We start from the raw sequence: 288,358 nt of genomic DNA, 5'->3' as shown, positions 1-288,358 counted from the left end.
TCCATGGGATCGTAGAGTCGGACATGACTATCCGACTGTTTTTTCATAACTGAATCACTTTGCTGCATACCTGAAACAAACACAACATTGTAAATCAATTATACCTCAGTAAGAAAGTAAAAGAAAATAAATTCACACCTGAACACTCTCGCCCAGTAATACTAACTCTCTTGTAAACATATTTGCTGTGTCACCTGTACAAACTTTCCTCATCAACACTACCCTTTGTCTGTTCCACAATGTAAAATGCAACAACTGTATAAAAGGAAGGGCCACCCAGAAACATGGAGCAATTGCCTCAGGGATTTGCCATGTCGTCTTCTTTTCTCTTCTTCTTTTCCCAGATTGTCTCCTCATTTCTGTTTCTGGAGGTTTCCTTTTTTAAAAAATTACCAAGGTTTTCACAATGAGGTACCATTTCACGCCAGTCAGAATGGCTGCGATCCAAAAGTCTACAAGCAATAAATGCTGGAGAGGGTGTGGAGAAAAGGGAACCCTCTTACACTGTTGGTGGGAATGCAAACTAGTACAGCCACTATGGAGAACAGTGTGGAGATTCCTTAAAAAACTGGAAATAGAACTGCCATACAACCCAGCAATCCCACTGCTGGGCATACACACCGAGAAAACCAGAATCGAAAGAGACACGTTTACCCCAGTGTTCATCGCAGCACTGTTTATAATAGCCAGGACATGGAAGTAAGCTAGATGTCCATCAGCAGATGAATGGATAAGAAAGCTGTGGTACATATACACAATGGAGTATTACTCAGCCATTAAAAAGAATACATTTGAATCAGTTCTAATGAGGTGGATGAAACTGGAGCCTATTATACATAGTGAAGTAAGCCAGAAAGAAAAACACCAATACAGTACAATAACGCATATATATGGAATTTAGAAATGTGGTAACGATAACCCTATATGCAAGACAGCAAAAGAGACACAGATGTATAGAACAGTCTTTTGGACTCTGTGGGAGAGGGCAAGGGCAGGATGATATGGGAGAACGGCATTGAAACATGTAAAATATCATATGTGAAACAAATCGCCAGTCCAGGTTCGATGCATGATACAGGGTGCTCGGGGCTGGTGCACTGGGAGGACCCAGAGGGATGGGATGGGGAGGGAGGTGGGAAGGCGGTTCAGGATGAGGAACACATGTACACTCATGGTGGATTCATGTCAATGTATGGCAAAACCAGTACAATATTGTAAAGTAAAATAAATAAATTAATTAATTTAAAAAATAATAAAGTACCAGAAAAAAAATTACCAAGGTTTTAACGAACCCATTCATTTTCTTTTTTAAAAACATTATTTATTTACTTATTGGCTGCACTGGGCCTTCATGGGCTGCGGGCTTTCTCTAGCTGCGGTGAGCAGGGGCTACTCTTTGTTTCCAAGCCTGGGCTTCTCACGGTGGTGGCTTCTCTTGTTGTGGAGCACGGACTGTAGAGCACGCAGTCTTCAGTAGTTGTGGCATGTGGGCTTAGTTCCCTGAGGCTTGTGGGATATTCCTGGGCCAGGGGTGGAACCCGTGGCCCCTGCATTGGCAGTGGATTCTTAACCACTGGACCACCAGAGAAGTCCTCCCTTTCACTGTCATTCCCTCCCTCTTAACAGGTTCACCATCCTGGTCTCCTCTCTTTGGTCCCTGGATAAGCCCACAAGACACTCACAGATTGGAAAGCATAGCCCCTTCCCTTAGACCACTGTCCAGTTTATAGCATCCTCAAATTTTGCTCAATTGAAGAGGGGTGTGTTTATACCCTTCCTGTTCTGTTCCCTGCAGTGATCTTCCATCCAGAACGTAAATTTATCATTTTCTTTTAAAAATTTTTTCTCAAAGGGATGCCAAGGGATACAAAAAAAAAAAAAGTCATTTTAATTACTCAAACAAATTAGAAGACAGTTTAAGAGGGGGGACTTGCCAGGTGATCCAGTGGTTGGGAGTCCACCTTGCAGTGCTGGGGACTCAGGTTCGGTCCCTGGTTGGGGACTAAGATCCCACATGGCTCGGGGCAACTAAGCCTGCGAACCATAACCGAAGAGCCTGCATGTGGCAACTATTGAGCCCACACGTGGTAGGCTCCTAAATGCCACAACTAAGACCCAGTGCAGCCAAATAAATAATTTTTTTTAAGAGCTAAAAGGGTATAAGTCCTTGTCATAGTTTCTTGCTTTCTATACACAGGCCACCACTCTCACCAGTTGGTTTGCTAATTCAAACAATAAAGATCTGTGTATATAGTTTACTGTTCCCTGTGTCTTCAAGTTACTTCAAAGATAATTCACCCATTCAGTTCAGCCAGCTTGAATCACTAATCCACCTTTGCTGCTAAGTCGCTTCAGTCGTGTCCGACTCTGTGCGACCCCATAGACGGCAGCCCACTAGGCTCCTCTGTCCCTGGGATTCTCCAGGCAAGAATACTGGAGTGGGTTGCCATTTCCTTCTCCAATCCAGTATTGACTTAAATGACACCTCTTCCTGGAAGCCTTTCCTGTCCCTCCCAAGCCTGCAACACTAGGCGTTTGCCCCACTGTCCATCATGCTTACCAAGAAGGATGGATGTGGTCTGTTTCTTATTTGGGGGCAGGGTCAGCACCAGGCACATAGAATGCATTCAGGAAATATTTGCTGAATTAATACAAATATTATCTGGAGATCAACATATACTCCAAACTATGCATGACGTTTGTGGAATACAAGGGCAAATGGACCAAGGTATCTACTCTAACCTTCCTGGAATCTTCATATAATAAAAAGCAAGAGAAAGATCCACTTTCATTCATTCTACTTTTAGTCTAGGTTCATTAAGTAGCAATATTTCTCATTTGCAGGATCTGTTCTTTCACTTACTGTTGCTAAGTGTTCTACAGTCTCCCTTTATTATCAAAACGTGTCCTAGGAATCCCATGGGTTTGCGTTGCCCCAAGGCATGAAAGACTGAAGATTTCATCTTGCCTTCTTTGCCATTTTATTTTCTTCAAAGTGGCAACTTAATGACCCCCTCAAACACCAACTATTGAGAACACTGGCAAGGAATCAGCTGGGGAGAGAGCACCACCTATTTTATGACTTCATTTGAAAAGTTACATTGTTGTTGTTCAGTTGCTCAGTCCTGTCTGATTCTTTGTGACCCCATGGACAGGAGCATGCCAAGCTTTCTTGTCTTCACCATCTCCTGGAGCTTGCTCAAACTCATGTCCATCAAGTCAATGATGTCATCCAGCCATCTCATACTCTGTCATCCCCTTCAATCTCTTCCTGCCTTCAATCTTTCCCAGCAACAGGGTCTTTTCCAGTGAGTTGGCTCTTCACATCAGGTGGCCAAAGTATTGCAGTTTCAGCTTCAACATCAGTCCTTAGATGAATATTCAAGATTGATCTTCTTTAGGATTGACTGATTTGATCTCCTTGCAGTCCAAGGGACTCTCTAGAGTCTTCTCCAACACCACAGTTCAAAATCTTCATTGCTCAGCCTTCTTCAGGGTCCAACTCTCACATCCATATGTGACTACTGGAAAAACCATAGCTTCGACTAGACAGATCTTTGTCAACAAAGTAATGTCTCTGCTTTTTAATATGCTGCCTAGGTTGGTCATAGCTTTTCTTCCAAGGAGAAAGTGTCTTTTAGTTTCAAGGCTGCAGTCACCATCTGCAGTGATTTTGGAGCCCAAGAAAAGAAAGTCTGTCACTGTTTTCATTGTTTTCCCAGCTATTTGCCATGAAGTGATGGGACCGGATGCCATGATCTTCGTTTTTTGAATGTTAAGCCAGCTTTTTCACTCTCCTCTTTCACCTTCATCAAGAAGCTCTTTAGTACCTCTTCCCTTTCTGCCATAATGGTGGTGTCATCTGCATATCTGAGGTTATTGATATTTCTCCTGGCAATCGTGATTCCAGCTTGTGCTTCATCCAGCCGGCATTTCGCATGATGTACTCCGTACATAAACTAAATAAGCAGGGCAACAATATATGGCCTTGATGTACTCCTTTCCCAATTTGGAACCAGTCTGTTGTTCCATGTCCAGTTCTAACTGTTGCTTCTTGACCTGCATACAGTCATCCCCTGGTATCAGTGAGAGATTGCTTCCAGGATCCCCACGGATACCCAAATCCGAGGATGCCCAAGTCCCTCATATAAAATAGCACACTATTCAGACTTACCTGTGGTCCAGTGGCTAAGAATCCGAGCTCCCAATGCAGGGGACCCAGGTTCGATCCTTGGTCAGGGAACTAAAGATCCTGTGTGCCACAACTAAGACCTGGAGCAGCCAAATAAATAAAAATAAATATTTTTTTAAATAAATAAAATAGCACACTATTTGCATATAAACTACCACATAATCCTTTGTACACTTTAAATAATCCCTAGATTACTTATACTACTTAAGTGTATGTATGCTAAGTCGCTTCAGTCGTGTCTGACTCTCTGTGACCCCATGGGCTGTAGCCTTCCAGGCTCCTCTGTCCATGGGATTTCCCAGGCAAGAATACTGGAGTGGGTAGCCATTTCCTCCTTGAGGGGATCTTCCTGACCCAGGGATCGAACCCCTTGTCTCTTATGTCTCCTGCATTGGCAGGCGGGTTCTTTACCACTAGCACCATTTGGGACACCCCTTATACTACTTCAGATCAGATCAGATTAGTCGCTCAGTCGTGTCCGACTCTTTGTGACCCCATGAATCGCAGCACACTAGGCCTCCCTGTCCATCATCAACTCCCGGACTTCACTCAGACTCACGTCCATCGAGTCAGTGATGCCACCCAGCCATCTCATCCTCTGTTGTCCCCTTCTCCTCCTACCCCCAATCCCTCCCAGCATCAGAGTCTTTTCCAATGAGTCAACTCTTCGTATACTACTTAATACAATGTAAACTCTACATTAAGAGTTGTAAGGGCATAGCAAATTCAAGTTTTGCTTTTCAAAACTTTCTCTTTTTTTCTGAGTATTTTCATGCATCAAGGGTGCAGAACCCGTGAGTACAGAGGGACAAGTGCAGTCTTGAAATATACTCGGAGGCAGTGTGTGTTGATGCCCTGGGGTGTCAGAGCAGGAAAGTGGTATAAGAGCTCAATGGGGCCCATCTGGGTATCCTGCCAGCTTCCAGACACAGCACAGTCTGGCAACAGCTCTGAGCTTCTGCTGTGTGACAGGAGAGGGTCTCTGAGTCATCACTGTGGGGGTTTGTGATATGTTAACTGAGTTTACAGGGCTTCCCTGGTGGCTCAGGCTGTAAAGAATCCACCTGCAACGTGGGAGACCTGGGTTTGATCACTGCATTGGGAAGATCCCCTGGAGAAGGGAATGGCTACCCACTCCAGTATTCTGGCCTGGAGAATTCCATGGACAGAGACGCCTCATGGGCTACAGTCCATAGGGTGGCAAAGAGTTGGACATGACTGATCAACTTTCACTTTTCAACTAAGCTAATGAATGCAAATGCCCATGACAACAGTTGACTGGTCTTGAGGTCTCAGTATAGCTAAGGGAGGAGTGGTAATTCCTGCACGATGATGACAACTTTGATACTTATCATTTTAAAATTATTTAAAAATGCAAAGCCATCTTACTATGAAATTCTACTTAAGTGAAATGGAGTAAATGTTCTGTGCATCAGCCTTAGGCAAATCACCTTGTCTCAACAGTATTTTTCTCATGTCAGAAGTGATGTGTGCGTGCATGCATGCTCAGTCCTGTCCAACTCTTTTGTGACCCCATGGACTATAGCCCACCAGGTTCATATGTCCATGAGATTTCTAAGGCAAGAATACTGGAGTGGGTTGCCATTTCCTTCTCCAGTTTCTGCCATTGCTGATATTTAAATATGACTGCCCACCTATTAGATATTATGGAATTATTATTTGTGTTCTTAAGTGTGATAGTGGTTTTGTGAGCAGGTAGGAGTATGTTCTAATAGGAAATGCATACTGAAGTATCATGATGTCTGCAAATGTTTAGGAAAAAGAATGTTCAAGTTTGTGTATGCATGTGTATGCAGGAAGAGATTGAAAGGAAGAAACAGAGAAAATATACCATTTTTACAAAATGATCTTTGAATTCCTTATTTGCAGTCATTTCAAATTTTCAAGAGTGCATCAGAACCCTATGACCAAATATAACAAACACCATTTTTTAAACCAACTGTAAGTCTATCTAAAGGAGAAACAGATTCTTTATGCTCTAATTCTCTAATTCTGGCCTTTAAAAATCTAAATATTCTATCTTAACAAAGTTTCAAAACTTCTGAGTACACTAGAAATTATAACTTTCCAAGGGGGCTCTCCTACACTGCTGGTGGGAATGTAAATTGGTGCAGCCACTATGGAGAACAGTATAGAGGTTCCTCAAGAAACTAAAAATAGAGCTACCATATGATCAGCAATCCACTCCTGGGCATACATCCGAAAAAAATCACAATCTGAAAAGATAATACACTCTAATGTTCATAGCAGCACTATTCACAAAAGCGGAGACATGAAAACAACCTAAACATCATTGTCAGATGAATGGATAAAGATGTACATATATATCAGTGGAGTACTATTCTGCCATAAAAAAGAATGAAATAATACCATCTGCAGCACATTGATGGACCTAGAGACTATCATCCTAAGTGAAGTAAATCAGAAACAGAAGGACTAACACCATATGATATCCACTTATACATGGAATCAAAATATGACACAAATGAATTTATCTACAGAATAGACTCACAGACACAGAGGACACACTTGTGGTTGCCAAGTGGGAGAGGCGTAAGGTAGGGATGGATTGGGAGTTTGAGATTAGTAGATGCAAACTAGCATATACAGGATGGATAACAAGATCCTACTGTATAGCCCAGGGCACTATACTTAATATTCTATGATAAACCATAATGGAAAAGAATATGAAAAAGAATATATATATGCATAACTGAATCACTTTGCTGTAGAGAAGAAATTAACATAACATTGTAAATCATCCACACTTCAATATAAGTGTTTAAAAATTATAACTTTTAAAAATTCTGCTCATTGGTTTTATTTATCCTAAGTTTAACCAACATTTTGATTCCTTTCTTTCTACGATCCTTCATGCTTTAGGCATTCATCAGAACATGTCTCGCTTTTCCCCTCTGGATTTTATTAACATACGTCTTCATTTGTTCTTTCATCCCCATTATTTACAGAGATTTCTCTCTTCCTTCCTTGCTGTCAATGTTTTCCTAGATTTGTCTCCTGTTTGGGGCAGTAATTTATTTCTCTAATTTGCCCTGCCTTCACTGTACTTCTGATTTCCTTTACATCTTTTTCATTATTTTCTGTCACCCTCTATTTCATGGAAAGGGGGGCTCCAGGGCATCCCAGCTGATATCTCCCATCCCTCTGTCTTCCTTTGTTACATGTAACCCTCTGAATGCTTTCTCAAATCTGCTGTGGCTTTATTTAAAATAGAAAATATATATACATGTGTGTGTGTATATATGTACATATACATACATATTCATATATAACACAACACTTAAACTTTTTTTTTTTTTTAATTGAAACGCCAAGGCAGAAAGGTTTTCTCCCCAAGACTATAAAAATGGAGCCTGCTCAGAACCAGTCCTCCACTGTCTGGTCTTTTGTGAGGAGCTTATTTGGTTGATTAGGTGCTCCGGGAGGAGAACGCCGGCGCACCTCAGTCTGTTTACTTAGCCGGCTTCCCATCCTCACCAGGCGGAGTTCAACCTAGTGACCGCCCCCTCCCCTCCCCCACCCGGGCCCCCCGCCCCCGCCCTCGCCCTCCCCCTCTCCCTCCCCCGCCCTCTCCCGCCCCCGCCGCTCTCAGAGCTTCCTGTCATTTCACCTTTTCTCTGGTCCACAGAACCCTTGAATGATAATCCTCTTTTATTTTCCTGAACTTCTGAACTCTTCTTGCGTCTCTTACCTCCGGTCTTTGGCAGTCAGCCTCGGATTCCTTTATCTGCCCGCGGCCCGGCGGGAACTTTCTGCCCACAAAGAAGGAAGACCGGTTTCCAGCGAGCCTCCGTCCTTTTCTCGCCTTTGACCATAAGGCCGGGCCACGCTGCATTTTTCTTTCCCCCTGTTCTGTCTTCCCTGTTGGCTGACCTAACTTTTCCTTCCGTGTCCGGACTCAGCATTCGGTGGTCTTTGCTTCCTTTTTCTCTGCTATCTGGTCTCCATGGTAGGAGCTCCCCCCTCCCACCTTTTTGACTCTGAATCTCGGCAAACCAGTCGTCCTTCCATCCCACAGGTACCACCTCGTGGAAGGTGGTTCCCCTCTTCCCTCAGCCGTCTGCACACCCCAGCCGGTCAACTTCCGGAATCGGTTGATTTCAGGAGCCCAGCTCCTTCAATCCGCCTTTGCAGGTTAAGTGCCCCGGTTCTTCATAATCATATACCCCTACTCTGTTCTCAAAGGTGGAAGGACCATTCTGCCATCTCTCTGCCATGTGCAACACTCCTCTGTCCTCTCCCCAGTCTGGCCCAGTATTTCACTTGGTATTTCATTGTCATATATTTCATTTCATTGCCCTGGCTTATCTCATGGGTCCTGGCTTATTAGCCATACCAAACTATCATCTTTCATAACCACATTATTTCTCATCTTAGACATTTCTCGTCCTGCTTGGTGTAATGCCACTGGAAAATTAAGTCACAGGCACCCATTTCAATCCCCAAATATTTTTTCAGATGTGTCATGTATTGTCTTCCTTTGAAGGCTCAATACCACTTATTCTAGGGAAACTAAATTTCACCAATGTGTCTTCTGGGATTATAGTGGAAGACTTTGTACTCTAAATTCTCTAAACAAAATTCCTGCCTTGGAATGTTTTTCAGATGACAAAATGCCCTTTTTGAATGGCTGGGTGATCAGTTCGTCTCAAATCAGTCAACAACTTCCACTAAGTCCTCTCTCCTTATGGAAAACAAGAAACGCAGTATCACTTTTTTCCTCTCTATGACTTTTATTAAGCACAATTTTTCATCTTATCCCAAGTCCCACCTTAACATCTGACTGCTTCCATCCATTTTCTGTTCTAGGTCTGTAGCTAAAACTCTTCAGGAGAAAGCTATTCTCTGTGAATTGCTGTTCGTGTGCCATCAGCCGTTCGGTCACCAGGTATTTACCAAGCTACTCTCGTGGACAGTCATCGCAAAAATTGCCTTGGCAAAACCCCACAATGCCAAGGCACTGAATCAAGTTGGGAGGAGTCTCCCTCACTTGTAATCACAAAATGCCCAGCACCCTTCTGGATCCACCCCATCCACACATCATGTAGGATGCATGGTGTTAGGGAGGAAAAACCTTTCCTCTGTCTTCTTAAAGTTTGTCCACATGGGCCTATAAATTAAACTAACAAAAGACAAAATAACAGGAGAAAAGACATACAATTTTTACTAACATTTCACATGCATAGGAATTTATAGAAAAGAATAAAACTTAAAAGAGGTTATCAGATTCGAGGGCTTATATATCACTTTAAGAAGGGAAGGGGGTTTTGGGCTTCAAGGCACAATAAATTGTGGGAAGTGGCTGGGATATGGGGCTTCCCTGGTGGCTCAGACAGTACAGAATCTACCTGCAAAGCAGGAGACCCAGGTTCAATTCCTAGGTTGGGAAGATCTCCTGGAGAAGGGAATGGCTACCCACTCCAGTGTTCTTGGCTGGAGAATCCCATGGACAGAAGAGCTAATGGAAAATAAGGGTTATTTCAGTAAAGTCTGTTTATGCAGACTCTTCTCGGTGCCAATTCTCTGTCTCTGATGATATGAGTCATTCTCCTCCTCTTGGTACAGGAGAAAGGGACTTTGGTCACCAAGGGAAATTTATGTTCGGCTCTTAGGTGGATAAGGGGAGGCCAGAGAATTCTTAGGGCTTCCCTGGAAGTGCAGATGGTAAAGAATCTGCCTGCAATGCAGGAGACCGGGGTTTGATCCCTGGCTTGGGAAGATCCCCTGGAGAAGGGAATGGCAACCCACTCCAGTATACTTGCCTGGAGAATTCCATGGACAGAGAAGCCTGGTGGGCTACAGTCCATGGGGTAGCTAAGAGTCGGCTGGAATGACTTAGCGAGCAAGAAAACTCTTCCTGTACCTGTTGATTCTCAGTTGCCTTCAGCTTAAAATAATCTTTATGCTAAAGTAGCATATTGGGCAAGGAGCACCTCCTGATCCCCTTCAGTGGTTCCACCAGTAAGGGCATGGTGCCAACATTTTCTACTGGTGCCTTACAGAGAACACTACTTTCTGATCAGCAGGCCCATTTTTCTGTCAAGTGTGGGTTTGAGAGGTAATCCTCTTCCTTGTCTAATCTGATCTCCAAATGATTCCATTCAGAACTTGTCAGTTCTATAATCTCACTCTTCTCCCCTTGCCATATTATTCATGTAGCCACCACTGAAATTATTTTAAAAGATCTATTCTACTCCTTAACCTTCATAGGGGGGACCCCTTGGCTTCTTCTCTGATTTCTCCTCATCTCCCTGAGCAGAAGAATGAAAGACACTGAAACAAGGAGAGATCCAAAGGAAGCTCAACTCTTGCAGGCATAATTAGAACCTACAACCTATGCTCCTGATCTCTGTACCCCATGGTTCATCCATAAGCTTGCGCTTGTGACCATCTTCTGCTTTAGTCTCCAGGGTTCCACAGAATCCAAAACCTGTCCTCATTGTCTCCAGGGGAGTGATCCTGAGCTGATGGTCCAGCTGAGTCTCCCCACTTCTAATTCCAAAACATTTCCATCACTCCTCAAAGAAACCCCACTCCCAGTCACTTTCCATTCCCTCCTCTCCCAGCCCCTGGCAACCACCCATGTGTGGGCTCTTTCTGTGAATTCCCCAATTCTGGATATTTCCTATAAATAGAATCATGTCATCAGTGGCCTTTTGTATCTTAATTGATTCTCTCTAAACATATGGATGTGAGAGTTGGACTGTGAAGAAGGCTGAGCGCCGAAGAATTGATGCCTTTGAACTGTGGTGTTGGAGAAGACTCTTGAGAGTCCCTTGGACTGCAAAGAGATCCAACCAGTCCATTCTAAAGGAGATCAGCCCTGGGATTTCTTTGGAAGGAATGATGCTGAAGCTGAAACTTCAGTACTTTGGCCACCTCATGTGAAGAGTTGACTCATTGGAAAAGACTCTGATGCTGGGAGGGATTGGGGGCAGGAGGAGAAGGGGACGACAGAGGATGAGATGGCTGGATGGCATCACTGACTCGATGGACGTGAGTCTGAGTGAACTCCGGGAGTTGGTGATGGATAGGGAGGCCTGACGTGCTGCGATTCATGGGGTCGCAAAGAGTCAGACACGACTGAGCGACTGAACTGAACTGAACTGAGACATTCCAATATCAAGATATGTGAGCCTTTGGGGGTAGAAACAAACTAAGGACCTACAGAATCACAGTTTTTTAGAGTTGGAATAGCCTTGGGCAGGAGTATTTTCCCCACTGAAAGAGCGTGCAGGCTGGGTGAGTTTTACTGATGATGGGGACAGGCTGGTAGACCATGGGGGCAGGACATGCCTCCAACAAGAATCAAATCTGTTCAGAAGCTTTATTCATATTTATTTTCTTCTGCCACTAATCCTTCCTAGTGCCCAAATTTCATGATATTATTTGAGTGGAATTGAATCGGAATAGCTTACATTATCTGATTAATTAGACTCAGCGTCTGAAGAGGTCCAATCCTGTTAGTGTAACATTCTGCCTGTCAGGTTGTGGTTACATAACACTATGGGGGCCTGGGAGAGACAGTTGGGCTATTTGTTTATGGATATAGGTAATTAACTTGAACTTTATTTTTAAAAATTAGGGCAAAGCAATGGAATATTATTCAGCTATGAAAAGGAATAAAGTACTAAGGCATCCTGCAACGTAAATGAACTTCAAAATGGTAAGTTATTAATAAATGATACAACCCAGATACAAAAGGCCACTGATGACATGATTCTATTTATAGGAAATATCCAGAATTGGGGAATTCACAGAAAGAGCCCACACATGGGTGGTTGCCAGGGGCTGGGAGAGGAGGGAATGGAAAGTGACTGGGAGTGGGGTTTCTTTGAGGAGTGATGGAAATGTTTTGGAATTAGAAGTGGTATTCGCACAACATTGATAATATATTAAATGACAGAATTGTTCATTTTAAAGTGGTTAACTTTACATTATATGAATTTTACTTCAATTAAAATATGTATATATAGAGAAAGACAGAGGGAGTAAGAGCTCACCTGATATTGATCTTCAATTTTTGTATTAATTCTTTAATGGACCCAAGTAATATATGATCTGAAATTCTTGCCATACACCTTTAAAAGCGTTTGTGTGTGTGCTTCTAAAATAACTAGAAGAGGGAATTCCCTGGCAGTCCAGTGGTTAGGACTCTGCACTTCTACTGCAGGGGCATGGGTTTAATCCCTGGTTGGGGAACTAAGATTCTGCATGCTATGGCACAGCCAAAAAATAACTAGACGGCTATAAAGATGAAAGTCATAACTGACAAAAGTGTACGTTAGATAAAGTGGCTCTGAGAACTGGTCAGCAGATGTTCAGGTCAAGGCCACAAGTGTTAACTGAGAACCCAGTGTTCAAGACCCAATCCCCAGCACAATGGGGAGGCAAAGAACACTCCAGCCTCCCCTCCTCCAACTTGAGATTCTCAAGGAGAGTGTGCGCACAGGACTGTACAAAACAGAGTATGATAAGTGAGCAAATAAAAAGTGTAAACATAGTCTGACCAAGGGTCTAGGCTTCAGTGCCCCTCTGCTTTTGAGAGGGGTCAAGCAGGATGAAGGTGGTAATGTGAGTATTAGAGGCAGAAGGACAACATGATAAATGTGGAGGCCCTGTTTAGAGGGGTCATCTGTTTAGAGAAGTCATCTCCACCTTGGACTGGGAAGAATCAGCAGTGGGGTAAACCACACACGTGTGAGAGGTGGTGTTCTCACCCTCAGTTTCAACCCTAGTCTGTGAGTCGACTCTCTTTAATCCTATGTCGTATCTATCAGGCCCTCAAGCAATGCCAGTTTGTATGCGCAGACACACACACACACACACATGCACACTAAGATACCTGTCTCAGTATTAAGCTGTGACCAAGTGCTTTCTAACATGCAGGTAATCTGAGTGATCTCCTGGCCCCTCAGAATCCTTGCCTACTTGAGTCTTGGGCTTCTGTTATTTTAACCAAAGGCAGAGAATGACAGTCTATAACTAAAGCTAAAATTTTAAACATAAGTACATTCAAAGAGGTGACATAGCCAAAAAAATATCCTATACAGAGGCACCAGATTTTAAAAAATAGATACATCAGGCTTCATCCAAATTAAAATTTTTTTGCCTCAAAGAAAGCTATCCAGAAAGTGAAAAAGTGATCTGCAAAATGGGAAAAAAAATTGCAAATATTATATCAGTTAAGGGTCTAATATCCAAAATACATAAAAAACTCTTAGGGTCTTTCCTGGTGGTCCAGTGGTTAAGACTTTGCCTTCCAGTCCCTTCCAGGGATTGAACCTCCTGGTTGGGGAGCTAAGATCCCTCATGCCTCTCGACCAAAAAACCAAAACATAAAACAGAAGCAGTGTTGTAACAAATTCAATGAAGACTTCAAAAATCATCTAAATCAAAAAAGAAAATCTAAAAAAAAACCCCAAAACTCTTAGAGCTCAACAATGAAAAGACAAATAACCCAACTGATTGGAAAATGAGCCAAGGATTTGAAAAGACATTTCTCAGAAAATGTACACAAGGTCAATAAACACCTGAGAAGCTGTTCAAAATTGTTAATTATTAGGGAAATGCAAATGAAAACCACAATAAACTAGGACTTCACATCCACACAGATAGCCATGACCAAAAAGGCAGTAGATAACCAGGATGTGGATGTGGAGAGACGGCATCCTCAGGTGGTGTTGGTGGGAATGTGAAATGGTGCAGCCACTTTGCAGAACAGTTTGGCAGTTTCTCAGAAAGTTAAACATAGAGTTCCCATGTGATCCAGAAATTCCACTGCAAACTATATAACCAGGAGAAATGAAAACATTTATATCATGAAAACCTGTACAGGAATGTTCATCACAGTATTATTAATATTAGCCAAAAGGTGAAACAACATTAATGTACATCGACTGATGAATGGATGAACCAAGTGAGGAGCACGGAATGCTCTTCAGACATAAGAAGGAATGAAGTACTGATTCATGTTACACACACGGATGAACCTTGAAAACATTCTTCTAAGTCAGGGGTCCCCAACTCCTGGGCCACAGACTAGTACCGATCCATGACCTCTTAGGAACTGGAAGGAGGTGAGCAGAGGGCAAGCGAGTAAAACTTCATCTGTATTTACAGCCGCTCCCCGTCACTCACATTACCACTTGAGCTCTGCCTCCTGTCCGATCAGCAGAGGTATTAAATTCTCAAAGGAGTGTGAACCCTACTGTGAATTGAGCATGTTAAGGATCTAACTTGCAAGATCCTTATGAGAATCTAATGCCTGATGATCTGATTCTGCACTGTGATGAGCTGCATGGTTATTTCATTATGTATCACAATGTAGTAACAATAAAGTGTACAATAAATGTTATGTGCTTCAACCATCCAGAAATCATCCCCCCACCCCCACCCCATCTGTGGAAAAATTGTCTTCCATGAAACCAGTCCCTGGTGTCAAGAAGGTTGGGGACCACTGTTTTATGTGAAAAAAGTCAGACACAAAACTCACAGACTGTAGGATTCCTTTTATAGGAAATGTCCAGAAGAGGCATATCTCTAGAGACAGAATGTAGATTAGTGATGGGGGTGAAGGGAATGATGGCTAAAGGACATCAAGTTTCTTTTACGGGGTGATGAAAACATTCTGGAATTAGTGGTAATGGTTGCACAAATTTGGAATGGAGTAACTACTTAAAATGCATGAGTTTCATGATATAGGGTATAAATCACCTTTATCAGCTTTTGAGCACACACCTTAGCTGGGGGGTAAGGGTGAAGCAGCAGGAAGTGGCAGGCAGCCCAGGCTGGTGGAGTAGATAGACCCAGACAGGAAAATGGGCACTTCGCCCTAAATTTCTTTCCATCTTGGTCATTTTAAGTCGTCTTTCCTGCGCATCTTTCCTCTCCAACTTCAGAAGGGACGTAACCTCCACTGAGAGATGGAAAGTAACCAAAACTGACATTCTTAGCCTTGAAAGTCAGGCAGCAAAAAACAGACCAGTGACTTTCAAAAAAGTGGAACCAATAAAACATGTATCTATTCTCTCACCGCTAAGAAAGAGAAAAGATGATGACAAATCCTGGCTTGGGGAAATGCTCACTTGCCAAAAGATTATCAAAAGCATGTGGTCCCAAGGCGATTGCCTGCCTCCACACACACATCTCCGAATGATGGAGTGAGCTGGGCTTGTTTATATAAAACACGGTCCTGGGATCCTGGCAGATGTCTGCTGCCTTCCAGGAGGGGCAATCGGATGCCCAGTGTGGTTACGTGGCACTGTCCACTTGAGAAGGTAATTCTGGAGCTTCGTGTGGAAGGAGCATCCTTGGGGGATCTACCAGCTGGGATCAGGTGTCTGATCCCACACAACAAAAGGAGATACCCATTCCGTAACCCGAGACAGGAGTTTGACCTTCAAATTGTTAACAGACCTTGGATCAAGCGAAATGCTTGGGAGGGAAAAGCAAATGGCCTTTGGATGAGTCCTGAGGTAGGTTGGATGCTCTCCTGAAAGACTCCTAGTCTGATTAAACGTCTCCCGTCTTCCCTCCTACAAAACTGTCCAGAACAATCACTGAAAGTTTAGAGAAGGTCTTTTGACTTATGGCTTCGGTTCATGGCACAATTATGCGACGCTGGTAAAGAACCACATTGATTAATATGCGGGATCATAAAACGTTTTTAACAGAGGTATGTGAGAGGAAGTATTTCACAGCAGGTCAGGAGGGGACCAAATATTTCAAGTTTGTGGCTTCTTCCATCTGGAGGAAGAGAGCTGGCTGGAAGATGAGACGAAGGTGGGGGAGTCAGGCTGGAGAGTGAAGAGAAGGCCAGCGCACAGACACAGTGAAAAGGTTGGGACCAGAACAGTGGGATGAGACACAGAGCAAAAGTTGTCTCTTGCCAAAGAGTTTGAGAAGTGGTTGCTGCTAACGTACATGATTTGCAGATTTTAAAAAAAATTGCCCAATACCACACAGCCTCAACCTCTAGACACCCAGGAGCAGAAAAATGCAAGATTAAATAAGAATTCAAACAGTCAATAAACACAAGACCATATCATCTCCTGGACTGGACTACAGGTGCCTCTGCCTATCTCTGCCACAGCTGTCTCTGTTAGTCTCTGCCAGGGGTTTTAGGGGAAATGCTGATATTGGTCATTAATGTACGATGAGAAATTTTAAACCCTAACTTATGTCATTTAGGCCTTTTCAGGGCAGACTCTCTTCCAAGATCTTAGCTTTTCAGTTCAGTTCAGTCGCTCAGTCATGTCCGACTCTTTGCGACCCCATGAATCGCAGCACGCCAGGCCTCCCTATCCATCACCAACTCCCGGAGTTCACCCAAACTCATGTCCATCGAGTCAGTGATGCCATCCAGCCATCTCATCCTCTGTCGTCCCCTTCTCCTCCTGCCCCCAATCCCTCCCAGCATCAGAGTCTTTTCCAATGAGTCAACTCTTCGCATGAGGTGGCCAAAGTATTGGAGCTTCAGCTTTAGCATCAGTCCTTCCAATGAACATCCAGGACTGATCTCCTTTAGAATGGACTGGTTGGATCTCCTTGCAGTCTAAGGGACTCTCAAGAGTCTTCTCCAACACCACAATTCAAAAGCATCAATTCTTCGGCGCTTAGCTTTCTTCACAGTCCAACTCTCACATCCATACATGACCACTGGGAAAACCATAGCCTTGACTAGACGGACAGCTTTAGGTTAACCTAAATGCACCTTCTATTCTTTTCCGTTATTTCCCCTGTCACTCCATGGGGCCTTTTCAGCTTATATTGGGATTCCCTCCAAGCATGGATTCTTGGAGCCTGAGCCATCCCATAACGTAGCTGCTGGCTTCATGAGGCCCAGAGCACTTGAGACATGACTAACCCAAACTGAGAAGTGCACTAGCTGTAAAATACATGCCAACTATCAAAGATTTAGGGAGATAACTTAAAAATATTGGGTATATTTTGGGTAAATTGGGTTCAATAAAATATATCATTAAAATCTGTTTCAGGGACTTCCCTGGCAGTCCAGCAGTGAGGACTTGGTGCTTCCAAGGTCAGGGGCCTGGGTTCAATCCCTGGTTGGGGAACTAAGATCTGGCAAGCCACTGGGTGCGGCTGAAAAGGAAAAAGAAAAGGGTAAATAAGGCCAATTTCGTCTGTTTCTTTTTCACTTTTTTAACATAGCTGCTAGAAAATTTTAAACTGCACCTGTGACAAAAAGAATACATTTGAATCAGTTCTAATGAGTGGATGAAACTGGAGCCGATTATACAGAGTGAAGTAAGCCAGAAAGAAAAACACCAATACAGAATACTAACGCATATATATGGAATTTAGAAAGATGGTAACAATAACCCTGTGTACGAGACAGCAAAAGAGACACTGATGTATAGAACAGTCTTTTGGACTCTGTGGGAGAGGGAGAGGGTGGGATGATTTCGGAGAATGGCATTGAAACATGTATAATATCATATATGAAACGAGTCACCAGTCCAGGTTCAATGCACGATACTGGATGCTTGGGGCTGGTGCACTGGGACGACCCAGAGGGATGGTATGGGGAGGGAGGAGGGAGGAGGGTTCAGGATGGGGAACACATATATACCTGTGGCAGATTCATTTTGATATATGGCAAAACCAATACAATATAAATAAATAAATAAATAAATTGCACCTGTGGCTTGCATTCCATTTCTGTTGGATAGAGTTTCCACACTACAGTGGGGAAATCTCTAGGAGGCGGCTGTGGTAAGCAGGGTTTCCAAGCACATATAACCATATAGCCATTTTTCACATGGCATCTTGCTCTAGTTCCATGTTGATTCTCCTTCATGGGTCCCCCCCCAAACATGATCATGTCCATTAATACCCTCAAGATACTTCGAGTCATGCTCAGTGAACGGCAGTAGCTGCAGTGTTCAGCTCAGAGGCCTGAGCCAAAAAACTAACATAGGGGGGCGGCGGGGGAAAGCAGCTGGGGCATTCTGAGAATGTAGCTCGTGTTCCTGACAACCTTAACACGGTCAAGATGAGCAGAGTAACTTTCCTGTTCGTGTTCAACATGAGGGTGGTTTTAGCAAAACTGAAACAAAAGCCCATTTTATCATTTCACCATATCCCATGGAATCATAGAACTTGACACTGGAAGGTGTCTAACCCAGTGCCCCACATCATAATCTAGCTTAGGGACCAAACATCCAGGTACTAATAACATGTTGAATATTTTACTGAGTGTCCACTATGTTCCAGGCTCTTACTTCATGCTCTTATTTCAACATGCTTAGCCGGTTGGACTATCATGACAGTCCAGTTACCTAGGTGCTGGGAAGAGCAGAGGTTGGACCAACTCTCTGAGGTCACACAGCTGGAGGGAAAGGCTGGTATGCATTTCCACTATACTTTGCTGCCTCTGGGAAGTGGAAAGACTTGCAAATACATCAGACCTAATATTCCAGGTCTTGCAGGTAGTAATATACAGTGCTTGCAACAGACAGATGACTGCTTTAATATACTCAAAAGTAATATAATCATTTTAAACAATTTTAGAGCATATGGCCAGAAAACCCTTGCTTTTCCTTTTTTTCATACCTACAGGTAGAAGTTGGCTGTAATGCTTATTTTAGTTTAGTTATAGCTACATACTGGGCATCCATGTCTTTTGTGAATTTACATAGTAGAGTTTCCATTTGCAGAAATAGGAACAAGACTCCCTTGTAAAAAGCTTTGAGCTTCTCAGATTTCAGGGCCACGTTGGCAAGACTGGTGTTTTATTCAGCCTTGATTCCTGCAACGATGACCAGCTCGCCCACATCATTTAACATTTTGAAGATACTTGGCTGTTAATGAATTATTATTAATTCCTACCTTTCTCAGGATGCAGAGAAGGAAATGAAAGTACAGAACCATCCACAAGCCTCCTCCCCTGGGCCAGAGCCCACTGGAGCAACGATCCTGACTCAGAGCATTAGGTTATGCTGCCTCCTACTGGCCAGAGGGAGACTCTGCATGAAACACAGCAGGAGGAAATGGTCGTTCAACACTTCTCAATTTAATTACTATAGACTCTTTCTAAAGGCCTGGAAAATCCCATGGACCGAGGCGCCTAATCGGCTACAGTCCATGGGGTTGCTAAGAGCTGGACACGACTGAACGACTTTACTTTCACTTTTCACTTTCATGCATTGGAGAAGGAAATGGCAACCCAGTCCAGTGTTCTTGCCTGGAGAATCCCAGGGGTGGGAGAGCCTGGTGGGCTGCCGTCTATGGGGTTGCACAGAGTCGGACATGACTGAAGCGACTTAGCAGCAGTAGCAGCAAAGGGGGGAAAATCTTTTAAATATATCTAGTGTGTTAAAAAACTAGATGTCAGAAAACTAAGATCTAGTTTTTCTAGTGTCAGAAAACTAAGATCATGGTATCTAGTCCCATCATTTCATGGCAAATAGATGGGGAAACAATGAAAACAGTGACAGACTTCATTTTGGGGGCTCCAAAATCACTGCAGATGGTGACTATAGCCATGAAATTAAAAGACGCTTGCTTCTTGGAAGAAAAGCTATGGCCAACCTAAATAGCATATTAAAAAGCAGAGACATTACTTTGCTGATAAAGATCCATTTAGTCAAAGCTATGGTGTTTCCAGTAGTCATGTGGATGCGAGAGTTGGACTATAAAGAAAGCTGAGTGCTGAAGCATTGATGCTTTTGAACTGTGGTGTTGAAGACTCTTGAGAGTCCCTTGGACTGCAAGATCAAACCAGTCAATCTTAAAGGAAATCAACCCTGAATATTCATTGGAAGGAACGAGGCTGACACTGAAACTGCAATACTTTGGCCACCTGATGCAAAGAGCCAAGTCATTGGAAAAGGCCTTGATACTGGGAAAGATTGAAGGCAGGAGGAGAAGGGGATGACAGGATGAGATGGCTGGATGGCATCACTGACTCAGTGGACATGAGTTTGAGCAAACTCGGGAGATAGTGAAGGAGAGAGTAGCCTCGTGTGCTATAGTCCATGGGATTGCAAAGAGTCGGACATGACTGAGTGACTGAACAACAACACAGTCCCTGGACTGAAAAACACCACCCTAAATCATGCAAGTGAGGAAGTTCAAATAGTAACCAAGCCTGAAACTCAAAGAAGTGCCTTCAGTTTCCATGAGAGCTCCTGCGTGGTAGTTTGTTCTCTGAATTATGTACCTCTTGCGGTTCCGGAATAAAGCTGGCAGTAACGATGACCTTACATCAAAGGCATCTCTGTACTTCACTTCTGGTGCTGATTCTAACTCTATTCCCACAGAACAAACTCTTACCTTGGCTTCTGTGAAGCTGTACTTACTTTTCTTTACCGTCTATACCTTTTTGTCTTTTTTTCCCCAGAAAACAGGAGAGAGTGTCTTTGCCCCATCTCAGTCTCTCATCCTCTTACACTTTCTTTTTAAAAAAAACTTCTTAAATTTATTTTTATTTATTTCTTGGTTGCACCACTTGGCATGCAGGATCTTGGTTTCCCAACCAGGAATCAAACCCATGCCTCGACTGGAAGTAGTCTTAACCACTGGACTACCAGAGAGTCCTTTTTTTAAATATATTTTTAAAAATATTTATTTACTTGTTTGACTGCACAGGAGTCTTAGTCATGGCATGAAGGATCTTCAGTTGCGTGCAGCATGTGGGATCTAGTTCCCTGACCAGGGATTGGCCCAGGCCCCCTGCATGTGGAGCACAGACCTTAGCCACTGGACCACCAGGGAAGCCTCTCTTATACTTTCTTGTACTGAGAACTCCTCCCTCCAACAGCTTCCAGTACTGCCTTCTCCGTAAACCCTTCCCACCTCCAAGGCCTTTGCAAGCAGAATTAGCCTTTCTCTCCTCCAGGCAAACACATCACCCTGTCTGAGCTCAGTCGCCTTGTATAAACAAAATATCCGTCTTCCCCTCTAGACTTACAGTAATTTGAGGACAGAAGACCATGTCTCAGACACTTTGGAACAACACCTTTACTGATATCACTTGAGCTTGGAAGTATGCTCAGCATTATTAAGGAATTATCTTGACTAAGATGTCTAAGAGATTCATGACTTAATAAGACATACACACACAACATTGGAATACAGGATGAAATGGGAGAGATACATGACAGGTTATGGAAGCCAATAAAGCCTTGGACAAGGCAAACACAAAGAAAGAAGCAACTGCCTCCAGCTAGAGAGGGAGGAAATGACATTTGAGATTGATCTGAACTGATAAGCATGGATGGGGCTGAGGTGGGAACAGTGGAGTTGTCATATACAGAAACTACTTTAGACAGAAGAAATATAAATAAAATACAAGCCTCTGAGACAGAAAGTGTGACTATCTTCTATGAGCAAGGACAAGTGCTTTTTTTCCACAGTCATCTTTCACTGAGGGTCTTAAGTGCCAAATTAAGGAGGATATCTTGACCAGGTGGAAGCTGGGGTAGAGTGTCAGGAGGCTGGTGGACCACAGCGCCTCCTGTACCCAGGTATACAACTGCACCCCACTTTCCCGTGGGAGTTGTAGTACTTCTGGGAAAATGACTTGAACTCAGTCTGCCCCAGGAGCTTGGACATACACAGACATAGGACCTGGTGCGAGCAGCTTGCGGGGAGGCTCCACGGAGGACGAGTCTGACTTGGAAAGAGTCTGATTTGACGAACCTGGCACAGTCCCGAGGCCAAGCCTGAGGGAGGGGTGGGGAAGGGGTTCCCGGTGCCCCAGAGCAGTGGGCGCCAGAAGAACTGGGGTGGCGTATGCACGCGCGAGGAAAGGGCTGCATGCGGGAGTTGACAGTGTTCTCTTCATCTCTGGAACACTTTGGGACACAGGCAACTTTTGGAGGGACACCCCTCCCCCCTCCCAAATTGGGTATAAAAAGGAGAGAGCATTCTCTTTTTCATACAAGAGCAGCGGGTCCCAAATTTGAGGGTGCACCAGAATCACCAGGAGGGCTTGTGAAAGTGCCCCCTACGGGGCCCCAATCCCATAGCATCCTGAGTTTACAGGTCTGGGTAGGGACCCCAAATCTGCATTTCTAGTACGTTCTGAGGTGAGGCTGATGCTGCTGGCCCAGTGAAAACCGTCATGCAAGAGCATCCCTGGGAGGAAAATGCTATCTGAGAGTGGGAGCCACATCTGTCCTGTTCATCACGGAGTTCCTATCACCTAGGAACATGCCTGAGACATAAGAGGACCTCCTGAAATACATGGTGAGACCTGGCCCTAAACAAACGCAAGGCCAGAGAGCACATGACCCATATACCCCAATCACAGAAAGAGACTGCCTTGGTCTTCAGATGGAAGAATTTTTAAAATTTATTTATTTTTTGATTGAAGGATAATTGCTTTACAGAATTTTGCTGTTTTCTGCCAAATATCAGCATAATCAGCCAGAGGTACACATATGTCCCCTCCCTCTTGAACCTCCCTCCCACCTCCCTTCCCGTCCCACCCCTCTAGGTTGTCACAGAGCTCCTGTTTGAGTTCCCCGAGACATACAGCAAATTCCCATTGGCTCTCTATTTTACATAGGGCAATGTAAGCTTCCATGCTACTTTCTCCATCCATCTCACCCTCTCCTTCCTCCCCTAACCAGATGGAAGACTATTGAGATGAGTGTAACATCTGTTTTAACATTTATTGAGCTTTCTTAGTTTTTTTTTTTTCTTTTAATTTGGCTGCACCATGTGACTTGCAGGATCTTAGTTCCTCCATCGGGCATTGAACTCTCCACACAGCAGTGAAAACTGGCAATTCTAACCACTGGACCGCCAGGGAATCCCCTAGATCTTTCTTCAAATAAAATACCACAGGTAGAATTCTACTGTAGCCACCTCCTCAGACTTTCCTCCTCTCCCTTCCACAGGTCAGCGTATCTTGGATTTGGCGTGACTCCTTCCATCCTTGTCTTTATGCATTTATCATATATACCTAGTGTCGAGGGGGGAAAGAATCCGCCTGACAATGCAGACCCAGCAGAGGAAATAATCACCATCAACAACAAATCGTCAGGGGTGCTGACAATTCATTCACCTTAAAGGAATCACTGAACCTCCAGGCGGAAAAAGATCTTAAGGTTCATCCAGTCCAACCCCCTACGTGTTGCTTGGACTGCCTGCTAAGCCTGGAAAAGGAAACATGCTGCTCACTCTCCTTGAAAGAAACGGTACCACCGCAGCCAGAGAACTGGCTCTGCTCAGAGCAGGTCAAGCCAAGGAGAGCCAAACCTGAACTTCATCCCAAGTCGGACACGGCCCCTGCATTCCAGTGAGGTACCCCGAGAGACTTAAACTAAAACCGATTTTTGTCTCTGGCATTATTTATTTATTATTCCTCCCTTGTATCCTGTCTGTCTAGTTTTGCGTCTAGAGGTCCTGAGTCCAGGGCCACTCCTGAGCCTGGGCCTGGGCTGCAGCACACAGCAAGTGCTGGACAAGGACAGGAACCCTCAGGTAGGAAGAACTCAATCAGTAATACTTTTCCCAAGTGGCCTCTGACCAGAGGAGATAATTAAGGAAGATGGTGTATTCGGGGGCGAAGGGCAAAGCTGGCCATGAATTAAATGTGGAGAACAGAGAATGTGAATAAATAGCTGCTCCTTTGCTGGTGGAACAATGAACTTCAGTTCACAGAGGGCTTGGTTCTGGAGCCAATTTTTTTTTATTTGGCCACACGGGTCTTAGTTGTGGTATGCAAACTCTTAATTGCGTCATGTGGGACCTAGTTTCCTGACCAGGGATTGAACCCAAGCCCCCTGCATTGAGAGCACGGAGTCTTAGCCACTGGACCACCATGGAGCCAATTTTTATTTAAACAGTTCTGACTGGACCACCATGGAGCCAATTTTTATTTAAACAGTTCTGACAGCAAGAAATAGACAGTAAGCCTGAAACTTGTGTTCTCACAGACACATCCTCTCTACCTGTCTTCTCTGCTTCTTCCCCTCCTCACCTCTCCGTTTCCTCCTCCCCCACCAAATACTAGGGGGGATCAGACATCTAACACTAATTGTTCATTACAATATGATCCCTCAAAGACGGTCTTAGCTGAGGGGGCGGGGCGGAGAACCAATTATATATAATTCAGAAAAAATGGGAAGAAATTCACCTTTTGTTTATTATGTTGCAGAATCAACCCCTGAAGGACAGGAAGCTAGAAATGGCTGGGTTAGGATCTCTGGCTAAAAGGCAAGAGCAGTTTTCTTCAATAGAAGTGGGAATGGAAGGGTCGAGGGAGGAGCTGCACAATGAATCTGGAGGGGCTGGCTCTCTGGGTCTCAGGATTTGAGGGAGGTGGGGAGTAGTCTATGCATTTTTGGAAATTGTGTGCAAAACCTCACTCATTTTAATGAGTGAAGGCAGGAAGACAGAGATGTGAAAACGTAACTGAAGAAAATAAACTGGCTTTCTCCCCCGTCACCCCTAGTTATCGCCCCTGTATCAAGAGACAAAGGGAAAACCTAATTAACTTTGTAACTTTTGCTACTCTCTGGGTGCAAACGATAAAATCTTCATTTTATATAGCACCAGATTAATCACTTTTGTGCTGAGGAAAAGGGGGATTCGCCAGGGATAACTCCACAGCACAGTGGGATTTGGGGGAATGTGGGTACATTTGGGGAAGCGCAAAGCCAGAATTTCAGAAAGCAAGATGGTGTTAGTTGTAGTTCAGTGGAGGGTACCCTGCTGGACCCACCACTCAGAGCCATGCACGGGGATACTGCAGAAAGCAGGTCTCGGGGGGAGCCCCAGGCTTGATTAGGGGAGGGGAGACCCTCCATTGAGCTTTCAGGGGACTTGCTAACTATGGCCCACTCCAAGGAGCTCCTTTCCTTTAGAAATAACCAATTCAGTGACCTAAGTGGGAAGTAAATCAAAAAAGGGCAGGTCTATATAAACACACCATTGATTCACTTTGCTGTACAGCAGACACTAACACAACATTGTAAAGCAACTGTACTCCAATAAAAGTTAAAAAAAAAGTCACTCCTTCTGAAGTCAAACACCATGACTCAAATGTCGTGTGATTTTTTTTCTTACCCAAAAAACTACCATAAAATCTTTTACTGAAGATTGTAAAAGACCCCTGAAGAAAACAATTGATGATTATTTGTAAGGACAGTAGCATTAATAAATTAATGGACTAATAATGCACTCCCTATAGTTCCACTTTTTCCTTCAAATTCTGTTCTCCCACAGCACTTGTCACCATATTACCCAGTTTGGGAATATGATAAAAGCTATTATCCTAGCTGGGAAGCTGACAGAAGCTAGGAACTCTCTTTCCAGAAATGCACAAGTAGATAGAATTTTCCACATCATTTCAGAAGGTTCACAGATCCTTGCTCCTCAAAAAAAAAATCCCTGAGACCTTGACTTCACACTTGGCATTACAGCATTTCTCTGTCACTGATTGGGATCTTGACCTGTTCACAGTGTTCTACTGAGCACAGGGCCACAAAGCAGCAGCTGCTCGAAAGTAAGGCTTATTGTTGACCTGACTTTTTAGGCAAGAATGGTGAAATGAGAGAAATGATATTTAAAAATAAGAAGAAAGCATGTTTATGTCATGCAAGAAAAAAAAGATTGGCCTTTAAGCTGTTTCCCTGTTTTGAGGGGATTTGGATCACTGGAAACGTTCACAGTATAAAAAAAGAGCCAGTTTCTCTTACACAGACAGGAATCTGGGGCCTTGCTGTGTAGTCTCAAGTTGTTGTTCAGTTGCTACTTTGGAGAAGGAAATGGCAACCCACTCCAGTGTTCTTGCCTGGAGAATCCCAGGGACGGGGGAGCCTGGTGGGCTGCTGTCTATGGGGTCGCACAGAGTCGGACACGACTGAAGCCACTGAGCAGCAGCAGCAGCAGCAACAGTTCAGTTGCTAAGTCGTGCCCAACACTTTTCTACTATGTGGACTGTAGCATGCCAGGCTTCCCTGTCCTTCACTATCTCCTGGAGCTTGTTCAAATTCATGTCCATTGAGTCAGTGATGCAATCTAACCATCTTATCCTCTCTGCCCCCTTCTCCTGCACTCAATCTTTCCCAGCATCAGAGTCTTTTCTGATGAGTTTGTTCTTCACATCAGGTGGCCGAAGTATTGGAACTTCAGCTTTAGCATCATTCCTTCCAATAAATAGTCAGGATTGCTTTCCTTTAGGATTGACTAGTGTGATCTCCTTGCTGTCCAAGGGACTCTCAAGAGTCTTCTCAGCATCACAATTCGAAAGCATCAATTCTTTAGCACTCAGGCTTCTATATGGTCCAGCTCTCATATCTGTACAGGACGACAGGAGTAAGCTTAGAGAGGGGCCTAAGGGGAGCAGAGTTGTTGTTGTTTAGTCGCTAAGTTGTGTCTGACTCTTTGTAACCCTGTAGACTCTAGCCCACCAGGCTCCTTCTGTCTATGGAATTTCCCAGGCAAGAATACTGGAATGGGTTGGCCTTTCCTTCTCCAGTGTATCTTCACAATCCAGGGACTGAACCCGAGTCTCCTGCATTGACAGGTGGATTCCTTACCACTGAGCCACCAGGGAAGCCCCAGGGGAAGTAGGGAGGGGCCCCAAAATATCAGGATGCAGCCTAAAATCTGCCTTAGGAATCATGCTCCTTTTTAGAATCCACCCCCCTAGGATGCTGGGTGTAGAGGGGCCAACAATGAGTGGTTCCAGGCACAGACTCCTAAATTGCTTTCCCACTTGGGCTGCCAAGACTCTATCTATCCTTTCTAGGCTCTGAACCTATTACCTCTGGTACTCTTGCCTCTGGATTTGAATTTCTGCCCTCCTCAACCCCCCATAGCAGCCTGCCTTCAGTAGGACTGTCATACTTGCCCTCGGGCCCTAAGCCCTGCTCGCAGAGAAGTCTAGGGCTGCAAAGACAGGTCTGCAGGCAGTGAAGGGCCTGGAAAGAAATCTCCTGTCATCTGCTGGGGAAGCAAATGACAGTTGAGTGCAGCAGTCCCCAACATTTTTGGCACCAAGGAATGGTTTTGTTAATGACAGTTTTTCCACGGATTGTGGGTGGGTGAAGGGGGATGGTTTCAGGATGACCCAAATGCATTACATTTATTGTAGACTCTATTTCTATTATTATTACATCAACTGCACCTCAGATCATCAGGCATTAGATCCCGGAGGTTGGGGACCCCTGGGAATCTTAAGTCCTGACCTGGATTGAGAGGGAAGAAGAGGGGAGAATGAGGAGTCCTTCCTAAAAAACCTGAGTGTACATAGCTCCTGTCAAGAGTGGAGGATAAGGGATAATATGTCAGGCCCCTCTGTGGCCTCAACCATGGTCTGGCCAACTGCCAGCCTTTCAGTCAGGCCTCTTTGTGTGTGCGGATAACTCAGATGTATAATGCCCAACTTGGGGGAGGGGCAGCTGCAGGAGAGTAAACCCATCCTGCTATTTCAGGAGGAGCATAGAAGTGGGCTCTGTTTCTCAGCCACTCACTCAGTGAATGCCTGCCTCTTTGAGTGTGGACTTGGGAGACAGACCCCCAGGTTCTAATCCAAGTCCTCTACTTTTCGCCATTGTAACTTTGGACAAGTTGCTTACCTTCTCTGTGTCTCAATTTCCTCAAGTATAACATAGGGATGATAACAGTACTGAGAAATGGAACGTGTCCTTTCACATCAATAAACAAAGGATGTCTCAGTCATCGGCAGCTGCAGCCCTCCGGTGTAAGCTGGCGAGCCCTGAAGAAACTCTGGAAAGAAAGAACACCTGCTGTCTAGTTTAGCCATGAGTCTGCAGCCACTCGCTACGGTGAGCCCTGAGGAAACTCAGGATGCGAAAAAACAGGATACTGGCCCCAGACAGCTGAGGTGCATGCAGAAGGAATGATTAAGTCCACACTCTTGTATCTTCCCATACATAGAAAAGCACTAAACTCCTTAACATGGGATGTCTGGTTTTCCTTTAATTAACAATAATCTTTTGACATTCAGAGTACTTGCCCTTTGTTGCAAAGCTTCTATATAACCTGGCTGTCCCCCACCCCCTCACCTCTTGGAGCAGTTATCTCAGGGTTATTTGAGTTGCTGCCTCCAGGGCTTGAAGTCCTAAATATTCCTACCCAAGAAAACATAACTCCCAACTTTTAGGTTGTGAATATTTTTTAAGTTGACAGGATCCTGGTGTTACATTGGTCCATCCAAATAATCCAGGAAAATCTCACCACCACCACCCCCCAAAAATCTTTAATTTAATCACCTCTGCAAAATCCCTTTTGCCAACCAAGATACGCTGCCTACCATAGGTAGGGTTCCCCCATGCATTGCCAGAGAACTCTTCAGAGAGAGAAGACTCTCAGAGAAGTCTTACAGGTTTAGTTCTTATTTGCCAGAAGAGGGGGATGTGGTGGTACAACAAAGAACTAGCACCTGATGAGATGCTATGTGGAGAAAGAAAAACTGAGCCTGGAGCCCTGCAAGTACGTGGCACGGTTGTATGGCTGAAGAATAAAAAGGGGATACCTTCTGGACATTATATTAGAGAGGACATTAGAAGCTGGGTTGTGAAGATTTTTTTTTTTTAAACCATATTGAGTCTGAAATTTATCGGGAATGCATTTACTTGACCGATCCCATTACTTTAGACTGTGCTATAGTGTCTTTAAAACTTTAGGGACTTCCCTGGTTGCCCAATGGTTAGGAATCCACCTGCCAGTTCAGGGGACACAGGTTAGATCCCTGGCCTGGGAAGATTCCACATGCTGCAAGGCAACTAAGGCCGGGCGCCACAACTACTGAGCCCAGGTTCTAGCATCCACAGGCTGCAACCGCTGGAGCCCACTCACCTTAGAGCCCATGCTCCGCAACAAGAGAAGCCACCCCAATGAGAAGCCGGTACCACAACTAGAGAGGAGCCCCCGCTCGCCACAACTAAATTCCATGTGCAGCAATGAAGACCCAGCGCAGCCAAAAATAAACAAATCAGAAAAACTGTCTCTGACACACTTTTTATCCTAAAGAATAATCCTTATAAATCACAGGTTTTATCTGTTGTAACTTTCCAGTGTATGTCAAGATGTGTATATAAGATGTTCCTCCCCGTATCCTTAAAATCATCCACACACACCCATGAAAGAATGCCATACTCTGAGAAATGGAGCCAGAGGCACGGAAACCACCTAAAGGTTGGGAGCAGGGAAAGAACACGATCAGGTTTGCCTTGGATCAATACCATTCCCACGGCATTAATCGCTTTGAACTGAATGGAAATCAGTGAAAATGCCATACGTGAGACCTCTACAACAGTTGAGGGGAGAGACGAGAAATGAACAGAGAGACAGGGACTGTGGGAGGGGAGTGGAGGGTTTGGATATGAACAATATGAAGGTGGTAGAGCTGATGGATAACAGCACATGCAGAATGCCAGGGTTCTGGCCCGTGCAGTTCAGCAGATAATCATCTGTCCGCCAAGATGGCAAATAGAGGGGGAGTTGGTGGGGCGGGGAGGAGTGGGCAGGGTTGGAAGAGAAATAATTGCTTTGGTCTGGAACATGGTCAAAGTGTTTGTGGAACACTCGTGTAAGTACGGAAATGCCTGTGTCTGGGGCTCTGGACTGGGGCATTATCCAGAGCTGAGCAGTCCAGGAGAAACAGGCTGTGAGCCATCTGTGTCACTTTAAATGGTCAGATGACCACATTAAAAAAAAAAGAGGAAATGAATAATATATTTTATATAACCAAACATATCCATATCCCTAATATCCTATTTCACGGACTTCCCTGGTGGTCCAGTAGTTGAAAGTGCGCCTTCCAAAGGAGGGGACTTGGGTTCGAGCCCTGGTCAGGGAACTGGGATGCCACATTGCAGCAGATGGGGCAACTAAGCCTGAGCATCACAACCAGATAGTGCCTCAACTAAGATCCGACACAGTCAAAATAAATCAATTGAAAGAAAAATCAGTTGTCCATTTATGTGTGGGTTTATTTCTGGACTCCATTTGGCTTCAAAAGAATATTCTATTTCAAGATGAATCAGTATAAAAATCATTGAGCTATTTTACATTTTTTGTTTGTTTTAAGTCTTCAAAATCCAGTGCATTTTCCACAGAGAGCACATTACATGTGGGACATTCCAAGCTCTCAAAAGGGACTATGAAGAGTAGTTATAGTATTTATTGGACAGCACGGCTCTAGAAGCACTTGCTGAAGGCAGGCCAGGGTGATCAAGCGCCTGGGTGATGGTGGAGGACAAGGACCCTGTTCAGACATTGAGGGTGATCAGATTTGCTGCTGCTGCTGCTAAGTCGCTTCAGTCGTTGTCCGACTCTGTGCGACCCCATAGACGGCAGCCCAACAGGCTCCCCCGTCCCTGGGATTCTCCAGGCAAGAATACTGGAGTGGGTTGCCATTTCCCTCTCCAATGCATGAAAGTGAAAAGTGAAAGTGAAGTCGCTCAGTCGTGTCCAACTCTTAGCGACCCCGTGGACTGCAGCCTACCAGGCTCTTCCATCCATGGGATTCTCCAGGCAAGAGTACTGGAGTGGGGTGCCATTGCCTTCTCCGTCAGATTTGCTAGGACTGGATTTTACAAGGAAGTGCATGGATGGGTCTAGGAGGAGGTTCAGGAGACCCACTACAGGTTCGGCCAAGCAAAGAATCTTTGTCACAATTCCACCCATTACACCTGATAGATATCATCTTTGGGGTGGGGCTGGTAAATTCGTAGTTGTAACAAGCCTCCAGCAGGTAACATGACCCAGGAGAACCATCTGTTCAGTAGGAGCTGGTAGGACCTGAGACCACAGGGGGATGGTTCTCAACAGGATGTGACTCTGATGAACCCCCTGGGGAAGACTCATAGAAAGCTGATGGGGGGGAAGCACAGAGAGAGGCTTGTGTTTAGGGCAAAGAAGGGAGGGATGAGAGATCTGGTGGATTACCTGACCCCGAGACATCAAGGCATCGTGGCTTAAATAAGAGTCCACAAACTCTGCTTGGCAGAATTTGACTCAAGGTGTGCTGGAGCTGCCGAAGGGCTCCAACCCCAGGGGCTGGGGAGGAAGGAGCGGTTTCTGAGAACGCTTGCCTCCCACACAAAGCAGGGATCAGCCTCAGCCTCGCCCAGCCATTCAGGTCTGAAGCTCTGCCAGGCTCTGTCCAAGGTCTCTTTCATTTTTATTCCCCCTCTCCTCTCATTCCTGGTTAATCTCAACCCTTTCCGGGGCTTCAAACCCCATTTACATGCTGATGGTTCCCACATTTGCATCTCAAACTCAGAGTCCACCCCCACCCCAAGCGGCAGACCTCATTTTACCAATTGCCTTCTGCCTAGAATATCAGTTGAGCACCTATAATTTAACATTTCCAAACCTGAACTCACCTCAAACTTGTTTGCATGCTAATAGTTTCGTTTCAACTAGTAGCCTCACTATTTACTCTGTTCCCCTCAAACCAGAAATCTGGGGGTCATCTTACACTTCTTCTGATAACACACTAAATCATCTGAAATTCTTTCCCAGGTCCGAATTCCTGCAGCTTTGGGTCAGGTGCCCTCGACTCTACGACTGACTTGCATAATTCCCTCTTCACCGTAGATGTGGCCCTGTCTTCCCTTCTGGCAGAGAGAGGATGTCCTCCCAAATGTGGTACAGCCTTCTTCTACAAGCTAAGCTTGTAAAAACCAAATCTGCCAAACTCTGCTGACTACGGCAGAAACACCAAACTCAGCATGAGACATGAATCTTCAGAGAGGGTCCTACTCACCTCTCTTGAGTAAGCCACCTTACCCTTAATCTCCCAAGATCTTTTTTTTTCAGTTGTGACTTTTTTTTTTTTGCTAAAAAGTAAACACACAATACCAAAAGGCCTCGGACAACTCACAAAATCGATTTTAAAAGGGCGGAGATAAGAGGAATTAAGCGACATTCATCCCCCTTTCCAGATTCTGGACATCTGGAGTGCTGCCTGGGGAGTGCCTGCACGTGGGTTACCCCAGGCGATTCAGAGGCAAATCTAGGTTTGTCAACCAGTAGGTTATGTCACTCTGACAAAACTCCAACACATCACATTAAAGAATCTAGGCTACTGTGTTCTTTCCTAACTTCCCGAAACGCTACGGAGAAAAGACCGCGAGGAGCCTGCAACAGCCCAGTCTCCTAGACTGCACCCAGATCAAAACCCTGGGGAACTGCCAAGCAGAAATTTTAAGAATGAAATAGGCATCTGCGTAGCCTACAAACCTGACAACAGAACCTACAGCAGTTAAAAAAACTGGTTAAAAAAACAAAAAACACTCCTGCTCCGAAATATATTTGGAAAATGCTGAACCACTCTAGAAAAGATTGGTCAGTTTCCAACTTCTCGGTTTCAAGGGAAGCACGAAAAGGCGTCGTAGGAAAGCATTTTACTTTATTGGCTTCAGCAACGTATTAGAAAGTTGAAAATCTGAAAAAAGTAATCTCAGAAGGTGAATCTCTCCCTTGGGTGTTCATTCAAACACATGCGGTACTAGGCTGCCATGTTGACTTGGACCTGTGGAGAGCAAACAATGTAACTGAGGAACCTTAATCTCTGACTTCCTACCAAACGCATGAAACGTTCAAGAAACTTCGCAGGACGTGTGCGTGTTCACCAAGGCTCGTGTGATCTCCCGAGCCAGGCTGAACAATAGAAGGGAGAGTCGTTATTAATCAAACGCGCCGTCTGTGTTTCTAAGTCTTTCGTCGCGGCAGAGGGGGCATTCCCTCTGCTCTCACCCGACTTTCAAATTGTCTCCGTGCTCATTGTCTGCCGGTAGGAACGACGGCAGCGCTCGGGGAGCAGGTACAGCGTCCCGCAGAACGCAGCACGGTTGAACCCCGCCAGGTTTTGGGAAACATTCCCGGCCCTTCCAGCGGGTCAAGGAAAAGGAGGTGGCCCGGGCGCCAAAGGCTGCTGCCAATGCAACTCGCAACTTTTGAAATCAATCCTTTTTGCATCGTGCAACGGATGCCACCGCTCCTCGGGCTTGCAACCCCCCACCCCTCCCCCGAGACCAATCATTGCCGCGCTCGGGCCTGCACATCGCCCCCGCCCCCTTTCCCGGGCCGCACGCAGCCACCGAGCCGCTCCGGCCGCGGCCCGCCGCCTCTTAAAGGGAGGGAGCCGGCCCTTAAAGGCCCCTCGCGCGCGGCGCACGGCGGAGCGCGGCGGCCCTGGTTCCCGGCAGGGGCCCGCCGAGGCAGGCCGAGCCCCCGCGGCGCCCAGGCGCGGGCCGGGGCCCTCCCGCCCTCCGCGCCGCCGCCGGGAGAGGCCTTTTTATTCAGGCGACGCTTAAGGGAGCCCGGCCGCGCCCGGTGCATTGTGGGAGCGGCGGAGTCCCGTTCGCGGGAGGAGGCGGAGGGCGCAAAGCGAACCGGTAAGCGCCTGGCTCGGGGAGGGGGGGCGAGACACCAGGCTTAAAGGGGAATATTCGTCCGCAGGCCCAGGGCGGCCGTGCGGATCCCCCCGCGGGCCGCCCGGGCGCGCCGGGAGCCGTGCACGACCGGCGCTCTGCAGCGCTGCCTGGAGAGGGGCCGAGCCAGGGCTTGGTGGGGCCGCTTTAAAAAAGAAGCACCGCCCGCGCCGCCGCCGCCGCCGCCGCCGCGGCCGCCGCGCGGGGCCGGGGAAGGAGGGAGGGAGGAGAGGGCGGGGGAGGAGTGGAGGGGGAGGGCGGCGGCGGCGACGCAGGGGTTAATTTTTTCGCCCGCCGACATTTTTTGTGCGGCGGCGGCCCGCGCGCGCGGCGAGAGAGCCCAGCCCGGTCCCCGGGGCGCGGCGCCTTCAGGCCCTCCCCGCCTCCCCCCCGCCCGCGCGCGCCCTCTCTTCGGCCCCGCGGGCGCCTCCTGACGCCTGGCGCCCCGGCCTGGCCGGCCCGCGAACCCGAAGACCCATCGCGGCTAGTGGGGCCGTGCGGGCCTCGCGCCCTCCCCGCGGCCTGGGCCGCGCGGTTCCCGCTGCCGCCGGGACAGAGAGCGGGCGGGCGGGCATGGCCCCGTCGGCTGCCCCGCTCCGCCTCCTCCTGGCCGCGCCGCACAAAGAATCCGGGCCCGGGTGGCCTTTAAAGGCGGCAGCCAGGGATTTAAGGTGTCCCCGAGCGCTGCCCTCCGCCGCCCCGACGTGTGCTTCCCGCTGGGCACGCGCCCCTTGCGCCCAAGTCGCCGCGTCCTCCCCGTTGTTTGTTTCCTGGGCTTGGGAACCTTGGGGGAGGTAGGTACCGGGCCGGGGCTGCCCTCTTAACTGCCCCCACTCACCGCGCTCCCCCGGCTCTGCGGCCAGCTTGGCGCCCTCGTTTGAAAAAATTAAAACGTGGCTGGGAAAAAAAGGGTTAACCGTTGCTTTAAATATTCATGTCATTGTTTTAAAGGTGTAAACAGGCGGCTTTGGGGTTCTAGTGGACTGCATATTATGCAACCCACCCCCCGCCCCGCCATTAATTTCACCTTTCTTCAGGGCCCCCCCCCCATCTCCAAAAAAAGCAAGATTTTTTTTTTTTTGGATTGAGATTTGTGTGATCTACGTCCCTCATTCTATTTGGAAATTTGAAACTCCTGAGTGCCTTCTGGGCTTAAGGTGTTTTAAACTTTTTGCCGTTAAAAATCTTGGAAGATTTAAAAGGAAGCTAGTCTCCTGAGTTCCAGATTCCCCTCCCCGCCTTTATTTTTGGATAGGGATTGGAGGTAGGAAAATAACTGGATGCCTCGTGAGTTGGATTTTTTTCTGACCCTGGTAGGAGTGAGGCGGTGTTAAGTGTGAGGCATTTGGTGAGGAAAGGACTGTTGTTTTTGTTGCAAACCCTTCCAAGTCAAAGTGCTGTTGGACTTTCCCAGCTGTAAAATGGCTTCAGAATTCCCATGTCTGTAACTTGATTAGCCTCGCGCCCTCCTTTTGCACAGGTGTTTTCTTGGACTGTCGGAAGGTTCACTGCTTTACAGTTGTAGGTTTCAAACCAAAATCATTGCTCACCCCAAACATGGTTTTGTAAAGACAGTTTGGATGACTGCCTGAACTCAGGCTTTGTGAGATTTATTTTAAATGAGTGATGTGCTTCCCAAGGGATCGAAAACTCTATAAATGGGAATTATGTTCTTAAACATGAATTTTATAGGGGAAACTGACCTTAAAACTTGGGGTGTCTGTTATTCTGTGCCCAATAAAGCATCAGTCTGGAAGTTTATAAACCCCGGGAGCGCAGGAAAGGTTTTCATTTAGCCCCAAGGCTTCAAACTTAGAAAGATTTGTTCCAGAAACTTCCAGTGGTAACCCAAACTATAAATGCTAGTGATTTAGTACAGTTTATCACTATAGATCTGCAATGAAACAGTAAGGAGTAGTAGTATACTTTGTCAATGATGTGTGTTTACTAGTTAGTTGGGCAGCATTTGCTTTCTAGGAAATAGCACTGAATTAAAACATCAGAGAACTAACTTTCCACTGCTCTGTTGTAGAAAATGAACCTTGCTGTGTTAAAACAGCCATTCCAGGTTTCAAATTGTGTTCTTTAGACAGGCTTCCTATAGTTTTGGATCATTTTGTGTACTTCTGACTTGGAATCAAAATCTATTTTTCTAAAATCGAATTTAGCATCATAAAGAATTTCATCAAATCCATATCCATCAACTTCCATTTCACCAAAAATGCCTGTTAGGTATTTTATTTTTCTTTTAGATAGCAAAAGGTCTTCCTGAAAAGTCACGTTAGCCAGGGCATCTCATTTCTAAACCATAGTACTTCCTGGTTGATAGGTGAAGTGACTCGTTTTCCTGTAATGCCATCAGCTAGAAGAACGTTTGGGACTTTTTGCTCAAGATGGCACTGTGTCCTGTAAGCCAGCTGGCCCATAGTTCTGTCTTCTTGGTGCCCCTCGCAGCCACAATTATAACAACACAGATGCAGAACATGTCTCTAATGGTACAGTCACTTTTTAAGACTTACCTGGCTTGTACATCACTGTGTCAAACCATTCTGGTCCCAGATGGCTGTTTTCCTATCGTCTTGGTGATTTCAGCCCATTCCATGTTTACTTTTCACTGTCATATATTCACTTGATTCTTGCCAAGTACTGGTGAGAACTCAATGGTGTCTTTGTGTTTTGGTGCTACCCAGGTGGATCTATAAAGAAACCAGCTGCGTAGGAGAAGGAGGGGAGGAGCCCGGCCGTGAGGTGTGTGGGCCCAAGAACCATGTCTGCACGGGAGTCCTTTAACCCGGAAAGTTATGAATTGGACAAGAGTTTCCGGTTAACCAGATTCACTGAACTGAAGGGCACTGGCTGCAAAGTGCCCCAAGATGTCCTGCAGAAATTGCTGGAGTCCTTACAGGAGAACCACTTCCAAGAAGATGAGCAGTTTCTTGGAGCAGTTATGCCAAGACTTGGTATGTGAACCACTGTTTTCTTTCATATTTCCCGAGTAGAGCATCTTGGATGCATTATTAGTGAGTCAAAAACCGGAGTTCTCTTTTCCCATGTTGCCTTTAAAAAAAAAAAAAAATTCTGCAAGAAGGATTCAGAGCAAAGCAGTGGTAACTTACCTTATAACTTATTTGGAGGAACTACGTGAAAAGCATCAAGAAATGTGCTCTAACCATTTTTAAACTTTAAAGTATATGAGACAACTGTTAACAGTAAAGGTATTTTTTATTCAATCAGATTAGAAAAGATAGTGGTTCTGCATCCTTGTACAGGACTGGGAGAACAGTGACTGGGTTGGGAGGAACTCAGGGCTCCTCTGCAATAGGCATCACTAGAAAAGTTCCCATGGGAGGAAGGAGAAGAAAAGTGCTCCAGACATAGAAGGCGGGAGCACTGAACTGGGTCTGTACTTGACCCCAGCTTGACATCTGGACTTGAGAGCTGTGTTTCCTTGATCCAGTTCCGGATGTACTTAGTGATTTACCCTTCCCCAAACATTGAGCTCAGAAAGAAAGTCTCAGCTGCAGGGATGTCTGTTAGCTTCTGTGTGTGCTTTGTTCAGTATGTGATGCAAGACTTGTGATCACTTTGCCTTTTGAGTGTTAGTTGTATATTTTAGGAGCTTGTGGATGTTTTGTAATTACAGTGTGTGACTTGGTTAGATTTCCTGCATAAGGTTTTAATTGCCTTTCTTTTTGCCTATATATGATCACACTCGATCTCATAACATTGGTTTTGAACCCAGGGTACTCCTTTCTTTCCTGATTGTATAAAGCAGAATTGCTTTGGGTGGGAGAGAGGAAAACTCACTTCCTGCACTCTCAGGGCCTGTAAGGGCTCCTAGGAGCTCAATTAGAAAACTTCTCTTGGGAATTCCCTGGGGATCCTTGGCTAAGACTTTGAGCTTCCAATGCAAGGAGTCCGTGTTCAGTCCCTGGTCAGGGAACTAGATCCCATATGCCACAACTAAGACCCGGTGTAGCCAAATAAATTATAGAAAAAGAAAACCGTCTTCATCTATCTAAAGTCTCAGTGTGGAAAAATAACATGTGAATGAGGTGGAGTGGATGTCAGCTTACTTGTCAAGGAATGAGAATATACTGAGAAAATCGTTAGATAACTTTGGGCACCAACAAATGCAGTAAAAACCTCATGGATGGGACTTCTCTGATGGTCCAGTGGTTAAGAATCCCCCTTGCAATGCAGGAGACAAAGGTTCGGTCCCTGGTGGGTGAACTAAGATTCCACATGCCTCGGATCAGCTAAGCCTGCAGCCTACAGTTACTGAGCTGGTGCACTCTCGAGCCCGTGTGCCACAGGTACTGAAGCCCATGAGCTCTGGAGTCCATGCACCGCAGCTAGAGAGTCTGTGCACTGCAGCAAAAGATCCTGCGTGATGCAGTGAAGATTCTGAGTGCCGCAGTTAAGACCCAACACAACCAAGTAAATAATTAAATTAAAAACAACAGCAGCAACTTTATGGATAAAGCAGTAATTCCCTTCTGTAACTGCCCTCGTTGACTTATTGAGCGCTCAGGCAGTTGGTCCTTCCAGCAGCCCTGTGGTGCTCAGGAAAGCTGGGTAGCCTGTTTCCTGTCATTTGGTGGGGGTCAGAACTTGAAATCCACATTTTTCCATTCCTCTGCTCACCATACTGCTTGTCATCTGATTTTTCAGTCCAGACATGTTTGTGGGGAAAGAAGCTGCATCAGCTGTAACTCAGCAATGACAGCAAGGGAACAGGCCAGGAGAAAGAGATAATAAGTGTTACTCTGTACACTCTTGTTAACCCTCCTGAGCCTCAGTTTCCCCATCTGTAATATGGGCTAATAATACCTGTAGTTTGCAACTGAGTACCAGAAATTATCTGTGTATGTATGTGTACCATATCTGCACCCACATACATAATACATACATGTTTTTATGTATAAGGTATGTATGTATACACATAAGTCTGTTGATGTGTTTTTAAATTTTTTCTAAAAGTGTCGTATTTTCGGCATTCTAAGGATAAGCCATAACAGTTGTTAAAGATACATGTTTATTGTATCTGACGAACTGTTATGATAAGTATGTCTTGGAAGTTGGTACATGTGGCACTTCCATGGTGGTCCAATGGCTAAGACTCTGCCCAGGTTTGATCCCTGCTCCGGGAGAAGGCAATGGCACCCCACTCCAGTACTCTTGCCTGGAAAATCCCATGGACAGAGGAGCCTGGCAGGCTGCAGTCCATGGGGTCGCTAAGAGTCGGACACGACTGAGCGACTTCACTTTCACTTTTCACTTTCATGCATTGGAGAAGGAAATGGCAACCCACTCCAGGGTTCTTGCCTGGAGAATCTCAGGGATGGGGGAACCTGGTGGGCTGCCGTCTATGGGGTCGCACAGAGTCGGACACGACTGAAGTGACTTAGCAGCAGCATCAGGGAACTAGATCCCATGTATGGCAACTAAGACCCAGCTCAGCCAAATAAATAATTTTTTCAAAATTCTTAAAAAAAAAAAACCACTTGGTACATCTGTTGCTGATGCATAAGCTTTGTCACATGTTGACAGCTGCTGGCTAAGGAGGGAGTTTGATGATTTAGGTTTTTTTTTTAATTTATTTTTAATTTTTTGCTGGATGGCTTCAGTCTTGCTGAAACCTTCTAGAATTCCCCTTCAGCCACTGATTAAGCACACCCTACTCTGTATTTGAGGCTTCCTCCACTCTGGCATCTTCCTTTATTTCCACCTACGCTGTGCCTCTGTCCTCTCTCATACTTGATACACTCGTTTTCAAATCCCATGGCCTAACCTGGGCTCACCCTCTCTGTCTTCTATTCTTGAAATTTGATAGGGGATTTGTAAACCACTCACTACAGACTAGTGCTGTCCCAAAGAAAAATGAGATGAGCCCGCTGTGTCATTTAGATTTTTCTACTACAGGTAGTTCCATTAAAAAAACAAAAAAAGAATCAGGGACTTCCCTGGTGGTCCAGTAGCTAAAACTTCTTGATCCTAATGCAGGTGGCCTGGGTTTGATCCCTGATTGAGGAATTAGATCCCACATGCCACAACTAAGCATTCACATTCTGCAACAGAAGATCCTGATGCTAAAGTTAAGACCACCCAGCACAGTCATATAAGTAAATAAATAGTTTTAAAAAATAGTTCAGTTCAGTCGCTCAGGCATGTCCGATTCTTTGCGACCCCATGAATCACAGCACTCCAGGCCTCCCTGTCCATCACCAACTCCCGGAGTTCACTCAAGCTCATGTCCATCGAGTTGGTGATGCCATTCAGCCATCTCATCCTCTGTCGTCCCCTTCTCCTCCTACCCCCAATCCCTCCCAGCATCAGAGTCTTTTCCATTGAGTCAGCTCTTTGAATCAGGTGGCCAAAGTATTGGAGTTTCAGCTTCAGCATCAGTCCCTCCAATGAATACCTAGGACTGATCTCCTTCAGGATGGACTGGTTGGATCTCCTTGCAGTCCAAGGGACTTTCAAGAGTCTTCTCCAACACCACAGTTCAAAAGCATCAGTTCTTCGACGCTCAGCTTTCTTCATAGTCCAACTCTCACATCCATACATGACCACTGGAAAAACTATAGCCTTGACTAGATGGACCTTTGTTGGTAAAGTAATATCTCTGCTTTTCAATATACTATCTAGGTTGGTCATAACTCCTTCCGAGCAGTAAGCGTCTTTTAATTTCATGGCTGCAGTCACCATCTGCAGTGATTTTGGAACCCCCCAAAATAAAGTCTGACACTATTTCCACTGTTTCCCCATCTATTTCCCATGAAGTGATGGAACCAGATGCTGTGATCTCAGTTTTCTGAATGTTGAGCTTTAAGCCAACTTTTTCACTCTCCACTTTCGCTTTCATCAAGAGGCTTTTGAGTTCCTCTTCACTTTCTGCCATAAGGGTGGTGTCATCTGCATATCTGAGGTTATTGATATTTCTCCTGGCAATCTTGATTCCAGCTTGTGCTTCTTCCAGCCCAGTGTTTCTCATGAGCTACTCTGCACATAAGTTAAATAAGAAGGGTGACAATGTACAGCCTTGACGAACTCCTTTTCCTATTTGGAACCAGTCTGTTGTTCCATGTCCAGTTCAGGTGAATTTAATTCTACTATGTTTTAACTTTATATGTAAAAATGTCATTTGGATGCATAATTAATGTAAAACACTGCTAACGAGATGCTAGCTGAGATTTTTCTCAGGTCCAAGTGTTTAAAACTGAGTGTGTGTTTTACACTTGGCAGCGCGTGTCACTCTGAAATTGCCATATCTTACCATGTGTGGTTGGCAGTTCCCATGTGGACAGCACTAGACCCTCCTAAGCATGCAGTGGTGTCCTCGTGGAGAGAGGATGTGTGGGTGATGGGAGCTTCTTGTCAGCCCCAGGAGTGTGCTCAGGAGTCACGGTCACACTCTCTGATGCTGGATAGAGAGAGAGAGAAATTAACTGCTCTACAAATCAAGATTGAATTCAAGTTGAAGATTCCCATGTTGGGAAATACTTAAAGCTAACTTTCGGCAACTCTTTTTTAGTGTCTCTTTCTATAGACCTGTAGTTTATATGGAAACCTAAAAGGGAACCTTCCCTCTTTTCCAAAGTGAATAGTAATGTATTTGGAATACCCAGTTGTTGGAATGATCAGTTTCAGGAGAATCATGTGAGTTTAATTGTGGTTCTTGCCTTGTTTCCACTTGAGTGCTGCAGAGTATCATTAGTGGGCATTTTTGTGCACATGCATCGAATGAGATGAACTGTTGCACACTTCCTGATCGCTGGTAATGAGTGTTCCATGGTCACAAATTTGTGAGGCTTGCCATTCTGAAAGAAAACCTTCTATTCCCTAACTGGATCTTCCACCAAGAGTTTCTGCTTTGCCATCTAGGGTGGTAATAAAAAAATCAGCCTGCCATCACAGAGTGATGTTTTACTAAACTTGATTTTATTTCTGTATTAGTAATAATGGGTCAGACCTTGACAGACTGCCCCTGGGACTCAGCCTGTCTGCGGGGGCAATTGTGAAAGCTCACAGGTAGTCCTCTCTGTGGGATTTGGGTGTGATTTATTCTTGTTTCATTTGGGATTCTGGGTGAATCTACCTGCCTCCTTTTGTACTTCCTCCTGATTTGTCCTTTGCCCATTGTGTTGCAAAGTCGAAATGCTTCCTAAGGGCTGGGGGGTGTCCCCTTGAGAGATGTGTTGGGAAAGCACGTAGTGTTTGCATTACAAGTGTTGTTTTTTTTTTTTTTTTTAAAGAAATATGACCTACAGTAACTAGTCTTGACTGTTTCTAAACCAATTTCAGGAAAGGGAATAATCTCTAAATAGCCCATCAAGTGTAAGACCCCGTGGGCACCACAGTGCTTATGCGCGTGCTTGATTAATCGATGAATACTTGTTCTAGCTTTGTCCTTTTTGGGTCATTTTTTACTAAAATGTGGAATAGCATTTTACACATTTATATGTGTAAAATATTTTACAGATTTTCTGTTGGAAAAACAGAATGATACCCAAAGATGTACTCTTGGCTAACTATGGAGAAGACAACCCAAGTTCCTTCTGTGCTGTTCTCATCTTTACGTAAATTCTCTGTGGTGCCAATCACATGATAACAGTAAAAGAAAGGAAAATTTCTCTTCAAGGCATCATTAGAGTCTCAAAATTGTACCGTGTTGAAGTTGAGTCTTCACAGCTAACAAATTGTCTTCTCGTTTGCTATCTTAAGCTGGTTTTGTTTTGCATTTATTTCGGTTATACTTCTTGATAGGAAGCACATTGCTTTGTTGGCAGTGAGCAGTGTTCCATAAGAGTCCTGTGCAAAACCCCTCCTGTTAGACACTGAAGGTACAAAATGACCCCACTCTCCTGTTGACTTCTGGATGATGGTGACTCCCGTCTTTGCAGGCATCGGGATGGACACCTGTGTCATTCCTCTGAGGCACGGCGGCCTTTCCTTGGTTCAAACCACAGATTACATTTATCCCATCGTCGATGACCCTTACATGATGGTGAGTTTGACCCTACGTACTTTTACGTCTGGAATTGCTTACTCACTGGGTTTGGAGTGGTAGCTGGGTTTTGTGTGTGTGTGTGTTTTTGTTTTTGTTCTGTGCAGACTGTTGTTACTCCTCCCACCATGACTCTGCCATTGAGGGTCTGACTTGATTGCTCCCTTGCTCACACTTGGTACCGTGCGTGAGGCAGGCAGAGCGGATGTGGGGTGTCCCCTGCTGCTCTCGTACCTATGCACGTCTTTCTGCCAAAGCACCTGTTCAGTGTGTCTATGGAATGATGTGTTTCTAGTTTTCTCCTTTTGTTTCCTTGTCCATGTTTTTCTTTGACATTTGTAAACTCCACTTTCCTGTGTTTCACTATCCTCTGTAATAGGACAGATCCTGCATGTCTGTCCAGATCCTGCATGTCTCTGTCCAGAAATAGAGAGCTTAGCATCTCACCACAATGAACTTAACCATTGATCCTGATTCTGGTCACGCCTCTCGCCATGTCTGTATTCCATAGGGTAACCCGTGGGTCTCCCTGCTGATCACGCTCCACTCAGATACCCCCACCTGCTCATTGTGGGGTTGCTGCCAGCAGCCCCTCCATCTACACAGCTGGACCCTTCCTTGCACCCTGGCAGCTGGGAGGAGCCAATGAAGAGATTGGGAACATCTTATCCATAGAAAGTGCCAAAGGCCCCTCCTGGTGCCAAGGGAAACGAGGCGAGGAGGGAGTGTTCACCACTCAGGTCCCAAGACAAGCACATGGGCTCCCAGAAACCTGTCTCCTGCCCACACAGCCAGCTGTCTCTCCTCTAAAGCAGTGCTCCCATGCATGCCATACCTCTGGTGTCCTATCTGGGGGCCCAGGTGGCTGGAACCAGAATGCATCCTCTCCCAGCATCTCGCGGAAGGACCTGAGAGCCTAGCACAGAGGGAGCAGCACACCTCTGCAGCCTGGCCTGTGGTTGGCACCTCCCAGCATGCCAACCACACTGCCCCTGTTGCCTTGTGAGTGAGTCACAGGAGGTGATCCAGCTCCCTGCCAACCTGCCCAGAAGTTGTAAGACAACATAACGATAAACCAGCAATGAAATGGCCACTGGAAGTGATATAGTAACTTGCAGTTTGATTACTCTTATGTCAAAAGAAAAGTTTGTCATTTTCTCCTTTGCTGTTTAGAGAAAGGCAACTTTAAACATTTTTTTCAATCTCCGTCGGCAGTAGAAAATCTTTTATTTTTTATAAATAATTATTAATATTAATAATTATTAAAATAACTAGAAATTATTTTCTATTTTATTTTCCACCTTTCTATTGAGTACTGTTCAAAGTTCCTCAATAAAACTATATAGTTTACTAGGAATTGCCTCCCTTTTTCTTAGAAAACAATCTGGTTTCAGGGCTAGGTGTTATTCATTTCTTCTATTTTTTTTTTAAACCAAGATGATTTTCCTGTTTCTCTCATACAACTTTGGAAAGGAGTCCAAAAATTTCTCCGAGTACATAAAATCCATCTTCTCTGTAACCAATAAAAGTTGGCCCTTTTTAAGAATCTGTTCAGGATAAGTGACTGTTTCCACATTTTCTTTAAGATGTTTGTTCCCCAGCATTTCCACTCTGGCTCCTCTGCAACCATCTGCACCATGCCCACTTCTCTCCACCATCTCCCTGCTCTGGGTTCTGCACCTAAATAAATGGCAGCTTTCTCCTGATGTTTTAGAATGGTGAAGAACATGGAAATGCTGCGTGCTGCATGGAGGAGAGGTGGTGGCAGGAACGTCTGAGCTTGGTTCTGTGATGGAGGAAAGGCAGCGAGTGTGAAGCACAGCTGCTGAGGCCCACATCCTGGAAAGTCCCCTCCCTGGTGCCTCTGGGCAGCTGAGCTCTCTGTGCCTGCCCTGGAAAGTCCCCTGGGGTCCCCGCTCACGTCTCCCTTCTCTTCCAGGGCAGGATAGCCTGTGCCAACGTCCTCAGTGACCTCTATGCCATGGGGGTCACGGAGTGCGACAACATGCTGATGCTCCTTGGAGTCAGTAATAAAATGACGGACAGGGTGAGTAGGAGCCTTCCAGCCCAGGCTGTGGCACCGAGGCCGTCACCCTTCCCTTTGGTCACTGGCTGGTGACATAGACAGTGGTGGGGTCGGGGTGTCCCACTGCTCACCTGGAGCATCTGTGGCCTCCCTGCCTGACCTGTTCTTTGACTCAGAGGTGAATTCCTGTTTAGATTATTTTTGACAGGTAATTGGTTTCATCCCCACGCCCTGCCATAGTTCGCCCTGCGCATAAGAATTGAGCGTTCAGTGGGCTCTTGTCTGCCCCCACAAGGTGCTCTTGGGCCTCTGCTTGGACACAGCCATCTGGGGCAGACGTGGGGGTGCACGTGAGCTGGTCTTGGGTGGTTGAGGACCGTGTAGAGAGCCCATTCAGATGCAGGCAGCCCTGCACACCCAGCCCATTTCCAGAGTTCACTTCTGTTGTCCAAGCTCCATTCACATTGTAACCTGCAGCCTCTTCAAACTTGTGATAAAAGGGCTACAGAGTGAGCTGTTACTCACTCTGTAACAAAAGTGAGCTCTTTCTGTTACTCCCTTCCCCTTCTGGAAACTCTGGTTTTATGATCTTTTCTGGTTTATGATCTTTTCATAGCTGTAAGTGTATAGACTCTCTTTTCCAGGTCTTCAGCTGAATGATGTGACTTTTAATTTTCCTTTTAAACCCTAGGAAAGGGATAAAGTGATGCCCCTAATTATACAGGGTTTTAAAGATGCAGCAGAGGAGGCAGGAACGTCTGTAACGGGCGGCCAAACAGTGCTAAACCCCTGGATTGTTTTAGGAGGTGTGGCTACGACTGTCTGCCAGCCCAACGAGTTTATCATGTAAGTCGTTTTTTTGTTTCATGTCACCTGGCCTGGTTCGCTCCCCACAATTTCACATAACATAAAATTCAGTTTTTTAAAGTATACAGTGTATTGGTTTTTAGTATTCATAGACTTATATAACCATCACCACTGTCCAATTCCAGAACATTTTCATCTCCTCAAAAAGAAACCTCGTATTCATAGCAGCTACTACTAACTCCCTCCTCCCCCATTCCCTAAAATCCACAAATCTACTTCTGGTCTCATGGATTTGCGTGTTTTGGGCATTTCATATAGATGGAACTGTGCAACAAGTGATGTTTTGTGTCCGGCTTCTTTCACCTAGCATGTTTGCAGGGCTCATCGTGTTGCACGTGTGTTGGTGCTTCATTCCTGTTTATGGCTGAATAACAAACACTCCGTGCTATGGGCAGACCGCAGTGTGTCCACCCATTCATAGGCCACAGGCCTCTGGGCTATTTCCCCCTGTTGCGAGTGATGCTGCTGTGAACGTTCGTGTGCAAGTTTCCTGTGTGGACATAGGTATCAAAAAGACAGTGAACAAGTCTTGGTGAGGATGTGGCGACACCGCAGACCGTGTCCATGGCTGTGGGGAATGTAAAATGGTGCGGCTGGTTTTGTTCCTCGGGTTCAGTAGTCACCACATGACCCAGTAATTCTTAGATATCTGCGCCTGGGAACTGGAATGTATGTCCACACAGAAAGCTTGCACATGAATGTTTATAGCAGCATCACCCGCTTCTTTACTGTTGTTTTTGATAATAGCTGTCTTAGTGGGTGTGAGATGATACCTCAGTGGGTTTTGATTTGCATCTCCCTGATGGCTAATGCTAAGAACATCTTTTCATGTGCCTTCAGGCCATTGCCACGTCTTTGGAGAAGTTTCTCTCTTAACACAAGTTGTCACTTTTCATGTTTGAGAAAACCTTATTAAGAAAAATTAAGAAAATTATTAAAATCTTATTAAGAAAACCACCTTGCCCTGTTCTCTGAAGGAATCAGAAGCTCCATTTGTGGAGTGGGTTTTGTGAGCGGGTGCCGGGTCCACGTGTTTCACAATTCCAGAAGCGTGAAAGGGTGTGCCTGCGGGTTTTTAACCCACCTGGATGATTGTTGTCCACTGTCGGGGGACCAGACGACTGTGTGGACAGTTCCTTGAACCAGGACAAGAAAGACATGAGTGCTAGTCATGAGGGTACTTAGTGAGACAGGAGTTTTGTTCGGGGGCGCAGTCTTTGTGTTTTTAGGGGTGCCTTTTTTTTTTGGTATTTGCCTTCTGTCTTTAAGACAGGGCCCAACCAGGGATCCTGGGTACCAAGGAAACTTACTGGTTATAACTGAATTTGACACACTGATGGTAAAATTACCAAAACAGACCCATAATGGAACAGCCTGAGAAAGCCCACCTGCATCTCTGTTATATAAGTGATTGTAAAAAAGAAAGAACAGTGTTTGTTTCAGAAGTCTTGTTGCCTCAGAACCTTGGTGGGTCTGTGTTGAAAAGTACAGAGCGTGACTGAATCAGGGCCTGATGATGTCTTTGAAGTCTAAGCAGTTTGCCTTTTTGGGAAACTAGTAAGTCATCGTCCTGAGTGTTGAAGTTGTGGCCTCTCCACTTTTCATTTAATGCTTCGTTTTGTTCATCCGTCGCCCCAGCAGTAAGTGGTAAAGCTCTGCTGCCAGTACATGGCAGTAGTTGGCTTAAATATGAGTAAGTGACCGCAAACACACGTGGTTTTACTAGCCTTTGCTTTCTTTTGTTTAACCGATGGTGAGCTTATCTCCTTGGTTAATTTGATGAGAAACTGCCAGTGTTCTCTTCTTCAGGCCAGATAATGCAGTGCCGGGTGACGTGCTTGTCCTGACAAAACCTTTGGGGACGCAAGTGGCCGTGGCTGTGCACCAGTGGCTGGATATTGTAAGTGACCTTCACCTTCTGGTGTCAGCAGTGTGTCTTCTCAAATGAGCTCTTGAGGACTCCCCTGGTGGTCCCGTTGCTAAGACTCCATGCTCCCAGTGTAGGGGGCCCTGGGTTCGATCCCTGGTCAGGGAACCTGATCCCACGTGCCCCAACTAGAGGTGCTGCATGCTGCAACTAAAGATCTCATGTACTGCAACTAAGACCTGGCCAGGCAAGTAAATACATATATATTAAAAAAAAAATTTTTTTTTTTTGATGCACTCTTCTAGTTGAGTACCAGAGAGTATAGTGTCAATCTAGACCTTACAGAAATCCTGGGAGTTGTCCCTGTTCTTTTATTAAATCCAAGTTTCATGAGTGCTTAAAGTTCAGAAGTACTCCATAAAGAGAATTTGGGAAACAGTTGAGTTTATCTGTTCATTAGTTAATGAGCTGGCTATATCTTATCATTGAAAATTAATACATAAGAGAATGTGTGCAAAGTTTGATATTTGAGGTATAAATAAGGCCAGGCTTATTGACAATTTCGTCATGAGTGTTTTGGTCATTTCTGGTTGCTTGTTTTATCTTTTTAAGCTAATTAGTGAATCAGAACATTTTGATAAATAATCATCTTATGGAGAAAGCATCTAGAATATAAAGATACTTATCCTGAGTCACTTTCTACTGCAGTATGATCAATCATTCTTCCTTTAAGACTTTCTTCATTGCTGTAGCAACTCAAAAATGAATGACTGTGGTATATTCTCACATATCTCACTGCTTTCAATTTCTGCAATTGACATCTGAAACCACTAGTCCTGAGAAACAATTGGAAAAGAGTAATTTTATGTTACTCATCAATCAGATAGATCTTAATTTGACACACAGCAGAGAGAATCTCTAAGGAGGCCGTATTCTTTAGATATTTTTCCCTTCTTATTCAGCAATGATGGGGACATTTCCCATCTAGTATGATTACTTGTCAATCAGACCACAGGACTTTGCTTTTTACCAATTTCTTAAAGGTGCTCAGAACTGGAAAAAAGCAAGTTTCAAAGACTTAAGTAACAGAGTGATACCCTTTCATAAAGGTCAGAAGCAATCAAAGAGTATTGTTTGGGCGTCTGTATGTATGAGGATACTGCTTTTCAAAAGGCGGGAAAATGACAAGTATAAAATTCAAAATCGTTGTTACCTCTTGGGGAGAGCTGAGGGGCAGGGAATAAGGGAGGTACACAGATAGATTTCCATTGGGCGGTAGATTATTGAGTGTTGCTAAAAATGAGTGAATTCATGAATGCTGGCCATTAATGTACCATGACTGTATGTCGTGAACCCAGCATCGTGACGCTAGGCTCTTTGACTATCAGACTGGGGAAGAAGAGGGAAGACAGTGGCGTTTCAGAGGATGTGCTGTGTGGTCACTCTCAACGTCATTGGAGCCAATGCTAAGTTGAAGTTCTTTCCCATTCATTTGTCCCTCAAGAGGACTTGCTCTCAGAATTCAGGGAGAGTCAGTAAGAATATTAACACAGTTAACACGAAAACATGAAAATTGTGAGCCATCAGTTTACGAGGGGAGATGAAGAGGAGAACCTAAGGACATTCACAACTATCCTGCTGGTTTCACGTTTCCACTAAACTGCAGTGTTGGAATACAGAGGTGCAGCTGAGAGCAGAGAAGATGCCATGATAGTAACGTCTAGCGGACACCTAAAATAATAATCACGGGGGTTGGGGGAGTGGGGAGTTAGAAAACTTAATTTTGTGTGCAGAATTAGATAAGTAAAACTCCTCAAGATGACTAAGGAAAAAATAGGCTGTTTCAGTGGTTAGAAACAAAGATTGATCACATTTTTTCTCTTTGCTCCCTCATCTGTGTTCCTGTCATCAGCCTGAGAAGTGGAATAAAATCAAGCTAGTGGTCACCCAGGAGGATGTGGAGCTGGCATACCAGGAGGCGATGATGAACATGGCTAGGCTCAACAGGACAGGTACGGCTGGGCCGGGTCAGCAAGCTTTCTGAGACGCAGGAAGGGAGCTCTTTCAGGCTTTGTGGGCCACGGTCTCAGTTGCACTGATTTTTTTTCTCCTCATGACTCTTTTAACATTGTTTTTTTTAAAAAAAATCTTAGCTGGAGGAACTGGCCACCAGCCAGGTTTGGCCAGTGACTGCACAACCCCTTCTGTTAGTGCCTAGAGCCCTAACCCACCTGGATTCCTGGTGGGAATCCAGACACCTTGCGTGTTCTTGACATAAGCATGGGGTAAATGTGATTTGCTTTAGAGGAGAAAAAATCATATGCTTATTATAGGAAAGTTTTTAGAAAATATAAAAAGTAAAGGAAAAACATTGTTCATAGTCCCACCACCCCAAAATAACTTCTGTTAATACTTTTATGTATTTTTTTTAATACTTTTATGTATTTTTCTAAGATTTTTATCCATGTTTGGTTGGTTGGTAGTTTACTTTTATCTTATTGTTGATGTTGTAAACTAATGGTTAGCATACATTTTACTTGTATTTGGAATTTGGCGGGGGCAGGTCATGGAGCCATGGAGCGGCATGCCAGATCTTAGTTCCCCACCCAGGGAGGGATCAAACCCATGCCCCCTGTAGTGGAATTGCATAGTCTTACCCGCTGGACCACCAGGAAAGTCCCTGGAATTTGCTTTTATTCTTAATATTACTAAATTCTTTTTTCCATATTATATAATTCTAATACACATGATTTTTAATGGCTAGATGTTCTATCAGAACAATATGCTGTAACTAATTTGCCTTTTGCCTACTTTTGAACAATTTATTTTGAGATAAAATTTTTCTGTAATTTTTTTTCCCTGCATTCCAAGAGTATGTCTTTGGCTTTATTCCAAATTAAGTTGAATTGTAATTATTTAATTCTTTGTTCTCTGATACTCTCATCACTTACAACAAAGGTTTTTCATTCCTACTTCTTTTACTGTGCCATGTTTAAGAAGTTTTTTTTTTTTTGTCCTTCAAATTAAGTAGTTTAACAGTTAGAAAGTGATTTGTAATGGATTTAGTTTTACTCATATAGATTTTTAGTTTACTTATATTTGTGCAGTTAAGAGTCCTCTATCCTTAAGTTTTAGACATTCTTGATAGGGATATGGCAGAACACTTTGGTCGTATGCAGCAAAATTAAGTGTACATTTATTTTGACCCAGAATTCCCACTTCCGTGAGTCTATCCCAAAGCTACAGTGGCCAGAATATGAAATAACGTGTGTACAACACTATTCGTTGAAGCACTATTTATAATTGCAAAAGAAGGATGCAATCTGAAGGTCCATCACTGGGTGACTGACTGGGATTGTCTAGTCTCCATGCACAGTGGAATACTATTCCCTAGAAAAAGGAATGAGAGAGCTTTATTACCAGGAAGCTATCTGTAGGATATGGCCATTGAAAAAAGCGAAGGACAGAGCATGTATGTAGTATGCTACGTTTTGTGTGTTCATAAATAAATAGGAAGTAATAATGTGTATTTTATACTTTCAAAAAGAAACAGTGGAAAAATAAGTCATTAACAAAAATTATTACATATACAAGAGAACAGGGAGGAAGCAGACCCTCTGAACATGCTTTGTTTCATAAGTTCAACTTGGAAACAAATGTTTTATGTAGTTTTCTATACTTAAATGAAAAGAGCATATTTTATGAATCCAAACCAGATTTTTTAAGGTTGTCCAACGTACGTCTAAGCTAGTGGCAAAATGACATGAAGAAGAATTATTTCAAATCTCTTTGAGCCTGGTATTTTCTGTGTACATCCTTAAGACAAAAATCCACAAAAATATTTCATTGTTGTCAGTGGGTTTGTGTTTGTGAGAATGTTGTATACTGAGATAAATAAGTGAATGTAATTAGGAACAAAGACTTTAGAGAGAAGTAAGACGATCTAAGTAAGAGAAGTAAGACAGTTTTAAATTAATTAAAAACTATCATCTTTAATTTTGAATTATCAGTGTGAACTCAGGATTATTTTTTTTCTCTGAAAATGTTTATTTCTGAACCTGTTGAAAAGACCTAGAAGCAGTGAAGGGTGGAGTCTTATTGCCCCTGGTCGGAAAGTTACTGTTTTCCACTAAAAAGTACCAGGACTCCCTGGGGAAATGGCAGGTTCCAGCTCTGGGGCAGGAAGTACAGAAGATAAGCTTGATTTCCTGTGCCTGGAAGTGGTGGTGGTGTCACATCCCCACAACTTCAGGGGGCTCCCACTTCATGGGGGTGGAGGGTACAGTTTGACTATCAAAGACCAGAGTGACCATATCAAGTATCTAAACAAATGATAATTAAAACTTCTTGGTCACCTGGGTCACCAACTTGTTCTAAAATAAAAGTGGTCATCCTTTTACTTTACCTGTCTTGTATAGAGTGAATTTCAGGGAAACCGAATTTTCTCAAAAATTCTTTATCGAAATCATATAAATACAGGAAGAATGGTTGAATTACAGAGTTGCCATTTTTGCTGTCCCATGATTAAATGAACCTCAAGACAAAAAAAACATCAGTGGCTGCTAGAAGCTTTTAGTGAAAGGTTCATGTTGATGATGTTACCCCCCATTCCCCATGAAGGATTCTTGCCAGAAAAAAAGAACCTGAGTCTCTTCGAGCCTTGGTCCTAAACACCAGTACAGGAAATAGAGAAGATGGTAGAACATGCTTGCATCGGAGAAGATCCCCAAATCCAGAACGGAGGAGATGCTGTAGGAAAAAGTGGCTCAGTCTCCACAAATAAATGACACTGAGAGGAAACTGTTGTGATGTTTCAGAGAAAGCAGTCAAATGTAGTGTTCATTTTGTTGGTATGATAATGATATTGTGGCTGTTACAATTTTTTTATCTTTTAGAGGCACACATAGAAATACTGATAGCTAAGGGACATGACTGGGGTTGGCTTTAAAGTTTCCATATCACCTCTCACATCCCCCAGCAAGCAGGCAGGAAAAGATGAGACCCCAGCAGATTGGTGGTAACACTTGAGGCTGGGTATTGTTAGGTATGTGGGAATTCATGGTGGTGTGCTCCTCTCTCTGCTTTTGTGTTTCATTGAAATTTTTATAATAAAAATTAGCAACAGTCATTCCGTATATAAGAGAAGTGGTGACCAATACCTTAAAAGTAGAATCCCTTTTCCCTAGTGGCTCAAGCGGTAAAGAATCTGCCTGCAATGCAAGAGACCTGGGTTCGATCCCTGGGTCAGGAGGGAGAAGGGAATGGCTACCCACTCTAGCATTCTTGCTGGAGAATTCCGTGGATATAGAGGAGCCTGGCAGGCTACAGTCCACAGGGTCACAGAGTTGGACACGACTGAGCGCCTGACACACACTTACTGACTGTAGGATTCATTGTGTCCTCTTGTCCACTCTGGTACTCAGAGCTTGTCTAGGACGGCGTCAGGAAGAGCTGAAGTGGAGGTTATGGCTTTGCTAAATGTCCTTGACTGACCCACTGTGCCAGGTGTAGGTATGTGAATAGGATGGCCTGTTCTCAGTGTTGCTTAGCTAGCACTATGAACCAGAATGGGGTCAATTCTCCTCTCAGCGTGTGTTGTTGATGATATACCTAAGTAAAAGATTCTGGTCTAAGGAAAGATAAATGAGAGATTTGATGAACTTGTGCTTAGTCACTAAGTTATGTCCAACTCTTTGGGACCCCGTGGACTGCCTCCTGCCACACTCCTGTCTGTGGGATTTCCCAGCCAAGATACTGGAGTGGGTAGCCATTCCCTTCTCCAGGGGATCTTCCTGACCCAGGGATCGAACCCAGGTCTCTTGCATTGTAGGTGGATTCTTTACTTTCTGAGCTACCAGAGAAGCCCAAAGAGAGAAAATGTATATCAAAAAGCAGGTCTTTGCTAGTGGTATAGTGGATAAGAATTTGCCTGCCAATGCAGGGGACACAGGTTCAGTCCCCAGTCCTGGAAGATTCTTCATGCCATGGAGCAAGTAGGCCTGCATGCCACAAATACTGAAGCCCACACGCCCTAGAGTCTGTGCTCTGCAACGAGAAGCCACTGCAGTGAGAAGCCCGAGCGCAGCAACGAAGACCTAGTATAGCCAAAAAAAAGAGAAAGCATTTACCCCAGAGCACTTCTGTAAACATATGGCATATTTCATTTCATGAGAAAGACACTTAGTTTTTAAAAATTAGCAATTCAGTTACTCTCCCCATCCCCAAAGTGAAATACATAGGTGCGACTCTAAAAACATGTCCAAGTTCTGTATGAGGAAAACTATAAAACTGATGAAACAAATTAAAGATGTAAATAAATGGAGGTATTCCGTGCACATGGATAGAACTCAGTATTGTCAAGATGTTAGTTCTTCCCAACTATAGGTATAATGCAATCCCAACTGCAGTTCTAGCAAGTTATTTTGTGAGTATCAGCAAACTGATTCTGAAGTTTACATGGAAAAGCAGTGGACCCAGAACAGCCAACACGGTGTTGAGGTTGGAGGACTGACACCTCCCGACTTCAAGACTTCATATAAAACTGCAGACATTAAGATAGTATGTTGTTGGTTAAAAAAGAGAGGTCAGTGGAATAGAATAGAAAGCTGAGACATGGGCCTGCATAAGTATAGTTAAACTGATTTTTGACAAAGGAGCAAAGGATAAATCTTTTAAAGAAATGGTTCTTAAAAAATTAGACATCCATAGGTAAAAAAATGAATCTGGACACAGGTCTTAAACCCATCATAAAAATAAACTCAAAATGGATTGTAGACCTAAATGCAAACATGCTAAACTCCTAGAAGATGACATAGGAGAAAACTTGGGTGATCTTGGGTTTGATAATAGCTACTGGGATAACACCAGAAGCACAAATCCATTAAAAAAAAGACAAGTTGGACTTAATTAATATAAAAAACTTCTCTATAGAAGAGACTGAGGATGAAAAGACAAGCCACAGACTGGAAGAAAATCTTTACAAAACACATGTGACAGAGGACTGGTATCCAGAATTGGCAAAGAACTCTTGAGACCCAACAATAAGAAAATCCAATTAAAAAACGGTGGGGGGAGGGGGGGGTGGAGAGAGCTGAACAGACACCTCACCAAAGAAGATACACTGATGGCAAATAATTATATGAAAAGATGCTCCACATCGTATGTCATTAGGGAATTGCACATCCACTAGAATAGCTAAAGTCAATACCAAATGCTGGTGAGGGTGTGGACAGCCCATTGCTGATGGGAATGCAGAATGGTATAGCTGCTTTGGAAGATAGTTTGGCAGTTTCATGCAAAACTAAATCTGCTAATGTGATCTAGCAGTTGTGTGCCTTGGTATTTGCTCAAATGAATTGAAAGCTTCTATCCACCCAAAAGCCTGCACATGGATGTTTGTCGTAGGTTTATTCAAAATTGCCAAAACTTGGAAGTAGTTGGTAAATATATAAATTTATATTTATATAAATTAGTATAAATATTAAAGTCCTTCAGTAGTTGGTAAATATATAAATAAACTGTGGTCCATCTAAACAGTGGAATATTGCTCAGTGCTGAAGAGAATTATCACGACATGGAGGAGCCTTAAGAACACATTACTGAGTGAAAGATATCAATCCAAAAAGATCAAATTCTGTATAATTCCAACTCTGACCTTGTGGAAAAGGCAAAATGATGGAGAAAGTTGAAAGATCAAGGGTTGGAGGAGTGGGTGAAAAGTTGGAACTTGGGATTTCCAGGGAAGTGAAAATACTCTATGATACTCTAATGACTGGATACACGAGCTCATACTTCTGCTGCACGCATAGACATCAAGAGTGAACCCCAGTGTAAACTGTGAACTGGAGTTAACAGTAACATATGAGTCCTGACCTGTCAAGGCAGCACACTGATGCTGGCTATTACTGTAGGAGAGATGGCTGGGGGGTAGGGACAGTATGGCAACTTTCTGCTAAATTTTCTGTAAACCTAAGACTATTCTAGAAAATGTACTAATTTTTTTTAATTAAAAAATAAAAGATTAACCTTTCAGATACCAGGAATGTACCTTGAATTTAGATCAGACAGTCTTAAAAGGTCTTGTTCTTTGATTTTAGGAGAGTATGACAGATTTATCTTTCATTGAGGTAGCATTTCCTCTCTACAGATATTTTGGTTTACTAGGGCTTTACTGTTGGTTGAAGCTGCTGTTCCGAGTGATTCAAAATGAACTACAAAACCAACTTTCAGAATTTTACTCCAGGTTTTACTAATCTTTAAAATCCAGCTTTCATCATTCCTGTATGCCGTCTTCCTGACGAAATAGCAGTTTTGAGACCAAAGCATCTGTAAGATTTTGAGTTGAGGAGGGGTGTTTTCTAGGAGTCTCTGTTCATGACACCAGATGACAAAGGCTTCTCTGTCCTCCGGCAGCGGCAGGACTCATGCACACATTCAACGCCCATGCGGCTACTGACATCACGGGCTTCGGGATTCTGGGCCACGCACAGAACCTGGCCAAACAGCAGAGGAACGAGGTATCCTTTGTGATTCACAACCTTCCCGTCCTGGCCAAGATGGCAGCCGTGAGCAAGGCCTGCGGAAACATGTTTGGGCTCATGCATGGGACCTGCCCAGAGACATCAGGTACCGGGGCCCTGGCCCGGGTCAGGGGTTAATGCTGGTGAGGCCAGTGGGACCTCCCTGAGGAGGAGCAAGCCAGGTCCAGCAGCAGGGCCCCAAGGTGTGAGGTCTTGGCTGGGAGCATCTTCCACCTGCTGCCGTCTGCCACTGTGTCTTCATGCCATCCTTCCTGTGATGAGCAGCGTTGTTTTCAGTCCAGTGTTTGGTGATGGGATGGGAAGAAGGGAGGATATGGGGAAAATAGGTCATCACCTAGTTTCCATTGGAAACTCAAGAAATAGCTAATGTATCCATAGGTTACATTGACGAGGCTGTATTTTTTCCTTGCAAAAGTCTAAAATTAGTGTTTTAAGAATGAAATAGTATATGATATCTCCAAATTACCATTTTTATTTTTGTCCCCCCCCCCCCCTTTTTTTTTCTTTATCTGGACTCTGTCTCATCCTTTCAGTTCTATCCCCTACCCGCCCCACCTTCCTCCCCCTAGTCTCTCTTACTTCTGTTATACTTCCTCTATAACTCAGGAACTGTTTCCCTGTCCTGGTAAAAGAGTTGAAATATCTGGGAATGAAGTAAAGTACCCATGCCTAGACTGAACCCCTAGGTAGTCAATCTGAGGTTGGCCTGGTCATAAGAAATTCTGACCCCTAGAAGCTAAGACCACGAAGCCCCACCCATGCACCAGCCCTGGGGGTGGGGATGGTGGGGGTCGTCTCAGGTGGGCCTCTCAGCCATAGAGAGGACCCTGCCACTTCCTGACCTCAAAATCACAAAATCCACTTCCTCGAAGTGTGCTACAAGAGGGTAGCTGAACTGTTGGTAGAACAGCACCTGCTGCCTGGCAGGTGTAGAATCAGTGTGAATGAACTAATGAATATTACCAACTAATATAGTTTGTCTCTATTAAAAAATGAAAAGTGTCTCATTTTTTTGTAAAAGGTCATACATATTTTTTTCCCATTGTGTTTCTTCTACTTAAAAATACATTAAATTATTCTGGCCTAGCTACTCGGGTACCAATGAAGATTTATTTTCACATATTTTGTATTTTTCTATTTTGAAGTTAATGACAGAGCCAGTGACAGAACCTAGATACTTTGAGGCACACACACTTTTATGGCCTTCAGTTCAGTTCAGTCGCTCAGTCGTGTCCGACTCTTTGCGACCCCATGTATCGCAGCACGCCAGGCCTTCCTGTCCATCACCAACTCCTGGAGTTCACTGAGACTCAAGTCCATCGAGTCAGTGCTGCCATCCAGCCATCTCATTCTCTGTCATCCCCTTCTCCTCCTGCCCCCAATCCCTCCCAGCATCAGAGTCTTTTCCAGTGAGTCAACTCTTTGCATGAGGTGGCCAAAGTACTGGAGTTTCAGCTTTAGCATCAGTCCTTCCAAAGAAATCCCAGGGCTGATCCCCTTCAGAATGGACTGGTTGGATCTCCTTGCAGTCCAAGGGACTCTCAAGAGTCTTCTCCAACACCACAGTTCAAAAGCATCAATTCTTCTACACTCAGCCTTCTTCACAGTCCAATTCTCACATCCATACATGACCACAGGAAAAACCATAGCCTTGACTAGATGGACCTTAGTTGGCAAAGTAATGTCTCTGCTTTTGAATATGCTATCTAGGTTGGTCATAACTTTCCTTCCAAGGAGTAAACAACGTCTTTTAATTTCATGGCTGCAGTCACCATCTGCAGTGATTTTGGAGCCCAAAAAAATAAAGTCTGACACTGTTTCCACTGTTTCCCCATCTATTTCCATGAAGTGATGGGACCAGATGCCACACGATCTTAGTTTTCCGAATGTTGAGCTTTAAGCCAACTTTTTCACTCTCCACTTACACTTTCATCAAGAGGCTTTTTGGTTCCTCTTCACTTTGTGCCATAAGGGTGGTGTCATCTGCATATCTGAGGTTATTGATATTTCTCCGAGCAATCTTGATTCCAGCTTGTGGTTCTTCCAGCCCAGCGTTTCTCATGATGTACTCTGTATATAAGTTAAATAAGCAGGGTGACAGTATACAGCCTTGACGTACTCCTTTTCCTATTTGGCCTTAGTTTTTAAATAAAAAAAAAAAATGAAAAGCGTTTTTTGGTAAACTGACTCCATGTAGAGAATCAGATTGAAAATGTAAGGTTCTCTTTTGTTAATCCTTTCAAGCGTTGCCTGGGAAAGATTGGCACCACGTATGTTGCTGTGTCTCAGACACTTCACTCCTACACAGCATCAGATGATTCACAAGGAACGTGTTTTCATGACTTAAAAGTTTGTTGTGTGTGTTTTGAAATATAGTAGAAGTTGAGCAAGGAATCAGTTAGCGACTCCACAGCGCGGTCTGTGGAATAGACGCAGGCAGTGTAGACCTCTTCTGGGGAGACAACAGCATCACCGCTAATGGTGCTCCTTTTTTCTCCCTTTCCCTTTTGCCAGGCGGCCTCCTGATCTGTCTACCGCGTGAGCAAGCAGCTCGATTCTGTGCAGAGATCAAGTCCCCCAAGTATGGTGAAGGCCACCAAGCATGGATTATTGGGATCGTGGAGAAGGGTAACCGCACAGCCAGGATCATAGACAAGCCCCGGATCATTGAGGTCGCACCGCAGGTGGCCACCCAGAATGTGAACCCCACGCCCGGTGCCACCTCGTAATCTAGGCTAAGGCAGCTGTGTGGTTTTGTTTTTAAATAGCTCTATTTCCTTTATCATCATTTCAATTAAAGACTATAAACAACAACGAAAAATCTCATTGTGTCTACACATCTGGTGACCTTAGGTCGATTTGTGAGTGGATGCAATTAATCAAATAAAATCCATTGCCTTTTTTTCCCGTTACATTAACTGAAGATGCACCTAATCTTGAGGCAGCTTCTGAGTTGAGAATTATATTGTTATCCAATACTGTTGATTCATTTTGAATCTTTAGACACTTATCTCTTGCCGAGTAGGCTCTTTTTAAAGGTGCTTTCACGTAGCACAGACATTACCTGTCGTAGTGTATAGCAGTTTGTGTCTTTTCATTTTATGTATATTTATCATTATCCGCCCGATCCTTTTTGAAGTGTCTGGAATGGTATTCTGGAAAGACAGGATTGGTGAGGGAGTGACACAATGGTGTCCCAGTAGCAAGAGGGTTGCATGAATCCTTCTAGTCTTCTAATTCAAGAGCATCTCTTTGACCCAAGGGTGCATTCAGCTAAACCAGGCAAGTGCTTAACTGCATGGAAAGCACTTTGAAGACAAAAAAGAAATGTTCTTTCTTTCTTTTTTTTGTAGCCTTCCTAATACTTGCAGTAGTATCATTAACTGTTTTCTTTATTGATAGCAAAAAAGGACACTTTTTGCAATGTAATTAGATGTTCAATAGCACAGCAAGGATTTGCCTCTGAAAGGGGGTTCATGTATAATACTCATTTACAAGTCAGCATATAATTAACTACACAAATAATTTTTAAATATAATCAATAATAATAAAGACTGTTCTGTGGATAGTTGTGTTTAATACATTTTATATTTTGTATAGTGATTTCAGACCTTTTGTTTCCTTAAAAGCCAGCTGTTTAGCCTGAGTCTTAGCATTATTTTGTCCCTTGCGCCAGTACTTTTCCATGCACGCTTCCTGTGATCTGTGTGGAAACCTGCATTGGCCAACCATGCAGCTCGAACTTCAACTTGTTATTCAAATAAATATTTAATTTTTTTTATTGCTCTTGTATAATCAGATGCCCCGTTTAGTATTATTTTAGAAGCATCAAGAGGGTTTTGGCTAAAATACAATTTATTGGGGGAAAACTAGATTTTAGTTTTATAAAACTTTCAAGTCTTTCACGGGACCTATATTTTCTTGAATTAAATTTTGTAGTTCTAGAACAAATAGGTGATCTAAAAAGGTGTTTATCCGTGTTCCTTAAAAACAGAGGCTTCCTTTTATTTTCACCTACTGACCCAGTAGGAGAGGCTCCTCTCCTCACGTGTCACACTGTCCCCGCATGTCCCACCGCCCGCTTCTGAGCGCTTCCTGCCTACAGGCACCAAAGTCGAGAATGGCTCAACTTCTTGCCAAAGGAAACCACCACGCGGGAGCAAAGCCCTGGAAGAGGCTCTACCTTGGACTCGTCCTCCTTCAGGAGCCAAAGCGCAGCCTCTTTGCACACGTTACTGGAACTCAAGCCATTAACTTCAGTGTGTAGGACCAAGGGGCTGCAGCGAACTGAAGTTAACTGGACACTGGGTAGGGACTGATGACCGTGTTGGTCCTTAGAAGCTGCAAATTGGTGGTCAGCAAAATAAAATGTGTTGGAAACCTCTGAGTGAGATGAACATACTGTTGAGCTTTTTTTTTTTTTTTTCCCTTTAAGGTTTGGTGTGATGGCTAAATCTGAACTACTTTCAGAGTTGATCATGTCTTGAATGCTGATGGTTTCCTTGGTGGCAGGTCTGTTGAGAAAGTGAGCTAATCGAATGATGCTCTGAGGAAATGATTGTGAATATTCATGTTTTATAAAGAGGAAATGCTGGGTGTTTAGAGGTCCATGTAAATGAGGAGGAATAACTAGGCTTTACAGGAGTGTTTCTTAGTGGGTCCAGGTCACACCTGCATTAGAATCACCTGGCGATGCTTGTCAGAGTCAAATTATTGGCCTCCAACCCAGGCTGACAACAGAATTTTGGGGGAGGGGGACTAAGGGAATCCTTAAATGAGCACCCTGTATGGCCGGGCCACACATGGCAGGGTCCACCAGTAAAACCCACAGAGCCCTGGTCTTAAAGGTGGAACATGGGAATACCATTTTTCCCCTGGTTAAGTCTGTGTGGAAAGAATGGGAGTGGGTGGATTTGCAGGCCTTCAGTGAAATAATTGGTAAGATGGGGAATTCACAGGTTTCCAGACACATTTCAAGAATTGACTGAATCATATTCTGCCGCCTTCTGTGGGTTAGCAAACACTGGGTGAGTCGAGTTCCTGTGTTTCGTGGCCCTTAAATATTTGATGTCCAATTCTGAATATGCAGTTGATGTTTTCAGTGGGTTCTGATGGTCTTTCTAGTCCTGTTGCCTTTAGAGGGAGTCTGTGCTTAAAACTAAGAGAAATACCAAACGGGTAATGGAGCTTTTTAAAATTTGACATAGATATATTGTGCAACTTGTTTCTTCTCACTTTATATACCCTGGACCTAATTTCCTGTCATATTTAATAATAGAAATATCGCCATTCACGTTAACCCTGATGTTGTATCCCATTGTATGGCTGCAGGATACTCGGACTTTGAAATAGAAATATTGAAGTTATTTGTAATTGTCCAGTTCACTCACTTCAGTTCTGTGGAACACTAATCCTTAAAATGTTGAAAACCCTTTGTTCTTCCATGCCCAAGCTAATCAGATTGGGGGATTTTTCTCAAGTATTGTAGCTGGGTGTCCATCAGCAGATGAATGGATAAGAAAGCTGTGGTACATATACACAATGGAGTATTACTCAGCCATTAAAAAGAATATATTTGACCCACCAGCTTCTCTCCCCACCCCCCGTTCCCTCTGCCTGCATGTCCTTCTCAAGGAGAAACGCCTCATGCAGATCCTTGAGCCCATGACAGGTACTCACTATCTTTCTCTTTAACTAGATGTTGAACCCTTTGCTAATATGAATGGTTGCCTGCATCCCTCTCTATTTTTCCCTGTAGATGGAGATAGTCCTGGGCAAATTCAGTACCCAAGAAGTGTGTGAAGTTGTGTTGGTTGATTTATCTTCATTTCGTGACTGATAATTTACTCTAGTCCTCTTGACATTTTTCAATCCAAACAATTCCGTAAGTAATAATTGTATCCATTCGTCTCCTGCTGAGTTTGTATATACATACATATAATATCTTTTCGTTTCTAGTTCCCACTAAAAGATTAAAAAACTCGACACCACACATTGTCTCAGTTCTTCAACTTGTTTTAATTATGGCTGACTTCCGAAATGGGCTTCCAGAAAATAAAGCCCAAATCTCTTTGTCTGGAATGGATTTATAGGAAGTTTGTCTTCTAATGACAACGCACAACTTAATTACACTTGTGCCCTTTCAGTTTCAGTCAGTTGCTCAGTCGTGTCAGACTCTGACCCCATGAACTGCAGCACGCCAGGCCTCCCTGTCCATCACCAATTCCTGGAGCCTACCCGAATTCATGTCCATTGAGTCGGTGATGCCATCCAACCATCTCATCCTCTGTCGTCCCCTTTTCCTCCTGCCCTCAATCTTTCCCAGCATCAGGGTCTTACTCCAATGAGTCAGCTCTTCATATCAGGTGGCCAAAGTATTGGAGTTTCAGCTTCAACATCAGTCCTTCCAATGAATACCCAGGACTGATCTTTAGGATGGACTGGTTGGATCTTGTAGTCCAAGGGACTCTCAAGAGTCTTCTCCAACACCACAGTTGAAAAGCATCAATCCTTTGGCGCTCAGCTTTTATAGTCCAACTCTCACATCCATTCATGACTACTGGAAAAAACCATAGCTTTGACTAGACGGACCTTTGTTGGCAAAATAATGTCTTTGCTTTTTAATATGCTGTCTACATTGGTCATAACTTTCCTTCCGAGGAGTAAGCGTCTTTTAATTTCATGGATGCAATCACATCTGCAGTGATTTTGGAGCCCCCAAAAATAAAGTCAGCCACTGTTTCCACTGTTTCCCCATCTATTTGCCAGGAAGTGATGGGACTGGATGCTATGATCTTAGTTTTCTGAATGTTGAACTTTAAGCCAACTTTTTCACTCTCCTCTTTCACTTTGATCAAGAGGCTCTTTAGTTATTCACTTTCTGCCATAATGGTGGTGTCATCTGCTTATCTGAGGTTACTGGTATTTCTCCCAGCAATCTTGATTCCAGCTTGTGCTTCATCCAGCCCAGCGTTTCTCATGATATACTCTGCATGTAAGTTAAATAAGCACGGTGATTACTGGTATTTCTCCCAGCAATCTTGATTCCAGCTTGTGCTTCATCCAGCCCAGCGTTTCTCATGATATACTCTGCATGTAAGTTAAATAAGCAGGGTGACAATATACAGCCTTGACGTATACTCCTTTTCCTATTTGGAACCAGTCTGTTGTTCCATGTCCAGTTCTAACTGTTGCTTCCTAACCTGCATACAGGTTTCTCAAGAGGCAGGTCAGGTGGTCTGGTATTCCCATCTCTTTCAGAATTTTCCACAGTTTAGTGTGATCCACACAATCAAAGGCTTTGGCATAGTCAATAAAGCAGAAATAGATGTTTTTCTGGAACTCTCTTGCTTTTTCAATGATCCAGCAAATGTTGGCAATTTGACTTCTGTTTCCTCTGCCTTTTCTAAAACCAGCTTGAGCACTTGGAAGTTCACGGTTTGTGTATTGCTGAAGCCTGGCTTGGAGAATTTTGAGCATTACTTTACTAGCATGTGAGATGAGTGCAATTGTGCGGTAGTTTGAGCATTCTTTGGCATTGCCTTTCTTTGGGATTGGAATGAAAATTGAACTTTTCCAGTCCTGTGGCCACTGCTGAGTTTTCCAAATTTGCTGACATATTGAGTGCAGCACTTTCACAGCATCATCTTTCAGGATTTGGAATAGCTCAACTGGGATTCCATCACCTTCACTAGCTTTATTCCTAGTGATGCTTCCTAAGACCCACTTGACTTCACATTCCAGGATGTCTGGCTCTAGGTCAGTGATCACGCCATTGTGATTATCTGGGTCATGAAGATCTTTTTTGTACAGTTCTGTATATTCTTGCCACCTCTTAATATCTTCTGCTTCTGTTAGGTCCATACCATTTCTGTCCTTTATCGAGCCCATCTTTGCATGAAATGTTCCCTTGGTATCTCTAATTTTCTTGAAGAGATCTCTAGTCTTTCCCATTCTATTGTTTCTCTCTATTTCTTTGAGTTGATCGCTGAGGAAGGCTTTCTTTTCTCTCCTTGCTATTCTTTGGAACTCTGCATTCAAATGGGTATATCTTTCCTTTTCTCCTTTGCTTTTCGCTTCTCTTTTCACAGCTATTTGTAAGGCCTCCCCAGACAGCCATTTTGCTTTTTTGCATTTCTTTTTCTTGGCGATGGTCTTGATCCCTGTCTCCTATACAATGTCACGAACCTCTGTCCATAGTTCGTCAGGCTTTCTGTCTATCAGATCTAGTCCCTTAAATCTATTTCTCACTTCCACTGTATAATCATAAGGGATTTGATTTAGGTCATACCTGAATGGTCTAGTGGTTTTCTCCACTTTCTTCAATTTAAGTCTGAATTTGGCAATAAGGTATTCATGATCTGAGCCACAGTTCACTCCTGGTCTTGTTTTTGCTGACTGTATAGAGCTTCTCCATCTTTGGCTGCAAAGAATATAATCAACCTGATTTCAGTGTTGGCCATCTGGTGATGTCCACGTGTAGAGTCTTCTCTTGTGTTGTGGGAAGAGGGTGTTTGCTATGACCAGTGCATTCTCTTGGCAAAATTCTATTAGCCTTTGCCCTGCTTCATTCTGTACTCCAAGGCCAAATTTGCCTGTTACTCCAGGTATTTCTTGACTTCCTACTTTTGCATTCCAGTCTCCTATAATGAAAAGGACATCTTTTTTGGATGTTAATTCTAGAAGGTCTTGTAGGTCTTTATAGAACAGTTCAGCTTCTTCAGCATTACTAGTCGGGGCATAGACTTGGATTATCACGATATTGAATGGTTTGCCTTGGAAACAAACAGAGACAATTCCGTCGTTTTTGAGATTGCATCCAAGTACTGTATTTCAGACTCTTGTAGACTATGATGGCTACTCCATTTCTTCTAATGGATTCTTGCCCACAGTGGTAGATATAATGGTCATCTGAGTTAAATTCACCCGTTCCAGTCCATTTTAGTTCGTTGATTCCTAGAATATCGACGTTCACTCTTGCCATCTCCTGTTTGACCACTTCTAGTTTGCCTTGATTCATGGACCTAACATTCCAGGTTCCTGTGCTCTTTACGGCGTCGGACCTTGCTTCTATCACCAGTCACATCCACAACTGGGTGTTGTTTTTGCTTTGGCTCCATCCCTTCATTCTTTCTCAAGTTATTTCTCCACTGATCTCTGGTAGCATATTGGGCACCTACCAACCCGGGGAGTTCATCTTTCAGGGTCCTATCTTTTTGCCTTTTCATACTGTTCATGAATACTATTAGACTAAGCTCAGACGGTAAAGCGTCTGCCTACAATGCAGGAGACCCAGGTTCAATCCCTGGGTCGGGAAGGTCCTCTGGAGAAGGAAATGGCAATCCACTCCAGTACTCTTGCCTGGAAAATCCCATGGATGGAGGAGCGTGGTAGGCTACAGTCCATGGAGTCGCAAAGAGTCGGACACGACTGAGTGACTTCATTTCACTTCACTTCACTGTTCATGAAGGGCATAGTTGTGTCCTTAGAAATATCTTTATCCTGTTTTCCTTAAATTATTTCCATAAGAGAAGACCATGCTCTTCATGGGATAGAGGCAGAAAATGTAATCCAGAGCTAAAGGAATGTGAATAAGTAGTGTGTGATTATTTTTTTCTTGTTTCCTTCCTCCCTACCCTACTACCTTCACCACAAAATGCCAAAGATCAGTGGTTCTCATCAGGCTGAGAGTGGGGGTGATGATATGTCAAAGTTACCTGGAGAGGGTTTTCCTTGGGTTTATGGCTCATCCAGGATGAGCTCATCTCTAGGTCCTTAACATGATCACATCTGTGTGGACAAAGAATGTCACCTGCCATAGCAGTAACCAAAGGGTGTTGTGGCCACCTAGCCAGTAGCCGCCCCTGACCGTGCAGGCTGAAGGGATTCAGGGTTTAGGAGAAAACAGGATGCTGGCCCTAGATAGTTAAGGTGCATATCAAGGGAGTGATTTCAATGGGCCCAGACTCTTGCGTCTTCCTAAACAAAAGGGCTAAATTCAGTAACTAGAGATGTCTCATTTTTCCTTAATAAATGGTAATCTTTTTGATATGCCACTACCTGGGGGTTTTGTTTTGTCTGTTGTCCCCAAAACTATATATCCCAGCTTCTCCTCTACCGCTTCAGAACAGTTTCTCAGAGCTATCTTAGAGCTGCCTTCCCAGGCTCAAGTCCTCAACAACTTCGCCGAATAAAACTGAATTCTCCACTTTAAGGTTGTGCATTTTTTTTTTTCAATCGACAACTGCAAAGGCCCTTCTTCCAAATGAGGTCACATTTATCCTTTCAGGTGTTAGGACATGGACATATCTTTTGGAGGGGCGGCTTTTGTGAGGGAAGATCAGAAATTCTGTCCTGAGGCGTCTGTTAGAAATCCTAGCAATGATGTGAAGTAGGATACATAGGGTCTGGAATTTATTGGAGAGCCTAGGCCAGAGATGGACGTGTGGGGATCACCAGTTTACAGAGGGAACTTAATGTCATGATGCTCGAGGAGATTACTGGGGGAACTAGAGTTTAAATGATTCTAAGAAATGTCTAAGCCACAGTGTAGGTATAATTTTAAATTTGCTGAAGAACTAGATTCTTTTTTTTCAATTCAGTGAGTTTGGGAAAGAACATAGGTGATGGTGTTGACCCTTTAAATTCTACATACGAGTAGTATCAAGTAGCATATATCCTTCTGTGACTAGCTTATTTCACTTAGCATAATACTATCCAAATTTATTCCATGTTGTCCCCTATGGCTGGGTTTTCTTCTTTATTAAGCCTGAATAACTTTCCATTGTATATACATACTCCATCTTCTCTACCCATTCATCCATTGGTAGACACTACACTTGATATGTACAGAAAAGGGAATCTGCATCTCTCTGAAACGTTCTGAGAAAAAGCCCTGCCAGAATGTCTGTGTGTGCTTAGTCGCTCAGTCGTGTCTGACTCTTTGCGACTCAATGGACTGTAGCCCACCATGCTCCTCTGTTCATGGGGATAAGCTTATATATATTCAAGGGACTGCTACTTAGCCACAAGAAAGAAGGAAATATTTCCATTTGCAGCAACATGGATGGTTCTAGAGAAATCCACTTGGTTTTCACAAGTCAAAGACAAATGTATGATATCACTTACATATGGAATCTAAAAGATGATACAAGTGAACTTCAAAACAGAAGGACTTGATGATACAGAAAACAAACTTATGGTTACTAAAGGGGGAAGGAGGATAAATCAGGAGTATGGGATTAACAGATACACACTGTATATAAAATAGGCAGAAACAAGTATTGTATAGCACAGAGAATTATTGAAATACTCAGTATCTTGTAATTACCTATAAGGAAAAGAATCTTAAAAAGACTATATACACATAAGTGTTCATGTATAATTGATTCACTTTGCTGTACACCTGAAACTAACACAATACAACTATACTTCAATAAAAAACCAAAAAATGAAAAATGTTGAGTAGATACAAACAGAATTGACCTATTTATTTCTCCCTCCTGCCCGCAGTCCCCACATTTCACCAGGCGAGGGAAGTATGAGACACCCATTTGACCATTCCCATTGCCTCAGGGAAGAGCCCCTGGAGGCGGGCATAGCAACCCACTCCAGCATTCCTGCCTGGAGAATGTCCCCATGGACAGAGGAACCTGACGGGCTACAGTCCATGGGGTCTCAAAGAGTCGGACGCAACTGAGCAACTGACCACCCACGCACAATCCAGCAGAGCTTTTTCTCAGAAAGTGTCAGAGATGCAGATTCTCTTCGGTACCTATCAAAAGCCAGACACTTCATTTCAAACTATGATAAACGTAAGTGCACCTCTTGAAAACACTTGATGATCCAGTTGACAAATACAGGATCAGGCTCCAGCTGTGTGATGAGAAGTTTGAGGGGACTCAGATTAAGAGCTGATAAGGATAGGCCCATGGTCCTTCTGGTAAGTAAAGGAATCTAGGAGTCTTGGTAGGGAGGAATCATGGGAAAAGAATAAAGAACACAGGTGGAAGCCCAAGGGCAGCCCTTTCTTCTTTCTGCCTCTGAGAAAACAGGCAGCAGCTAGTAACTGAGTCCTGCTTCTCTCCTTGACTATGGCAGTTTCACCACATTACATAAAGGCATCATTCAAAACTGAAAACAGGTTTACGATGTGAGACATTCTGATAGTAACTCTTTAAGATAAAGAAACAAAAACTGAGAGGAAAAAACCCCAGTGAAATGGTAAGTCAGCTATATGTAGATATGGGATGGGAAAGAGATCTTATGGGAAGAATTTCTAGTTCTTACAGCCACTATGGTAACCACTATATAATGGTACCTCAAAAAATTAAAATAGAACTACCATATGATTCAGCAATCCCAGTTCTAGGTATTTATCTAAATGACTTGAAATCCAGGATCTTGAAGCAATACCTACACCCCCATGTTCACTGCAGCAGTATTACAATAGCCAAGATACAGAAACAACTTGGGTCCATCAGTGGACGAATAGGTAGAGAAGATGGAGTATGTATAAACATGGAAAGTTACTCAGCCTTAGTAAAGAAGTAACTCTGGCATATGGAACAACATGGAATAAATCTTGAGAGCATTATGCTAAGTGAAATAAGCTAGCCACAGAAGGACATATGCTACTTGATACTACTTGTATGTAGAATTTAAAGGCTCAACACCATCACCCATACTCTTCCCCAAGCTCAATGAATTGGAAAAAAAAATCTGGTTCTTCAGCAAATTTAAAATTACATCTTATACCATGGCTTAGACATTTCATAGAATCACATTTCCTAAACAACTTTAAACAAAAATAACCAAACAGTTTCTAATATTTCAGACTGGATTCCTGCTAAATTAATGGGCACTTTTGGAAACCACATGGTACTTTCAGTGCTGAACATGTGAATTTTCATTCCTTCAGCAAATGAGTGGAAGGATCAGTTCAGTTGAGTTGCTAAGTCATGTCCGACACTTTGCGACCCCATGGACTGCAGCATGCCAGGCTTCCTTGTCCATCACCAATTCCCAGAGCTTACTCAAACTCATGTCCATCGAGTCAGTGATGCCATCCAACCATCTCATCCTCTGTCATCCCCTTCTCTTCCTGTCTTCAATCTTGCCCAGCATCAGGGTCTTTTCCAGTGAGTCAGCTCTTCACATCAGGTGGCCAAAGTATTGCAGTTTCAGCTTCAGCATCAGTCCTTCCAATGAGTATTCAGGGTTGATTTCCTTTAGGATTGACTGGTTCGATCTCCTTGCAGTCCAATGGACTCTCAAGAGTCTTCTCTAAAACCACAGTTCAAAAGCATCAATTCTTTGGGGCTCAGGTTTCTTCACGGTCCAACTCTTACATTCATGCATGACTACTGGAAAAACCAAAGCTTTGACTAGATGGACCTTTGTCAGCAAAGTAATGTCTCTGTGTTTTAATATGCTGTCTAGGTTGGTCATAGCTTTTCTTCCAAGGAGCAAGCATCTTTTAATTTCATGGCTATAGTCACCATCTGCTGGAGCCCCCAAAAATAAAGTCTCCCACCGTTTCCATTGTTTCTCCATCTATTTGCCATGAAGTGATGGGACCTGATGCCATGATCTTAGTTTTCTGAATGTTGAGTTTTAAGCCAACTTTTTCTCTCTCCTATTTTACTTTCATCAAGAGGCTCTTTAGTTCTTCTTTGCTTTCTGCCATAAGGGTGGTGTCATTTGCATATATGAGATTATTGATATTCTGGCAATCTTGATTCCAGCTTGTGCTTCATCCAGCCCAGCATTTCGCATGATGTACTCTGCATAGAAGTTAAATAAACAGGGTGACAATATATAGCCTTGATGTACTCCTTTCCCGATTTAGAACCAGTCTGTTGTTCCATGTCCAGTTCTAACTGTTTCTCCTTGACCTGCATACAGATTTCTCAGAAGGCAGATAAGGTGGACTGGTATTCCCATCTCTTGAAGAATTTTCCACAGTTTGTTGTGATCCACACAGTCAAAGGCTTTGGCATACTCAATAAAGCAGAAGCTGATGTTTTTCTGGAAGTCTCTTGGTTTTTTGATAATCCAACGGATGTTGGCAATTTAATCTCTGGTTTCTCTGCCTTTTCTAAATCCAGCTTGAACATCTGGAGGTTCATGGTTCACGTACTGTTGACGCCTGGCTTGGGAATTTTGAGCATGACTTTGCTAGCATGTGAGATGAGTGTAATTGTGCAGTAGTTTGAACATCTTTTGGCATTGCCTTTCTTTGGGACTGGAATGAAAACTGACCTTTTCCAGTCCTGTGGCCACTGCTGAGTTTCCCAAATTTGCTGGCATATTGAGTGCAGCACTTTCACAGCATCATCTTTTAGGATTTGAAATATCTCAACAGGAATTCCATCACCTCCACTAGCTTTGTTTGTAGTGATGCTTCCTAAGATCCACTTGACTTCGCATTCCAGGATGTCTGGCTCTAGGTGAGTGATCACATCATTGCGAGTATCTGGGTTGTGAAGATCTTTTTTGTATAGTTCTTCTGTGTACTCTTGCCACCTCTTCTGAACATCTTCTGCTTCTGTTAGGTCCATACCAGTTCTGTCGTTTATTGTGCCCATCTTTCCCTTGGTATCTTGAATTTTCTTGACGAGATCTCTAATCTTTCCCATTCTATTGTTTTCCTCTATTTCTTTGTATTGCTCACTGTGAAGGCTTTCTTATCTCTCCTTGCTATTCTTTGGAACTCTGCATTCAGAGTTTGGAAGGATCAGTCCTGTAGAATAAAGTAAGTGGAACGATGCAGTTAAGAATGTGAGTTCTGTTCTAGTTCTATTACTCTGGGGAGATTTGGCCCTGGGGATTAGTCTCCCGCTCGGTGTGACACAGCCGGTCTTTGGACTCTCGTAAAAGCAATAAGGGCTTCCCTGATGGCTCAGCTGGTAAAGAATCCGCCTGCAGTGTGGGAGACCTGGGTTTGAGCCCTGGGTTGGGACGATCCCCTGGAGAAAAGAATGGCTACCCACTCCAGTATTCTGGCCTGGAGAATTCCATGGACTATATAGTCCATGAGGTTGCAGAGTTGGACACGACTACGCGACTTTCATTTTATAGACTTCCCTGGTGGCTCAGACGGTAAAGCGTCTGCCTTCAATGCAAGAGACCTGGGTTCGATCCCTGGGGTGGGGAAGTTCCTCTGGAGAAGGAAATGGCAACCCACTCCAGTACTCTTGCCTGAAAAATCCCATGGACGGAGAAGCCTGGTAGGCTACAGTCCATAGGGTCGCAAAGAGTCACGACCGAGCGACTTCACTTCACTTCAAAAGCAATAAGCTCTAGCAGGAAACACCCTCGCGGGAGGCCCATGGGGCGAATCTGCGCGCAGCGCCCTGGCCAACTCGGGAGGCGGTGCTACCCTAGCCCCGCCTCCTCGTCGAGCCACGTCCGCTCCACGCCCCTCCCTCTAAGAGAAGGCGGGGCCCCCCAACTGAGTTAAGTACCCGGAGGCCCGGCGCCAGGTACTGCCCTCCGGCCATGGACCGAAACCGAGCTTCCGCGCGCTTGACTGTCTTGCTGCGACACCTCGGTTGCCGCTCGGCCGGGACCATTGTATCCTTTGGGTTCGCGAGGTTTGAGCGTGAAGGGTGGCGGCTTTCAGGGCGCATTGCATAACCTCCCCGCTGGCTCTTCCTGGCTCCGCAGTCTCTGTCCCCGTTATGATCACATCTCTTTCGGGCGCTACGGGTCCCCAAGGCCCAAGAGGGGACTTTTCCGCCCGGTGGGGCTGCGGCTGCTGGCTCCAGCTCCTGGAGTGGCGTCGCTGTAATCTTCCTGGCCCTCTGTTCCCGGCTTTGGGAAGGGAGGGTGCGAAGTCCAAGCAGGGCTTCTCTCTGCTGCCCTGCACTTTGTGTACTTGACTACATCTGATCGTCCGGCTGCCGAGAGACAGAGACGGAACCCGGGGCGTAGAGCCACCTGGAGGAGCCGAGGGGTCCTCTCGAGGTGGAGCTGCCCCCCAGCTCTTCCTTCTCCAGGCGAGCCAGGTGAAGCTTACACTGTTTCCTGGAGAAGGGCTGGGTGTCCTGTGTCCGCTCCTGATCAGGCCTGAAATGAATCCAAGTCAATCTGTGCGCCACCGGTGTTGGATCCAGAGAGATGTCACTGTGGGCGTCAGAAATCAACTTGCTTTGCAGAATTGTTTTTGCGTGTTCAGTGATCTCATTCAGGGCGCACAGCACGGGCTGGGTTTCCCCGCCCCGCCAAGTGACCTGATTAGACTCTGCTCTGCTATATTTAGTTCTGAAATTTCTCCTAAAACGATTATACTGTTTCTTTTACTTCCATTGTTGCTCTCCCAACTGTGTTCCAAGCCTTGACGTATTCGAATCGTTATAAATTTAAAATCTCCTCCACAAACTGGTAAAGGGAACCCAAGTGACTATGTAATCTCACTTTACAGGTGAGAAAGCATTTGAGGTTAGGAGAAATTAACTTTCCTGAGCAAGGTCATTTAATGGAACCAGTGGTTGTCAAAGCGTGGTCCCCAGAGCAGCAGCAGCAGGACTACCTAGGTACTTGTTAGAAATGTAGGTACTCAGGCTCCTCTTAGACCTGTGGTATCAAATGCCTGGGAGTGTGACTAGCAACCTGTTTTCACTTAGTGTGATACTATTAATAGTTTAGTTGTGAGAAGTGCCAGTACATTGGGCCTGGATATAACTGGAAGTAGATTAAGGTTTCCGGGTCCAGTCTGTTATTATTTTTAAATTTTAATTGTGTTCTTTTTTTTTTTTTTTTGCCAGGGTGGGAGGAGGGAGGGCAAGCTAACAGCACGGAGGCTTTTATTTCCCCCAGCAGGGATTGAACCCATCTGTGCCTGTTGCAGTGGAAGCACAGAGTCCTAACCACTGGACCGACAGAAAATTCCCTAAAATTTAATATCTGATCTCACTGGACTTAGTTATAATAGTGTTGAGGTCAGAGCTTGTTTTTTTTTTTTTTTTTCATCTCTATTTCCTAGAACAGCACTGTCGAATACAAGCTCCTTGTGATGGTGGAAAAATGTTCTTTGCCGGTAGGGTTCAATGTGGCTATGAGCACTTGAAATGTGTCAGTGCAGTTAAAGAACTGAAGTTTTCATTTTAATTCATTTCAATTTACATAGCCAGAAGTGGTGAGCGTCTCTGCCTAAATTCACTAAATTTTCAGTGGATATAAGTGTGGTTTAGGCTTAAAGAAACTACTAGAAATTATGTGACAATTTCCTCCCAACCTTAATTATTCCTTTAAGAAATAAGGAATAAATTTTGAAGTAACAGTGCAGTGTTTAAATGCAGATAAACACAAAGAAGAAAATCTATATAACCCATAATTCCATTTCTCACAGATTATTATTTGTAAACACTTTGGTCTGTTTCTTTTCTATATATTTACATAATTGCATAATAACATATTCAGGACCATGCTGTACTGTACAGATTTTTGCATCCATTTTTTTCCAGGTTTACTAGCTTTGTATAGTAAACATAGTAAATGATTATTAGCTTTGTAAACGTTTTCACATACTAAGAAAATTCTCCAAGAACAACAATAACAAAAATAAAAACCATAATGCAGGAGTGGGAGAGAGGAGAAAAGGATTGGAAGGCTAATGTCTGGACTGTCCTGGCAGCTTCATTTTGTTGAGAACATCTGACAAAGATGTTAACTCTCTCCCTCGGGGAAAACAGACAGTAGCTAGTAATTCTGACTCTTGGCCCCCCTCTCCACCTTTTTCCACTTTGGAGACTTGTGAGATCTTAGTTTCCTGACCAGGGCCTTAACCCAGGCGCTGGGCAGTGAAAGGCCCGGGTCCTAACCACTGGACTGCCAGGGAATTCCCATCTTCTTGACTATTATATTGTCCCAACTTAGATACAGACATCATTGAAAAAGGATAACATGTTTATGTGAAGTGTCATTCAGAACGTAGCTCTTTCAGCTAAAGAAACAATGAAAAAAATGACCAAAACAAATGAGATCCTAAGTCAATCATCTGGTGATGACTGGATAGAAAACTAGAAGGAACTTTTAGACGTTTTAAGATATTTAGAAATGATACTGTACTATGTGGATTATATTTTTCTTGGAGTCATTGTTTATTTTATGAACTTTTTTTTTCTTTTGAGAAACCGCAGGTAATTCAGAGGCCTGTGAAAGGCTGTATGCTGCAGATCTTAAATTGAAAGCAACTAGCAATGGCACCCCACTCCAGTACTCTTGCCTGGAAAATCCCACAGATGGAGGAGCCTGGTGGGCTGTAGCCCATGGGGTTGCAAAGAGTCAAACACGACTGCGCGACTTCACTTTCACTTTTCACTTCCATGTCTTGGAGAAGGAAATGACAACCCACTCTAGTGTTCTTGCCTGGAGAATCCCAGGGACGGGGGAGCCTGGTGGGCTGCTGTCTATGGGGTCGCACAGAGTCCAACACGACTGAAGCGACTGAGCAGCAGCAGCAGCAGCAGCAGTGTTTCTTTACCCCATTCATTCTCCAAGTATTTTCCAGCCTCAATACAACCGAAAGATGCAACTTAGTTCTCTCAGAGTGATTTTAAAAACTTTTTATTTTATATTGGAATCTGTGGATTAACAATTTTGATAGTCTCAGGTAGACCAGCAGAGGGACTCAGCAATACATATACATGTATCCGTTCTCCCACAAATTCCCTCGCATCCAGGCTGCCACATAACATTGAGTAGAGTTCCCTGTGCTATACAGTAGGACTTTGTTGGTTATCCATTTTAAATATAGCAGTGTGGATGTGTCAATCCCAAGGCAGAGTGATTTTTTTAACTGAGGGTAGCATCTTGAAGCTTGAACTCTAGTAGGGGTTTGAAAAAGTTCTCTGGGTGAATCTGACACCCGTCATACCCACTTCTTCTGAGAAGCAGTGCTTTACAGAGGGGCACTCCACTAAACTGACAGGTGCTTATTCTTGAGTCAGAGTTGGCAAAAATTTTTTATAAAGATGTTCTTTTTTTTTTTTTTTTAATGACCAGCCTGTTTCTAATATTTTGGATGAACTCCCACTAAGAGAAAAACTTCTTTTGAATAGAACATGATTCTCCTTATTTATAGAATAGAATAGAAAAAAAAATTTCCATTTTTATTCACTCAGTAGTTTAGTGGAAGAAATATCCAGGGGGAATAAAATATATGGAAAGTATGAATACAATGTTGGTCAAGTCTCAGCTCAGTTGTTTTCTGCTGGGTGACCTTGGACCAGTTACTGAACCCTGACCCCAGCCAAGGGTTTCTGCTCTGTGCAGTTGGCATAATAAAGCTCTTAGCTTCCAGGCACCTCCTTAGGCTATTGTGAAATGAGACGATCTAAGCAATAGTGCATCCGAGTGTTGGTGTGTAGTCAGTGTGCCTGATGACTGTGTAGGGCTGGTCTTCCCTTGTGAAAACCAATCCAGGGTGGGTTGATTCTAGAAGGGTGATGCCTGGACTTCACTTGATTTGCCTTAAATCACATCCTAGATAGCTCACCACACTTCGGGGGTTGGTTCTCTTGCCAGTTTCCATCCTCAACAATTCCAGTAAGTAGATATAATTTTAATTCTTAGCCATACAATGTATATAAACTTTTTTTCCCCAGTGATAACTCAGATATAAAATACATATTGACTGATAAGAATTCATTATACAAATCCTCTGAATCCAGGACTTGTTCTCATTAGAACAATTATGGAAATTTTTGAAGACACTTTCTATGTGTATTTTAAAATTTAGAAAGAAGGGAAAACATCACAAAGTGCATAAGTTTATTTTATAAAATTCAGGCATGGTATATCTCGTTTAAATTAGCCAGGTTTTTTTTTTTGGTCACTCTGATATCTCAGCTAGCATCTTTGGTTTATCTTAAAGTCACCTTTGAAGTGGAAGACATTGATCTCCGTGGAATATTCTCATAGAGTCAGAGTTCCAAAACAGAGGAATAGACAGGGGGATTTGAGTTTATGTGTGTGCTCTACACTTATTTAGATTTTGTTACTTTGATTTCTTCCGTAAATACATGAAGCAGACAATTAAAAACATAAAGTATATTGTTTGTTTCCTTTCTGAAAAACCATACATATTCATTACAGAATATATTTTAAAATCATAAAATAGGGTGAATTTAAAAAATCATTCATAATGCCATTACATAAAGGCAATCACTGTGAAACATATTTCTTTTGGCTTTATTTCTTTATAGTCTTCTTGTTTTAAACAAATAGTGTCTTGGTTTTACATCACTGTCATCACATTTTAATTTAATAAGCACTGTCCTTGCTATTATATGTTCTTCATTTTTAATGTCAAGTCATATCCCATTGAAAGGATATAATATAACCAGTTAATTATTCTTCCATTTCTTGGTGACAGTAATTAACGTTTCGGATTTAAAACTGAAAATTTGTTCAGATTATTTCTTTAAAGTTCTAGAAATAAAAGTGCTGAGTGGAAGAATACAAACATTTGTCAGGTTCTTGATAAATATTGTTAGGTTATGATTTTTATTTTTTTAATATAAATTTATTTATTTTACTTGGAGGCTAATTACTTTACAATATTATATTGGTTTTGCCATACATTGACATGAAGGTTATCATTTTTAAACTGGACTTATCTGAGATTTTTCTTTTCCTTTAGGTATACCCGGGAGAATAATGTTCTAAGCCTAGAACAGAGAAAATTTTATGAAGAAAATGGATTTCTTGTCATTAAAAATTTGGTGTCTGATGCTGATATTCAACGCTTTAGGTACAGTAACACTCTTTGATATATAACAGGAATGTGTATTGTGTGTGTGCAAGGGACTATGAGTAGGATTACCTTGTGTGTGTTCAGATATTTTTCAGGGATCGGGTTTGTTAGGAAGTGGCTTGTTAGAACCTAGGTTCAAGCCAGAGTGGCTTTAATCTCAGTCTCTTCAGTTAATGTTGTAGATATAGGGCAGTTTCCTTAACTTTTCCATGCCTGTTTCTATATCTGCAGAATGGGGAAAATAACAGTACTTATGCACTAGAGTGGTTTTAGGACTAAATAGGTAAAGTAGAGACAGAGTTCGTTGAACAGGGCCTACCTAGTGCATGGTGATGCTAGGGAGGTGTTTCCTCTTTTGTTCTGATGAAACCAAATCACAAATATTTCCCCACTGGTCCACTAAGCTATGGACTATTCAAATTCTGGTAGCGAATTTCAACTCCACAGTTAGGAGGCGGGCACTTCTGAGTTGGCCATTTTCTCCTTCCTGTCATCAGAACTGTTCGACTTGGGGCTTGAGGACCATTTAGTGCAGAGAAACCACTCCCAGGTCTTTGAGTCTTTCCACAGAACAAGTGGAAGGCCAGGCAGGTGCTTATCGCCTATGGTACTGACATCATTTACCAATTGAATTTTCTAGGAATGAGTTTGAAAGAATCTGCAGAAAGGAGGTGAAACCATTGGGATTGTCGGTGATGAGAGATGTCACCATCACAAAATCAGAATATGTGCCAAGTGAGAAAGTGGTTTCCAAGGTCCAGGATTTCCAAGAAGATGAGGAACTCTTCAGATACTGCACCCTCCCTGAGGTTCAAGACCTTCCTGTGCTTTCTTTCTCTTTAAGCTAATAGCCCATCTGCATGTCTGCCTCTGAAATCTTCGTAACTTTTTTGTTTCCATTTTATCTTGCTCTTTTCTACGGGCCTTCTCAGGTGGCGCTAGTGGTAAAGAACCCCCCTCCACTGCAGGAGACTTAAGAGACATGGGTTCGATCCCTGGTTTGAGAAGATCCCCTGGAGAAGGAAATGGCAAACCACTCCAGTATTCTTGCCTGGAAAAGCTCATGAACAGAGGAGCCTGGCAGGCTACATTCCATGGGGTCGCAAAGGATTAGACTCTTGCCCTTTTCTACTGGGGCCCTATAGCAGTAGTTCTTAATCAGAGGTGGACATTTGCAAATGTCTGGAGACATGTTTGCTTGTCAGGCAGGAGGGGTGGTGGGTTTTAATGCATAGAGATCCGGATCCATGCCACTGGGTCCAGGGATGCTGGATAATAGCCTGTTGCAGCAAACAAAGAATGATGCAGCCCAAAATGTCAGTAGTGCCAAGACTGAGAAATCCTCATAATTTTGCTATTTTTGCTGGAGAAGAACAGGAATTCTGTGGTAAACAGAGAGCCTTCTCACACTCCCTACAGGCATGTCCACAGGGATAAAAGTGCTAAGGTTTACCTATTGCAGATTGTTTTCAATTTGTCTTATGAATCTGGTCAGTAGAGGTATCTGTTTTTAAATTTAAACTAGGTTTTTAAAAAATTATTCTTTAAAAGTAGTTCATAGCTATGAAAATATCTAGTGTGGAATGACATGAAGGAAAAAGGAAATTCTCGCACCCCCTGCACCACTCACTGTTCAGTTTTACGTATTCATCTAGAACCATTTCAGGTATAATCAAGCATATTTGTATAACCCCACCTTTTGTGTAACAGGAAGCATCCTGGTTGTCACCTTGGTTTTTCCACTGGTAATACATATGAGAGAGACATCTTTCCATTGGTATCTATGGATCTACTTTATACTTTGTAAACTATTGCATAGTAATGCCTTGCGTGAATGTATTACAGTTTCATTTTTAAAAGAGTTTATTATTTTTTTCTCATTTATTTATTTTTGCTGGTGCTGTGTCTTTGTTACTGCGCATGGGCTCCTCTCTAGTTGAGGTGCATGGGATTCTCATTTTGTTGGCTTTTCTTTTTTTTTTTTTTTAATTTTATTTTATTTTTAAACTTTACAATATTGTATTAGTTTTGCCAAATATCGAAATGAATCCGCCACAGGTATACCTGTGTTCCCCATCCTGAACCCTCCTCCCTCCTCCCTCGCCATACCCTCCTTCTGGGTCGTTCCAGTGCATCAGCCCCAAGCATCCAGTATCGTGCATCAAACCTGGACTGGCGACTCATTTCATACATGATATTATACATGTTTCAATGCCATTCTCCCAAATCTCCCCACCCTCTCCCACAGAGTCCATAAGACTGATCTATACATCAGTGTCTCTTTTGCTGTCTCGCACACAGCGTTATTGTTACCATCTTTCTAAATTCCATATATATGCGTTAGTATACTGTATTGGTGTTTTTCTTTCTGGCTTACTTCACTCTGTATAATCAGCTCCAGTTTCATCCACCTCATTAGAACTGATTCAAATGTATTCTTTTTAATGGCTGAGTAATACTCCATTGTGTATATGTACCACAGCTTTCTTATCCATTCATCTGCTGATGGGCATCTAGGTTGCTTCCATGTCCTGGCTATTATAAACAGTGCTGTGATGAACATTGGGGTACACGTGTCTCTTTCCCTTCTGGTTTCCTCAGTGTGTATGCCCAGCAGTGGGATTGCTGGGTCATAAGGCAGTTCTATTTCCAGTTTTTTAAGGAATCTCCACACTGTTCTCCATAGTGGCTATACTAGTTTGCATTCCCACCAACAGTGTAAGAGGGTTCCCTTTTCTCCACACCCTCTCCAGCATTTATTGCTTGTAGACTTTTGGATCGCAGCCATTCTGACTGGCGTGAAATGGTACCTCATAGTGGTTTTGATTTGCATTTCTCTGATAATGAGTGATGTTGAGCATCTTTTCATGTGTTTGTTAGCCACCTGTATGTCTTCTTTGGAGAAATGTCTATTTAGTTCTTTGGCCCATTTTTTGATTGGGTCATTTATTTTTCTGGAGTTGAGCTGTAGGAGTTGCTTGTATATTTTTGAGATTAGTTGTTTGTCGGTTGCTTCATTTGCTATTATTTTCTCCCATTCTGAAGGCTGCCTTTTCACCTTGCTAATAGTTTCCTTTGTTGTGCAGAAGCTTTTGAGTTTAATTAGGTCCCATTTGTTTAGTTTTGCTTTTATTTCCAATATTCTGGGAGGTGGGTCATAGAGGATCCTGCTGTGATGTATGTTGGAGAGTGTTTTGCCTATGTTCTCCTCTAGGAGTTTTATAGTTTCTGGTCTTACGTTGAGATCTTTAATCCATTTTGAGTTTATTTTTGTGTATGGTGTTAGAAAGTGTTCTAGTTTCAATATTTTACAAGTGGTTGACCAGTTTTCCCAGCACCACTTGTTAAAGAGATTGTCTTTTCTCCACTGTATATTCTTGCCTCCTTTGTCAAAGATAAGGTGTCCATATGTGCGTGGATTTATCTCTGGGCTTTCTATTTTGTTCCATTGATCAATATTTTTGTCTTTGTGCCAGTACCATACTGTCTTGATAACTGTGGCTTTGTAATAGAGCCTGAAGTAAGACAGGTTGATTCCTCCAGTTCCATTCTTCTTTCTCAAGATAGCTTTGGCTATTCGAGGTTTTCTGTATTTCCATACAAACTGTGAAATTATTTGTTCTAGCTCTGTGAAGAATACCGTTGGTAGCTTGATAGGGATTGCATTGAATCTATAAATTGCTTTGGGTAGTATACTCATTTTCAATATATTGATTCTTCCAATCCATGAACATGGTATATTTCTCCATCTATTAGTGTCCTCTGATTTCTTTCACCAGTGTTTTATAGTTTTCTATATATAGGTCTTTAGTTTCTTTAGGTAGATATATTCCTAAGTATTTTATTCTTTCTGTTGTAATAGTGAATGGAATTGTTTCCTTAATTTCTCTTTCTGTTTTCTCATTATTAGTGTATAGGAATGCAAGGGATGTCTGTGTGTTGATTTTATATCCTGCAACTTTACTATAATCATTGATTAGTTCTAGTAATTTTCTGGTGGAGTCTTTAGGGTTTTCTATGTAGAGGATCATGTCATCTGCAAATAGTGAGAGTTTTACTTCTTCTTTTCCAATTTGGATTCCTTTTATTTCTTTTTCTGCTCTGATTGCTGTGGCCAAAACGTTCAAAACTATGTTGAATAGTAATGGTGAAAGTGGGCACCCTTGTCTTGTTCTTGACTTTAGAGGAAATGCTTTCAATTTTTCACCATTGAGGATAATGTTTGCTGTGGGTTTGTCATATATAGCTTTTATTATATTGAGGTATGTTTCTTCTATTCCTGCTTTCTGGAGAGTTTTTATCATAAATGGATGTTGAATTTTGTCAAAGGCTTTCTCTGCATCTATTGAGATAATCATATGGTTTTTATTTTTCAATTTGTTAATGTGGTGTATTACATTGATTGATTTGCGGATATTGAAGAATCCTTGCATCCCTGGGATAAAGCCCACTTGGTCATGGTGTATGATCTTTTTCATGTGTTGTTGGATTCTGATTGCTAGAATTTTGTTAAGGATTTTTGCATTTATGTTCATCAATGATATTGGCCTGTAGTTTTCTTTTTTTGTGGCATCTTTGTCAGGTTTTGGTATTAGGGTGATGGTGGCCTCATAGAATGAGTTTGGAAGTTTACCTTCCTCTGCAATTTTCTGGAAGAGTTTGAGCAGGATAGGTGTTAGCTCTTCTCTAAATTTTTGGTAGAATTCAGCTGTGAAGCCGTCTGGACCTGGGCTTTTGTTTGCTGGAAGATTTTTGATTACAGTTTCAATTTCCATGCTTGTGATGGGTCTGTTAAGATTTTCTATTTCTTCCTGGTCGAGTTTTGGAAAGTTGTACTTTTCTAAGAATTTGTCCATTTCTTCCACGTTGTCCATTTTATTGCCATATAATTGCTGATAGTAGTCTCTTATGATCCTTTGTATTTCTGTGTTGTCTGTTATGATCTCTCCATTTTCATTTCTAATTTTATTGATTTGATTTTTCTCCCTTTGTTTCTTGATGAGTCTGGCTAATATAAATATATTTTCACCCAACATGGGAGCGCCGCAATATGTAAGACAAATGCTAACAAGTATGAAAGGAGAAATTAACAATAACACAATAATAGTGGGAGACTTTAATACCCCACTCACACCTATGGATAGATCAACTAAACAGAAAATTAACAAGGAAACACAAACTTTAAACAATACAATAGACCAGTTAGACCTAATTGATATCTATAGGACATTTCATCCCAAAACAATGAATTTCACCTTTTTCTCAAGCACACATGGAACCTTCTCCAGGATAGATCACATCCTGGGCCATAAATCTAGCCTTGGTAAATTTAAAAAAATAGAAATCATTCCAAGCATCTTTTCTGACCACAATGCAGTAAGATTAGATCTCAATTACAGGAGAAAAACTATTAAAAATTCCAACATATGGAGGCTGAACAACACACTGCTGAATAACCAACAAATCACAGAAGAAATCAAAAAAGAAATCAAAATTTGCATAGAAACTAATGAAAATGAAAACACAACAACCCAAAACCTATGGGACACTTTAAAAGCAGTGCTAAGGGGAAAGTTCATAGCAATACAGGCATACCTCAGGAAACAAGAAAAAAGTAAAATAAATAACCTAACCCTACACCTAAAGCAACTAGAAAAGGAAGAAATGAAGAACCCCAGGGTTAGTAGAAAGAAAGAAATCTTAAAAATTAGGGCAGAAATAAATGCAAAAGAAACAAAAGAGACCATAGCAAAAATCAACAAAGCCAAAAGCTGGTTCTTTGTTGGCTTTTCTCGCTGCGGCTCTCAGGCTCCAGAGCTGGAGCTCAGCAGTTGTGGTGCGTGGGCTTAGGTGCTCCTTGTGTGTGGAATCTTCCTGGAGCAGAGATCAAATCCATGTCCCCTGCACTGGCAGTGGGGTTCTTATCCACTGTAGCATAAGGAAGTCCTGTACTATGGTTTCTGACCAGTCATTTAGAATGGTTAAAAAGGACACTTTGCACAAAATACTTATTAGAACTTATACCCCAAGTGCTGTTAGAAAGTCTGATTCTTGAAGACTGCACAGCTGAGGCATCTGGGAGGTCCGGCCTCTTGAGTTGGGGACGAGAAGGGAAGTGGCCTCTCTGAACCACACATTCTTCCCAACCTCACGTCCTGTTTTGGAAATGAAAATTGTGTGGGTGGATCATGATAAAAGCTGGAAATTATAGGCAGCATGTGGTAGAATGTCTGTCAGGATGTTCCTACTTCCGTAACCTGCAAACCATGTGTCTGGTGGTTCATGCAATGATTTTTTACGAGGTAGGTATTCTTCTAATAGCTATGTATTTATTTTAATATATATTGGAAAAATGAACCAGCACCTCAAACCCATGAGTTGAAGAATTTTATTAATCAGGATAAGACTAAGATAAGACCTAGGGAGAATATCTGCTAAACATATTGGGAAGTTCTGCAAAGCAGGACAGAAAATCTGAGGATGGCTCTTGAATGATGACCATTTAGAAAATCGCAGCCTAGGAGAGATAAATTGGAAGATTGGGATTGACACATACACACACTGTATAGAAAACAGACAACTAATAACAATTACTGTATAGCACAGGAAACTGTACTCAGTACTCAGTAATGGCCTATATGAGAAAAGAATCTTAGTGTATATATGTGTGTGTATAACACTTTCATTTCACTATACACCTGAAACTAACACAACTTTATAATTCAACTATACCCCATCAAAATTAAAAAAAGAAATGAAAAGAACAGCCCTTTTGCCATTTTTTGAATACCCCCCCAGAATGACAAAAACAAACTTTTTATTAAAAAAACAAGCATTAGGCCAGACTCCTGGGATTTTTGTAACATTTCAAGTGTTTTATACTCAAATTGCCTACATTCCTTATACAGAAGAGATCATATAAGTGAAAGCCATAGAATGTGCTTCACTTTTTGTAGTCAGACAGAATTAGAGATTGAATATGGATATGAATTTGAGTGAACTCCGAGAGGCAGTGGAGGACAGGGAAGCCTGGTGTGCTGCAGTCTATGGGGTCGCAAAGGGTCAGACACGACTTTGTGACTGAACAACATCATTGTCTTTTTCATTCAACTGGCCCTGCCATTTTGGGCATCATTTTCATGGGAGGTCTTATTCCTGCCCTTCGTAGCTGGTGTCTCAGAGAAATTCATGACTCTGTTGTAGAAGAAGCACTTAGATTTTCAGCTGGTTCTAAGAAGCCTGTTTCAGAGTGTTTATGATGATTTCCAGTTGCTCACTTTTGCGTGGTTTGTTTGCAAGGTTGTGAAATATTGATTGATTGATTGATTTAAATGACTGCCAACGGGGTTCTAGTATAGATAGATGTACTCTGTGCCACATACTTGTGCATCTGATTTCCCATGAACTTTTCCCTCCTTTTTCCTTAGATTCTGAAATATGTGGAGTGCTTCACTGGACCCAATATTATGGCCATGCATACAATGCTGATAAACAAACCTCCAGATTCTGGTAAAGAGCTCTCATTGGTAGAGGAAAAGCAAAAGCAAACAAATAAAAAAAAAAGTGTTTAATTAAATTATATAAGATTGATGTGCTAACTAATAGCAAAGTGCACAACTGCTTAATTTTTGCATAAATGAATATATATACTTTAAGTCTCAAAGTAGCTTACATCATAACAACACTGAAGTATAATAGCGATGCTGATGTTAACTAGGGTTATTGCTGGGATTGTAGACAAGTGGCTTCTGAAAGATGCAGTTTAATAAAACACAACTGTCTCTCTACCCCACAGACTCCTGATATTCAGCATCTCTAAGATTTGTTACCCACTCTCACCCATGCATGAGGGTGTGGACTTTGGCTTCCTGATCTGAAGACAGTATTATTACTAACAAATTTAAAACTGAACTTATGTATCAAATACCATAGCTATTCTCAAAATTTTCTGTGCTTGGTAAAATGTAGCTTCTAAGCCCTCCCTCCTAGAGAGACTGATTCAGAAAATAGAAACTAGGAACCTGGATTTTATTAACCATACTCAGAGATACTAATGCAGATGGCTCTTGGCCACACTGAGAAATTCAGCTAAATCAGCTATTAGAGATCTTTAATCTGTTTCTACTCTGTCTCTGTCCTGATGGCCAAGAGAGGTTTATGTGCTAAGCCTACATACAGGCTTAGCCTAACATCAGCAGGCCTTTCCCTCCCTGGGTGTCCTGCCTGGAGAAATCCCCTGGCCTGGGGGAACTACGTTCAGAAGGCAATTCTAGGGGAGAATGTGAATGTGTGTGTAGTATCTCTGATTCTCCACAGTGATGGCAGAACCAAATGGTTCTAGTTTGGTGCTGAAACCTCTGAGAGTCCTTCTATTTATATATTTAGTTAATTAAGGAATACTTTTTTAATATCAGCCACTTAGAAGTTTATCAGAAGGCCTCAGATTGACCACTCTAATTAGTCAACGTTTTTGGGGAATACTCTCCAATATGTTGGCCACCTGATGGGAAGAACTGACTCATTAGAAAAGACCCTGATGCTGGGAAACACTGAAGGCAGGAAGAGAAGGGGACAACAGAGGACCAGATGGTTGAATGTCATCACTGACTCGATGGCATGAGTTTGACCAAGCTCTGGGAGTTGCTGATGGACAGGGAAGCCTGGTGTGCTGCAGTCCATGGGGTCCCAAAGAGTCGGACTCAACTGAGCGACTGAGCTGACTTGGAGAATGCTAAGCTCTGTGCCCAAACCAGAGTTAGGGAGGAATAAAGCACAGTGGAGATGATGACATATGCACAGATTTCTAGAAAATAGTGTAAGTAGTCCTCGGTTACCAGAAACCCAGAAAGAATCACAGGATCCAGAGGCATTGTGCTGATTCAGTCTTCTAATTTGGAGAAGGCAATGGCACCCCACTCCAGTACTCTTGCCTGGAAAATCCCATGGATGGAGGAGCCTGGTAGGCTTCTGTCTATGGGGTCGCACAGAGTCGGACTCTACTGAGCTACTTAGCAGCAGCAGCAGTCTTCTAATTTGGTGCTCATCTATAGAGGTGGTTTTCTTCAGTATTGTCTCATCTGTTTGGCTTTTGCAAGGATAGTTCATTGTTCTGGCTTTTCAGGCAGAGGAGAATAATACTGGGACTCAAGTTTATTTATTTTAACAACAGATTCTGTTTCAGGAAAGAAGACATCCCGTCATCCCTTGCACCAGGATCTGCACTATTTCCCCTTCAGGCCCAGCAATAGCATCGTTTGTGCCTGGACAGCCATGGAGCACATTGACCGGAACAATGGCTGTCTGGTTGTGCTCCCAGGGACACACAAAGGCCCCTTGCAACCCCATGATTATCCCCAGTGGGAGGTAAGTCTGCTAGACGGCTGAGTCTTGATCAGAACCTTTTGTTGTTTTGATTTCACATCAGTATACATAAGGAGCTTTGCCAATAAGATGACATTTCCTTTCTTAGCAAAACATTGTTCTAGGATTTCAAATGAGCAGGGAAAATTCCAGGATGGCTGATCACACGATCACCTTTATTCTTTCAACAAGTACTTGAAGGCCAACCAAAGTGGTGGACTTTGGTGATGCTATAAAAGATCTGAGATTATAAAGCCTAACTGCAGAGGTCAGACACAAACACAGTAACACCAGATATGTATGCCAAGTGAGTTGTACACACTGACTGTTAGTTCTCTCAGTAAAAAAGAGGATCATCTGCTTCCACCTGAAGAGATCAGCAGAGAAAGGCTCTGGGGAGGACTGAGCAGTATTCCATTATGAGGCTGTTCCATGATTTATCAATTCAGCTGGTGATACTGGAGGACTGTTCAGTGCTTTGGGGCCCATGAGTGAGGAGATCAAATCATTTCTTCAAGAATGATAACCCTGTGGTCTGGCACAGAATGTATTGCAGGAATAGGAGTCCAGAGACAGAGAAACCGGAGAGGACTCCCATAGCATTTAGATGTAAGGCAATAAGGTCTCACAATCCTGTAATAATGATCAAGGTGGGAAGAGCACATTTTGTTAAGGCAGAAAGAGTACACATTGGTTCTGTGAGATGTAAAGAATATGGCTTTCAGGACTTCAGTGTCAACTAGTTAGAAGTCTTGAACTGAGGATTAGTGCCAGGTGAAAATACCTTGAGTCTAGATTCTGCTATAAAATCTGAAATTCTTCAGTTAAGTTTTGGTTTAGGAAAGGTTGGTGCAAGCAATAGAAGTGGGCTCTCAGTGACTCAAGCTGAAGGGAGGGCCCCTTGGACATGCAGAATCCGTGGGCAGGCTGCCAGCTCTGGAGGATGAGGAGGAAAGAGGAAGTCCTTCTTCAGTGGGAACAGTTGGGCTGCAGCACCTGGAGTGGCCAGATGTACCTTGACAATGTCCAGTCGCTTCAGTCATCTGCTCAGATTCAAAGTAGCAGCAATGGGAGGTGAGACGAGCTTATCTTGCTCACTTTCCACATTGGGCAGGAGGCAAAGACTCAACACAGTGCAGTAGGGAGCAGTCATTCCCAAAATGGAATTTGGAGTTGGAATAGTCTTAGGAAAGGAAATGGGATGCTCTCCTCCAAAGACCCATAAAAGATTGCAAACGTTGTTACTTCTCGTCTCAGTTTGTTTCATAAAGATATAACTATTATCTAATGTAATAACTAACCTTGAAAATATTTTTAAAATTGTTAGAAAATAGTTTGAAAACAAACAACGATTTTTGTTTTTTTCCTTTTGTGCAGTGATTGACTTGGAAAAACAGGGAGTGGAAAATATTTTAAAAGCTAATGTTTTAATTTACTCTTCTTTCTTTACTCTGGATCTGACCTACTTGGTTTCTGGGCTGAGAAAAGACTGAGAATTTTCTCTCTGCGAGTTGGGAGAACAGTTAGCTTCTCAGAGATACTTCTGAGTAATAGAGTAGTGATTGATACAAGTTCCAGGTGAGGAGAAGAGCATGCTGGGGAAGAATGAGCATGGGTTCACCAGGAAAGGTGGTCTCTGTATTCCCGCAAAATGTAAAGCTGATCTGGGTCTTCAGTTATCATTCAGTAATGAACCATAGGTGGAAATTCCAAATATTTCGTCAGGTCTAAAAAATTCACGATTCACACATGGCTTTCTAAAAGCAGTCAACTGAGAAAGTTTGGTATATGTAAGTTTTTTTAATATCTAATTTATTTATCTCTTTCTCTTCAAAGAACTTAGAGAAGGTTTGTTTTCCCTGATGAGTCATTGATAAGAGTTTTGATTCTTGGCTTCTTCACTTTTGGACTTGGCTTCTCTCGTGTTTTTAGGGAGGAGTCAACATCATGTTCCACGGGATCCAGGACTATGACAAAAACAATGCCCGGGTGCACTTGGTGATGGAGAAGGGAGACACCGTCTTCTTTCACCCTTTGCTCATCCATGGATCTGGTCGGAACAAAAGTCAAGGATTCCGGAAGGTACACATTCACATCACAGCACTGTTTGAAGATGAATGCATGAGGAAGAAAAGTATCCCAATACATGAAAAGTTAAAGGAGTTGTAACTTTTAACTCAGCTGCCCTTTAGTCTGGTGTATTTACCAGGAAATATATTTGTCTCCCTCATGCTTTGTTGCTTTCAGCAGTAAGAAGCTAGATGACCTTAGGATGCCATCACTATTGAACATTCGTGGAATTTCTCCAGACAGAGAGCATAGTTACTTGGCAACTGATAGCATGTTTTCAGAGGAAAAGATAAAAGCAGACATACATACCAAATAATAACATTTGGAAGGTATACAGCTCATATAAGGGGAACGTCTGTAATATTATTGCTATTGGTTAAAATATTATTGATTGGAAAGGAAGGTGTGAATTGGCCACCCAGAAATCAGATATGGCCATGTTTTTCACTCCTTAGCCTCAGAGTGTTTTCAGGTTTATAAGATCAGTGCTTACATTAAAAACTGACAGAATTTCTCATAAGAGCCCAGATTTCTTGCTTCTCTAAAATTCAGCAGATCTGATGATATGCTGGGCTCACATTTCCCTAGGATGACATGGCTGTTGATACTAAATATTAGTGTCTTCTTTGGGGCTGAGTGAAGCTTTCCAGTTTATCACAACAGCTCTCTGTTTCCCTGTGGCTGAGGGTTAGTTGTCAGATTTCATCCTCCATTCATTCAGATATCCACCAGGCTCAACAGGACTGAGATGAGCCAGAGGCAAGAAGGCAGTTCCCTCAGAGGCTCAAAAAACTCAGTATCCAGTTAAATAATATCTTAATGCCAGTTAAAAGAAATAAAAATTAATGCCAAAAAGTCCATGGTGAGCACAATACCAAAATTTTAAAAAAAGATCAGACCCTCTAATACCATGATACCCAGAACTGTGCAAAAGGAAGATATAGGCACTACACTGGAAATAGTGTGTTTTAATATACTAACTTGATGGTTTTTCAATATTTTTGACTGATTTACAGTTTGGGAAAATATTAACCATTGAAAAATGCATAAAAGCGTACAGGTAGGAGTGTACATGTCTTCTCTTTTGCCTCAGGCTCCAATATGGTGCAGAATAGTATTAGGGTTTCCATGGGAAATAAATTTTGTGACTCAACTGCCTAGAAATCTGTAAGAAGTAGGCAGATCTTCTGATGGGTGCAATCACCCTAAGAGAACTAACTTGTGGCAAGGAAGGTGAGTTTCAGCTATCACCTTGCAAGTTAGATCTGTTTATAAGTCCTTCGAGACTGGGGAGAACCAAGTAACTTCCATCTTACTTTCAAAAGGAAACAAGATGAGTATTTTATGTGAATGCTATCAGACTGGAACTGTGCTTTAGATTGGAGAGGGGGTGTCTGTGTATTATTTTCTGTTGCCAGGTCTTTTCAGTTTTTCTTCCCCCATCATCTGTGGCCATTGAAATACCAACTCATTACACCCTCCACTAAATTCTGTAGCTGAGGTGATGAGAAACCCTGAAATACATTCCTTAGTAGGACTTGGCAATATCCTTCATTTGAAAAATAAAATGCTGAAAAGTTAAAGATTTCTTCCTTATATAATTCTGTTCCCTGCCCTGCATATAATTTTGGATCATAATAATTTCCACAGGCAATTTCCTGCCATTTTGCGGATGCCAACTGTCACTACATAGATGTGGAGGGCACCAGTCAAGAAAACATTGAAAAGGAAGTTGTTGATATAGTCAGGAAAAAGTATGGATTTAAAGACGTCACTCTGAAGGTATGTTTGTATGAAAAGACAAAGTAAAGATCTCAGTTTGTTCTTTAGATGCTTAATAGTGTCATACCTGATTCAGTTTGAAGGTATAAAGTGTGTAGGTTTACAGCTCCTTTTGGAAACATTGCTGAGACCTTCTAGGAACGACAGAGGGTTTTGTTTGTACTACTTGCTTCCCCAGTGTGGGGGACCTGGTTTCTCTAAGTCTTCGGGCAGGCCATCGTGTTCCAGAACAGACAGGTAGGAGAGGAAATAGCAGATTCAGAGATGAGGAAATGGAAGACAAAGCAACTTTCTGAACTCATAGTTGTAAATGGTTTGGGCTGTCAATCATAGGCCTCCTTTATTTGTAAAGAAAGCAATTTTCAAGCAAGTGTTTGTTTGGGTCAGTTTGCACTGGGAATTTAAGGACAGCCTATATGTACAGATGGGAAATCACTGATGCTTTTCATAGTGGTGTTAAGACAGTATTTCATATGCCTGCCTAATTAATACACATCACTGTAGATTATTTGTTTTTTTTTTTTTAACTTTTTACTTTGTATTGGGGTGTGAAGCCAACTAACAACATTGTTATACTTAGATTGTTTGTTCTTTACTGGTGAATATTGCATGCTGTTGCTGATCAATAACTAATTATCAGTCAAGGCAACTAAATAAAGTTAGTTTGTATTGTAGGTGATTATATTTGGGGCTCTGAAGCAAGAAGCTGAACTTATTAGATAATCATAAATGCATCATCTATTTCGGGGTGACATGACCCCCAAGTAGACTGAATGTAATGAGAACACAGGGCCTCCCGGTACTTTGAAGAGCCTCGCATGCCAACAACAGCCTTCTGAAAAAACTTCCCACCTCAAGAGTCTTCATCCACCCTTGAGCCATTTTCTGTCTAGAATCTCTGAATGTATCCCCATATCTGAAGATGCTCTGACCTCACATTTGCATCTCCTGGACAGTCTTGTCCTTCCTTTGTCCAGCAATTAAATGTCCTAGAAATGCAACCTATTTTGCCACTTGGGTCTTCCATCCAACACCCTGAATTTTAAGGCAGGATAAAAAACATATATATTCTGTTTGAGGTCTGTCAGGGTTGTACTAATGAATCAGTTCCTCTATTTCTTTTCATGACTGTCTCAGCTATAGTTTATGGACTTTACTTAAAAGAACAACACTAACTCTGCTATAGAGTTCTTTGCAGGCACAAAAGCATGTCCCTGTCCCTTTTCTTTACCAAAACTCAATGGAGCAGTCGAGATAGCTCCACACTCTTCATGAGAAAATGAAGAGTTCAAGAGAATGGCCTCAGTTACTTAAGTGACTGAGATTTCAGAGGAGGTCCAATTCCAAAATTATTCTTCTAGCATACTTTGCTGTTTGCAGAAAAATAAGCAAAAAGTTTGAATTGTCTTATTAGGAACAAAGAAGAAAAAACCAATCCAGTAGCGTAGGACATCATTTTCAGGAGCAGATCACTCAGAATGGGGCAGGCAAACATCACCAAGGGCAGCAGGAGCTTAGGTATTAAACAGTTTTGTGACCAAACATAACAGCAGGTCCCAACACCTCTAATCAACACAAGTGCCAAGCAAAGCATAATGACAGTGTGAGGACTCACTGTCTTGGCTTATGAAACACGATTTTAGATATTGGTGAGTAAATTAATTAGAGTCTCAGAATGTGGTTTTTATTTACTACCTTATGACTATTGTGGAGGGCTGTCTTTCCCCCCCATTTAATGATGAGTAGATGCCAGAAATCTTTGTCTTGTGGTGAATAGGTAAATCCAAGTTCCCAGAAACTCATTGTGTTTGGTATTATTTGCAGGATGTTTGGACATTTCGAGGGCGTGTTGTGAAAGGAGAAAGAATCAACCTTTGAAATAGCCCTTTGCTCAAACTCTTGTCAAGAAAACCAAGGTGGAACAAGATGTCAGAGAAAAATCTTTCTCAATGAGATGATGTAATCGTTTCTATCCATGTTAACAAAATCCAAGTGCACAGATGCAGCACTTCACTGCGCATGGGTAATTCTGCAGTATGGTGGGATGCTTTAATGGATATAAAATAGTAAAAGTGAAATATTACTGTTTTAAGGAAAACTTGGGGTTGCAAATAACAAAGGTGATGCATAAAGAAGTGGGTTAGATCAGTTTCTTTCACTCAATTAACGCTTTACCCAAGCAAGGTTTAATGCTCTGAAATAAAGAATCCACCACCTCCCAATATTGTGTTGTGTGAGATCTCTTTGCAAATCTGGAACAATGAATATTAGAGATGCATTTAGTAAAAGGTCTAAGAAGGGCATCTGGGTGTAAAATAAGGGTGGAAACTCACATTCTGACACAGGATTCCTTCCATGGCCTCTCTAGGCCACCATGCGCCTTAAAAAAACTGACTGGATCTTTCCAAGTCTTTTTGTCTAAAGAAAGAAGACCAGAGAAATAACTTTCTCTGTCAATTCATATTCAGCATAGCAGCTGAAAACATTCAGCATTTATGAATGAAACCTAATCTCTTTGAAGGTCCAGGAAAGCTTTTAAAATAGTTCTGGTTTGGATATCAAGTGGCATGTGCTACAGAGATTTAATTTAATAGAGCATTGTATTTCTCCACCAGCTGACGGCAGCAAGGAGTCATAATTCTTCTTTTTATAAATTCTGGTTGAATCTTCAGTAAGAAAAACAGAATAAGGAAAAGGGTCCCTTTCTTTAAGCAAAGCATGCGTTTTCCTACATGTTGATTGCTGATTCTGTCAGTTTCTCTGTAAGGACACCCAGTTTAAGCTCAGGTCCAGATGGAAACTGGGGAAGACATGAAAATCCCTGACGTGCTCTCAGGACTATGGAATAACTGGAAATAAAATGTATATGTGGAAAGTCAGCATAAACAGCATGTATGGGACACTGTTCGCAAGAAACTGTTCAAACTAACTTTAAAATACATTTGAAACCTTAGACTTCAGGAGGAAAATCAGACAGCAGAATGTCATCTCCCTGGTGCAGTTCTGAGTGAACTGCAGCCAGTCAGTCAGGAGACACTTCCCCTCGTTTCTGTGTGCCTTGTGCCAACTAGTTCATCTAACAAATATCCAAGCATCTGTTACTGAACAAGGTTCATTCTGCACTAGTTTCTAGAAATGTATTTCAAGAGGAACTGCTCCGAACAGAGATTTACAGCAAAGAGAAAAGACAGAACTGTTTCAGGTCGGCCTCCTCCAAGGAGGAGTGTGGGAGTGCTCCATGTGTAAGTGCATGGAAGCACAGGGGAAAGGGAACCGGGAGAGTGCAGTCAGGTATCATCTTGATTATTGTGCACAGGTGTGAGTAAGCCTCGGCCTCTGAAAGTTCAGATGTGGAGACGCTTGCCAGAGACTGGGGCTTCCCAACATCACTCAGCTGGAAAAGAAGCCACCTGCAATGATGGAGGCCTCAGTTGCTTTCTTGAGTCAGGACGTTCCCCTGGAGAAGGTGAAAGGTTGTTGCTGAACCACGCAAGACGCTGGGATTCTTGGTCTCCGGAGGAGAAGAATTCAATCAGGGGCCAGAAATGAAGCTTGATTGCTCAAAGCTTTTTGTGTGCAGTAAAGTTTCATTAAACTATACAAGAGAGAAAGCTTCTGACATAGACATCAGAAGGAGCAGAAAGAGGACCCCCACCCCTGCTAGTCTTTAGCTGGATGTTATACAGGTACTAGCAGTCGGCTAATTAAAGAAAGGAAATGTCTCAAAACTCAGAGAATGGCACCAGGTGAGTCATCCCGGGCCATAAAATGATTGACGTGAATCTTGAAGAAAGGCAGATTTCCATACAAATATACAGTTTCATTAACATAGATTAGGAGAAAAATGTATGAGTATAACATACTGGCTGGTCATATCATTTCTGAGCCTTTAGGTGGAACCGACTTGAAGATAGAGCATAGGACATTAATATAGCTTAAGACAAATGTTTCCATAAGAAAAGTGCATTGGTTAGCTCACGGTTTGAGAAAAGTTAAGTTCAGGTGGAGCTAGGTGTCATTATGGCAACACAGAATTTCGAAGAGAAACCTCTTTTTAAATGTGTATAGAGAAGGGGAAAACATATAACCCTAGTTTGTTTCCTCCTGCCGCTTAAGAGAGAGAGAAAAAAAAAATGTCTGCTACTTGCAGCCTATTTCCTCCGTTTGGAGACCCCTGGCCTTCCTATCTGTTACCCTCTCAAAGGGATAGGCAACCCACTGTGGTATTCTTGGGCTTCCCTGATGGCTCAGATGATAAATGGCCTGCAAATTGGGAGAGGCCTGGGTTCGATCCCTGGGTTAGGAAGATCCCCTGGACGAGGGCATGGCAACCCATTCCAGTATTAGTCCATGGGGTCGCAAAGAGTGGGACACAACAGAGCAACTAAGCACAGCACAGCAGAGACTGAGTGGGGATGGGATTCAGCCCTCTGGTGTCAAAAGTTCATCTAGCAGACACTGGCACATTCCCAGATGGAAGGTCAGTGGTCCTGTTATAGCCACGCATTCTGGGAAACAAACTCACTCAGAAGGACAATGCAGATAGTGGAGTGCAGTTTATTACACCGGTGGGCCCAAGGCAGAGTCTCCTCTTAGCCAAGGACCCCAACTGACTTTTGTGAAAACCTTATATACCTTAAGTGTACGGCTCAAGCCCACATCCCCAGATTCCTTAAACCTAGCCTGAAAAGTGTTAAAGGGAGATACAATCAGGTTACAGCCATGATTCATAATCAGAAGGGGCAACTGGTTATACATTGTAGCCTACACCAATGGGTGCCATAAAGATTACAAAGGTGATTGAGTACATAGGGGATTATTACATTCTTTTTGGCGATGGGAAATGTTGGTATGGAATCCGGTGTTTATCAGTCCAGGAGGGCAGTTTGGCTGTAGGTATGTTATCCCCATGGCTACCAGGCACATGGTCCAAAGCTCACCAAAAGTGCAAGATGTTGTCTCCTTCTTTTTCAAGATGGAGTCAGCTCAGCCTGTTCCTTTCCTCCCTCAGTCCTACCCAATCTTAATCAGTTCACTTGCAAGTAGACACAGCCAAGTCCAAGGTCTGGGTCAGGAACTCAGGGAAACATCTTCTTACTTAGGCTATGTTGCAGCTGGAGGACATGCGAGCCTTCAGTAGCACAGTGACAACAACCTCACTTAGTGGGGGCAGGTGAGATGGATTTGACTGACCGTTTACCCATGCTTTCAAATCCACTCCATGTAGCAGGACCACATATGGAAGGGAGACAGTAGCAGGATGATGCCTACTTTGCTTATGGGACACCCTGGAAAGGTAGGAGCTGGTAATTGAAGGGTTGGGTGGGAATATTGCCAGATCATGGCAGAATGAGGGAAAAGCCTGGCTTCACCGTGGGTGAAAGGTGATTTATCCTGGGAATATATGTATTTCACCAGAGACTCATCTAAAAAGAGATCACGAGGTCCTCACAGTGCAGAACAAAAGAAATAGGACAGATCCTCCTATGATATTTGGGATGAGTGTAAGAAAACAAAACTTTGCTCCTGGTATCTGCTTGGAGTTCACCCCTTTTAAGCAGCAGATTAAATGAGTTTGAAAAGCTTATGATTGCATCAACAAAACGGGAACATTTCCCAAAACCAATTCTAGTAATACAGTTTCATGGTTCAAACCAGCTCAAATCTACCTGCAAAAATCTTGTCTTACTAACACAACACAGCCTGAATTAATCTCTCCTTCAACCCAACTCTGGTATCCATCCTGTGTATAGTACATGCCGCCACTTAGCCCTTAATGCGTTTACTGAAAGTATGATTTTCCCATTTGTAAATATCCTGCCTTCCTGAATAGAGAGGGTAGGACCCTTGGAGGTCCTGCCTCTTCCTTGGGCACTTTGGTTAACACTCACAGTGCCCTCACCTACAAGACACTTGCTATTTATTTCTTGTTCAATATGAACAGCAAACTTCTCTACTCTCCCTCTTTCTCTAACTCCTGAGGCACACGGGATCTTATTTCCCAACCAGAGATTGAAACTGTGCCCTCTGCAGTGGAAGCATGGTGTCTTAATCACTGGCCTGCCCGTGTCCCTCATTTTTGTAATTGCAACTGTCGCTCATTTTTGTAACTGTTTCTCTTACATAAGAGAGAGTGTCCCTATAACCCTTCTAGTTTGTTTTGGGAATGTAAATTGGTAGAACCATTATGGAAAACAGTATGGAGGTTCCTTAAGAAACTGAAGACAGAATTACCATATGATTCAGCAATCCTTATCTTCAGCATATATCTGGAGAAAACTCTAATCTGAAAAGATACATGCACCCCTATTTTCATTGCAGCACTATTTAGCCAAGACATGGAAGCAACCTGAATGTCTGTTGACAGATGAATGATAAAGACAATGTGGTAGTTATTTTATATATACAATGGAATATTGCTTAGCTATAAAAAGAATGAAATAATGCCATGTGCAGCAACATGGATGGACATGGAGATTATCATACTAAGAGAAGTCACACAGAGAAAGAGAAATATCATATATGATATATACCTGGAATGAAGTTACAAAACAGAAACAGAATCACAGATACAGAAAACAACTTATGGTTACTAGAGGGGAAAAGGATGTGGGATGCATAAATTGGAAGATTGGGGTTGACATATACACACTCAGTCAGTTCAGTTCAGTTGGTCAGTCATGTCCGACTCTTTGCAACCCCATGAATCGCAGCACGCCAGGCCTCCCTGTCCATCATCAACTCCCGGAGTTCACTCAGACTCACATCCATCGAGTCAGTGATGCCATCCAGCCATCTCATCCTCTGTCGTCCCCTTCTCCTCCTGCCCCCCAATCCCTCCCAGCATCAGAGTCTTTTCCAATGAGTCAACTCTTCGCATGAGGTGGCCAAAGTATTGGAGTTTCAGCTTCAGCATCATTCCTTCCAAAGAAATCCCAGGGCTGATCTCCTTCAGAATGGACTGGTTGGATCTCCTTGCAGTCCAAGGGACTCTCAAGAGTTTTCTCCAACATCACAGTTCAAAAGTATCAATTCTTCGGTGCTCAGCTTTCTTCACAGTCCAACACTCACATCCATACATGACCACTGGAAAAACCATAGCCTTGACTAGACGGACCCTTGTTGGCAAAGTAACGTCTCTGCTTTTCAATATGCTGTCTAGGTTGGTCATAACTTTCCTTCCAAGGAGTAAGCGTCTTTTAATTTCATGGCTGCAGTCACCATCTGCAGTGATTTTGGAGCCCAGAAAAATTAAGTCTGACACTGTTTCCACTGTTTCCCCATCTATTTCCCATGACGTGATGGGACCAGATGCCATGATCTTCATTTTCTGTATGTTGATTTTAAGCCAACTTTTTCACTCTCCTCTTTCACCTTCATCAAGAGGCTTTTTAGTTCCTCTTCACTTTCTGCCATAAGCGTGGTGTCATCTGCATATCTGAGGTTATTGATATTTCTCCCAGCAATCTTGATTCCAGCTTGTGCTTCTTCCAGCTCAGCGTTTCTCATGATGTACTCTGCATATAAATTAAATAAGCAGGGTGACAATATACAGCCTTGACATACTCCTTTTCCTATTTGGAACTAGTCTGTTGTTCCATGTCCCGTTCTAACTGTTGCTTCCTGACCTGCATACAAATTTCTCAAGAGGCAGGTCAGGTGGTCTGGTATTCCCATCTCTTTCAGAATTTTCCACAGTTTATTGTGATCCATACAGTCAAAGGCTTTGGCATAGTCAATAAAGCAGAAATAGATGTTTTTCTGGAACTCTCTTGCTTTTTCAATGATCCAGCAGATGTTGGCAATTTGGTCTCTATTTTACATATAGTAGTGTGTATATACTATATGTAGTGTGTATATACACACTACTATGTGTAAAATAGATAACTAATAAGGACCTACTATAATATACAGCACAGAGAACTCTACTGCATACTCTGTGATGATCTATGTGGGAAAATAATCTAAGACAGAGTGGATATATGTATATGTACAAGTATTCAGTTTGCTGTATACCTGAAACTAACACAAGAATGTAAATAAAAAAGGAGAAAGTGTGTATCCCTCAGACATAGACTTGGTCTGTGCAGCCTTCACACCTGTTTCTGATTCCTGACATGTTCTTCCCTGAGTTTTCCATCCAGCTCTGACTCCACTGCATTCTTCAGCAGTACCTCTTTTATATATGTTGGGGGCTGGGTGGCCAGGAAAGGAGGTGACTGTGACCAAGAAGTTTGGTAACTCATCCGAAGCTCCACAGTCGTCGTGATGGTGTTGAGTTTGATATCTCTTGTTTTAGTCTGATATTCTTTAAAAATTAAATTGTAGTAAAATGCACATAACATAAAATTGACCACCTTAACCATCTCTAAGTGTATGTTTCACTGGTATTAAGAACACTTACAGGGTTGTGCAACCATTTTTGCCATCCATCTCCAGAACTCTTTTCATTTTACAAACTGAAGGAGTCTTTGGGCCTAGAAAAGAAAACAACAGTTTCAAAGGCCCTTGCTGAATCATCTAACTTCAGAGAAAACAAAACCAAACTTTAGGTCCCGCTCTGATGCTCTGGGCCGGTTGCATCTACCTGGGACTTATCACCACTTGCCCAAAACCTCCCACCCCTGTCCAACTACAAATGCCATCTCAACTAAAGAATACCCAAAACATCCCGCCTGACTAACCTTTCCCTTATCACTTCCACAAACCTCCCTTTAAATATGAAGCCTCCCTGATCCTTCTCACACTCAGCCTGGTCGTTAGGCCGACTGTCGCCCCTCCTTGCCTGAATAAAGGTAACCTACCTCCGTTGAGGTCGTCTCTCCTTTTCTGCCTCGGCCTGAACTATACCTTACACAAACTAAACCCCAACTTCCCATTTACCCGCCCCCCTCCAACCCATGGTACCTGTAGTCTTCCTTCTATCACTAAGAATTTGACTATTCCAGATTCCTCATATAGGAGGAAGCATACAGTATTTTTCTTTTTGTGACTGGCTTATTTCCAAACTCTTTCTGCCCTTCTGAGGATTTCTGGGGATTTCCCCTTTCTAGGGATTAGGAGTCAGTGATCTTTTTCTCTAAATACTTCTGGCTTCATTGGCTGTATTGTCTATTGCAACAACTCAGGGAGGCTGCCAGAGTCAACAATTACAGGAACAGGCATTGGCCGTGGCCCCGTAACATTCTATTTACAAACAAGGGTGGTATGGCAGATTGCCCTGGCTCCCATTTTGCTGACCTGATCTCGATACATGGAGTCAGTAGAGCAACAAATCCTTTGCAGTTTGGTAAGAAGCACCTGCGGAGAAGGCAATGGCACCCCACTCCAGTACTCTTGCCTGGAAAATCCCATGGACGGAGGAGCCTGGTGGGCTGCAGCCCATGGGGTCGCTAGGAGTCGGACACGACTGAGCAACTTCACTTTCACTTTTCACTTTCATGCATTGGAGAAGGAAATGGCAACCCACTCCATTGTTCTTGCCTGGAGAATCCCAGGGATGGGGGAGCCTGTTGGGCTGCCGTCTATGGGGTCACACAGAGTCGGACACGACTGAAGCGACGCAGCAGCAGCAGCAGCAGCAAGAAGCACCTGGCCTGGTGGGAGCTGTGTGTGGGGTGCCCACATCTTACTGCTTCTTCAGGACAAAGAAGGTGCCAAGGAGCCTAGCCCTGCCCAGTGAGAGGGTGACTTGCTTCCACATGTGCTGGATGGCTGCTTCTATTTCTCTCTTTCCTTTTTAATAATGTATTTTTTTAATTGAGAAATAATGGACATATAATATTGTTTAACAGTCTCAGGTATACAAAATAATGATGATTTATGTATATACTGCGAAATGACTCCCCCACAGTAAGTTTAATTAACATCCTCATCTTTTTCCTTGATGTGGCCTGTTAATCTCAGTTAAGTCTGGGACATCCCTGAGAGTCTGTATCCCAGAAAGGAGTTGTTTGAGGTGCGGTGGAGACGCTGATATAATCACAGACTTCACTTAAATATAAATATCAGTATCCATCAAAGAGTTCTGTCTAATCAAAGCTGTTTTTTCCAGTAATCATGGATGGGTGTGAGACTTGGACTGTAAAGAAAGCTGAGCACCAAAGAATTGATGCTTTTAAACTGTGGTGGTGGAGAAGACTCTTGAGAGTCCCTTGGACTGCAAGGAGACCCAGCCAGTCCATCCTAAAGGAAACTAGTCCTGAATATTCATTGGAAGGACTGACACTGAAGCTGAAGCTCCAGTCTTGGGCACCTGTTGCAAAAAACTGACCCACTGGAAAAGACTCTGATGCTGGGAAAGATGGAAGGAAGGAGGAGAAGGGGACAATTTAGAGGATAAGATGGGTGGATGGCATCACTAACTCGATGGACATGAGTTTGAGCAGTCTCCGGGAATTGGTAATGGACAGGGAAGCCTGGTTTGCTGCAGTTCATGGGGTCGCAAAGACTCGGACACGACTGAGAGACTGAACTGAACTGAACTGAATCCATCAAAAATGCTCTTCGGGGCTCTGAGACACATGGGAAGGGCAGATTGGGCCAGTGGCCAAAGCTATGACTGTGACCCTTCTCACCCCCACTCCTGACCCTGAGGCCCTTGCTCTGGAGCCAAGACCTGGGGACAAGTTCTGGGTAACGTGAGTAATGTGGCACCTGCTGGTGGCTGCAGAGATAGAGACAGAACACTGGCCCTTTGTTACTCATCTGAGACAATTAGGACATGGAAGCAACCTAGATGTCCATCGGCAGATGAATGGATAAGAAAGCTGTGGTACGTATACACAATGGAGTACTAGCCATTAGAAAGAATACATTTGAATCAGTTCTAATGAGGTGGATGAAACTGGAGCCGATTATACAGAGTGAAGTAAGCCAGAAAGAAAAACACCAATACAGTATACTAATGCATATATATGGAATTTAGAAAGATGGTAACGATAACCCTGTGTGCGAGACAGCAAAAGAGACACAGATGTATAGAACAGTCTTTTGGACTCTGTGGGGGCAGGGGGCATGATTTGGGAGAATGGCGTTGAAACATATATAATATCATATAAGAAACAAATCGCCAGTCCAGGTTCAATGCAGGATACAGGATGCTTGGGGTTGGTGCACTGGGATGACCCAGAGGGAAGGTATGGGGAGGGAGGTGGGAGGGGGGTTCAGGATTGGGAACATGTGTACACCCGTGGCAGATTCATGTTGATATATGGCAAAACCTATACAATATTGTAAAGTAATTAGCCTCTAATTAAAATAAATAAATTAAAAAAATAAAAATAAATTAAGGAAACTGAAACATAAAAAAAAAAAAATTGCAGCAAGGATGGAGTGTGGAGGTATCTTTAGTGAAAAGAAGGAGCTAGGGGCCAAAAGAATATACTAAAAGACTTAATTTCTGTCTCTCTGCATCAATGACTTTGTGTCTTCTCTCCAGAACAAAAAGCCTCACAGAACACAGACTTTATTAGGGAGTAAAACTATCTAGCTTGTGGTAGATATCAAGAGAGATCATACAGTGTAGCAGGCATTCAATGTGTTAGTTCCAATGTTGATTGATTCTCACACATGGGAGATGAAAGATAAACATGTTTGGCTCCATTTTTTGGTAATCCCCTCTCTGAGCAGTAAGTTAGTTGGTTTGAATAAGAGATGAGACGTGAAGACTCAGGGGTTCTAATTCCTGCCTTCTATCACACCACACTCAGAATATCTGCTGATGCTCTTTACTCATTTGTTGTTATTTAGTCACTCAGTCGTGTCTAACTCTTTGCCACTCCATGGACTGCAGCACACCAGGCTTCTCTGTCCTTCAGTATCTCCCTGAGTTTGCTCAAACTCATGTCCATTGAGAGGTGATGCCAACCAACTTTCTCATCCTCTATTGCCACTTCTCCTCCTGCCCTCAATCTTTCCCAGCATGAGGGCCTTTTCTGATGAGTCAGCTCTTCACATCAGGTGGCCAAAGTATTGGAGCTTCAACTTCAGCATCGGTCCTTCCAATGAATATTCAGGGTTGATTTCCTTCAGGATTGACTTGTTTGAACTCCTTGCTGTCCAAGTCACTCTCAAGAGTTTTCTCCAGCACCATAGTTCAAAAGCATCAATTCTTTCAGCCACCTTTATGGTCCAACTCTCACATCCATACATGACTACTGGAAAAACCATAGCTTTGACTATACGGATCTTTGTCAGCAAAGTGATATCTCTGCTTTTTAATATGGTGTCTAGGTTTGTCATAGCTTTTCTTCTAAGGAGCAAGCATCTTTTAATTTCATGGCTGCAGTCACTGTCTGCAGTGACTTTGGAACTCAAGAAAATAAAGTCTGTCACTGTCTCCATTTTCTTGCCATCTATCTGCCACGACGTGGTGGTACTGGATGCCATTATCTTAGGTTTTGAATGTTGACTTTTAAGCCAGCCTTTTCATTCTCCTCTTTCACCTTCATCAAGAGGCTCTTTAGTTCCTCTTGGCTTTGTGCCTTTAGCATGGTGTCATCTGCCTATCTTAGGCTATTGATATTACTCCCGGCAGTACTGGTTCCAATTTGTGATTCATCCAGCCTGGCATTTCACATGATGTACTTTGCACAGAAGTTAAATAAGCAGGGTGACAAAATACAGCCTTGATGTACTACTTTTCCAATTATGAGCCAGTCCATTGTCCCATGTCTGGTTCTAACTGTTGCTTCTTGACCTGTATACAGGTTTCTCAGGAGGCAGGTAAGGTGGTCTGGTATTCCCATCTCTTCATGAAGTTTCCACAGTTTGTTGTGATCCACACGGTCAAAGGCCTTAGAGTAGTCAATGAAGCAGAGTAGATGGTTTTCTGGGATGCTCTTGCTTTTTCTATGATCCAACAGATGTTGGCAATTTGATCTCTGGTTTCTGTGGCCTTTTCTAAACTGAGATTGTACATCAGGAAGTTCTCAGTTCATGTACTGTTGAAGCCTAGCTTGAAGGTTTTTGAACATCACCTTACTAGCATGTGAAATGAGCGCAGTTGTACAGAAGTTTGAACATTCCTTGAAAATTGCCCTTCTTTGGGATTAGAGTGAAAACTGACCTTCTCCAGTCCTATAGCCACTGCTTAGCTTTCAGAATTTGCTAGCATGTTGAGTGCAGCATTTAAACAGTATCATCTTTCAGGATTTTAAATAACTCAGCTGGAATTCCATCACATTCTTAGTAATGCTTTCTAATGCCTGCTTGACCTCACATTCCACGATATTTGGTTCTAGATAACTGACCACATCATCATGGTTATCCAGGTCATTAATATATATTTTTTGGTATAGCTCTTCTGTATATTCTTGCCATCTCTTCTTAATCTCTTCTGCTTCTGTTAGGTCCTCACCGTTTCTGTCCTTTATTGTGCCCATCTTTGCATGAAATGTTCCCTTGGTATCTCTAATTTTCTTGTAGAGCTCTCTAGTCTTGCACATTCTATTATTTTTCTGTATTTCTTTGCATTGTTCACTTAAGAAGGCTTTCTTATCTCTCCTTGCTATTCTTTGAAACTCTGCCACTAATGCCAAAAAGCTGAAGTTGAATGGTTCTATGAAGACCTACAACACCTTCTAAACTTACAAGAACTAACAAACCAAAAACAGATGTACTTTTCATCATAGTGGATTGGAATGCAAAACAAGGAAGTTAAGAAACACCTGGAGAACAGCCAAGTTTGGCCTTGGAGTAGAAAATGAAGCAGGGCAAAGGCTAACAGAGTTTTGCCAAGAGAACGCACTGGTCATAGCAAACACCCTCTTCCAACAACACAAGAGAAGACTCTACACATGGACATCACCAGATGGTCAATACTGAAATCAGACTGATAATATTCTTTGCAGCCAAAGATGTAAGAAGCTCTATACAGTCAGCAAAAACAAGATCCGGAGGTGACTGTGGCTCAGATAATGAGCTCTTTATTGCAAAATTCAGACTTAAACTGAAGAAGGCAGGCCAAACCACTAGGCTATTCAGGTATGACTTAAATAAAATCCTTTATGACTATATAGTGGAGGTGATGAATAGATTCAAAGGATTAGATCCCATAGAAAGAGCGCCAGAACTACCATGAACAGAGGTTCGTAACACTGTACAGGATGTGTGACCAAAACCATCCCCAAAACCCCCCCAAAAAAGAAATGCAACAAGGGAAAATGGTTGTCTGAGGCCTTACAAATAGCCGAGAAAAGAAGAGAAGCAAAAGGCAAAGGAGAAAGGGAAAGATAAACCCATCTGAATGCAGAGTTCCAAAGAATAGCAAGGAGAGGTAATAAAGTCTTCTTTATTCATAATCACAAAGAAGATCGTGGGTGTGGTTTCTCTTCCTTGGAAGAACTCAGAGAATGTGTGACAGTAAATGTCTATGTGAGCCCTGATTCCTTAAGGCTCAGAGCTGGAGGCAAAACCTCCTGCACTGACTCTGCTATGGAGAGCAACCCCAGGAAAGGAGAGTGAGGGAGGAGAGGGAAGCCTGGGAAGGAAAGGGAGCAGAAGCCAGGTGGCTGGTGTGACACTGAATCAGACAGAGCTTCGCAACATATCAGCCTGCTGCTTGGTCACAGGGTTATAGGATGGGGTGGGGAGCAACTGAGTAATTTAACCGCTGACTCCTTCCCTTATCCCTGGGGTATCAAGATGGCACAGTCAACTGAATTTGGGGAATGTTAAACAAAAACAGATTTTTCCAGCTGTAGCACTTGTTAGAGCCTTTGGCCACTCAGCACCCTAGGCCCCATGTATGGGGGCACCTTGGCAGTCAATTGTTTTGGAGTAATATATAGCAGTAGTAGGTAACACCTGGATTTTGTCTTACTCCATGCCAAGCACCATTGAAAGTGCATAAATTTTTTGATACTTTCCATTCTCATAATGATTCTCATAGTGTAAATAGAATCATCCCATTTTACAAAAGACACAAGTCAGGCAAAGAGAGGGTAAGTAGTTTGACCTAAGGTAACACAGCTACAAAATGGAAAAGTCACGATTTGAGCACCAGCAGTTGGGCTCTCCTTGGGGAAGGTCTTGATCACTGCCTCCTGTACAGTGTCATGAACCTCCATCCATAGTTCTTCAGGCACTCTATCAGATCGAATCCCTCGAATTTATTTGTCACTTCCACTATATAATTGTAAGGGATTTGATTTAGGTCATACTTGAATGGTCTAGTGGTTTTCCCCTACTTTATTCAATTTAAGTCTGAATTTGGCAATAAGAAGTTCATGATCTGAGCCACAGTCAGCTCCGGATCTTGTTTTTGCTGACTGTATAGAACTTCTCCATTTCGGCTGCAAAGAATATAATCAATCTGATTTTGGTATTGACCATCTGGTGATGTCCATGTGTAGAGTCTTCTCTTGTGTTGTTGTAAGAGGGTATTTGCTATGACCACTGCTTTCTCTTGGCAAAACTCTATGAGCCTTTGCTCTGCTTCCTTTTCTACTCCAAGGCCAAATTTGCCTGTTACTCCAGGTATTTCTTGACTTCCTACTTTTGCATTCCTGTGTCCTATAACGAAAAGGACATCTTTTTGGGGTGTTGGCTCTAGAAGGTCTTGTAGGTCTTCATAGAACCGTTCAACTTCAACTTCTTCACCATTACTGGTTGGGGAATAGACTTGGATTACTGTGATAGTGAATGGTTTGCCTTGGAAACGAACATAGATCATTCTGGTGTTTGAACCTGCATCCAACTACTGAATTTTGGACTGCATTTTGTTGACTATGATGGCTACTCTATTTCTTCTAAGGGATTGCTGCCCACAGCAGTAGATATACTGGTCATCTGAGTTAAATTCACTCATTCCAGTCCTTTTTAGTTCTCTGAAACCATTTTAGTTCGCTGATTCCTAAATTGTCAATGTTTACTCTTGCCATGTTCTGTTTGACCACTTCCAATTTGCCTTGATTCATGCACCTAACATTCCAGGTCTGGAGATCCAACCAGTCCATCGTAAAGAAATCAGTCCTGAATATTCACTGGAAGGACTGATGCTGAAACTCCAGTACTTTGGCCACCTGATGTGAAGAGCTGACTCATTTGAAAAGACCCTGATGCTGGGAAAGATTGATGGCAGGAGGAGAAGGGGACGACAGAGGATGAGATGGTTGGATGGCATCACCGACTCAATGGATATGGGTTTGGGTGAACTCCAGGAGTTGGTGATGGACAGGGAGGCCTGGTGTGCTGTGGTTCATGGGGTCGCAAAGAGTTTGAACGACTGAACTGAACGGATGCAATATTGCTTTTTACAACATCAGACTTTACTTCCATCACCAGTCACATCCACAAATGGGTGTCGTGTTTTCTTTGGCTCCATCTCTTCATTCTTACTGGAGTTATTTCTCCACTGATCTCTAGTAGCATATTGGGCACCTTCCGACCTGGGGAGTTCATCTTTCAGTGTCCTACTTTTTGCCTTTTCATACTGTTCATGGGGTTCTCAAGGCAAGAATACTGAGGTCATTTGCCATTCTCCAGTGGACCACGTTTTGTCAGAACTCTCCACCATGACCTGTCCATCTTGGGTGGCCCTACATGGCATGGGTCATAATTTCATTGAGTTATACAAGGCTGTGGGGATGTGATCAGTTTTGTTAGTTTTCTGTGATTGTGGTTTTCATTCTGTCTTCCCTCTGATGGGGAGAAGAATAAAAGGCTTATGGAAGCTTCCTGAGGGGATAGATTGACAGAGGGGGAAAATGGGTCTTCTTCTGATAGGTGGGGCTATGCTCAGTAAGCCTAGACAGCATACCAAAAAGCAGAGACATTACTTTGCCAACAAGGGTCCATCTAGTCAGAGCTTTGGTTTTTCCAGTAGTTATGTATGGGCGTCACAGCTGGACTATAAAGAAAGCTAAGTGCCAAAGAATTGATGCTTTTGAACTGTGGTGTTGAAGACTCTTGAGAGTCCCTTGGATAGCAAGGAGATCCAACCAATCTATCCTAAAGAAAATTAGTCCTGAATATTCATTGGAAGGACTGTTTCTGAAGTTGAAACTCCAATAATTGGCCACCTGATGCAAAGAACGGACTCACTGATGCTGGGAAAGATTGAAGGCAGGAGGAGAAGGGGACGACAGAGGATGAGATGGTTGGATGGCATCACCGCCTCAATGGACATGAGTTTGAGTAAGCTCCGGGCGTTGATGATGGACAGGGAGGCTTGCTTGCTGCAGTCCATGGGGTCCCAAAGTGTCAGACACGACTGAGCAACTGAACTGAAATGAACTGTGTCAGGGTCTTCAGTTCTTGCTACTGTGTCATTGGAATAATGCATGAAAAGACCATATTTAACATCGTTTAGGTATTTTTAGGTGTCTCCTCTCTTGGAAAGACTTAGAAAGGGGCACCCTAATGGAGCCCACCTACCTATGTATAACACACCCCTGCCTTAACTTTGTGGCTGTTCAAGTCAGTCCCAAGTAGGGAGTTAGGCTAATCATTTTTGGTGGCTCAGACAATAAAGAATCTGCCTGCAATGCAGGAGACCTGGGCTCATTCCCTGGGTGAGGAAGATAACCTGGAGAAAGGAATGGCTACCCACTCCAGTATTCTTGCCTGGAGAATTCCATGGATAGAGGAGCCTGGTGGGCTACATACAGTACATGGAGTTGCAGAGAGTTGGACATGAGTGAGAGACTAACACTTTCAATTTCATTTTCTTGCACACAGCTCAGCACTGATTCCAGGGACTTTGTGACTGGACCCTGTGGTCTGGCCACTGGCTCACCTCTGGGGAAATATAGTTTTTTCCTCCTGGTAACTTGGAGTATCTCCTCCTGGTCTTGAATCTATATTTCCTGGTCTTGGGCATTTCCCAGACCAATGTGAGAGCCAAACAAACAAAACCAAAAGCAAACCAGTCCCCAGTTGTCCTCAGGGACTCTCCTTAAGGGTCTCCCTCTTCCAGGCTGGAGGTGAAATCCCAGCTCCATTACTTCCCCACTGTGTCACTTATCATCTCCAAACCCTAGTTTCTTTATTTGCAAGATGGGGTTCATGGCGTGGTCTTGAAGAAGAAATAGGAGTGCTGGGTATGGTTCTTTCCTGCTCTTAATGTTTGTTTAGAAGCCTATTCAGATTTCACTTGGTAAAGAAGTTCAACACAGATCTAGAGGTTTTCAAATGCGTTGAATTTTTTTTTTTTCTTTTTTGGCAAATAGTCACTCTCTTGCCCAACAAATAAGCCTTCACTTTCACATCTATGGTGTTTCCTTCTCACTGAGAAGGTGGCAGGAAAGATGTCCATTTATATGCTCTGTGGGGCTTCTGAAGGGGCTGAGCTCTGAGGATTTCCTGGTTCCAAGGGTCATGAAACCTCTTTATGGTACAATCCTTAACTCACTTCCGCCTCATGGAGGGGGTGCTCAGGAGCATAATTAGTCCACTGAAAATGATGTGAAATCAAAAAACAATACATTCTTAGTATGAGGTATCAACATTGGGCTCTTCTCTGTTCAGTTCAGGATAGCACTTACAGTTGGACATCTAGTGATCTCACCTGCACAGACCCAATCCCTGAGGATCATTTCCACTTAGATGAGTTATGCCTTCATTCTCTGGTGGATCAAGTGATATGTTGAGGCAGTGTTCTTGTCAAAGTTAAAACTGCACCAGACAAAGCAAGGAACAGTTTATTCAAGACTACTGCAAAAGAGGAGATAGACTGAACTCAACCCCACTGAAACAAAGGGCTGAAGATTTTTTTTCCTCCAAATGAAGTATAGTTGACTTCGAATATTATATTAATTAATATACTCCATACATGGTTATTATAAAATAGTATTTCTTACACTCTACATTACAGCTGTATCATGTATTTATTTATATCTAATAGTCTGTACCTCTTAATCTCTTCCCCTATCTTGCTCCTCCCCTATACCTCTCCCTCTGGAAACCACTAATTTGTTCTCTGTATCTGTGAGTCTGTTTCTGTTTTGTTGTATTTGTCCATTTGTTTCATTTTTCAGATTCCACATTTAGTGAAAGTGTCCAATACTTGTCTTTCTCTGCCTGACTTATTTCAATTAGCATAATATCCTCCAGGTCTGCCCACATTGTTACAAATGACAAAGTTTCATTCTTTTTATGGCTAAGTAACAGTCCATTCTGTATGCATGCCACCTCTTGTTCACCCATTCATCTGTTGATGGGCACTTAGGCTGTTTCCATATCTTGGCTATTATAAATTATTCTTCCATGAATATTGGGGTACATGTATCTTTTCAAATTAGGGATTTTATTTTCTTTGGATAAATACTCAGTAATGGGATTGCTGTGTCATATGGTAGACCTGGAGAGGTTTTAAGAGCTGGGTTATAGAGAACTGTGGGCTTTCCAGGTGGCACTAGTGGTAAAGAACTCGCCTGCCAATGCAGGAGATACAAGGGATGGGGGTTTGATCCCTGGATCAGGAAGATCCCCTGGAGGAGGACGGAGCAACCCACTGCAGTAGTCTTGCCTATAGAATCTCATGACAGAGGAGCCTGGTGGTCCACAGTCCATAGGGTTGCAAAGAGTCGGACACAACTGGAGAGACCTAGCACGCATGCACGCATACGGGGACTTGTAGGCCACCTGTGTTTGCTAATTGGCTGTCACAATTGGAATTAAGTGCCCACTAACGTCAGGCACTTACCCTCCCACAGGGGTGAAAACGCCGTTTCCTTTGGGGTTTTCATTTTAAAAACATGATTCCCTGGCCCTGAAGAAAGTCTTCCTGGCTTGAATGTCTGGGAAGAGGGTAGAAGATATGCATACATTTCAAAGGTGAAGGGTAAGAATTAAAAGTGCATGTTTTCTAAATTAAATGTTCTTTTAAAAAGGGATGTCAGGGGCTTATAATCCAAAAGAAGTTTGTCTAAAGTTCATTAAAACTGAGGGGAACATTAAGGCCATCTTTGGTGCCCTCTAAGACAACCACAAACATACCACAGAATTCATGTCTGCTGCTTGAGAAAGACCCTGAACCCAGAGATACATAAACTTGGAAATTTCAGGTCCCTGTGTGGGTACCTTCTTATGAACAGCCCACTGAAATGAGCTCAGAAATGTTTCCTTTTATTACGCTCGAGTAATTTTATTGATTAATGTTTATTGAGACATTTACGAAGCATCAGTTTGGTGGCAGAGACCATCTCAGGGATGAACAAGGTGGAAACTTCTCCTCCAAGAGACCTCATAGCACTGAAGGAGACAGACATGTAAGTGAACACTTTAGTTATAGAGTGAAAGTTCCTCAGAAGTTAAACATGGATTTACCGTATGATCCCCAAAATCTATATCTAGGTATCTACCCACCAGAAATGAAAACATGCCCACACAAAAACGTGCACAAGAATGTTCATAACAGTATTATTTATAATAGCCAAAAGGTAGAAACAACTCAAATGTCTGTCAACCAATGAATGGATAAATAAACGTGGTATATCTGTACAACAGGATTAAGGATTCAGCAATAAGAAGAAACCAAGTACAAGGGGACATATCTGTACCTATGGCTGATTCGTGCTGATGTTTAGCAGAAACCAACACCATTCTGAAAAGTATTTATCCTTCAATTAATAAATAAATAAATTTAAAAACAAGAAAAGAGATCTTATGGAAAGAATTTCTAGTTTTTACAGCCACTATGGAAAACACTATAAAGGTACCTCAAAAAATTAAAAATAGAACTACCATATGATCCAGCAGTCCCAGTTGTAGATATTTATCTAAATGAATTGAAATCAGGATCTTGAAGAAATACCTACACCTCCATGTTCACTTGCAGCATTATGATAATAGCCAAGATGTAGAAATAAACTAAGTTTCCACTGATGGATATTGGGTAAAGAAGACAGGGTATATACATATTAATACAATGAAATGCTGTTCAGCTTTAATAAAAAAGAAAATCCTGCCACTTGTGACAATGTGGCTATACCCTGAGAGTATTATGCTAAATAAGCTAATCACAGAAGGATAACTACTACATGACACTCCATGTATGTGGAATCTAGAAGAGTCAACCTAAAAATAAATAAATAAATAAAGAGTCAACCCCATAGAAGCACAGAGAATGATGGTTACCAGGAGGAGAATTGGAGAGGTGGGTCCATTGGTACAAAGTTGAAGTCATGCAAGGTAAACCTGTGATTAACAATGGGAGTAACAATGCTTCATCCTATACTTAACATTTGCTGAGAATGTAGGTCTTATGTTGTGTTCTTAACACACACACACACACACACACACACACAATAATGAAATGAAGAACTGTGGAAGGAAACTGTCTTTGATGGTGGTGTTGGTTTCACGTATACTCATCCCCAGAATCAATGAATTAAAAAAAAAAAATTCTAGGGGGGAGGAGCTAAGATGGCAGAGGAATAGGATGGGGACAACAATTTCTCCCCCACAAATTCATCAAAAGAACATTTAAACGCCAAGTAAATTCCACAAAACAACTTCTGAATGCCGGCAGAGGACATCAGGCACCCAGAAAAGCAACGCATTGTCTTCGAAAGGAGGTAGGAAAAAATATAAAAGACCAAAAAAGAGACAAAAGAGGGAGGGACGGAGCTCCGACCCAGAAAGGGCGTCTTAAAAAGAGAGAAGTTTCTAAACACCAGGAAACATTCTCACTGCCGAGTCTGTGCCGAGCCTTGGAAGCACAGAGGGCAACATAACAGGGAGGAAAAATAAATAAACAATTAAAACCCGCAGATTACGAGCCCTACGGTAACGCCCCCAGTGGAGAAGCAGTGCAGACGCCTTCATCCACCATAGCAAGCAGGGGGCTGGGCAGGGAGGCGCGGCGCGGTCTGCATCGCTTAGAGTAAGGATCTGGCCTGAATACCCCGAGCGCTACCTGAGAGAAATAATTTGGGCTAGCAAACCAGACTGTGGGATATCGACCACGCGAAATGCCAGCCCTAACCTAAGACACCGCCAGGCTCATGCATGGAACAAAGGACTGTACAGAGATAGCCAGCTGCAGACCATCCCCCTCTGGTGACAGGCAGCCAGAGCCGGAAGGGGGCAATCGCAGCCCCAGGCAGACATTATCTACAAAACTGTAAGCAGGCTTCTTTGCTAACTAAAACTTCTTGGGGTTCTGGATGGTCAACATCCGCCTGAGAAGGTGCGCCGGTTGTACACCCAGATAACCGAGTGGCGGGGAGGTGATAAGTCACAGCAACCGTGCTCGCCAAACACCTCATCACCTGAGCTGCTCGGACCAGGGAAGGGCACAAAGTGCAGGTCCAACCGAGTCTGTGCCTCTGAGGAGTACCCGAGTGCCTAAACCTGAGCGGCTTAGACCTGGGAGGTGCAAGCAGCCCAGGGCCGGCTGCGGATGGTTCCCAGCGGAGCAACTTAGAGCCTGAGCAGTGTGGACAGGGAGGCTACACGCGCCGTGAGCGGGGGCAGGCCCAGTGTGGCTGAGGCACTGCGAGCACACGCCAGTGTTATTTATTTGCAGTGTCCCTCCCTCCCCACAGCACGACTGAACAAGTGAGCCTTAAAAAAAAAAAAAAAAAAAGGTGTCCACCACCGCCTGCTTTGTATCAGGGTGGAAATGAGACACTGAAGAGACCAGCAAACAGAAGAAGCTATAACAGAGGGAACCTCCTTGGAAGTGACAGGCAATAGAGTAAAACCCCATGGTTAATACCGACTACATAGGAAGGGGCCTATAGATCTTGAGAAATATAAGCCGGAACAAGGAACTAGCTGAAAATGAACTGAATCCACAATACCCACAACAACATCAGAGAGAGTCCTATATATATTTTTACTATTTTTATGATCATTCTTTCTTTTTTTAAATTTTTAAAAAAATTTTAATTCCTCTATTACTCCTTTAATTTTCACTTTTATAACCTGCTATTAATTTGCAAAAAAAAAAAGCAAACTTCATATATATATTTTTTTATAACTTTTGTGACCTTGTTTTTTTTTTTTTTAATTATTTTCTTTAACATTGTATTTTTGAAATTCCAAACTCTGCTCTAGATTTTTAATTTTAGCTTTTTGGTATTTGTTATCAATTTTGTACCTTTTTTTTTTTTTTATAACTTTTGTGACTTTTTTTTCTCTCTTTCTTTCTCTTCATCTTTTCTTTAACATTGTATTCCTGAAATTCCAAACTCTACTCTAGATTTTTAATTTATGCTTTTTGGTATTTGTTATCAATTTTGTACCTATATCTTCTTTATAATTTTTGTGACTTTGTTTGTTTTTGTTTTCTCTTTCTTTTTATTTTCTTTAACATTGTATTTTTGAAATTCCAAACTCTACTCTAGATTTTTAACTTTTGCTTTTTGGTATTTGTTATCAGTTTTGTACCTATATTTTCTTTATAATTTTTATGACTTTTTTTTTCTTTTTCTTTTTCTCTTTCTTTTCCTTCTTCTTTTCTTTAACATTGTATTTTTGAAATTCCAAATTCTACTCTAGATTTTTAATTTCTGCTTTTATGTATTTGTTACCAATTTTGTACCTTTAAGAACCCAATCTTCAGTACCCATTTTTTTTTACTAGGGAGTGAGATTACTGGCTTGACTGCTGTCTCCTGCTTTGGACTCTCCTCCTTTTTTTTCACCAGGTCGCCTGTGTCTCCTCCCTAACCCCTCTCTACTCTACCCAACTCTGTGAATTTCTGTGTGTTCCAGACGGTGGAGAACACTTAGGGAACTAATTACTGGCTGGATCTATCTCTCTCCTTTTCATTCCCTCCTTTTAACCTCCTGGCCACCTCTGTCTCCTTCCTCCCTCTTCTCTTCTCTGTATAACTCTGTGAACATCTCTGAGAGATCCAGCTGTGGAGTGCACATAAGGAAGTGATTACTGGTTAGCCTGCTCTCTCCTCTATTGATTCCACCTCATCTCATTCGGGTCACCTCTAACTCCCTCCTCCCTCTTCTCTTCTCCATGTAGCGCTGTGAACCTATCTGGGTGACCCTCATGGTGGAGAAACTTTTCATCTTTAACCTAGATGTTTTATCAATGGTGCTGTATAGAAGGAGAAGTTTTGAGACTACTGTAAAATAAGACCGATAACTGGAAGCAGGAGGCTTAAGTCCAAACCCTGACTCCAGGGAACATTAATTGACAGGAGCTCATCAAATGCCTCCATACCTACACTGAAACCAAGCACCACACAAGGGCCAACAAGTTCCAGGGCAAGACATACCAAGCAAATTCTCCAGCAACACAGGAACACAGCCCTGAGCTCCAATATATAGGCTGCCCAAAGTCACCACAAAACCATAGACATCTCATAACTCATTACTGGACACTTCATTGCACTCCAGAGAGAAGAAATCCAGCTCCACCCACCAGAACACCAACACAAGCTTCCCTAACCAAGAAACCTTGACAAGCCACCATACAAACCCACACACAGTGAGGAAACACCACAATAAAGAGAACTCCACAAACTGTCAGAATACAGAAAGGACACCCCAAACTCAGCAATTTAAACAAGATGAAGAGACAGAGGAATACCCAGCAGGTAAAGGAACAGGATAAATGCCCACCAAACCAAACAAAAGAGGAAGAGATAGGGAATCTACCTGATAAAGAATTCCAAATAATGATAGTGAAATTGATCCAAAATCTTGAAATCAAAATGGAATCACAGATAAATAGCCTGGAGACAAGGATTGAGAAGATGCAAGAAAGGTTTAACAAGGACCTAGAAGAAATAAAAAAGAGTCAATGTATAATGAATAATGCAATAAATGAGATCAAAAACACTCTGGAGGCAACAAATAGAATAACAGAGGCAGAAGACAGGATTAGTGAATTACAAGATAGAATGGTAGAAATAAATGAATCAGAGAGGAAAAAAGAAAAACGAATTAAAAGAAATGAGGACAATCTCAGAGACCTCCAGGACAGTATTAAACGCTACAACATTCGAATCATAGGGGTCCCAGAAGAAGAAGACAAAAAGAAAGACCATGAGAAAATACTTGAGGAGATAATAGTTGAAAACTTCCCTAAACTGGGGAAGGAAATAGTCACTCAAGTCCAAGAAACCCAGAGAGCCCCAAACAGGATAAACCCAAGGCAAAACACCCCAAGACACATATTAATCAAATTAACAAAGATCAAACACAAAAGAACAAATATTAAAAGCAGCAAGGGAAAAACAACAAATAACACACAAGGGAATTCCCATAAGGATAACAGCTGATCTTTCAATAGAAACTCTCCAAGCCAGGAGGGAATGGCAAGACATACTTAAAGTGATGAAAGAAAATCACCTACAGCCCAGATTATTGTACCCAGCAAGGATCTCATTCAAATATGAAGGAGAAATCAAAAGCTTTACAGACAAGCAAAAGCTGAGAGAATTCAGCACTACCAAACCAGCTCTCCAACAAATACTAAAGGATATTCTCTAGACAGGAAACACAAAAAGGGTGTATAAATTCAAACCCAAAGCAATAAAGTAAATGGCAACAGGATCATACTTATCAATAATTACCTTAAACGTAAATGGGTTGAATGCCGCAACCAAAAGATAAAGATTGGCTGAATGGATACAAAAATAAGACCCCTACATATGTTGTCTACAAGAGACCCACCTCAAAACAGGGGACACATACAGGCTGAAAGTGAAGGGCTGGAAAAAGATTTTCCATGCAAATAGGGACCAAAAGAAAGCAGGAGTAGCAATACTTATATTGGAGCAATATCATATCAGATAAAATAGACTTTAAAACAAAGGCTGGAAAAGAGACAAAGAAGGTCACTACTTGGATCAAAGGTCAATCCAAGAAGAAGATATAACAATTATAAATATATATGCACCCAACATAGGAGCACCGCAATATGTAAGACAAATACTAACAAGTGTGAAAGGAGAAATTAACAATAACACAATAATAGTGGGAGACTTTAATACCCCACTCACACCTATGGATAGATCAACTAAACAGAAAATTAACAAGGAAACACAAACTTTAAATGATACAATAAACCAGTCAGACCTAATTGATATCTATAGGACATTTCACTCCAAAACAATGAATTTCACCTTTTTCTCAAGCACACATGGAACCTTCTCTAGGATAGATCACACCCTGGGCCATAAATCTAGCCTTGGTAAATTCAGAAAAATTGAAATCATTCCAAGCATCTTTTCTGACCACAATGCAGTAAGATTAGATCTCAATTACAGGAGAAAAACTATTAAACATTCCAACATATGGATGCTGAACAACACGTTGCTGAATAACCAACAAATCACAGAAGAAATAAAAAAAAGAAATCAAAGTATGCATAGAAACAAATGAAAATGAAAACACAACAACCCAAAACTTGTGGGACACTGTAAAAGCAGTCCTAAGGGGAAAGTTCATAGCAATACAGGCATACTTCAAGAAACAAGAAAAAAGTCAAATAACCTAACTCTACACCTAAAGCAACTAGAAAAGGAAGAAATGAAGAACCCCAGGGTTAGTAGAAGGAAAGAAACCTTAAAAATTAGGGCAGAAAGAAATGCAAAAGAAACAAAAGAGACCATAGCAAAAATCAACAAAGCAAAAAGCTGGTTCTTTGAAAGGATAAATAAAATTGACAAACCATTAGCCAGACTCATCAAGAAACAAAGGGAGAAAAATCAAATAAATAAAATTAGAAATGAAAATGGAGAGATCACAACAGACAACACAGAAATACAAAGGATCATAAGAGACTACTATCAGCAATTATATGGCAATAAAATGGACAACGTGGAAGAAATGGACAAATTCTTAGAAAAGTACAACTTTCCAAAACTGGACCAGGAAGAAATAGAAAATCTTAACAGATCCATCACAAGCACAGAAATTGAAACTGTAATCAGAAATCTCCCAGCAAACAAAAGCCCAGGTCCAGATGGCTTCACAGCTGAATTCTACCAAAAATTTAGAGAAGAGCTAACACCTATCCTACTCAAACTGTTCCAGAAAATTGCAGAGGAAGGTAAACTTCCAAACTCATTCTATGACGCCACCATCACCCTAAACCAAAACCTGACAAAGATGCCACAAAAAAAGAAAACTACAGGCCAATATCACTGAAGAACATAGATGCAAAAATCCTTAACAGATCATACACCATGATCAAGTGGGCTTTATCCCAGGGGTGCAAGGATTCTTCAATATCCGCAAATCAGTCAATGTAATACACCACATTAACAAATTGAAAAATAAAAGCCATATGATTATCTCAATAGATGCAGAGAAAGCCTTTGACAAAATTCAACATCCATTTATGATAAAAACTCTCCAGAAAGCAGGAATAGAAGAAACATACCTCAATATAATAAAAGCTATATATGACAAACCCACAGCAAACATTATCCTCAATGGTGAAAAATTGAAAGCATTTCCTCTAAAGTCAGGAACAAGACAAGGGTGCCCACTTTCACCATTACTATTCAACATAGTTTTGGAAGTTTTGGCCACAGCAATCAGAGCAGAAAAAGAAATAAAAGGAATCCAAATTGGAAAAGAAGAAGTAAAACTCTCACTATTTGCAGATGACATGATCCTCTACATAGAAAACCCTAAAGACTCCACCAGAAAATTACTAGAACTAATCAATGATTATAGTAAAGTTGCAGGATATAAAATCAACACACAGACATCCCTTGCATTCCTATACACTAATAATGAGAAAATAGAGAAATTAAGGAAACAATTCCATTCACCATTGCAACGAAAAGAATAAAATACTTAGGAATATATCTACCTAAAGAAACTAAAGACCTATATATAGAAAACTATAAAACACTGGTGAAAGAAATCAGAGGACACTAATAGATGGAGAAATATACCATGTTCATGGATTGGAAGAATCAATATACTGAAAATGAGTATACTACCCAAAGCAATCTATCGATTCAATGCAATCCCTATCAAGCTACCAACGGTATTCTTCACAGAGCTAGAACAAATAATTTCACAATTTGTATGGAAATACAAAAAACCTCGAATAGCCAAAGCTATCTTGAGAAAGAAGAATGGAACAGGAGGAATCAACCTGCCTGACTTCAGGCTCTACTACAAAGCCACAGTCATCAAGACAGTATGTTACTGGCACAAAGACAGAAATATAGATCAATTGAACAAAATAGAAAGCCCAGAGATAAATCCATGCACCTATGGACACCTTATCTTTGACAAAGGAGGCAAATTTGAATATACAATGGATTAAGGACAATCTCTTTAACAAGTGGTGCTGGGAAAACTGGTCAACCACTTGTAAAATAATGAAACTAGAGCACTTTCTAACACCATACTCAAAAATAAATTCAAAATGGATTAAAGATCTCAACGTAAGACCAGAAACTATAAAACTCCTAGAGGAGAACATAGGCAAAACACTCTCCAACATACATCACAGCAGGATCCTCTATGACCCACCTCCCAGAATATTGGAAATAAAAGCAAAAATAAACAAATGGGGCCTAATTAAAATTAAAAGCTTCTGCACAACAAAGGAAACTATTAGCAAGGTGAAAAGGCAGCCTTCAGAATGGGAGAAAATAATAGCAAATGAAGCAACCGACAAACAACTAATCTCAAAAATATACAAGCAACTCCTACAGCTCAACTCCAGAAAAATAAATGACCCAATCAAAAAATGGGCCAAAGAACTAAACAGACATTTCTCCAAAGAAGACATACAGATGGCTAACAAACACATGAAAAGATGCTCAACATCACTCATTATCAGAGAAATGCAAATCAAAACCACTATGAGGTACCATTTCACGCCAGTCAGAATGGCTGCGATCCAAAAGTCTACAAGCAATAAATGCTGGAGAGGGTGTGGAGAAAAGGGAACCCTCTTACACTGTTGGTGGGAATGCAAACTAGTACAGCCACTATGGAGAACAGTGTGGAGATTCCTTAAAAAACTGGAAATAGAACTGCCTTATGACCCAGCTATCCCACTGCTGGGCATACACACTGAGGAAACCAGAAGGGAAAGAGACACGTGTACCCCAATGTTCATCGCAACACTGTTTATAATAGCCAGGACATGGAAGCAACCTAGATGTCCATAAGCAGATGAATGGATAAGAAAGCTGTGGTACATATACACAATGGAGTATTACTCAGCCATTAAAAAGAATACATTTGAATCAGTTCTAATGAGGTGAATGAAACTGGAGCTGATTATACAGAGTGAAGTAAGCCAGAAAGAAAAACACCAATATAGTATACTAACGCATATATATGGAATTTAGAAAAATGGTAACAATAACCTGGTGTACGAGACAGCAAAAGAGACACTGATGTATAGAACAGTCTTTTGGACTCTGTGGGAGAGGGAGAGGGTGGGATGATTTGGGAGAATGGCATTGAAATATGTATAATATCATATGTGAAACAAGTTGCCAGTCCAGGTTCGATGCATGATACTGGATGCTTGGGGCTGGTGCACTGGGACGACCCAGAGGGATGGTATGGGGAGGGAGGAGGGAGGAGGGTTCAGGATGGGGAACACATGTATACCTGTGGCAGATTCATTTTGATATATGGCAAAACCAATACAATATTGTAAAGTTAAATAAAATAAAATAAAATAAAAATTCTAGCTCTTCCCTAAATTTCAAATTAGGAATTCCAGGGCTGTCCGATGTTTAGGGCTCCCTGCATCCACTGCACGGGTTCAATCCCTGGTCATCAAACTAACATCTGGCATGCTGAGCGGCCCGGCTCCCTACTCCCAAAGTTATACTAGAGCATTTCATGGACTCATTTATGTTCAACACCTTTTTTTTTTTTTTAACGACCAAACTTTATAGTATTTCAGACTGAATTCCCAGTAAATTGAATGTCTCTTCTGGAAAGCACATGTTACTTCTAAGAATTTTCATTCCTTCAGCAGCTTGGTAGAAGGATCTTCATGAATAAAATAAGTGGAACTATGTAGCTAAGCATGAGTTATGTTCTGGCATGCTTTCTTCCTGGGCAACCTTAACCCAGTGACTGAGCCCTTGGGAATAGTTTCCTGCTCTGTGTGACAGATATGATCTTCAGGGTCTTGTAGAACAAACTGTGTCAGTGCCCTTGGCCGACGTGGGAGGTGGCAGCTTCTTTAGCCCCAAGGCCTTGGCTGAGCAGGAGCGACGTGGAGGCGGGGCTGATAGCAGAGTTAAAAAGACGTGTGCCTCCAAGGGCCAGGTGTTCCCCGAGAGGCCATGGACCAGAACCACACCTCCTCCCGCCTACGCATCTTGCTGCGCCACCTCGATGGCTGCTTGGCCCGGCCCACTGTATCCTTTGGGAGCACGGCGTTCGAGCTCGGAAAGTGATGGCTTTCAGGGTGTATCATACAACCTCCCTGCTGACTCTTTCTGGCTCCTGGCTCCCACCATCTGTCCTTGTGATGGTCACATCTCTTCCAGGTGCTGGCGGGCGGGGACACGTACATCCCCCAGGAGGGCACTTGTCTGCCAGGTGGGTCTGGGACTGCTGGCTCCAGTGACTTGGCGTCGGAGTTGGCGTTGCTGCAGCCTTCCGGGCCCTCTCAGGGCCTCTGTTCCCCGGCTTTGGGAGGGGACGGTGGGAAGTCCAAGCTGGCTGACTCTCTGTTGCCCTGTCACTTTCTATACTTGACCATGCCTGATCGTGGGGCTGCCTAGAGACAGAGACCATAGCCAGGGGCAGAGCCACCCTGAGGAGCCGAGCGCTCCTCTCGGGATGGGGCTGCCCCCCAGCTCTTCTTCTTCAGGGGAGCCCGGTGGCACTTACACTGTTTCCTGGAGAAGGGCTGGGTGTCCTGTGTCTACTCCTGGTCAGGCCTTCTGAAATGAATCCAAGTCAATCTGTGCGCCACCAGTGTTGGATCCAGAGAGATGTCACTGTGTGCCTCAGAAATCAACTTGCTTTGCAGAATTGTTTTTGCGTGTTCAGTGATCTCATTCAGGGCTCACAACACAGGCTGGGATTTTGCTCTGCTGTATTCAGGATCCTGAAATCTTTCTTAAAGTCGATTCTGGTGGCTGTTCCTTTTAATTTCACTGCTGTTCTCCCAGAGGAGTTCCAATCAGAACCATTGTAAATTTAAAATCCCATCCACAAACTGATAAAGGGAACCTAGGTGACTCTGTGGCTTCCCTGGTGGCTCAGAAGGTAAAGAATCCACCTGCAAGGCAGGAGATCAGGGTTCGATTCCTGGGTTGGGAAGATCCCCTGGAGGAAGATTGGCAACTCATCACAGTATTCTTGCCTGGGGAATCCCCACGGACAGAGGAGCCTGGCGAGCTAGAGTCCATGGGGTGGCAAAGAGTCAGACACGACTGAGCAACTAGGCACAGCACAGGCGACTATAATCTCATTTTACAGGTGAGAAAGCAATTGAGGTTGGAGATTAAAACTCCTGACAAAGGTCATTTAAGGCACATAGTGGTTGTTAAAGTGTGGTCCCAGGGCCAGCAGCATCAGCACCACCTGGCTACTTGGTAGAAATGAAGGGCCTCAGCCTCCTCTCAGACCTGTGGTGTCAACATCCAGGGACATGGGGCTGGCAACCTGGTTTCACCTGGTTCTGATACAAGTTCAGTTGTGAAAACCACAAATATACTCGGACCAGATATAATTGGAACTAGATTAAGGTTTCTGAGTCAGGTTGTTAACACTTTCAAATTTTAATTGTGTGGGTTTTTTTTTTTTTGCCCACCTGTATGACACATGGAATCTTAGTTCCCCAACCAATGATTGAACCCATGCCCGCTGCAGTGGAAACACTAAGTCCTAACCACTGGACTGCCAGGGAATACCTTAAGTTTAATATTCTGATCATATTGGACTTAGCTTTAATAGTATGGAGGTCAGAGTTGGTTTTTTCCATATCTGTTTCCTAGAATAGCACCAACACAAGCTCCTATGGTGGTGGAAATGTTCTGTGCCAGTGCTGTCCAATATGGTAGCCACATGTGGCTATGAACACCTGAAATATGACTAGTGCAGTTAAAGCACTGACGTTTTCATTTGAATACATTTATTATTTTTATTATTTTTTAGTATAAATTTATTTATTTTAATCAGAGGCTAATTACTTTACAATATTGTATTGGTTTTGCCATACATTGACATGAATCCACCACGGGTGTACATGTGTTCCCCAGACTGAACGCCCCTCCCACCTCCCTCCCCATCCCAACCCTTTGGGTCATCCCAGTGCACCAGCCCCGAGCACCCTGTATCATGCATTGAACCTGGACTGGCGATTTGTTTCACATATGATATTATACATGTTTCAATGCCATTCTCCAAATCATCCCACCCTCTCCCTCTCCCACAGAGTCCAAAAGACTGTTCTATACATCTGTGTCTCTTTTGCTGTCTCGTATACAGGGTTATTGTTACCATCTTTCTAAATTCCATATATATTCATTAGTATACTGTATTGGTGTTTATCTTTCTGGCTTACTTCACTCTGCATAATCAGCTCCAGTTTCATCCACCTCATTAGAACTGATTCAAATGTATTCTTTTTAATGGCTGAGTAATACTCCATTGTGTATATGTACCACAGCTTTCTTATCCATTCGTCTGCCGATGGACATCTAGGTTGCTTCCATGTCCTGGCTATTATAAACAGTGTTGCGATGAACATTGGGGTACACGTGTCTCTTTCAATTGTGGTTTCCTCAGTGTGCACACCCAGCAGTGGGATTGCTGCATCATATGGCAGTTCTATTATTTCCAGTTTTTTTAAGGATTCTGAAATAAGGAATGATTTTTGAAGTATGACAGTCTAGTTTTTATTTTTATAAAGATTTTTTGGAAGTGGAACATTTCTAAAGTCTTTATTGAATTTGTTACAATATTGCTTCTGTTTGATGTTTTTGATTCTTGGCCATGAGGCAGGTGGGCTCTTAGGTCTGAGACAAAGGATTCAACCCACACCCCCTGCACTGGAATGCAGTCTTCACCACTGGACTGCCAGGGAAGTCCTACGGTGTAGTTTTTAAATGCATATAAACACAAATAAGAAAATCAATATCACCCATAATTCCACTTCCTACAGGTCATTATTTGTAAACAGTTTGGTGTGTTTATTTCCATGTATTTACATAACTGCATAATTCCATAGTTAGGACCACGCAGTATGGTACAGATTCTTACCCCATTTTTTTCCCCAGGTTTATTAACATTATATAGGAAACATAGTAAATAATTATTAGCTTTGTAAACATTTCCATGTATTAAAAAAATTCTCCAAGAACAACAACAAAAGTAAAAGCCATAATGCAGGAGTGGGAGAGAGGAGAAAAGGACTGGAAGAGTGATGTCTGGATGTCTGGACTGTCCTGGCAGCCACAGTTTGCTGAGAACAACTGACAAAGAGGTTAACTCTCTCCCTCGGGGAAAACAGACTGCAGCTAGTAATTCTGACTCCTGGCCTGCCTCCTCCTTGACTTTTTATTTTTCCACACTGTGAGGCCTGTGGGATCTTAGTTCCCCAACCAGCTAAGTGAACCAGGGCCCTCCAGAGAAAGAGTGCTGAGTCCTAACCACTGGGATGCCAGGGAATTCACATCTCCTTGATTATTATATTGTCCCCAGTTACATACAAACAGCATTCAAAAAGCATGTTTTTGAGAAGTGACATTCTGAAAATAACTCTTTCAGCAAAAGAAACAATAGAAAAAATGAGAAGAAAAAAAAACCCCAATGCTAAGACAATCATCTGTGATAACTATATAGAAAAGAAAACTAGAAGGAATTTTCTAGTTTTTTAAGATATTTAAAATGATACTCTAGTATGTGGATTATATTTTTCTTGGAGTCATTGTTTATTTTATGGACTTTATTTTTTCTTTTGAGAAACCATAGGTAATTCAGAGGCCTGTGAAAGGCTGTATCACTGCAGATCTTACACCTAAGGACACTAGTGTTTTTTACCCTCCTAGTTCTCCAAGTATTTTCCAGCCTCAATACAACTGAAAGATACAATCCAGTCCTACCACAGTGATTTTTTACTGGGGGAAGAATTTTGGAGCTTGAACTCTAGTAGGGGTTTAAAAAAGTTCTCCAGGTGAATCTGACACCCACCATACCCACTTCATCTGAGAATCAGTGCTTTACAGGGAGGCACTCCACTAAAGCAATAGCTTTTAGTCTTGAGCCAGGGTTGGCAACATTTTCCATACTTTTTTTTTTTTAATGACCAGCCAAACTGTTTCTAATATTTTGGACTAGGCTCCCACTAAGTTAAATATCTCTTTCAAATAGCACATTTCTCTTTATTTCTAGAATAGAGCCTTTGCATTTTTATTCACTCAGTAGTTTGGTGGAAAAAATATCCAGGAGGAATAAGGAAAGTATGAATATAGTGTCAGTCAAGTCTTAGCTCAGTTGCTCTCTGCTGGGTGACCTTGGACCAGTTACTGAGCGCTCCCAGCCTAGGGTTTCTGCTCTGTGCAGTTGGCATAATAAAGGTCTTGGCTTCCAGGCACCTCCTTAGGCCATTGTGAAATGAGACGATCTAAGCAGCAGTGCACTGAAGCGTATGTGTGTAGTCAGTGTGCCTGATGACTGTGTAGGGCTGGTCTTCCCTTGTGAAAACCAATCCAGGGTGGGTTGATTCTAGAAGGGTGATGCCTGGACTTCACTTGATTTGCCTTAAATCACATCCTAGATATCTCACCCGGCTTCAAGGCCTGGTTCTCCAGCCACTTTCCATCCTCAACAATTCCAGTAAGTAGATATAATTTTAATTCTTAACCATTCAATGTAAACAAAGGTTTCCCCCACCCCCCGACCATGGTAACTAGGATATAAAACACAGGTTGCATGATGAGAATTTATTATACAAGTCCTCCAACCCAGGACTTTTTCTAATTGGAAATTTTTTAAGACAAAGACTTTTCCTCTATGTATTTTAAATTTTAAAAAGAAGTGAAAATGTCAGAAAATGCATAAGCTTATTTTGTAAAATTCAGGCATGGTAAATCTCATTTAAATTATCCTGTTATTTGGTCACTCTGATGTCCAGCTAGCATCATTGGTTTATCTTGACGTCACTTTTGAAGTGGAAGACATTGATGTCTGTGGACTATTCTCATAGAGTGGCAACTCCAAACCAGAGGAAGGGATAGGGTGATTTGAGTTTGTGTGTGTGCTATACACATATTTAGATTTTTGTTACTTGGATTTCTTCTGTGAATGCATGAACCAGACAATTAAAAACACAAAATATATTAAATTTGTTTCCTCTTTGATAAACCATATTTATTCATTACAGAGCCAATTTTAAAATCAGAGAAATAGGAGGAAGTAAAAAAAATCATCCATAATGCCATTCTATTAAGGAAATCACTGTTAAACATTTTTCCTGTATTTCTTTATAGTTTTTTCCTTGGAAACAAATAGTGTCTTGGTTTTATATCACTGTCATCAAATCTTAATTTAATAAGCAATGTCCTTAATTTAATAAGTATATTCATTTTTAATCCAATCACATTGAATGGATATGATATAATCAGTTAATTATTATTCTATATCTTAGTGACAGTAATTACTGTTTTAGATTTAAAACTTAAAAAAAACTCAGAGTATTTCCTTAAAGTCTTAGAAATGCTTGGTGGAAGAGTACAAACATTTCTCAGGTTCTTGATACATAATGTTAGGTTGTGATTTTTAAATTGGATTTGAGATTTTTTTCCTCCTTTAGGTACACTTGGGAGAATAATGTTCTAAGCCTAGAACAGAGAAAATTCTATGAAGAAAATGGATTTCTTGTCATTAAAAATTTGGTGTCTGATGCTGATATTCAACGCTTTAGGTGCTAAGTAACACTTTATTATATAACGGAAATGTGTATTCTGTGTGTACAATGGGACTATGGGTAGGATTACCTTGTGTGTGTTCAGATATTTTTCAGGCATCAGGTTTGTTAGGAAGTGGCTTGTTAGAACCTGGGTTTGAGCCAGAGTGTCTGGCTTTAATCTCAGTCTCTTTAGTTAATATTGTAGGTATAGGGCAATTTCCTTAACCTTTCCATGCCTGTTTCTATATCTGCAGAATGGGGAAAATAACAGTACTTATGTCCTAGAATGGTTTTTAGGACTAAACAGGTAAAGTAGAGACAGAGTTCTTAGGGCCTGGTACATGGTGATGCTAGGGAGGTGTTTGCTTTTTTGTTCTAATGAAACCAAATCACAAATATTTCCCCACTGGTCCACTAAGCTACGGACTATTCAAATTCTGGTAGCGAATTTCAACTCCACAGTTAGGAGGCGGGCACTTCTGAGTTGGCCATTTTCTCCTTCCTGTCATCAGAACTATTTGACCTGGGGCTTGAGGACCATTTAGTGCAGAAAAACCACTCCCAAGTCTTCGAATCCTTCCACAGAACAAATGGAAGGCCAGGAAGGTGCTTAGTGCCTGTGGTACTGACATCATTTACCAATGAATTTTCTAGGAATGAATTTCAAAGAATCTGCAGAAAGGAGGTGAAACCATTGGGATTGTTGGTGATGAGAGATGTCACCATCGCAAAATCAGAATATGTGCCAAGTGAGAAAGTGGTTTCCAAGGTCCAGGATTTCCAAGAAGATGAGGAACTCTTCAGATACTGCACCCTCCCTGAGGTTCAAGACCTTCCTGTGCTTTCTTTCTCTTTAAGCTAATAGCCTATCTGCATGTCTGCCTCTGAAATCTTTATAACTTTTTTGTTTTTTTCATTTTATCTTGCCCTTTTCTACTGGCCTTCCCAGGTGGCGCTAGTGATAAAGAACCCCCCTCCACTGCAGGAGACTTAAGAGACATGGGTTCGATCCCTGGTTTGAGAAGATCCCCTGGAGAAGGAAATGGCAAACCACTCCAGTATTCTTGCCTGGAAAAGCTCATGGACAGAGGAGCCTGGCAGGCTACATTCCATGGGGTAGCAAAGGATTAGACTCTTGTCCTTTTCTATTGGGGCCCGATAGCAGTGGTTCTTAATCAGAGGTGGACATTTGGCAAAGTCTGGAGACATGTTTGCTTGTCAGGCAGGAGGGGTGGTGGGTTTTAATGGGTAGAGATCTGGATGCTGCTACTGGGTCCAGGGATGCTATAATGCAGAGAAGAGCCTGTTGCAGCAAACAAAGAATGATGTGGCCCAAAATGTCAGTAGTGCCAAGACTGAGAAATCCTCATGATTTTTCTATTTTTGCTGGAGAAGAGCAGGATTTCTGTGGTAAACAGAGAGCCTTCTCACACTCCCTACAGGCATGTCCACAGGGATAAAAGTGCTGAGGCTTACCTATTGCACGCCGCTTTTCAATTTGTTTTATGAATCTGGTCAGTAGTGGTGTCTGTTTTTAAATTTAAACTAGGTTTTTAAAAAATTATTCTTTAAGAGTAGTTCATAGCTATGAAAATATCTAGTGTGGAATGACATGAAGGGAAAAGGAAATTCTCGCACCCCCTGCACCACTCACTGTTCTGTTTTACGTATTCATCTAGAACCGTTTCAGGTATAATCAAGCATATTTGTATAACCCCACCTTTCGTGTAACAGGAAGCATCCTGGTTGTCACCTTGGTTTTTCCACTGGTAATACACATGAGAGAGACATCTTTCCATTGGTATCTGTGGATCTACTTTATACTTTGTAAACTATTGCATAGTAATGCCTTGCATGAATGTATTACAGTTTCATTTTTAAAAGAGTTTATTATTTTTTTCTCATTTATTTATTTTTGCTGGTGCTGTCTTTGTTACTGCACATGGGCTCCTCTCTAGTTGAGGTGCACGGGATTCTCATTTTGTTGGCTTTTCTTGCTGCGGCTCTCAGGCTCCAGAGCTGGAGCTCGGCAGTTGTGGTGCGAGGGCTTAGGTGCTCCTTGTGTGTGGAATCTTCCTGGAGCAGAGATCAAATCCATGTCCCCCGCACTGGCAGTGGGGTTCTTATCCACTGTAGCATAAGGTAGTCCTGTACTATGGTTTCTGACCAGTCATTTAGAATGGTTTAAAAGGACACTTTGCACAAAGTTCTTATTAGAACTTATACCCCAAGTGCTGTTAGAAAGTCTGATTCTTGAAGACTGCACAGCTGAGGTATCTGGGAGGTCTGGCCTCTTGAGTTGGGGACAAGAAGGGAAGTGGCCTCTTTGAACCATGCATTCTTCCCAACCTCACGTCCTGTTTTGGAAATGAAAATTGTGTGGGTGGATCATGATAAAAGCTGGAAATTATAGGCAGCATGTGGTAGAATGTCCTGTCAGGATGTTCCTACTTCTGTAACCTGCAAACCATGTGTCTGGTGGTTCATGCAATGATTTTTTAGGAGGTAGGTATTCTTCTAATAGCTAGGTGTTTATTTTAATATATATTGGAAAAATGACCAGCGCCTCAAACCCATGGTTTGAAGAATTTTATTAATTAGGATAAGACTAAGATAGGAAGTAGGGAGAATATCCTCTAAATATATTGGAAAATTCTGCAAAGCAGAACAAAAACTCTGAGGATTGCTCTTGAATGACAACCATTTAGAAAATCGCAGCCTAGGAGAGATAAATTGGAAGACTGAGATGGACACATACACACAGTGTATAGAAAATAGACAACAAATAACGATTACTGTATAGCACAGGGAACTGTATTCAATACTCAGTAATGGCCTATATGGGGAAAGAGTCTTAGTGTATATATATATAACATTTTCATTTTACTATACACCTGAAATTAACAATTATAATTCAACTATACCCCAATCAAAATTTTTTAAAAAAGTAAAGAACAACTCTTTTCCCATCTTTTTGAATACCCCCCAAAATGACAAAAACAAACTTTTTAATAAAAAATAAAACAAGCATTATGTCGGTCTCCTGGGAGTTTTGTAACATTTCAAGTGTTTTATACTCAAATTGCCTACATTCCTTATACAGAAGAGATCATATAATTGAGCGCCATAGAATGTACTTCATTTTTTGGAGTCAGACAGAATTAGAGATTGAATATGGATATGAATTTGAGCAAACTCCGAGAGACAGTAGAGGACAGGGAAGCCTGGTGTGCTGCAGTCTGTGGGGTCTCAAAGAGTCAGACAGGACTTAGTGTCTGAACAACATCATCATTGTTTTCATTCAACTGGCCCTGCCAGTTTGGACATCTTTTTCATCGGAGGTTTAATTCCTGCCCTTCGTAGCTGGTGTCTCAGAAAAACTCATGTCTCTCTTGTAGAAGAAGCACTTAGATTTTCAGCTGGTTCCAAAAAGCCTGTTTGAGAGTGTTTCTGATGATTTGCAGTTGCTCACTTTTGCGTGGTTTGTTTGCAAGGTTGTGAAATACTGGTTGATTGATTTAAATGACTGCCAACGGGGTATAGATAGATGTACTTTGTGCCACATACTTGTGCATCTGATTTCCCTCCTTTTTCCTTAGATTCTGAAGTATGTGGAGTGCTTCACTGGACCCAATATTATGGCCATACATACAATGCTGATAAACAAACCTCCAGATTTTGGTAAAGAGCTTTTATTGATAAAGGAAAAGAAAAGCAAACAAATAAAGAGAAAAAGAAAGAAAATAGCAAAGTGCACTACTGCTAAATTTTTGCATAAATGAATATATATATTTTCACTTAAGTCTCAAAGTAGCTTACATCATAACAACACTGAAGTATAATAGTGATATCAATGTTAACTCCAGGGTTATTGCTGGGACTGTAGACAAGTGGCTTCTGAAAGATGCAGTTTAATAAAACACAACTGTCTCTCTACCCCCACAGACTCCTGATATTCAGCATCTCTAAGCTTTGTTACCCATTCTCACCAATGCATGAGGGTGTGGACTTTGGCTTCCTGATCTGAAGACAGTATTATTACTAACAAATTTAAAACTGAACTTTTATCAAATACCATAGCTATTCTTAAAGTTTTCTGTGCTTGGTAAAATGTAGCTTCTAAGCCCTCCCTCCTAGAGAGACTGATTCAGAAAATAGAAACTAGGAACCTGGATTTTATTAACCATACTCAGAGATGCTATGCAGATGGCTCTTGGGCCACACTGAGAAATTCAGCTGTATCAGTGGTAGGAAATCAGCCATTAGAGATCTTTAATCCATTGCTACTCTGTCTCTGTCCTGATGGCCAAGAGAGGTTTATGTACTAAGCCTGTAGCCTAACATCAGTAGGCCTTTCCCTCCCTGGGTGTCCTGGGTGAAGAGATCACCTGGCCTGGGGAAACCACGTTCAGAAGGCAATTCTAGGGGAGAATGTGAATGTGGGTGTAGTATCTCTGGTTCTTCACAGTGATTGTATAGCAAATGGTTCTAGTTTGGTGGGGGAAACCTTTTGAGAGTCCTTCTATTTATTTATTTAGTTAATTAATGAATCATTTTTTTATATCAGTCACTTAGAAGGCTGTCATAGGATCTCAGATTTGACCACTCTCTTTAATTAGTCAACCTGTTTTGGGTATACTAAGCTCTATGCCCAAACCAGAGTTAGGAAGGTATAAAGCACAACGGAGATGATGACATATGTACAGATTGCTAGAAAACAGTGTAAGTAGTCCTCAGCTACCAGAAATCCAGAAAGAATTAGAGGATTGAGTCATTGTGCTGATTCAGTCTTCTAATTTGGTGCTTATCTCTAGAGGCTGGTTTTCTTCAGCATTGTCTCATCTGTTTGGTTTTTGCAAGGATAGGTCATTGTTCTGGTTTTTTAAGCAGAGAAGAATTCTGAGACTTGAGTTTATTTAACAGCAAATTCTGTTTCAGGCAAGAAGACATCCCGTCATCCCTTGCACCAGGATCTGCACTATTTCCCATTCAGGCCCAGCAATAGCATCGTTTGTGCCTGGACAGCCATGGAGCACATTGACCGGAACAATGGGTGTCTGGCTGTGCTGCCAGGGACACACAAAGGCCCCTTGCAACCCCATGATTATCCCCAATGGGAGGTAAGTTTGCTAGATGGCTGAGTTTTGATCAGATTTGACTGTTTTGATTTCATATCAGTACTCATATTCTTGCCTGGAGAATCCCATGGACAGAGGAGCTTGCTGCTGCTGCTGCTGCTAAGGCGCTTTAGTGTCCGACTCTGTGCGACCCCAAAGACGGCAGCCCACCAGGCTCTGCCCTCCCTGGGATTCTCCAGGCAAGAACACTGGAGTGGGTTGCCATTTCCTTCTCCAATGCATGAAAAGTGAAAAGTGAAAGTGAAGTCGCTCAGTCGTGTCTGACTCTATGCGACCCCATAGACAGCAGCCCACCAGGCTCCTCTGTCCATGGGATTTTCCAGGCAAGAGTACTGGAGTGGGTTGCCACTGCCTTCTCCGGAGGAGCTTAGCAGACTACAATCTATAGGCAAAGAATCAGACATGACTGAAGTGACTCAGCACGCACATACACATAAGGAGCTTTACCAGTAAGATGACATTTCCCTTCTTAGAGAAACATTGTTCTGGAATGTAAAACGAGGATTAGGGAAAATTCCAGGATGTCAGATAAAATGATCACCTCCATTCTTTCAACAAGTGCTTGAAGGCCAACCAAAGTGGTGGACTTTGGTGATGCTATAAAAGATCTGAGATTATAAAGCCTAACTACAGAGGTAAGACAAAAACACGGTAACACCAGATGCATGTGCCAAGTGAGTCTTACACACTGACTGGTTGGTCTCTCAGTGAAGAAGCGGGATTATCTGCTTCCACCTGAAGAGACCAGCAGAGAGAGGCTCTGGGGAGGACTGAGCAGCGTTCCATTATGAGGCTGTTCCATAGTTTATCAATTTAGCTGGTCAATGCTTTGGGGCCCGTGCTTGAGGAGATCAAATCATTTTTTCAAGGACAATAACCTTGTGGTCTGGCACAGTATATGTATTGCAGGTGTAGGAGTCCAGAGGCAGAGAAACAAGGGAGTAGACTCTTAATTAGTGTTTTAGATGTAAGGAAATAAGGTCTCAAAATCCCATAATGATGGTAAGGATGGAAGAGCACCTTTTGTTAAGGCAGACAGAATGCACACGGTTCTGCAGGATGCTAAGAATATTGGGACTTCCCTGGTAGTCTAGTGCTTAGGAATCCAAGCTTTCACTGTGAAATGTGCAGGTTCAGTCTCTGGTTAGGGACTAAGATCTGACAAGCCGCTCAGCCAAAAAAAAAAAAAAATATATATATATATATATATATATATGTGTGTGTGTGTGTGTGTGTGTGTGTGTGTGTGTGTGTGTGTTTTAGGACTTCTGTGCTTAAATTAGTCAGAATTAGTTAGAATTCCTGCACTGAGGCTTAGTGCTAAGTGCTGCAATGAGAGACTAGATGGAGTTATCTTGCTCAAATATCCACTCTGGGCAGGAGTCAAAGACTCACCATAGTATAGTCGGGAAGTAGTCATTCCCCCAAAGGAATTTGGGTTTGGGATAGTCTTAGGAAAGGAAATGGGATAGTGCCCAAGACCCAAAAAGGCTTGAAAGCTTCTCATTTTAGGTTTTTTCCATAAAAGATATAACCACTAGCTAATGCAGTAATTAACTTTGAAAATAGTTTGAAAACAAAGTTGTGGGTTTTTTTTTTTTCTTTGTGTGCAGTGACTTTGAAAAACAGAGGTTGAAATAATTTTAAAATGTAACATTTTAATTTACTTTCTTTCTTTACTCTGGATGTAACATGAGTGGGTTTTGAGCTCAGAAATACTGAGTACTTTCTCTCTCCTATTTGGGGAGATGAGCCTCTCTCTGAGTTAGCTTCTTAAGAGATCCTTCTGAGTAATAGAGGAATGACTGATGCAAGTTCCAGGTGAGGAGAAGAGCATGCTGGGAAAGAATGAGCATGGGTTTACCAGGAAAGATGATCTCCTGCATTCCCACAAAATGCAAAGCTGATCTGGGTCTTCAGTTATCATTCAGTAATGAACCATAGGTGGAAATTCCAAATTTTTCATCCAGTCTAAAGTATCTCTGATTTTAACAACTCATGGCTTTCTAAAACCAGTCAACTGAGAAGCTTTGGTATAAATAATTTTTAAAAAATCTAATTTATTTGTCTCTTTCTCTTGGAAGAACTTAGAGAAGCTTTGTTTTCCCTGATGAATCATTGATAAAAGTTTTAATTCTTGACTTCTTCACTTTTGAACTTGGCTTCTCTCATGATTTTAGGGAGGAGTCAACATCATGTTCCACAGGATCCAGGACTATGACAAAAACAATGCCCGGGTGCACTTGGTGATGGAGAAGGGAGACACCGTCTTCTTTCACCCTTTGCTCATCCATGGATCTGGTCGGAACAAAAGTCAAGGATTCCGGAAGGTACACATTCACATCACAGCACTGTTTGAAGATGAATGCATGAGGAAGAAAAGTATCCTGATACATGAAAAGTTAAAGGATTTGTAACTTTTAACTCAGCTGCCCTTTAGTCTGGTGTATCTACCAGGAAATATATTTGTCTCCCTCATGCTTTGTTGCTTATAGCAGTAAGAAGCCAGATGACCTTAGGATGCCATCACTATTGAACATTCATGGCATTTCTCCAGACAGAGAGCATAGTTACTTGGCAACTGACAGCATGTTTTCAGAGGAAAAGACAAAGGCAGACATACATACCAAATAATAACATTTGGAAGGTATACAGCTCATATAAGGGGAACGTCTGTAATATTATTGCTATTGGTTAAAATATTATTGATTGGAAAGGAAGGTGTGAATTGGCCACCCAGAAATCAGATATGGCCATATTTTTCACTCCTTAGCCTCAGAATGTTTTAAGCTTTATGAGATCAGTGCTTACATTAAAAATGGACAGAATTTCTCATAAATTTCCACATTTCTTGTTTCTCTAAAATTCAGCAGATCTGATGATATGCTGGGCTCACATTTCCCAAGGATGACATGGCTGTTGATACTAAATATTAGTGTCTTCTTTGGGGCTGCGACCGGTGCATTGAGCGCGACGGCGGCTGCTACCGGCACACTAAGCACGGCCGAGAGGAGCTACCCCATGTCCGAGGTCAGGGGCAGAAGCCGGGAGGACCCCATGCCTGAAGGGCGGCGGCCAAGAGGAGTTACCCCATGTCAGAGGTCAAGGGCAGCGGCCAAGAGTGGCAGGCTGCAATGGCGCAGGAACGGCAGAGAAGAGCTACCCAAGTCCAAGGTCAGGGGCGGCAGCCAGGAGGAGCTACCCCACATCCGAGGTTAGGGGTGGCGGCCAAGAGGAGCTACCCGCGTCCGAGGTCAGGGGCGGCGGCCGGGAGGAGCTACCCCACGCCCGCATGCCAGAGGCCAGGGGCAGCGGCCGGGAGGACCAACCCCACGTCCAAGGAGTGATGGCAGCGCGGGCGCAGGAGGGCCTAGAGGCGCTATCCCACATTGAAGGTCAGGAAGGGCGGCGGTGAGGAGATACCCCTCATCCAAGGTAAGGAGCAGCGGCTGTGCTTTGCTGGAGCAGCCGTGAAGAAATACCCCACGTCCAAGGTAAGAGAAACCCAAGTAAGATGGTAGATATTGCAAGAGGGCATCAGAGGGTAAACACACTGAAACCATACTCACAGAAAACCAGTCAGTCTAATCACACTAGGACCACAGCCTTGTCTAACTCAATGAAACTAAGCCATGCCCATGGGGCAACCCAAGATGGGTGGGTCATTGTGGAGAGATCTGACAGAATGTGGTCCACTGGAGAAAGGAATGGCAAACCACTTCAGTATTCTTGCCTTGGGAACCCCATTAACAGTATGAAAAGGCAAAATGATAGGATACTGAAAGAGGAACTCCCCAGGTCAGTAGGTGGCCAATATGCTACTGGAGATCAGTGGAGAAATAACTCCAGAAAGAATGAAGGGATGGAGCCAAAGCAAAAACAGTATCCAGCTGTGGATGTGACTGGTGATAGAAGCAAGGTCCGATGCTGTAAAGAGCAATATCGCATAGGAACCCGGAATGTCAGGTCCATGAATCAAGGCAAATTGGAAGTGGTCAAACAGGAGATGGCAAGACTGAATGTCGACATTCTAGGAATCAGCGAACTGAAATGGACTGGAATGGATGAATTTAACTCAGATGACCATTATATCTACTCCTATGGGCAGGAATCCCGCAGAAGAAATGGAGTAGCCATCATGGTCAACAAAAGAGTCCAAAATGCAGTACTTGGATGCAATCTCAAAAATGACAGAATGATCTCTGTTCATTTCCAAGGCAAACCATTCAATATCAGAGTAATCCAAGTCTATGCCCCAACCAGTAAGGCTGAAGAAGCTGAAGTTGAATGGCTCTGTGAAGACCTACAAGACCTTTTAGAACTAATACCCAAGAAAGATGTCCTTTTCATTATAGGGGACTGGAATGCAAAAGTAGGAAGTCAAGAAACACCTGAAGTAACAGGCAAATTTGGCCTTGGAATACGGAATGAAGCAGGGCAAAGACTAATAGAGTTTTGCCAAGAAAATGCACTGGTCATAGCAAACTCCCTCTTTCAACAACACAAGAGAAGACTCTACACATGGACATCACCAGATGGTCAACACCGAAATCAGATTGATTATGGTCTTTGCAGCCAAAGATGGAGAAGCTCTATACAGTCAGCAAAAACAAGACCGGGAGCTGACTGTGGCTCAGACCATGAACTCCTTATTGCCAAATTCAGACTGAAATTGAAGAAAGTAGGGAAGATCACTAGACCATTCAGGTATGACCTAAATCAAATCCCTTATGATTATACAGTGGGAAGTGAGAAATAGATTTAAGGGCCTAGATCTGATAGATAGAGTGCCTGATGAACTATGGAATGAGGTTCATGACACTGTACAGGAGACAGGGATCAAGACCATCCCCATGGAAAAGAAATGCAGAAAAGCAAAATGGCTGTCTGGGGAGGCCTTACAAATAGCTGTGAAAAGCAGAGAAGTGAAAAGCAAAGCAGAAAAGGAAAAATATAAGCATCTGAATGCAGAGTTCCAAAGAATGGCAAGAAGAGATAGGAAAGCCTTCCTCAGTGATCAATGCAAAGAAATAGAGGAAAACAACAGAATGGGAAAGACTAGAGATCTCTTCAAGAAAATTAGAGATACCAAGGGAACATTTCATGCAAAGATGGGCTCGATAAAGGACAGAAATGGTATGGACCTAACAGAAGCAGAAGACATTAAGAAGAGGTGGCAAGAATACACAGAAGAACTGTACAAAAAAGATCTTCACGACCCAGATAATCACGATGGTGTGATCACTGACCTAGAGCCAGACATCCTGGAATGTGAAGTCAAGTGGGCCTTAGAAAGCATCACTACGAACAAAGCTAGTGGAGGTGATGGAATTCCAGTTGAGCTATTCCAAATCCTGAAAGATGATGCTGTGAAAGTGCTGCATTCAATATGCCAGCAAATTTGGAAAACTCAGCAGTGGCCACAGGACTGGAAAAGGTCAATTTTCATTCCAATCCCAAAGAAAGGCAATGCCAAAGAATGCTCAAACTACCACGCAATTGCACTCATCTCACACGCTAGTAAAGTAATGCTCAAAATTCTCCAAGCCAGGCTTCAGCAATACGTGAACCATGAACTTCCTGATGTTCAAGCTGGTTTTAGAAAAGGCAGAGGAACCAGAGATCAAATTGCCAACATCCGCTGGATCATGGAAAAAGCAAGAGAGTTCCAGAAAAACATCTATTTCTGCTTTATTGACTATGCCAAAGCCTTTGACTGTGTGGATCACAGTAAACTGTGGAAAATTCTGAAAGAGATGGGAATACCAGACCATCTGACCTGCCTCTTGAAAAATCTGTATGCAGGTCAGGAAGCAACAGTTAGAACTGGACATGGAACAACAGACTGGTTCCAAATAGGAAAAGGAGTACATCAAGGCTGTATATTGTCACCCTGCTTATTTAACTTATATGCAGAGTACATCATGAGAAATGCTGGACTGGAAGAAACACAAGCTGGAATCAAGATTGCTGGGAGAAATATCAATAACCTCAGATATGCAGATGACATGACCCTTATGGCAGAAAGTGAAGAGGAACTAAAAAGCCTCTTGAAGAAAGTGAAAGTGGAGAGTGAAAAAGTTGGCTTAAAGCTCAACAAACGAAGATCATGGCATCTGGTCCCATCACTTCATGGGAAATAGACGGGGAAACAGTGTCACACTTTATTTTTTGGGGCTCCAAAATCACTGCAGATGGTGATTGCAGCCATGAAATTAAAAGACGCTTACTCCTTGGAAGGAAAGTTATGACCAACCTAGATAGCATATTCAAAAGCAGAGATATTACTTTGCCAATAAACGTCCGTCTAGTCAAGACTATGGTTTTTCCAGTGGTCATGTATAGATGTGAGAGTTGGACTGTGAAGAAGGCTGAGCACTGAAGAATTGATGCTTTTGAACTGTGGTGTTGGAGAAGACTCTTGAGAGTCCCTTGGGCTGCAAGGAGATCCAACCAGTCCATTCTGAAGGAGATCAGCCCTGGGATTTCTTTGGAGGGAATGATGCAGAAGCTGAAACTCCAGTACTCTGGCCACCTCATGCGAAGAGCTGACTCATTGGAAAAGACTCTGATGCTGGGAGAGATTGAGGGCAGGAGGAGAAGGGGACGCCAGAGGATGAGATGGCTGGATGGCATCACTGACTTGATGGACTTGAGTCTGAGTGAACTCTGGGAGTTTGTGATGGACAGGGAGGCCTGGCGTGCTGTGATTCATGGGGTCGCAAAGAGTCAGACACGACTGAGTGACTGAACTGAAGGCTTCCAATTTATCAAAACAGCCCTTTTGTCTCCCTGTCGCTGAGGGTTAGTTGTCAGATTTCATTCTGCATTCATTCAGACATCCACCAGGCTCAACAGGACTGAGATGAGCATGAGGCAAGAAGGCAGTTCTCTTGGAGGCTAAAAGAAACTCAGTGATCCAATTAAATAATATTTTAATATCTTATTTAAAATAAAGAAACATTAATGCCAAAAAGTCCATGGTGAGGCACTTACCTCGTGATCCAGTGGTTACAAATTCACCTTGCAATTTGGGGGAAGTTGGTTGGTTCAGTCCCTAGTTGGGGAACTAAGATCTGACAGGCCTAAGAACAACTAAGCTCTTGTGCTACAACTAGCAGAGAAGGCAATGGCACCCCACTCCAGTACTCTTGCCTGGAAAATCCCATGGATGGAGGAGCCTGGAAGGCTAGAGTCCATGGGGTCGCTGAGAGTCGGACATGGCTGAGCGACTTCACTTTCACTTTTCACTTTCATGCATTGGAGAAGGAAATGGCAACCTACTCAGCTGTTCTTGCCTGGAGAATCCCAAGGACGGGGCATCCTGGTGGGCTGCCATCTATGGGGTCGCACAGAGTCAGACATGACTGAAGTGACTCAGCAGCAGCAGCTACAACTAAAGAGGCTGTGCACTGCAATGAAGATCCCACATGCTGCAACTAAGATTCAACGCAGAAAACAAAAAATTCCACACTGAGCACAATCTCAAATGAAACAAGATCAGACCCTCCACTACCATGACACTCAGAACAGTACAAATTGGGGGGGGGGTACAGGCACTATGCTGGAAATAGTGTGTTTTAATATATTAATTTTGTAATTTTTCAATATTTTTAACTGCTTTAATGGTTTGGAAAATGCTATTAAAAAATACATAAAAGCGTACAGGTAGGAGTGTACATTTCTTCTCTTTTGCCTCAGGCTACAAAATGGCTTAGTATAGCACTAGGGTTTCCATAGGAAATAAAGTTCATGACTCAACTGCTTAGAAATTTGTAGGAAGTAGGAAGATCTTCTGATGGGTGCAGTCACCCTAAGACAACTAACTTGTGACAACGAAGGTGAGTTTTAACTATCACCTTGCAAGTTAGATCTGTTGATAAGTCCTTTGAGACTGGGGAGAACCAAATAACTTCCATCTTACCTTCAAAAGGAAACAAGATGAGTATTTTATGTGAATGCTATCAGACTGGAACTGTGCTTTGGACTAGAGAAGGGTGTCTGCGTATTGTTTTCCCTTGCAAGGGCTTTTCAGTTTTTCTTGCTCCATCATCTGTGGCCATTGAAATACCAACTCATTACAAACTCCACTAACTTCTGTAACTGAGTTGATGAGAAACCCTGCAATACATTCCTTAGTAGCACTTGGAAATATTCACTCATTAGAAAAATCAAATGCTAAAAAGTTAAGACTTCTTCCTTACATAATTCTGTTCCCTGCCCCGTATATATCTTTGGATAGTAAATTACACAGTTAAAAATCTTACAATTTCTCAATTAGCCTTTAGCTGGAAGAAAAAAGCAGCTGAGTCATCGAGGGACTGATTTAAGACACATGGGAATAGCATTCAGTCTAGAAATCAAATGCTCACGGACAGAACTTTCTGAAAGATGCCTCATTGCTTGACTGATGGTGTTAACAAGGTGTTGTTTTTTTTTTTTCTTTCTAACATGAGTCATTCACTTTCCACAGACAATTTCATGCCATTTTGCTGATGCCAACTGTCACTACATTGATCTGAAGGGCACCAATCAGGAAAATGTTGGAAAGGAAATGGAAGAGGTATTCTGTAAAATCTATGGATTGAAAAACGCCAGCTGAAGGTATGTCTGTATGAAATGACAAGGTAAAGATCTCGTTTTTTTCTCTTCTTCAGATGTTTAATACTTCTCCTACCTGATTCAGTTTGAAAATATAAAGTGCTTGGGTTTACAGCTTGTTTCAGAAACACCACTGAGACGTCCTGGAAAGACAGCGGGGCTTGTTTCTACTTGTTTCCCTATGTGGGGACCTGGGTTCTGTGAGTCTAAGGGCTAGCCTGTTGTACACAGGCCATCACGTTCCAAAACAGACAGGTACGAGAGGAAATAGCACAATCACAGGTCAGGAAGTGGAGGACAAAGTGACCTTCTGAATGCACAGATGTTAAAGGTTTGGGCTGTCAATCATTAAGCCTCCTTTATTTGTGAAGAAGAGAGTACGTATGTATGTGGAATTCCAGTAAGACTCTCAGAAAACAATTCTCAAGCAAGTGTTTGGGTCAGTTTGCATTGGGAGTTTAAGGAAAGCCTGCATGTAGCAGAGATGGGAGATCACTGATGGTTCTCATAGCAGTGTAAGAGAGTATTTCATATGCCTGCCTAATTAATACACCTCACTCTAGATTATTTATTTTTAACTAGTGAACATTCCATGCTGTTGCTGATCAATAACAAGTTAGCAGTCAAGGCAAATAAACAAACTTATTTGCATTGTAGATGATTATATTTTAGGCCCTGAACCAAGAAGCTGATCCTATTTGGTAAACGTGCCTGCAGTTCAGTTCAGTTCAGTTCAGTTGCTCAGTCGTGTCCGACTCTTTGCGACCCCATGAACTGCAGCACGCCAGGCCTCCCTGTCTATCACCAACTCCCAGAGTTCACTCAAACTCATGTCCATCGAGCCATCCAGCCATCTCATCCTCTGTCTTCCCCTTCTCCTCCTGCCCCCAATCCCTCCCAGCATCAAGTCTTTTCCAATGAGTCAACTCCTCGCATGAGGTGGCCAAAGTACTGGAGTTTCAGCTTTAGCATCAGTCCTTCCAATGAACACCCAGGACTGATCTCCTTTTGGATGGACTGGTTAGATCTCCTTGAAGTCCAAGGGACTCTCAAGAGTCTTCTCCAACACCACAGTTCAAAAGCATCAATTCTTTGGCACTCAGCTTTCTTCATAGTCCAACTCTCACATCCATACATGACCACTGGAAAAACCATAGTCTTGACTAGACGGACCTTTGTTGGCAAAGTAATGTCTCTGCTTTTGAATATGCTATCTAGGTTGGTCATAACTATCCTTCCAAGGAGTAAGTGTCTTTTAATTTCATGGCTGCAATCACTATCTGCAGTGATTTTGGAGCCCCAAAAAATAAAGTGTGACACTGTTTCCCCATCTATTTCTCATGAAGTGATGGGACCAGATGCCATGATCTTAGTTTTCTGAATGTTGAGCTTTAAGTCAACTTTTTCACTCTCCTTTCACTTTCATCAAGAGGCTTTTTAGTTCCTCTTCACTTTCTGCCATAAGGGTCATGTCATCTGCATATCTGAGGTTATTGATATTTCTCCTGGCAATCTTGATTCCAGCTTGTGCTTCTTCCAGCCCAGCGTTTCTCATGATGTACTCTGCATGTAAGTTAAATAAGCAGGGTGACAATATACAGCCTTGACGTACTCCTTTTCCTGTTTGGAACCAGTCTGTTGTTCCATGTCCAGTTCTAACTGTTGCTTCCTGACCTGCATATAGTTTTCTCAAGAGGCAGGTCAGGTGGTTTGGTATTCCCATCTCTTTCAGAATTTTCCACATAATCATAAATGCATCATCTATTTTGGGGTGACATGACCCCCAAGTAGACTGAGTGTAATAATAACTCAGGGCCGCTCAGTATGTTGAAGAGCCTCACACACCAGTGGCAAGGTGTTATCTTCTGAAACAACTTTCCAGCTCAAGATTCTCCATCTTAACCTCTTTACTTTCTAGAATGTCTGAATGTATCCCTGTATGTGAAGATGCTCTGGCCTGATATTTGCACCTTCTGGAGGGTCTTGCCTTCTTCCATTGTCCAGCACTTAAATGTCCTACGAAGGCAACGTATTTTGCCGGTTGGGGCTTTCATCCAGCGTACAGAATTTTAAGGCAGGAAAAAAAATGTATATATTCTGTTTGAGGTCTGTCAGAGTTGTACTAAATCAGTAAGTTCCTGTATTTCTTTTCATGACTCTCTCAGCTATAGTTTATCGACTTTACTTAGAAGAACAATACTACCTTCTGCTATAGAGTTCTTTGCAGGCACAAAACACATTCCTATCCCTTTTCTTCACCAAAACTCAATGGAGCAGTTGAGATAGTTCCATGCTCTTAATGAGAAAAGGGAAAGTTCAAGAGATAGGCTTCAGTTATGTATGTGACAGGGATTTCAGAGGCCCAATTCTAAAGTTGTTCTTCCCATCATACCTAGCTGTTTGCTTAAAAATAAGCAAAAACGTCTGAATTGTCTTATTAGGAACAAAGAAGAAAAAACCAATCCAATAGCCTAGGACATCATTTTCAGGAGGAGATCACCCAGAATGGGGCAGGCAAATATCACCAACCACAGAAGGAGCTTGGGTACTAAACTGTATTGTGACCAAACATAACAGCCATTTCCAACACCTGTAATCAACACAGGCACCAAGGAAAGAAAACCTGACAGAGTGGGCACTCACTGACCCACTGTCCTGGCTTGTGAAACATAGTTTTAGATGCTGGCAAGTACATTAACTGCAGTCTCAGAATGTGGTTTTTATGTACTAATTTATGACTACTGTGGAGGGCTGTTTTTTCCCCCGTATTTAACCATTTGTAGATGTCAGAAATCTTTGTCTTATGGTGAATAGGTAAATCCAAGTTCTCAGAAACTCATTGTGTTTGGTATTATTTGCAGGATGTTTGGACATTTCGAGGGTGTGTTGTGAAAGGAGAAAGAATCAACCTTAGAAATAGCCCTTTGCTCAAACTCTTGTCAAGAAAACCAAGGTGGAACAAGATGTCAGAGGAAAATCTTTTCTCAATGAGATGATCTAATCGTTTCTATCCATGTTAACAAAATCCAAGTGCACAGATGCAGTACTTAACTGTGCATGGGTAATTCTGCAGTATGGTGGGATGCCTTCAATGGATATAAAGTAGAAGAACTGAAATATTACTGTTTTAAGGAAAACTTGGGGTTGCAACTAATAAAAGTGATGCATAAAGAAGTGGGTTAGTTCAGTTTCTTCCAACCAGTTAGCTTTTTACCCAAGCAGGGATTAATGCTCTCAAACACAAAACCCATCACCTCCTAATTTTGTGTTGTGTAAGATTTCTTTTCAAATCTGGAACAATGAATATTAGAGGTGCAGTTAGTGAAGGGCCTAAGAATGGCATTAGGGTGTAAAATAAGGGTGGAAACTCACATTCTGACACAGGATTCCTTCCACGGCCTCTCTAGGCCAACCACGCTCCTTAAAAAAACAGACTGGATCTTTCCAGGTCTTTTTCTCTAAAGAAAGAAGACCAGGGTAACTTTCTCTGCCAATTCATATTTGGCATGGCAGTTGAAAACATTCAGAATTAATGAATGAAACCTAACCTCTTTCAAGGTCCAGGAAATTTTTAGGTAACTTTTGATTTGGATTTCAAGTGGTGTAGATGGGAAATTTAATTAGGATTGTGTTTCTCCACCAGTGGAGGGCAGCAAGGAGACATAGTCCTTATTTTTAAAAATTCTAGTTGAACCTTTAATAAGAAAAAAAAAATAGTAAGAAGAGTGAAGTGTTTTTTTTTTTTTTTCGGTCAATCTGCTAAGCGTATGTTTATCTAAATCTAGTGTCACCATTTTTGTCTGTTTCTCCTTAAGGACACCCAATTTAAACTCAGGTCTACCTTGAAACTGGGGACTTCAGCAGGAAAACCAGACAGCAGAATTTGTCATTTCTCTGGTGTATTTTTGAGTGAACTGCAATTAGTCAATCGGGAAACATTGCCCATCTTATCTCTGTTCCTTTTGTGTACTAGTTCATCTAACAAATATCTAAGCATCTGTTACTGAACCAGGTTTGTTCCTGCACACAGCTCAGCACTGATTCCAGGGGCTTTGTGACTGGGCCCTGTGGTCTGGCCACTGGCTCACCTTTGAGGAAACACAGCTTTCTCCTCCAGGTACCTTGGAGCATCTCCTCCTGATCTTAAACCTACATTTCCTGGTCTATGGGCATTTCCCAGGCTAATGTGAGAGCCGAAGAAACAAAGCTAAAAGCAAAATGGTCCCCAGCTCTTCTCAGAGATTCCCTTTGTGGTCCTCCCTCTGACAGGCTGGAGGTGAAATCCCAGCTCTGTTGTTCCCCACCGTGACAGTCACTTAACATCTCTAGACCCCAGTTTCTTTATTTGTAAGATTGGACTTCATGGGGTGGTCTTGAAGAATAAATAGGAGTGCTGGGGATGCTTCTTTTCTGCTCTTATTCAGACTTGGTAAAGAAGTTCTGAAAATGAGGTCCATGTTACCCATAAAAACAAAGAAAACTACCCCTCAATTGGAAGAGGAGTTCCCCGGACCAGCTTCAGTGAGGGTGATCCCTTGGGTCCCTAATCTGTGTCGGTCCCTTGTTGCTCTGATGGGACCAAGCATCCTCCTCCAAGACAAAAGCAAAAGCATCCACCATCTTAAATCATCATCTTAAATCACCTGATCTTAAATCATCCAGTGGTTGGAGGTCCTCAAGATGGGTCCCATTCACTCCTCATATCCTCATACATTTTTTTAAGCACTGGGGTTACACCTATAATAAGTGACAATCTGCTTGCTATTAGAATATTTTTCCCCTTTAAATTCAGGTTCCTTGAAAGGGATGTGGAAAATTTGGTCAGGGTGAGTGGAAATGAAAAAATTAGAGGGTTGGAAACTAGGACTTAACAGATGGCAAAGACAGCTGGAGGAAAAGATCTGAGCCTGATCAAAATTTTGAGTGATCTGGAAAATTTACATATGTTCCTTCCACACTTCTGACTCAACTCTCAGAATTTCACTGCAAAGAGTCTCAGACTGCTCAGTCACACAGACAAACTCCCTTTCATAGCCCCTTACACAGAAGACTTCACTCACACAAGTCCAATTGTTAACACTTGCACTGTTCACACAGATACCTTTTCATGGGTTCCCTCAACAGAGAAATCCAGACAGGAGCTAGTATGTGTGCGTGCACACACATTCACACCGCACACCACCATTCCAGTCTCTATCCTCTCAGATATGCCTGGACACTGTTCCTGCTTCTCTCAGCTTTTATCCAAGTTCCCTCACATAAATCACTTTCAACAGGTATTTATTATGTGACTATGATGTGCCAGGCACTGTCATGAACTCCTGTGAGCAAAAGAACTGAATAAGACGTGGTCTTTGCTCTCAAGGAGCTCAGAGCTAACTAGAGAAGGTGGCTGAGGAGGGAGGGAAACCATGTAAAAATCTAAATGCATGGGGTGAGACTGGTCCTGAAACTGATGTGAGGAAAAGCAGGAAAAGGTGAGAGAAAGAGAGGAGGGGACATGAGTAATAGAAGGTCTCTCCTACCTGGAAAGGGAGGCATTGAAAAGAAGGGGAGCTTGAGAATTATCTTGAAGAATTAGAAAGTCTTTGCCAGGTGAACAAGGAGAAGCTTGTTCACCAGAAAGAGAATGTGAAGAAATGGAGAATCTGCGCAGCATGGCACGGGTGACATGCCAGACAAAGGGAGAAGGGGTTGGAGAGGTAAACAGGGACAGATGATGAAAATCCTCTTACACTATGCAAAATAATTTGGAATTTATTCACTATTCAGTGTGAGTCACTCAAGATGCTTTTGGTGGCAAGTGACAGAAAAAGTCACCTCTGGAGGTTTAACCAATAAACAAAATGCATTAACTCACACAACTGGAAGCCCAGAGAAAGGGCACAATATAGTGTCATCAAAGGCTCAGTTATTTTCACCTGTTCACTGTTCTATCCTCACTATGTTGCTCACTCTCCTCATGCTTAAAACATGGCTGCAGTGGCTGTGGGCATTGCATCCTCATTTGGCAACATCCAGAGGCAGAAAAGAACTGTATCTCTTTTATGTGTCTCCTTTTCAGGATCCCTTCTTTGTGTTTCTTTTTAAAAACTAAGAATCCTAAAATCTCCCCCATTCCAATAGGCTTGCTCTCATCCCTCAAGCTCTTATGCCCTTTCTTAAGTCAAGGAATAGCAAGATGATTACTTGATTGGCTTGACTGGAGCTAGAGATGGAGTCCAGGGATTCTGGAAGCCAATGGCTGAGGAAGAACTGGACAAAAATCTTGACTCTTGACAAAGAAGAGGGTGGCAGTCACCAACACAGTGCTGTGCATCCCTGGAGGGTTCTGGGTAGTGGTACAATATGATCAGATTTGCATTGTGAAAAGATGAATCTGACAATAGTTAGCAGGATAAATAAGAGAGAAGAATGAGACGAGAGGCAGGAAAACCAGTGTCAGAGGGTTTGAAATGACAGCATCTATCAGAGCATATTCATTCAGAGAAAAATGGACAAAAGCAGATGGTAAAAAGCAGACATGGAAGTGATGGATGAGGAAGGAGGAGCCCAGGTGATGCCTGGTCCCTTAGGGGGACTCCCACTGCCCTCTGCCAAATTTACCTGAGAGGTTTCAGCAAAGCATGCTGGAACTCTCCAAAAGAAGGGCTTTCCAAACCTTTATAGATTCTGCTGAGAGCCAGATGTTCATGGTTCCTTCTGCCAGATGTATGTGGTTGACCAAATGTATGTAGTTCCTTCTACCATCAACCCATCTTCCTCTTTCAAATCTTTTAACTGATCAGCGACTCCTTACCAACCTCTTTTGCTGGTTTCTCTTTACATCACTGATTTCTATATCTGTGCCTGTCTCAGGTGTCTCAGACTCTCTTCTCTTCTCTCTCTCTCTCCTCATTCCTGAGCTAGGAGAACTTCAGATGGAGGTTCCTGAGGTCTTCCTAGGTGTATGGGCCACAGAGAGTTTTAAAGGATCAAGATCTAGCTCCTCTGTTTGCACATGTCTTCTTTCCTAAAACTGCTTAACCTACGGGCTTCCCTGGTGGCTCAGATGGTAAAGCATCTGCCTGCAACGCGGTAGACCCGGGTTCATTCCGGGGTTGGGAAGATCCCCTGGAGAAGGAAATGGCAATCCACTCCAGCACTCTTGCCTGGAAAATCCCATGGATGGAGGAACCTGATAGGCTACAGTCCATGGGGTCGCAAAGAGTCGGACATGACTGAGCAACTTCACTTTCACTTTTCTTTCCTAAAACTTTTTGGCCTAAGAACATTGCCAGATGGAGATGTGGGTTCCCTTTTCCCCTGCTCACTTTTTCACAAGAGATCAGCACTTGCTCCCACAACCTTTCTGAATCTGATTGAGGTTCATTGTTCCAGGGGGTAAAAAAAAATTCCTGGGATATCTGCTCCTGAGTAAAGTCTGGTGAGAATAAAGCAGACATCTCAGAGAGGAAGGGTGTAGGAACAGGTAAGATTTCCCTGCAGAGATAAACTCATGGGGAGTCTCTGTGTCTCATCTAGAAGCAGAATTCTGAAGTAAGATGTTTGTTCTAGAAAGGAAGTGTATTAGCAGATTTATTTAATCTGGAAAACAAAGTCACACTTTTGATGTCAGCAAGTCTGTGTGGGCTGGTCTGACTTTGTGATGAGGGGATACAACGCACTTTGCAATTTAGTGAGGTGTCAGGCTTTCCCCTAAAGTAATGAGGAGAATATGCAGCTCCAGTATTTGATAAAAATACATATGTAAGGCAAAAATTATTATACATGTGATATACATATGCAGGAGGAGAAGGGGACAACAGAGGATGAGATGGCTGGATGGCATCACCGATTCGATGGACGTGAGTTTGAGCCGGCTCCGGGAGTTGGTGATGGACAGGGAAGCCTGGTGTGCTGCAGTCCAGGGGGGTTGCAAAGAGTCAGACACATCTGAGCAACTGAACTGAACTGAACATATGCATATTTATATATATATACACATATACATGTAAAGCATACTTGTGATGAAATTTTTGTTAAAATATTTTACCAGCAAATGCTTAGTAATAAATAATTTTAGAAGTTTTGATAAAAATCCTTCTTATTCTATTTTCCAGAAGCTGGGGAAGTAAATGACTTTAATGATATAACAAATCCTTTTCTGATTCTGGTGGTTTCCAAATCTTTGGTTTCATGAAAATTGAAAGAAGATGTAATAGATCTGTCACCTGATAGGTCCTTACCAACAATATTCAGTGATAAATCACCTATGTGATTTTTGGCATATAATTCAGAAAACATTCAAAGAATTTCAAAGAGTGACATTATTTAAATAAAAAAAAACTCTTTGCCTCATCTATTTACTAATGGGGAAAAGCTTCATCAGCTTTTCTGTCTATAAAAATGAAAAAGTAAGAGGAATATTGCTGAATCCTGTCTCAATCTAGCAAAAAGAATCACACACACACACACACACACACACACACAGAGATATATATATAATCTGCAAAGAACTATGCTGAATTCATGAGGAAATATTTACTGATTAACATCAATAAATGACCATTTGTTTACCATTTAAAGATAACAATTATGTAATTTGATTGGTTAAGCACTAATATTAACTGTAATAACAACTCAATCCAGACAAAGAAATTAACACTACGGACTATGGTTTCAGAAAAAAAATATACCAGCAGAAAGGTATGAGAGAGTGATACTCTCCGACATACATCACAGCAGGATCCTCTATGACCCACCTCCCAGAATATTGGAAATAAAAGCAAAAATAAACAAATGGGACCTAATTAACCTTAAAAGCTTCTGCACATCAAAGGAAACTATTAGCAAGGTGAAAAGACAGCCTTCAGAATGGGAGAAAATAATAGCAAATGAAGCAATGGACAAACAACTAATCTCAAAAATATACAAGCAACTCCTACAGCTCAATTCCAGAAAAATAAACGACCCAATCAAAAAATGGGCCAAAGAACTAAATAGACATTTCTCCAAAGAAGACATACAGATGGCTAACAAACACATGAAAAGATGCTCAACATCACTCATTATCAGAGAAATGCAAATCAAAACCACTATGAGGTACCATTTCACACCAGTCAGAATGGCTGCGATCCAAAAGTCTACAAATAATAAATGCTGGAGAGGGTGTGGAGAAAAGGGAACCCTCTTACACTGTTGGTGGGAACGCAAACTAGTACAGCCACTATGGAGAACAGTGTGGAGATTCCTTAAAAAACTGGAAATAGAACTGCCTTATGATCCAGCAACCCCACTGCTGGGCATACACACTGAGGAAACCAGAAGGGAAAGAGACACGTGTACCCCAATGTTCATCGCAGCACTGTTTATAATAGCCAAGACATGGAAGCAACCTAGATGTCCATCAGCAGATGAATGGATAAGAAAGCTGTGGTACATATACACAATGGAGTATTACTCAGCCATTAAAAAGAATACATTTGAATCAGTTCTAATGAGGTGGATGAAACTGGAGCTGATTATACAGAGTGAAGTAAGCCAGAAGGAAAAACATAAATACAGTATACTAACGCATATATATGGAATTTAGAAAGATGGTAACAATAACCCGGTGTACCAGACAGCAAAAGAGACACTGATGTATAGAACAGTCTTATGGACTCTGTGGGAGAGGGAGAGGGTGGGAAGATTTGGAGAATGGCAATGAAACATGTAAAATATCATGTAGGAAACGAGTTGCCAGTCCAGGTTCGATGCACGATGCTGGATGCTTGGGGCTGGTGCACTGGGATGGCCCAGAGGGATGGTATGGGGAGGGAGGAGGGAGGAGGGTTCGGGATGGGGAACACATGTATACCTGTGGCGGATTCATTTTGATATTTGGCAAAACTAATACAATTATGTAAAGTTTAAAAATAAAATAAAATTAGAAAAAAAAATAAATTCTACAGTGGAAAATAAATAAATAAATAAATAAAAAGAAAGGTATGAGAGAGTGATAAATGAAAGACTTACAGGCTTAAAGGTATACATACAGCATTAGGAAAATATTTTGCGAGGAAGCGAATGAAAAGGCCCTAGGGCCTTAGCACATGCTATTTCATCCCAGTGGACTGGAAATAAGAATTCAAAAGGCAAAAGGAAACTGTCAAATTTCTAGTTGTTAGAGAAGAATATACAACCCTGAATATTCACTGGAAATAAACCCTGAATATTCATTGGAAGGACTGATGCTAAAGCTGAAGCTCCAATACTTTGGCCACCTGATGTGAAGAACTGACTCACTGGAAAAGACCCTGATGCTGGGAAAGACTGAAGGCAGGAGAAGGGGAAGATTGAGGATAAGATGGTTGGATGGCATCATCAACTCAATGGATATGAGTTTGAGCAAACTCCAGGAGATGGTAAAGGACAGAGAAGCTTTGTGTGCTGTAGTCCATGGGGTCACAAAGAGTTGGACACAACTGAGTGACTGAACAACAAGAAGAGAAGAGTATTCATGTATTTTTTTAAATGAATGACAGTGGCTATAAAATCACTATTGTATTTAGAGTCTCTTGAATATGTTTAAAAGAGAGCAATGTAGCAACTTTACTTAAAAATGTTAATGACTAAAAAAATGTTTATAACTATACATCTCTAAAATTATTTGTAATTATTTAAATTTATAACAAAACTGTAGAAAACTTCTTAAAATGTGTGAGGAAAATCACAGCTTTTTCAAGTTCTTTCCGAGGCTAACTGACATTTATAGAACACTACACTCAACAACTGCTGAAATCACTTTTTCTTTGCATGTGAACCCAACTTTTATCAAGATACACCATATGCTGGTCATAAAACAAGTGTCAATCAATTTCAAAGGAGTGAAATCACGTGAAGTATATTCTCTGACCATAAAATGTTTCAGGAGATAACCTGGAAAATCCCCAATGACTTGAAAATTAAATAACACACTGTCAAGCAATGCACAGGTTACAGAAATCACAGGGGAAATTAGAAAACATTTAGAAATGAATGACAAAAAACACAACATATCAAAATCTGCAGTATGCAATTAAAGCAGTGCTGAGAGGGAAATCTATGATTTTATGTGCTTATATCAGAAAAGAAGAAAGAAGAAAAAAATAAGAAATAAGCTTAGATCAGTGATTTAAGCTTCCTTCTTAAAAGAATCTAGGAAAAAGAAGAAAAATTAAACAAAAACATTAAAAAAAATAGTAGTGGAAGTCAGTTAAATACAAAATAGACAAACTATAGAGGAAAAAATCAATGAAAACAAAAGTTGGTTCTTCGAAAGAATTACCAAAGTCAAGAAACACTTAGCAAGACCGATAAAGATAAAAGAAAAGTCAAATTTCCAATATTAGGAATGAAATAAGAGACATCAAAACTTGTCACAGAAAAACAGAAAGGTTAATAATAAGAAATTATGTACAGTTTTTTGTCAATAAATTTGACAGCTTAGATGTAACAGAAAAATTCTTTGAAAAATACAAGTTTCCAAAGCTGACACAAGCATGAATAGGAAATCTGAATAGCCCTGTATCTGTTAACAACATGGAAACTGCCATTTTAATCTTCCCACAAAACTCCAGGCTCAGAGAAAATACCAAGCTCAAATGATTCCACTGGTGAATTTAACACCCATTTAAGGAAGAAACGATATGAATCTTATGCACGCTCTTTGAGAAAATAGAGGAGCAGAGAGAATATTTCCTAACTCATTTTAGGAGACCAGCATTACCTTGATACTAAAACCAGTAAAAGATATTACAAGCAAAGTACAGACAAATACCTTGAACCTAGACGCAAAAATCCTAAACAAAATATGATTTTGTATTTTGTATCCAGCAATAAATAATAAGGATAATTCAGTATAACTAGGATTTACCCCCATGAATACAAGATTGGTTTAACAGTTGAAAGTCAATATAATTCATCACAATAACAGAATAAAAGAAAAATCATATGATTATCTCAACAGATGTAGTAAAAGTACTTCACAAAATTTAAAAAGCTTCTTTCACAAAAGAAAACAAGCTTCTCAACAAGCTTCAAACAAGCTTCTCAAAAGAGAAGCCCAGGCACTGCAATTAGAGAAACCCCACATGCAATAACAAAGACCCAATGGGGCAAACATAATTTTTTTAAAAAGTTAAAAAAAAAACATAAAATGTTTGGGGATAAATCTACAACAGATGTGTATGGCCTCTACACTGAAAACGTAAAAAACATTGCTGAGACAAATTAAAGAAGATAAAAATAAATGGAGAGAGAGGTCATGCGCATTGACTGGAAGAGCTAATATTGTTAAAATTGCAAATTAATCTCCAAATTAATCCCAAATTAATCTCCCTCAACTGTTTCTATAATGTATACAGAAATTCAGAAGAGCCTAGAATAGCAGATGGAAGACCAAAGTTGGAGAACTTACACTATGTAAATTTAAGACTCTGTAAAAGCTACAGAAATCAAGGCACTGTGGTGCCATAACTGACACAAGGGGAAACAAACAGATCAATGGGACAGAATAAACCCACAGGTATATGGTTAACTGAATTTTGACTAAAGCATCAAAGCAATCCTATGGGGAAAGAAAATATTTTCATCAAATGGTGCTGGAACAATTGGATGTTCGTAAGGAAAAGAATGTTGTCTTCTATCTCATACTACACATTAAAATAAGTCAGACAAAGATAAAAATCATATGGTATCACTTGCATGTGAAATCTAAAAAAAAATTACACAAATAAACTTATTTACAAAATAGAAATAGACTCACAAACTTCAAAAACAAACTTATGGTTACCAAAGAGGAAAGGCTGTTGTTTAGTCACTCAGTCGCGTTCTGACTCTTTTGTGACCCCATGGCTGTAGCCCGCCAGAAAGGAGGAGGGGATAAATTGGGAATTTGGGATTATCAGATACACACTACTATATATAAAATAGATAAACAACAAGGACCTACTGTATAGCACAGGCAACTATTTCAATATCTTGTAACAGCTTATAATGGAAAAGAATCTGAAAAAAATACATATACATATAACTGAATCAGTATGTTATACATCTGAAAGACTGTAAATCAACTATACTTCAATAAAATAAATAAAATAAAGCAACTAAAACTTAAAAATTCAAGATGGATCACAGATATAAACATAATCCTTATATAAGAAAATAGAGATCTTTGAAACCATGAAGTAGGTAAAGAGCTCTTGGAACACAGAAAGCAGAAACCATGGAGAAAACCACTAGTCTTACTTTATTAAAATTAAAAACTACTGCTCATTGAACCACACAATTAGGAAAATGAGCAGGGAAGCCACAGATCTGGAGAAAATATTTAATGACAAAGTATCTTAAAAATTTAATTAAAATTTATGTCTGACATAATAGTATGTTGAGAATATAGAAAATCTGTAAGAAGAAGAGAAACCAATAAAAACTGGGCGAAAGACTTAAACAGAAACTTTACAAAGGATAGCCAATAAGAACATGAATAAGTGCTCAATATCACTAGTCATCAGGGAAATGCACACTAAAACTACACTGTAGTAGGATTTCATTAAAGCCCATTTGACTGGCCAAATTAAAAACACTACCACCATCAGATGTTGAATAGGTGTAGAACAACTGGAACTCTATACACTGCTGGTTCCTCATACTCTAGGTTTTGAGTCATAAAGGTGACATTTAAACTTCACCTCCCACTCTGTTCTAGTCTTTAATTTTTCCAGGACCCCAGTAAGAAGAAGGGGCCCCCAACAACTCTCTCATCCCTCAACTGGTGATAATTCTCACACCCCTGCCTTGGGTAATATTGAGAATTAAGTGTGGCAATGCAGGTCCTGGGACATAATAGACAATCAATCATACACAAGCTCCCTTCTCACTTTCCCGCTGTCTATGCTTAGAAAGTTCTATCCCCACTTCTTTTATGCCACACAACAGCCCATCTCTGCATGTCTCAGTCCCCAGCGATTTCCAGAAGTATGAGAGCTTCGAAGATCAGCATCCTTCTGGCCTAGCTCTCAGGGGGCTGCTTTTCTCTCTGCTTTTCTCCTTGTTTTGTTAAGACCAATAACCCCAGTTTGGAGTTCCTCCCCTGCTCTCTGTTGAAGGCATCTCTGTGTTCATCCTTCAAAATACCACATCTTCCTTTACACCAGGGCTTTCTTAGAAGCTTCTCTGCCTACACTGACTGCTCTCTTTTCTAGACAACTTGATCTGTACCAATGCCTTTGGTGCTCACATTTGACTGTCATTAAAAAAACAAAACAAAATCAAAACCTGCTTCTGGGGAATTCCCTGGTGGTGTAGGAGTTAGGACTCTGTGCTTCAACTGCGGGAGGCATGGGTTTGATCCCTGGTTGGGAAACTAGATCCCGAAAGCTGATTTACAATATTGTGTCAGTTTCAGGTGTGCGGCAAAATGGTTCAGTTATACACATATCCACTCTTTTTCAGATTCTTTTCCCATTTAGGTTATCATAGAATATTGAGTAGAGTTACCTATGTTATACACTAGGTCCTTGTTATTTTATATACAGTAGTGTATATATGTTAATCCCAAATTATTCCTAATTTATTCTTAATCCTAAATTACCCATCCCCCTGAACTTTCCCCTTTGGTAACCATAAGTTTGTTTTAGGAGTCTGTAAGTCCATTTTGTAAATAAATTATTTGTATTCATTTGTATCACCTTTTTTTGGACTGTATATTATTTGAGTGCAGTACCTTATAATTATTATGTAATACTTACTACATTACTTTGGAATTAGATTCTTGACAAATGACAGTCTACCTATAGATTCTCTTGTTATTAAATAACCATGTCAGATCTTCCCCAAATAGGCCATGGAACGTTAAAGGGTGCTCCATGAATAAAGATGGCATGGTCAATTAAATCTGGGGAATGCTAAACTAAAACAGACTTTCCAGCTGCAGGACTCGTCAGAATCTTTAGTATACTCCTGTTTTGTGAATATGGTGTGAAAGATGAGGATAGAGTCTACGTGCATGTGTGCATGCTAAGTCGCTTCAGTTGTGTCTTGACTCTTTGTGACCCTATGAACTATAGCCCATCAGGCTCCTCTGTCCATGGGATTCTCTAGGCAAGAATACAGGCACAGGTAGCCATACCCTTTTTGAGGGGATCTTCTCGGCCCAGGGATTGGACCTGTGTCTCTTATGTCTCCTGCACTGGCAGGCAGGATCTGTACCACTAGTGCCACCAGAGTCTACATAGTACTTCCCAAATTTATTTGACCCTGGATGACTTTCATCTTAGAGCATCCTGTAGTACAGGGTGTCCAAACTTTGGGGCTTCTCTGGTGGCTCAGACCATAAAGAATCTGCCTGCAATGTGGGAGACCCAGTTTTGATCCCTGGGTGGGAGAGATCTTCTGGAGAAGGGAATGGTTAGAATGGTTACCCTCTCCAGTATTCTTGCCTGGAGAATTCTATGAACAGAGGAACCTGGCGAGCTATCGTCCATTGCAAAGTGTCGGACACGACTGAGGGACTAAAGCTCTGACTTTGGGAAACTTACACCCTACTTTATCCTCAGTGCTGGGCTGTCACTGGAAGTGAACAGGATGATGCTCTCTCCCTCCAATGAGACGCATTTTGGCATCTTGTAAGAGGAAGAGGGTCAGGGATCGTGCCTGCCATTTTCCAGTCCTTTTGGTCCCCCAGTCCTGCTGTGTAGGACTTCGCCTAGCAGAGTCCCCACTCCCACCCCCACAGGCTTGTCCGCAAAGCCGTCCCTACAAGCTGGGCAAGATGGGGGCCTGTAAGTCTGTTTTCCTTTAAGACGGCTCAGCCCTGGACCAGGTTTCCTGAGGTGACTTAGTTTCTCTGCCTTGCTGTGCTGTCCATACTGTGGAGAACTCAGAATATGTGTCATATATTCACAGGATTCCTGGATGGCCAGGGACCCCAGCCAGCTTGGCCCACACTTCTTATCCCACAGACCTCATTTATATACTCTTCCGTGGGCCTTGCCAATGCATCCTTTCCTTTCCGTTACCCCAGAGAGCCAATCCTGAAACCAGAAAGCAGCTCTGTATTTCATCTCCAGAGAGAGCACCTTTGTTCAGAGAATTGGACAAGTTTTCAGGCACCAGCACAGGCCCAGGTTATCAATCATACTTCTGTCCCGGCAAAGGTGTGCTAGACCCCACCTTCCAGACACTCCTTGGCTACCAAAGAGGCTTGATACAGCATGGCACAAACAGCAAGAATCTGCTAATCTCCACAAAGTGCTCAGTCAGTTCAGTTGCTCAGTCGTGTCTGACTCTTTGTGACCCCATGGACTGCAGCATGCCAGGCTTCCCTGTCCATCACCATCTCCTGGAGCTTGCTCAAACTCATGTTTATCGAGTTGGTGATGCCTTCCAACCATCTCATTCCTCTGTTGTCCCCTTCTTCTCCTGCCTTCAATCTTTCCCAGCATCAGGGTCTTTTCCAGTGAGTCATTTCTTCAGGTGGCCAAAGTATTGGAGCTTCGGCTTCAGCATCAGTCCTTCCAATGAATATTCAGGACTGATTTCCTTTAGGATAGACTGGCTGGATCTCCTTGCAGTCCAAGGGACTCTCAAGAGTCTTCTCCAACACTACAGTTCAAAAGCATCAATTCTTCAGTGCTTGACACACTGGAATAATCACAGGCTGGGAAGATTTCGGACGACAGCCAGCCAGGGTTTGGGGTGGCTGAAGAGCAGCTCATAGACAGAGCGGAGCTGGATGTAGAAGCACTGCTACAGTTTTTTATTTTTTTGCCTGCGAAGGAGTCCAGAGGTTCAGAGGGGTGTCCAGAAGTTCAGTCTCTCTCCCTCTGTACATCACAGGTCATGTGGTCAGTAGTACAACCTGCCCTGGTTCCATGTTGGAGGTTAGTCTTGGGACTGTGACCTGGTGAGATCAGGGTCTGTGCTGGAACCTGGCCTTGGGGAGTTGGCTGCAAGTCAGGAGGTGGAGGTAAGTTTTCAGTCCCTAAAGTGGTAGTAATCACTAAGCTGTTGTCATCATGTACAGCCAAAAACCCTTGGAGGTGAGCTTCTCACCTTCAGGGGTCATCTTCAGGACAGGGGCTTCAAGTCACCCTGACTGGGAAGATTTTAAAATCCCTGACGGGTCAACTTCTGAGCAGTGAAGGTTAGGGGTGTGGTGCGCCACTAACCCAGGCAGGAAGAGGCCACTCCCAAAGCCTGAACGTGGGCAGTAGTTCAGTCTCATGGGTCAAAAGGCAAGCGGCTGCAGAGGAAGGTGGGAGCCAGTGAGTCTGGGTCCGAAGGTTCAGGTTTATATTAGGGCAGACACGACTTCACTTTGACTTTTCACTTTCATGCACTGGAGAAGGAAATGGCAACCCACTCCAGTGTTCTTGCCTGGAGAATCCCAGGGACGGGGGAGCCTGGTGGGCTGTGGTCTATGGGGTCGCAAAGAGTCGGACAAGGCTGAAGTGACAGTAGTAGTAGTAGCCAAGATGATCAGTGACACAGCGCCCTCTGGAGGTGAAGCTCCATGCTCCGCTCTAGTTGCTGCCATGGGTGGTAGAGCAAAGGTCCTTCCTTCACTCTGTTTCTCCAGGGAGAGATGAGACCTGGGTGACTCTGTCTGGGGTCTGTCTAAGCTATGACAAGTCTCAGCAATCTTAGCGATCAGATCTTTCTGGTTCCATGGACAAGAAGCCTAAGGGATGCTGGGTCGGGATCTGCCCAAGACCCTTCCTCACTGACCTGAAATACCCCTCCACCACCTCCTCTCCCCCGCCCCTCCCACAAGACCTGCCAAAGTGACTCATTTTCATAACGGTGAAGATCTACCCATTCAAGGTGATTGATCTTCTTCTAGAAAAATGGGGCCGACTCACCCTTCCCTTATATTACTAACTTATTTTAAGTTAGTGATGGAGAGCAGCAAACTAGGAGAATCTGTTGTGGTGAAACAAATTACTGGCAGCACATCTGGCTTCCTACAATGTGTGGCTTCTTGTCAACAACTATGCTATCACTATGTTCTCCCATTTCATAACATTTTCAATAAGTATATACTCTTTTCTCATATGTACACCACGATGTATACCCTGTTGTTTTATTTAGACTGCTTCCAGATTTGCACCTCTGTAAACAGAGATATTTCAAATCTCCATGCACATGAGTCTTAAGTATTGAGTATGAGATTTTTGGTGGGAAGCAGTGACAGATTTTCTTGGGCTCCAAAATCACTGCAGATGGTGACTACAGCCATGAAACTAAAGATGCTTGCTCTTTGGAAAGAAAGCTATGACAAACCTAGACAGCATATTGAAAAACAAAGACATCACTTTATTGACTAAGGTCCATATTGTCAAAGCTATGGTTTTTCCAGGAGTCATGTATGGATATAAGAGTTGGATCATAAAGAAGGCTGGGCGCCGAAGAAATGATATCTTTGAATTGTGGTTCTGGAGAAGACTCTTGAGAGTCCCTTGGACTGCAAGGAGATCAAACCAGTCAATCCTAAAGGAAATCAGTCCTGAAAATTCATTGGAAGGACTGATGCTTAAGTTGAAGCTCCCATACTTTGGCCACCTGATGTGAAGAGTTGACTCACTGGAAAAGACCCTGATGCTGGGAAAGACTGAAGACAAAAGGAGAAGAGGGCAGCAGAGGATGAGATGGTTAGAAAGCATCACCGATTCAATGGACATGTGTCTGAGCAAACTCCAGGAGATAGTAAAGGACAGGGAAGCCTGGTGTGCTACAGTCCACGGGGTCACAAAGAGTTGGACATGACTTAGCAATTGAACAACAAGGATAGATAGTACTCTCTTATGTAAAACACAAGAGAGGTGGCAGGAGGAGAGGTGGAAAAAAGTATAAGGTAATTTCGGAGGATTCCTGAGTAACGAGAAATTTCTGAATTTGGAGGGATACTAAATATGTTTAGCTGGCACAGGAGAGACACTGACCAATCAGAATCAAGGCCCTCAGTGGGAACCCAGAGCAGGGTTCCCTCTGGGGCCAAGCATCAGCCTTTTGGATAATGGATTATAGAAAGCAGGGGTCTGGGGAGAAAGCCTGGGGTACCTGAGGCAACAGAGAGTGGTAGATGGCTGAGGAAAGTGGCTACTGAAGAGTTGATAAGGACGTATTTGGATATTTTAGTAACTTGGTTTAGCCATAACTGTGTTTGCCACTGAATATCAATTCAGATATTCATGGCAGTACTCCATGGAGCTGTAGAATACCTCATGCCCTTTCAAAGCTTTTTTCAGCTCATGTATGCCGGTGGTGACGGCGGAAGATAAATGATTCCCAGCTTCCTTGTATGGTGTGTGGGGAAAGTAAGACACAGAGATGGATTTATAACTTCCTCTATAGCCTCAGGGAAGTTGTTCCTCACACTGGGAATATACCATGAGCCTAGTGACGCTGACTGCTCCGAATAGAGACACATTCTGAAGACTTAATTTCACCAAAAGAAATTAAGTCTAGACACTGTTTTCAGAGTGACTGATAATATTTCTATGGCACATGAGGGAAAGCACTATAAGGAAAGTCTATGACACTCTGGCTAGGGGCTTAGAGAACTGAATGTCTTTCACAGGAAAATAAGAAGCCTGAAATGTTATAGAAATGTCCTGACTCACAAAGTCCTCATTTTCCAAACCCACATGTGTCAACATAGTCAGATCCAGAGGGACTTGAAATGAGCTGAAACATCTTTTTTTTCCCCAAATGGTCACTCTCATACCCAACAAAAAGCCTTCACTTTCACATCTATGGTGTTTCCTTCTCACTGAGGGGGTAGCAGGAAAGGGGTCCATTTAAATCCTCTGTGGGGCTCCTAAAGGGGCTGAGCTCTGAGATCTCTTGGTCCCAAGGGTCATGAGTCCCCTTTATGGCACAATCCCTAACCCACTTTTGCCACATGGAGGGGGTTGCTCAGGGGCATAATCGTCCACTGAAAATGATGTGCAATGAAAGAACATAATATATTCTTAGCATTCGCTATAGACTTTTATCTATTCAGTTCAGGGTAACACTTACAGTTGGACCATGGCATCTAGTGACCTTATCCTCATGGACCCACTCCCTGAGGATCATTTCCACTTATATGAATGATGCCCTCATTCCCTGGTGGATCAGTGACATGTGGAGTCAGTGCCCTTGTCAAAGTTAAAACTGGTACCTTCTTATGAATAGCCCACTGAAATGAGCTCAGAAATATTTCCTTTTAAGGCCTCCACCCCAGAGTATTTCACTGATTAATGTTTATTGAGACATTTATGAAGCATCAATTTGGAGCCAGAGACTATCTCAGGTATGAACAAGGTAGAAACTTCTCCAGAAGACCTCACAGCACTGAAGGAGATAGACAAGTAAATGAACATTTTAGCTAAAAGTGAGTTTCTCAGAAGTTAAACATGGAGCTACTTTATGAATTCTACATCGAGGTATCCACCCAACAGAAATGAAAACATCCCCACACAAAAAAGTGCACAAGAATGTTCACAGCAGCATTACTTATAACAGCCAAAAGGGAGAAATAACTCAAATGTCCCTCAACTGATAAGTGGATAAATAAATGTGGTATATCTGTACAACAGGATTAAGGATTCAGCAGTAAGAAGGAATGAAGTACTAATGCATGTTACAACCTCAATGAGCCTTGAACACAGTATTTGAAGTGAAAGAAGTCAGTCAGAAAAGGCCATGTAGGGTATGATTCCTTTTAGAGGAAATATCCAGAATAGGCAAATCCATAGAGTCAGAAAGCAGATTAGTGGTTGACCTAGAGGGGATGGAGAAAATAAATGGGGACTGACTGCTAATGGGTATGGAATTTCTTTTAGAGGGTGATGAAAGTGTTCTAAAATTGACTTAGAATATACTAAACCTTTATTTATAAAATTATGATTTTGGGGGAAATGGGAAGAACACTGGATTCAGCATCAGAAGACCTGGTTTGGATCCACAAATCACTGGACTTGATTTGTCCAATGACACATTGTTCAAACTTTCCTTTTCTGTTTTCTCCATCTTTCTGAATGATCTTACCATTCTTCTACCCAGTTAGTCAAACTAAAAACTCACAAGCCACCTGAAAAGCACACCTCCCAATCTGTCATTTCCTGAGCTAATCAGTCATCCAGTCTTATTAGATTCTATTCCTTTGATCTCTTAAAATATCTGTCCTCTTTAATCCTGAACCTTCTGCCACTTGCTGACATCATCTCTCACCTGGACTACTGCAACAGCCTTCTCTAAGTCTCTCCACTTTAATCCCTCTCACCCTCCATATCATGGGTGTGATTTTCCTGAAACAAAATCCTCGTGTCCCTTCCCTGTTCAAAATCATTCAATGGTCCATTACTGAGTCATGAGAACAAACACATATATAATCTGTGTGTGCCAGGCACTGTCCTAAGAACTGTGGATGCGTTATTGCCAACTCTCACATCAATCTATGTGCCAGAGGAGGGAATCAGGCACAGAGAGGTAAAATGACTTGCCCAAGGCCATGCTGGGAATGAACTAGGGGACTGGCCCTGAGACATGTGCTTATAGGTTTCAAGCTAGTCTCTCAAGGATGGAGGCCAGACCTCTTCCACCTTGACCTAGGCCTTGGCTGCCCCTAGCTGTTCCATGTGCTCTCCTGCTCTCCTATTACTCGCTGACTGAAGTTTCTCAAAAGGGCTTTACTTCTCTGGGCCCTTTGTCAGTACCTTCCCATCTAAGTGGGCTCTGGAAGTCTTTCAAGCCTCATCTTAGTCATCACTGCTTTTCTAGTCTTCCTGACGCTCTCCACCCATCCCCACCCCATGATCCCTAAATATGAAGTCCTGAAGCTGCTTTCATATTGGGTAACACATATACATGTCTTTTTCTGTCTGGGCCAGGTCTTCCCGGAGGCGTGCGGGGGCTTCTTCAGTTGCAGTGTACGGGTTCAGTAGTTGCAGCGTGCAGGCTTGGTTGCCCCACGGCACGTGAGATCTTGGTTCCCCCATCAGGTATTGAATTGGCGTCCCCTGCACTGAAAGGCAGATTCTCAACCACTGGACCACCAGGGAAGTTCTTATACATAATTTTTTTCTAACAGTTTTTTTGAGATATTAACCACATACCATGCAATTCATCCATGTAAAGTGTACAACTCAATGGGTTTTAGCATATTCATAAAATTATAATTGCCCTAAGAACCATGCTTTTGCCTTGAGGTGGGTGGCCTGTTATACTCCTGGGGTATGATGTCACGAGGAGGTCACCTCAGCAGCACAGCCAGGCGCAGTGAGCAGCCCCAGAGGCAGGGGAGCTGAAGGTAGAAAATGAAAGAGATGGCAAGCATAGATGCCAATGGCTCTAGAGGGAAAGGTCTGGAGGAACTGAGAGATAACACTTGGAGGCCAGCTGTGACTAGACCATTTGGTAGAGCACAGTACTGTAGCTGACAGAAATCTCAGGCCACCAGCCTAGGTATGTAGGAAATGTAATCTTGCTCTTCCAGAACTGAGCTTACATCTCACTCCAAGCCTCCATTCTCCATTCTGTGAATTCTAGACCTCCTGCCCTTTTCTCCCAGGCTGGTCTGAGAGGACTTCCTAGGGCTTGAGATTTCTCCCTAAGCCCTTCTGCGTGGCCAATGAATGCACAGCATCTGATCTTGGGTGGAAAGTACTTAGGACACGTAGGGCAGATTTACTAAAAGCTGGCGAGTGTGTGACAAGCACAGGTGCCTGGCTTAGAGCAGGTGTTTGGTAAATGTTCATGGTTGACATGAATGGAACTAAAAAAGCAGCAAGAAGAACTAGGGTATCAAGGATGTCAAACGTATTTCACACACCCATTTTCTCACCTACGAGTCCCATCAACATCGCTGTCTTGTGGCCCTTCCCTCCTTGAAGTTGACAACCATTTTACCTGACAGATAAATATTTGCTGATACGTTTTCATGGGCATTGCCCCTCTTGGAGTGATCATGCAGAGCCCACCTGTGCCTGGTTAAGTAGGCCAGCCAGTGTTGAAGGGGAGTCCTCTGTGTGCTCCCAGCCACGAAGAAAACAATTCGTTTATTTTGTTTGCTCTGCCTTGGCTGTTTTTCTGCTATTAACGTTATTTTCCTGCCAACGGTCCAAGTGGGACGTTACTACACATGTCTAATGAAATGGGAGCCTTGTGTGGGGGGGTCTAGTGATAGTCACCGTTAGGACAATCCTAACCAGTATCCAAAGGTGACTCTTTGGATAGTTCAGAATAAATGACAGTGTTAAGAACAACGCTCCCAAGGGACTGGAGGCTGATGGCCTCAGAGGGCTTGGATGCCATCAGCATTCCCAGTTCTGGGAATGTACTTCCTCCCCTACACAGGGTGTGCCTTTGGGAAGTCCACCCACATTGCGCTCCCCGACTCCTCCGCGGAAGGCTGACTGCCTCTCTTCTTTTAAGTCTTGAGAGGGGTCTGTGCTTCTCTTAAAAGTCGGCATCAGCTGGGGACATGTTAAGCTGGGGGCCATCAGGACAGCACACATGTCCATGTGAGCGTCACCATGAGGGGGGTCTTCCAGCCTTTACGGTCCCTCCTAGCCTGAGAGCTGAATCAAACCCCCCCACTGAGCTTCCCTCCCTCCCTCCTGCATACTTCAGCCTCCAGGACTAGAGTCCCCACCTCCTCTGAAGCAGATGCCAGGGGCCTTTGAAACTTGCCCTTGGTCTTTGGAATCCTGACTCGGAGGCTGGGTGTTCCAGCAGCAACCCCTAGGGTGCAGATCTTGGAAAGGCCACTTCAGAACTGTCCCAGCTGGGGCCTCAATGACAAGCTCTGCTTCTGTGAGGTTTGCAAGGTGCCAAAAACATCTCCAGTGCTCTGGCAGGAGCAGCCAATGGAAGCCACGGCCGGGACCCCTCCCACACCCCCTCAGTGGCATCCCTGCCTCCTGCCTCTCTCTCTCCCTCCCTCCTGGCCTGCCTGACACACAAGTGAGGACCCAGCAGCCTCAGGGTCTGTAGAATCCTCTCTTTGGTCCCCAGACAGAGCCTCAGCCTTTCCAAAGATGGCCTGGAGACAGCTGTTTCTGATCTGTCTCTCCGCCGTTGCACTCCTGTCCAGTGAGTATGGGGAGGTTCCAGGATGGACCTGGTGTTAGGTGAGGCGGCTTAGGTGGCCCAGGTAAAGAGGGTGCCTGTTGTTAAGAAGGCTGTACTTGTGTGTGCATGTGTAACACAATGCAGCACAGAGAAAACAGCTTGTCTGACAGTTTCCTGGGGAGACTAACTGTGACTGGTACTTGTGTCTAGGGCTCCAGGGCAAGTCATAGGGCCTGGGAAGGACCGTCCTGGCCTGTCTCGGGGTGAGGACTTCCCTTGGGGTGCTGCAGCCCTCATGCTGTGCTCTCGTCCCACAGTGCTGTGGGAGGGGGCTGCTGTGTCAGTGGGCCCGAGGCAGGTAGCAGGACAAGAGGCACAGGAAGGTGAGTACCGGGGCCACCCAAGGCTGCAGGGTGGATGGGTTGGCTCCTGACATAGCCTCGGTGAGCCTGTGCCGGGTGTGACCGGCCTCTCTCCTCGGGTCTCAGACGTGGAAGAGATTTTCATGCAGGAATCAGATGCCTTGAATTTCCTCAAGAAGCACAGCAAGCGGTCCCCCAGATTCCAGGACGAGGTCAATGGTAAGACACTGTGGCCTGCCTTCTGCTCTTGCTCCTTCCTGTTCCTTCTCTCTCCCACAGTCAACTGGGCTGTGGGGATGGCCAGGGTCGGAGGGCTCAACCCAGGTCCTCGAGTGTCAAAGTAACTGTGGCTCTGAGTCAGAAGTTACACCACGTTTCTTTGACTGTAGGTCAGTCTTGACTGCCTATGCCGTCAGGGTAAGGAACAAAGAGGGAAGGGCCACATGACTGCACTGAAGTCGATGAACTGGCCCTCAATTTCTGAAAGTTAAAATGTTAAGAGGGAGAACTTCCCTGGTGGTTCAGTGGTTAGGACTTTGCACTTTCACTGCAGAGGGCACAGGTCAATCCGCAGTTGGGGAACTAAGATTCCACATGCATGTGGAGCAGCCAAAAAAAAGAAAAAGTTATGGGGGAAATCTATGTTCTGGTGGAGTGCAGACACCGCAGCTCAGTGTGTGCTTTCTGGATAATTTGTGGTGTACCTTTATAGCCAAGAGAGCAGCACTGCAGGCAGGAAGAGGCACGTGGGACAGGGAACTGGAAATGTGGGCTTGGTGACAGCTTTGCTGCTAAGTGGCCTTGACCACTTCCTCTCACTGTGCCCAAGTTTCCTTCTTTATAAGCCCCTTATTTAAAGAATGGTGTTCAGTCAGCAGTGTTTTTAAGTTTTCACTTCCAATGCAGTTGGGAGACTTTTGAGCTTGGAAGAATGTCTGCTCAGCCTAAAGTAGGCTTTGGTGTCTACTTGCCTGCCTGTAACAACCTGGCAATGGCCCTCATTTCCATGACCTGTCAACCCTTGAAGGCATTTGAGTTTTCTGTCCTTGAACTAGATTCTTCCAAGGACTCAGCTCTGACAGTCACTGAGTCCAAGGCTTGATTCGTCACTTCTGTGTGTGTCTGAATAAACTCTTTGTGCCTCTCAGCACACTCAGCAAGGTAACTCGCTCAGTGAAAATAACAGGACTGTTTTCAAATGATGGGCAAGAAGTGAGATGAAAATGCTTTGAGATAAAATTAGTATCTATTTATTTTTTAATTGGAGAAGTACAATCCACACTGGAAATATCTCCAGGCCTCACACAATTTGAGATTTAGAGGTTAGCAAATCTCAAGAAACACTGAAAAGACTGTGATGGAGCTTGGACTGTTCTTGATGGAAATGAGAGAAGCAACAGTCTGGCAGACTCCCAGTGGGGAATGGGCGTGAATTTAGGAGGTGAATAGTTTCCATCCTTTAAGGGGATTCAGAACGAGGCACATGATTAAGCCAGAGGTCTGTCACCTGGGTTGGAAGCTCAGGGTTTCAGGCATTGCCCAGGACAACCTGGTGAACACCGAGGACACACCTGAGTTCACCTGCTGTCGCCCAGTCAGCTCTGGCGCTGGGCAGCAAAACAATGCCCACTTATGTCTCAGGTTCAGTAAAGGAAGGCGACACTTTGATAAATGAACTTGGAAGCAGAAAACAGGCATCTCCTATCTCTAAGCTTCTGGGTAAAGACGCAGGTTACTTTATAGTGAAAGGAACTAATCGGAGGAAAGGCACATTCCTGAGGAGGGATGTATTCTAGGTACGCGGTGCATGGTATAAAAACAGCATCTAGCATCTTGTCTTATTCATTGCCGAGTCAGAGGTCCAATTTGTGGCTCTCTTAGTTTCAAGATACTGATTTTGATGAGGCTTTCATTGGAAAGATCCATAGGCAGGAAGGCCATGTGTGGGGAGGGAGAGCTGGCCCTCAGAATGCCTCACACAAATATGGTGTGATTCCCTCACGTCACAGTGGGGAGACTGAGGTGCTCTTGAAAGAATTTCCTCCAGACAATCACAGTTCTCACACTGAAGAGGTCAATGTAAAGATGATTACACCATCTTCAGGCCCTGTGGTGATTTCTATCACAGCAGCCACAATGTTGAATGCAATTTATTTTCCTATCTTTTTCCTTAAGCAGACTACAGACTTCTTAGGCAGAGGGATAGATAGGATCTTTCTTACTTGCTTTTTTAATCCCAGTGCTTAGCATATATTCTGGCCATGACAGGTGCTCAAAGTTGCAGAATGGATATGCAAGTGTTAGTGTCAAGTTGGATTATTCCCTCAGGGAATTCATTTCTATCATCTGAGAAAGAATTCCTAGCTTCTAAGAGAACCAGCAAGCTTGGCTACACTGCTCATTTTATGACTGGAGCTAAATGGCTTCTGGAGAAGGAAATGGCAACCCACTCCAGTATTCTTGCCTGGAGAATCCCATGGACAAAGGAGCCTGGCAGGCTAGTCTATGGGGTCGCAAACTACTGAGCGACTAAGCACACAAACGGCTTCACCTTTTGGGGTCTCAGTCCTCTTAATACACAAAATGAGGTGGTTGGCTGGGATGCTCTCCCAGGTCCCTCAGGTTTTAAAGTCTATGTCAGGGGTGAACCACTGCAGTAAGGCCCCGCATTTAGCCCCTCACAAACAGCCTCATCTGCACCTGAGTTTCTTATGCAGAATGACTGGTGTCCCCCTCAATGCATGTGGCTGCCCCTATTCTTGGGGGCAACTCTCACCTTTCCCTCAGTGGAGAACAGGCAGAAGCTGTGGGCAGACGAGCTGCGGAGAGAGTATCATGAAGAACAAAGGAACGAGTTTGAGAACTTCGTGGAGGAGCAAAACGACGGTAAGAGCTCATCAGCCGGTGACTTTTGGGAACTGGAAGTTTGTGGGAAAACCATGTGATCTGTCTATACTTTTCCTTTTGCTGCTGCGTCGCTTCAGTCATGTCCGACTCTGTGCGACCCCATAAACGGCAGCCTACCAGGCTTCTCCATCCCTGGGATTCTCCAGGCAAGAACACTGGAGTAGGTTGCCATTTCCTTCTCCAATGCATGAAAGTGGAAAGGGAAAGTGAAGTCGCTCAGTCGTGCCTGACTCTTAGCGACCCCATGGACTGCAGCCTACCAGGCTCCTCCATCCATGGGATTTTCCAGGCAAGAGTACTGGAGTGGGGTGCCATTGCCTTCTCCCTACTTTTCCTTTAAGTTTTATTTATTTATGTCCCAAGTTTTAATTAGAGGAGGGAGATAAGAGCAGCTCTACTTTCAATTCGTATCTATGGGAGTCTCAAAAAAAAAAAAAAGGGAGAAAGTCACAAAAGTAGCTACAGAACCTGAGAAGGCATGGAAAAGGTCAGAACACGTAGGGTACCACTGGTTGGGGACTGTGGGGCTGGGGAGTTTTTGGTTGATAGTATTTTCTCCTCCTACTTGGGTGTGTTCTGTCTCAGTACCTACACTTGTGCCTTCATTCCCAGAGTTGGGTTGGGAGGATTTCAAACTCACTTTCAAGTGGTTTGGATTTACATCAACGTCATGGCTCTAGAACTGCCCATCCTGGAAAACCTAGGACTTCCATATCCCTAGTCACTATTATCAGCGTTTGGTGACTGGTGGAAGCAAACCCGACAAATGAACTCAGTTCTGTACCCTCCCTGCTCCAACCTGAACATCCACAGCCCTCAGGACAGCTCCCCTCACTCATAGCATTGGGCCCCTGCAAGTTCCTGTGTGGTTTGCAAACCCATCCAGTTGCTGCAAGTGTTTGTTTGGAAAGCCTTGGCCTTTGCCTGTGTGTCTCGCACCAGGCAGTCTGCACACCTTATCCCCACCCTCTGTTCCTGGGAGATGGCTCCAGCCTCCCCTTGGGAATGCTGGTTTCAACAGGGCCTCTGGGTGTGGGCATGGGTGGACAGACACTCTACCTTCGAACCACAGCCTCCCACACTGAGGGGATTCGACTTTGTATTTATTGACTATTATCACGTGTCACTCATGGCCAAAAATCCACAGAACATGTACAGGGTTCAGACCGGGCAGGCCAACATGTGTGTTTATTACTTTTTTGGTCTTTCTTGAAACTTCAAGATTGAAATGCTTCTGAGTAAGTTTCTGGATGCAGGTGAGAGTAGGCATTAAGACCCCAGTTACGGTGACCTTTGTTAGAGAAAGTGTGATTTCATTTCTGAAGTCACCAACCTCCTTACTTGCTCGCTCTGGTGCAGTTGAGAGGTGAGGTGCCCTTAGGGCATCTCTTAGTGGAAAGGACACAATCACCAGGGCCCAGAGGGCTGCAGGATCCTGGCAAATCAACTGTCCCAGAAAAAGCTAAGACTGTTGTAACTCGGAAGCAAATATTTCTGTTACAGATTTGTTTAACTTGGTGGACAGCTTGGGGCAAGGCATTTAAAAAATGAGGATGTGGCCTCTAAAATTCTTTCAGTGTTTTTTTTTTTTAACTCATAGTATTAATAACAGCATTTTATTTTGTGCATTTTTAAATGTTTCAGGTCGAAATCCCTAGCACCTGGATGGAAAATGTTCACTGTTTTCCTTCCACAATGAATCAGGATGAGGGGTGAGGCACCTGAGGGATGCCAGGTCCTCCAGCAAAGCCAGAGGAGACTGAGGCTTAGGCCTCAGGTGCTGCCCACAGACGGAGAGGCTGCAGGACACAGGCCTTCGGGGAACGCTGTGACAGCAGCTGTTGTCATCGGTTGAGCACCTGTCCTGCCAGACTCTGTGCTGAACCACATAATCCTTATGGCCAGTTCTCAGGTCTTACAATTTCCAGTTTACAGTTTCAAAAACCCAGTCTTTGAAAGAATATGTGAATGTCCAAGGTGAGACAGGTAGTAAGGAATTTAAACGCAGGTGTTTGCCAGCAAAGCCCATGTTTTTGTAAACGAAGGATGACCAAATGCATCATAGAGCTTGCAATTATCTTCTATTAACTTTCTCTCTTCCCAACATTTTCCCCAGATACTCAAAAAAAAGTGTGGTAAAATATACAGAACATTAAAATTTGCCACCTTCACTTATTTTAAGTGTACAATTCAGTGGCGTTTAGTACATTCACAACAACCATCATTATTTATTTCCAAAACACTTTTATCACCTCAAACTTTGCACCCATTATGCATTAATTCCCCTATCCCCACAGTCTCTGGAAACCTCTAATATATTCTCTGTCCATACACATTTGTCTATACCACATACTTCACAGAAGACAAATCACACAATATCTGTCTTTTTGTGTCTGGTGTGTTTCACCTAGCATGTTTCAAGGTTCATTCATGTTATAGCAGATATTAAAACCTCATTCCTTTTCATGGCTGAATACACACAGACATATCTAGACATTATAGTCTATCTTCTCACATTTCATCTTTTCATCTCTTCCCACATGGTAATTCTGTTTAACTTTTTGAGGATGCTTTTTAAACACTGATGGCCTTGGGATGTCTGCTCGTGGTTCAGTGGTACCTAACAGTGGCTAACAAAGACAGGGAAGTTCATGCAGTCGCAAAGAGTCAGACAAAACTCACCAATTGAACAACAACAGTGGCTAACAGGCAGTCCTGAACTGGCACCAGGAGCCTAATTCTATAGCTTCAAAAATGCATTATTTGGATTCTTTATCAGTTGAGCCACAACGGAAGCCCTATTCAGAAACACATCTCATCAAAGACAGAAAAATTGAGACTTCTTACTCATTAAAAATTCCCTTCTGTTCTTTCTAGCTTTTTACTATGAAACATTTCAAAAATATGGAAAAATATGTATTATAACAAACCCTCATATAACCATCACCCAGAATCAGCAATTATTAAGATCTTCCTGCACTTGCTTGGTCCAGTCCCTTTCCCAATTAGTTCTAACAACGTAACTTTATTTTTAAAGCTAAGAAACAGAGGGAAAACCTCACTCACAATCCCATCACTTGAAATTGACAGTGATTTCCTTCCGTGAGTTTTTCAACAGTATGCTTTTGCAATCTATTTTTCTGCTGCTGTGATTTTGTATTCTGTCTTAGTTGGTGAGTCTCCGGGCCAGTTTTTGCACGTGGCTATCCCGTCTTTGCTGGCTGAGCAGGAACATGCACTGAATGGAATGTAGGATCCTGGTTTTGCTCTCCTGGCAACTCGCTCTAGGCCAGATCTGTAAAAGGGAGGCTTTAGATTTGGCATCCTTTTAGGCCCTTCCAGCTGGGACATTCTGTCACCCATGTACACAGGCACAATGGTTCATGTCATGGGGGCAGAGTGGATACTTTGGGGGACTTGATGGCTGTGCCCAGATCCGAGCCCTCCATCCTCACATGAGGACTTCATCTCTTGTCCCCAGAACAGGGAGAGAGAAGCCGGGAGGCTGTCGAGCAGTGGCGCCAGTGGCATTACGACGGCCTGTACCCATCCTACCTCTACAACCGCCACCACATCTGAGCTCAGTTTGAGGGACACAGAAGATTGAGCCTGAGACACCCGCTTACCCCTGGTATTCGGGCACCTCTCCCGCACACAAACAGGCCCCTTCACAGGGCCTCAGTCACCTAGGGCCTTCTGTTCTCATGGATGGAAACGCCCAGGCTTGCGCTTCTTGGCAGATGATTTTCTGAGGTGAGCAAAGGCCTGTGGGGCCTCTTGGTATCCCTCCTAGAGGTTCCCTGTTGCTTCACCATCGCTCCCACACTGAGACTCCTGGTCCACACAAAGATGAGAAATCACAGTAGAGAGAAAAGATCGTGTATCTGCTTACAGCTTATGAATAAAAACGCTGAGTCAACACTGTATCGTCTTCTTGAATCTCATGCTGAGTGGCGCCAACTTGTCCCTCCCAAATGACAGTGGGGCTCACACAGACTTGGGTATCAGGAAGCTTGGACTTGGGAGCATGTCTCACTATTTCATCAGCCTGTCTCAGTAGTTATGTGACTGAAAGGGACCTGTAAATGCAACTGTTTGGGTAAAAACCATTCTCTGAGCCCAGGTGCTTCTCACGTCTCTAAAAAGTCTTAAGGTTCAATGGTGGTTTCTTAATGGCATCAATCAAAAGCCAGGGTTACAGTGAGGCCAGCTGTAACCAAAAGTAGCCAGCAGATAAGGTTCAGTTTTAGTACCATCTCCTTTTTCTTCATAGTGTTAGTTTGCTAGAGCTTCCGTAACAATGTGCCAGAAACTGGGAGACTTAAAATGAACACTTATCCTCTCACAGTTGTGGAGGCTGGAGTCTGAAATCAAGGTGTTGGCAGGGCCACACTCCCTCCCAAGGCTCCAGGGGAGGTCCTCTCTCGCCTCTTCTAACTTCTGGGGGCTCAGCTGTCCCCTGGCTTGTGGCAGCATTGCTCCAGTCACTCCTTGCACCATCACATGGCCTTTACTCCCCATGTCTCCACACACTCCTCCCTCTGTCTGTGTCTCTTCTCTTGTTCTAAGGACACCCGTCGTTAAGGGCCAACCCATTCCAGTACTTCTGCCTGGAAAATTCCATGGACTGAGCAGCCTGGTAGGCTACAGTCCATGGGGTCGCAGAGTTGGACACGACTGAGCGACTTCACTTTCACTTTCTGCTACCTCAATAACAGAATTACATCTGTAAAGACCCTATTTCTAAATAAGGTCAATATTCACAGGTCTCAGGGGTTTGGTTTCTGTGTATCTTTTCCTGGAAAACAACTCAGCCCGTAACAGTGCCCTCTCTTGTTCCAGTGGCTCTGCCTTCCTGCCACAGACTAAGCACTAGGTTATTTCCAGCCTTGCTCCCAACTGTCTTCAGGGATTCCACACTAAGAATGCAGAAAACTCAAGAACAACGTTAAGTGGGCACCTCTGTGGGATCAGAGGATCATCTTTCTTCTCAAAGATGAAGAAAAAGCACCCACTCCTGGCCATCTCCCAGTCCCCTCCCCTGGGTCTTCTGCTTCCCCCTTGCCTTGGGTCCCTAGCTGGTTAGTCCAGCCTACTTTGGAAGCCGGTTTCCAGGCCAGTATAGGGCAACATTTTTTTTTTTTTTGAGAAAAAGCCAGCTGAGGTGGAGCAATTAGTTAGATCTGGACACTTGGCAATGAATACAAAGTAACTTTTTTAAAGACTAGGATAAAAGTCTTGAAAATACTCTAGTGATCAAGCAATTATGCACATTCCAAATTGCCTCATGTATAGTCATCACTGTATTTCCTCACACAAACTCCAAGCAGGAGCTGAACTAGCCTTGAGAAGGTAGGAAGGGGACTGGGCAAACTACCACTAAATGGTATTACCTGGGCAGGGGGAAGAGGGGAGCCACTCTCTTCTTAGGAGTCCTGCGATTCATCATTTGGAGAGAGAGGCTTGGGGCACAAGTGAAGACCCAACACAACAAAAGTCAAAGCTGTGCCAAATTGTTTTAGACATGACACAATTGTGTTTGCCTATCGGCAGCTGAGGCTTACAGTATTTTGATTATGCTCTTTTGGGGATCACTGAGATGTCTGCTCTAATGTTATGCAAGTCTTAGATGTCTCTGTGTATGTAAACTCAACCTAAACCAAACCAAAAGGAAATCAGTGAAACCCAACCTACTCAATCCACATATTCCCAACAGCCACCCACCTGCCTCTGGGCGTGTTTTCAACACACAGGCTTTGTAGGAAACCCCCTGCTCCCCACAGTGCTCACTGCAAGTACCAGGCACTTCAAATTAGGTGAAAGCAGAAGAAAAAAATGGCAAGAAACAAAAACTGCAGATGCTTCAGTACTTCATTAGTTTTTTATTATCTGATGAGACTGAAATTATTTGGAAAGAATGAGTATTTCTAAGTTTTGGAAAAAGCTAAACAGACCAAAATGGAATTCTGCTGTTTGTCCTCCACCTCTGCAGGCTCTGGTTTACACTGGAGAAATCAGTCAGCTTGAGGGGGGGAAAAGGTCAGAGATCGTCCTCTCTGAGCTACAGGGGAGACTCAGATGTGCATCCCACCCACTTCCTATTCCACTCTGCAAAGTAGCACGACAGGGAGGCTTGGCAAATGGGCCAGGTAGACCCCCTGTGCTCTCCATAGCGAGGCTCCCTCATGTACCCAGCCCCACACACAGATCAGAAATTTTTACTAACAGGCATGCAGGAGCCACAATGCCTCTCCTCAGCTTGGTTACCCAGGAAAGGTGGGTTACCTGAGAGACGAGGTTGTTATGGGGCAGGTGCAAGCTCTGCTGACAGCCAGCTCAGGTCCTGAGCCAGGGTTGCTGGCTGCTGGGTGGGTCTATCCTCTATCCACACAAAATGCCCTCTTGGTTGGCCAAAACTCAGACATCATACCAGTAAATTCAGTCCCTGACCTTTAAGTTGGTAACCCCAAGTTACGAGGGTGTGTGTTTTCACATGCCCAGATGTTACTACAGAGAAAAGGCAAAGCACTGCTCTCTCAGCTCAGCCAGGGAACAAGAGGAGCCACAGATTGGCTCATATGGTGACAATCACTCAGCCGTTGCCTTCTGGCAGGAGAGCCAGCAATTAGATGCATGGCAGCCGATGATGAGGTCTGACTCGAGGCCATACCCTGCAGCCACCTGGGTCAAAAACCCTGCTGCATGCAGAGGAGGGAATGCTGGAGTCATAGATGTCAAACACCAACAACAGTCTAGGTGAGTGGCCAGATCAAAATAACAAAATGGCCCGTCCTGGCCTCTTCAGTGACTACGTTTGGCACGTTAACTCGAGATAAAGATCTCTGGCAGAAAAAATTCTGAGTTCTACCCCCATCCTTAACAAGGGCTCCACTGTATCTCAGAGTTTTAGAATTTCTTCATTCAAATCCAATTGCAGCCATTTCTCGGGCAAGGAGAAAGATGCCAAAGGAAACAGGACTGGAATCTGGGCAGCAGAATTTCATAGGAAATACACTAATGGAGAATCCATATTTTCAGCAACTGGCCTTATCAAAAGGGTGGCCCTTGGGACACTCTCTTAACTAACTCTTCTCTGTCCTTTCCTTACTATTTCCTAGTCCTTCAGGGTTTCCAGGAAAGAGACTGAAAAACCTTGTCAAAAGATGAACTGGTAAAAACCCATTGTCTTTTCACACAATTTTGTATGTTGTGATTTTCTTCATTATCTTCTTTTTAGAGTGCATGTGCTCCAAGGAGATTTTGCAACTTATTATCTTGTGCCTTTGTTTATTTAGATTTTTGGAAGGAGGTGGTAATTTTCTTGAGACCCAGAATGATTTTAAAAATTTACAAAACAAAAAACTTGACATGTGCTTTTTATCAGTTTGATTTCATTGGGAAAGTTCATTTCTAATTTCTTTTCAACCAATTATGTTCTAATCCTTTGGCAAGATTTTCATAATTTAAGAGTTAAGGGATCTGTCCAAAAGCAAACTGGTTACGTACTAATAATCTGGTCCCATCACTTCATGGGAAATAGATGGGGAAACAGTGGAAACAGTGTCAGACTTTATTTTTTTGGGCTCCAAAATCACTGCAGATGGTGATTGCAGCCATGAAATTAAAAGACGCTTACTCCTTGGAAGGAAAGTTATGACCAACCTAGACAGCATATTCAAAAGCAGAGACATTACTTTGCCAACAAGAGTCCGTCTAGTCAAGGCTATGGTTTTTCCAGTGGTCACGTACGGATGCGAGAGTTGGACTGTGAATAAAGCTGAGCGCCAAAGAATTGATGCTTTTGAACTGTGGTGTTGGAGAAGACTCTTGAGAGTCCCTTGGACTGCAAGGAGATGCAACCAGTCCATTCTGAAGGAGATCAGCCCTGGGATTTCTTTGGAAGGAATGATGCTGAAGCTGAAGCTCCAGTACTTTGGCCACCTCATGCTAAGAGTTGACTCATTGGAAAAGACTCTGATGCTGGGAGGGATTGGGGGCAGGAGGAGAAGGGGATGACACAGGATGAGATGGCTGGATGGCATCACTGACTCGATGAACGTGAGTCTCAGTGAACTCCGGGAGTTGGTGATGGACAGGGAGGCCTGGCATGCTGCGATTCATGGGGTCGCAAACAGTAGGACACGACTGAGCGACTGAACTAAACTGAACTGGAACTTTGGTATACTCTATGATCTTACAATGTATGGCACTTTAAAAAAAGTTCTGTCCACTTTCCGTATTATTTTGATTTTTCAAATAGGAGTCTATTTACAAAGTTGGTATATTAGTATGCAAGTTTTGCATGGTCCCAGGATACAAAGCCAATAGACAAATATGCATTTTATTTCTGTATACTAGCATGTATGCAAAATAACTGGAATTTAAAATGGAAAAAAACGCCATTTATGACACCATAAAACTATTTAAAAATAGATATGTATACTGAAACCAGTAAACACTGCTGAGAAAATTAAAGATTCAGATAAATGAAGAGACATATTATATTCACAGATGAAAAATCTTAAAATTATAGATTATACACAATCTTAAATTTTCAGCAGGGTTTTTGGGGTAGAAATTGATAAGCTTATTCAAATTCACATCAAAATGCAAAGGACCTAGAATTGCCAAAACAAATTTTAAAAAGAACAAGCTGGTACTACCTGATTCCTACGCTTATATAGCTACACTAACTAAGACAATAGTACTAGCGTAAGGAATAACATGCAGATTAACTTAACAGAACTAAGTCCAGAAGTAGACCCTAATGGTCAACTGATTTTCTGACAAAGAAGTGAATATAATATGAGAAAATTATAGCATCTTAACTGAATGGTACTGTAGCAATTGAATGTTCATTTGGAAAACAATGACCCATAATCTTTAACTCACAGCTTAAACAGAAATTAATTTGAAATGGATCATAGACCTAATGAAAAGTGAAAGTCTCTCAGTTGTGTCCGACTCTGCGACCCTATGGACTATATAGTCTATGGAATTTTCCAGGCCAGAATACTGGAATGGGTAGCCTTTTGCTTCTCCAGGGGATCATCCCAACCCAGGGATCGAACTCAGGTATCCCGCATTGCGGGCAGATTCTTTACCAGCTGAGCCACAAGGGAAGCCCAAGAATACTGGAGTGGGTAGCCTATCCCTTCTCCAGCAGATCTTCCCAACCCAGGAATTGAACCGGGGTATCCTGCATTGCAGGCGGATTCTTTACCAACTGAGCTATGAGGGAAGACCTTATAGTAAAGCTAAAACTAGGTAACACATATATCTGCAAAAAGCACTTGCATCTAGAACACAGAATTTTTTCAACTTGACCTAGTAAGAAAGTAAATAGATACATCACCAAAAAGATACATACAAATGGCCAACTGCACAGGAAAAAATGTCATGAAGGAAATGCAAATTAAAACCACAATAAGATACACCCATCAGAATGGCTAAAATTGAAAAGGCTGACAATACCAAGTACTGGTGAGGATGTGGAGCAAATGGAACTCTCATGCATCATTAACAGGCATGTAAAATCGTACCACTTGGAAAATAGTTTAGTGGTTTCTTACAGAGTAAACTTACACTTTCCAGAAATCCCATTCCTATTTACTGACACCTAAGAGAAACAAAAATATATCCACAGAAAGACTTGTATCTGAATATTGTTATTTATTCATAACAGCCCCAAATTAGAAACAATTCAACCCAAATTATCTATCAATAGGTGAATAATGACATAGTAACATAATAAATGACATAAGTGACATCCATATTATGAAATATTAAGCAATAAAAAATGAACTATGGACACAGGCAACAACATGGCTTTATTTCAAAATATGTGAAGTATAAGAGTATGTTCTGTTTTGACTCCATTTATATGAAACTCTAGGAAACACAGATCTAAACAGCTCAGTGATGGATGTGACCAGGGCATGTGGCCTGACTGGGAAGTGGCAAAGGCAACATTTTGGGGTAATGGCAATGCCCTCTATCTTGCCTTTGGTGGTGGTTATGTGGGTATATAAATTCGCCAACATTTACCAAACGATATATTTAATATGTGTGCTCTTTGCTGTGTGAAATTTAGCCCTTAATAAAGTTGACTTAAAAAAATACCAATAGTGAAGTCTCTGTTCAAGCAACATTATCACAGACTTAGTTGCAATCTATGTTTCAAATCACTTAATTTTCTAATCTGCAAAATGAGAACAATTCTGGTCTGGCTCTGTTTGGGGAAATATTACACCGTTGTGTTCCTCATTATTTGTGGATTCCGTGTTTTTCCAAAATCACCTAATAACTAAATTTTACTTCTAATTCCAAAAACAGTACCTGTGGTGTTTTTTTGTGGTCACTACAGACACCCACATGTGCAGACTAACAAGAAACTTGAGTTGCTCCTAGCTAAGGTCAAAGCAACATTATTGCTACTTTCAGCTCTGATGTGTAAAAAGATGTCCTTTTCGTGCCACGTTTGTCACAGTGTTGTGCTTTTTTGAGGTGCTTTTGATGTTGAAAATGGCTCCCAGGTGGAGCGCTGAAGTGCGATCTACTGTCCCTGAGGGTAAGAAGGATGGGATGCACGGATCATCCAGAGAAAATGCATGTGCTGAGATCAGCTTCATTTGGTGAGGAGGTCACAGGGCTGTCGACTGTGAGTTCCATGTTAATGAATCGACAATATATATTAAATAAGGTGTCTTTAAACAAACATGTATAATATAAAGTTATTTACTGAGCCAGTGAAGAAAACATGACTAGAGGCTCACAGAAACCTAACCTGTATTTCCTCTAGGAGCAGTGACTGTGTATCTACTAGCTCTGTTGGTAACTTCATGAAACAATTACTATGAATAACAAAAACCCACTGTATATATATTTCTAGTCTTTCTTTCTCAGTGAAAATGCTTTGAGTTTTCACCGCCTCAATTACCGCTGTCTGGCTTTTCTCCAAAACACAAGTCAATTTCATTGGCTATGTGGTCTGACTGTAGGACATGGCAGGTCTCTTCTCCATTTGATCTGGAGAGTTCAGCTGTGTGGCGATATTCTTGGCTCTCTTTAATCTTCAAAACTTCCACAGCTTTTTCACAAACTACTGTCAAGCTGTGCCCACTGATTTCTTCCACCTTTTGTACCTGTTATTTTCTTTAGAAAATGGTTCTTTCTTTCCTCAATACTGACAAATACAGAATTTCATTTTTGGAGCCCATCATCCTTCTTGTGAGCGGCGCTGTTTCCAAATCTCTCCCCACGGCATCCAAAGTGTCTGCTTTACCTGTAAGAGCAGAGGCCGAGATGGGCTGCTATCAGTGACAACTCGGGCAAACAGATTTACACTCCTGAATTTAAAAAAGTAATGTCGTCAGACACATTTAGTCTCTTATAAACATCTAGCTTTACTTCTATCATCAACTTTTACACAAAAACTCAACTCATGCAATCGCTCTCTGTCAACTTTCCTATACATCAATTTGTAATGTTTTTAAAAGTTGAAAACTGGCAAATTTTAAAAGCTGAAATTCAATGTTTTCAGTTCTCTTTGGAGACAATTCCACACTCCTCATTCAGAAGCTTCTTGTTTGCTATTCTGGATCATTGCAACATAAATTAGTTCAGTTTTCCTTCTGTTGTTCGGAAAGGGAAAGTAGTTTAAGAAAACTCAAGAGAAAGATAATTTTCTTTAAAAAGCCACTTATTTCCTCTAAACAAAAAAAGGCACAGGGAGTTCTCTGTGGCCTACTGTTAGGATTCTGGGCTTTCATTGTTGTGGCTTGGATTTAATCCCTGGTCAAAGCACTAAGATATTACAAACTGTGCAGCATGCTCAAAACAAACAAACAAAATAAACCCCCCTCCCCCCAAAAAAAGTCTATTGTGAAGATCAGAATACTGTGATCAACCATGGAGGACATGACCATTTTTGTGTACTTAGACCACCATGTGCTTACCCTGTTCTGATTATACAATAAGCCCTACACTGCTATTAATACACATTGGTAAAGAGGGTAGGAGGATTTAAAGATTGGCCTTGTGATGAACCATACTTTTAATGTAAATGAGTATGTGCCCCCTCCGGCCTACCTACCCCTCTCATCCCTAAATATTCTAACAAAACACACACAAACAGCATCCCCCAGTGGAAGCCCCCCAAAACCTAGAGTAAATGAGAAGTAACTCAATTATATTTTTAATTATTCAAAATTTAAAAGTCAAATTTAAAAACAGGGGCATCTACATTCAGCTCACCCATCCACCTTTATAAGAATGTTACTGCACAACATATACAGAAGTGAATCTGAACTCTCACAACACCCTTGGTTCAAACAAGAACATGTTTCTTATACAGGGAGGGGTCTTCAAAGAGCAACCTGCAGCTCAGTGTCCAGGTGGCTGCTCAGGTGTGACCTACTTCAGACCCACAGCTGTTTTAAGTTTATGGGACAAGCACATCTACTTGAAATGAGCCATCAAAAATATAAGAATTTCAAGTGCTTTTGATTGTTTTTGAGATTTAAACATTTTCTCTGTTTAGAAAACAAAACAATACATTCCTCCTGGAAAATGAAATACTCCTAAAAGTGTGTGACCTTAAGGGGAACACAAGCCTCAGACACAGAAACTTCTACACACAGAGCAGACTTTGATGGAATCTAAGGCATGTGAAATTTATTCCAGGCTCTTGAAAACCTGAATCAACTATCTCCCACAACCACGTCCTTTTAAGAGTTATGTTCCTACTATAATACTATCCTGGGAGAAAGATGTATTGTTTCTAGCTAGAGTTTAAATTTCAAAATAATAATCCTATCAACTGATTCAATCGTTAGGTGGCATTCACTTGGGTCAAATGGTGTTTGCAAACTCAGGCTGCCCAAGCAGAGGACTCTCCTAAATGGAGTAGCCTGCATGTTTGACCTATCAGTTCAGTTCAGTGGCTCAGTAGAGTCTGACTCTTTGTGATCTCATGGACTGCAGCACACCAGGATTCCCTGTCCATCACCAACTTCCAGAGCCTACTCAAACTCATGTCCATTGCGTCGGTGAAGCCACCCAACCATCTCATCCTCTGTCATCCCCTTCTCTTCCCGCCTTCAATCTTTTCCAGCATCAGGGTCTTTTCCAATAAGTTGGTTCTTTGCATCAGGTGGCCAAAGTATTACAGTTTCAGCTCCAGCATCAGTCCTTCCAATGAATATTCAGGACTGATTTCCTTTAGGATTGACTGGTTGGATCTCCTTGCTGTCCATGGGACTCTCAAGAGTCTTCTCCAACACCATAGTTCAAAAACATCAATTCTTCGGCACTCAGCTTTCTTTATAGTCCAACTCTCACATCTGTACATGACTACTGGAAAAAACACAGCTTTGACTAGATGGACCTTTGTAACATCTCTACTTTTTAATACACTGTCTAGGTTGGTCATAGCTTTTCTTCCAAGAAGCAAGTGTCTTTTTAATTTTATGGCTGCAGTCACCATCTGCAGTGATTTTGGAGCCACCAAAAATAAAGTCTGTCACTATTTCCATTGTTTCCTCATCTATTTGCCATGAAGTGATGGGACTGGATGCCATGATTTTAGTTTTCTGAATGTTGAGCTTTAAGCCAACTTTTTCACTCTCCACTTTCACTTTCATCAAGAGGCTCTTTAGTTCTTCTTCACTTTCTGCCATAAGGGCGGTATCATCAGTGTATCTGAGGCTATTGATATTTCTCTTGGCAATCTTGATTTCAGCTTGTGCTTCATCCAGCCCGGCATTTTACATGATGTACTCTGCATATAAGTTAAATAAGCAGGGTGACAATATACAGCCTTGATGTACTCCTTTCCCTATTTGGAACCAGTCTGTTGTTCCACATCCAGTTCTCAATGTTGCTTCTTGACCTGCATACAGATTTCTCAGGAGGCAGGTCAGGTGGTCTGGTATTCCCATCTCTTTAATTTCCCACAGTTTTCTGTGATCCATACAGTCAAAGGGTTTGGCATAGTCAATAAAGCAAAAGTAGATGTTTTTCTGGAACTCTCTTTATTTTTCAATGATCCAGCAGATGTTGGCAATTTGATTTCTGGTTCCTCTGCCTTTTCTAAATCCAGCTTGAACATCTGGAAGTTCATGGTTCATGTACTGTTGAAGCCTGGCTTCAGAATTGTGATCATTACTTTGCTAGCATGTGAGATGAGTGCAATTGTGTGGTAGTTTGAGCATTCTTTGGAATTGCCTTTCTTTGGGATTCCAGTCCTGTGGTCACTGCTGAGTTTTCCAGATTTGTTGGCATATTGAGTGCAGCACTTTTACAGCATTGAACAATTCAGAAAACATTTATTAAGTTCCTTGTATTCACATTTTTTAAACTCTCTCCATCCACCCAACATTTACTGAACACCAGTAGGGTAGCACTGGGCTTGACACCTTGAAATTGAACCACATTAAAATATACATGCTAGCAGTTTGTATATTTGTGGATAAATATATGATATTTATATCATATCATATAATATATTGTGGATAAACAAACCCACTACAATAAGTTTTCTGCCATAGCAACGCTCAAAATACAGCAATAGACAGGAGGAAGGAGCAATAACTGGCCCCACGGATAATGGGTGGGTATCACAGAGAAGAAAAACTGGAGTTGCTTGTTTTTACCTTTCATCATGATATCTTACAACATATATGACAATACAGACACAAGCACCAGTCTCCATGTACCCATGACCCGGCTTAAATAATTAGGAACTCGGCCCCTTTTGGTTCACTGAAACCCCCACGTGCTGCCACCCAACCCTTTGTTTTGCTCTGAAAGCCAATCCTCAACATTTTTATCTGTGTTTGAAGACTGACCTGGAAAGGATCTTCGATGAGTAACTCACCCCCCCATCTATTTTTCTGCTTGCGACCCTGTCAGAGTCATATACCCTAATTCTTGCTGGTGACACCAAAACCCGAGCTGGTTCAGCACAAAGACCTAAGACGTTATGGGCACCTCTGAGTTGGGTGCAGGACAAGATGGAGCTGATCCAATGAGACCCCATACTGCCTTATCCGGAATGCTGACCGCATTCTTCTAGCCCTTAGTGCTCTTACAACTGCTCTTTCTTTAGAAGCCTGAGGATGTTTGTATACAACGTGGTTACAGTCCACACCGGACTTCCCTCATAGCTCAGTTGGTAAAGAATCCAGTTTGATTCCTGGGTCGGGAAGATCTGCTGGAGAAGGGACAGGCTACCCACTCCAGTATTCTTGGGCTTCCCTTGTGGCTCAGCTGGTAAAGAATCTGCCCACAATGTGGGAGACCTGGGTTTGATCCCTAGGTTGGGAAGATCCTCTGGAGAAGGGAAAGGCTACCCACTCCAGTATTCTGGCCTGGAAAACTGTAGTCCATGGGGTCACAAAGAGTCAGATATGACTGAGCAACTTTCATCTCACTTCACAGTCCACATTCCCATGAGTCCACTCCAACCTCAGACTGTATGGGTCTTGCCCTGGCGGCTAAGCTGCCCTGTCAGTAATGCCTAACGCGGCTCCCGAGTTAGGCATTACTGACACTGCCCCAGAGTTGGGTCCTGTCACCACCTTGATCTACCATTGGTGGGGAGCCTGGTGCATCTGAATGTCTGGGCTATCTACCTCCCATTCCTTCAGAGTTTCCTCTCAATATCCATGCAGTTAATTACCTAACCCAGAGCGTGACCCTGGACTCCCTCTCCAGCACAATCTGTCTGTTCCTTTGAGGCCATCCACCACTGTCCACCTCCATCATCACCCTTCTGTCCAGGCGCCCGTAACATCTCAGGTCTCTGTGCTCTTACATGGGAAGCTCCATTTCTCTCACTGATGACGAAAGTCACACCTACTGCGCTCCTGCACACATGCACCATCTCACAAGAGTCCATGCCACCAAGATATCACCTTCATTTTGCTGATGGGGAAACTGAGGACGGGCACCTCAGCCACAGTCCCAGAACCAGTGAGCAGAAGGGCCCAACTTGAGCGTAACCACAGGTCCCAGTGATCCCCGATCTAAAATTCTTAGTGTGTCTAATAAACAATATCTGCAAATCGGAAACTCCACAGGATTCTCCTTGTGAGATGTTTCTGTTTTCCAATTGGGTTTCATGGTTTCTCTAGTTTTACAGTTGTTTTGGTTAGAGGTTTCAGTTTCTTTAAGCCATATTTAAACAAAACCATATTTTAAGATGATGAAATTTTAGGTATTTCCATTACAGAGCTCTGCAATAATGTAAGGGCACAAAGAACCATATAGATATGAACTGAAATGCCACGTGGGTCAGTGACTTGACTTCCAAGAACAAAATGGAGGTAACAGCAGAATCAACAGAAGGAACCTGGGTTTTATTTAATATTAATATAGTGAAACTATATCAAGGGTGATGGTCATAATTTTCTAAATGGCAAAATGTTGTATTAACTTTAGAGTTGTGAATGCACATTTCAAGATCATTTAGTCCAACCTTCCTCATTTTACTGATGAGGAAACTGAAGCACAGAAGTTAGGCAAGTCACCTAAGCTAAATTCATTCTTTTGCCTCTGGTTGTCCACATAAATACCAGAACCTTACTGTGATTAAGAAGTGACGTCGTATATTCTATAACCCAACAGACAGAGAAACACAACTCTTCATCTACCTTTTAGTATCTCGATTTTCCACTTAAAGGTCATGTTAAATTTGATGTTAAACCAACGCAAAGTTGTAGGCTTAACAGTATTCGACTGTGTCAATCAGGAACATGGGCAATTCAGAGCCAAAACTGTTTTTCCAGAACCACAAGGGGCAATGTAAGCTACGGGTACCTGTTTGAAGTCAGGGCTATTTAAGGCTATTCAGAAATTTGGCATGTTCTTCTCCTCTTGGTAACAAGGTTTCTCCTCCTATCTTTGGACCTGTCTTTTCCTAGAAAAACAGAAACAGTTTAATAAGAAATGGGTCAACAGTATTTGCATAGGTCACTAAAATCTATCACCTTACAGATGACATACCTTTAACATTCCGTCCCGTTCCCATTTGAAGAGGCCACAATTACTGAAACAGAAAAGATCAGATTGACTCAGTGATGAAGTTACAGGTCCACATACATGAAGATAATAGTGCTCCTTGCACTTGTGGGGAGATCCGCCTCATTTAAGCAGAAGCTCACTAAGGTGAGATTCATATTCCAGTTTACATTCTACTGCTACTGAAAATACACACATCAGTGATCTGAGCAATGGGTTTTGAAGTCTGTCAAAAGCCAGATAGATACTTCAGAAAAGGAATTTCAAATGGTAGTGCTGCATAGGGCTATGCACTCTACAGGCGAGGAGAGTGAGCTTGGTTTCCAGTGAAGATCACTGGGATGACCCTCAGATTGAGAAAGCCAGCCTATAGCGACAAGAAGCCCATGGCTTGTTCCTTTCTCCTTTTCTGGAACTCCACGGTTGTAGTAAGAGAGGATTACTCTTCCTTTGGGTTTGAACAATGCTTTCCCATTTTCAGTATTGAGAACAGGGAAGACAGTGATATCTTGACTTTTCCACTGAAAGGTCACTGTTAAATTTGGGGCCAAAGCAACACAACAGGAAGAAAATCTTTTCCTGGTCCAGAGATTTTTCACTCTCTTTTCGTCAAAGGGCCTAGAGACTCATTCTCATTGTTTAACATGGTAGTTGAGTCCAACCCTGAGAAAGCAGGGAGATACTACAAGGAAAGCTTATTTTCTAGCAATTTTACACTGGGGAGAGAGAAACAAATGAAATACAGTGAAGTAATGGGACTGTGGCTCCCAGGAGCCTTGGATCTGAGAGGGTCCTGGGCATAGGGCCACCCCATCAGGCTCATCCTTTCTCCCCATCTTCCTTAGACCCCACTCTGAGCATCAGCTGCAAAGGACTTAGCCGGGAGCCTTTCCATCACCTTCCCCAGCTACAGACCTGTTTAACATCTACTGAGAGAACTTTCACAGCCTATTACCAGATCAATGATGATATTACACACAACTCACTGTCAGACAATTGTAACACATGGGCCAACTCCAGCCTGCCACAGTTTTCATGAATTCTTTTTTAACACAGCCATGTCTGTTTGAGTATTACCTATGACTAGCACAACAACATGTTTGAGTAGTGGTGAAACAGACCACAGGGCTGGCAAAGCCCAATATATTTACCATTTGGCCTTTTACAGAAAAAGTTTGCCCATTTCTGCTCTAGATCAAGAATTGACAAGAGAGGGACCAGAGAAAGCACAAGTTCTTAACAAAGTAACAGTGCCACCTGGGGGTTGAAAAGCATCATATTCCTTCATTTGAGTTGCACTTACTGCTTAGCCTTAATGATCACACTTCTCTGATACTCTGTTTTACACAAGCTCTTGCTGTTACAATATTCTGGAGAGAAGTCAAGTATCAATATATGAATAGGTACTTTAAACAATTCTAATCTCAATTGTTTAAAAAAAAAAGCACAAACCAGCTCTGACAAGGGGATGAACCAGCATGGGGTTTGGGTTCCTCCACCCCCACCCTCATTCCAAATCAGCCATGGAGAAACTTGACATGAGAGTGAAGTTTGGGCTCCAGGAAATAAACAACAACCCAAACGAAATAAGTGAACAACAACAAAAAGTAGTGAGGATATGCTGGTGAAACATTCTTGGGAAGACTAAAAGTGACAGCAAAATTGCCTCAAATTCCGAAGAATCAACATCATACAACCCACACCACCCAGGCTCCATTTAGTCAACAAACGTTTCTGATAACCTAGTGTCAGGCAATATATTTAGTATTGGGGTACTGTCGTGGAAGGGGGAGGATCCCCTCCCTCCAGGAGCAGTTGGGGATACCCAGGAGCTGTAAGGAGGCACAGAACAAGGCTGACCCTCACGGGGTCAAGGACCGTCCGAAGTTTCTAGGGAACAGCATCACCCGGGAATTGCAAAAAGGAACGTTCAGGAAGCCTGTGGGACCAAGAACCCCAGGAATTCTCATACCTGCAGTGCTTCTGGGGGAGTCTGTCAAGGGAGATAGTTCTGTTTCCACAGGCACACTTGAAAAACCTCTTCACACCGTCATGCCAGTGGTAGTCATGCTGCTCACTGACGCAGGTCTCCAGAGGCTTGAAGTGGGTGTAGGCACACTGCACAGAACCAGCGCAAAGATCTGGTCAAGAGCTCTGAAGGAGAGAGGAGCTGGCTGCCATGAAGGTGGCCTGTTCCTCAGAACTTCTGTTCTCTTATCATTAGCAGGCAGTGATTAGTGGAGTTACCATCTTTCAGGTGCAGTGATCCCTGTGATTTCTTGACTTTCCCCCTATTATTACCATTTTTTTCTCATGTTTGCCCCCAACTTCAGGTGTAAAATTCACAGTAATCTTTTGTGACATCAAGACAATAGCTAGGGAGAAAAAAAGGACTAGAAATTTCTAGTAGCTTTAGTTGGTCTACCCTGTATTCACTCTAGGCCCTGATTATAAGACTACAGGTTATAGGCATGGGGCCTATTTAGGAAGGATGATGAGCTGCTTTTTCACTTTCTCTTATAAGGCCTCTGAAAAGGATTATAAGCTTATTACTACTCCTATTTCATAAGCAGTAAAACCAAGAAAGATCTTAAGTAATTTAATTTTGATCCTTAAAAGGACTGAACAGAACAAGAAATGGTAGGTGAGGGTTGAAACACAGTCAGGACAGTGCTATGTAATTTCTGGTAATCACACTGAGTCTAGATGAACAACTTTTGGTCTTGGCAGCCTCAAACAGGGCAGAATATGGTGGTATGCCAATTGTGTTAGGCAAAATAATCCTCTCATGATATGCACACCCTATTCCCTGGAACTCACAAGTATGTTATGTTACGGGCAAAGGGGAATTCAGGTTGCAGATGGAATGAAGGTTGCTAATCTGTTGATTTTAAGATTGGGAAATTATTCTGGATTGTCCAGGTGGGCCCAAAGGATTCACAAGAGTCCTCAAGAGTGGGAGAGAGGAAAGGAGGTTGGAGCCATGCGCTGAGAGGACCCCACCTCCCACTGCTGGTTCTGATGACGGAGGAAGGGGCTACGAGTCAAGGTATGCAGGCAAGCTCTAGAAGGTGGAAAAGGCAAGGACACGGATTCTCCCCTAGAGCTCTAGAAAGGAATGCACCCTACTGACACATGGATTTCACCCCAGCAAAACCCACATAAAATTCTGACCTATAGAACTGTGAGATAATATATCTGTGCTGTTCTGTGCCCCTAGTTGGTGGTCATTTGTTAAGCAGCGACAGGAAAGGAATACACCATCTCTGTCCTAATATGGCCATCTTGTCAGAGGAAAAGCTGTCCTCTAAGGTAAAGGCTTTACCGACTCCCTAGGGTCTGTTCTTCCTCAAAGGAGTAGTTGGTTCAGTGCTGCCCCCACCAAATATAAAGGAGAATCTAAGGTTTTAAAAATAAAGTCAGAGTAAGTTGTAAGCTAAGCCTCTTCTTCCTCTTACACATGCTCACAATGCTGATTAGTCATGTAGGTATACTCAAAAGGAATGGTAATACCAGGAAACATGTACAGAAAGAACTTTTCCAGGGGACATTTACATTAGGCCCTGAGGAGAAGGGAACAAAAGTGGTTGATCACATCTGATGCCAAGGCAAGTTTTTCAATTAAGGGCCCAAGGGACTGGAAACTAAGGGTTGAGGACATGTTAAAACTTGAGAAGGGTGGCTTCCCTGGTAGCTCAGTGGTAAAGAATCTACCTGCAAGAGACGTGTACAATCCCTGGGCCAGAAAGATCCCACATGCCACAGAGCCACTAAGTCCATGCGCCACAACTATTGAGGCTGTGCTCTAGAGCCCACAAGCTGCAATGACTGAATCCCGTGCTCCCTAGGGCCTGTGTTCTGCAACAAGAGAAGCCATTGTAATGTGAAGCCAAAACTGTAACTAGAGAGCAGTGCTCCCAATGGCTGCAACTACAGAAAAGCCCACACAGCAACGAAGACCCAGCACAGCCAAAAACAAACCAAAAAAACTTGAAGAGGAGAGATAACACTGGGGTCCTGCCTAATTAAATGACCCTAAACCCAGGCAGGACTCCGGTCACAAAACATGGCCCCACACCCCACTGAGTCTCCACACCCTGCAAGGTCACAGAGCCCACAGATAGGCCATAGGAAGAGCCATCTCCTGCACTCACCGTCTTGCATGTCACGACTCGACATTTTACTTCCCGGGTGTTTCTCATCTTTTCTTCCATTTGTTCTTTTTTCACCAGAGGCTCAAAATAGCGTTCCTGCAGCTCAGCCTCGGCCTGGAGTGACATGACACCCAGGAGTCCTTAAACCAAATCTGATACAGACTCAGGCAGTTGTTTAATAATAATCAAATCAGACCTGAAGAAACAAGCTAACTATATGAATGTATGGCTCAGTGAACTGCAATCCAAAAGATGCTAAGTAGAAATACGCCCTTAATGGACAAATAGAAGGCATGAAAGCATTTGGTGATGTGTAAGACACTAAATACAAATTTAAACTATTGACGTGATTAGCAGTGTCATGAGCTCAAGTGTGCCCCAGAAGGGAAATGTTTCCATTGTTTCAACACAGACTAGTTTATGGGAGGTGCTGGATGACTCCTCAGTGATGGCATCCCATCTGTTTGATTCTATTCTCCAGACCAAGCACTTGGAAGGAGCAACCCCTGCTTGTCTGGAACAATGTGTAGAAGATATGAGGGCAGAGAGCTATTCATGACAGAATGTGGTCACGGTTCAAGTCAGCACAGCTGAACAAGGCATAAAGTGCCAGGGAACTTGGCTCTATGGTCTCTCAGGGTTTGCTTGACCTCCTCTCTTGTCTCGAGTCCAGTAGAAAAGTATTTAATTGTCTCCTTAGGCCTTTATTAACCAAAAGAAAGGTAGATCATTTGGCATGCTGGCACTAAATAAGGGACATTTAAAAAATCTGCTGTAATACTTTTTTTGTTATCTCAGTGACCACTACCCCTGCTGCTGACAGGGACCACAAGCGCTACACCTTTTGCAGTGCACGGAACAGTACCTCATACACCAAAGGATTGTTCTGAATGTTCTATAGGGCATCCATGTTGATGGAAAACCTATTATAACTTTTGAACCTAATAGCTTTATTTATATACAACCCTACGACATTTGTGCATGGTTTTAATATACACTGACTGTTCCTAAGGTGCAACCGGACAAGTCCTATGGTTATGGAGAGACAGCTGTGCCTTGATGTCTTGTACAACACAGTAACTTGATATTTTTATACAATATAAAGTTATTATAAAACATGGACTGAAACACTTTAATATCAAAGTCAATTTAAATAATGTTGAATGATACTCTTCAAAGCAACAAAGGCAAAGCTAAAATCTATTAGCAATATTCCTGTTCTTCAAAATAAATTCAAACAAACCAACATACAATTAATGTTTCAGCTGAGGTTACAGGAACAAATTCTGAGTCCCATAACAAAGCACCCGAGTCAGAGGATAGCTCTGTTACCTGTGACATTCTGGGCTCTTTCTTACCTCTTTTAAGATCCCCGTGTGCCTCGATTTTGCTTTTAGAATTGTCTGAAATTCCTCAGATTCCAGGTAGGCAAGTTGCTCTCTCCTTTTTTTCTTGGCAGGCTCCAATTCATCCTCAGCTAGAGCAGAATGAAAAAGTGTGAGCTGTCACAGAGGAACTGCAGAGTCAGTGTGCCTCACCAACTCAGCTTCCCCCAGCTCTGTTCCCCGCCATAAGACCCTTCAACTGAATTTACCTCCCCTGGTACCAACAAAGGGAGGCTCTTAGAAGAAGTGAACTGAGAAGTACAAACTAGAATGGAGGAAGGGGATGGAGGTTTAATCACTAAATTAGAATCTCTTTTTCACCTTAAAATAAGGGCCAATTATGAAAAGAGGTAACAACAACAAAACTCCTATCTACAAATTGAGATTAAAGTGACAATTGTCAGCTTCAGTTTTAAAAATTAAAATAGGGCAATTTAAAACAAGGTCTGCTCCTTTAAAACAAAGTAAATCTTTATACTAACATATAGGTGCAAAGATCCAATGAGTAATCTCAAGATTTTAAATTGTACATAATTTCATTTTAATTCAACATGATTATAAAAAACAATCAGTTCCAGCTGCAGAAATTCTACTTAGGTACTCTCCATAGAGGAAAAGTGGAAACAAAATAATGACTTTTGATGTCGAGGGCTTCCCTGATAGCTCAGTTGGTAAAGAATCTGCCTGCAAGGCGGGAGACCCCGATCCGATTCCTGGGTTGGAAAGATCCGCTGAAGGAATAGGCTACCCACTCCAGTACTGGGCTTCCCTTGTGGCTCAGCTGGTAAAGAATCTGCCTGCAATGCGGGAGACGTGGGTTTGATCCCTGGGTTGGGAAGATCTCCTAAAGAAGGGAAAGGCTACCCACTCCAGTATTCTGGCCTGGAGAATTTCATGGACTGTATAGTCCATGGGGGCGCAGAGTCGGACACGACTGAGCAACTTTCACTTTCAGTCTTTCAGCCTTCAGGCTGATTATGTTTTGGAACATTTCCTCTATAAGTAGTGTCTCTTTCCCACTGGACAGCTTCCCATTTGGAGTACCTTGAGGAGAAAATGTGCTGTTCTTTTCTACACGTTCCTTCACTTCCAGGACATCCTGGGGTTCCTTTAGCTTCTTAATGCTATTTGGGTCTGTTTTTGTAAGAATCCGGCCTTTTGACCTTAATTTGGTTATAGCAGCTAACTAGGAAAACAGAAAAGAGAGGGAGATAAAAATCTAAACGATAAGATAGGCATCTGTAGCTCTGTATCCCTTTCCAATGAATTAACCAGTGAATTCTGGCAGTTCTCAATCACACATTAGTAAAATATATCTTCATTTTACTTAGCGTTATTAACACAATCATTAAAACTTCAAAGAAGGGAAAACAGGTCTCTAAGTTAGCAAACCAAATCTCAGTTTATTTTTTAACTTCAAATAGTCTGTAAGCTTTTAGATCCACAAAAGAACCACATAAACATTTTAGAAGTTTGTTTCTTTCATGTTATCTCCTGCAGCCTGACAAGAAACAATGTGGAAACAGTGGCTAATTTTCTTGAATTAAATTAATGGCATTGTTGATACCAATTATCATTTAAAATTCCTTTGACTCTAATTATCATGATCAATAAATAGGTATGAGGTAAGTGTCTTTTCTGGTTACGGGTATATTAAGTTTGAAGCACCAGCTATGTCTCACAGAATACAAATCCAAGTGGTGAAGAAAACAGATGCCAGTTACCTTTTTGGCTTCTGCTAAGGCATTCAGTTTTGGTCTTGGTGGTGGTGACTCATCAAAAAAGAGGACATCATCTCCTTCTGAGATGCCTCTTCCAAGCTTGGGCATCTGCGTGGTTGGGGTTCCTTTCATCTTGGGGAATTCAGCCCCCATTGGTGGAGATCGACAAGGGGGCTGCTGAGAAGAGGATGGCACAGCTGGGCTCTTGATTTCACTGGAGCTTTGCAGAAAGCTTTATAAAGAAAAAGGCAGTCACAAACTACGCACACAAGCACAAAACACACAGACTGGGAGATTGCAGGCAGGCCACCAGCTGATAAGTAGTCGTTAATAAAATAATTTTCCATCCTTGGTTATTCAGATTAGCGCACAGTAAAAACAAAAGTAACCTCACTAATTCTTCAGTTAACTGATTTTTCACTGAATAAATGCTAATTGTTTCACCAATTTAGAACTGATTACTAATTTTATCAATTGGCTTTCTAGTGGGGTCGGTATATGGAGCATCTTCAGCCCTGAAGGTTTGCTGTGCCCTCTGGTTAGCTGAGATGCTTCAGGAACTCACTGAATCTGTGTATTTTGTCTATTCTACTAGGATGAGGTAACACACACGATACATTTGGAAGTCGTAGAAGAAGGGTGCTGTTAATATAATTCACACTGATTATTTTATATAGGGGCTTTTTTTTAGTTTTAAGATGATATTTTATTTTTCTACTATAGTTGTTTTACAATATTGTGTTAATTTTTGCTGTATAATATACCTCCTCCTTCTTGAATCTCCTATTCCTTCATATGTGGCTTCAAGGGCTATGTAAAAACAACAAAGGTCAGAAATCACTTGTCCAAACCTCTCATTGTTGAGATGAAGAAACTGAGGCCCAAGACCCCACTGCCCATTAAGTGACAGGCTGAGGACTAGTACCAGGTAATCCTGAGCCAGTCTTCTTTTCACTACCATATTATCCCCACTTCTGTAAGTTTCAGGCTGAGTCTGCAAACAGCCTACCAGATGCTGCCCAAAGATAAGTTATGTTTGGCCAGGAAAACTTTGAAAAACTTTAAACCGTAATGCCTTTAAACTGACAGGTACTTTCCACTCCCCACAAGGTCCACATATGTCCATATACATTCATGTCATCTGTAGGCCCCTGATGAATACTGCTATAGATAGTCTACCAGGACCTCAAACTAACCCACCTGAGGCCAAATCTGTTCCCCTATTTTTCCAAAGCATCTCTTCCTGACTTGTAATAGACTTTTCCCCTCCATGGAACCACATTAAGAGCCCAGGTCTGGGACAGCAATGGTTCAACACTGGAGTAGAACAGGTAGGTATGAGTTTATACTTGGCTCCACCATCTACTAGCTCTCTGGTCTTCAGTTACATTAGTCACAAAACAAGGATAATAACACTTCACAGATTATGGTAAGGACCAATGTGACGTGTGTACAGTGTAAAGCATGGTGGTCAGTGTACACTGGGTGCCTGTAGACAGTAGCTTTTACTACCATTCAAATAACTTCCGTTCAAGAGTCTTTGATTCATTTTCCACACCCATTTTCACTTGATTTTGCCTCTCAAATGACTCTCCATTTCGGTGTCTCAATTTTATCACTGACCTGAACAAATGCAGAAGCCATGCACTGGCTCAAGACTATAATTAAAAAACCTAACTGGCAAAACTGAGAAACAGGTGGCAAACCGGCCACAGTCTACTTTCCTTTTTCACAAAACTGTCTTTGTATGTCATTACTTTCTCTTTTCTATAGCGACATTAATTACTACAGCCTGTAGTATCTGGTCTCAGGATTCACTAGCATCAGTCAGAAATACTTACCTTTAAATGCTTTATAACTTTAAAAGTTATGTTAAAATTATTCTTAAAAAACTTTCAAAGTTGAAAAGGTGGCCAACCACCTCAAATCCAGTCATTTCTGAAATCTACTAGGACAGCCCCAGAATTCACGAGATGAGCAATCTAAACAGGGAATATTAAACCTGTGACTCCTACCGTTTCTGTATTTCTTCTGACTTCTTTTTCCGCATCTCTAACATATGCTGCTTCTGTTGCTTCAAGAGGGCTGATGCTGAGATAGACTGGAAAGCAGGTTTCAGGCTCCCCACGATCCCTAAAACACAAACCACAGGCTGAGGAAGTTCTGAGAGGGGGCAGGGTCTCAGGTGTGGACACTTGAGCAGGTGCAGGCTGACTCTACCTGATGACTTGGCTTTGGCTAAATGATGTTTCAGGTTTCTGGCTCCAGATGTAGGCAAGTCCATCAATTCCCTGAATTCCTCAGAACAAGACAAGCTCTTCTGGGGTATTCCTGAAATATACATCAGATTTAGACGATTCAAAATTCAGTCTATTTTCTGTCATGTGTCTTATTCCTTTTTAAACTCTGCTTTCATAATTTTTTCATTTGTAAAATGAAGTAGATGGAATATCAAGAGAAAAGAGAATCCTTAACCTCTAATATCAGACCAGTAGGACTGCAAAGGTAAGACAAATATCTCACTTTGAAAAATGATTAAAACACTATTATCTGAGGGGTCATTTCACACACTATTTCTGGATTATGCACTATGGGAGAGGGTCCATGCTAGACTTTGACTGCTGTTATAAACAGAGCCCCAAGGACAGAGTGGAGGTGGAATTCTCGGACCTGTTTTAGTTAAAGACAGGAAGCTGACAATACTGATTCTAGTGCCAGACACTAAGAGTTAGACCCAGATAAATCAAGACGTTTTAAAAACCTAAGACACAGCTAATACCAATATGCTGTTGCTTAAGATGCTGCCAACGAAGCTTGGGTCTCATAGTTCAGGTGACTTCACTCAGGATAATTTAGAGTTAGGAACTAACTGTTTTCAATCCTGAAGACTACAAATTTAAGATGGAGAAAGAAACAAAGAAACAAAGTTACCTAGTTTTTGTTGAGTTTCCTGAAGAATCAAGTCTGTGCCCTTAACCACCAGGTTACTCAGAGTGGTTTGAATCTTCTTTTTAGGAGCAACAGCAGCTGCACTGAAAAGGAAAATGAAAGCCACTTAAAGTCAATGCTCTATGAGGTAAAGAAGGCAGAAAAGTAGTAGTTACAAAATGTCAATGTTTCTCAAAGCTCCTTTTAAGTAGACTGTAGTTAATACCATGGTCCTACCCGTAACTGGTGTGTGCATTATGTCACAGACCTAAGACAGGCAACCTACAAACTTGCTTGAAGGCCATTCTGGAAAAGTAAATTGGCAAAAGAAATAAAAATATGCCAATACTTTGATCAGGACTAGGACTTATCAAGAAGTCTAGGATTTACGTTAAGATCTATGCAAAAATTTAGGATATTAATGGAAGGTTTGTATTGATAAAAGTTAGAAATACTATAAATGTTTATCCATAGGGAATTATTTAAATTATCAGAGCCATGTAAAAGAATACTATGTAGCCACTAAAAATAATGCTGTTAAGTGAATATTCCACAAAGAAAAATTCATTATTTTTATGGGAAAGAAGAACATTGCAAATTATAGGCATACTATGATCTCATTTTATACTCTTAAAAATTTATACTTATGGGAAATGTCCCCTCCAAACCATATTTACCAAAACTAACAGTTATGTAGATGGTGGGATTATAGATGGTTTTTATTGTTTCCTTTTGGCTAAATTGTACATATGTTTTAAAAAAAATAATGTTACGTGCATTGCATTTTGCAATTTGCTAAAATACAGACATTATTTTAAATCTTAAAAATGTTCTTGATATTACAAAATAGACAGGAGGTGAGAGTCCTCTAGCCCAATGTCTCTTGGATTGAGGACAAAATCTGTTTTATTCTTGGACCAACTGTAGCTCCCTTGAGCCAAATCCCTGCCTCAAATGTATTTTATAGAGTCAGGTGACAGGCGATCAATCACCTACTCAGGGACTCTAGGGAGAGGCTGAGATTCCCCAGGAATGCCAGCTTCAGCAGTACCCCCCTCCCCTGTGAGGTTTCTCTGCATATTCATTCACTAAATTCTCTGTGGGTTCCCTGAGATCTACAAACTCACACTCACAGTCACGATGGAAATGATTTCAAGGATGTCAACATTATGATGAACACTTTCAGTGGCCAATCAGTCCTGACAAAGTTGGACTATTCACATTTGAAGCCAAAGAGGAAGTGTGGGCTCCCTGTTAAAGACCAGGATAGCCCGACTCAGTTTCTCCTCCTTCTAAGTGTTTTCCTCTCTTTTCAGGAATGAAGTAACCTTGTTTTAGGTCTCTTCTCCTCTGCTACATTGTTTTAGGCAGCTTGTTATAAAAGATAAAACCTGTACAAACCTTCTAGGACTGGGACAAAAATGTACAACCACTGGGTTTACTTTTTGTTTTTTCCTTTTTGGCCACACAGCACAGCATGCAGAACTTCCCCAATCAGGGATGCAACTCACGCCCTCTGCAGTGGAAGCATGGAGTCCTAACCACTGAACCACCAGAGAAGTCCTGGGTTTACTCTTAAATGAAGACCCCAGCCCTCAAAGAAGCTCTGAGAATGTCTTACATTGAGGCTGCATATGAGGCTGAAGAAATGCCTCCGTAGTAAAAACCATCCTGACACAGCCGTTCTCTCAGGCTGATGCCTTTGCAAGCAAACTTCTTTGGAATGCGGCCTCCAGAGAAGGTGGACTGCAAGTCAGCTCGCCTGGCGCTAAGCCTCTTGTACTGGGCCTGGATGTGATACTGACAGTATTCACAGTCGTTCTGTGAAGAGAAAGAGCAGCTGTATCAACATTAGGGCAACAGGCCGGGGACAATGTTAATGGACACAACTCCTTTCTCCCAGCCTCACAGAGAGCTAGTCTGTGGGCAAAACCCTCTCGGCTAACTTCTGAGATCATTCTCTATCCATAGCTAAGAAGCAACTTAGAAGTTCATCCTCTAGGTAATGGGGTGGAGTAGGGGTGATAAATTGGAAGATGGGGATTCATACACACAAACTATTATATATAAAATACATAACTAATAAGGACCTACTCTATAGTACAGGGAACTCTATTCAGGACTCTGTAATGGCCTATATGGGAAAGGAACCTAAGAAAGAGCAGGTATAAGTATATATATAACTAATTCACTTTGTTGTATACCTGAAACGAACACAACATTATAAATCAACTATACTCATTAGAAATTAAGAAAAAAAAAGTTAAGGGGACTGAACTCTGAACACACTATTCAGGTACAAGAAAAAGTGGTACTTTTCACTGCCTTCGTCCTCCTTCTACAGTGGAAATAAAGTTAGTTTCTAGGGTGAATCTTGAAAATGTTATGCCAAATAAAAGAAGTCAGACACAAAGGTCCCATGTTGTATGATTCCTTTTATGGCATATATCCACAGAGACAGAAAACAGATTACAGGTCATCAGGGAAATGGTTACTTAATTGCTAGGGGGTGTTTTTTAATGGCGCGATGAAAAGATTTTGAAACCTGAAGCTGGTGGTTACACAATAAAGTGAATACACTAAATATTACTGACGTAAATGGTTAACTGTACATAATGTGAATTTTACCTCAACAGAAGTTACAAAATAAAACAAAATCAATTTCCTTTCTGTTTCTCTGGTTGACTATCAGACAAATGCTACCCTTACAGTGAAAGGAGCAAAGAGAAACTATGAAGTATTGTCGAACTGGGTGAAACTTAACAGATGCTGACAGTGGAGGTTTAATGGTCCAGCTCTTGTGATCTGACAGGTGCACTTCCTCTGAGACCTCTTTCCAACTGTCTCCTTCCTCCCTGTTTCCTGCTCACTAGTTCATCTGTTAGACAGCAATGAGAGAAATAAAAAGAGATGAAACCAGAACCTATTATCCAGTCCTTTCAAAGAGCTCTAAGAAGTACTACTTCACATGCACTTGGATGGTTGTAATCAAAGTCAGACAGTAACAAAGTGTTAGAGAAACCAGAACCCTCACATACTGCTAGGGAGATTGTAAAAGCCACCTGGGAAACCAGTTTGGTGGTTCCTCAAAAACCTAAATACAGATCCAGCAATTCCGCTCCAGGTTTATAGTTGAGGCAACTGAAATGGACTTCCACATAAAAACCTGTATATGCATGTTGACAGCACCATTATCTGTAACAGTCAGATATGGAAACCACCTAAGTGTCTATCAACCAATGGATAAACTGAGTGTAGTCTATCCATACCATGGAGTGTTATTCAAATACCAAAAGGAATGAAGTGCTGATAAAAGGCTTTGTAGCATGAGCATAGCACAGATGAATCTTAAAAACATTATTCTAAGTCCAAAGAAGCTAGATACAAAAGGCTGTACATTATACAATTCCACTGTATGAAACGTCTAGAATAGGCAAATCTATAGACAGAAAGTAGATGAGTAGTTGCCAGGACTGGAGGAGAAGGGGAATGGAGAATTACTGTTAGTGGGTATGGGTTTTTAGAAGGGGACTGAAAATGTTCTGAAATTACCTGGTGGAGATGATTTCACAACCCTGTGAATACATTAAAAATCACTAGATTGTGCACTTCAAAACTGAATGGTCTGGTATGTGCATTCTATCTCAGTACAATGTTTATTTACTTTTCAAAAAAGAGAGTCCTAATAAAAGGTAGAATACAGCTATGTACTGGCTAAAACAAGGTTGCAGTGTATTTCATCATTAGTGTTTGATCTTCAGCACTAGAAAGAATTGAGGGCAAATTAAAATTCTGTCTTTCTTAAAGTTCCCAATCAGCTGGTAATAAAAGATCAGTTTCCTAAGAGGTTAAATCCTTCCCCCGCCCTCAGCTTTTTAAACTGGCCATTATTAACCACACATTTTACTTTCTCACTTTGAAGCTTCCTATTATGTAGGAAACTCAGTTCCAAATAGGTCATTACAGGTAAAGTGCCTAAAATTTATTCCTATTAGTTTCTTTCTTTAGCAAAAACCACCCCAACAAAGCTTAAACCTACCAAATTCACAATCTGTGTACATGGTTCTCCATTCTTTTTCTTTGCTTTACAGGTTCCCAGGTCAAGAGCTTCCCCCATAATTAAGATCTTTTGAGGATGATCAATAGATAAGCACATCTGTAGAAAAAGAGGTAGTGGGAATTAAAAGCAAACAAAGGTATGGCCCCTCACCAGCAAGAATGGATATAATAACGGTTGGCACGAGTTAGGCTTTTTATCCTTTTCATCAGTGCCCTGGGATTTGAAGCCAGTGCCCTGTAAAACAGTTGTAGAAATGGGAGAGAGAGAAGACATTTAGTTCTCTGTTCCCTCCTGCATCTTTACTATCAGAATCCTAACGCTCAGCCTTGAGTGATAGAGCAGGTTCCCTGTTTTCCCAGCATTCTTTGCAGCTAGTGATTGTCATGTAACTCCACTCTGGCCAATGAGACTGAAGTAGGATTCTGCAGGGAAGGTAGCCAGGAAAGCTTCTGCTTTTCTATAAAAGCAGAGTGAAGAGGCTGGCTGACTTCCTGGCTTCAGTGGAGATGTGATGGCTAGGGTTTCAAAGCCATCTTGTGACCAAGAGGGAAATCTGAGAGACTCATGGACACCAGCTCTGGCATTAGGGCATTACGACTTGATGGACGTGGGTTTGGGTGAACTTCAGGAGTTGGTGATGGACAGGGAGGCCTGGCGTGCTGCAATTCATGGGGTTGCAGAGTCAGACACGACTGAGCAACTACACTGAACTGAACTGACACTGCCTATGTCTGGATTTTTTACTATCCAAGAAAAACAAAAACTTCAGTGTCTACCATTACAAAGAACTATAGCGCAGCTTTTTTGTTACTTGTGGCCAAACACCTTCCAAACCAATAAATGAAGATTTGTTGCTATTCTCTTGTGAAAGCAATGAATGCAACAACTTTGTCTCTTACTCCTCCTGATATAGTGTCTATAACAGAAGCAGTAGCCTCTTGTTGACTCCTGTGGAGAAACTGTTAGTGTTCACAATGTACCTAGGTTTGCAGTTTACTAGAGAATCAGTAGGTAGTAACCCAAATTCTAATGCTGCTTAAGACAGTGAAAAGTCACTTTAAAAACCAAAATTCCTAAGTTGCAGCTATGATTGTACTAACAAACGGAACAAACCCTCCTCAACTATAAACCCTTCCTTCCTGATGCTATCAAGGATATTCATAGGAGATGGAAGGGAACCTGAGCCCAAGAACTGAAAAATAAATTCCAGGAAGCTTGGAATGAATTTGAAAAAATATAATGAAATAAGTTCTCATAAAATATTCTAGCGTAGTCTGAAATTCAGAATACTGGCAGGTAAGAAATGAACGACAAACAAAAAGCCAGTAAAATGGAGTCAAAATAATACAAAAGCTCGACTTATTACCTGGAGGTAGACCAGCATAAAGGTTTTTGATAGAACTCAGCCAAGTTGTAAAGACCACAAAAAAAAACCCAAACAAACCCATGGAAACAGAGTCTTACCTCCTCTGAACCATCCTTGGGCTTCATGGGGTTTGCATTGAGCAGCCCTATGACAGAACCCTGCTCTGTCTTCCAGAGTTCTTTGTGAACCTCTCCAAACAAGAACAGTGACACACATCGCGTCAGGTCACGAAGATCATTCAGTCGCCAGATGCTAAATGTTTTCCCCTGGAGCAAATCATTTATGCTTATCTTTAATAAATCTTGAACAATGGGTTACAAAGTCTTCATTTACAGTTCAAGTGTTCTACTGTGGAAAATATCTAAGCATGACCCAGTCTGAATAGATTAGCATCAGAATGTCTGTTAATTATAAATTAATCCTTTCTCAAGGCTTTGGTATGCTTCTTCTCATTTTAGAAATGAAGGTGAAGAAAGGCAAGCCTCAGAAAGAAATAGCTTTCTTGTTAACTTGTTAACTTTGTTTCTTTCTGTTATTAGCAGACACTAACTACTATATAAAATATTTAGACAATAAAGACTAGTACTGTAAAGCATAGGGAACTATATTCAATATCCTGTAATAAACCATAATGGAAAAGAACATGAAACATATCTACATATGTATAACAATCACTTTGCTGTACACCTAAAACACAACATTGTAAATCAACTATACTTCAAGAAAAAATTTACTGATATATATTTAATAAATATTATTTATCATTATGTTAATATTAATAAGGAAGTTTCAGTTCAATGCTTCTAAATCTTTCTTTAGCTTAGAAGAAAAACAGCATCATTTAAAGAAAACTGGTTGTATTTAACTCTAAAATTTTGGAAATACTATCACATACCAAGAAACTCAAAATGCTAGCCATATATAATATGAACAACTTCCATGTTTATAGATTTTTTAAAAAAAGCAGTTCACACAATACTGAATCAAGCTATTTCACAGAGGCAGCCCAGAGTGGGTATGGCTACAGGTTGTAGTGAATTATTGCCTAAACTCCAGTATTATAATTATTCTTCCCAGGATTTATACAACGCCATTCTTAGAGAAGTTCAGATAAATTTCACACCTATTATTTCAATGTCATTATAGCCAGTGGTGATGCAATTATGAACTTAATCAAATGAAAACCAGACTTGTTCACATTTACTGAAACAGACCAGATGTAGAGCAGGACTCAGAATCTGAAACTCAACTCCTGGTGTCAGAGCTCATAAAAAAATTTAAGGTTGAACAAGATCAAAACTGGAGAATGAAATTAGTTTTGAACAAGATAATCTGCAGTATTTTAGAGACAGCCTTTCAGGTAATCAAAAGACAATTCCTTCAATTTACAGATAAGAAAATGGATGTCCTTAAAGAAAGAGTAAGGGCCACCTAATACCAGAAGGCTCCTGATAAATGGAGAATGAGGCTTAGAATTCAGCTTTTCTGACTTAGCCACAGAATAATTTTTGTTATTCCTCAGTCAACTGTGATTTTAAAATTTATCAGACCTCTTGTAATATTTGTCAAATGAAATGTACCATCCTGTACTGGCACAGGTCAGCAATATCAGGACTTCAGTGACTGACATCTTACATCTAATAAGGCTCTTCAAATGATCTTTGAGGACGTACTCCCCTTCCACAAGGGGGATTACTCAGAGCCGTAGGGCATCCACAGGCATCACCAAACAACAAGTAAAATGAGTAAGAATGATGTGGACAATAAAAAGCTCAAGAAACCTATCCAACCAGACCTTCTTTAAGTACGGCCTTCCTTACATATCTCCCCCTCTGGTACCAACCAGGTGATGGTGTGGCAATTTAAGAACTTACTAGCAATGACTACAAAATGAAACACTGATGGGCTCTAGGTAACAAATCAAGAACGTGAGTCTCCACTGCCAATCTGTGATGAAACAGCTGATTAATAAAATAGCTTACACTGTTAGAACTCTGTGGAGTGATTTTCTTCAATATAACCCCAAACGTCACCCAGTCTATTTCTTCCAGCTTCTCACTTGCCATCTTTTCCTTGAGCTGAGACAGTCTGATAAGTTTTCGGCCGATCATTTTCTTGTTCATTTCTGTGGAGGATACTCGAGGCTTTCTGGGTCAAGACACCAGTGATTTGTAGATTATTACTCTAACAGATAACCGGGCACTATAGCAAATTCGTTAGAAGAGATATTATGGAGAGAAATCTCTAAAGCACCTGTTCTCAGGGAGGCTTAGTATAAAGCCCATATTTTTTCAGTAGGTAAAACTTACCTGGTTGTTCCGTGGTTAAAACTTTGTGCTTTCACTGCAGGAGGCACGAGTTCCACCCTTATTGGGGAACTAAGATCCCCATGCTATACAGCATGGCCTTCTCCCCAAAAGGAGATAATTTTAAAGATCAGGTTTGCTTTTCCACGGATATAGAACTGGGACTTATGTAGAAAGTAAAGACCACAAATAATTTAAGTTCTTATGAATTCTAATATAATATACAAAATCATGAATTGCTTAGGTAAATTAAGATATTTCAATTCCATCAATTCTGTGAGAATTTCATAAGTTCTACTATTTCTAATTAGATTTTTCAAAAGCCAACATTTTCACATAATAAAAAGAACTGACTCGAGCTTCAATTAATATACTCTCGTTTCTAATGACTGGTTAAAACTCATAAAATTTGCAAATTGTTTTTCTCTAGTTGAATATTAAAATCTGTTTCATGTTGGATCATATAACATATTCTAGGACAAGAGAAAGCAGTCAGGAGAAAACAAGCTTTTTGACTCTTTCAGAAGTTTTCTAGAATAGAAACTCCAAGGGCTAACTCAACAATAAAGAATATTCAGGAGGGAAACACTGACATAAGTGGAGAAATCCTTTCCTTGTTTGATTTCTGAGTTAACAGGTTACTATAAAGCTACAATCCTACAGAGCATCTTCAGATTCTGAGGTTCAGGTAGAACAATCATAAGAAAGACTCAAACAACTCTGCAACCCCCTAAATTTGTAGGCCCCACAGAAGCTTTGGCTGACTAGTTTCAACTTCGTCTACTTCCATTCAGTTCAAATGTATAGCAATACTCGCATCAGCAACATCTTTATTATCTCTAGGGTGTTTCCACTGGGAAAGGCAGTATTATCTCAGAAGGGCCACATTTACCTTGAAAAAGAAGCCTGAAGTTCCGTCAGTGAGTTTTTACTATATTCCATTCCTCGGATTCTGTCTTAAATGTAATTAAAATATTGATCCGCCCCAATTTTGAAGAGTATGGAGTTATTATAATAAAGTTCTACTGCATGTCAGCAGTCACTTGTTCTCCCCTTAGTCAATAACATATAATTTAAAAGCTTAGCAGTTTTAGTTTAGGCTGACAAGGTTCAGGTGTTCTAGAAGGGTTGCACTTGGCTACTCAGACAGTACTAAAGGCAATCTGGTTTCAGAGTAAGGATGTTGTAGAGACATGAAGCCCAGGGCTTCAAGAGCAGTAATAACAAAGGTGCAAAGCAGTAGACACAGAAGACTTAGAAGTCCAGGTTTTTCCCTGAACTGACCCTGGGATGTATTTCTATTTTTATTTTTTTCAAATTGGAGGATAATTGTTTTATAATGTTGTGTTAGTTTCTGCTGTACAATGTGAATCAGCTGTAAGTGTATATACATCCTCTCTTGAGCCTCTCTCCCACTTCCCATTTGTATTTTGCCTGAATATCTTAATTTCTCCACATAATAATACAAAAGAGCACAGTTATTTCTATTAACATTAATTATAGAAAGATACTACTATCCTAGTTAAACTGTATATTCCTTTACAAGAATACTATTTAAGAATAGTCTCTACCATTGTTCCTACTAGTTTCTGGTTAAATACAGTACTTATTATTTATTGATTTCATTTTAAAGAACATATATTTTTTATCCTCTACACAAACAGGAGAAAACTTTCCTTATTCATATGTAAATACACTGAGTCAAACTCAGTGCCAAAGGCCTAGTATGGTCAAGTACAAGAGCTATACGTCTCATGTGACTCAGCGGTACAAACACACTAATTCTGGAAGGCTCAGTCCCTAGGAAGAAGAGGCATCTTGTGGGGCCTACAAGCAGAGTGAAAGAGAGTGCTGTCACAATTACTGACCTGAGCCTCAGACCGGAGAAGGCTTCCACGGAGACTTCCTGAGCCATCTCCCCAGAGCTCCTGGGTGTCCCTGCACTCTGATCCCTAGTCACCCCACCAGGCTTGTTCCCAGGAGTTGTTCGGAGTGGTTGGGAGGGTACACTTGTCATCTTCAAAGGTGAGCATTGGGGCTCTAGAAAATATAAAAACCACACTGATAATTAAACATTATTAGAATTGTTTCTTTTTTAATCAACACATGTCAAATCTTGAGAGAATAACAGAAACCCACAGGATCATTTCTGTACTACCCCCAAACCTCTACAGTATAGTCCAGAACTTCCTGTGTATGGAAATGTTTTATACCACTGCTGTCCATGTGGTGGCCACCAGCCACAGGTGGACACTGACCACATGAAACTGACCAGTGTGTCTAAGGAAATTAATGCCTTAATTTGTAATCTAATTAGTCACAAGTGGCTAGTGGCTGCATCAGTTCTACTCTAAAACACGGTTTCTCTGTGCAATGCCATTTCTTGAATATTCACCATATACAGAGCACTGTGGTAGATTTCATAAGGGAGTAACAGCCCTCCTTCTGAAATCAGTAATTAGTGGAGATTTGTGCACAGGTCAAATTCTACCTGAAAGACATTCAAAGTTAGCTTCCCTTTGTTTTCTTGTTTCGTTTCAATTCATTTCACTTGTGTGAGAAGGCAATGGCACCCCACTCCAGTACTCTTGCCTGGAAAATCCCATTGACGGAAGAGTCTGGTAGGCTGCAGTCCATGGGGTCGCTAAGAGTCGGGCATGACTGAGCGACTTCACTTTCACATTTCACTTTCATCCACTGGAGAAGGAAATGGCAACCCACTCCAGTATTCTTGCCTGGAGAATCCAAGGGACAGAGAAGCCTAGTGGGCTGCCGTCTATGGGGTCGCACAGAGTCAGACACGACTGAAGTGACTTAGCAGCAGTAGCAGGAGTGGGGATGGGGGGGGGCGCGCAGCAGGAGTGTTAGGGGACCCAGGATATTCTGATATGGTTCTTTTCATATTTTACAAGCATTTGATAATGTTCCTGAGGGTCGGAAAGTTTGGGTATTCTCCTTAATAAGTATAACGCTCTCTCAAATAAGATTGGTATTTACTTTCAAAGTGACTTTGGATCACTACTCCCAAGGCAGAGGCCAGGGTAACCTTGGAACTTTTTAAATCGCCAGAAACCATGCCCTTATCTCAATGCCCCAAAACCCAACTTTGAACACTAATAAAATACCTTAGTAATATCAGAGGTCCTAAGGGAATGAACACTATAATAAGTGGATGCATGGAATATATCATCTGTTGTCAAATAAATATGAACACAGAGACTACAGCCATTCTGTATTGCTGTGTCATAAGCCAATGGTAGTCAAAAGGGCCTTTTTGAACATGTGTGATCAATAAAATGCTGCTTACTCTAAGCCAAGTTATCTTCAGGTCATTTTCTCTTAGATCTTCCAAAGAGTAATTGCTTTGGGCAAAAAGACAGTACAACAAAACCAATACAGAGTTTACAAATCCTTTACATTTTATTTTGTGCATATATACGTTATGTGCTGAAATAGGATTTTATTTGAGTACCACTCTATCCTCCTGGCAAAGATGACTTTTCATAAGAATGAACCCTCTGGCTTCAAATAAAACTTGACCATTTTATTAAAGAGTTCACTGTGCCTCAGTCTCACAGCCTGAAGATTAAATCTCTAGCTTTCTAGCATAAGAACTTAACCCAGTGGTTATACTTCACTATAATTCAACTACAGGACTATAGAACCAAAAAAAATTGAATCCACTAAGCATTTAAATACTTATTCTCTACCCAAGTATTTTCTAAGCACTTTGAGATGTACACAAAGATTATGAAATATAGAACGTAGTTCCCATTTCCAAGAAACTTACTTTTCTCAATGGGCAGGTAAGACAGACCAACACACACACCCATACATAATAGGACCAAAATATATTGTAAACAGAGCCCAGGCAGTGAGAAACTAGGGGCCATGAGTACCACACCTGCAGGTGAGACCTTTGGTGTCCGAGCCACTCGCTTGGGTTTTGGTAGAGTAGGGACGTCAAGTTCCGCAGAAAAGCACAATGACTCCTGAATTTTCTTCTCCTTAAGAGGGGGACGTGGAGACTTATCTACTTGATTAAAAGAAATTAGTAAAGAAAATTTAGAAAGGGGTTCAAAAACTGTTTTACCAGGAGTTGGATGCAGAAGTAATGTTATGATTTCTTTGTAATAGAAATGCATACTATCCCTAGAATTAGTTTGATTACCTGGGGTTTTACGTGAAAGGGCTGGACTTGCAGGCTGTTTAATTGTCGCTAGTTTCAGCTGTTCTTGTAAGGACTTCATTTGCTCTTGCAACTTCCTTAATTCATCTAGGGGGAAAAAATATACTGATTTAAAAACCAGACCAGATGAAATATCATACATAATGAAAGTGCTGAAATTATTTTTGATGTCTACCCATCACCTCTAAAACTTGAGACTCACAACAGAATCACATATTGAGAACTCACAATTAACTTTTGCACCTTAAATAGTTCCCCTTAGAGAAGTAAACATGGTATTTCCAGTAAACAAATCTCTAATACCAAAGCTGATTATGAATTTGTACTACTGACAGTTAGATACATGTCCATGGTTGACAAGTTTTTAAGAGTCAAGAAATGATTATGGCCCCTAAGCAAGGATGACATACAAATTTGTGAATCTTTCCATATTTAAAACACAAAACAAATAAGATACAAGGATATAATGTACAGTACAGAGAATAAGCCAATATTCAGTTAATAACTTTAAACGGAGTATAATCTATAAAAATGTCAAATAATTGTGCTATACACCTCAAACTAATAACACTGTAAATGAACTATATTTCAATTAAAAATATATATGTAAATTAAAAAAATACGTATCAGAGAAGATGTCAGGAATAAGAAAATGGCACTCCTCCCTGGAGAAGGAAATGGCAACCTACTCCAGTATTCCTGCCTGGGAAATCCCATGGACATAGGAGCCTGGTGGGCTATAGTTAGTCCACGGGGTCTCACAAGAGTTGGACACTATAGTGACTAAACAACAACTTCATAAAACTAACTAATATGTATAAACCTTTTCTAGTTGGGATTAAAATACAAATTCTGTAGCCAAAATCCACCTGGAATCCTAATCATACAGATTAGGATGAGTGACCTGGGACAAGTCACTTACATGCTCCAACGCTCCTGAAACAATGAACTAAAAAACCTGCCATGCTGCCTTTTTGTGAGATGATAAAAATAGGAAAAAAAATCTGTAACACTAAAAAAAAAAAAAAAAAAAAGAAAGAAAGAAAGAAAGAAAAAGCCACTCCTAGATGGATCTGTTCAGAAAAGGTCTTCTGTTCAAACAGAGTATGTGGTGGCTTTGTAGTCTTGTCCCTGGCTCCCTTTGCTAAATTCCAAAGTATTATTTTTCTGTAGTAAGTGTGAGAAATGTTAGAGCCATTTTGCAAAGGCTCAATTATAGCTGGCTGACTCTAATATCAGGGACTGACCGCTGTGCCCTCAAATGCTGGCTTTAAATGCTTGCTCCACTAACTTCTACAATTTTTTTTGCCAAGTCATTTATCTCTACCCCTGACTCAGCAGATATTTTGAAGAAAGCTGTCAGATGGGTAGTCTTCATCTGGTCTATCATAAAGAAATTAGAGAAAGCAAGTGGTTAGGGCACCTTGCAACTCCTGATTAGTTTTCCCTTGACTGGGACCAGGAGCAGGGACGACCCTCTCTTTAGTTGATTGTGATGTAGGAGCTTCTTCCTCATCTGTTAAGTCTCCCATGTCTCCAAAGAGAGTGGCCAAATTCTCCTTTTGGTTTTCAGCCTTTTCCACTTCTCCCTCATCAGTCTCCTCTGTGTAAGATTCACCATCACCATCAGCATCAAAGAGCTCATCATATGAGTCAGGTTCACCATCTTCCTGGGTCAAGGGCTGACTCTCTTCTGAATTACAACCCAAGGCCGACTCATTCTCCTCCAGCAATGCAGTCAGCAGAGACAAATCATCTTCCTCCCCTATGGGAAAAAGAAGAAAAAGGAAAGAAAGGAAGCCTATCTGTGAAAAACAGCCATTGACAAGCAGAGTTAAAACACTCCACATTCATAATGCAGTTAAAACGACTGCAGATTCACCATTTTGCCTGGTACATGTAACTATTGTTCTGGTTTCTACCTTTCTTCTCCCTAAGTGCTTCTTGGAGGGCACTAGGCTAAGAAAGTAGGGGCCAGTATCTACTTAGTTATCTCACTGGGCTAGCCACTGGGCTAGATCTCTTTACCTACACTACTTAAGCTAATCAGATGACTTCCTGCATATGAAATTCAATCCACAATGGAATAATTGAAAATCATGCTAAGTATACATTTAGTTCCTAGATGTATACATTCCCCTACTTTTTAATTGTTTGAGCAATTTTTAAAAACTACAGAAAGTTACAAAGCATTACATTAAATGTACTCATATCCCATCATCCAGAATTTGCCATAATTAACTTTTTATTAGAGAAGGAAAGGGCAACCATGCCAGCATTCTTGCCTGGAGAATCCCACGGACAGAGAAGCCTGGTGGGCTACAGTCCATAGGGTCGCAGAGAGTCAGACATGGCTGAAGTAACTTAACACACACACAACCTTTTATCATGTTTGCTTTTGGCTTTTACGTTAGAAGTTTATTATGTCAAATCTTATCCCAACTCCTTACTGTAGCCACCAGGTGCCAGTGTAATCACTGTCATAATTTTGATGTATCACTTAAGGCCATTCTCCATACTTTTAACATAAATACATATTCATTAACATATCTGGCAACTATTTACATAGCATTTACATTGCACTGGGTATTATAAGTCATCTAGAGATTAAAGTGTACAGGATGATATGTGTAGCTTGTAAGCAAAAAATATATGCCATTTTATTAACACATCATGGACTTGAACATCTGGATTCTGGTATCCATGCAGGGTCCTGGAATACATGCCCTGTGGATACCAGGGATGACTGTATTAACTGATTTTATCCTCAGAGCAAAACAGACAAGAAGACAGATGTTTGGTGACTTGTTACAGGTGAAACTGTCAAGAGCAGGAATTTGAACCCAGGTAGCCTCACTTCAGAGTTCACCTTTGATACTGAAATCTGTTGAAGTTTTAGTCTAGCTCTGACAAATTTTTATACTACTTGTAAATTTTGTTCATTTTGCAGGGATATGTGCAAAATATTTATTAGTACATAGTGAGAGAGGGATCAGCCCTGGTTCTCTCATGGAAAGATGGATTCAAGGTCAAGAGTGTGGAACCACTAGGCAGCCTTTCTCACCCAAGGTTCCCAGTGGTGTGGGCACAGGCCTCTTCCAGGATGGGCTCTCTATAACAGCTTGGAATGGGAGAGAGAGGTGGGCTTCTTGGCTCCGTTTTGGGTATGCGGTTATCTCACTTGGAGCCTGGGTAGCCAAGTAGCCTCTTCTCTCTTGCTACACCCTGCAGTCTTAGAGTCATTGCTGACTAAGCAATTCAGATTAATCATTATGCAATCTCTGACTTTAAGCTTTAGGTTCTTTCATCAGATTCTAGACCCTGAGTTGGCCACTGGCTCATTTCCTCCCAAGGTCAAGGAGCGTAGAGTGGTAGAAAGGGTATTGGTTTGCTGACCTAGAGGTCTCTCTCCTCACCCAGGCTCCTGTGCTGACCTGTTTCATCATGTGATCCTGAACAGGCCCTTAACTTCTCTAGATTTCAGCCCCTGTCTTTTCAGTGAGGGACTGTATCATGTATCCTTAATGCCTGTGCTTTAAATGCCTCTGATTTTATAAAGGAATCATGCCCAAATTGTGGGAAGGTAGGAATGAGCAAATAAAAGAAACAGGTAAATCAAGAATGAAGAAATCCAACTGTCCAATAAATAAACCAACAGTTCTCTATCTCACTAGTAATCCTGGAAATGCAATTAAAATAGGGAGCTACCTTTTAAAATCATCCATAAGATTAGTTAAAAAATCTTGGATGATGTCTCAGATGCTGGTGAGGTGGTAGAGAAACGCTCACACATGTGCCAAACAAAACAAAACAAGACAACATAATTGCAGCACAGTTTATAGTAGGAAAAGACTGGAACTAACCCATATGCCTTTTACTGGAAAATGGATTACTAAAATGTGATTCAATCTTACCATGGATTGTAATGGAAGGAAATACAGCAATTGAAAGAAATAAAATGAAACTATATTTTGATTTGGATCAACCTTACATGCAATGTTGAATGAAAGCAGGAGAGGAGTAATACATACAGTGTGAAATAATTTATATAAATATTTTAAAGTAACATGGATACCAAAACCCACACATGCTCAAATCCCTGATATATTAATAAAATGGCTTATGTATTTTTTGCATACAAGCTATGCATATCCTCCTGTACACTTTAAATAACCTTTAGAAGACTTATAACACCCAGTGCAATGTAAAAGCTATGTAAATGGTTGCCAGAGCTTAGCAGACTCAAGTTTAGCTTTTTGGAACTTTCTGGAATTTTTTTTCCCCCTAAAATATTCTCTATATGCAAGGAGTTGGTTGAATCTGCAGATGGGCAACCGTCAGATATGGAAGGCCAACTGTATGCATAAGATCTTAGAGCAGTGCCTGGCACATAGTAAGTATATGCCAACCATCATTATTATGAAAGACAACCAATGTTAGGAACAGAAGGTGTACCTGGTTAAAACAAATAACTTTCATTGACTGAAGTGAGATTTCTATTGAACTACTCAGACAATGCTTGAGGGTAAGGTAGCTATTTTCACTACTTTATAAGTGATTTAAGTAACAACTAAAGAAGGAAATGGCAACCCACTCCAGTATTCTTGCCTCAGAAATCCCATGGAAAGAGGAGCTTGGCAGGCTACAGTCCATGGGGCAGCAAAAAGAGCTGAACACGACTTAGTGACTAACAGAGAGAGAGAGAGATAAGTAACAGCAAGCCCATGGGCAAAAGATTGAATTTTCATGAAACAAAGGGAAATTGAGAAAACTGCCAGGACTCACCATCCATGCTGTCAAGTGAACAGTGGTGATGGAAAACTGAAGGAGTATCAGGTGCCCAGGAGATGGCAGCAGTGCAGAACCTTGGCTGTGTGGAATCAACGTAGGAAAAAATCACTCTCAACTGTTCTCTCTCACATTACATATCCAACCAATCCAGCATCCTACAAATTGTAGGAGCTTAAGCTCAGAATTAATCCGGGCTCTGGCCATTTCTCACCCCACCACCAACTTTCTCTCCCTCCTTGTATGGATGTGTCTTGTCTGCAAGCTACTGTTATGCAAACTTCATTGAGGTACAGAGTTGTTTGTGTGATACTAGATTACGTGGATGAGATAAACTGTGAACAGGTATTATGATGCTCAGAGGAATAGCTGGCATAGCTAAGTAGGATAACTTTATATTATCCTGTGCACTTTCCTCTTTTCATTTAAAATGATTTTTAAAACTACAAGAAAAAAGTGTAAATGTTCTAGGCTATTGTTTAACTTATAAGTGCTCTATAATATATATGATCTTGACAAGTTCGATGTCAAGGATTAATTACTGTGCTTTCTTTTCATTTATTCACCAGACATTCCCACAATCCATCATGTGTCTGGCACTGTGCTGTCAACTGGGGAATCTGCAAGACTGTAAGGTTCCTGAGGGTTGGATAGGGGAAAACTGTCTTGGTCATTTCTATAACCAACCCACCTCCCACCCTACCCCCCACCCCCATCATCTAGGACCATCTGACAAATGCTAAGGGTTCTTTCTTCAATATATTGCTAAAATCTTCTATGCTGTGCTCAGTTGCTCAGTCGTGTCTGACTTCTTGTGATCCCATGGACTGTAGCCCACCAGGCTCCTCTATCCATGGATTCTCCAGGCAAGAATACTGGAATGGGTTGCCATGACCTTCTCCAGGGGATCTTTCCCACCCAGGGATCAAACCCACATCTCCAGCACGGGCAGGAGGATTCTGTTACCAGTGAGCCATCTGAGAAGACTCTGACCTAAGCAGCCAGGTGGGAAAATCATGAGAGTACTGATGTCTTAAGGAGAGCATCTGGGTGCTGAGCCTTGTTTAGTATCTAGAACTCAGTGTATAGCTCAGAGCCCCCTACTGGGGAAAGATTAATTACAACACCGTTCCCTGATGGCCAGTACAGACCTCCTGCTCAGTCACTCTGGTTTTCAACTCTTTCAGTCGAAAATCTTCTACTTCTCCCCAATTTCATCCATAAACCTAGTCCAAGTCACCATCAATCTTTTGCCTGGAATACTGTATTAGATTCTCTGTCCCTCTGAAATTTATTCTCTGTGTAAACACGACAATGATCTTTTCTTTCCTCAGCAATATCTGCAATCTTTTAAGAACATAAGTCAGATCGCAGTATTCCCTTAATAAAATTCTAATTAGTTTTCCATTGCCCTTAGAACAAAATTTACAAAGCCTATTCGCTCTCCTATCTACTTTCACTTCCTCATTTTTTCTACAACCACTCCACCCGACCCCAACCCCGCAATAATGCTTCATCCAGACTAGCCTGCTTTGAACTTCTTGAACACGCAAGTGCTTTCAGGCCTCTTTGGAAAGCTCTCCCCTATCTCCTTCTCATTTCTCAGTCTGCTTAACTACCAGTTTTTCTAATCCTTTCCAGACCACTCTATCTGACTAGGCCCCTGGAATCCTCTCACCTCACTGCTTTACGACTTTATCGCACATTCCACTATGGTGTACCTGTTTGTTATCTGTTCCCTGGTGGCTCAGACGGTAAAGCGCCCGCCTACAATGAGGAAGACCAGGGTTCAATCCCTGGGTCGGGATGATCTCTTGAAAAAGGAAATGGCAACCCACTCCAGTATTCTTGCCTGGAAAATTCGATGCACGGAGGAGCCTGGTAGGCTACAGTCCATGGGGTCGCAAAGAATCGGACACGACTGAGAGACTTCACTTTCACTTTTTCACCCACTTTAAACTGGATAACACGAAAGTAAATGTGATGAGAGCCTTGCAGCCCTATTAGCAAATCATAAATTTAAGCATAAATTTATAAAAGAGAGAGTCCAAACGGCATGTATTTAGAAAACGTTTTAAACGGTTACCTTTAAAGAGAAAAAAATGGACCCTTACACAGCTTGGACGGCCGAACGCCTGGCACCTCTCGGAACTACCCGCCTTTCCCAGCTCCGGAACCGTCCACGGCTCCGCACACAAGGCCCTCCCTCCCGCCCGCCCGGCCCCGCGTCAGCCCAGCGCCAGCCCAGCGCTCGGCCCAAGCCACCTCCGCGTTCGCGTAGTTCCAGTCTCACCCACCTAAGCGCCCCCGAGCTCCGCGCCTCTCGCCCTAGGAGCTCGTTAAACTCACACAGACGCCTTCGGCGGCCCCTCAACCTACCCCTCAATACTCGCAGACCCGCTTCTTACCCGGCTCCTCACTCACCCCTCTACTCTGCACAGCCGGACCCGCCAAAATTCCAACTCCTCTCCGCCCCTGCTTCTGACGTCAGACGCACGCCTCCTCGCGCCTGTACGATTGGCTACTTCAGAGCTCTGGGCGGAAACGACCTCAAGGGGGCGGGGAGAAGGTGACCGTTGCGTTTAGCAATCAGATTGGCTCACGTGACCGGCGCCCTTTTGGGGGGGTGGGGGGCAGGGGAACTTCCGGTCGGTGAAGTCCTAGGCTTCTCCGGTTAAGTCTTCCGGCGTCCGGAAGTAGATGTGTCTTTTTGTGTCCTGACACTTTCTGGGACTGACTGTGTCATCCGATTCTGAGCCTCGTTTTCTCTTCCTGCGAGGTGGAGGGTAACTCTTGATGCCGACAAGCCTAGACATTGAGGCTTAGACCGCGGAACCCATTGCAAACTTTCCCCCTGCCCTCACCGATTGCCGGTGGCTGCGTTGCCTGTATACAGATGTGGTTGATTATTTCTTTTAGTTGATTATTTTACAATCTTGTGTTGATATAATTGGACTAAAAAGTCTGGTCCACTTTTACCTCTGTCTTATCTTGGGGAAGTAATATCATCATCGTCTGTAAAATGAGAAGGAAAGACTAGGTCACATTCTTTAACACAGTAGAAACCACTGTTTGTAGAGGAGTGCGTGCTCCTTAGACTTTGGCAATTGCGTCAGAGTTGGGAGTAAATGTTTTCTACTTCTTCCCATCAAAATGTCAGCATCTGAAGACAAGGGACTGTATCTTCTTCATGGTCCTATCTCTTCCTCTCTCTCCTCTTGCTTGTACCTGGCACACACGAAATGTTTACAGAGAGAAAATGTTGAGAGCATTGCCTCCTTAGCAAATCACTTAGCTTTGGAGGGCTCATTTTTTTTCGTCTCTAGAGTGCTGATGAAAGCAATACCTGGGTTAGACGGTTTCAGGAAGGATCAAATGAGAATTTCCAGTACATTTTTACACACTGGTTATCAGTCATAGCAGAGACATTACTTTGCCAACAAAGGTCCATCTAGTCAAGGCTATGGTTTTTCCTGTGGTCATGTATGGATGTGAGTGTTGGGCTGTGAAGAAGGCTGAGCGCCGAAGAATTGATGCTTTTGAATTGTGGTGTTGGAGAAGACTCTTGAGAGTCCCTTGGACTGCAAGGAGATCCAACCAGTCCATTCTGAAGGAGATCAGCCCTGGGATTTCTTTGGAAGGACTGATGCTAAAGCTGAAACTCCAATACTTTGGCCACCTCATGTGAAGAGTTGACTCATTGGAAAAGACTGATGCTGGGAGGGATTGGGGGTAGGAGGAGAAGGGGACGACAGAGGATGAGATGGCTGGATGGCATCACTGACGCGATGGACGTGAGTCTGAGTGAACTCCGGGAGTTGGTGATAGATACGGAGGCCTGGCATGCTGCGATTCATGGGGTTGCAAAGAGTCAGACACGACTGAGCGACTGATCTGATCTGATCTATCAGTCATAATCACTTAATGCTTCTTTTGGGCAAGGGTGGGCAAAGACGTCTAATTTGGGAGATGTGATCTATGCATAAAAGACAAATTACATAAGGTGACTGCTGCTACTGCTGCTGCCAAGTCGCTTCAATTGTGTCCGACTCTGTGCGACCCCATAGACGGCAGCCCACCAGGCTCCCCCGTTCCTGGCATTCTCCAGGCAAGAACACTGGAGTGGGTTGCCATTTCCTTCTCCAATGGATGAAAGTGAAAGTGAAGTTGCTCAGTCGTGTTCGACTCTTAGCAACCCCATGGACTGCAGCCCACCAGGCTTTCCATCCATGGAGTTTTCCAGGCGAGAGTACTGGAGTGGGGTGCCATCGCCTTCTCTGAACATAAGGTGACTAGGGGGCACCAATTTTGCTGAAGAGGTGAAAGAGTAGGTGAGGTCAAAACATTTTTTTTTAAAGTTGGTAAATCAAAGTGTGTGGCAGATGATAAATACCAAGTCAAGAACTTTATTCTGTAAGTGTTAAAAGGACCATGTTTGAGCAGGTGGGGGAGGAAGGTCCAAGAGCTAGATAGGGGAAGGTGTGGCTAAGTGCTTAGGCTCTGGAGTTAAGACGGTGTGATTTTTAACTGCCACATACTAACTATGCAGCCTTGGCTAAATTAGTTAACCTCTCTGAGCGCCAACTTACCCACCTACAAAACAAGAACAATCATAGTTATTTCACAGGGAATTCATGACAAAAATTTAAAAATTTGCAGTGTGCCCAGCACATGTAAGTAAGCATTAAATGTGTATTAACTTTTATTCTTACTACTTTATCAAGCAATGCTTAGGATGATTAAGCTAACAAAGATAGGTGCTCAGGAATTGGATATACCAGAAACTGGAGGCAAAGAAGCTCCATAGGAGATCGTGAGAGTCTCAGACTTTGAGAGCTGAAGGGAAGAGAAGAATGGGAAATATGTTATGAAGGAAATTTACCTGCTTTGGTAACTAACCAAAGGAAAGTTGTCTTTGGCAGGAAGAAGAGAGGATGATCGCCACATTAGCAATAGCTGGGAGACCAGCAGAATTATAGAGGCAGAATTTGGTTTACACAGTGTAGACATGGTGAGTTCAGCCTGAGGTGATGGTGTGGAGGTTTCAGCACTACCTTTAGGTTTGTGACCCAAGCCAAGGGGACATATCAGGGCTTCAAGTGTAGGTTTATTGAGTTCTCTAGAGATTTTAGAAGCAGAGTATCTTAGAGTATGTTTCTGGGGGTTAACATGCCAGATGATAGGCCCAGCAGAAAGCAGTGCTATTCAAAATCAGATCTAGGAGTAACGGCCAGTTTCCATAGCACCCCTGTCACCTGCCTGTAGGCATCTGTTTACACATGCCTTCATGTCTCATGCTTCATGGTACCGAATACTCTCGAGTCTTATCCCAAACTTGGATTTGTCCAGCTATCTGGACAAAACTCTTTACTGAAAAAAATATTATCCTTCCTCAGATGTAACACTCTACTGAGAGATGAATGACCCCTCTGAGAAAGAGGAACCCCAACCTCTAGTTTTCCTAATAGAATATTGTCTCTGTTGCCCAAATAAATGTCTGTTGCTTTTCAAACTATCTAGAGGTTACTTTAAGCAATAGGGTATGTTCTCCATCTCTACTGATGTTTTACAAGAGAAGCTAATAAACTCTCTAGCCTTGCTGGTTTTAATTAATTCATAAGAACATTCAACACATTGCTTCCTTGGTTTTTGCTGAGTTAACTACAATATATACTTTATGTATGTGGAATAAATGTTACCCATGATTATGGATCCATATATTTAAAGGACAAAATTGCTACATAAACAGTGAGAGTTCCTGAGCCAGTATTTTTTTTTGTATTATACTTCATATCTTTGTAATTATTTGGCTAGAAAAGAAGAACACCTATGGTATTCGGTGATGACTAGCATCTTCACAATGAGAACATAATGTTCCTTCAATAATTTTTAAAATGACAAACTCTGGAAGTCAAAAGATACCAAAGAGGATATAAAATTATTTCTACTTTTTGCCCTTCATACCAAAGCAGTTTTGGTACCTTTCCTTCTTTCATGGAAACATTTGAATATTGGTTCATATACTTGATTCCTGTTACACTTAATGCTGCAACTGGCTGTTATGTCAGCTTTCTTCCATTGAACTAATGATAGCATAATGAATCTGATACCTCATTAAAACCAATTCCAACAGAGTCTGTTCATTATGGGTCAGATGAAATTGTTAGGCAGTTTTTACCAGAATCTTGATTGTATGATGTACACAATATATGTGTATTCATATTAATCATATATAGTTCAAAGGTTTTTTCATTTTTTAAGAAAATACTTATTTTTTAGAGTAACTTTAGGATTACAGAAAAATTGAGTGGAAAGAATAGAGTTCCCACATAGCCCCTTGCACAATTTTATTATTAACATCCTGCCTTAGTATCAGACTTTTTGTTACAACCAATGAGCCAATATTGGCACATTATTATTATTAACTAAAGTCTATAGTTACCCTGAACATTCATTGGAAGGACTGATGCTGAAGCTCCAATACTTTGGCCACTTGATGTGAAGAGCTGACTCACTGGAAAAGACCCTGATGCTGGGAAAGATTGAAGGCAGAAGGAGGAGGGGGCAGCAGAGGATAAGATGGTTAGATACCATCACCAACTTGATGGACATGAACTTGAGCAAATTCTGGGAGATAATGGAGGACAGAGAAGCCTGGTGTGCTACAGTCCATGGGATTCTACGTCCGGCAAAGAGCTGGACATGACTTAGCAAATGAACAATGATGACATAGTTTACATTAAGATTCCCTCTTTATGTTATACATTTGATAGGTTTTGACAGAGGTATCCACCATCAGTATTATCCAGAATAGTTTTATTGCCCTAAACATCATCTGTGCTCTTACTATTCATTCCTCCTTCCATCTAACCCCTGGTAACCACTGATTTTTTTTTTTTTTTTACTATACTTACAGTTTTGCTTTTTCCAGAGTGTTACACAGCTCAAAGCATACAGTATGTAGTCATTTCAGAATAGTTTCTTTCACTTGACAATATGCAATTAAGGTTCCTCCATGTCTTTTTGTGGTTAGATACTAGCTTATTTCTTTTTATTAATACCACTGAATAGTATTCTGTCATATGGATATGATATCCATAGTTTGACTACCCATTTACCTTTTGAAGGACATCTTGGTTTCTTCCAAGTTTTGGCAGTTATGAGTAAAACTATTACAAACATTCAGGTGCAAGTTTTGTGTGGATGTAACTTTTCAGTTCATCTGGGTAAATAGCAAGGATTGTGTGCTTAGTTTTGCAACAAATTGCTGAACTGTCTTCCAAAGTACCATTCGGCAGTTCCACCAGCAATGAATTCCTGTTGTTCCACATACTCCCCAGGTGAATTTGGTGGTGGTATTGTTTTGAATTAGTAGCCATTCTAATAAGTATGTGATGGTATCTTGCTGGAATTTCCAATCCCCTAATGACATATGGGCTTCTCAGTGGTAAAGAATCTGCTTGCAATGCAGGAGACCCGGGTTCAATCCCTGGGTCTGGAAGATCCCCTGGGGAAGGGCACAGCAACCCACTCCAGTATTCGTGCGTGGGAAATCCCATGGACAGAGACGCCTGGGGGGCTACAGTCTATGGGGTTGCAAAGAGTCGGACACAACTGAGCTACTAACACTTTCACTTTCAACGACATAAGATGTTTAGCATCCTTTCAGTATTTGCCAACTGTACATCTTTGGTGAGGTATGTATTATCTCACTTCCCTTTAAAAAATTGGGCTGTTTCCTTATTGTTGCATTTTAAGAATTTTCATACCAGTCCTTTTTCGGATATATGTTTTGTAAAGATGTATTCCTGGTCTGTGGCTTGAGTTAGTTTTTGTGAAAGGTGTAAGGTCTGTGTCTAGAATCTTTTTCTCGCATTTGGATATTGTGCCAGCATTTCAGCATTTGTTGAAAATACTGTCTTTTCTCTATGGAATTGCTTTTGCTTCTTTGTCAAAGACTAGTGGACTCTCTGGGTCTATTTCTGGGCTCTCTACTCTGTTCCATTCATGTATTTATCTACTCTTTCACCAGTACCACCCTGCTTTTTACTGTAGTTTTATAGTAAGTCTTGAAGTTACTGTCATCGTCCAACTGTTCTCACTCAATACTGTGTTGGCTATTCTGGATATTTTGCTTTATTAATAGCCACAAAATAATTTGGGATTTTAATTGGAATTACTTGGAATCTGTAGATCAGGTTGGGGCAGTCTTCACAATATTGAGTCTCCTGTACAAGAACATGGAGTATCTCTCCATTTATTTAGTTCTTTGTCTTTCATCAGATCTTATACATATTTTACTAGATTTATAACTAAGCATTTCATTTTGGGATATTAATGTAGATGTTAAGAGTGTTTTAATTTCAAGTTCCACTTGTTCATAGTGTATTGATATTGGTAATATGTGTTTCTTCTTAATTAACATGACTAGAGGTTTATCAGTTTTATTGATTGTTTCAAAGAACCAGCTTTGGTTTCATCGATTTTCTCTAATGATTTCTTGGTTTAAATTTCACTGATTTTTGGTCTCATTTTTTCCCATTATTTTCTTCTGCTTATTTTGTGTTTAACTTGCCATTCTTTTTATAGTTTTATTTTCAAAAAAGCTTTAGTTATTGATGTTAGATTGATCATCTTTTCCACTTATGCATTCAGTGCTACACATTTCCAGTGCTTTCATTTCATCCCCAAATTTTGATGCTATATTTTATTCCATTTAGTTTATATTTAAACTTTTCTTGAGACTTCATTAGGCATGTATTTACAGAGTGTATTTAATCTCCAAGTGTTTTGAGAGTTTCTAGGTATCTTTGTTACTGATTTCTAGTTTAGTTCCATTGTGGCATGAGAACACACTGTGTATAATTTCTGTTGTTTAAAATTTTTAAAGCTGTTTTATGGCTTGGATGTGAGCCTAAGAAGAATGTGTATTCTGTCATATATAGAATATGAAGTTAGATCTAGTTGACTGATGCTGTTCAAGTCAACTATGTTAATGATTTTTTTGGCCTGTTAGGTCTGTTAATCACCAATAGAAGGATTTTGAAGTCTCCAACTACACTAGTGGATTCATGTTTTTCCCCTTACAGTTTTATCAGCTTTTGCCTTATGTATTTTGATGCTGTCTTTAGGTACATATATAACAGAGATTGTATGTCTTCTTAGAGAATTGATTCCTTCATCATTTCATAATGGCCCTTTATCCCTGATAATTTTCCTTGCTTTGAGTCTTTGTCTGAAATTAATATAGCTACGCCATCTTTTTTTGATTATATGTTCAGTCCATCTTTTTACACTTAATGTGTATGTGTCTGTATATTCAAAGTGGGTTTCTTGTATGTAGCATATAGGTGAGTCTTGTTTTTTATTCATTCTCAAAGTTTGTTTTTTAACTGGTGTATTTAGACCAACGATGTTTAAATTGATTCTTGGTAATTGGATTAATATCTATCTCATTTTTACTGTTTCCTATTCATTGCCCTTGTTCTTGGTTTCTTCTGTTATCTTTCAATCTATTCTGACTTTTCTGGTTTTAATGCAGCATTTAAGTTACTCCATTTTCTCTCTTCTCTTCAGTTCAGGTCAGTTGCTCAGTCGTGTCTGACTCTTTGCAATCCCATGGACTGCAGCACACCAAGCTTCCCTGTCTTTCACCAACTCCCGGAGCTTACTCAAACTCATGTCCATAGAGTCAGTGATGCCATCGAACCATCTCATCCTCTGTTGTCCCCTTCTTCTCTCACCTTCAAGTTTTCCCAGCATCAGGGTCTTTTCTAATGAGTCAGCTCTTCGCATCAGGTGGCCAAAGGACTGGAGTTTCAGATTCAGCATCAGTACTTCCAATGAATATTCAGGACTGATTTCCTTTAGGATGGATTGGTTGGATCTCCTTGCTATCCAAGGGACTCTCAAGAGTCTTCTCCAACATCACAGTTCAAAAGCATCAATTCTTCAGTGCTCAGCTTTCTTTATAGTCCAACTCTCACATCCATACATGACTACTAGAAAAACCATAGCCTTGACTAGATGGACCTTTGTTGGCAAAGTAACGTCTCTGCTTTTTAATATGCTAGGTTGGCCGTAACTTTTCTTCCAAGGAGCAAGCGTCTTAATTTCATGGCTGCAGTCACTCACCATCTGCAGTCATTTTTGGAGCCCCCAAAATAAAGTCTTTCAATTTCCATTGTTTCTCCATCTATTTCCCATGAAGTGATGGGACCAGATGCCATGATCTTAGTTTTCTTAATGTTGAGTTTTGAGGCAACTTTTTCACTCTCCTCTTTCACGTTCATCAAGAGGCTCTTTAGTAGTTCTTCACTTTCTGCCATAAGGGTGGTGTCATCTGCATCAGTTCAGTTGAGTTCAGTCACTCAGTCATGTCTGACTCTTTGGGACCCCATGAATTGCAGCACGCCAGGCCTCCCTGTCAATCACCAACTCCCGGAGTTCACTGAAACTCATGTGCATCGAGTCGGTGATGCCATCCAGCCATCTCATCCTCTGTCGTCCCCTTCTCCTCCTGCCCCCAATCCCTCCCAGCATTGGAGTCTTTTCCAATGAGTCAACTCCTTGCATGAGGTGGCCAAAGTATTGGAGTTTCAGCTTTAGCATCATTCCTTCCAAAGAACACCCAGGACTGATCTCCTTTAGAATGGACTGGTTGGATCTCTTTGCAGTCCAAGGGACTCGCAAGTCTTCTCCAACACCACAGTTCAAAAGCATCAATTCTGCATTTAGCTTTCTTCACAGTCCAACTCTCACATCTATACATGACCACTGGAAAAACCATAGCCTTGACCAGACGGACCTTTGTTGGCAAAGTAATATCTCTGCTTTTGAATATGCTATCTAGGTTGGTCATAACTTTCCTTCCAAGGAGTAAGCGTCTTTTAATTTCATGGTTGCAGTCACCATCTGTAGTGATTTTGGAGCCCCCAAAAATAAAGTCTGACAGTTTCCACTGTTTCCCCATCTATATGCCATGAAGTGATGGGACCAGATGCCATGATCTTAGTTTTCTGAATGTGAGCTTTAAGCCAACTTTTTCCTCTCCTCTTTCACTTTCATCAAGAGGCTTTTTAGTTCCTCTTCACTTTCTGCCATAAGGGTGGTGTCATCTGCATATCTGAGGTTATTGATATTTCTCCTGGCAATCTTGATTCCAGCTTGGGCTTCATCCAGTCCAGCATTTCACATGATGTACTCTGCATATAAATTAAATAAGCAGGATGACAATATACAGCCTTGATGTACTCCTTTCCCTATTTGGAAACAGTCTGTTGTTCCATGTCCAATTCTAACTGTTCCTTCCTGACCTGCATACAGATTTCTCAAGAGGCAGTTCAGGTGGTCTGGTATTCCCATCTCTTTCAGAATTTTCCACAGTTTATTGTGATCCACACAGTCAAAGGCTTTGGCGTAGTCAATAAAGCAGAAGTAGATGTTTTTCTGGAACTCTCTTGCTTTTTCGATGATCCAATGGATGTTGGCAATTTGGTCTCTGGTTCCTCTGCCTTTTCTAAATCCAGCTTGAACATCTGGAAGTTCACGGTTCATGTACTGTTAAAGCCTGGCTTCAGAATTTTAAGCATTACTCTGCTAGCATGTGGCACCCCACTCCAGTACTCTTGCCTGGAAAATCCCATGGACGGAGGAGCCTGGTAGGCTGCAGTCCATGGGGTCGCTAAGAGTCGGATACAACTGAGCGACTTCACTTTCACTTTTCACTTTCATGCATTGGAGAAAGAAATGGTAACCCACTCCAGTATTCTTGCCTGGAGAATCCCAGGGACGGGGGGAGCCTGGTAGGCTGCCGTCTATGGGGTCACACAGAGTCGGACATGACTGAAGTGACTTAGCAGCAGCAGCTGCTAGCATGTGAGATGAGTGCAATTGTGTAGTAGTTTGAATATTCTTTGGCATTGCCTTTCTTTGCGATTGGAATGAAAACTGACCTTTTCCAGTCCTGTGGCCACTGCTGAGTTTTCCAGATTTGTTGGCATATTGAGTGCAGCACTTTCACAGCATCATCTTTTAGGATCTGAAACAGCTCAACTGGAATTCCATCACGTCCACTAGCTTTGTTGGTAGTGATGCTTCCTAAGGCCCACTTGACTTCACTCTTTAGACTTCATGATTGGGGGCAGGAGGAGAAGGGGACGACAGAGGATGAGATGGCTGGATGGCATCACTGACTCGATGGACATGAGTTTGAGTGAACTCTGGGAGTTGGTGACGGACAGGGAGGCCTGGAGTGCTGCAATTCATGGGGTCACAAAGAGTTGGACACGACTGAGCGACTGAACTGAACTGAACTGAAAAACCCCATGGACAGTTCATGGTATTCTTCAGGCCAAAATACTGGAGTGGGTAGCCTTTCCCTTCTCCAGGGGATCTTCCCAACCCAGGGATCGAACCAAAGTGTCCTGTATTGCAGGCAAATTCTTTACCAACTGAGCCACAAGGGAAGCCCATTCTTCTCTTAGCACATCAATTATACTTCTAAAACTTTTTTTTGCAAGGGGGAGGGTGCCCTAAAGTTTGCAATATACATTGACTACTAATCCAAGTTCACTTTCAAAGAATACTATACCACGTCATGGGTAGGGAAAATACCTTGTAACAGAGATTCCCCAATTCTTCATTCCTTCCCTTAAAATATTATTGTCATTTATTTCATTTATCCATTAAATAATCATGAAATACATGTAGCTATTGTTACTCTGAAGAAACCATTGTCTGTTAATTAAGAATAAGAAAAATAAATGACTTTATCTTCATGTATTCTTTCTCTTGGGGCTTCCCAGGTGGTCAGTGGTAAAGAATCAGCCTGCCAGTGCAGGAGACATGGGTTCAATCTCTAGGTTGGGAAGATCCCCTGCATAAGGGAAGGGCAATCCACTCCAGTATTCTTGCCTGGGGAATCCCATGGACAGAAGAGCCTGGTGGGCTACAGTCCATAGGGTCACAAAGAGACGCAACTTAGCGACTAAAACAACATTGTCTAATGCTCTTTTTTTCTTATGCAGATCAGAGTTTCTGGTCTATATAATTTTCCTTTTCTCTGATGAACTTTTAACATTTCTTGCAAAGCTGGTCTACTGGCAACAGATTCCATCTGCCTACTTCTCCTTCACTTTTGAAGGATGATTTTCATACACACAGAATTCCAGGTTGGTGGTTTTTCACTCTCAGCTTTCTTGATTGTATGGTTGCTGAAGAGAGGTCTCATATATGTCTTATCCTTGCTCCTCTACAGGTAAGATTTTTTCCCTTCTGGCTTCTTTCAAAAAAATTTTGTTTGGTTTTGAATTTCTGCCTTTTGCACATGATATACTTAAGTGAAGATTTCTGGGGCATTTATCTCAAGTCATGTTCTCTGAGTTTCCTATATCTGTGGTTTGTGCCTGTAATTAATTTTTGAAAATCTTCAGCCATTATTACTTCAGACATTCCTTTGTCCCCTTCTCTCCTACCTGGTATTCTCACTGTACATTTGTTATGCTTTTTATAACTATCTCACATTTCTTGGATATTGTATTTCTTAATTTCTTGTTCCATTTGCTTTTCAGTTTTGGAAGTTTCTCATGACATTTCTTCAAGCTTACCGAGTCTTTCCTCAGCCATGGTCAGTCTTCTGATAAGCCCATCATAGGCATTCTTCATTTCTGTTACAGGATTTTTGATTTCTAGTGTTTCCTTTTGACTTTTTCTTAAGAGTTTCCATCTCTCTGCTTATATTACCCCTCTGTTCCTGCATATTGTCATTTTCTTCCATTAGAGCCTATAGGATATTAATTGCAGTTGCTTTAAATTCACATTCTTATTATGTCTGAGTTTGGTTATGATGCCTTCTCTATCTTTACAAACTGTGTGGGTTTTTTTTTTTTTTGTCTTTCAGTTCAGTTCAGTTCAGTCGATCAGTCATATCCGACTCTTTGCAACACCATGAACTGCAGCACACCAGGCCTCCCTGTCCATCACCCACTCCCAGAGTTCACCCAAACCCATGTCCTTTGAGTCAGTGATGTCATCCAGCCATCTCATCCTCCGTCATCCCCTTCTCCTCCCGCCCCCAATCCCTCCCAGCATCAGAGTCTTTTCCAATTAGTCAACTCTTCACATGAGGTTAAACTCCGAAGTATTGGAGTTTCAGCTTTAGCATCAGTCCTTCCAATGAACACCAAGGACTGATCTCCTTCAGGATGGACTGGTTGGATCTCCTTGCAGTCCAAGGGACTCTCAAGAGTCTTCTCCAACACCACAGTTCAAAAGCATCGATTTTTGTCTTTAGTATGCTTTTTAATTTTTTGTTGAACACTGAACATGATGTACTAGGTGAAAAAGAGCTACAGTAAACTGGCCTTTAGTTTGCGCTCGTTTGTTATCTGGTGAGGAGCTGGGCCATGTTTGTTGTTTGCTGCAGCTGTAAATGTCATATGCTAAAATTTCCTCTGGTGTTCGCTTTTGTCTCCAGGTTTCCTTACAGACTTCTTCTTAGATAAAGTTTAAGACTGTGCAATTCTTTCTGTTGTAACCCACTGTTATTATATATGAGCCCTGTTGATGTGATGGTGAGGTGTAGTGGGGAGGGGACGCATTCTATAGGTCTATGATCACTCTTTTTTGTGAGACTGTGCCTCTGGGCAGTGACCTTTACAAGTATTTTCCCTCCTCCTCTGGTGAGAATAATAAGGCTAGAGGGGACAGAAGTTAGGTATATCTGTTTACCCAGGTTTCTTAGGCTCTGATAACTTCCCAGCAAGTTAGGCTCAGGTGAAAGAGTTTCCCTTGAGGGCAGGCCTTCTTAAGAAGAGCAGAATGTTCTGGTGTCTTTTTGAATGTCTACTTTCCCCCTCTCCCTGCTGCAATTATAGGGGAGTTTTTTTCTAATCTTTACTGTGAGAATCTGGTAGGGCTTGTGGAAGTAAAATTCACAAAAGTTCAGGGGTGCCCCCAAGACTCTGCTCCCTCTAGAGTTTTTAACTTTTGAGTTCATCCATGTGAGACTTTAGCAATTCTTCAATAATAGCTTTAAGTTTTTCTGCTTAGGTACTTGCTCTTACCGTGGTTTCTGCTTCTGAGACCTTGGTCCTCTAATCAGTGATGCTCTATGCCTGCCTGTCTGTCCAATTTGGGAACAGAGGTTTGCCCTGTGGCCTCAGATCTCTGAAGGATTTAAAAAGCATTGATGACTTTAAGTTTGCTCAGTTTTTCTTCTTATTGTAAGGATAGGAGTGATCATGTCCAAACTCCTTACATACCAGACCAGATCAAAATTACTTTTACATGTAATATCTGAAGACTGAATTTTGTAAAATTATTACATGTGACATTTGCATTTGCTCATGAAGGAGATCAGCCCTGGGATTTCTTTGGAAGGAATGATGCTAAAGCTGAAACTCCAGTACTTTGGCCACCTCATGCGAAGAGTTGACTCATTGGAAAAGACTCTGATGCTGGGAGGGATTGGGGGCAGGAGGAGAAGGGGACGACAGAGGATGAGATGGCTGGATGGCATCAGTGACTCGATGGACGTGAGTTTCAGTGAACTCCGGGAGTTGGTGATGGACAGGGAGGCCTGGCGTGCTGTGATTCATGGGGTCGCAAAGAGTCAGACACAACTGAGCGACTGATCTGATCTGATCTGATTCATATTTCTTCACAGTTCCCATCTTTCTATTATTCCCATTAAGCCACACAAGGCTACAGCATGGCTAAAATTCCAATGAGGTATATGGTAACCTAGAACAAGACCTTTGAAGATGAAATTAATGGAACAAGACATGTGCAGATTTTACAAGTTATTTACCAAACTGTTTGAGTCCCCCAAACAATAGCCTTAATTTAACTTCACCATATGAACTTGCCTTCACCTGCAGTCCTAATTACCAAGGAAACAATTTGATGCCAGACTTAATAAGCACATTCACACTGTTACTTCCCATTGGGATCAGATTAATATTTTTACTTGAACAAAGCAAAAGGGTATTGCCAGTAACTTAAGGGTGGAACCATTTGGTTTGTTTTCTATTTAGGATACTATAGAAATTTATCTACTCCAATATAAAATAATAAGGAAAAATATTTTAAACTAGAAACTATAAATAAGAAATTAAAAATTTAATAGTTATTTTAGAAATGTCTTAAACAAACATTCTCTGTGGGGTCAGGTAGGGGACTCTAAATTACTATTGAATTTGTGCAATGTGTTCTATTGTAATGAAGCTGTAATTACCTGTTTTAATTCCTGTTTAAAAAAAAAAATATATATATATATATACATATACACACACACACAAGTCAGGTTTGTCTAGGAGAAAGTCTTAGGACAAAGCCAAACAGAAGAGATTTTAAACTTTTCTCTTAAATGTTTTAGTATATAGATACATAAGGACATTAATAACTTCTAAGCATGGCCCAATATTAGCTCATCTTGGTAAACTATATTTATAAAGTATGGCAAAGCCCTATCTTTCCATCTTCCTAGAAAGAACAATTTCTAATTCAAACAACACTTACTGGTCTCTAATAAAGAGATTTTGCTTATATTCATGGAATTAACAAGACAGATCTGAATAAGTATTAAATTTATGTGAAGCTGAATACAGAAAACACATCCTGTGAAATTAGCTAACCATATATGAACAATGTGTAAGACTCATAAGCAAAATTTTGCGGTAACTATTTTTGTGACTATGAATATAGAGCCTGGTCCAGGAAGAAAATTGATAGCCATTCTTTTTAGACATTCATAAACTATCTACTCTATAGTAGATAACATGTACCTTCATCACAAGGGAAGGAAAAGGGGACTTCACACTGTGGATGGTTACATGAAATCCAGTAAACCTACTGTATCTGCTTTGTGTAGGCCAGTAGTTTTTCACTTGTCCTGATGATCAAGTAAAAGCTCACAGGGCTCATCTGAAAAGAGCCACATCATAACTTTGGTGCTGTGCTTGAAATAAAACTGTAAGATATATACACAACCCCAAACAGATCTGTCTTAAATGGATAAAGAAAGATAACAATTTATTTAAAAATACTTCAAAAACACTTTTCTCGACTAAATCTGTGATGACTTCATTTTTCCTGCCTCCTTAGAAGGTTCTAATCAGTGAGGTTCTAATCTAATCTAATCTTACTACCGCCTTTACTCCATCCACAATGTCACACGCTCATTACCTGCATGAACAGTTCAGTGTTCACATCAACTAAATATTAAAAACAACGAGCCTATTAGAAGAGTGGTACGCTAAAGATTCTATTTTGCGAATTAAGGAAATGTGCCCCAAAATGTCCTTTATAGAACATGATTTTTCTTTCTCCTAAAATAAAAATAATGAGCCAAAATAGTTGCATGAAACAAATGACACAAAAGTACAACTCTTGGAGGAAAAAAAAATGAGATTTACCAACAGCTTGGGGGAGGTAAAAGGTCAACACTTAAATGATACAGTCCGTAACATGAATCAGTAGTGTATCTATGTCAGGCAGAACTTCTCCACATTTGGGGCAAGAATGAATTGGAATATTTTGTTGCTGCTGCAGCCAGTTTCTATCCTCGGCTCCTGGGAAGAAGCATTAAATGAAATGTTAATCCATTCCTTCCATAGTGCAAGCAGTTTTTAATAACAGATGGTTAATTTTAATGTTCAGGTAAACTTTGTAATCAATACCTCGTGGGAAAGGAATACAGGTTTTTCAGTCTTTAACTGAAGTAATCTATACACACAGAAAAAAAATCTCCAGAAGCAGTGCCTGCTTCCCTGTGATATTAGGATTTAGCCTCTATTCAAGGTTCTAGGTATATGAAAACATGTGGTTTCAGTTCCAGGTACAGGACAATACATGTTCTAGTGAAAACTAGGATATTTGAGAGAAGAAAAGAGATGAGGATGTAAGCGAAAGGGAAGGAGAGAATGTGGAGAAGACAGCGAGCAGAACGCTGAGAGGGATCCGGGAACAGCAGGTACCTTCTCAGAAGCGGAGACAACAATTAGGGTCAATCAGCAGTTGTGTTTGAGCACCTGGGGCTGGGCCAGAGGGACACAGACATGATGGGGACATCAGGCAAGAAAAGTGAGTGATAGGGGTGGGGTGTGCGAGAAGCGCCATGGTTGGTTTCCTGGGAGGGCAGAGAAGGGCTCAGACTGCTTGATGCAAACAGGCTCCCCTGATGAGATCAATTCCACATGTGAGAGGAGTTTTAAGAATGAAGAGTTATCCAGGCAAAGGAAGTGAGAAGGGACTGAAGAAAGAGTCCTGTCATTTCCCTCAATTTTGGAGTGGGACTGAGGTTCAAGTCTAAATCAAAGAATGCTTGATGTATGACAGAAATCAAAACAATATTGTAAAACAAACATCAACAATTAAAAATAAATAAATATATAAAAAAAGAATGCTTTAAACAAGCCTTGACTGTTGGCAGGTCCCACGTGTGCGAACCATACTCCATGCAGGAAATGATTTCTGGCTCCTAGGACACCTCTTTGATCTGACCTTGCTGCACTGATGCAAACCATTTTTAGCTTTTTAGCACCTCTGCCCAGGTCTCTAGACTTGTTCAGGTCCCCCCAAATGTTTGTTTTTGCAGATTATAGTGGAGGTAACGTTTAACATTATTATCTACTTCTGAGCGTATTATTTGAATTGAATAACACGGGAGACTATTATGGATAGTTTGTGTCCAGCAAACTTTAGAAGCAACTTTGAATAGAAATTGTGATCACAAGGCATGATTTCTGGAGCAGTGGGCTTGCTAATGGTCTCATTGTTTTAGATCAGGGGCAGTAAACTTTTCCTGTAAAGGGCCGGATAATAAGTATTCCAGGCTTTACAGGTCATAAATTTCTGGCATAACTACTCAACTCTGCCATTGTTGCAAGAAAGTAGCCAGACAGTATGTCAACAAGAGAGTATGACTATGTTGCAATAAAACTTTACTTAGTCAAACAGCTGACAGACCAGTTTTGGCCTGTAGGCTGCAGTTTGTCAAAATCTGCTCTAGATGACAACTAGCCACTTATCAGGGACTGTTATTCATCCCTTTAAACTTTATGACATCCGTTGGCCCTTTTCTTTTTGTCCTGAAACCCTGTCTAGGTTTCAAGATGCAGACTTGGGCTGTTGTTATCACACAGCTAATGGTTCCCTCCACCTCCTGGCTTTTCACTGTAAAATAAGCTTAGTCAGTTTTCCTTATTTACACACCACACTCATTTCTGCCTTTGCCCTTTTATTCTCATACAAAAGTTATGGCTTCCAGGTGAAGCTTACAGTCACATCTTTCCAAGGCCTTTCTCAAGCCTCCTGGCCCTTTGGTGTCATCCTTTCCTCTTATTTCCAGCACTATTATTTCTGTCCTTTACTTGTTATATTATGAATTCATCTTGTTACATGCATATCCTGTCTAACTAGACCACAGGCTTTCACGGATCTGACCGTGCTTTATGCTTGCCTGTTCCCTCATGCTCAGCCAAGTGCCCTAGGCCAGAGAAGACACTTACATGGCTGCAGAAGACAACCATGATGAAATAACACTGAGAAGAGTTATACTGTTTAAGGCTGCTATGTTAGGAAACAAACCAAAAATTTTAGGACAATCTCTGTTTGGAATATTGTTACTTATATGACCAAAAACTTATTAGGATAATTATGAATACATTTGTATTTTGTGGCGAGTTTTAGATTATAAATAGAAGTCTTTGTGTTTGGTCAGTTTTTTTTTTTTTTTCCCCTAAGTGTAAATAGATATTTGCCTTATATAGTTATGAGAAAGAAAAATTTTCCCGAGAAATCTAGGTGTAAGAACTGTCCTTTTTTTGAACCAAGACAATCGTGGAGGCACTTATAGATATATGGGTATTCCTAGGATATTTAAATTCAGGTTAGAGAAAAGGCCTGGCAGTGCACTAGTGGGTAGATGCAGCTTTCTCTTCTGATCCTAAAAAATGCCTAAGGCTAAAATTTAGACCAGTCCCTGTGCTCCTTCTGGGTATCTCCCCCCGCACCCCACCCCCCCACCACCAGGTGGTGCTAGTGGTAAAGAACCTGCCTGCCAACTTGGGTTCAATCCTTGGGTTGGGAAGATCCCTTGGAGGAGGAGATGGCAACCCACTCCAGTATTCTTGTCTGGAATATCCCATGGATTGAGGAGCCTGGCGGGCTACAGTCCTTAGGGTCGAAAACAGTGGGACACAACTGAAGTGACTTAGCATACACTGTGCTCCTTCTGCATATGCCCCATGAATACTATATGCACCTTTTTGGAATTTTTTTTTTATGTGTATTTTTAACCTGAATCACTACCTCTAATATTTACTTTAATCTATTTTTTCATGTAAAAGGACTTTGGCAGCGGCATGTTGGCAGAGACAGGTGGTAGAAGGGATGCTCAGAAAAATTTTGCTGTAATTTAACAGTTAACTATAATGGCACCCCACTCCAGTACTCTTGCCTGGAAAATCCCATGGACGGAGGAGCCTGGTGGGCTGCAGTCCATGGGGTCGCTAAGAGTCGGAAACAACTGAGTGACTTCACTTTCACTTTTCACTTTCATGCATTGGAGAAGGAAATGGCAACCCACTCCAGTACTCTTGCCTGGAAAATCTCATGGACGGAGGAGCCTGGTGGGCTGCAGTCCATGGGGTCGCTATGAGCTGGACACGACTGAAGCGACTTAGCAGCAGCATACGTACTATATTGCTTCCTTGCTGTTGATAACAACACTGATAGTTCCTTTTCAATAGTCAGTTGGTATGTGGAAGGGATTCAGACTGATCTAGCATTAAAATATTAAGAATCAGTTTTATGTAAAATTTAGATAACATCTTTTTGATAACATGTAATCAAATCACATAACATCTGATTCTCCTTAGTGGCATTGCTATTAACCTTTCATCTAGTTATGTCAGTCTTTGATCTTTTGACTATTAAGTTTTTTCCTATCTAGACTCAAGAATAATACTTCCCTTTCAGTGACATAATTTACTATAAATGACAGAACATTATTCCTGGAGTATTAAAACCATGTAATAAACACAGCACTATATTTTGTGTAAGTATTATGATCAATTTCACTAGGGAATTAAAATCTGGATATAGAACATAATGACAGGCTTATTACATGTAGTACTGTGTAGTGGCAAAGAGTAAAGATAACCTTGGGCTCCATGTTCAGTTATGCTCCTTAGAAGCCTTGTGATCCTGGGTTATTGAACCTTGTCTTCTGGAAGATGGTGATACAATATACCTGATGGAATTTTGTGAGGATCAGATGAAGTAATTTGCATGAAGGGATCAGCATAGCACCAGCACATAGTAAACTCTCAATAAATGGTAACCTTACTATGTGCATAACACCAGGTATTGGGTGAGGATATCAGCTCTGCAGGAGCTTATTTAATAGAGTACTTACATGCATATTTAGAACACATAAGTAACTATAAAATAGAAGATAAGTACTGGAACAGAAATAAAGTACTTTGGAAATTCAGGAGGGAAAGGTCACATTCTGTGGGATTCATGGGGATGGTATTTGAGATGGGTTTTAAAGATGGGATATTCTTGCCCAGAAAATCCCATGGATGGAGGAACCTGGTAGGCTACAGTCCATGGGGTCGTAAAGAGTCGGACACGACTAAGTGACTTCACTTTCACTTTCACTTTAAAGATGGGGTAGGAGTTCACTGGAAAGAGACTGTAGGAAGAGAGAGATGAATAAGGAAGGGCCTTTATATGAAGGATACCACATAAGCAAGTGCACATAGGTGTATAAGTTCAGGACAAGTTCAAGGAACAGGGAGTGATTCTGTTGGCTAATATCCATAGGGGAACAGAGTGAGAGAAGGCTCAGAATTTTGGCTATGCCAAGTGTTAACTGCCAATGTGAAGAGTCTGGTCTGGATTCAGGAGGGAATGGATGGAGTTTGGGGCACTCTGGAAATAAGCCTGATTTTTGCTGTATTTTTGGTAACTTGACCTGGAATGTATAGAATGTAGTGAGATTTTAGTGTATATAGAATGTAGTGAAATTTTCCTTCAAGCAACTTCTTCACAGGATAGCAAACCCATGGAACCTCTACTACTTGGTATCACACGTGACTCACCTCTTTGAACGAGATAAGCCTGCTGGTCAGCGTCACTTGCTCTCGCCCCGTGACGGCTCTGCATTTCCATCAAGGTCTGCCTGCTGGGATAAAAAGTAACGTTATCTGTGAAACCTTGAAATATGACAACATTAAGCAGGCATTCAACAGAAGTATGAGAAAAAAGAGGTAAACTACAAAGCCAAGGTTCATAGAAACCAGAACTTATGAGTAATTTGAGTTTTAAATATGACTGGCACTAGGACTGCTGCTGCTGCTGCTAAGTTGCTTCAGTTGTGTCCGACTCTGCGACCCCATAGACGGCAGCCCACCAGGCTTCCCCGTCCCTGGGATTCTTCTGGCAAGAACATTGGAGTGGGTTGCCATTTCCTTCTCCAATGCATGAAAGTGAAAAGTGAAAGTGAAGTCGCTCAGTTGTATCCGACTCCTATCGACCCCATGGACTGCAGCCTACCAGGCTCCTCTGTCCATGGGATTTTCCAGGCAAGAGTACTGGAGTGGGGTGCCATTGCCTTCTCCGGCACTAGGACACAATGTAGTAAATATGATTTTTTAAAAATCAGGAAATAAACAGAATGTCAATCGATGGGAAATAGGTTGGAAAAAAGTGGCATATTTCTAAAGCAGGACACAACAGAGCAAACAATGAATTAAATCTGCATATACACACAGATTTATAGATATATATATATATATAGTTATATATATATATAAATAGTTCAAAATCAGTTATCTATATAAAACAAGTTGCAGAATAATACCTTTAGTGACAATTTTGTAACCTATGCACCTTGTTCTAAGAAATTAATATTACCTTGTTTTAAGATATTATATAGGTGTGTATATATGCAAAAATACAAAACAGCTGGAGATGCTACACACGAGTTCCAAGCACTGTGGGAGAGGGAGAGAGGATTATACTGAGGGGTAGGGAGAAAGGAGACTGCAACTTCATCTACAGTTCTTTTTCTTCTTTTTATAAAATATACTTTAAGCAAATAAAAGAAATATTAGTAACTGTCAATCCTCGATGGGTAAGTATTGGCTTCCCTGGTGGCTCAAATGGTAAAGAATCCACCTGCTGTGTTCATGGATCGGAAGAATCAATATAGTGAAAATGAGTATACTACCCAAAGCAATCTATAGATTCAATGCAATCTCTATCAAGCTACCAACAGTATTTTTCAGAGAACTAGAACAAATAATTTCACAATTTGTATGGAAATACAAAAAACCTCAAATAGCCAAAGCAATCTTGAGAAAGAAGAATGGAACTGGAGGAATCAACCTGCCTGACTTCAGTCTCTACTACAAAGCCACAGTCATCAAGATAGTATGGTACTGGCACAAAGACAGAAATATAAATCAATGGAACAAAATAGAAAGCCCAGAGATAAATCCACGCACATATGGACACCTTATCTTTGACAAAGGAGGCAAGAATATACAATGGAGAAAAGACAATCTCTTTAACATTTGGTGCTGGGAAAACTGGTCAACCACTTGTAAAATAATGAAACTAGAAAACTTTCTAATACCATACATAAAAATAAACTCAAAATGGACTAAAGATCTAAATTTAAGACCAGAAACTATAAAACTCCTAGAGGAGAACATAGGCAAAACACCCTCCTACATAAACCACAGCAGGATCCTCTATGACCCACCTCCCAGAATATTGGAAATAAAAGCAAAAATAAACAAATGGGACCTAATTAAAATTAAAAGCTTCTGCACAACAAAGGAAACTATAAGCAAGGTGAAAAGACAGCCTTCAGAATGGGAGAAAATAATAGCAAACGAAGCAATGGACAAAGAATTAATCTCAAAAATATACAAGCAACTCCTGCAGCTCAATCCCAGAAGAATAAATGACCCAATCAAAAAGTGGGCCAAAGAACTAAATAGACATTTCTCCAAAGAGGACATACAGATGGCTAACAAACATATGAAAAGATGCTTGACATCACTCATTATCAGAGAAATGTAAATCAAAACCACAGTGAGGTACCATTTCACACCAGTCAGAATGGCTGCTATCCAAAAATCTACAAGCAGTAAATGCTGGAGAGGGTGTGGAGAAAAGGGAACCCTCTTACACTGTTGGTGGGAATGCAAACTAGTATAGCCACTATGGAGAACAGTGTGGAGATTCCTTAAAATACTGGAAATAGAACTGCCATATGACCCAGCAATCCCACTGCTGGGGATACACACCGAGGAAACCAGAATTGAAAGAGACAAAAGTACCCCAGTATTCATCACAGCACTGTTTGTAATAGCCAGGACATGGAAGCAACCTAGATGTCCATCAGCCCACGAATGGATAAGAAAGCTGTTGTACATGTACACAATGGACTATTACTCAGCCATTAAAAAGAATACATTTGAATCAGTTCTAATGAGGTGGATGAAACTGGAGCCTATTATACAGAGTGAAGTAAGCCAGAAAGAAAAACACCAATACAGTGTACTAACGCATATATATGGAATTTAGAAAGATGGTAACGATAACCCTGTATGCAAGACAGCAAAAGAGACACAGATATATAGAACAGTCTTTTTTGGACTCTGTGGGAGAGGACGAGGGCAGGATGATATAGGAGAATGGCATTGAAACATGTAAATTATCACATGTGGAAAAAATCACCAGTCCAGTTTTGATGCACGATACAGGGCGCTCGGGGCTGGTGCACTGGGATGACCCAGAGGGATAGGATGGGGAGGGATGTGGGAGGGGGGTTCAGGATGGGGAACGCATGTACACCCATGGCAGATTCATGTCAATGTATGGCAAAACCAATAAACTATTGTAAAGTAAAATAAATAAAACTGAAAAAAAAAAAAAGAAAAAGAATCCACCTGCAATGCAGGAGACTTGAGTTCAATCCCTGGGTCAGGAAGATCCCCTCAGGGGACCTTGCCTAAGGAAATGGCAACCCACTCCAGTATTCCTGCCTGGAGAATTCCATCAGCAGAGGAGCCTGGTGGGCTACAGTCCATGGGGTTGCAAAGAGTCAAACATGACTGAGCAACTAACATACACACCTTGGTGTGTGTTATTTTATTCTCTGTATTTTTATGTTTCTTACTCCTCTATATTTTGTTCTCAAAGGAAATTTTTAAAGATAGAAGTAATTTTAGCAGTACTTTCTTGTAAAACATATTACAGAATTACTTAAAGTATTAGGAATATTTCATCTATGACAATGACAGGATATGACTGGAACCCAGATTATTATGTTTTTACAATTTATCTAGAAGCAGAAACTCAATCAGGTTCCCACAAGATACTGCCAAGCCTTTTAAAGTAAACCAAGTGTCAGGAACACCGTCAGGCCAGGTGTACTCAAAGCGAGTCTTGTAGCTCAAACAGCTAAAACACTGTGGGTCCCTCTCCCACAACCTGGGTAATCTGTACTCCAAGTCTTTCCCTCATTTACCTGCCTCCATCTTCGAAAGCATTGTTTTCTTTCAGTAGAACTGCCAGCTGCAATGCCAGCTGCTCCTTTTCTTCATGAATCTTCTCTCTTGCTGCTCTTTCAGCATGAAAATCAGAACAATAAACCTCCATCTGTTAGAGGGAAAAAAAAAAGAGAAGTTACTACCCAGACAAATGTGGATTCTCTACAGCCTATCTGCTGATAAGTAGAAGAGGCTGTGCTACATCCTGTGACACGTCTTACAAATATTAATAACAGGTACATGCTCCTGCTAGAAACCAGTGTAATGACCATGACCATGTGAGTGAGCCATCCTGAAAACAGATCTTCAAGTCCATCCTGAGTATAGCCTCATGAGAGACCCTGAGTCAGAATCACCCAGCTAAGCTGCTCCCGGATTTCAGATCCATAGCAACTGAGATAATAAAAGCTTGTTGCTTTAGCTGCTTCATTAGGAGAATAATCTGTTACCTCTAAATAAATAAATATTATGCTATAATATGTAATTTCTTCATTGTTACAAAATTATAAAGTAAAAATGAATGCCTTCATAGTGAACTGAGCATTATTTTAATACCAATTTTTAACTTTCTATATTTTCAATTAGATTTTCCTTTTCAGATTTAGTGGTTCTAGGATATATTTTTTATCCATTATTTTAAAAAGTTAATAAAAATTTAAATATTCTAATCACAATTTTAGTTGCCAGAAAAAGTATGAAACAGATCATTTTAAGGGACTTCCTACCATTTGTGAGTGCTCTAACATTTTATAGTTTTCATTGGTAGATCATGGGCTTTTTTTGAGTCAGACATAAATCTGTGTTAGAATCTCATTTCCATCAAGTCATTAAGTTTGAGCCAGTAAGAACTAGGCCTTTGTTTTGTCCATCTCTATATCGCCAACATTGCTTTTAATTACATAAGCAATGAGGTGGTAGGAAGACTAATTCTGCTGCTGCTGCTGCTGCTAAGTCACTTCAGTTGTGTCCGACTCTGTGCGACCCCATAGATGGCAGCCCATCAGGCCCCCCGTCCCTGGGATTCTCCAGGCAAGAACACTGGAGTGGGTTGCCATTTCCTTCTCCAATGCATGAAAGTGAAAAGTAAAAGTGAAGTCTCTCAAAGACTAACTCTACCAGACATCAAAACATTTGTCAGGCCCAATCAAAGGAAATATCTGAAAAAGCTCAAGTTGAAATTCTATTCCTGAAGAAATAAAACCAAAGCTGTAAAAAGTGAAAGTTGCCAGTCATGTCTGACTCTTTGTGACCCTGTGGACTATACAGGCCATGGAATTCTCAAGGCCAGAATACTGGGAAAGGGTAGGATAGCCCTTCCCTTTTCCAGGGGATCATCCCAACCCAGGGATTGAACCCAGGTCTCCCACATCGCAGGTATATTCTTTACCAGGTAAGACACTAGGGAAACCCCAGAATACTGGAGTGGGTAGCCTATCCCTTCTCCAGCGGATCTTCCCAACCCAGGAATTGAACCAGGGTCTCTTGCATTGCAAGTGGATTCTTTACCAGCTGCGCTACCAGGGAAGCCTATAACTACAGTATCAGGCCCAATCAAACAATCAAAGAAAATAACTAAAAGAGCTCAGGTTGAAATTCTATTCCTATAGAAAAACTAAAGCTGTAAGTCCATTCAACCACTTCTATGCCACTATGGGCAGCAGGTAATGAGTATGTATATAGGGAATAGTAAACTTCTGGTATTGTTACATTGAAAATAATCTGTTTATCAGTTTGGCAAATGTTTAAAAGAGTAATGCAAGGATATAGGGAAATAGGGGCTTTCAGCTACTTTTGGTGAGCAAAAAATTTTGATTAAGCACTTCTGGAAGACAACTTGGAAATAGTTATTTAACTTAAAAACAATCTAACCCAATGACCCAACCATTCCATTTCCGTATCTTACTAGAGATTCCACAAATGCACAAGGATATACATACCAGAATGTTCAGTTCAGCATTGTTGATAAAAAGCAAAAATATTGGTACAAGCTACATGTCCATTAATAGAGGGCTGGTTAAATATATCAGGGTAATGCACACTTTGGACACCATACAACTGTTTTAAAAAGTACATATGGCTGTGAATAATAACATGGAGAGATATCCAAGATAGGTCAGGAATGAAAAAGTAGTACAATATGTATGGCATGATCCCGGTTTTAATTACACAAGCAATGAGGTGGTAGGAAGACTAACTCTACCGACATCAAAACATTTGATTATTTATAATGAGACAGTATGTACCAGACCAACAATGTACAAACAGCCCAATGGAACAGTGTAGAATCCAGAAATAGACCTGCGGGTACATTAACATAATATGTGACAGAGAGGGCAACAGAGTCCTTAAGAAAAGACGACCTTTTAAATAAATGGTGCCAAATGGATATTCATGTAGGAAAAAAAATATGAATCTTTACCCTTACTTCATTGCATATAGAAAAGCTAACTTCAGATATTTTTGTATCTTAATGTAAAAGACAAAACCATAAATCTTTTAGAAGTCAACACAGGAGAATATATTCATAGCCTTGAGGTAATGAAAGCTTTTAAAACAGGACACAGAAGTACTATAATCAAATGAAAAGACTGATAAACTAGACTACGTTAAAATTAAGAATTCTGTTCATCAAAAGACATGCTCATGAGTGGAAAGGCAAATCACAGAGTGAAGAAATCTGCAAAAAGCACTGGAAAGGGCTTATATCTGGACTCTATAAAGAACTCCTATAAAATTAAGAAAAAGCCAGCAAACCAGAAGAAAACTGGGCAAAGACCTGATCAGGCACTTTACAAAAGGAGATCCTTAAAAGGCCAGTAAACATTTCAAAAAGTACACTTTCAAACCAGCAGGGAAATGCAGATTAAATGAGACACCATTATAAACCCACCAGAATGGTTAAAAATTAAAATACTGATAATACAAGTATGGGTCAAGGTGGATGTAGAGCAATAGGAACTCTCTGCTGATGGGAGTGAAACCTGGTAGGTAGATCCACTCTGGAAACCTCTTTGGCATAATCAATGAACACTGAGTAACCTGCCTACTCTAGGAACAAGCAGTTTTGCTCCTAGGTGTGTACCCAAAAGAAATGAGTACACAGATGAATAAAGAGACTTGCGTAAGAATGTCAGAGCAACATTAAACACCAAGCCCCAAGCTGGGAATGATCCAGCTGTCCATCAACTATAGAATGGATAAATTCAATGAGCAGTACACTTAGAAGTGTGGTATGCTTTCCACATGTGATAAACTTCAGTAAAAAGGTTTTTTTGAAAATATATTAGCATAAATAGTGTAAAATCAAAAAAATATATCTTAAGCACCACCACTTTCCTGTTTGAGAATATAATCAAGGTTGGCTTCCCTCAGCTCACTCTTGGGAACGAAGCCTACCTGAGCCCTGAGGACAGCCATGGTCTCCAGGTCCTTCTCCTGCTTGGCAATGGTCTGCTTCATCCCATCCATTTGGAGCTGCTTGGAAGCCAGGGCCTTCTCTGCCAGTTCTAGCTTTCCACTCAGTTCCTGCAGCACCACCTTATCCACTTTTTCTGACTGAAAAAGATAAGCTTATTCTGGACTTGGTTTTGAAATAATTCAACCTATTTTAATAAAATGTAACATGAAGGCTTAAATTAAAAATTTACTAGATCTTTAGAGAGGAACCATATTCTAGGAAAATTAAACAAAAAACAAAGTATATTTCTAAGAATATAAACTCAAAGACCCCTTCTAATTCAAAGCTCCCCTGGTCTTTACTTATTCCCACTTTTGTCAGGTAAAACTGACAAAATTGTAAAATATTTGAAGTGTAAAACGTGATGATTTGATATACATATACACTGTGAAAGGTTCCCCCAATTGGGTTAATTAACTCATCTCTCATTCTGACGTATCTATCCATGGTGTTTAAACTATCACACCATGCTGGGGACATTATTACTAAGTTAAGTTGCAGCCCAAGAAGTCCAGGGTCTCAAGTTCACTGACAGAGGCAAGCTAGCCTTGTGAGACCTCCCAGCAGCAGTCTTACTATACATCCATTACTCATGTAGAAGCCCATACTCGGCTTTCCTGCAAACTCACCCACCATTAGAAATGCTAACAGCTTACTCCATGACCATAAGGCATGCACCCCATCTTTGACTACATGGCACATTATACATATGCGGCAGGAGTTATGAACCCTTAGACACAAGAAATCAATTATAAATGGAAAAAAAAAAGATATAAAAGGAAAAAAAAAAACCTTTGAAACCAGACTTAGTTAAGGAGTAACACAACTACCTCACATATTTACATAAAACGATCAATAGTTCCATTCACTACTAGGCTATGAAAATAATTTTTTTTCGATGAGTACCTCTCTCCTTTTCAGTTCCTCAATTGTCTTCAGTGCATTATTGTATTCTTGAAGAAGCCTGTTGTGTGTCAACTGTAGAGTGCCTAATCTGGACCTATTTAAAAAGAAATTAAAAAGGAAATCTTGGGGAAAGTACATCGAAACTTAGTCTTGCCTCCCAACTTTCTTCTGAATATTCAAGTAGCAAAATCTCTTCCACCTTTACAATCCCACCACCTACTAGCATATTCTTACTCTCAAAGAAAATGATTTTTCTTCAAATAATCAAGATAGACTACAAATAATTTTCATAATTGTTAAAATAAAACTTAAATTTTATCTCTTCAGAAAAGTCTACTAATTCTCCTTCAAATAAACAAAAGACAAAAAATAAATTTAATTTATTCTCAAATGATTCCAACTGCATAAAACTGCTCTTCTATCTTCTTTCAGCAAGTAGCCATCCAGTCATCGCACACTCACTTTTCATCTTCTGTTTTAGCTTGTTCCATTTTGATTTCTGATCGCATGCTTTCCACTTGGAGCTCTAACTTTTTGTTTTTATAAACCAGCTCTTGTTTTTCATTCAGTTCTGATGGGCTTGCAGAATTTTTCCTTTCAAGGGCCTGACATCTAAGAAAGAGCAAAATTTCATGAGGACAAACAATGTGCCTTCACATTTCTCAGTGGCTTTTAAACAGATTCTCAGATTATGTAGCAAATACAAAGAATTTCATGATGACATTCTTCAAAAATTTAACAGTACAAAATTAAATATTTTATCCTTCCTGCTTTTTTACTAGAAGTATTTCTGAACCGTTATGACTGAATATAAAAATATACAGATTTTTATAGAAGAAGTTTATAGGCTCTGTTAAGTACAAAAAATATGGTTTCTGATAAAGATTCAGGAGGAGAGAAGGAAGTGCTTTAAGTCCTTTTAAAGATCAGACTGAGAATTTCAATGTAATAAGAGCAAAATGAGCCAATGGCTGCTGTGTGTAAGGCATTAATGCAAAAAGCATGTTAAACATTAGCTTACTTAATACAAAATTTGAGTTATGACACACAGTTTACAAATGATAAAACTGAGGCACAGAGAGGTTAAATAAATAACTTGTCCAAGGTAATACCACAAATAAGGGGTAAATCTGTATTTCAACCTGGGTCTGTTTATCCAAAGTCCTTTGCATCAGCTGCTATGCTGTCCGTAATACTGTACAGCCTTGGTCAGTGTAAGTCCACAGAAACATACATTTGTATATTGTGCTGGAAATATGCTTGCCAATTAATCTAAGAGAACAACATCAACTTAGCTTTTCTAAATTTGGGGCAACTCCTCACATCAAGAGAAACAAGCAGATGCAAAATTCTCTCAATTTAGATATTAGCCTTTATAACTGATAGAAAATCAAGTTTTTTTTCCCCCTAAATCTCATTCAGGTTCTTCTTGCCCTTTGTAGTTTTCTTTTATGTTTGTTCACATCAATGCTGTCAGCTTACATAAGTCACAGGAAATCTGAATCACTGTTTTTTCAGGTCCACATATATGCTTAAAATGCCCCCGAAAAGCAGAATCAGAGTCCCCTGGGTCCATTCCCCCAAGGACTTCATGGTTATATATTAACCGGAACATTGGTGTTTTCTGAATTCATATTTCAATTAGGTGTCTTTTTCTTTTACTCAGTAATAACACAGTAACAAAACGATGTTTTTGTATATTTGTATATATACAAATATATTTTAACAAAATATGTTAAACAGTACACTTTTTGAAGGGGGGGGGGTAAACATTATCTCTCATTCTTACTTTTCTTGAAGTCTCTTCTTCATTAGCTCAGCTTCACTGAGTTTCGTGTGAGCTTCCTGAAGCTCCTTAAACAGGGTTGTCACCTGAAGGTTCAGTGTTTCCACTTCACTTCCAATCTGTCATCCAGGAAATTCCAAACATGCACTTATTAGAACTTAAATGAACCTCTTTATGAGGAAACAGTGTGAACCAGTGGCGTCTAACTAAGCCTGTGAACTGATTGAACTTTTGGCACTTAATACCCCAAATATCTTGCATGGGAAAAAAAAAAAAAGCTTTGGATACAACTCTGTTTCCTCATAGAGCATTAACTGATCGATTGGATACTCTTGTGATAATGCCTTTATCATAATCACAATGGACCCTGACCACACTTCAGGGGATCACAGATCACGGTGCTGTCAAAGCACAACCTACTTTACCCAGCTAGCAACTCACGCCCACATTCCCTGACTGTTGTGTGTTTCTAGTTTACTCAGCTGTTTTCACTGTACTGGCTTCTTCCTGGCAGCTCTAGAAGTTTTATCAATGAGTTTTACAGTGCCAGGGAAGTCTCAATACTTCTTTATAATTAGTTGTTCATTAGTTTTGGTCTCTTCATCTCAGTTTTTAACATATTCTCCATTCTCTTGAAAGTAGGGGACTCAGCTCAGAGCGTGGCATACAGCAGGCATCTGATACAGGCTTGTTGAGTAAGTTAGCTAAAGTGAGTGTTTCATGTAAAAGCCACAGTGGGCTACTGTGGGTCTTACAACTTCCTGCCCTCATCACCTTTCCCTAAGCTTTGCACTGTGTTCGCAGGTTACAAGGCATGTTTCTGAGTTGTCACACAAGTGTATATAAATATGTATGTAAACAAATGTCTTTTTTGTTCAAACTATTATATTCAAATGAGTAGTGGGAGAGAACAAAGACCCTTCAATTCTACCTGAAGTTTCTGGATCATATCCTCAAATGATTTCATTATATATTGGACAAAATTCCTTTCTCAATTTGTGGGCCTGTTCACTTAGGAATTCTGGAGAGGAAATCAGTCAGGAAGAGATAAAGGAGTGATTTCCTACAATCACTGGGATAGGAATACATCTCACTGCAATTTATAGTGAATGAAATTCAGATCAGGACAAGGAAACAGGAGAGAAATAGAAAATATTCAACATGACAAATTCTCCTCTATTTCTAAAGCCACAGAGCACACGACCTGGCTGCAGTGCCCTCACTACCCTCCATCCACTGAGAGTGTGGTAACAGTCTTAGACTCTGAGTACCCACAGTTTTGGTGTCTTTCTCCTCTTCTTTCTCTTGTTCTGTGTGCTCCTCTGTCTGGGTCTCAGTCTCAGAATGATCCTTGGCTTTCTTTTCAAAATCAGAAATTCTAAAAAATTACAGAATATAGAAAAGTTACTTTTTCTTTGGCTTCCAGAGGAATAACAATTGCAGACGCATTAAAAAGAACATTGTCTAAAATTTGGATAAAGGATGAACGTTTTCAAAATCTCTTCATATGCACTGTATTAGCTGTGGTTTTGCTTTCAACCAGATACTGGCTGGAACCGATTTAAGGGATGAATGCACATGGAGGTATAAGATGGGTATACTTTATCTTGAACACTGAAAGACACTGCCTTTTCCACATCACTGTAATGCACAGAACTGTTTTTTTAATTTGTATTTTTATGCGTGTATGCACGTGTGCTACATGAGAGTGGGTGCCTCTTTATAAGGATTCAGCAGAGAGGGAATCCTTATACTTGTTATAAGAAGATCCATCTAAGTTTATGAGGTCCTAAAACAAATATAGCAACATTCTGATACTGAATCAAAGTCATATGAAAACCATCTCAATACAAATGGAATAAAAAGAAACCTGTGATTAAAGATGGTAGATTAAATGTATGCATGTAATTTTTCTCCCACCCTGAATGCCACTAAAATGACTTTGAAAGAATGGAAGAAGAACATCCAAAGGAACTGCACCCTCCCTCCACCCCTGCCCAGCAAAAAACAGAAGATGAAAGTTGGTCAGATGTGTCAGAAAGCAGAAAAAGAAAGCAAGAGTGAAGGGTGAGGAGGCAGAGGGAGGAAGAAAGAGATAAGGAAAGAGAGACAAATGGCAAAGAGGAACACCAAGTTAAGAAAATGAGAGGACTGGTTCAGGAGTCCAGTTCAAAGTAATAGTCATTGCTAGAATGAGAGAATAGAGAAAACTGAGGGTAATTAAGTCAAGATCATTTTTCAAGAACTGAAGAATGAATGAGGCCAAGAGTGTCCAGAACAAATGGATGAAAACAGGCCCCTGACCAAAGCACACGTGAGATGTCAGAAAACTTGGGATGGAGCAAAGAACCTTTGGGGGAGAGGACAAACAAAAGAAGTTTTATGCCAAAAGATCAAGAATCAAAATAGCAATGAATTTCTCAGCCTCAACACCAGGAGCCAGAAGACAATCAAGTACTAATGCTTTCAAAATTTGGTGGGAAAATTATATCCAATATATCAAGAGAATTCTGTATCTAGCAAAACTATCTGTTAAGTAAAAAGGTAGAAAGAGAGATTTTCACATACGCAGATTTCAGAAAATAGCCTCCCCATATATTCTTTCTTAGTAAGTTAGTGGAGATATTTAAAGATATTTAGTGAGTAAGATGGAGAAGGCAACGGCACCCCACTCCAGTACTCTTGCCTGGAAAATCCCATGGACGGAGGAGCCTGGTGGGCTGCAGTCCATGGGATCGCTAAAAGTCGGACACGACTGAGTGACTTCATTTTCACTTTTCACTCTCATGCATTGGAGAAGGAAATGGCAAGCCACTCCAGTGTTCTTGCCTGGAGAATCCCACGGATGGGGGAGCCTGGTGGGCTGCCATCTATGGGGTTGCACAGAGTTGGACATGACTCAAGCAACTTAGCAGCAGCAGCAGGATATGGGGTAAAGACTTACAATTCATAGCCATCATTCCTTTTCACCTTTGAAAAGAACTGACTATCAAATAAGTCATTGGAAAAACACTGATTTCTTTCAGATAACCCTCATTCTGAATAAATAACTTTTTTTCATATTTTAAGAACAGATTTTCTTATACTTTTTCAACTGCTTCAGTTAGAAAGTGCTATAGTTTTAAGATTAATGAAACATTTATAATGTCTGAGAGAATTATGTATGTATATTATATTTATGTATACTTTAGTATATGCTATATACAGTATACTGCTGCTGCTGCTGCTAAGTCGCTTCAGTTGTGTCAGACTCTGTGTGACCCCAAAGACGGCAGCCTACCAGGTTCCCCCGTTCCTGGGATTCTCCAGGCAAGAACACTGAAGTGGCTTGCCATTTCCTTCTCCAATTCAGGAAAGTGGAAAGTGAAAGTGAAGTCACTCAGTTGTGTCAGACTCGTAGCGACACCATGGACTATTTATGACTAAATGTTGCAATCATTGGAACCCTAAAACTGTTTCATTATGCCCCCTTGTCTTATGTGGTTTAGCACTCTGCATTTCTAAGAAGTTCATTCACACATAGAAATTCACTGACTTCACAACTCTATAAGGTAAATAAATTTTATCTCAAAGTGTGTGTGAGTATGTCACATTCTATGAGGTCAGTATTTCTCTCATACCAGAACCAGACAAAGACATCACAAGAAAACTATAGACCAACACCCCTTAGGAACACACATGCAAAACTCTTTACTAAGAAGGCTAGCAATCCAAGCCAGCAATATAAAGCAGATCATATATCATGACCAAGTGTGATTTATCCAGGAATGAAAAGTTAGTTTAACATCAGAAAATCAATCAATATGATACATTAATAGAGGTTTAAAAAAACACACACAATCATCTTCATAGACTCAGCAGAAGCATTAACAAAATGTAAAACCTTTTCATGATAAACACTACAACCAGGAATAGAAAAGAGTGTTTCAACTTGACAAAAGCATCTATAAAAAACAAAGCTAATATCACCAATTTAGTGGTGAAAGACTGAAAGCATTCCCCCCAAGATCAGGAACAAGACAAGGATATCTACTATCTCTACTTTTATTTAACATTGTACTGGGCAATCATGGAAGCAAAAAACAAATAAATAAAAGGAATAGTGGTTGGTAAGGAAGAAGTAATACTATTTCTTTGCAAATGACATGGTCTTGTATAAAGAAAATACTAAGGAATTCACTAAAAAAAAAAGATTAGTGCTAATAAGTGAATTCAGCAAGGTTGCAGGCTACAAGATCAATATACAAAAATCAGTTATATTTCTCTACACTAACAATGGGACAGTAAGGATACCAAACCAGTCAATCCTAAAGGAAATCAACCCTGAATATTCACTGGAAGGACTGATGCTGAGGCTTTAGTACTTTGGCCACCTGGTGTGCAGAGTTGATACTTTGGAAAAGACCCTGATGCTGGGAAAGTTTGAGGGCAAGAGGAGAAGGGGGTGACTGAAGATGAGATGGTTGGATGGCATCACTGACTCAATGGACATGAGTTTGTGCAAACTCAGGGAGATAGTGAAGGACAGAGGCACCTGGCATGCTGCAGTTCATGGGGTTGCAAAGAGTCGGACATGACCTAGCAACTGAACACTAACAATGAAAAATCCAAAAATCAAATCAAGAAAATAATTTCATGTATTATAGCACCAAAAAGACTGGAATACATAGGAATTAATTTTGAATAAGAACTGCAAGACCTATATGCTGAAAACTATAACACATCATTGGAAGAAATTAAGGATGACCTAAGGAAATGGAAAGAAACCCATGTTCATGGATCAGAAGACTTCATATTGTTAAGATGGCAATGTTCCCCAAATTGATCTCCAGATTCAATGCAATCCCTAACAAAATCCCAGCTTAAAAATAACAAACTTATTCTAAGAGTTATATAAGAAAAACAAGGGACCCACCAAAAGAATCTTTTTAAAAGAAGAACAAAATTGGCAGACCTACATTTCAGAATTTCAAATTTTACTACTAAACTAATTAAGACAGTGTAGTATCGCCATTAGGACAGACACTTAGATCAACTGAACAAAACTGAGCATTTAGGAATTAATCTTTACATTTGTTTATGGTCAACTGATTTACACCAGGGGTGTCAGTGAGAAAAAAATTATCTTTTCAACAAATGGTGTCAGGACAAATAGGTATCCACATACACAAGAATGAAGTTGGACCTTCACCTTACACCATGCACAAAAATGCACTCTCAACATAGAGACTTAAATGTAAGAGCTAAAACTATAATAAAACAATTAGGAGAAAACACAGGAGTGAATCTTTGTGGGTTAGGCGGTGGTTTCTTAGCTACAATGCCAAAAGCAGAAGTGACCCAAAAACCAAACAGATAAATTGGATTAGAGCAAAATAAAAAAGAATTTTGTGCTACAAATTATACCATCAAAGAAATGAAAAGATTATTCACAGCATGGGAGAGAGTATTTACAAATCATATACCTCACGTCATTCAATAATTAAAAGACAGTCTAAACTTTTTAATGGGCAAAGAAGAAGATGCACATATGGCCAACATGCATATCCATCACTGGGGAAACAGAATCAAAATCACAATGAGACACCACTTGACGTCCACAAGGATGGCCCTAATCAAGAAGTCAAACACCAAGTGTTGGTGTGGATGCTGGTGAGAATGGAAAATGGTGCAGCCACTGTGGAAAACAGCTGGGTTGTTTTTTAAAATATTAGACAGACAGTAACCATGTGACCCAACAATTTAACTCCCAGGTACCCAGCAAATTAAAAAACTATGTCCACACATAAAACTGTGCATGAATGTAGAGAGCAAATATTATTCATAATAGGAAAAAAGTGGAAACAACCCAAATGTTCATCAAATGATGAACAGATAAACAAAATGTTGTCTAGTCACACCATGGAATATTATTCAGCAACAAAAAGGAATGAAGATTGACACATGCCACACCATGGATGAGCTTTGAAAACATTATGCTAAATAAAATAAGCCAGTCACAAAAGACCACATGTTGCATGATTTGATTTGTATGAGAGTCCAGAAAAGGTAAGTCTATGGAGACAGAAAAGTAGATTACCATGAGGAAAGAGGAATGAGTGCTAATAAGGGACTTATTTGGGGGAAAAATGTTCTAAAATTATAATGTGGTAAAGACTACATAACTCTGTGACTATTCTAAAAAAAAAAAATAAAACGTACACTTTAAATGGATGAATTTTATGGCATCTTAATTATATTTCAATAAAGCTTATTTAACTTATATGCAGAGTACATCTTGAGGAACGCTGGGCTGGAGGAAGCACAGCTAGAATCAAGATTGTCGGGAGAAATATCAATAACCTCAGATATGCAGATGACACCACCCTTATGGAAGAAAGTGAAGAGGAACTAAAGACCCTCTTGATGAAAGTGAAAGAGGAGAGTGAAAAAGTTGGCTTAAAACTCAACATTCAGAAAACTAAGATCATGGGATCCAGGCCCATCACTTCATGGCAAATATATGGGGAAACAGTGGAAACAGTGTCAGACTTTATTTTTTGGGGGGCTCCAAAATCACTGCAGATAGTGATAGCAGCCATGAAATTAAAAGACGCTTACTCCTTGGAAGGAAAGTTGTGACCAACCTAGATAGCATATTGAAAAGCAGAGATATTACTTTGCCAACAAAGTTCCGCATAGTCAAGGCTATGGTTTTTCCAGTAGTCATGTATGAATGTGAGAGTTGGACTGTGAAGAAAGCTGAGCACCGAAGAATTGATGCTTTTGAACTGTGGTGTTGGAGAAGACCCTTGAGAGTCCCTTGGACTGCAAGGAGATCCAACCAGTCCATCCTAAAGGAGATCTGTTCTGGGTGTTCACTGGAAGAACTGATGTTGAAGCTGAAACTCCAATACTTTGGCCATCTGATGTGAAGAGCTGACTCATTTGAAAAGACCCTGATGCTGGGAGGGATTGGGGGCAGGAGGAGAAAGGGATGACAGAGGATGAGATGGTTGGATGGCATCACCGACTCAATAGACATGAGTTTGGATAAACTCTGGGAGTTGGGATGGACAGGGCGGCCTGGTGTGCTGCGGTTCAAGGGTTGCAAAGAGTCAGACACGATTGAGCGACTGAACTGAACTGAAAGCCATTAAAAAAGCAATGTATGCATTTTCCATGTTGCTTATTTCCTTCCTTATTACCTTTCTTTGGCTTCCTTGAGGGCAACTTCAAGTCTCTCCACCTTCTGGTTTCCTTCCCTTAGACAATGCAGGAGCTGGCTCACAGTTAATTCCTCAAACTCCACATAATTCCTGGTACCTTCTGCAGATTTGCTCCTGCATCAGGACAGCAGAAAGGTTAAAAGGTTTCAAGAGAATATGAAAATGTCGGAGTCTAAGGATATTACTGGAACTAGTTAAAAAGAACAGCTTTCCAGAACATTCTCCAGTTAATTCTCATTTACAGACCAAACACAGCTGGCCTGGTGACAACCAGCGTCTGGGTCCTCCACGCTGTCCGGGGAAGGAGTGAGGCTGATGAGTTGGCTGACCTTACTCTGCACATGCTCACTCCCTCCACGTGGTCACAGTGTCCACGGCACCAGACCCCAGGACCCACAGAGCCAGTGGAGCAGAGGCAGCCCCGGTTTCGGAGCCCTGCTTTCCTAGAGGACTCATTTCCAAGAAGACCACAGTCACACATGTGCTGCCTGTGGTGACATGCAGACCACTGGTCTTCCTCCAGCTTGACAGAAAACACCATATTCTCAAGTCAGGAGAAGAAAAAGCATTTTTGTTTTTGGTTTCTAATAACTAGAGCACAGAAATGTAGGCCCTGTTGGTATGTCGAATATATTTCTTGACTTCAAACTCAGATTAAATCAAGAGGCAGTCAATGATGAAGAAAACCACGGCCATCACTGCAGTAACTAAACATTCTGGAAAGCTACACTGATGCTAATAGCAGCTATGCCTTCAGTAACCTACCCAAGTTCACACATCTAACAAAGAGCCAGGATTCAGGATTCAATCCCAGTTCCCATCACCAAAGCTCAAACTCCAACCCCAGAGATCAATCTCTGACTCCTTAAAATACTTTCAAACAAGGTAAAGAAGCTGTTATTAAAACACAGCTGTGTGGTTTAAAAGAAGAAGTAGTATTCACACAGCTATACATGGAGAGGAAGTGGCTTAGAAATTTCAAACACAGCTTTCTTCCTTCCCACCACTTTCAGGAAAGTCTTCTGATATTAAAAAGGCAATACGGGGGGCAGGGATAGTTATTTCTAACTAAAAAAGGGAGTAACTTTCATTTCTGCCAACTGCCCTGTTTGGTGAAAGAAATCTAATCCTGATATGCTTATAAAAAAAACATTTTTATAAGTCTATTCATCAAATTATAGAAAAAAGATATTAAAAGTCTCTGAAGGAAGAGATGCTTAGGGAAATTTCAGGTAAATCTTCTTAAGCAGATTCATACAGTAGTAACCTGCTTACAAGGGATGAGCTAATAGTACATTCTAGGTCACAGCTACTTGTAAGAGACTCAGGTGCCCAGATCCCCTGTCATCGCCTCCTTAAGGTCCCCCTACAATTTAAGATAGCTGTCTACTAGGCACAAGTCTACTGAAGACTCCCCAGGTAAGATATCTTGGCACTTTCAAAAAACAGCAATCACCCAGAGCAACAACAGTCATTGTGATGGAAGACTATCCTATATTAGTCACTTTGCCTTGTACTTGGGAATGAATAGGGAAGCGAAAAAGGAAACATTGCCCTTATCAGCGGGGCAGCCTGGTCCGGGGCAGACTGCACTCATAAACACATTAAGGAAACATGGGTCTCTTAACTGAGGAAAAAGCTCATTTTCACTTCTCACCTGATGGAGAGTGGCGAGGGGTTAGTTAGCCTACCAAGGCACCAAACATAGTTTTTATTCTCTACCAGTGGGCTGCAACAATAAATATGAATAGCATTCAAACTGAACATTCTGGAAAGGCCCCAGTGTAAATCAGTAAGTGGCTTTTTCAGCCCACCATGTTTGGCCTCTCAAGGGTGAGCCCAAAGTGACAAGACTACCCAGCGTGCCTGTCTGACAGCCCGACTCTGTCTTCACGTACGTGTCAACGGAATCAGTTCTTGTGGGCCCAGGACTTGGCTTGATTTCTTTTGCTGCCACAGCTGCTTCGCCCTCCTGTAAAAGCAGAAATGACAGAGGTTTAACATAGCATGCCGGTAAGACAAATTCTCCAGCAAAAGAGAAAAAAGGCGAAAGATCAAGAATTTGGATGACACATAACCCAAGGAATCTACCAAACACAGAAATGTGAGATGCTTCAGTTCAGCCACTCAAATGGAATGGTTTAAGTTTATCCTTCCCTCAACCTGCGTGCCCAGTCAGGATTATAAATATCCAGACGAAGACGAGAAGGCCAGGCTCCTCTCATTCAGCACAGTCATCCTGACCCTGCATACAGGAAAGCTTATCTCCTCTCTCTCTCATTGGCAGTTCCCTTCTCTACAAGTTAAGGTCACACACAGCTAATGACAATTCCACATACTTTTCCCACACACTCCTTCAAAATGCAAAATGTGGGACTTCCCTGGTGGTCTAGTGGTTAAGAATCTACCTGCCAGTGCAGGACACGGGTTCAATCCCTGGTCCGGAAAAATTCCACATGTTGCAGAGCAACTGGGCACAAGTACCACAACCCCTGAGCTCATGCACCTACAGCTTATGATCCTCAACAAGAGAAGCCACGGCAATGAGAAGACTAGCTCCCACTCGCTGCAATTAGAGAAAACCCGTGCACAACCACAAAGACCCAGAGCAGCCAGAAATAAACGAATAAATCTTTAAAAATAAAAAAATAAAATGCAAAATGCTAGAACTTGCTGGAGCCGCTTTGGAAAGAAGGCTGTCTTCTGTGGGCAAGGCTCACAGAGCAAAAGGCTGGCTCTCATTTGAAATTCATCTGCTTTTGGGGCCACTTAGGGAGCAGTGGGGGCTAAGACCACTTCAATGATTTGCAAGACATTTCTAGTCCAGTGAGCTAGTGGAAAAATACAGGGGTGGTTTTAGATAATTCTGTATGCGCACACTGTTCCTAAGTCTTGGGCAGTGTTTTTCTGTTCATAGGAGCAAGGCAAGAAAAACATATTTACACTAGAAATAACTGTCACTCATCAGTGAGGGAGAACATTATGGTAACCATGCACCCCAAAGAAAGAAGCCTCATTTGGAAACTTCTGATACGCTCCTTGGACTTCCTGAATTTTATCAGCTATTTGCAGAAGGTGAAAGCTCTTTGATCAACGTTTCCATAATCTTTGCTCGTGTGCAGAATGAGTGCTCTGACACGGTACTTCCTGATTAGTATTTTCTCTTGACTTCAGCCCCTATTCATCTAAAATTTCTGAGAGGCATGGGTGGCAGGGTTATTAACAGCCATTTTTCACTTCTGTTCATCTTTAGTGCAGCAAATAAATGAGAAAGTAAAGAGAGTCATGCTCATATCCAGAGTCAGACATATCCAGTAGTTGAGCTTTTTGTAAGGTGCACTTCACCCCACCTCACCCCCACTTGTCTACATGTAGGGTTTTCTCTTCTAGAGATACAGTTAAGCTCTCTTCCTGTATCAGACATGTGCTCTGACGAAGCTGGACCAACTGTACAGTGAAGGACTGGACTTTCCTGTGCTTGTCTCCCTCAATCTGTATTCCATTTTTTTTTTCTAGTAGCAAAGAAGGAGGTTTCCCTTCTAGCAGGACTGCCCACACACCAGCTACCCGCTGACACATGCTTCCCATCAGAACAGGCCAGCCTGTGGTGCCACGCCCAGCTTGCTTCATTTGGGGCTGGACATAAAAGCCAGTCAGACAATGCTGGCTTCAGAATCTGTTCTCGGCGCTTCCCTAGCAGCTGCTGTTGGAGGGGAGGGAGAAGCCGGGTATTCCCTGGGGCTACAACCAGAGCACCTCTGCTCTTGCTTTTCTCCACTTCTTATTTTTAATATTCCTCATAAGACTTTGCCTGAAAAGAGGGTTCTATGATTAGTAAGTGGCGAGCCTTTTGATTTTACTGCATCTGATCATGATTCTGCTTACCTAAGTGAAATGCTGAACACAGCTTTGGAACCTGGGCTGAACAAGTTTATACCCTTTTTTTTTTTTTTTTTAATTTTAGGTCAGCTAAATTATTCAGGATGTACTGGGGAAAAAAAGGACTATCTCTTCAGTCATAAAAGGTAATCAGTATTTTCCATTTCAGCTGTGATAGCCACAAGTATGATGTTTTATATTTATGCTGACTACGCTGAAATTTCCCCACTGTTTGGCTTTCCCATGTTGAAAGGAAGCGGTGATATTTCTAGCAGTTGTCCAGGTGAGGTTTTGTAACTTGCTTAAGACAAAACCAAAACCAATACACTTACAGCCATCCTGATTTCAACAAAGGAGTCTTCGGAGGAGCCGCTTGAGTTCAGCTTGAGTTGCAATTCAGACACGATGCCCAGCAGATCTGCCTTTTCAGCTTGGAGGCGTGCCACCTGGGTCTTCAGCTGTTCCACTTCTTGTTCCACTTCTGCCTTGGGGACCTTGGGGTCCCCAATGATGTCCTGGAAACAATGTGGAGCAAAGTGAACGAATGAATCAAGCCAAGGACTCAGCCATCAGACTCATGTGCCTCTATACCTACTGGTAAGCCAGCTGTGCTTTACAGTAGGGAGTTCTAGTTTTTCCTCGGCAATATATTTTGACATACCATTTAAAATGGAAAAATTTACTTTGTTGTGTGCAAATAATAGGAAGTTAAAATAAACTCAAACTAGGAACGTTTCCTCAACATGCTGAAAGAAATAATCTGATTATCATGAAAATAACCAACCAGACTTTGGCAATGGTTGACTAGTAAACTGCAGCCCCAAATCCCAGAAAATAAAGAACTGCCACAACTCAACCTCTTGCTTTTTTCCTTTTTCTCCTTCTACCCCCTCTCTCCTCATACTTGTCATTTCTCCTTAGAAGCCAAAGCATGAAGGGCATGACAGTACAGTGATAGCAAAACACAATGAAAGGTCCAGAATCCTCCCAGGCATGTAGGTTGGTTGTTACAATATTCTATGCTGGTGCTTTAAGGTTGCTAAAGGTAAATCTGTTGAGAAAGAAGAAAACTGAAAATTCAGAGGCTGGTACCAAGCGTGGAAAATTAATTTTGGCCTCTATAAACATTAATGGGCTTCCCTTGATAAACTAATAAACATTAATATTTTCCTAATATCGAGTACCTGTTGTGTTCATCCTGTTGCAATTACCACATATGACAAAGTCATAAAAGAAAGAGCCTGCTGACATGTGTTGTTTTTACTTGGGAGAAGGGAGAACAGACTCTAGTCTGCACTCTGCTAATCAGAGCATGTGTTGCCTTGAGCAGATTCCCTAAATGTCTTGGCTTCAGTTTTCTTGGATCAGAAAGACTTGGTACCATGTGGTCTCTGTGGTCTCCTCCAGCTGTGACCTTCTTGGCCTCCTGATTTCTTCCCTCACGGTTCTTATGGACATGGCACCACCAGAAATATGTATACTTGAGATTACCAGAGGACTGCAACATTGAAAATTCACCCACCCACTCACACACACACATACATACACACACACACACAAACACCCTCTGACAGATTTCATAAGGAATGGTAAACAGGCCCAAAGGCTCATAGTAGAACCAAAAAATTATCAGAAAGGCATGTGTATAAACCATAAACCAGCTAGTCTGTGAAGTGTTAAGAGAGTGAGGGCTAGGTAGTAACTGGCACATGCAAGTACCCCTCACACCAGTGGAATCGCGCTCTGCCTTCATCTGGACCATCCCCTTGCTAGGAAACTCTCACAGGCTTTAGGAAAAAGCAACTCATAAAACTGAAGAGTTAGGTCTGCAAGGAAAAGTTCAAAGCTTGTGCAATCTCTCCTGATAATGATTCAGACCACAGAAATATACATTTAAAGGCATAAAAATGAAAAAAAGGAAAGGTACTGCCTAGGCTGGAACCAGGAAGCAAGCAGGGAAGGGGAAGACCATGCCCTGTGAGAAACCTTCACATCCACCCTCTTGACCTTCCTGAGGACACTGAGTGGAATGGACTTCTAAAAACCATCTTTCCACAAAGGAAGGAAATAGAGTTTTAAACAAGTGTCTGAGGACCAGGGATATAAGGCCATGACTCTTGAGTCTCAGAAGTCAGGTTAATTTTCTTTTTTCCAATTGTGTGGATCTCTTCTTTATCCTTGGGCTTCCCTGGTGGCTCAGACAGTAAAGAATCTGCCTGCAATGCAGGAGATGTGTATTTGATTCCCATGAATCAATCAGGGATCAGGAAGATCCCCTGGAGAAGGGAATGGCAACCAACTCCAGTATTCTTGGGTGGAGAATTCCATGGAGCCTGGCCAGATAGAGGAGCTTACAGTGCATGGGGTTGCAAAGAGTCGGATACTGCTGAACGACTAACACTTAATTATCCTTGGGAAATTATGGATCTGCAAAACACCTTGTGAGGTGACACTTAAAATTTCTCTTCATTTCACTGTTAAGGCTCTGTCCATCATCTTCCTGGACGAAACTTCCAGGGTTAATGTTCTATGGGATCTCAAGCCCAACTAAATTATTTCTGCCTTTCATCACTTTTTGAGCACTTAGCATTGATTAGCCTTCGGGAAACAACAATTTCCCTTTTTCTGTGCTTCTATTGTCTTGGAAATGTGCCCAGGCTGATATGTCATCTTATAATACAAAACAAGTCTAATGACCTTTGCCTGGCAATCTGTAGTTAACAGTCAAAAAGGATTCTTTAGACATATGTATACCTATTGTGGCTTCCCAGTTGGCACTAGTGATAAAGAACCTGGCTGTCAGTGCAGGAGATGTAAAAGATGTGGCTTCAATCCCTGGGGAAGATCCTCTGGAGAAGGAAATAGCAACCCACTCCAGTACTCTTGCCTACAGAATTCCATGGACAGAGGAGCCTGGCGAGCTACAGTCCACAGGGTTGCAAAGAGTCGGACAGGACTGAAGTGACTTCAGTTCAATTCAGTCGCTCAGTCGTGTCCGACTCGTTGCGACCCCACGGACTGCAGCACATCAGGCTTCCCTGTCCATCACCAACTCCTGGAGCTTGCTCAAACTCATGGCCATCGAGTCGGTGACTTACCACCGCACAAACCTATGGCTGATTCATACTGATGTATGCCAGAAACTAATACAATATTGTAAAGAAATTGTCCTTCAATTAAAAATAAATGGAAAAAAAAAAAAGGATTCTTTAGGGATCACCATGATGTCTGTGAAAAGTGAAGTCGATCAGTCATTTCCGACTCTCTGCGACCGCATGGACTATAGCCTACCAGGCTTCTCTGTCCATGGGATTTTCCAGGCAAGAGTACCGGCTGCTGCTAAGTCACTTCAGTCATGTCCAACTCTGTGAGACCCCATAGATGGCAGCCCACCAGGCTCCCCCGTTCCTGAGATTCTCCAGGCAAGAACACTGGAGTGGGTTGCCATTTCCTTCTCCAATGCATGAAAGTGAAAAGTGAAAATGAAGGCACTCAGTGGTGTCCGACTCTTAGCGACCCCATGGACTGCAGCCTACCAGGCTCCGCCGTCCATGGGATTTTACAGGCAAGAGTACTGGAGTGGTTGCCATTGCCTTCTCCAGGGGATCTTCCCGACCCAGGGATGGAACCCCGGTCTCCTGCATTGCAGGCAGATGCTTTACCCTCTGAGCCACCAGGTCTGTAATACAGTGAAATCAAGACAGAATCAGTCATATCTCAGCCTCACCCTGAGGATTGAAGGGCAGATCTCAGTGGAAACTCCCTGCTCCCTTCCCTGTGCCTCACAGAACACAGGGGCAACCCTAATGGCTTGAGGGGGTAGGGGAGGGGTGTCTGCAGAAGCAACAGCAAAGACAGGTCAGCGTGAGTGAGTGAGTGAGTGAGAGGTCTTGAGAGCCTCAGTAAATCAGGAAGATGAGAGGCTAAATTACAAATAAACACCTCAAGTGGTCCATGAAACAAAAATTGAAAGAGAGGTGGGAAGGGCAAGTGGGGGCCTGGGAGGCACAGCTTGCGGAGAAAAAAACTGATGACCAAGGGTTTTGAAGAATCCTCAGTGTCTCTTTGTCCCAAGGACTCATTCCTGAGTCCTGCCTATAGTTTGCTTCAGCGGATCTTCTACACTGAAAGAAGCTGTCCAGAGCTCCAGCTTCCGATCTCAACTTCTTCCAATATCGGGACCTTTCTGGAAAACCTACAGGACTTTTCATTCACATCTTTGATACCCGTTCTCAAGGGTATCAAAGCACATTTCTCAGGTTCTTTGAGTTAGTGGAAACGTGGCAACCTTACAGCCTCATATCACACAATAATATTTGTCAAACCATTTTTCAAAAGTAAATGTAAAACACAAAGTAAGGAATCTATTGTAGATGGAGAGAAAGGACAAGGTCAGTAAGTGAAAATTCTGAGCGACAGATTTTAAAAATGTAATTCTATATCAAGGACTAAAGACCAACATTTGAATGGTTCCAGGCAGAGGTCTTTCTGTACTATGTATAATGAATACAAAATATTGATTTATAACCATAACACTCTTTTGACTATAATCAATAAAGTCAAAGTTTGACCCATTTCTTTTCTTCACCAGAGATTACACACGACCCTTAAAATTGCAACCAATCTTCTCATCACTCTTCTTTCAAGATAATGCAAGCATCTAGCCGGAACTGTGAGTTTTGATCTCGAAGTCTAGACAGGTAAGATCCCACTGCAAATATGAACATGATAAAATTACAACTGATCAATCCACTCACCTCGAATGCCCTTTCAGTTTTCCCTGTTAGCGTTCCGAGTTCTTGCTTCAGTTTTTCATTTTCAAGGCTCAGTGCCGTTAAACGCTCTTTGGCTTCTTTGCTCTGAGTCTCAAAATAAAGGCGTTCTTCCTTCTGCTTCTCTGTCCAAGCTGAAAGCTCCTCAAATCGCCCTTTCATAGCTTGATTATTTAGCTTCATGGCTTCTGCATGAGGTTTAGAGGGAGAGTGTTAAAACACCAAGGGACGGAACTTGGGGTCATGAAGAGAACCTCCCCATAGATCACCTCACCACATAGCTATGAACCTCAAAATGCCAGGGTTGGCCTGGGCTCCAGGGTCAGCTGGAAAGACTACATAGCAAAAAAATGAGTAGTTTCTGCTTTCAAACAGGACTAGGAGGTCTAATGTCACCGACTGCCCTCAAGAGTCTCAAGAATATAAAACTGATTTTATTGATTTATTTTAACAAAATGCCTATTAATAACTAGCTAGACTGAGGTCCATACTCCTGGATTCCAACACTGGTTCTGCCAAAAACCATGGCTGGAGATATTAGAATCCTTTCTCTTAAGGTAATATTTAGGACTAATTCTGTAATAATAGCAGCCTTTTTATTTTTCCTTTTAAATTTAGGGCTAAATGTCATTCTGCCATTTCCCAGAAATACATAATTTTATTCTTACCTGTATCCAAAAGTAAACAATAGGAATAGCTTTAGCCTTGCTGTTGTTTAGTCACTAAGTCACGTCCAACTCTTTTGCTACTCAAAGGACTATAGCCTGCCAGGCTTCTCTATCTATGGGATTCTCCAGGCAAGAATACTGGAGTGGGTTGCCATTCCCTTCTCCAGGGGATCGTCCTGACCCGGGGATCAAACCCACGTCTCCTGCATTGGCAGGCGGATTCTTTACCACTGAGCCACCTGGGAAGCAGTTTTAGTCTTACTGAGAGCTAGTCCTGAGAAACGCTGGACTGGAAGAAATACAAGCTGGAATCAAGACTGCCGAAAGAAATATCAATAACCTCAGATATGCAGATGACACCACCCTTATGGCAGAAAGTGAAGAGGAACTAAAGAGCCTCTTGATGAAAGTGAAAGTGGAGAGTGAAAAAGTTGGCTTAAAGCTCAACATTCAGAAAACGAACATCATGGCATCCGGTCCCATCACTTCATGGGAAATAGATGGGGAAACAGTGTCAGACTTTATTTGTTTGGGCTCCAAAATCACTGCAGATGGCGACTGCAGCCATGAAATTAAAAGACGCTTACTCCTTGGAAGGAAAGTTATGACCAACCTAGATAGCACATTCAAAAGCGGAGACATTACTTTGCCAACAAAGGTTCGTCTAGTCAAGGCTATGGTTTTTCCTGTGGTCATGTATGGATGTGAGAGTTGGACTGTGAAGAAGGCTGAGTGCCGAAGAATTGATGCTCTTGAACTGCGGTGTTGGAAAAGACTCTTGAGAGTCCCTTGGACTGCAAGGAGATCCAACCAGTCCATCCTGAAGATCAGCCCTGGGATTTCTTTGGAAGGAATGATGCTAAAGCTGAAACTCCAGTACTTTGGCCACCTCATGTGAAGAGTTGACTCATTGGAAGGGACTCTGATGCTGGGAGGGATTGGGGGCAGGAGGAGAAGGGGATGACAGAGGATGAGATGGCTGGATGGCATCACTGACTTGATGGACAGTCTCAGTGAACTCCGGGAGCTGGTGATGAACAGGAAGGCCGGGCATGCTGTGATTCATGGGGTCGCAAAGAGCTGGACACGACTGAGCGACTGAACTGAACTGAACTGAACTGAAGAGCTAGTCCTGTGCTCTATCTCTCCCCAGGGAACCAGGTGCAGAGAAAGGGATTCACCTACAAGCTATTACCAAAGGACTGTGTTCCCAAAGGCCGCGGGTGAATGGAGAAACATGGGGTTAGGTTTCGCTTACCTTTCAGCTGATGGTTCTCGATTAGAAGCTCTCTCATCTGCTGCAGCAGCTCATGTGGGGTGAACGTGTCCAGGTTTGGGTGAGCCAGATTGGGGGGTCCATTTCCTGTGGTTTCACTGGGGCTGTCCCCCTTCTCAGTCAGGCAGCTAAGTGGTTGGTGGGACATGGTAGCAGTTCCTATAGAAAAATCACAAACTGAAAATATAACCATCTCCCTCTGCATTGGGTCCCCAGGAGTCCACAAACCCATGTGCAAGTCCTAAGAAGTATTCTAGAAGGGGCTGACTTTCTTTCCCATTACATTTTGAGCAAGCTTGATTCTTCCGTTCAAACAAGAAAGATACATCCTTGCTTCAGTCTGTATGTACATGTCTGTGCATAAGAATATATAAAGGAGTACAGTGAGGAGGTGGATGATGGAGGAGGAAGAGATGGGAATAATATCAAGATGGTAAGAAATCCTAATATGAAGTGTTCAAGAGGGTTTCTGTGTATGTATTTGTAGATGTGGGCAAAGTATTATGAAGTTGATTTTTTCCCAGAAAATGTTTTAAGCTCAAATCTCCATATTTTGGGTGAACTGTATGGTATATGAATTATATCTCAATAATTAACTGTTACAGAATCTCCATATTTTATTTCTCATATTTTTGGCTAAGAGGAAGGGGAGAACTAACATATTTCAGATAATTACTATGTGCTCAATCATCACACCAGAGTGTCAAGGTCTAATCCTCACTAAAACTCAACTAGATGGGTATTTCCTGGGTGACAGAACTGAATTCATGGAGCTCATCCAAGGTCACTTAATGAAAGGCACAATCGAGCATTAAGGATGATTCTAAAACCCAGCCCTGTCATACAATGAAGGTACCACTGAATACCTAGGCTTTCATAGTTTACTTTTGCAAATCACGCTAAAAAGACTGAGAAAATCTTGCTTAGTTGTTGCATATTCTGAGACTATTTTAAGCATATAATTTGTAAAGGGGTCACTGTGGCCACAAATAAAATGCAGGGTTGGTTGCTCAGCTGTGTCTGACTCTCTGCGACCCCAGGGACGGTAGCCTGCCAGGCTCCTCTGTCCATGTGATTCTCCAGGCAAGACTACTGGAGTGTGTATGCCCTTCCCATAAATAAGATAGATGGGTATATCCCAACTGTATTTCTGTATGGCCTACCACACTTCAGCAAGCACAGAAATCAAAGACTGTGGGCAAATGTTTTCATTTCCACATTTCACAAAGATGATGATTCGTCTTTTCATGAGGCACTGCAGGGTCACTGGAAGCTGAGGGGAGAGAAGTGCTCTCTCATGTAGCACTGTATCATAACCTCTGGGTGTGTGCTCTAGATGAGCGTGCGAGGCTGCCCCATTCAACTTACCCAAAGTTCAGATTCTACCTCATCCATCCATCCTGCACTACCAGCAATCTTAAACAAATAACTAAGGCTTCCAGAAGCCTTTTTCTTCCTACTTCTTAGCAATGAATTGCTTACAAACAGGTTACTTACTACTAACTTACATTGTCACTGTGTCCCAAGAACCACATCCTTGTAAATAGCTCCCACACGTGCCAAAGGAACCTGGCACTGCTGGTAGGAGGGCCAAGTACAAACGACTGTTTCTCTAAAAGACTACCAGGGACACTTTGGTTATGGTTTTTGTTAAGTTCCTCAATGTGTGAGGGGAGAAGCTGGGGAAAGTACCAGCTATTAGTGCTCGTAAGTGAATGCAACAAACCCTCGGAGGGCAGAGCACTGCTTCTTCCCCACTCTGGCAGGAGGCAATTCCTGGGCTCTCTGGAGCCCTCCCAGAACTGAGAGCCTACTGATCTGCTCTCGGTCTAAAGGCACCTATAGGATTAGAGACAGTGCAAGATACCTGTAGGATTAGAGACAGTGCCACTGCTGAGGGGAGAGCGGGCCCTGGCACTGACGGCCTGCTGACTTCTCTAGAGCAGCCAGCACAGGAAAGGCATCCTTGGAATTCTTTAATGAGGATGGCGATTCTATGAAGTGTTAAACATGGATAAAGCATTCTAAGTCTTTTGAAAGCAGCTGTGTTTTACATATCCTGATTATTAAGAAAGAGGTACACTGCCGAAGTGTGCTGTTTCTTGGCATGAGGTGACCAGAAGAGACTACTTTTGTTTTCCCCAATAAAATTATTTGGGTTATTTTGCATAAAATAATTTGGATGATAATAATTTGGAAAAAGCCAGTTTCTGGCTTTCCATAAAACTCACTTTTTCACAGAACTATGCTGGAGCTGAAATTTCATAAAAATGGGTTTTTACTAAATAAAAAGTGCTCCTATCTATTTTGCAGAGAATTCTAAATACCTGACAAAGGCAAAATCCTTGTAACATGTTTTATTCACTTGTCAATATTAAATTTCCTCAAATTTTCAAGGATTAGACTATACTTTTCAAAAGTAAAAGGAAACATTTAACAGATTAAAAAAAAGTATCTAAAGCAGAGGGAAAGATGAGGGGAGGGGATGCATGAACAGAAGGGAGGAGAGAGGAGGGAAGGGAAGGGGAAGAAGTACGGTTCCTTTAGATACTTTTCATCCTTGACTTTTTGTTATATCTCCACCAAGACTTGAGATACAACCATAACAATTAAAACCAGTTCTGCTTACCAACTTTCTGGTTGCCCAGGTTTTAATAGAGCATGAGGAAAAAAAACAAAACAAAAAACAGAGTTATAATAAGGGAGACAATACAAAAATAAACTGGAAGACACTAACCAGATGTGTGACCTTGAGAAGACCTCCTGCGATGGTTTACTGACTTGTCTAGCAAATGATGATCATTATGGTTGCTTTTGGCTCAAAAGAGCTGTAAAAAGTATTTTTAAGGTTCTATCAAGATCATGGTCTAGTTCCCACTGTTCTACACATATATCCCAGTACCCTCATGGTCATGCTACCCTCTCTCACTAATACAAATGCCTGTCCCAATTATAGTGAATTCTTTGTTATGCAGCATTGCTAGAAAAAAATTATTTGGTTATTTAAACATCATAGCAATAAGAAGTTAGCATAAATGCCAAACATAAGCATATAAATACTGTAACCAAACTTTTGCTAAAAGCAATTTAATTGATTTTTGGTGACTCAAAGTGCATTTTATGACTTTAAATATTTGAGGGGCCATCATTAGAAGCTGTCACAATACAGTGTATATGTGTGATGTCTACTTGTAGAATGCCAGGTAGAGAAAGCTGAGTTCTCTAAATGTTTAGCATCCCCTTGAACTATTTTCAATTGAGAAAATGCAGATAGGATTAAATCCTTAAATCCTTACATACAAACATCCTTAAAGGTAATGGAAACTGGACCTAAGCCATTTACTGCAAGGTTCTGCCTGCTTAGTAACTGAATTTCTCATAAAAACCCAACCAATCTGAATCAGAAATGCATCATTTCTAGGCAGAAGGGTGAATTAATAATTAAGCATGGATATGTCAAGATTTCACCAATGAGGAAGAATGGGAACCACCTGGAAGGTGGAAATCAAAAGCAAAATCTCTAGATTTTATTGCCAGATTCGCTATTTGAATTCCTGATTATAATAATCCTTCTTAATTCCAGAGGTCAAGTAATTATAGCAGTGACTTGGCTTTGTAGGCATGAGCTTGAATTGCATTCCTGAGTCGGTCTTAAAAATGACCCTGCCCAACTTCTTATTTGATGCAAGAATGTCCTGCTGGTTTCCATGGCAGATGGGCATATAGACCAGGCTTGAATGACTTCAACGACAGAAGAAATAGGCACATGACCTTAGCAGGCAACTGCCCATTCTATTCCAGGATGGCTGGTGACTGCCAGAGTCATTTTGTATCCAACAAAAATCTGCCTTATACTGACTTCCACCCACTGGACTTTGGACTAGCAAGAATAATACAGAATAAACCCATGCCCTTACCCTGGTGTGGCTGATTCTCTGAATTTGCTAAGTACTCCCAGGTTTACCCCTCACACGCAAAAATTAGTTTTAAACAGTGAAAACCTATTTCCTGACCGTAGAGAATAGTTGGCTATTGGCAGATTCTGGCTTGGCTTTTCAAGGGGATTGAGTAACATTCTAAGATTGCACCAACAAAATTCTTCACAATCCTGGAAAAAGAACTCAAAGTACACACCCTATTACGGGGCAAAAGAGGCCTTACCTTTTATGCCAGAAATGGCAGTCTGACTTTTGGACATACAGAAAATGGAAAAAGACTTAGCCTCATCTACCAGGGCAGGAGCTACACTTGATGACTCCTATTTCCTCTTCCCGCGAATCTAAAGGGTCACCCAGTCCTGTCACTCCCACTTCCTCTCAATCTCCACCAGCTTAGGTCAGGTTCTCTTGTCTTATCTGGCCTACGGCAATGTTGTCTTCCATAGAGGAAAGGGCTTTTGTCTATTCTGTTCACTGCACTGTCTCTAGCACCCAGAACATTCCTAAAAACATATGGGGGTTCAACAAATAGATGCTGATCAATTTACATAGCTTCCTCCATTGTCTGACTCATCTCTTTCCATTGCAGCCCCAGTACCTCCATGGTTTCTTCCCCAGCATAAGAGCATCCTCCTACTTTTACCCTTCCCATACAGACAGAGCTCCAGCTCCCGAGCAAAGCAAACACGGCTTTTCAGAGTCTGGCCCCCACTTACCCACCAGTACCATCTCCTGTCACCAACACCACTCATGCCTGGGGCACATTAAAGAGTTCACAGTTTCTGGCCTTCTTTTGCTTTTCTATCCTTCCTCGAGATGCCTAGACTTGCTATTACCCTGGCAAACGTCTACTGGACAGTTTAACGTCCAGCTCAAATAGCTGTCTTATGTAAAAAGACCTACACTTTCCTCTGAGTACCCAGTAGTGCTTTATGTATTTCAGTCGCTTGGTTCTTTTATGCAAAGTACTATATTATCCCATGCCAGTCAACTTTCCCATCAAACCTAAGTCAAGGTGTTTATTGTTCCTAGAGACTGACACACCGAGAGCAGGCTCTCAGTAAACATTTGTTGAAATCAAATGAAACTATCAAGTTATGAAGTAAAAGCCTTACACTTGTAAAACACTTTCTGCTCAGTAGGCAACAAATCCAACATAACTAGTATTACGAGTTTTTCCTACAGTTTTTCAATGGCACTCATTTCCAGATTCTTGAACTAAACTTATTTTGAAAATTACTATTTTAAAAACATCACTACAAAGGTATCTGGGCATCATTTCATAACACGTATTTCATCACTCAACCCATATATACATATGTCAAAATGAAAAAGAAAACTTAATTTTTTTTCTGAGTGAAACAGATTTTCAAAACACAGTTTAATTTCCCTCTTTTCCTTTGAATTTACTATTCCATAAATTCCAAAGAACATACCAAACACTCCAAGTCTTTATAAAATTCAGAAAGAGTGAGGCTAGGAGAAGGGAAGACACCTGTGCCTCTACCTAAGGTGGGGGATCGCATGGGAAGGTAAAACAATGACCAGTTCCTTTCAAAAATACAGTCTGATTTTTTTTTTTTTTTTGGTGTTTAGTCAGAGTCCACAGCATAATATGCAACTTGTGGTCAATTACCAAAAAAGAAAAAAAAAATACTACACCTGGCCAGTCCCTTCCAAACTGGGCCTATCTTGGAGTTGGGGGAGGTGGCCAGGGCCCCCTTGCTCTTCTCTCCTTCAGTCAAGGAGCAAGCATGAAAGGTTCTTCTGTTAATAATTGTTTAGGATTTCCCAGGCAAGGATACTGGAGTGGGTTACCATTTCCTTCCCCAGAAACCTGCATCTCCTGCATTGCAGGAGGATTCTTTACCACGGAGCCACCACGGAAACCCATTGCTAATAGTGACGCTTGCTTAACCAGATCGATCCTAGGCTTTTGATGTTCAAAGTTTCGGTTTCCCACTTCAACCTTACGCAGTTCTGTGGCACATAATTTCCAACAACAGTTTTCCTGGAGGAGGAAGGAGCCTAGCTGGAACCTGAGTTACATTTTCTCTTAGTGATGCTTACTGCCTACTGCTTACACAACAGAAACAACCCCTCTGAGATTCTCGCCTCAGCAAATATTCATATTCTCTACGTATGTATCTATACCTACACACATAAACACACACACAAGCTCCCCCAGACACAACGGTTTATGAAGATTCCTTTCAGCTGTTCAGTAATCCCATCACCTTAGAGAGCGGCCACTGGCTCTTCAGTGTACTGGGTCTTCTCGTGGAGCTAGTTTTTACGTCTCTCGAAGGTGTGTCCTTAACCCCTTCTCTTATAATGAAGAACCGGCTGTATAATCATCCCCAATCTGCGGAAGCATGTCACCCTTAAACCACCTTCATGACCTACAGAGGAAGTCACCTGCGGCCAGCCTGGCGGGTAAAAAAGGGGGAAGGGCACTTTGGGATGGACGCCCCTGCTGCCCTTTGGCACCAGGTCAAGATCGCCAGGGCCTGGAAACCCTCCTAGCAAGCGCCGCCGTCCCACTGGAGGAGACGCCCCACCCCTCGCCACCCATGTCCCTACCGGCTCCGGGTCGCAGGGTAGGGGGCTTCGGAACAGCTTCCAGGGCGGAAAGGGAGACCCTGCCCGCCCCACGCCCTAGCTCACCGGCGCCCGGCTCCAGCCTCCCTCGGGTCACTGCTTCCTCGGCATGATGCCCGCTGGGAGAGGGCTCCGGACCCAGAGGCAGACGCCAAGCAGGAGACCCGCTGGGGCAGCGGCGGGGGTTGGGGAGCTTTAGGTTGATTTGCGGCCTCGCGACCCCGCCCAGCGCTGCTCAGCTGACCGCCGCGCCAGCCTACTCATCTCCACCCGGGAATTTCCCAGGCCCCGCCCATCAGGCCCTGCCCCTCAGGCCCCGCCCTTCGGTAGGCCAACCCCGTAGGCCCCGCCCCAGCGCTCCGCCCCTCCTTTTTCCTCCACCAGCCCGTGGTCAAGGCCCCGAGCCGGGTTAATACGGACTGCGCCAAGGTGTTAGTGTGACGGCCGTGAAGGACGGGGTTAATTAAAGCAAACTGTTAAGTAAATGAAGTGTGAGCAATCGGTCGTCGTCGAAGAAAGTCCTTTTAGAAGTCGAGCCACAGGGGGTCGCTGCATCCCACAGAAAGAGGGAGATGAACCCTCAGTCTCTTGTTAAAGGGCTTACATTTAGATACAGTTAATTGAGCACGCACTGCTTTCCACCCGATTTTGCCCTTGAAACAGACTTTTAATTAAAAACACAGAGCCAGCAGGATTTTTCTGAGGCTTTTGTTGCCGGGGAACAGGCCAACCGTTGACACTCAGAGGCTTCAAATGCTCCAGACAGGTGGGATTCCTGGATTAACCTGGATTGTATCTGAAAAGCAGTGGTACTGATTTACTGAACTAGAGGAGGGTGGATGCCTCTGGACACGACAGAGTGAAATGGGAGGAAACAAGACACAGAAAGAGGGAGAGCCGCCCTGGTTTGCAAACTAAACACTGCAAGAAGGGATTAGCAAGGGCGCAGACACAGGCGTCTGATCCCAAGGTCAGGGTCTGGGCCAAGCCAGTGCGGCCGGTTCTCCCGGTAATAGGCCCCCGGTGTAAGATAAGAAAACAAAAATTAAGGGAGAGAGGGCCTAGGGGCAGGTTTGTGCCGAAGACCAAGAAGGACATCACAAGAGAGAACTTAATTTATGAATGAAGTGGCTGACGCCGCTTAAATCAGCGGGATACCAAGCACATTGATGCACATCGAAGCTGCTCTCTGGTTAGAAACGAAAAAAAAAAAAAAAAAAACAGACAAAAAAACCCCTACACACAACCCTAATCCAAATAGAAAAAAGGGAAACGCGCCCTCTCCTGGTATCCTGAAGGATTCAACTCCTCTATTTAGAGATTCAACTCCTCTATTTAGACGGCCTGCTCCAGGCCAGCTCTTCTTACCCGGCCCTTAACACCATCCTGAGATTTAACCTCCTGCTCAAGGTAGAAAGAAAGTAAAGTCGCTCCGTCGTGTCAGACTCTTTGAGACCATGTGGACTGTAGCCTACCAGGCCCCTCCGTACATGGGATTCTCCAGGCAAGAATACTAGAGTGGGTTGCTATTCCCGTCTCCAGGGGATCTTTCTGACCCAGGGATTGAACCCAGGTCTCCCACATTGCAGGCAGATGCTTTACCCTCTGAGCTACCAGAGAAGCCCACTCAAGGTAGAGAGGACAAGCAAATCAGGGCCTGCCCCACACCCAGTTCCAGTCCCTCCTGGGCTTGTTAGGGGCAAGTCAACTCTGCTGCCTTACTTCCATTATTTTAAATAGAATCCATCTGCAATGCAGGAATCCCAGGTTTGATCCCTGGGTGAGGAAGATCCCTTGGAGAAGGAAATGGCAACCCACTCCAGTATTCTTGCCAGGAAAATCCATGGACAAAGGAACCTGGTGGGCTACTGTCCATGGGCTCCCAAAAAGTCCACACAACTTGGCAACTAAACCACCAAGGAGAGAGAAAATGAGTATCAGAGAATCTAATACTCATTAGAGGGGCAGGGGGGAGATGGGATGGGTGGGGAATGGCTGGTGGGGGTCGGTGTTATACACAAGACTGTCCCTAGTTGTGGAGTGCGAAGGTTGGGAGTGGATGAGTTTCTGGTAGGAAAACTGATCAGAACCACTTGTTTCAGAAACATTGAGCATTCCCACCACATCATAGTTGTGTGACCCTGGACAAGCTACCTAATCTTGCTGTGCTTCATTCTCTTTATCTGTAAAATGGGGCCTCTAATACAGATCCTAAATTCCAAAGATCTCAGAATTCAATGCCTTCCCCAGTTCTTTTGGTGGCAAAACTGACCCAAACTAATGTAAAGTTACTGTCTATATTTGCACCACTTGATATGATTGTTTCATTGAAGGCACCTTATTTAGTTTATATGAGATCTGTTTTGGAGCCTCTTGGGGAAATTATGTTTTGTAAATTACATGCACCTTATTACCTTGTAAAGTCCAAAAAATTCTGGGTTCAGGAACAGCTTGTGCCAAGGGCTTTAAATAAAGGATTTGGATACACAGAGCTTACTGCCTAATGTCACTGTGAGGATTAAGAGATAATACATGTAAAACACTAAGAACCATGCCTGATGCACAATGTGAGTTGCTATTCTTACTGCTGGGGTTAGAACCAACTCTGTTTCTTAGCCTAAGTAGTTCAGAGGGGTGCCTCCTTCCTCTCTCATGCTTCTGTAAGTAGATAGAATCTAAGTGCAGCTAAGAAAACTGAAATTATGATATGCTTTCCGCTGTTCACTGATGTGGTTTTGTGGTAGGTGAATGCAAAGCAGTGTGGTAGACTATTTAGCGAGATACTCATTTGTTTCATGCTTTCGGTGCCCCTCCTTTTTTTTTTTTTTGAGAAGGCAGCTAATCACTTTGTGTTTCCTGTCATAGGAGTGTTTGCAAGATCAACCTTTCTCTTGTCTTTAGAGAAAGCCCAACCCCAGTAAATACATCATCTACCCCAGGTGTCCTGGAGGTAGAGTGCAGAGAACCCAGGTGGGGGGGGGGGGTTTCATGGCAGTTGAGAGGAAGAGTGAGTCCCCCAGAGTGGGAGTTGGGTGGAGGCTGGTCGTCTCCTGAGCATCAAAGAGTGACGCCTCAACCTCTACACTATTAGGACCATAGCCAGCTCTGGGAGTGACACAGCTGATGAGGCATCTGTTGGACCCTGGAAACTGGGTCCACAGTTCACAGTCTGGGTCACAGCTTCAGCTGAAACAGGGTCACAGCTTCAGCAGGCTCTGGAATCCAGGCTTGTTACTGGAAATAACAGAGTGACCTGCCTTCTCCTTAGTAGAAGCTTTATGGTAGATGGTGAGGGTACCAGCATCAATGGGCTGATCAAGTTAACGTGGGCTGAAGAATAACTGGCCTGAACTCCAGTGGATACCAAAAGCCCTCTTGGATTGTTCCATGACCCCATGAAAGGAGAGCCTTCACTCAAGGCCTCCAAGATGTTCAAGAGTGGATTTTCCTACACTCCTATAGGGCCAGGACTGGCTGGAGAGGAAGTAAAGATATATTTTAATGCACATCTGAGCTAGTGGTAGAAAAATATACACACTTGGGAACCAGATCCAAAGACTATCTAAATTATGATCTCCCTATACCGTGATTCCATATATATGAAATGTCAAGAAAGGGGTAGCATAGACACAAAGCAGACTTGTGGTTGCCTGGGGCTGGAAGTAGCTTTGACTGCAAATGAGCTTGAGGAGATTTTGAAGAGTTGATGGAAATATTCTAAAACTGGGTTGATGAATGCAAAGATTGGTAATGAGGATTGCACAGCTCTATTAGAATAAACATGATTGAATTGTACACTTACAATGGGTGAATTTTAAGGCATGTAATCCTAAAGGAAATCAACCCTGAATACTCATTGGAAGGACTGATGCTGAAGCTGAAACTCCAATACTTTGGCCACCTGATGCAAAAAGCCAACTCATTGAAAATACCCTCATGCTGGAAAAGATTGAAGGCAGGAGGAGAAGGGGCGACAGAGGATGAGATGGTTGGATGGCATCATTGACTCAATGAACATGAGTTTGAGCAGACTCTATGAGATAGTGAAGGACAAGGAAGCCTGCTGTGCTGCAGTCCATGGGGTCGCAGAGTCGGACATAAGAGACTGAACAATAACAAGTTATATCTTAACACAGCTGCAAAAATAGCGCCAAGGGAATTCTTTGGTGATCCAGTGGTTAGGACTCTGATTTCACTGCTGAGGGCTTGAGTTGGGTCCCTGGTTGGGGGAACTAAGATCCCACAGCTGTGTGGTGTGGCCAAAAACAAATGAAAAAACAACCCACCGAAAATAATGCCAGAAGTAAATCATCGTGCTGTCTGGTAAAGTGTATACCCCTTCTGCTGTTGGGCCAGCATTGTAATGGCCACATCAGTCATCTACTGTGTAACTGAGCTGAGTCTGCATTTTGTTTGAGCTTTAGTTAGATTCAGTTCACCATTGGCTCCAAATATTCTGAGAATGAGTTCCTCAAAAAGTTCAACAGAATTAGCACGTGACCCAACAATTCCACTCCCAGGTATATACCCTGAAGAACTGGAAACAGGGATTCAAACAAGTGCATGTAAATGCCTCTAATAGGTTGCTTTCCTCTTATTGATACCTGGCATTGCAGTGTCTCCCAGGATGAGAAGTGAGGCTTCTGTTCATCAGAGCATCCTCAGACAAGCATCTGGATACTAAGGCCAATGGCTCTGCTTTTGAAGAGCCAGAGCAAGTGTGTGTGTGTGTGGGGTCTACACTTCCTTCCTCTCTTTTGCCTCACAGCTCTAAACTTTGAAATAGTCAACTCCCTGGGAAGAAGCTGAGGGTTTATCTTTTAGATGATCTTCAGTCCTCTGTGAACACTGAATAAGAAGACCATAGTTCAGTTCAGTTCAGTTGCTCAGTCGTGTCTGACTCTTTGCGACCCCATGGACTGCAGCATGCCAGGCTTCTCTGTCCATCATCAACTCCTGGAGCTTGCTCAAACTCGTGTCCATCGAGTTAGTGATGCCATCCAACCATATTGTTCTCTGTTGTCCTCTTTTCCTCCTGCCTTCAATCTTTCCCAGCATCAGGGTCTTTTCCAATGAGTCAGTTCTTCACATGAGGTGGCCAAAGTATTGGAGTTTCAGCTTCAGCATCAGTCTTTCCAATGAATGCTGCTGCTGCTGCTGCTGCTAAGTCACTTTCAGTCGTGTCCAACTCTGTGCGACCCCAGAGACAGCAGCCCAACAGGCTCCCCTGTCTCTGGGATTCTCCAGGCAAGAACACTGGAGTGGGTTGCCATTTCCTTCTCCAATGCATAAAAGTGAAAAGTGAAAGTGAAGTCGCTCAGTTGTGTCCGACTCCTAGCAACCCCACGGACTGCAGCCTACCAGGCTCCTTAGTCCATGGGATTTTCCAGGCAAGAGTACTGGAGTGGGGTGCCATTGCCTTCTCCATTCCAATGAATAGTCAGGACTTATTTCCTTTAGGATTGACTGGTTTGATCTCCTTGCAGTCCAAGGGCCTTGAAGAGTCTTCTTCAACACTGATGAAGAAGATCATTGATGTTCAAAATGTTCATCATTGAACATTTTGAACTGTGTTCATCAACATGATGAATCTTGATGCTCAAAAGCATCAATTCTTTGGCACTCAGCTATCTTTATAGTCCAACTCTCACATCCATACATGGGTACTGGAAAAGCCATAGCTTTGACTAGATGGACCTTTGCTGGCAAAGTAATGTCTCTGCTTTTTAATATGCTGTCCTTGTCTAACTCAGTGAAACTATGAGCCATGCTGTGTAGGGCCACCCAAGACAGACTGGTCATAGTGGAGAGTTCTGACAAAACGCGGTCCACTGGAGAAGGGAATGGCAAACCACTTGAGTATTCTTGCTTTGAGAACCCCATGAACAATATGAAAAGGCAGAAAGATATAACACTGAAAGATGAACTCCCCAGGTCAATAGGTGCCCAATATGCTACTGGAGAAAAGTGGAGAAATAACTCCAGAAATAATGAAGAGACAGAGCCAAAGTGAAAACAGCACCCAGTTGTGGATGTGACTGGTGATGGTCTGCTGCTGCAAAGAACAATATTGCATAGGCACCTGGAATGTTAGGTACATGATCATAGTAATACTACTTATTAATTACTTCCTACTTCTTCTCGTTGTGTAAACACAGAAGCTGTCATAGTCCTTGCCATTTGATTTTCAAATTCTTGTTTCTTCATTTTGCTGTAAAGCTGCTAAGAATTCCTGGTGCAAATTTTTCTTGTTAAAGTATTAATTACCCATCACAGTTGATGGGGGCTTCCTTTGTAGCTCAGTCAGTAAAGAATTGGCCTGCAATGCAGGAGCCTGCCTGCAGAATCCACCTGCAATGCAGGAGGCTCCAGTTCAATTCCTGGGTCAGGAGGACCCCCTGGAGAAAGAAATGGCAGCCCACTCCAGTATTCTTGCCTGAGAAATCCCATGGACAGAGAAGCCAGGTAGGCTACAGTTTATGGGGTCACAAGAGTTGGACACAACTTAGCAACTAAACCATTACAGTTGATTTGGGAAAATAGTCACTATGAGATGCCACAATTCTTTGTAGTGGTCTGAAAAGCATTCCTGTTTTCTTTGTCTGCCTTAGTGAGAAATGGCCTTGGTATCTCATTTTCTAGACAGTTTTTTGCTTTTGATTAAGTAATTCATCTGTCAGTATTGAAGGACATGATTTTTCTTGTTCTTATCTCCCTTATTTTTTCCAAAACAACATGTCTTACTTCTCAGAAGAATTGTATGGTGGAGTGAGGGACACAGACCTGGGTGTCAGACTACATATTTTATATTATGTTGTATATCATTGTTATATTCTATATTTATAGTATACATTGCATATTATATATTATACTATATTATATTAATATAATTATGCTATATATTATATAATATGATTATATTATGTTTATAGCATATACTTATATATTACCTATATGTTATATATATATACACATATATATTACAGAGGATGAGATAGTAGAATGGCATCACTGACTCAATGGACATGAGTGTGAGCAAGCTCTGAGAGATGGTGAAGGACAGGGAAGCCTGGTGTGTTGCATCCATGGGGCTGGGCATGACTGAGTGACTGAACAACATTATCCTTATAGTATATATTATATTTATGGTATATACTTATATATTATATATATAAGTCATTTTGATTTTATGATTTGAAATACATATATGTAGAGAGAGAGAGAAAGAGAGGGAGAAATACTGACTTATTATGAATAATTGGCTCATACAATTATGGAGGCTGCTGTTGGTAAGCTGGAGACACATGCAGGCTTGGGTGTGATGGAGAGATAATATTGTGATTCCAGGCCCAAAACTGGCAGTTTTGAGACCCATGAAGTTGTTATTTCAACTTGAACCTGAAGGAAGGAATAAAACTGATGCCCTAGCTCAAGGCAGGCAAACAAGAAGAATTCCTTCTTATTAGGGGGAGAGTCAGCCTCCAGTTCTAGTCAGGCCTTGAATAGATTGGATGGGGCCCACCCACTTTAGAGAGGGCAATATGCTTTTTTTTTTTCAGATCAATTTAAATTTTAAATTGATCCCAAAACTCCTTTATGAAAATACCTAGAATAATGTTTTTCCAAATACCTGACAGAAGAAGGGAAAGGAAGTGGGAGATGGTAGAGCTGAAAGATCATTAGGAATAGGAGACAGAGGGCAAGCTACAGTTTCATTCACACTTGGCGTTGATGGCACAGGTTGTGGTTCCTTGCTGGATTCAATTCTATCTACCCTCCTGAAAAAATGAGCCAGGGATGTCTGGATGATAGCTCTTTTTTTCCTCATCATAGATGACATGGTAACACTGGATTGCATGCAGAACACATGCTCCAACCTTCATCTACCGTTCTATGTTTTTATCCTCTGCCTCAAAAACACAAGCCTTGTTTCTTGTTTGTGGGGTTGCTTGGGATTTTTTTTTTAATCGTGAGATATCAGGAAGGGGCATATTTCCAGTGTGAGTTCAACAACAGCTTAAATGTTGTAAAAGAAAAAAAGATGAGTAGGCAACTTCAGAACCCACTCTAGTGTTCTTGCCTGGAGAATCCCAGGGACGGTGGAGCCTGGTGGGCTGCTGTCTATGGGGTTGCACAGAGTCAGACACGACTGAAGCGACTTAGCAGCAGCAGCAGCAGGCAACTTCAGGGAGAAAAGGTTACTTATGATTCTATAATCTTGTCCCCATAAATGTATGGACTATCACTGTGGCTTCCTTTTTATCCTTGTACTTCAGCACTTTTGGTTGTAATCTCTATGTACATGGAACCCGTTTATATGAGATTTCAGGAATGAATTGTCCTGTATGTGGGAATGCTTAAAGAGTACTTACAAAAAAATTTTCTCCTGATTCTTTTCTCTAAACTATGGAAAATGTTTTTAGGGCTGTCTAACTGTGAAGAAAGCTGAGCGCCGAAGAATTGATGCCTTTGAACTGTGGTGTTGGAGAAGACTCTTGAGAGTCCCTTGGACTGCAAAGACATCCAACCAGTCCATCCTAAAGGAGATCAGCCCTGGGATTTCTTTGGAAGGAATGATGCTAAAGCTGAAACTCCAGTACTTTGGCCACCTCATGCAGAGAGTTGACTCATTGGAAAAGACTCTGATGCTGGGAGGGATTGGGGGCAGGAGTGAGAGAGTCAGTTCCTAGGCAGGTTGATAAGGAGTCTAGGGGTCCCCAAGGAAAGAAGGGTCTGGAATTCTCAAGGAGGAAGAAAGGACAAACCTTTTTTTCCTTCTCTACATTCCTTAGGATTATATAACAATAATGTATCCTGCATGAGGATAGTCTCTGGATTAAATTTTCTGGCTAATTCTGTAATCTTAAAATGTAAATTATGGGAGTAGGTCTGGTGAGGTCTTTACAACCTCCAGACGTTCTTTGGATTCATTGGAGAGTATATAACTTCATTGCTAACACTAGCAAGCAGGTACTCTTTCTGCCCCCTTCTGATGCCTATATCAGAAGCTTTCTCTATCTCTTTTATACTTTAATAAAACTTTATTACACAAAAGCTCTGAGCGATCAAGCCTCGTCTCTGGCCTCAGATTGAATTCTTCTCCTCCGGGAACCAAGAATCCCAGTGTCTTCGCGTGATTCAACGACAACCTTTCAGGAGGAAAAGGGGACAACAGAGGATGAGATGGCTGGATGGCATCACTGACTCCATGGATGTGAATTTGAGTGAACTCCGGGAGTTGGTGATGGACAGGGAGGCCTGGCGTGCTGTGATTCATGGGGTCGCAAAGAGTCGGGCATGACTGAGCGACTGAACTGAACTGAACTGAGTGAACAATACAGTGCTGCACTCAATATGCCAGCAAATTTGGAAAACTCAGCAGTGGCCACAGGACTGGAAAAGGGCAGTTTTCATTCCAATCCAAAAGAAAAGCAATGCCAAAGAATGCTCAAACTACCACACAATTGCACTCATCTCACACACTAGTAAAGTAAAGTAAAGCTCAAAATTCTCCAAGCCAAGCTTCAGCAATATGCGAACTGTGAGCTTCCAGATGTTCAAGCTGGTTTTAGAAAAGGCAGAGGAACCAGAGATCAAATTGCCAGCATCCACTGGATCATGGAAAAAGCAAGAGAGTTCCAGAAAAACATCTATTTCTGCTTTATTGACTATGCCAAAGCCTTTGACTGTGTGGATCACAATAAACTGTGGAAAATTCTGAAAGAGATGGGAATACCAGACTACCTGACCTGCGTCTTGAAAAACCTATAAGCAGGTCAGGAAGCAACAGTTAGAACTGGACATGGAACAACAGACTGGTTCCAAATAGGAAAAGGAGTACGTCAAGGCTGTATATTGTCACCCTGCTTATTTAACTTATATGCAGAGTACATCATGAGAAATGCTGGGCTGGAAGAAGCACAAGCTGGAATCAAGATTGCTGGGAGAAACATCAATAACCTCAGATATGCAGATGACACCACCCTTATGGCAGAAAGTGAAGAGGAACTAAAGAGCCTTTGATGAAAGTGAAAGTGGAGAGTGAAAAAGTTGGCTTAAAGCTCAACATTCAGAAAACGAAGATCATGGCATCTGGTCCCATCACTTCATGGGATATAGATGGGGAAACAGTGGAAACAGTGGCTGACTTTATTTTTCTGGGCTCCAAAATCACTACAGATGGTGACTGCAACCATGAAATTAAAAGACGCTTACTCCTTGGAAGCAAGTTATGACCAACCTAGATAGCATATTAAAAAGCAGAGACATTACTTTGCCAACAAAGGTTCATCTAGTCAAGGCTATGGTTTTTCCAGTGGTCATGTATGGATGTGAGAGTTGGACTATGAAGAAAGCTGAGTGCCGAAGAATTGATGCTTTTGAACTGTGGTGTTGGAGAAGACTCTTGAGAGTCCCTTGGACTGCAAGGACATCCAACCAGTCCATTGTAAAGGAGATCAGTCCTGGGTGTTCATTGGAAAGACTGATGGTAAAGCTGAAACTCCAATACTTTGGCCGCCTCATGTGAAGAGTTGACTCATTGGAAAAGACTCTGATGTTGGGAGGGATTGGGGGCAGGGGGAGAAGGGGATGACAGAGGATGAGATGGCTGGATGGCATCACCGACTCAATGGACATGAGTTTGGGTGAACTCCGGGAGTTGGTGATGGACAGGGAGGCCTGGCATGCTGTGATTCATGGTGTCGCAAAGAGTTGGACATGACTGAACAACTGAACTGAACTGAACTGAACAATACAGTGCAGTGATTTTTTTTTTTTTGGTCACAATCCATTTCCAATAAAACAAACGGTACTTTCACTTTTTCTTGCTTGTTCACATGGCATGATATTGTTGTTGTTCAGACTCCAAGTTGTGTCCAACTCTTTGTGACCCCATGGACTGCAGCACACTAGGCTGCCCTGTCCCTCACCATCTCTCAGAGTTTGCCCAAGTTCATGTCCATTGCATTGGTGATGCCACCCAACCATCTCATCCTCTGTCACCCTCTTCTCCTTACGCCTTCAATCTTTCCCAGCATCTGGGTCTTTTCCAATGAGTTGGCTCTTTGCATTAGGTGGCCAAAGTACTGGAGCTTCAGCTTCAGCATCAGTCCTTCCAATGAATATTCAGGATTGAGTTCCTTTAGGACAGACTGGTTTGATTACCTTGCTGTCCAGAGGACTCTCAAGAATCTTCTCCAGCACCACGGTTTGAAAGCATCAGATTTCGGCACTCAGCCTTCTTTATGGTCCAGCTGTAATGTACATACATTACTACTGGAAAGACCATAGCCTTGACTATACAGACCGTTGTTGGCAAAGTGATGTCTTTGCTTTTTAATATACTGTCTAGGTTTTTCATAGCTTTCCTTCCAAGAAGCAGTCTCTTTCTAATTTCAAGCCTGCAGTCACACTCTGCAGTGTTTTTAGAGCCCAAGAAGAGGAAATTTGTCACTGCTTCCAACTTTTCCTCTTCTATTTGCCATGAAGTGATGGGGCTAAATGCCTTGATCTTAGGTTTTTTTAATATTGAGTTTTAAGCTGGCTTTTTCACTCTCCTCTTTGTCACCCTCATCAAGAGGCTCTTTAGTTCCTCCTTGCTTTCTGCCATTACAGTGGTACATCTGCATATCTGAGGTCATTATTGTTTCTCCCAGCATGCTATTATTTTTATGTTAATTCAAACAAGACTCTTTAGATAAAGATTTCATGCATTCATTCCTAAGCCTCCCTTCCTTTGGAGCATGCTGACCCTTGACTAGATTGTGGAAATGAATGTTGCATAAATGGTCATAGTGTTTCCTTTGACCTGAATTTGGCCTTTTTATCTTTCTTTTAAACAAAACAGTATACTTAGAGCACTGGTGAATGACCAAACAAATTGAGTTTCCCATCCATAAAAATCTATGTGGTGGTTTTGTAAAGAGTTACATGTTTCTCTACTTAATCTTATCTTCATTAACTCCCCAAATGCTATTTCTGAAAGATTATAAATCTCATATTCTCTTTTCAAAACCATTTCCTTTTCACACACTTAAAAAATCTCTGGCTGATAAAGTAAAACAGCAGCTGCATAATTCACACAAGCAAATCTGCCCTTGGGAATAAAAAAAGAGGTTTATTTTGGCTAAAGTCAAAGTGTTAGTCTCTCTGTCATGTCCAACTCTTTGTGACTCCATGGACTGTAGCCCCTAGTTTCTTCTGTCCATGGAATTCTCCAGGCAAGAATACTGGAGTGGGTATTCCTTTCTCCAGGGTATCTTCCCAACCTAGGGATTGTCAACTAAAAAAAAAATGGACAACTTGAGAGTTGTGAGTTAAGCTTTATGTGGGGCAAAATGAGGACTGCAGCCTGGGAGATAGCTCTGAGAGACTGCTCCAAAGTGGCAATGGGGGAAAGTCAATATACAAGATTTTGGTGAAGAGGGAGTTCAATGCCACGAAGCACTCATTTTACAACAGGCTTTTGTTAGTCATGAGGATCTGATGTCACCATGAAGGGATTTAGTGGTTCTCTAGATATGAGGAGATGCAAGGATTGAGATCATAAAATCTGTTCCTAAAAGCATCTAACTATCTAAAGACTTGTCCCACCAGATTCCCTGGAGCCAGAGTGCCTCACACCACCCTGAACTCCCTCAGGGATTGTTGAAGGGCCACAGCTATAGCGGCATGGGGTTCAGTCTCCAGAGAGGCAGATGGCAAATGCCTTTGTTGTTTGGTTGTTGGCAAAGCTCTTGGTAAGTGCCAATTTGTAGTTGACAGGATTAAACCTGGGTCTCCTGCATTGTAGGCAGATTCTTTCTTTACAGTCTGAACCATCAACAAAGTCCTAAGATGACTTTAATTGGCAGTCTTCATTGAAAAATTTGCAGATGATATACCCCTTTACTGTGTTAGCAGAAAAAAAAAATGAAGAAAACCATTAGTATCAAGAAAGTCATTTGTTTGTAAAAACTCTGCTTTATCTATTTTGTTCTTAGGGTCTAAAAGGCAGTTGTCTTCTTGTCTTCTACTTAAACAGAAACACACAGCATAATTCCCGTGTTAGCATTTAGCCTTCCAGTTGTTGCTTAGAGTCATTCTAAGTGTTTTGTTGTGATGTGTGCAAAAACTTCAACTGATCAAAATGGGCTTGGAATCATTGCTGCTAGCGGAGCAGGTTTAATTTTTTTGTTTGTTTATTATCTGTTTGATGCTTCCCGGGCTGCTAGCATTTCAGTTGTCTAGTTTCCAGGCAACCCTCAGCTTCCTCACCCCCCAGCCTACTTTTTCTGTCTCCCACATGTATTTGTCAGCCCATTTGCCAGGAAACAAAGGCTGTGCTTCCTCTCCTCCTTGTCTCCCTAAACATCAGGATAATACAGTGAAATCATACTCTTTGCTCTATTGTTTAGAAAGGAAATCCAGTTCCCAAGTCCAGGCTTTCCTGAGGGAATAGCACACAGGTAGGAGGAGTGGACTTGTGATATAGTGAAATCCCATATGCCCTGGCGGGTGACCCACGGACTGGATAATAATTATATTACAGAGACTCTCCCACAGGAGTGAGAGTTCTGAGCCCCATGTCAGGCTCTCCAGCCTGTGGGTCTAGGACTGGGAAGAGCCCCTGGAACATTGAGCTTTGAAGGCTGGCAGAACTTGACTGCAGGAGCTCCACAAGATGGGGGAAATAGGCGCACACATTCTCGTGTGCACCAGGACCCAAGGAAAAAGCAGTGATTTTATAGGAGCTTTGACTGGACCTAACTGCTGGTCTTGGAGGGTTCCCTGAGGAGGTGGGAGATAGCTATGGCCCACCTTTGGTTCATAGACACTCATGGTGGACATGTCAAGGAACATTCATCTGCTTGAGTTCTCCTGGAGACTGACTTTTTGACATCGAGACCTGGCCCCTACCAACAGCCTGTAGGCTCCAGTGCCGGGATGTTTTAGACCAAACAGAAAACTGGGCAGGGACAGTCCCACGCATCAGCTGACAGGCTGTTTAAAGGCTTCCTGAGCCTACAGTTGCTTCTAGATGTATTTCTTGACATGGCCTTGTCCACCAGAGGGTCAGGACCCAGCTCCACCAGTGGGCAGGCACCAGTCACTTCCATCAGGAAGCCTTCTTTTCTGAAGCTATTTCAAAAATTGCATAGGAAGGAACACTTCTAAACTCATTCTATGAGGCCATCACCACGCTCATACCAAAACCAGACAAAGATATCACAAAAAATAAACTTATAGGTGAATATGACTGAGGAACATAAATGCAAAAATCCTCAACAAAATACTAGCAAACTGACTCCAACAAGACATTAAAATGTCATACACCATGATCAAGTGAGATTTATCCCAGTGATCCAAGGATTGTTCAATATTGGCAAATCAACTGACATGACTATATTAACAAACTGTAGAATAAAAATTATATGATCGTTTCAATAGATGAAGAAAAAGGTTTAGATAAAATTCAAGATCCATTTATGGTAAAAAATCCTTCACAATCAACGTGATACACCACATCAACATATTAAAGAATAAGAACCACCTCAATAGATGCAGAAAAATCTTTCAACAAAATTCAACAACCATATATGATAAAACCTCTCCAGAAAGTGGGCACAGAGAGAATATACCTCAGTATAATAAAGGCCATATATGACAAATCCACAACTAACATCATACTCAATGGTGAGAAGCTGAAAGCATTTCCTCTAAGATCAGGAACAAGACAAGGATGTCCACTCTGGTCACTTTTATTCAACATTGTTTTGGAAGTCTTATCCATAGCAATCAGGGAAGAAAAAGAAATAAAAGGAATCCAAATTGGAAAGGAAAAGGTAAAACTGTCACTGTTTGTAGATGACATGATATATACGGTAGAAAATCCTAAAGACCCTACTAGAAAACTAATAGAGCTTATCAGTGAATTAGGTAAAGTTGCTAGATGCAAAATTAATATATAGAAATGTGCTTCATTTCTATACACTAACAATGAAATATCAAGAAGAGAAATTAAGGAAAAAATCCCATTTACCACTGCATCAAAAAGCATAAAATACCTATGAATAAGACTTAGCTGGCTATTATAAATAGTGCTGCAATGAACACTGGGGTACATGTGTCTTTTGGAATTATGGTTTTTTTAGGGTATATTCCTAGTAATAGAATTGAGGGTTGATATGGTAATTTCATTCCTAGTTTTTAAAGGAATCTCCATACTGTTCTCCATAGTGGTTCTATCAATTTACATTCCCTCCAACAGTGCAAGAGTGTTCCCTTTTCTCCACAGCATCTCCAGCATTTATTGTTTGTAGAATTTTTGTTGATGGTCATTCTGACTGGTGTGAGATGGTATCTCATTGTAGTTTTGATTTGCATTTCTCTATAATGAGTGATGTTGAGCATCTTTTCATGTGTTTGTCTGCTATCTGTAATGTCTTCTTTGGAGAGATGTCTGTTTAGGTCTTTTGCCCATTTTTTGATTAGGTTGTTTGTTTTTCTGAGACTGAGCTGCATGAGCTGCTTGTATATTTTGGAGATTAATTCTTTATCAGCTGCTTTGTTTGCAATAATTTTCTCCCATTCTGAAGGTCTTTTTATCTTATTAATAGTTTCTTTTGCTGTGCAAAAGCTTTCAAGTTTAATTAGGTCCCGTTTGCTTATTTGTTTATTTCCATTACTCTAGGAGGTGGGTCAGAAGTTGTGTTACATATATACAATGGAATATTACTCAGCCATAAAAGGAACAAAGGTGAGTCAGTTGAACTGAGGTGGATGAACCTAGAGCCTGTTATACAGAGTGAAGTAAGTCAGAAAGAGAAAAACAAAAATCATATATTAAACCACATATATGGAATTTAGAAAAATAGAACCTAATTGCAGGACAGGAATAGATATGCAGGTGTAGAGAATGCACTTGTGGACACAGTGGAGGAAGGAGAGGGTGGGATGAACTGAGAGAGTAGCATTGACATGTGTACACTACTACGTGTAAAATAGATAGCTAGTGCAAAGCTGCAGTATACACAGAGAGCCCAGCCTGGCACCAACACAACTTTGTAAGCAATTATCCTCTGACTAAAAAAACAAAACAAAACAAAAAAACTATCCAAGGAAGCAAAAGACTTGTTTTCTGAAAACTGTAAGATGCTGATGAAATAAATTGAAGATGAAAGAAATAGATGCAAAAATATACTGTGTTCTAGGATTGGAAGAATCAGTATTGTTTAAATGACCATGTTATCCAAGGCAAACTACAGGTTCGAAGCAATCCCTATAAAGTTGCCAATGACATTTTTCACCCAACTAGAACAAAAATTTTAAAATTTGTATGGAAATACAAAAGATCCTGAATAGTCAAAACAATCTTGAGAAAGAAGAACTGAGCTGAGGAAATTACACTCCCTGATTTCAGATTATAATGCAAGGCTACATTCATAAAAACATTATTGTACCAGCAGGAAAACTGACATATAGATCAATGGAACAGGATCAAAAGCCCAGAAATAAACCTACACCCTTATGGTCAATTAATCTATGACAAAGGAGGCAAGAAAATACAACTGAGAAAAGACAGTCTCTTCAGTAAGTGGTGCTGGGAAAACTGAACAGGTACGTGTGAAAGGATGAAACTAGAACATTCTCTAATACCATGTGTGTGCTATGTGCTCAGTCTCTTCAGTCATGTCTGACTCTTTGTGACCCTGTGGACTATAGCCCACCACTCGAAAATAAACTTAAAATGACTTAAAGACATATGTGTAAGATTAAACTCCTAATGGAAAACATAGGCATAGTACCTTTTGACACAAATCACAGCAATAATTTTTTGGATGTCTCTGAGAGTAATGGAAATAAAAACAAAAATAAACAAATGGGACCTAATTAAACTTCAAAGCTCTTGCACAGCAAATGAAAAGACAACCTACAGACTGGGAGAAAATATTTGCAAATGCTTCTACTAGCAGAGACATTACTTTGCCAACAAAGGTCCGTCTAGCCAAGGCTATGGTTTTTCCAGTAGTCATGTATGAATGTGAGAGTTGGACTGTGAAGAAAGCTGAGCACCAAACAATTGATGCTTTTGACAATTTTTGCTGTGGTGCTGGAGAAGACTCTTGCGAGTCCCTTGGACTGCAAGGACATCCAACCAGTCCATTCTAAAGGAGATCAGCCCTGGGTGTTCTTTGGAAGGAATGATGCTAAAGCTGAAACTCCAGTACTTTGGCCACCTCATGCGAAGAGCTGACTCATTGGAAAAGACTCTGATGCTGGGAAGGATGGGGGCAGGAGGAGAAGGGGATGACAGAGGATGAGATGGCTGGATGGCATCACTGACTCGATGGATGTGAGTCTGAGTGAACTCTGGGAGTTGGTGATGGACAGGGAGGCCTGGCGTGCTGTGATTTATGGGGTCGCAAAGAGTCGGACATGACTGAGTGACTGAACTGAACTGAACTGAACTACTGACAAGGGATTAATTTCCAAAATATACAAACAGCTTATACATCTAATAAGAAAAAGTCCAATCAAAAAAATAGGCAGAAGACCTAAATAGACATTTCTCTGAAGAAGATATACAAACGGCCAACAAGCACATGAAAAGGTGTTCAATATTGCTCATTATTAGAGAAATGCAAATCAAAACTACAATGAGATATCATCTCACACCAGTCAGAATGGCCATCATTAAAAGGTCTATAAGTCATAAATGCTTGAGCAGGTGTGAAGAAAAAGGAACTCTACTGTTGGTGGGAACGTAAGCTGCTGCACCCACTATGGAAAATACTATGGTATTTCTTTAAAATAATAAAGTTACCATATGATCCTGCAAACCACCTCCTTGGCATATATCTGGACAAAATTGTAATTCAAAAAGATACATGTACTTTAGTCAAGACATGGAAGCAACCTAAATATCCGTCAACAGATAAATGGATAAATAAGATCTGGTCTATAAACACAATGAAATATTACTCAGTCATAAAAAGAATGAAATAATGCTATTTGCAGCAACATGGATGGACCTAGGGATTATCACTAATCTCTAGTGATAGTGAAGTCAGTCAGACAGAATGAAGTCAGTCACACGGAGAAAGACAAATATCATAGGCTATCACTTACATGTGGAATCTAAAAAACGGATACAAATGAACTTATTTGCAAGAAATAGACTCTAACAGAGAAAATAAACTTCTGGGTTAGCAAAGGGGATAGCGGCGGAGGGGAGAGAGAGAGTTTGGGATTAGTAGTAATATATACACATGGTGCTTGCTGTGCTTGGTTGTTCAGTTGTGTCTGACTCTTTGTGAACCTTTGGACTGTAGCCTGTCAGGCTCCTCTGTCCATGGGATTTTTCAGGCAAGAATACTGGAGTGGGTTGCCATTTCATCCTCCAGGGGATCTTCCTGACCCAGGGATCTAACCTGGATCTCCTGTGTCTCCTACACTACAGGTGGATTCTACACCTGCTGAACCATCAGAGAAATCCAATATATACACACTACTATATATAAAATAGGTAAACAAGAAGGATCTAAGGTATAGCACAGAGACCTACACTTGCAATATCTTGTAATAACCTATAATGGAAAAGTCTGGAAAAGAATATTTCTAAATCTATATCCATAGATATATATATATATATAGCTATATATATGTGTGTGTATATATATATATATATATATATACATCTAAATCATTTTTCTGTACACCTGAAACTACCACAATGTTGAAAATTGGCTACACTTCAGTAAAAAAAAACCCACATGGAACCAAAACACACGCTTTCTATACTTAATAATTTAAAATATATACATACATAAAATAAGAAAATGATTTCTGAGTCTGTATCCTTGAAAGAAAATGTATTTTCCAGATTTTTTTCTCATTAATATAAAAGAACTCCTTAAACAGGAGTCATTTCTGGTATAGAAAGGATTTATGTGTGTCAAAGATTTCTAATTTATTTTCAAAAGTTATTCTCTCCTTTTTTTCATAAAAACTTGAACACTATTTTTAGCTGACATTATCTTTCAAGTAAGGACTACACTCCACAGCCTCTCTTGCAGCTCAGTGTGGCGGTGGAACTTAAATTTGGGAAGGTTAGTTATGGGCTGAGTTGTTGTGTGTCTGTGATTTTCTGGAGTTGGTAGCTGTGTTTCCTTGCAGCCACATTTGGCCATGAGTAAATGAGCCATATTCTAGCTTCAGTTGGAGGAGTGTGACTCCAGATAACTCATGAAGTGGGGTTGCCATACCAAACCTGGATGGTCAACTTAATGTTTAATTTTATATGAGCAAGAAATATACTAATTTATTGCATTCATTATTATCTTGAGCATTTTCCATCACTCATAAATGAATATTATTCTAAGGAACTGAGGTGGTTACACACCTGTAGTTTATAAGTAAAAGTTGTAGAGGAGTATCAGAAATTATATGTGGATTGTTACCTTGCCAGTCATGAATTAATCAAGGTTTTGTGTTGTTGTTTAGTTGCTAGGTCGTGTCCGACTCTGGCAACCCCATGGACTGTGGCCTGCCAGGCTTCTCTGCCCATGGGATTTCCCAGGGAAGAATACTGGAGTAGGTTGCCATTTCCATCTCCAGGGGATCTTCCTAACCCAGGGATCAAACATGTGTCTCCTACTTGGCAGGAGGATTCTTTTTTTAAATTCACTTTTAGTACTTTGAGTATAGTGTTTAATCCATCTTTCTATTTTCTCTTTATCGGATTTGAGAGCAGTAAGTGGGCCTCTGAGCTAAACAAGGAGAGCCCTTTCACTGAGTATGCAGCGTGTCCAGATTCACATCACAGTGCAACATCTGTGCCGTTTGTGACACGATCAGAGAAAATACAAGAGAAAAGCGAAATAAAGATGTTGCTCTCTTGCTGTCTCGTATACAGGGTTATTGTTAACATCTTAGACAGCAAAAGAGACACTGATGTATAGAACAGTCTTATGGACTCTGTGGGAGAGGGAGACGGTGGGAAGATTTGGCAGAAAGGCACTGAAACATGTATACTATCATCTATGAAACGAGTCGCCAGTCCAGGTTCGATGCACGATACTGGATGCTTGGGGCTGGTGCACTGGGACGACCCAGAGGGATGGTATGGGGAGGGAGGAGGGAGGAGGGTTCAGGATGGGGAACACATGTATACCTGTGGCGGATTCATTTTGATATATGGCAAAACCAATACAATATTGTAAAGTTTAAAAATTTAAAAAAAAAAGATGTTGCTCTCAATGCTGACATGAGTATTTCCTTAAATTGAAGTCAACAGGAAAATATAGGTATAAGTTAGAACAGGCAGTCCAAAAACAGTCTTTTAAATGAGGTCACACAAACGATGTGGAAAGTTCATTTAAAATATTGAACTCTTTAAGACACGGTTGTGTGCGCCTCTGCGTAGCAGGTTTCCTTTCTTGAAGGGTGATGCCTTTCTTATGCATTTCTTCTTTCTCCTTTCTCAGAAGCCCCAGGTGCAAGCAGATGTCTCACAGGAAGGCTTCCGGGGACTGACTAGGTGCTTTTCTCTACTGCTGGTCACCCAGGCGCTGGACCAAGGGACCACTGTGCCCTGGAGATGGCTGGGTTCTCATCTTCCTGTTGAGGGAGGAAGGGGGAAGGCAGGCATGATGAAAATCTTCTTCAAATCACTAAGGAATATATTTAAGATTCAAATAAAAATAAATTGGAGATCTTACAGAAACATGTAGGACTGCACATCAAGCTTATGTCACTTTAAAATATCTAAAGATGTGTACAGACCTATGAATCTACTTTTATCAAAACTATTGCTTTGACTGTCGTGGTTGGCATTATTCTTAAACCACTATCATCTTAGACTTTCAGCCTTCTTCACTTTTAACAGCTCAACACATCTTCCAAGCAGTCCTTGGAATACTTTTCCTGGTTTGATTATTTAGGTGATGTGTATCAGATCAGATCAGATCAGTCGCTCAGTCGTGTCCGACTCTTTGCGACCCCATGAATCGCAGCACTCTGGGCCTCTCTGTCCATCACCAACTCCCGGAGTTCACTCAGACTCATGTCCATCGAGTCAGTGATGCCATCCAGCCATCTCATCCTCTGTCGTCTCCTTCTCCTCTTGCCCCCAATCCGTCCCAGCATCAGAGTCTTTTCCGATGAGTCAACTCTTCGCATGAGGTGGCCAAAGTACTGGAGTTTCAGCTTTAGCATCATTCCTTCCAAAGAAATCCCAGGGCTGATGGTGACATGTATGACCCCTTTCAACTCTGAAACTCTCTGATCTGGATCCATTGGGTTGCATCATGTCTGAGGAAGCCAAGGTCATCCAGTGACTTTACCCAGACCAGGTCCCCTTCATTGTCTCTGGTTCTAAAACTGGCTGGTCATTTTGAAAATGCCAGTTAGACAAATGCCTCGGGATTCCCGCCCAGCTAATGCAGAGCCAGTCATTATTAATAAAAGAAATGACATTGTTTTGTTTTACTCAACGGTATTAACTTAGCAAACATTTATTGAACACCTATTCTGAGCAAGACATTAAGGAATATACAAAATTATAATAAACAATCTCAACCTTAAGAACAGTAAGGAAAATATGACAGCTTAAGGAAAATATTCACAAAT

The 288,358-nt window shown here is 42.0% G+C and overlaps 5 protein-coding genes across 17 annotated transcripts; 3 read left to right on the top strand and 2 right to left on the bottom strand.

Annotated features, from left to right (window-relative positions):
- The first annotated feature begins 33,391 nt into the window (after positions 1-33,391).
- SEPHS1 (selenophosphate synthetase 1) lies at positions 33,392-60,321 on the top strand. 2 transcript variants are annotated; one of them, NM_001075316.1, is made up of 9 exons: positions 33,392-33,588; positions 36,315-36,584; positions 42,531-42,634; positions 44,574-44,681; positions 45,352-45,506; positions 47,337-47,427; positions 49,307-49,406; positions 55,807-56,019; positions 58,449-58,836. In NM_001075316.1, the coding sequence occupies exons 2-9, from the start codon at positions 36,392-36,394 to the stop codon at positions 58,661-58,663; spliced, it is 1,179 nt and encodes a 392-aa protein (NP_001068784.1). In that variant the 5' UTR covers positions 33,392-33,588; positions 36,315-36,391; the 3' UTR covers positions 58,664-58,836. The 2 variants fall into 2 exon arrangements, with proteins under 2 accessions (NP_001068784.1, XP_005214232.1); XM_005214175.5 differs by lacking the exon at positions 33,392-33,588 and adding an exon at positions 34,039-34,418 and having other exon boundaries at positions 58,449-60,321.
- Positions 60,322-71,421: 11,100 nt separating this feature from the next.
- Positions 71,422-92,129, top strand: PHYH (phytanoyl-CoA 2-hydroxylase). Its single transcript, NM_174142.2, is given in 9 exon segments — positions 71,422-71,510; positions 75,427-75,485; positions 76,582-76,692; positions 77,336-77,504; positions 84,123-84,204; positions 85,877-86,058; positions 87,988-88,137; positions 89,776-89,907; positions 91,732-92,129. Coding segments are annotated over 9 exon segments (1,014 nt in total). The 5' UTR covers positions 71,422-71,435; the 3' UTR covers positions 91,786-92,129.
- Positions 92,130-163,397: 71,268 nt separating this feature from the next.
- Positions 163,398-170,678, top strand: UCMA (upper zone of growth plate and cartilage matrix associated). The gene is made up of 5 exons (NM_001206226.1): positions 163,398-163,511; positions 163,808-163,873; positions 163,979-164,071; positions 166,640-166,738; positions 170,241-170,678. Exons 1-5 carry the CDS (start codon positions 163,457-163,459, stop codon positions 170,336-170,338), a joined length of 411 nt encoding a protein of 136 aa, NP_001193155.1. The 5' UTR covers positions 163,398-163,456; the 3' UTR covers positions 170,339-170,678.
- Positions 170,679-176,411: 5,733 nt separating this feature from the next.
- MCM10 (minichromosome maintenance 10 replication initiation factor) lies at positions 176,412-213,138 on the bottom strand. Of its 7 annotated transcripts, none has more exons than XM_005214308.3 (21): positions 212,976-213,138; positions 210,676-210,760; positions 207,314-207,655; positions 205,873-205,977; positions 205,606-205,737; positions 203,570-203,741; positions 201,378-201,543; positions 199,494-199,661; positions 198,009-198,125; positions 195,591-195,790; positions 193,973-194,073; positions 193,262-193,372; positions 193,057-193,174; positions 191,045-191,273; positions 190,365-190,506; positions 189,294-189,412; positions 187,936-188,049; positions 185,754-185,899; positions 183,767-183,809; positions 183,581-183,680; positions 176,412-178,043 (listed from the first exon to the last, which is right to left on the bottom strand). In XM_005214308.3, the coding sequence occupies exons 2-20, from the start codon at positions 210,680-210,682 to the stop codon at positions 183,597-183,599; spliced, it is 2,616 nt and encodes an 871-aa protein (XP_005214365.1). In that variant the 5' UTR covers positions 210,683-210,760; positions 212,976-213,138; the 3' UTR covers positions 176,412-178,043; positions 183,581-183,596. The 7 variants fall into 7 exon arrangements, with proteins under 7 accessions (XP_005214365.1, XP_005214366.1, XP_005214367.1 ...); XM_005214309.5 differs by having other exon boundaries at positions 213,058-213,138; XM_005214310.5 differs by having other exon boundaries at positions 213,087-213,138.
- A 14,931-nt stretch (positions 213,139-228,069) lies between these two features.
- Positions 228,070-266,938, bottom strand: OPTN (optineurin). 6 transcript variants are annotated; one of them, XM_005214208.5, is made up of 15 exons: positions 266,813-266,915; positions 262,945-263,035; positions 260,190-260,366; positions 258,249-258,451; positions 253,824-254,006; positions 251,511-251,584; positions 249,592-249,726; positions 243,680-243,782; positions 242,408-242,523; positions 241,081-241,230; positions 240,619-240,712; positions 239,652-239,810; positions 236,234-236,364; positions 232,791-232,873; positions 228,070-228,251 (listed from the first exon to the last, which is right to left on the bottom strand). In XM_005214208.5, the coding sequence occupies exons 3-15, from the start codon at positions 260,353-260,355 to the stop codon at positions 228,127-228,129; spliced, it is 1,722 nt and encodes a 573-aa protein (XP_005214265.1). In that variant the 5' UTR covers positions 260,356-260,366; positions 262,945-263,035; positions 266,813-266,915; the 3' UTR covers positions 228,070-228,126. The 6 variants fall into 6 exon arrangements, with proteins under 6 accessions (XP_005214265.1, XP_024856476.1, NP_001029774.1 ...); XM_025000708.2 differs by lacking the exon at positions 266,813-266,915 and adding an exon at positions 266,383-266,605; NM_001034602.1 differs by lacking the exon at positions 262,945-263,035 and having other exon boundaries at positions 266,813-266,938.
- Positions 266,939-288,358: the final 21,420 nt, after the last annotated feature.

Source organism: Bos taurus, chromosome 13 (genome assembly GCF_002263795.3).
Source record: "Bos taurus isolate L1 Dominette 01449 registration number 42190680 breed Hereford chromosome 13, ARS-UCD2.0, whole genome shotgun sequence".
NCBI classification, from domain to species: domain Eukaryota; kingdom Metazoa; phylum Chordata; class Mammalia; order Artiodactyla; family Bovidae; genus Bos; species Bos taurus.
Note: the sequence above shows the minus strand (reverse complement) of the source record. Positions and strands in the feature narration are given on the sequence as shown.

Bases quoted from the DNA above. Each gene is read 5' to 3' on its own strand.
- OPTN (NM_001034602.1), bottom strand. From the start codon at position 260,355: ATGTCCCACCAACCACTTAGCTGCCTGACTGAGAAGGGGGACAGCCCC. The intron at 249,727-251,510 runs GTACGTGAAGAC...GTCCTGATGCAG, and splicing joins AGAACTGATTCCGTTGACAC to GAGCAAATCTGCAGAAGGTA. The intron at 228,252-232,790 runs GTGAGTCACGTG...GCTTCTTCCCAG, and splicing joins GGCTTATCTCGTTCAAAGAG to GAGCCGAGGATAGAAACTGG.
- MCM10 (XM_005214308.3), bottom strand. The intron at 190,507-191,044 runs GTAACTGGCATC...CTGTTTTCCTAG, and splicing joins CCTTAGCAGAAGCCAAAAAG to TTAGCTGCTATAACCAAATT. The intron at 185,900-187,935 runs GTGAGTGCAGGA...GGTTCTGTGCAG, and splicing joins GAGTCGTGACATGCAAGACG to TGTGCCTACACCCACTTCAA.
- UCMA (NM_001206226.1), top strand. From the start codon at position 163,457: ATGGCCTGGAGACAGCTGTTTCTGATCTGTCTCTCCGCCGTTGCACTC. The intron at 163,512-163,807 runs GTGAGTATGGGG...CTCGTCCCACAG, and splicing joins CGCCGTTGCACTCCTGTCCA to TGCTGTGGGAGGGGGCTGCT. The intron at 163,874-163,978 runs GTGAGTACCGGG...CTCGGGTCTCAG, and splicing joins AGGACAAGAGGCACAGGAAG to ACGTGGAAGAGATTTTCATG.
- SEPHS1 (XM_005214175.5), top strand. From the start codon at position 36,392: ATGTCTGCACGGGAGTCCTTTAACCCGGAAAGTTATGAATTGGACAAG. The intron at 36,585-42,530 runs GTATGTGAACCA...CCGTCTTTGCAG, and splicing joins AGCAGTTATGCCAAGACTTG to GCATCGGGATGGACACCTGT. The intron at 42,635-44,573 runs GTGAGTTTGACC...CTTCTCTTCCAG, and splicing joins TCGATGACCCTTACATGATG to GGCAGGATAGCCTGTGCCAA.